The sequence below is a fragment of the Ammospiza caudacuta genome, chromosome 17, assembly GCF_027887145.1.
Source record: "Ammospiza caudacuta isolate bAmmCau1 chromosome 17, bAmmCau1.pri, whole genome shotgun sequence".
NCBI lineage: Eukaryota > Metazoa > Chordata > Aves > Passeriformes > Passerellidae > Ammospiza > Ammospiza caudacuta.
This window is the reverse complement of record NC_080609.1, coordinates 16,457,382-16,708,664: the sequence shown is the minus strand read 5'-3', so window position 1 is coordinate 16,708,664 and position 251,283 is coordinate 16,457,382. Positions and strand designations below refer to the sequence as shown.

The following is a 251,283-nucleotide window of genomic DNA, read 5'->3' as shown; positions in this document are numbered from 1 at the left end:
CCCATCCGCCTGGGCAGGACAGCCAGAGCACCCCAGTTTTATCCACCCCCAGTGTTTCACTCCTCCCCTCATTTCACTGAGCAGATCTGCCACCTTCCCTTTGCTTTCCCAAACAAACCAAGGCACCCAAATGAGGATCCGCATAGAAAACCAGATCTGAGGGTTGGATGATCTTTTAATGTCCTTTCCAACCCAAACTGTTCTGGGATTCTAAACCCAAACCACCCAAACTGCAAAAGCTCAGGCAGGCACTAAAGGACATCACTGAGTGCTGTTAACACAGTCCCAGAACCCCAGGTTTGGGCTGGACACTGAATCCCACCTGTGCCAGGGCCTCCCCACCTCCCAGGGAAGGATCTCATCCTAAAATCCAATCTAAACCTCCTCCCTGCCAGTTTGAATTCATTCCCTTTTTCCTGTCACTCCAAGCTCTTGAAGCGCTTCGAGTGCTCTCTGTGAATCAGCTCTGGTACATTTTAAACACCAGAATTCCAGCTGGCATCCATAGAAAAGTCATTCCAAAGCATTCTGGCGCTGCACAGCGTGGTGCTGCAAGGAAAGGCCCAGCGAATGCAGCTCGGGGTCAGCTCTTTCAGAGAGCCATAAAGAACCAGAGCAGCTCCTCTGACACTGCCTTATCTTGCCCGTTTATCTGAGAGTCCCCGGGATTACACAAGGGGCTGAAAGAGAACTTCAGGATGGTTTGCAGTGCACAGGTGAGGTGACCTCTGCCCCTCCCAGAGCCCTCTTGTGTAAGAGTTTTCCTCCCATCGCTGCCTCAGAGCAGATGGAAATTTCCAGGGATCCCCAGGGCGGGCTGAGCGCTGCCTGCTGCAGAGCAGGGATGGATGGATGGAGCTGTGTCAGTCCTGCAGCCCAGGCTGGTGTTTGAGCTGGCAAAATCACCTCGAGGACGATGAAGGCACCCAGGCCTTAATTCTGTATTTCACATTCTTAATTCTGGTGCTCAGCATTAAATCCACCAGGATCCCCCAGAAGGGGTGGATGCTGCTGGTCCCCCCAGCCCTGCACATCCTCCCTGCAATCACCTGGCCCCTGGCTGTCCTGGTTATTTCCATCCTCAATAACCACATTTTCCTGTGCCCAACAGCCCAGGCACCTGAAAACTGTGTAAACTCGAAATGGGAGCTGGTCACTCTGCAGAGGGGCTGAAACCCCCTGCACTGAGCCAACCACTGCTTTTCCTTCAGCTCCTAATGCTGGGCAAGCCCTGGCAGTTAAATAAATTAATTTCCTGGAAGGCAGCTTCATTTATCATCTGTGCAGAGCGAGCAGGCCATGCTCAGGGATGGACAATGTGGATGGACACAGGGGCAGGGCAGGGGCAGCACCCAGAGCAGGGATCCACAGCCAGGTGTGAGTGTGGGCAGCAGCCAGGTGTGAGTGTGGGCAGCCAGGTGTGAGTGTGAGCAGCCAGGTGTGAGTGTGAGCAGCCTGGAGTGAATGTGGGCAGCCAGGTGTGAGTGTGGGCAGCCAGGAGTGAGTGTGGGCAGCCAGGTGTGAGTGTGAGCAGCCAGGTGTGAGTGTGGGCAGCCTGGAGTGAATGTGGGCAGCTCCTGGCTCCTGGTGAACAGTCAGGGGCAGGGAGCACTGCCTGACTGTGCCAGGGACACAGGACCAGCCTCCTCCTGAGCAAAGCTTCCCATCCCCTTTCTGGCACCCATTCTGGGAGCCCATCCTGAGCACAGCTCCTCTCCAGCCTCTCTGGTCACAATCCTTCCGTTGCACAGGGTGCCCAGAGCAGCTGTGGCTGCCCCTGGATCCCTGGCAGTGCCCAGGCCAGGCTGGATGGGGCTTGGGGCACCCTGGCACAGTGGGAGCTGTCCCTGCCATGGCACGGGTGGCACTGGGTGGGCTTTAAGGACCCCTTCCAGTCTGAAGCATTCTGTGACTCTCAGAGATGAATTTTGTTGCCCCATCAGCAGCAATGCCCCAGGAAAGGGCCAGGCTGGAGCAGGAGGCAGGGGCAGAGGCCCAGGGACGTGCAGGGGTCACACAGCCCTGGCAGCAGCAGCAGGAGGCAGAGAACTGGAGCCTCTCCTGCCTGGAAAAGCTCCTGAGCCTGCAGCTTCCCAGCAGAGCAGCACCCGCACACCCAAACAGCCCCGGGGAGAGCTGAGGGGTTTATGGACCTGTTTGTCAGCACAGCCCTGAGCAGGGGCTGCCCGCCCTGTCCCCCCCAGCTGCCAGGGACCGAGGGTGCTCCTTGGTGCTGCTGAGCCCTGGGGCACACGGTGACCCCACTGCAGCACAGGACAGGCTCTGTGAGCTTTGGCAGCAGTGAGTGACTCCCCTTCTCCCAGCTGGGTGCTGAGGGGACAGCAGGCTCCAGCAGGGCAGGGCACCCCAGTGCCTCCCACCCCAGGGATGCTGCAGGGCTGCAAATCACACAGGCACCCAAAATAGAGCTGAGGAGCTCCAGATCTGCCTCACGCTAGCAGAGACATTATTCCCCAACACAAAGGGATGAAATCATGACAAGAGACACAAAAGACTGATGGAGCCAGGACATCCCTGCAGTGAGCTGTGCTCCAAGCCTGTGAGATGAAAAGCAGCAGCTCAGGGGGTGTTCCCAGGGGAAGCAGCTCCAGGAACAATGTGGATGTTCCAGGGCAGGTACACCCAGCTTGGCTCCCACTCACTGAGATGCTGCAGGAGGCTCAGGGAACACGGTCCCAAAGGGGCCTGGCCAAAGCTAACTGATAGTAGAGATGGGATTTCGTGCAACTCTGAACTCCTCGCTGAATTGCAGGAAAGGGCAGGACAGGGCTGGTGCCTCTGGGCATCAGTGACTGCCCAGGAAGGTCCTGCAGGGCAGAGGGGATGTGGGGCTGTGCTGGGCTTTGGGTTCATTTTTAATCCCTGAAGGAAAGGTCATCTCACAGCATCCCAGAATGGTTTGGGCTGGAAGGAATCCTAAAGCCCATCCAGTGCCACCCCTGCCATGGCAGGGACACCTCCCACTGTCCCAGGTGCTCCAGCCCTGTCCAGCCCGGCCTGGGCACTGCCAGGGATGCAGGGGCAGCCACAGCTGTGCCAGGGCCTGCCAGCAACTGCTTTAGAAAACACTCCTGGTGAGAGGAAAAATGTCACTAAAGCAGAGAGAAACCGGTCATTTCTAGCAAGGAAAACAGGAGGCAAATTATAAATACTAAACATTTATTATTTTTCTCATAGGAAGGTTGCAAGATTCAATTTCAAACAACAGGACAAGGGTTTTCATTGCTGTTGGGATTTTGTTTTGCTTCTTGTAAGGGGAGAGAGAGAAGGAGGAACTGGGGTAGAGATACTACCAGGAGCAGTGCAAACTGAGATTCATTTCTTCCTTCAGCATGCCAGTGCTGACACCACGGGCTAAGCCCTTCCCAGTTAAACCAATCTCTTTTCCAGTTTCTTGTACATCCCTGAACACAGTCAGGGCCCTCCTTGCCCTCCACCCTTCCCCTGGCAGCAGTGAGAGCCCTGCAGGGCAGTGCAGCCAACACTTCATCCAACGGGACCTGAACAGAACAGATGCACAGAATTCCCTCCTGCTCAGCCACCCCCAGCTCCCTGCCACAAGCACGTGTTACACAGCCACAAACACACACAGAGGCAAATCAAAGAACCCAAGAACACTTGACTTTCAGTGTGAAACTAAGGAAGGCAAGCTTGGAACAGGAGTTACCGACACCTTGTGCGAGTCCACCGTTGAACAGCTGGGAACGGGAGCACGTCCTGCCCACAGAAATGCTCCTTGGATGCAATGTTCAGTGTTCAGTGTTCCTTGGATGCACCTGGAGCTCCAGCCCGTCCCCAGCAGCAGCACCAGGAGTGTGCCAGGCTCAGCCCGGGGCTGGCACGTGCAAACCCATCCTGTGCATGTCCATCCTGAGCCCTGAGCCCCCAGGGCCCCCTCCCTGCTGCCCTCAGAAGTCAATGTTTGCCAGACCTGTGTGAAAACAAAGAGGGGTTTGGGGCAAGAAAGGAGGGTTTATTCCTACCCTCACTGCACCACGGTCCCTCACACACAGCAGGAGGGATGCTTGCAGAGTTATTTCATTTTTTAAACTGAAACATAAAGCATTTGGTGTGGGGAAAGCAGGAAAGGCTGGGCTGTACTTTTAAAGCCTTTTTTGATTGTGATGCAGCAATTAATTTGATGAAGCCAATTTGCAGGAGCAGTGGAATTATTCATGGCAGAAGGAACAACACAATGTTCAGGAACCTCAGGGTCTGAGGAAGACAAGGCAGAGGAAAGTACCATCATGAGGGCAGTAAATTCCCCCAGGATAAAAAAGCCGTGCTTTGGATTAAGGCACGCCTATGCCATGTCCACTGGACACTTGGTTATCACCTCTGAGATCTCTTTGTAACTGCTGAGAGAGCTCAACCCCAAACTGTCCTTTCACTAATCCCAGCACAGAACAATGCTGAGACCCCCCAAAACTGCCCAAAACTGCTAGGAACAGGTGAACTTTTGGGCCTTGGCTCCTCTAGAACAGGCTGTGTGCTGCAGTCACCACTTTGAGCCTGAAGAGATCCAATGCAGAACATGGGTTTGGAGCTCACAGCTCTGGAGGATTCAGGAGAGCAGCAGCACGAGCAGCAGCTCTGTCACAGCAGCAGCAGCAGGGTGTTGAAGAGCTCCTTTTACCAGTTTGTATTTGAAGATCTCCCTTTAGCAGCTCTGTCAGAGGCTGTGCTGCCCAGCCAGGCTGCAGAGACCAAATCCATTCCCATTTGCAGAGGAACAGAATAAATCTATCTCAATAAATAAAATCTGCTCGTGGGTACTCGGTCAGGAGCAGGGAAAGGGCAGGGAGGATGAAGGGGAGAAATGACACAAGAGTTTTCCTGGAAAGACTGAAATCCCTGAAATTGCAGCCAGAAAGAGACAAAGTGACTGCACAGAGCTGTCTTTCTAATCTGGACAAATAGAGGCTGTGGCCATCCCTGCTTCCGGCAAGCAACAATTCCCCTCATTTTATCATTTCTTGAGCAGCAGCAACACCCAAATGCTACAGAAAACCTAAATCAAGTCTCTCTCTTTGACAGAAATCCCAGCCTAGGAGAGACAGAATTTTCAGAACAAAAGGAACAGGTAGAAGAGATCATTTCAGAGGGAATGCTCTTCCCCAAGGAGAAAGCAGTGTGGAAAACTTCAGTGTCAGATGGCTGCAAATGGGGACAGTGCAGAGAAGCCTGGGATAAGTAATACAAATTTATTTTTGTGTTGTCAGGACACTGTGCCTTCATATACCGTGTGCCCATATGGCACTTCCCATGCATGGGATTTGTAAACCTTTCAATTAGCACTGATGGGATAAAGCAGGCAGTTATTTAAAGGAACCCATACGGCATCTTCTGGGGGAAAAACTCCAGCTCCCTGCACTGGACAGGCTTCTCTTGGATGCCCAGAAAGCCCCAAAGGCTGTGGAGGAGCAGTGCCCAGCTGGGAGCAGCTCCCAGCCCAGGGAGGAGCAGCAGAGCCCTGGATCAGGGGGATTTGGGGTACACCTGGTGAAACATCCCAGCCCAGCCCTCCCTCAGGACATCCCCATGGCAGGAGCACCCCCAGGGGCTGCAGGACTTTACCCAGGTTGCTGCTGTCCTTGGAAGCCCAGCAGATGCAGTAGTGCTGCATCAGCTGCTCAAACAGCTCCTTTTCATCCAGGAATTCAAGGGCTTCTATTCTGCAGGAATAAAACAAAGGTCGGGATTTGAGCTGGATTCTCAGCAGAGTTGTTACTGAATTGTTCACTCCATGGGAGTGAGAACTGTGGCCAGAAAGGCAGTCGCCTCTCCAGGGAATGGTTACAGGCATTGTCCGTGATGCCACCCCACCAATGTGTGGAACAAGTGACCCACAGGGTGCCTCCAGCTCCTCATCCCTGGCATTCCCTGTTCCAGGACCCATCTGGGTAACTCCTGACCAATACCAGGGCTCCTGCTGAGGCTCTCAGGGGCAAAAGTTCCTCAGTGCACTCCCAGGTGTGAGGAGCTGCAGAGGAGCACTCTGGGAAAGACTTTTCTAAAGAAAGAGCACTTGCCTCAGTGATTCTGGAGGACAGAGTTTACATAACCCTATTTCCTGGCATGTGGAACAAGTGCAAGGAGCTGAGCAGATCCAGGGTAGCCAAAAATGCTGCAGAGAAAGCACGAGCTCTGTGTCTGCACCAGTGCCATATGGTCCCACCACACAGCCCTGTTCCTATTTAAACCACCTCTGATTTCCACTCTCACCTGTTCAGTTCCAGGCTCTGAGAAACCCCCACAGGTGAATATTCTGACCAAGGTAACTTGTTCAGCTAATTTCATCTATTAATGACTCACAGCAATTCACATTATATCCCTAAGAAGTTGGTCCTTAAAATTTCCCACTGTTTAGCATTTAATGCAGGAATATGAACAAAATCCAGGCAGAGTAGTGACTGTTAAACAGCCTTTAGTCCCTGTTCTGAGTTCTGCAGACCCAGCAGTCTCCCCCTCATGATTCCAACGTGTTGTGGTCTAACCCCAGCCAAAATCTTCACCAGGAACATCCTGGGGACTGCAAAAACTCAACACAGCATTTCTGTGGCATCTCCCATCTGCAAATCTCTGTCAGGAGATGCCTCCTGTCACACCCAAAGAAGCCATCACTGTCCCAGCCTGCTCCTGGCAGCGTTCACCCTCTGGATCATCAGTCCAGGCACGTGCAGAGCCTTAGGCTCAGGAGGGCCGTGTGGTTGTGTTCCCCTGGGCAGCACCTGGGGCAGCCTCATGTTCCACCAGGGGATCCCATGTGCATGGGAAGGACCTTGGAAATGGCACCTGAGGATGACTTTGGGGTCTCTCCCCCAGTGGTACCTTCTGACATCAGCCTGTGGCAGGAAGCTGTACACCTTCATCATATCCACGGCATGGGCATTGTCCCAGCCACTCCCCAGCAGCCGTTCCCTCTGCAAAACAAAGGGCAGCACAGCTCTCACAGGCTCTAGGGCAAGCACAGGGCACAGCTTCTCCCCCTGAGGGTCTCACTGAGCTGACTGAGCTGGCCTTTAAGAGCTCCCAGACTCCTCACTGAGTGTGTGCTGTGATCTCTGCAAGGGCAGCCAGGGGTTTGTGCAAGCACTGACACTCAGCCAGCAAAGAGAAGCTCTGGGTGACCCAACTGTGGCCTGCCAGGGCCTGAGGGAGCCAACAAGAAACAGGGAGAGAGACTGTTTACAAGGGATGGAAGGACAGGACACCGAATGGCTCCCACTGCCAGAGGGCACGGCTGGATGGGATATTGGGAATTGGGAATTGTTCTTTGTGAGGTGGAGAGGCCCTGCACAGGGTGCCCAGAGCAGCTGTGGCAGTGCCCAAGGCCAGGCTGGACAGGGCTTGGGGCACCTTGGGACAGTGGGAGGTGTCCCTGCCATGGCAGGGGTGGCACTGGATGGGCTCCACAGTCCCTTCCAAACCAATCCATTCCAGATTACATGGTAACGTGGCCAGCAAAGGGCTCGGTGCCTGTCTCCCCTGCCCTGGTCCCTGCTGAGCCCCCAGGGCACACTCAGAACTCCCAGCCAGGTGAGAAAGCCCAGTGCCAGCCCTGTGCCCCTCACCTGGGAGTCCAGGGAGCTGCAGAGCTCCACCCCAGCCAGGTTGCAGTGCCGGCGCTGCAGGTTCTCGATCATGATCTGCCCGAAGCGATCCCTCATGTTCACCTGGGGACACAAGGACACAGCAAAGCCTGCTAAACCCTGGCACTGCCTGGGTCACAAAATGCCAGCCCACAGCAGCTCCCAGTGCCCAGGAGCAGCCCAGTGCCACGGGGACAGTGCCCCCGCCCCAGGGACACCGGGGCTGGCAGCACAGCTGCCTCTACCTCAGCTCTCCAGCACTCACTGACAGCTTGGAAGATGCTGTCACTAACTCCTGCAGCCACCTAGTTCCCCTGAGGCAGTGTTTTACTTCCACAGGAGAACCAGAGTTCAGGCTGATGTGATTTTTGCTCCACTTTGCCAAAGAACACAGAGGTAATTATGTAATGTTATACAGCCAGAGCCAGCACTCAGCGTCGGTTCTTTTTGCTCTGCTTTAGCTAAATCAATATTCTATGTTTTTTTCCACATATGGATTAAGTCTCAATTATTTTGCTTCAACATACTTCAGAAATTGTCTTTCAGAATAGCTGTATTTTCCCTACAATGAGCTAACCAAGCTACAAGTTAAAACACATTACTCCAGAAATTCAGCAGAAACTGCTGTTCCTACAAAAGGACAGGGCCCACTCTCATTCCCCAACAACTCCCACCTACGAGAGCAATTTTAGTGACAACAATGCAGGTCTAAAAATGCCCCTCTGGTTTTACCTGCTCATAATTGATAACCATGGCCACGGGGAAGGTGCTTGCTGCCCACTTGAGCAGGCTGGCAGACTGCTGGGGGGTCATGTAAACCAGCACACACTCGGCCACCAGCAGCGTTGGCAAACTGTAAAACAAAACCACAGCAGAACATGATTTCCAGCACAGGAACAAGAAAAATCTGCTGAGGATTGAGAGCAAGCAAGTCACTCCATGTCTGCACAATTTCCTGAAAGAGCTCCATCTTTTATGAACTAGACACTGAAGACTGAATGGAATCTCTTCATCACATTGACTCAAACTGGGCTCTCTGGCAGCTGTGCATTAATGAACCACAGAGACTCCTGTGAACCAGAGATTTTAGGGATCAATCTCCCCAAAAGTCAGCCCTGAGCACAGAACAGTGTGTATTCTCTAAGTCCTCTCTGACAGCAAGAACTATGTGTGTTAAAATTCCCTTTGCAGGACAACTGTGCCCTGCACACACAGCTCCCACTCTTGCAGAGATCAGTGAAATCAGGCATTAATTACAAACAGGAAAAAAAAGTTTTCTCTTTAAAAGAAGTTCTAGGAAGAATTTTAATTAGACAAATTTGTTCAGTATCTGTAAAACAATCTTCACATATTATTATCTAACAAAATGTAATCCATAGTTTGCACGTTGCCTCTTCCCCCTCCATCCACAAAAGAACAAAAATAGACATCTACACAAGTGATTTTCTTCACAATTATTGAGTTTGCTTTTAATTGCTGGAATGAAAGGGGGGAAAAAAAGTCACTAGAAGCAGGAGAAATTCCACAAGGAGCAGCAATGTAGGCAAGCAAGGCAACATTTCAGAGGATGGAAGTGTAAAGAATTAAATGGCAATTTGATGCATTCTGCTTCCCCATATGCTCTCTCCCACCCAGCCAGATCTCTGCTATTTATATTGCTTCCATTTGAAAGGTCTGTCCATCATCCACTCAAAAACTCAACTCCTGCCCCCCCAAAGCCTCGTGTTCAACAAGAGAACCCCAGAGGAGCTTTGGGATTCAGATCCCAAGGACGCTGCTGCAGCCCCACCAAAACATTTAGGAAACAACAGGGGTTTGAGAGGAGGCCACAGGAAAGAATTACAGAGCTGAAACTCAGAAATCACAGAATGCTGGGATGGTTTGGGTTGGGAGGGATCACAGAGACCAGCCAGTGCCACCCCTGCCATGGCAGGGACACTGCCACTGTCCCAGCTCCCAGCCAGTCCAGCCTGGCCCAGGGCTTCCACAAGCCCCCATTGGAAAAAACCCACCAAAAGCCAATGAAACCCCAGTGATCTTACTGTGTATCCCAGCTGTAAAAAAACCCCATTGTAAAAAAACCCACAAAAAGCCAATGAAACCCCAGTGATCTTACTGTGTATCCCAGCTGTAAAAAACTCCATTGTAAAAAAAGCCACCAAAAGCCAATGAAACCCCTTACTGTGTATCCAAGCTGTGTTTCCTCAGCTTCTCCTCCAGGTCTGAGGAGGAACGGAGGTCTGCCCCTACTATGGAATATCGACTGGAGTCCAGGCTGTGGGAATCTGCAAGCAAATGTGAGAGACCAACGTTACCAGTGAGGGATGTGCAGTTATCAATCAAAAACACTGCCCAGGAGCACAGGGAGCCCAAGTTTGCTGTGTTACACCCAACTGTGAGCAGCAAACTCTTCCTTTCAAGCCATGAATTCCCCTCCTGGCTGTGTTCTCCATCACCAGCAGACCCTGCAGGAGCCTGCTCTGCCTCTGCAGCCACGCTGAAGCAGAGAGGTTAGCCCAGCTGTTACCATGGTTTCCAGCAATGCAGAGAGAAGAAAAATGGCAAGATTAAAGGCAGGGTTTGTGTTTGGTTTGGGGAGTCTTCTTAGACTGCCCAACGTATGTACATAGGAACTACATAAAAGTACATCCATTTCTGAAGAGCTAAGCTAAGTGGCAATATTTCAAATATTAACAACAGATATAGCTAGAGAAAATAACTGCATATGTAGTTATGTAATAAATATGGGGAGCAGCCAGAGACTTGGGGCCAAGAAGAAGTTATCATTTAGCCTTTTGGTATGATTTAGTGGTGGCATTTAAGGAAAGAGTCAAATTACAGAGGGTATTCTGTTGTTGTTGATATTCCCCAGGGATACAACAGGACCCTGTGGGTGCTCCCCAGCACGAAGGAGGGACAAATCCCAGAGGAGCCCCTGCCATGCTGGCACAGCTGGGAGGGAGCAGCAGAGCCTCCTGCCATCAGTGACTCTGACACCCAGCAGCAATGAGCACCCAGGGGAGCCCAGTGCCCACAGGAGGCACTTCCCAAGTGCTCCATCAAACCCAGCCAGAGCCAAGCCCTGCACAACACTGGGATGGCTCTGGAGGGACTCCAGGCCTCCCTGGGCAGCCCCTTCCAGTGCCTGGCCACCCTTTCCATGGAGAAATTCCTCCTGATGTCCAACCTGAGCCTCCCCTGGCACAGCCTGAGGGAGCAGAGAAGTGGCTGAAGGGGCAGGATGAAAGGGGTTTCCATTCATGAACAAAACAACTGGGGACAAGTGTGGGGTTCCCAATTACCCCAACACACAGTGACCAAACATCCCAGAGGATCACCTCTGGTTTTCAAGTGACCAGCTCTCCGGAAGTGGCACGAGCAAGGGAAATAGCTGCCATTCCAGCAGCACTTGGGAGCAGATCCAGGAACCAGAAACAGTTCAGAAAGAGAGTTACAAGGGAAGAAAAGAGAAAAAAAACTTGTGCGGCATGTTGAATGATTCAACATTTTGAGTCAAGGCTTTTTCCATGTGCATGTTCTGTAATAGCTTTACTACTTCCCACACCCTTCTATTTAAGTGATTACATCAAGGCCATGATAATGGCATCAAAAAAAGCCACCCAAAAACCCCACCACACACAGGGAAGTGTTTAAATAGGGACTGGTTTCTGTCCATGGATACGGCACCGCGAGCGTCAGCCACCACAATTAGTAGGGAATTAATGCCAGCTCCCTGTCCGGCTTCGGAGGCTGGGTCACACAAACACCTCAATAAAGAACAGAAATAAAAGCCAGAAATAAACCACAAAACTTTTTAAGTGATCTGGGAGAGAAGGAGCACAAACACTCCAAGGTGGAAGTAAATGTTCCTTGCTCACAGCTCACTGATTTGAGCATTTTTATCACAAAATCTGAATTGGTTTGGGTTGGAAGGGACCATAGAGACATCCAGTGCCACCCCTGCCATGGCAGGGACACCTTCCACTGTGCCAGGCTGCTCCAGCCTGGCCCTGGACACTGCCAGGGATCCAGGGGCAGCCACACTTCTCTGGGCACCTGTGCCAGGGCTCCCACCCTCCCATGGAAGGATTTCTCCTCAGCATCTCACCTGAATTTCCCCGTGTTCAGGCTGATCATCCTTGACTAGGCAGACTTCAGCTGCTCCATCACCTCTCCCTTAGGGAGCAAACACACACTGAGTGCAGGGCAGTGACAGCTGGGACAGCTGGACCTGCCACTGTCCCCAGCCTGGGGGCCACAATCCATGCACAAACACCCCAAAACCGGCTGGGACACGGTCTGGCACCAACTCCTACCTCCCTGCAGAGCTGGGGTTCCTGGGGCTGTGCTGGGCAGGGCAGGGCAGGGCTGGGATGTCCCTGGGGGTCCCTCCCCACTCAGGGGTTCTGTCAGTATGAAGCGAGCAGTGTGCTGCCTCAGGCTGAGCAGCCTTGCTGCAAATGGATTTCACAATTCCTGCCCATGCACAGGGCAGCTGGAAAAGGAAAAACCAGCTCCAGCTTGGCAGCACAGTCACATGCTCCCCACTGATTTCCTCTGAGGAACAAGAGTTTGTTTTACCTGAATTGATTCTGTGTGTGTGTGTTCAAACCCCTCTGCTCATCCCTACTGCAGTGCTGTGACTCAGGCCAGTGCCCTAGTGCTGGCACAGCCAGTGACATTTGGGGCTTAAACCACTGCAAATCCCACTCCAGGCACTGATTCCTACCAGGCACCAGCACCAAAACCTGGTGTTTTTAGTGAGGTGGTTATGTTGGGTTTAGTGAGGTTGTCTGGCTGGGTTTAGTGAGGTTGTTTGGTTGGGTGCTCTCCTCTAGAGCTGCCCTGGGCTCTGTGTGATGCTCACCCTCACCCTGTACAAAGATTCTCTCTGTTCTTGGCTGAATGAAGGTTTGAGAAACACCAAACTCAGATTTAATTGGAGAACTACAAGGGAGGAGATGGGGAAGGGGGAAAAGATGAGCCCTCCTTCCCACCTACCCCAGCCAGGGCACAGGTCCAGCTCTCCAGGGATGACCAACAGAGAATGCTCTGCCCTGGGCACACACTGTGTGGTTACTGTCCATGGTTCTGGACACAGGAACAGCACAAGTGGTTCAGATTTCACAAGCACTGAACAAGACAAGCCTGTAGTAACTGAGTAGTAGCAGGAGCTGCTTACAGCTGCCTTTTGACCTGAGCACGCTGAATCTTTCCTTCCAGCTGTGTCAGACCTGCTGCTGTGCAGAGGGAGGCCCCAGGCCCTCCCTGCTGCCCTGACCCAGCTGTGGGGCAGCCCTGCAGCCTCCAGGCACACCAAGCTCTGCCTCTGCCACAACCCAGCTTCCCCTCTCTCACTCCCTCCTCACCTTAGTGCAACAATCTCCTGGAGCTTTTCCAAGAGGCAGCATGCAGGATATATTGACTCCAGTGATTTCATTGGGATGTTCATGCTCAGGTACCTGTGCAGCTCTCCAGAGCAGCAGCCCCTGCAGCCTGCTCTGCCCAGCCCCAGCTTCATCCACAGCCCAGCAGGCACTGCCACACTCTCAGCTTGTCCTGGAAATCTAGGGCCAGCCCTGCACGTCCCCTGACACCCACACTGGCCACAAGAACCTCTGGGGATGGAGGGAAGCTGAAAGAGCCAGCACAACTCAAACCAGGATTCAAACAGCCTAAACAAACCATTCCTGGTGTGCAGAGCCAGCAGTGTGACTGAGGTGGGGAGGCAGATATAGGGACAGGATTCCAAAATCCTGAGCAATTCCCCCCCTGGCAATGCTGCTCCCTGTGCCAGTGGTAACCCCACAATACTGCAGGTCTAACACCATACCAGGTCAGACCAGAGGTCTCCCCAGGATGATCCCAGCCCTCCAGAGGCCAGCAGCAGCTCCCAAGGGAAAAGTCAAAGAGAGGGAACATCATCTAACACTGGCACCTAAGTTGTTTTCCAGCTTTTTCTCAAAAGTACTTAGAATTGTTTTGTATTTCTGGACCATTATTGAGCTCATGCTTTCATCCATCTATTTATTCTAATACCCAGATCCTGCAGGAAGGCAGCAATAATCATTTACATGTGAGGCACAAACTGTTTTCCCCCCCATGTGCATCACTTTCTATTAATCCACATTGAAATCATCATCAAGTCACTAATTTCACAAGATACTTCTGCAGTTCTTTACCACTCTTCAGAGTTTGGATTTGCCAACAAGCTGCCACTTACTAATCACTATTTTCCCATTTTTTTCTTAGTGTTGAACAACAACATACCCTCAAGCACAGATCTCCCTCTCCTCCAGAACAAAAATGAACAGCATATGCTCGCCCTCCATCCCAGCTCCTCATCCATATGAGAGCCATTCCCTCCCCACCACCACTGTGCCATTTCTCTGGCACAGGACAGTCGGTGCAGCTCAGCACCTGCACTGAGAACATGAACTCAGTAGAACCCAGGCAATTTTCCACAGGTAAAAAGGTTTTCAGGTGCAGTCCTGACACAAAATTACAATTATAGAATGACTTGGGTTAGAGATCACCCAGTGCCACCCCTGCCATGGCAGGGACACCTCCCACTGTCCCAGGGTGCCCCAAGCCCTGGCCAGGGATGGACACTCCAGGGATGGGAGCCCACAAACCTCTGATCCCTAATGTGGGTACAAACCAAGAGACTACAGCATCTCACACCACCTGAAATCATTATCCTTTTAACACTAAAATGTATCAAACAGCACTGGCTCATGGGCCTGGACTGTGCAGGCTGTGTTTCTGCTGTGAAAACTCTGCTAAATGTAAAGATTTGTGCTCTTAATGAGACAGAAAGCAGATAAACACTCAACAGATATTTTAATCCAGTATCCATGCCTCTCTGTAGCACTTCTTCCTTTCCTGTGACAGAAAAGGAGCTACATATGAGAGAAAAAGAAAAAAACCCAACAACTTTCTGCCAGAATAAAACCACTTAAAGAGAAGACATTTCTAACATGATACAGAACAAATGGGCAGGAGTCTGTAAGAGAAGAAAAAAGCCTCTTTTCCCTCCCAATTCTCTGTCCAAACAGCATTTCAAACATTAAAAGCCTGCCCACATAGCAGAACAAAATGATCAGAAAAGTTTTAAAAGTGCTGCAGTACATCACTGACTGAGTTTGAAGATGACTCACCTATTAGAAGAGAGTCCCCTGAATGGGATTCCATAATTGGTTTTGACAGGGGAGGTTTTGATCTGTGGGAAGAAGGAAGAAGCATCTCAGAGCAGTTAAGCCTGTTGAACAGAGTGCTTACAGCTTTTTTCTTAACATATATATATATATGTGTGTGTGTGTGTCTGTGTGTGTGTGCCAAAAGCAGCTGAGGGAATATCTCTGCCCTCTGCTGGAAAGGAAAACCTTTGCAAGCTGCTGAAGCTGGAGCTGACTGTTACACACAATTTCTTTAATTCTGAGAGAACCTTTCAAGAGAAATCCAGGCACTGTAACAAGCCCTCAATTACCCCCGATGGATTCATTCCAACAGGAACATTCCCAGCTGTTCTGCTTCCAACTGAACAGGCACATCTGGGAATTCAGGGCTGTCCTCCCCAAAGCTTTCAGCCATCCCCTTCTGCAGCCTGGGACAGGGGCTGCAGAGCCTGCCTGCACCATGAGCCTTTATTGTACGTGCAGTCCTGGAATGGTTTGGGAAACAACCTCAGAGCCCACCCAGAGCCAGCCCTGCCATGGCAGGGACACCTCCCACTGTCCCAGGTGCTCCCAGCCCTGTCCAGCCTGGCCCTGGGCACTGCCAGGGATGCAGGATCTGCTCTGGGCACCTGTGCCAGGGCCTGGCCACCCTCACACCCCAGAACATGAAGAGTTTCTCAGCAGAGGTGAAATAATGCCCTGACTGACAGCCAGTCCCCGCAGCTGAACACAGACTTACTTGATATTGTGTATTTTTCTTGCAACGATCATTGGGAAATCCACTTCAAAATATTTCCTAGGGAGGAGATTTTCATCCTGGGAATTGCAGGAAGACACTAGAGTTAGGGACACTCAAGTTTCCCATGCACAGGACAAGACACAAGCAAAATCCTGAACAGTTCTGGTTTGGCTTACAGTGCCATTTGTAACAGTGTCCCACGGCTTAAAACCCAACAAAAACCAGCTGAGAGATGTCAGAATGCCCTCTAAGAGCTAAAGAAATGATTTATCACTTGATGTAATCACAAAAGCATAGGTGAGACGGGAAGGGACCCCTGAGTTCACCCAGTGCAAGCTCTGCCCAGGCAGGGTCACCCAGAGCAGGTGACAGGAACGTGTCCAGGTGGGGCTGGGATGTCACCTGAGAGGAGAGGGACTCTAACCCCAGACACAGATACTGAAACACACCCTGCAGCCTGTTCTGGAGCTGTAGGAGAGCACAGCAGACTGACAGCATTTACCAGGATTTTCAGCACAGGACTGTCAGCACAGCCTTCCAGGGAGGAGCAGGAAGGTTTTGCACAGCCTCACGCAGACAGTGAGCACACTGCAGCTCTCCCCCAGCCCACAGCCAGAGCACAGGCACACCAGCCTGCCTGCACTACAAAAGAGAGGAAAGCCCTTCATTCCACGCTGGCAGGGTTTCCCAGCCTGCTGGAGAGGCTGTGCCAAGCCTGTCCCTTGCAGCAGGGCCTTTGTGATGGATGTGCTGCCCGTGCTGGCTGTCACCCTGCGCCTTTCTGAGATGAGACCAGCACTCAACACTCCAGGAACTCCCTGCTCATTCATTGCACCACAGCTGCTCTCTGCAAGGACACAGAACTGGAGTGACAGGCCCCACTTCAGCTCTGAAAAGCACTGTTACCAAAACAGTATTTGGGCAGAGCTTTTGTAGAAACGCGGGTAAGAGAAAAGCTTCACATCTCAGGGAAAAAAAAAATCAGAATTGTCTCCCTTCCACTGACGGAATACAATAAATTGTGACCAAGCAAAATGCTCCTCAGGCCTCCCTCCAGAACCCAAATTTACCCATGTAAATGCTAGTGGGAAGACAATTCACTCAGAGGTGTGTTCACCCAGAATGACACCATCACACAACACCTGAGTAACTGAATTTCCATGAATTACACACACACAATTTATGGAACAGGCTGCCCAGAGCAGCTGTGGCTGCCCCTGCATCCCTGGCAGTGCCCCAGTCCAGGTTGGACAGGGCTTGGAACAGCCTGGAACAGTGGAAGGTGTCCCTGCCATGGCAGGGGTGGCACTGGATGATTCTCCAGATCCCTTCCAATCTGTGATTCCATTATTTACATAAATAAACTCACAACTGCAATCCCAGGGGACGTGGGGTAAGTGTGGCAGCAGGTCAGGGAGTGTTCCTGCCTCTGCACCCATCCCTGGAGAGCTGCAGGGCCCAGTCCTGCTCCCCATGAAACACAAGGAGCTGCTGGAGAGGGCCCAGCAGAGTCCACAGAGATGATTTGGGGTCTGGAGCATCTCTTTGATGAGGAGAGACTGCAGGAGCTGGGCCTGGTCAGTCTGGAGAAGGGAAGGCTGAGAGGGGATCCCATCAATCCATACAAATCCCTCCCAGGGGTGTCAGAGGATGGTGCCAGACTCTGTTTAGTGACAGCACAAGGAGCAGTGCCCAGAAATTAAAACACAACAAAATCCATGTTAAGATGAGGAAGAACCTCTTTGCAATGAGGGTGGCAGAGCCTGGGACATGTTCCTGTGTCACCTGCTCCAGGTGACCCTGCCTGGCCAGGGGCTGCTCTGGATGATCTCCAGAGGTTCCCTAAAGCCCAGCTATTGTGGGGCTGTGCGGGAGCTGCTGCTGTGCTGCCCTGTGGCACAGAGCCAGCCTGCAGAGCCCAGGGCAGCCCCTCAGGGGTCCCCCAGCCCCTGTCCAGCCAGGCCTCCCCTGCAGCCCCCATTACCTTCAGCCTCCAGAACAGGGTGTCCATGCCAGCCCCGAGGTTGACAATCTGGGAGTTGCATTGTGTCTTCTGCAGGAAAGCCTTGATCAGGTAACTGACCCCGTGCACTCGAGCATAATAACCTGCAGCACACATAGAGCTGGGAGTCACCCCTGGCACACAGCTCTCCAAGGTCAGCACTCAAGCGGGTCCCCAGGCACTCTGCAGGGACAATAATGCCCTCTTCTTAACTACCTAAGGGCTTTCCTTTTTCTTTTTTAATTACAAACAAAGCCCCACGCACTGATAAAACCCAACTCCTTGGGCAAATAGAAGTTTTAGTCAAGTTTCACCTGAAGCAGAGCAGAATAATTCTGCACTTGCAGAGACCCAACTGCCCTGGGTCAAGCCAGCATTTCGGACTGCTTTGAGGAGATCTCTACACAGGGACACACAGAGACAGCAGAAAAGGAAAGAAATAGAGTTGCTTTCAAAAAGCAAAGGAAGAGAGTTTTGACTCACAGATATTTCAAAGATCAGACACAGCATGGATGGAATTAGTGCTGTGGAGAAACCTCCTCTCACTCTCTCACACATTGCCACCCCCAACCCCAGGGTGCAGAGGTGTTGTCAGGACAGGTGAGGTGTCCCCATTCCCCTTCCAACTTGCCTCTGTTGATCTCAGGTGCCTTCCTCTCCTTGGCTTGTCTCACAAAATGCTGGATGTAAGGGTCCTTCCAGTAGCCAACACTCACAGCAAACCTGTGCAGCAGCAGGGAAAAGAGAGAATTATGAAATAAAGCCTCCAAAATTTACCCTAAAAGATACACAGGCTGGAAAGGTCCCTCTGCCCTGGGTGTGCACATGCAGACACGGTTTAAAAATCAGTTCCATGTGTGGAACTATCTGAGTTAAGAATTTATATAAAGTTTAGTTAGAAATTTTAGCTGTTACCCTATTCAACAAGCATCCTTTTAATGGCCTCTCCATTATTGGATGAAATTTTGTGAGCAAAGACTCAAATCTCAAATATTCCCTCCTGGGGGAGCAAGAAGATGAACTGTCTGTCTGCAGCTCCTCAGGCACACAAACCAGGCTTTACTTGTACCTGCTGTATGAGACAAGGCGTTTGCACTGATTCCAGAGCTACCACATCAGTTTACAGTAAAACAGTTCTGTTTAACAGAACTTATGGCTTTTACAAGTGATTCCCCAAGGAAAACTCTCTGCCCAACAAACGCTCTGCTGCTCTAAAGCCCAAAAGGACAGCCCGACCAGGAGAGGGGTTAAATTCACACACCAGGGCAGTGACACCATCCCCTGCCAGGGTCCGTCCCGGCGGGAGCAGGGAGGAGATGGAAAAGCGCCAGGCGGGTCCTTGGCTCAGCTATGGAACACTTCCAGTCACTATCAGCACCGGGAAGCACCGCAGGCCGGCTCGGGACGGGCCCGGCGGGGTTTGGGGCACCGGGGGCGGCTCGGGGCTCACCGCAGGTCCCGGAGCATCCCGCTGCTCCCCGGGGCTTCCCCCGCGCACACACCGGGACCGGCTCCGAGCGTGACCCGGCCGGGCCCTTCGGCCGACGGAGCCGGGGCGCACGCACAGAGCCCGGGCACCGGGACGGGCCCGGACCGCTCCTGCTCTGCTCTCCCGGGAGCCGCCCGAGCCTCGCCCGCGCACTGCCCAGCCCCGCCGCGGGGAACACCGGCCCTGCCCAGCCCGGCCCGGCTCCGGTACCGTTTGCAGACGGACGCGTCCTCGCAGGTGCCCCGCACCGCCTCGTCCGCCTCGTCGGGGCCGGTGGCGGCCGCCATGGAGCGCGCGGGGCCCGGCCGCTGCCACCGCCCCTGCGGCCCGCCCCCCGCCGCCGCTCATTGGGCAGCCCCCGCGGGAGCTCGGCGGCCATTGGTCCGTGCGCTCATGGAAATGCACAGCGCCCAATGAGAGCGCGCGGCATGCAGCGCCTCGACCGGGAAGCGGCGGCCGTAGCGCAAGGCGAACCGGGAGTTGTAGTCCGGCACCGCTCGGCGGAGCAGCGGGGATGCGGGGCTGCGACTCTCCGGTACCGGGCGGCCCTGCCAGGGAGATCGGTCCCACTGCCCCTCGTGAAGCAGCAGCACCCGGCGCCAGCGAGCGAGCGGCGCAGGAAGATCCGCGGCGCTGAGCAGCGGCGCCATCCGGGCTGCGGGCGGGACATCCGGGCCGGGGGCGCCGATCACGCGCGGTGCGGGCGGAGGGCAGGGCCGGAAGCGGCGGGGGCCGGGCCGGGCGGGCGGTGCTGGGGCGGCGGCGGGGCCGGGGGCGGCCGGCGCAGAGCGGCGGGGCCCGGGCAGCCCGGGGCAGCGGCCGCCGCCATGAAGAAGCAGTTCAACCGCATGAAGCAGCTGGCCAACCAGACCGTGGGCAGGTGGGCGGCGGCGCCGAGCCGGGCCGGGCGCGGGGGCTGCGGGGCCGTTCGGGGGAGAGGCTCGGGGGGATTACGGCAGCGGCGGGCCATGGGGGAAGGCTCGGTCCGCCGTGCCGGGCTCTGCCCCGCCCGCCCGGGGTCGCAGCCACGCCGGGGTCCCGGAGCTCCGGGGGCTCTCGGGGGTCCCGAGCCCCTCCCGGCCCCGCGGGGCCATTTGCATCGGGCGCTGCCTGTCTGCGCCCCGGCGGCTTTCGTTTCCTTTCGCTTCCTTTCGTTTCCTCTCTGCCGAGGTGTTCGCCCCGTTTCTGCTTTCTCATCTGAGAGCGCTCCGAGAGTGCCTCCCCAGGAGTTCACTCGCCTTCCCAGGATTTGATTTTATCAAAGCCACCAGGAGCCCTGTGGGTACGATTGCCATCGGGTTCCAGCTGCCCGAGTCCGACTCGGGAGGTTTTTGACCCAAGCGGGCAGTAACAAATCTGTGCCCAGACAGGGAAGTGCCCTGCAGCCGCGGCTGTCCCCGAGCGCAGCATGCAAATGTCACCGCGCTGCTTCTCTGGCAGAAACCAATGCAGAAACTTCCTCCTCTTTTAGCAAAGATTTCATTTGAAAATCAGTTCTTATATTGAGGGTTTAAATTGAAAGTCTGTACTGGTGCTGATAGTGTAAAGTTTTTATCTGAGTTTATGTCTTGGTGGCCTCCTTTCCAAGAACTCCCTCCACGGGTGTTTGTTTTCCTTGGAGCCCACACAGCCCAGGGCAGGTGTGCCAGCTAAAAAGCCCAAGGAGGAGATTTTTAATAGGTTTGTTTTGCTATTAAAGAGGGAACAACTTCCTAACCAGCCTCGTCCTCTCGTTCCCATTTCACGTGAATCAATGGGTGTTTTATGTTGTTGGGGGATTACTGGCATTCCCTGTTTGCGTGTGTCAGCCCCCAGCTCCAAATCCCGGGCGGAATGCGGAGCAATCCGGGCTGTACCGGGCAGGATCAGCGGCCCGGGGCGCACAGGAATGCAGGGCAGCATGGAGCCAGGGTGGGGAGCCTGGCACTGACCTTTGCCCGGGCACTGGGTGTGGTGGCTGGGCAGTTCCTGCCCCACACCTGGCCATGGACTCGGGGTGCCCTGGGCACGCAGGGCTGGGGCAGGCTGGGTTCACTCAAGTGCTGACACCGCTCTCGTTGGTTTTCATTAAAAATTACACTGCTCTCGTTGGTTTTCATTAAAAATTACACCGCTTTCGTTGGTTTTCATTAAAAGCTGCAGAAATGACACCGAGTCATTTGGTTTAACATGTTTGGTATTCATTAATGATGACTATTTTGTATTGCTCACATTTCATGTGCTAGTCAGGCATTCCTGTAGTCACCAGGGCCTTATTTTGTTCCCCAGAGTGAAATCCCCTAGCAGGGAGGGCTTTTAACCGGTTTCACTTCCAGCTATCAGGGCTGAGGCTTTCAGGTTTGGTTTGAGGGCTCATGAAGACATGACAGACATCCAGCAGGATCCTGCAGGCAGTAGGATGTGTTCTGTTGGGTTGTATTATGTTCTGTTGAGTTGTGTTATGTTCTGCTGAGCTGGAGAACTCATTTGTTGTTTTTTTACACTGGGATGGGATGAGGGGATCAGGAGGATCCCTGTGGGTGTGTGAATGCCTGCAGAGGTGGTGGCTCAGTGTTCCAGGGCCCTGCAGGGAAGGAGCTGCTGCTGGGAGCAATTTGGGATCTGTGTGAGGGGTCCATCCCCTGGATCCCTGCCTGGCTGCTGCAGCTCCTGGTGCTGTGTTTGGAAGGGCTGTCCCCTCCTGCCCTGCTTCCAGGGCTGCCATCCCAGGCCTTGGACCCCAAATATCACACCTGGCATCGGGGAAATAACACCTGAATATGGGAAATAAGAAAGGATGGGCAAGAGCTCCATCAAAGCTGAGGAATGGCATTGATGAGAAGGCTGTGAGTCCACAGATGGAATTATATGGAGTTATGAAATACGTGTAGGAAACTAATTAAAGAGGGGATTAGCTCAGTGGAACAGGATTCCACAATAATTAATAGATGTGTTAAATATTTTGCAGCAATTATCTCATGGATGTTCTTGGCTGCCTTAAGTGTTCAATCTGCTGCTGAGGACTTTATATTTCGTATATTGGACAGATTTGTTGTCAGTGCTGCCGAAGGGAGCAGCACAAGCCCTGGGAAACCTAAGAAGTGAAATATCAGAGCTTGGGCAGGGTGGCTGAGACACAGCCTGGCCCTGGAGGTGGCACCACAAGGTGATCTCAGGGCAGGCTTGGCTGGAGGGGTGGACTGGGAGTCCTGGTGTGTGTTGGTGCCCATGGCATCCTAAAGGCTCCCACATCCAGTCAGGATCATTCCCAAAAAGCAGGGCAGAGGCAGGGCTGGCCAGGAAATGATCAGCTCCTCATCAGCTGAATTAGTGCATTGCCATCAAGTGGCATCTTGCCCACAGCGGGCACAGGGCTGATCAGCCAGAGGAACCAGCTCAGAGCTGGCTTTATCTTGAGCTACATCCTCAATCCAGCCGCAAACAGCTGGGAAAGTGCAGTTAGGCTGAATAAATTAGCTGGGGAGGGAGTGGAGCAGGAAGGAGTAACTTCAGTTCTGAGCTCCATGAATTTCAGGTGGCCTGTGACTCCTTAGGGGCCACGTGCTGGGATTGCTTTTGGTGGGATTTCTGTCCTAATTCCTCTAAACCTTCATCTCTGTGGAGGCCCAGGGCTTGTATGCACTGGGAGCAGCTTGGCCTGGGCACAGAGCAGTGAGGGCTGGTTTGGGATCTGCTGTGTCACAGGTGTGAGCAGGTGGGATCCCATTCCCTTGGGATGGGGCTGGTTTGGGATGTGCTGTGTCACAGGTGGGATCCCATTCCCTTGGGATGGGGCTGGTTTGGGATGTGCTGTGTCACAGGTGGGATCCCATTCCCTTGAGATGGGGCTGGTTTGGGATGTGCTGTGTCACAGGTGTGAGCAGGTGGGATCCCATTCCCTTGGGATGGGGCTGGTTTGGGATGTGCTGTGTCACAGGTGGGATCCCATTCCCTTGGGATGGGGCTGGTTTGGGATGTGCTGTGTCACAGGTGTGAGCAGGTGGGATCCCATTCCCTTGGGATGGGGCTGGTTTGGGATGTGCTGTCTCACAGGTTTGACAAGGTGGGATCCCATTCCCTTGGGATGCTCCCTGAGCAGATCCTCACTCCAGCACAGCACCTGAGTGTTGGGCCCAGGAATTTAAATGGCATTGTGTTTGATGTCAGCAGAGTAATTCTTCACCCATCTACAAGGGCTTGTCTTGGTTTCCTTTTACCCTTTTGTAAATTACAAAGGAGACAGATTTGATTAGAAGCTTGGGAATATTCTCCTTTGTAGCTGCAGTCATCCCTAATGAAAATAAATGTTCAGAGCTATTGTCATCAAAGCTTTGCACTGATACACTAATAAGCATTTGAACTACATAGCTGAGTAATTTCCATGCGGAATGAGCCCATGGAGAGGTCTGCATGGTGCTGTTTGCTTGCAGAGCTCAGGTTGGTAATTAATGGCATTTCAGGCTGTGACAATCTCCAGAGCTGGGCTTCCAGCCTTGGGGACTGACTGCTGCTGTTGTTGCCATCAGGTTCTTCCTTCATCCTTCAGGTGCAATCCCTCAGTGCCATTCTGGTTAAAAATGGTTCCAGACACTGCTGGGGAGGTTTGGGTCTGGTGGAGTCACCCAGGATCAGACAGGTGGATTTCCTTACTGCCTTTGCTGGGAGAGACACTCGATCTGCCCCGAGGCTCTTGCAGTAATTTAAACCAGGGACAGGCAGCTCTGACTAATTAGAAATCTGGAAGGGCCCAGAGAGTGCCTCAGAAGGCTCTGCTTTTATGCAAGAGGCTGGCTTTCTGCAGCTTCTGTGCTCCTTTCCCACTGCTCAAATACAACTCCTTGTGTACAAATAGGTTTTTCCAGGCCCTGCACTCATGGCATTGCTGTGACTCACCAGGAGATTTGGAACATGGCTTTTAATAGCTCATGTCCTGCATAAAAGTTACTGTGCTGAGCTATATTTAGTGTTTCTTCAAGCCACTTGGCAATGTCCGAGTCTTGAGCTGGAACTGGAGTTGTAACGTAATTATTACATTAAAGCAAGTTATGCTCAAGTGCCTGATACTGAAATATTGTACAAGGAGGAGCTGCCTGCATTTGTCTGTACATGGGAAACCTGCTGGAAAGCAGTAATTTCTAGTAGTACTTCATGGGAAATGTAGATGGTCCAAATTATTCCTTTTTTTTTTTTTCCTGCTAAAGCATTATCCATTGATTCTTGTCTTTCCCAGAACTGCTCTGCCTATTGTTACTTAAGGAAGGTTTTTCTGCTTCTTCATGTTGTGTTGACAGTACTTTGAAACTCACTTTTTCAAGTGTCCAGGGTGGTAAAACCAGAGTGCATCCATCTCTCTCAATATTTCCATTAATATAACATTAACCCTGCAGTGCCATTTAATACCAAAGAACTTCTTCTTTAATGTTTTTCTAGTTTTGTGAGGGGGAAAGAAATTGAGTATGACCCCAGTACTTGAAAACTTCTGGCACACCCAGACATCCTTAAGTAGAAGTTAAATCTGCTGAGTGTTATTTACTTGCACTGCTCATTGTGTTTGGCAGAGGAATTTGAAGAAGGGGTAAACAGGGTTGAAATATTTCATATTTACAGGGAGTTTGCAGGTTGGCATTTGTCTCCATCAGAGTGCTCATGAAAAGAAAAATCTCATTTCAGTGTTTATAGTCGTTATCTTAAGCATTTCCTGTTTATCTCCAAATGAAGTTCCAGGTCTCTAATTAGGAAATTGCATTAGCTCTTTCTGGATGGCAGCTGAATGCAATGATGGGTTTAAAGGAGTCTGGGTGGATTTAATTAGGGGGATGCTGTTCCTGAGCAGGGTTTGGGGCTGCAGCTCAGGCCCTGGTGGGAGCAGAGTGTGGGAATGGCAGCCCAGGGGTCACAGCTGGAATAAACATCTGGGGATGGGGCTGTGGGGCAGGAGCTGCCCTGGGGGCTCTGCACAGGCACAGAACGCAGCCAGGTGGAGTTTCCATGTGGGGTGGGAGCAGGGAGAGAGCTCAGTTACCCCAGCAGGCTCAACAGTCTCTCCATATCGCTGCATTTATCTGTTTCCTGCACCCTTTGGGGACCTGGGACGCAATGGAATGGCTTGTGCAGCTTGGGAGTTGGATTTTTATAACAGAACAAAGTTCCAGTTACAGAAAAGCAGCTATTCTGTGTTCAGTTTGGGGCTGCTGCTTGTGGTGAGACTTGGCACCCGTGGGGTTTGGGACTGTGTTGTCACAGTCACAGACCACAGGTTATAGGAATCATTGCAGAAATGGATGTTGGAAGTTGGACCCAAGCTGTGTCTAGGTTGGATTTTGTGAGCATGTCTGTTAATCCCATTGATTCATGTCCCCTTCAAAGCAGATTGCTGAAGGCAAAGGAAAAATCACCTGGATGTACTGGAGGTGAGGAGTTTGTAGTGAGTTTATTCCAGTGTTCTGTCTGGGTGGAGAGCCTAGGGAGAGCTGTGAGGCTGAGCTTGGATTGCTGTGCTGGAACCCTGGTAGCACCAGAGGTTCCGTCTGTAAATGGGGAACAAAACAATGTAATGGAAGAAAACAATGTATTCTGGCCTGCTTCTGGTGTTTCCTTTAGGTTTTGTAAAGGCAGGGAGTTTATCAGGATCTTGTAATTCCTCATGGGCCAAGATGATCTCATGTTTAAAGTCCAGGTCATGAAGAGTCCTGAAGATTAGACACTTCAGAAATTACCTTGTGTTTTTAACAAACTTCTCTCTCATACCCTTACAAGGGCAGCAGCAGGTTTTAAATCAATGAGTAAGTGGTTGCTCAGCCCTCAGTTTGAAAGGCTCACGGCTTGTGATGTGCTTCCAGACCACATGAAACCTGGGAGTGCCTTGCCCAGCTCCAGGGGCGGTGCCAGGGCAGGGTGTGATGCCCAGGGATCCCGTGGGTGGCATTTCCCAGCTCTGAGCCAGGGGTGCCATCTGACAGCACCATGTCTTCAGTGTCCCCCCTAACCTGGGGATGCCATTTCCCCTTGTCCTGTCACTGCAGGCCCTGTGAACAGTCTGTCCCCATCTTTCTCATCAGCTTTTCAGGTGCTGGAAGTCCACAATCAGGTCAGCCCAAAGCTTCTCTTTCCCACAGAGAGCTAAACAACAAACTAAATTTTGTTTACTTGAATAATAAATCATTGTGAATTCCAGTAGGAACCAGCTAAAGCCTGCTGGTGAAAAGAATGAAAAGAAAAAGTAACTATATAACTTTGTATGTCAGGTGCTGAGTGGGTAGTGGGTAAAATACTTGAGATTTTTGTTGCAGAAAAAGAAATGAAAAGGTTCCAAGTTGGGGGGTTTGGGTAGTATTAGTTGCCTTCTTGCATGCGTGTCCTCATCTCCTTTGGCTGTGTTTGAGCTGCTGCCTGATGAAGCAGATGAGAGGGCTGATAAAATATTCACAATCCAGACAGACACCCTGGGATCTGCTCTGCTGCAGCAGCTCCCTGTTCTGCCAGGGTCAGGACAGTGTGGGGATAAAGGCAGCCTCTGTCTGGAGAAAGCCTGGCTTACAGTGCCTTAAAATGAAGAATGAAGGGTTCTCTTTCTGTGCAGGTGGCTGCCAGGTGGCTCCAGGAGGGTTTGAGGTGCAGGGCAGCAGGAAGGGCAGTGCCAAAGCTGGCACACTGTGCTCTGCCCCAGCACGAAACCAGAGCCTGAGTCACCATTCCTGCCTGGAGCTGCTGGGGGAGTGGGAAGGGATATTGTCCAAGGGCTTTAGGTGCATCCGGGGTGCAGGGGTTGGTATCTGACACAACAGCACAGAGAGGGAAAAATACCCCTGGATCTGCTTCAGTGGCAGCGGCTTGGCTGGAGGCACGGGAGGGGCCTCTTTTCCTCCTGATATTTATTCATGTAAACAAAGTAATCCCCACCATGGATGATTCCTTGATGCTCACTTGGTCTGATGGGGTTCTTCAGAGAGAATAATTTTAGTATCAGGTTATGCCCAGAGTCAAAATCTTGAAATAGTCATGATTTGATCTGCTGAAATAGCCAGAAGTGATGTAAGAGTCTGTTCCAGCCTGGTGCTGTAATGGGATACACTTGGAATTGATGAAGGCAAATGTGTTTCTTAGACACTTGCATGTTATTTTAAGGTTATGATAATGGATCTGTGGCCAGAGCTGCTTGTTAGAGGTTGTTGTGTTAGCAATGATGAAATGCCAAACAACAGGATCTCTCTAGGAAGGGGTTAAATGAAAAGTGTCTTTGTGAGTTAGAAATGTTTTCTAATACTCTGCACAGTTTCTAGAAAGAAAAGAACTGTAACTTCAATGAAGTAGCTGTGGTTTTCAGCATTGAGGAGAGCCTCCAGCCCACAGTGCTGGGCCTGTCTGGGGCAGCAGCTGGCCGTGGCACAGCTCTGATGTGAAACCAGGGCAGTTTGATTAAACACCATTTAACTGGGTAAGGAGGTCTGATTTCAGTAACTCAGAGCCAGGTGCCTTCACAGCACTGGTGGTGACATACCCAGTGATTTGGATGGATTACTGTACTAGATTCCTTTTTGCAGGCTGCTTGTTGTAGGTACCAGTCTGGAAGGCTGAACTCGATTCTTGGTCCCTTCCAACCCAAACCCTTCCAGGACTCTGTGGGTTTGATTAAAATGTATTCCTTAGGAAGCAAATAGCCTTGGAACCTTGGAGCTGGAAGCTGCTACAGCTCTTCCATGGCTGATGCACAGGACAGTCGGGATCCTTGTGCAATTCTCGCCAGGAAACAGCTCCTGGAGCCCGGGCCAGCTGGGTGAGGTCAGCGCAGCCCCTCTGGCTGAGGTGGAGCCTCTTTGCTGGACAGGGATTGTTGTGTGCTGCAGTTACTGCGCTGCAGAGCGCCAGGGACATCCTGCAGTGGCTGCAGGGCAGGGAATCCGGGGGGTGCAGAGTGCCCACATGGCATCTGGGGCTCAATACAGGAGTTTTCCTTCTGTCTTGCCGATTGTCCCGTGCTCCACATTGCTGCAGTGAGTTTTTTGTATACATAATCTCGCTGGTTTCTCAGGACCCCAGTGGTGCTTCCAGAGTGAAATTTAAAATTAATTAAAGGAAAAATGGTAGTTTGTACAGCTGGATATTGCACAGACAAGGTAGGTCACGGTGAGAGCTGAAAATGCTGTTGTACACAAGGTAACACATCCTCCATGTTTAAAGCTAAGAAAGCTGCTTTAGCCAGTGATAGGAAAGTTTAATTTCAAAGGTGGGCTGGTTTTTAGGAGATAAATTGTCCTGCAGGCAGTTTGAAAAGTCACAGCTGAGGTATGGCTGTGGCAAGTACAGCAGTTATTCAAATGCAGACTCTTCACATAGAATTATCAAGCAATTGTTAGGAAACATCAATCCCCAGATTAAAAATTCCGTTTTCTGTAGGAAATGAAGCTGATAAAAACCTGATATTCTCACACAGAGAAACCAGTGTGTGAGCTGAGCTTGCAGCTTCCCTTTGGGTTGAGCACAGAGCTGCTGTGCCCTGCTGCAGAGTGGTTTCACAGGCAGATTAAGTGTTCTGAGCTGCTGGGCTTTGTGGGACAGCACAGGCAGCTGAGTAATCCTGCTTTTGTAACAGCAGGTCCGGGCGTGTGTGCGAGTGCAGGATCATAAACTCTGCTTGGCGTGGGGCTGCTGCTGTCCCCAGGCAGGCTGGGCTTGGGTTTCATTGCAGGGTGGCAGTGGCAGCCCTGGTGCTGGGCACTGCTGGCTCTGTGTGTGCCGTGTGTGGCAGGGTGGCAGTGGGCACTCCTGGCTCTGTGTGTGGCAGGGTGGCAATGGGCACTCCTGGCTCTGTGTGTGGCAGGGGGGCAATGGGCACTCCTGGCTCTGTGTGTGGCAGGGTGGCAATGCCCAGCACTCCTGGCTCTGTGTGTGCCGTGTGTGGCAGGGTGGCAATGGGCACTCCTGGCTCTGTGTGTGCCGTGTCCAGGCTACAGCACAGCAGCAGAGCAGGAGCCGTGCGGGATCCCGGGGATGCCTCTCCTCCTCCTCCTCCTGCAGAAACACAATCAAGGGCTCAGCCATTAATTGTTAATCAGGAAATCAGCGCAAAGGCTCCGTTGTGAAACCGTGGGCATAGGGAATAGTGCCTGGTTTGTCCCCAGCTGACTTTACATAACTGCAGATCCCGGATTCCCTTGCAGCCTTTTGGCTGTTGTGTCAATGCTTCCAGCTCCTTTTTGCAGCCTGACTTTCTATTCCTGCTTCATTGTTCTGCCTTTTCTGCATTTCCTTGTTTTGCTTCTTGTGTTGATTCAGTTTGGTTCCTTCTCCAAGGCTTTCTCTTGCCAGTTTTGTGAATCCCCAAACTTTAAATAGATCAGGCTGGGCAACACATTAAAAAAGAGCAGTGTTACCTTTAGTGAAATAATAATTTCTGGCCTGGAGTTTTTTGATACTTTGCAAGAATGAAGCCATTGAATCCCTGGGTGCCCTGTGCTGGGGCCTCACCCCCTTCCCAGGGAAGAACTCACTTTTTAATATCTAATCTAAACCTATTTGCTGTCAGCATGAAGCCATCCCCCCTTGTCTTGTCAAAGTTTTTAAAAAAAGGAACCAAATACACAAAAACGCCCAGGGTTTTTTCAGCACTTCAGTGAATTTTGTTCATTCCTGTAGTGCATAGTTTTCCTATTCAGACACGTCTGTCCTGTAGAGAGCTTGTCTGTGGAAAAGGCAGAGCTGCTTCTTGGAGCCCTTTCCAGCAATTAACAATGCAGGACTTCTGGGAAAAGAAATCACGAAGCTCAAAAATGGCTTGAGTCGGTGCTAATCCACCTGTGTCATGGCTGGAGTGGAAATCAGGATCTGCCGGGAAGTTCAGGAGATGTTGGAGGGTGTTTTGGTAGTTTTTAAAATTCCCTTTTCACATGCGGAGGAGTTCTCATGTCAGCAGGTGGTTTGGCAAGGGCACTGCACTCACTCAAATGTACAAGCTGCCAAAGGCACAGGGGGAATCCCTGAGCCTCCTGTTATCAATCCCTGAGCCTCCTGTTATCAATCCCTGAGCCCTCCTGTGCTCAGACCTGCGGTGCCCAGAGCCCTGCCAGCCTGATTCCAGCTGCCCTTCCCTTTGTCCCAGTCCTGGAGCTCACTTACCCCTCTGGGTGGGAAATGCCTTTTCTGGCATCCAGGCCAGCCCCGGAGCTGCTGGCAGTGGGGATGCTCCTGCCTGGCCAGGGACAGGAGCAGCAGGACACAGCCCCTTGTGGCAGCAGCCCTGCCAGCTGATGTCACCTGCTGGGAATGCAATGTCAGCCCCGGGGTGCACTTCCATTATCAGCTTAAGCTGATCTTAAGCGGCTGCTGTTGCTGAAAGGGACAGATTTGCCTGTGCAGCCTGTGCTGGTGCTGCTGCCCAGCCCGTGCCAAGCAGAGGGCCTGGCAGCCGGGAGCAGTTTGGGGTGCTGGATGTGACCCCAGCCTGAGCCACCGTGGGGCAGGGAGGGCTGCAAGGACCCCCAGCTCACATTTGGGAAGGGGAGAGTCCCAGGCAGGGTCCCTGCAGGACAGAGGCTGTGGGCAACTGAAGGAGGAGCAGCCCAGCCCTGCTCTGTGCCCTGGCCTTGCCCTGGCACACAGCTGGCTGCCTGCAGGGCCCTGGCACACAGCTGGCTGCCTGCAGGGCCCAGGTGAGCAGCCCTGGCCAGGTGCTGGCCCCAGGTGCTGCAGGATCATTTCTTGCTCCTGGTGCCCAGGTTAAATTTCACCTGGAGCTGCTGCTGGGGCCCAAAGCACAGGAATCCCTGCTCTGGCAGCACCTGCTGCTTTGCTGGCACGCAGGGGATGTAAAATTACACCTGACATTGAGGAATAACAGTTCAGGAATTATTTAGATTGCTTTCTGGACTGTGTCCTATAGCAGAACTGTACCCAGCTAATTTTACATGAATGTTTCTGCATAAGTAAGAGGTTGTTCTTGCTGGGGAGAGACCTTGTGTGAGAATAAACTTTTAAATGTAAATAAATACCTGGCAGTTAAATATTAAAAACAGTTACCAAGACGTGATGTGGAGTGTGTTTGTGTGCTTTTCTTAAAATAAATTATGTTAATAAACTGACATGTTTGGAAAGCTCAAGTTCTGTAGTGAAGTATAGCATAAGGAATGCAGATTGTAGTACTGAAGGGGGGGAAAAGCAAAGCATAGGAAATACATCATCGTTTCATAAGCTATACCAGAAACTTTACAGAGTTTGTCTCAGGTTCTTTGGGGTTTTTTGGTCACTAATTTTGACAGCTTGTCATAGGACTGTTTTCTTGGGGAACAAAATATGAGACCACAGCTAGATTTTAGCAGCTAGAATGTTAATCCCCTGCAGCAGCACTTTTCCTTTCCTTCAGAAGCTGTTAATAGTTTCACCATCAAATGCACTTTGTAAAAGAATTCACATTGGTATTTACCTGACGGAGGTTTGGGGCTTTTCAGAGTCAAAAAGAATATTTCGTCCCAGGTATGGTGAGCAGTCAGTGTTTGGTTTGCTGGGATAGCAGGTGATTGGAAGCAATTGGATTTACAATTTACTGAATTGTAAATCTGTATTTGCACCCAGAGGTTTACAAGCTGTTGGACTCATCAGACTGCTCACTGAAACACGGCTTCCTTCCCTCAAACAAAACTGCTGTGAATGGGCTCCTGCTTTCAGACCACAGTTGTGTTTTTGCCTGTAGAAAGTTCAGCTCAAATCCGTCTCAGATTTGCAGTGCTGTGGCTCAGGGTGACCAGCCCAGCTTTGCTGGACTGAACCCACCAGTGCTGCCCCGTGTTTGGTGGAGCTCTCAAGGTGTGATGCTAAAACCACTCAGGGAGGGGCTGTGCAGGGCCTTGCTGCAGTGCCTGTCCCTCCCAGAGTGGCCTGAAAATGGCATTTGGCTTGAGCTGTGCTTGTTCTCCAGGGCTAAATTTACTGCCTGGCTCCGGAGCCCGGCCTTGGATCCATTTCACCAGGCAGGAATTCCAGTCCCCTCCAGTGCAGAGCCTGTCCTGGGCTTCCCTGCCGTGCTCAGGAGCTCTCTGCTCTCCTGCCAAGGTGAAATCTGCTCCCTGCAGCCTGCTCTGCCTCTCAGCAGAGCACCAGCTCCACTCCAGGGCTGGGCTGGGAGAGATCAGAGCTGAGCTTGGGGAGTGAGCGGGCACAGGCTGATGGGGAGCTCAGTTCAGAGCGTAAAGAAGGAAGGCAGAGCGGCAGAAATCTTTCTTTACCTCCTCCCCGAGGCCTGAGCTGTACTTGTGCAGCTCTGAGGTGTTTGGATCACTGGAATGATTTGGAGGTGATGCACCATTTTTAAAGGACTGGAGGCACAGGAGCTGCAGCTGGTGGGTGAGCTCCAGAACAGCCTTTGGTGGGATTTCTGCATCACTGAAACATCAGTGGTCACCACATTTACAATTAAATCCATTTTAATACATGCACAGAAGCTTACCTTTTTAAATGGGGTGAAAAATGAGAATAGGAGGCAAACTAAATTGTGCTAATGGCTGGCTTGTGGTGTTCGCTGAATACTAATACTGAAAGTGATGGTGACTAACACCTGACAGCGTTCTCTGAGTTATTTTTGAACGTTTGAAACCCACTTCAGAATGTTGATGTTTACCTTGGGTCATGCTGGTTTCCATTCAAAAATTAGCCTAAGATCAAAGAGGCAGGAGTGACTTGGTCCTGAAACACCTTGGAGTTGTATTTTCTGTGGAGTTTGTCTTGGTGAGTGTCAGAAAAGCAAACCTCTTTGAAGGGAAATTGTCATCTAATTCTGGATTCCTTGTTTTGGAGCGGAGCTGCTGATCGTTTCATTTTTCCTGGCAGCAAGTGCTGCCTATTGTACATGGAGAGCAGGCAGGATGTGCTGCCAGCCCGCCGAGGTGCTCGGTGTTACCTCACCAGAGGCCGGGCTGGCTCCTCCTGGTAACAAACACAGCTTTGTTTGAGGAGAAACCACCCAGCAGGGCAGGCTGGCTGTGACTCTGTCTCCAGCTTGGGTGGATGTCTCCTTGCTGCCCCTGAAACCTTTCCAGGGCTGAGAGCTGGCCCTGCCCTGCCATGGCATCACCTCTGCCAGGGCCCCGCCCTGCCCAGCTGTGGCTGACTCAGCCTTGGTCTCCACGGTGGCATTGCCACTGAGTCACTGCTGCTGCTGTCACTGGCCAGGCCTTCATGGCTCGTGTGGCAGGTTAGCTCTGCTTCCTTCCTGCTCAGCCTTTCGGAGGTGTGCATTTCACAGAGTCCTGGAAGGGTTTGGGGTGCAAGGGGCCTCAAAGCCCACCCAGTGCCACCCCTGCCATGGCAGGGACACCTCCCACTGTGCCAGGCTGCTCCCAGCCCTGTCCAGCCCGGCCTGGGCACTGCCAGGGATCCAGGGGCAGCCACAGCTGCTCTGGGCACCTGTGCCAGGGCCTGCCCACCCTCCCAGGGAGGAATTCCTTCCTCTGTCTGATAGAGGGATTCCCCCAGCCCCTGTAAAATGTCTCTTGCAGTGGTTCTGTGGCTTTCACCTGCCTTGGAGATCAGCCCTGCTTCAGTGCTGATGCCCCCCCAGTGATGGGCAGGACCAGGGGGCTCTCAGATACTCTTTAGATGAAGCGTTATACATGGAAATGTAAATTCTTTCCCGGTGGAAGATAAACACTTTTTTCGCAGGAATTCCCATCTGCTCTTTCCAGATGTGCAGAGAAGACTTCTGGCCTGGAAGTGTGAAGGAGCTGCAAAATGGCCAAGTCGTTTTGGGGACAAATGACTGAGGTTTTAACCTGTGGGCTGGGAGCTGTCCTGCCCAGCCTGCCTGGGCAGAGCCAGGCTCTGGGCTGCAGCAGAGCCCCGTGGCTGGGCTGGCCTTCAGGCTGGGTCAGAAAGAAGGGAAAAAGTAAGGGGAATTAAAAGGAATTATTCCATAAAGCACTCTGACAGGAGGTCAGTTGGGGGCACATGGAATGCAGTTTTACAATGTCACAGCCAGCCAAAGCATTGTGATTAACGTGTCTAGAATAAAAAGGTACAGTCTTGCCCTGTGAAACCAGTTGGGTTTTTGCTTGGAGTGAGTTAAGGCCATGCCACCCACAGGTAGGAAATGGCACCAGCATTTCTGTCCCATATCCTGTTTCATGCTAAGTACTCTATTTACTGTCTTGAAAAGAAAATTTGCCTGAAGAAGCAAGAGTTTTGTTAGAAATGAGTTTCTCAGTGCCCTGGCACCATGGGGGCACGGCTGGCTCTGCCCAGGGCTTTGGCTGAGCCTGGCAGCTGTGCTGTGCTCAGAGCCTGCCCTGCTGCCAGCCTGAAGTGCTGCTTTCACAGAGTTCAGTACTTTTATCCCATTTGTCATTAAGAGGATTATTGTAGCCATAACAAACGATTGTTCCCTTGTGTTTTTTACAATCGGTCTGTTAAAGGCGCTGCTGCCCTGAGAGCTCAGTGCCAGCTGGTTCATGTCAGGGTTCTGTGGTGCAGCAGAGCAGCTCCAGCTCTCAGGGGCTCCTTTCCCAGGGGAGCAGCTCCATTCTGCTCCAGCAGAGCACAGCAGGTATTTGGGGTTTGGGCACCTGAAGCCTGTGCTGTGCTGCAGGTGGGGTGCCAGCCCTGTGTGCCCAATCCAGCATTCCCAGGGATTTCTTCACTGCTTCGGTTAGATAGCGTGCAAATAAACCCTAGCAAGGGCTGGGGACAGAAGTTTAGCAGTGAAAAAGAAAATCTGATCTTGTTTAGGAGTTTGCTGCTTCCCTGGTTAGCTGGCAGAAGGAATTAGCATCCCTCGAAGTTGCAGTTGGATGGAAACTTCAAACTGGTCATACCTGTAATTCCAGGAGACAGAGGTTAATTCCAGGGAGACAGAGGTTACTGCCAAGGAAGCCAGGTCCCTTTGATGGTTTGCTGCTTTCCCCTGTGCAGAGAGGAGATGGGCTGGCTGCTATCACAGAGCTGTTTTCTTTTTCATGGTTGTGATCACTGAAAAACAACATTATTTAGTGGCTCTTTCTTGGCTTCCTTATTAAAGGTGGAATGTGGGCCTGCAGGAAGGGTGAGGTTTTCCCTGGCTGCATTTCCGAGCCTGACATCAGCAGCAGGGGCTGTTCTGCCCTGCCTGGCCTGGCCCTGCTCCTGCTGCCACCAGGGCTGGGCCAGCATCCCCAGGGAGGACACCTGGGAGTCCCACGGGGGCTCTGGGCCTGCAGAAACCACATCAGTTTGAGAAAAAGAAATACAAAAATAAATACGATTATTTGAGAAATAAAATACAATTGAGAAAAAGAAATACAATTATTTTGCACTTCACAAATTATCCATACTATGTGGGTAACAACATTTAAACTGGGAGCAAACTTCTGTTGGCCCAGTACTGAGCCACCATTTACCCCAGTGGATAGAACATCCTGGGGAAAAGGAAGGAGAGATCAAACTGTATATTACTCTAAAGTTGTATGGAAGCTCTGTTCTAATGTTTGAGGGGGTTTGAATTAAAGTTGTCGTTGCAGCCGGGTGGGTTATGCAGTGATACAATATAAATATATTAACAATAAGTATAAATAATTGCTCTCTAACAGGATGTCATTTCCGTCAGATGAAATGTTTCTGTTTGGGTGGCAGAAAAGTTTATCAATCTTGTCTGTGTTTTCCTCAACAAATAAATATTGCAGTGCTGTCAGAGTATTTCAGCTGCTTTTGTCTGAGTCTGGCTGAGGCTCTTAGCTTTTGCTTTATTCTGGCATTTAATTATTAAACACCTTATGGTTCTCAACTAGTTGAAGCAGATAACGTGCTGTAAAATTGAATTCAAATAAATGCTTTCAAAGCACCAACCCAAACCTGAAGGAATCCTGTCCTTGGAGGCTCTTGGCACGTTCAGCTGCTGAGGGCTGATCAGGAACTCGAGCTTGCTGTGCGTGCCGGGTTTGCAGTGGGTTATTTGACAGATTGCAGGGGCTGATAAAGGCTGGAGTAGCTGAGGGACTCTGGCAGCAGCAGGGGAAACTCTCAGAACAGGAAGAGAGTGTGCTGGAGTCCCTCCAAGTGCTCCCTGGTGTAGATGTGTAGTAACGGTGAGCACGGGGAGGAGAGATTGGGGAAGCTGAATTTATCTTTATTTTATACGCCTGGCAGAGGGAGACTCGATCACTGCTAGAGCCACAGAGCCAGCAACAAATAAAGCTGTGTCAGCACTGAACAATTTCAGTTTGTGAGAGCTGGGCTGGCAGGGTGTGAGGTGTGTGCAGGGACAGACACAGCAGTGCGTCTGCAGCCTTTGGCAGCGTGTGGGAGCCAGCAGGGCTGTGCTGTGGCAGGCAGCCTTTCCTGGGAATGCCATTCATTCTGCTGAGCCTGTCAAGTACCAGAGCCTCTGTTCAGTGCTGGGAGTTGGGCAGGATGAGGGGATGGGGGTTTCTGCTGGAGCCCGGGTGTGTGGGGAGCTACAGGCTGCCATCCCCACTGCTTTGAGGGATAAAGCTCTGCTTTAGTGCTCCAGCTCAGGGAGGGGATGGTGCCTCCCCTGCTCTTCTCATGGCTTTATATTCCTGTACAGTCAGGAGCACTGGCTCAGTTTGCTTTGGGCTGTTCCAGGTGCAGCCGGAGTCACCATTTGGGGCTTGGTGCAGGTGCATTGACCCAGTTTGCATTGGGTTATTCTGTGTGCAGTTGGAATCACCATTTGGTGCTTGTGCAGTGGATTTGTGCTGCAGGCTTTGTGTGTCAGGGTTTCCCAAACCCCCTGGGACAGGTGAACATGGTGCTGTTTGCAGTTATGGGGCCATAACTTGGAACTGAGCAAGTTTTATTGGAATTATTGAGGCAATCTGTGACCCTGAACATGCCAGTTGACTGACAATTGTCTTTTTTCCTCCCTTAGGGCTGAGAGAACAGAGGTGCTCAGTGAAGACCTGTTGCAGGTATTGTAACATGCTTCATATGTATTTTTTTAATGCTGTGATGTGTGAGCTTTCTGAGGTTTGTGGAGAACTTGATGTGGGGAGAAATACTGCACGTGTCAGGGATGGAACCCTGGAGATCCTTGACTTTACAGCACCTGAAATAACAGGTACATTTTGAGTAGAAAAACTCAGTTATTTCTGTTTCTGAGTGCAATCACATGGCTTGGTAGAGTGGAGGAGGAACCACTCCTGCTTTTAATGAGATGAACAGGCCTGCTGAGCCCAGGAGCCATTGGTGCTGGTGATGTGCCAGTCTGGCTGGGGAGGATTAGGAAACCCTGCTGGCCACAGCTGGTTTCTGTCCTCACTGCTTTCACCTGGACACATCAACTGGGCCTTAAGAGAAGGGGCAGAGAAATCCTCCCAACTGCTCACTAATAGAGTCTGTTACTGCTTGAAGTGAGTGTACAAATGCTTCTTGTTTAGCTGTGATACTTGTTCTCAGATTTGTCATGCTGACATCGATTTGTTTGCAGACTTGTCATCTCTGTGCAGATTTATCATCTCATCAAACACGACTCTCATGGTGGAATTGAAGCTGCAACTGTCACATTAGCAGGGGTGACTGATTCCGTGGAGCAGACTTGCCTGCAGACTTGTCCCACATAGCTGTCTTCCCCTATTTCTCTGTGAAGGGTTTGTGAAAGGAACACGAATCAGGGAGGGAAGTCAGGCTGGCTGCTCCTGGACTCAGTGTGGTGCTCATTTCTGGTTCATCAAAGAGCACCTCAGCCTGAGCTCAGGCAGGTGATGGAGGTGCCTCTGGTTCAGGAGGCAGCTGAGGGAGTGTGTCAGCCTTCAGACATGAATTCGGCTCAAATACCCAGAATTACAGAGTCCCAGACTGGTTTGGGTGGAGGGGACCCTAAAGCCCACCCAGTGCCACCCCTGCCATGGCAGGGACACTCTCCCCTGTCCCAGGCTGCTCCAGCCTGGCCTTGGGGCAGCCACAGCTGCTCTGGGCACCTGTGCCAGTGTAATGGTGACCCGAAACATTTCACCCCCTTTTCAGGGGGTTGCTTTATTTAAACTAAAAATACCTTCCCAATCTGACTAAAAATACCTTCCCAGTCTGACAGTTCTGTTCCTAATTCCTGAGGAGGTGTGCAGCTCAGAGGCACAAAGATGTTAAACACCTTGGTAGCCTGTGAGAGCCCAGCTGCTTTCTGGTTAGCTGCAGAATAGTAACAAGAAGTGAAAGCCAAAAGCTCTGCTGCTCGTTGCCAAAAAAATTTTGCAAGCAAGGCTTTCCCAGGCCCCGAGCAGCCTGGCTACACCCAAGTGGAAGAATTTACTCACTTGTTTGTTTGCTCTTGGGGGCTTGAGCAGGGGCAGGAGGCTCTTATCTAACCCACGGGTTTGGAAACATGGTGCTGCTCACTTCACAAACATGGCTCACACTTGGGCTTTTTTATATTTAGCCCAAGCTTTGCCACAGGATTGTTACAGCTTTTTTTTGTTCTGTTTTCTGAAGGGCTGTGCTCCATTTCAAGTGTCTGTTCAGTGTGTTTCATCTGAAGACAAGGGCTATAATTCAGTGCTCCAAAGGCCTGTACAATAGCCCTGCTTTCTGGCACGGCCCCGTGGCAGATAATAAAGCAATTGTGTGATGCTCTGTACTCTGGGGATGGCCTGAGGGGACAGACAGCGTGGCCCCTGGGTCACACGGTCACTTCAGAGGTGGCTTGGAGGAGATTAATGCCCTTTGTGGTGTTCTTGCCATCTCTGCCCTAGAGAGCAGATCAGAGAGCAGAGGGCAGGGCTGAAACTGTGGGGTCACGTTCCTGCTGTCAGTCGTGTGCCCTCCCTGCAGCTCAGGGCGCCTGCAAAGAGCCTTGGCAGCTGCAGAGCTTTCCAAGGAGCCCCAGGCAGGGCTGCCCAGCTGTGCCAGGGGCTCAGAGGAGCCTCAGCCCCAGGGTGGCACCTGCTCCACGTGTGGGACACCCTGTGCTCGGTGTCAGAGCTTCTAACTGCCTGGCCTTGCAAAGTGAATTATCCTGTAGCAAAAGGATGGTTTAGAGTGTGGTGGTGGTGTTTGTTCCCTGTGAGGTGGCGCAGGGTGCCCAGAGCAGCCCTGCATCCCTGGCAGTGCCCAAGGCCAGGCTTGGACAGGGCTTGGTGCACCTGGGACAGTGGAAGGTGTCCCTGGCCCTGGATGGGATTTAAGGTCCCTTCCACCCCAAACCATTCCAGGATTTCATTTTGGTTATAACACAACAGAAGTGAATAATCTTATCTGCACCAATAGAGCACAAACAATACCTGCTTGTTCATTGATCTCCTTATGGGCTTTTCCCACCTGGATTTAATTTTGAATTTGTTGCTGCACACTCTGTAGATAAAAGGCAGAGCCTTGTGCTCTCAGAGAAATCTCTGGGCAGTTTCTCTGCAGCTTTTTCTACCCTAATGGATTTCTACTGATCGTTTTGAGCACTTCAACTTGGGTTCATTTTGCCCTCCTGAAAATATAATAAAAGTTATTTTAGAGCTGTATCAAAAACTGGAATCTGTTCAGATTATTTCTACAGATGAAATCTACTTTTTTTTTTTCCCTTGCTTTTTAAATAGAACCCATTCCAAAGGGCCTCCTGTTATTCTTGGTGAGTCATCAAAATGCAGATAAACAGCATTCTTTGGGTGCTGTGCACAGAGAACTCAGTGCCACGAGCAGTTCTGTCCCACTGCTCATCTCTGTGTTTGTTTTTGGTGTTCTTTGAAATAAAATAGTCCAAATTCCTTGCTTAAAATCCCTTAAAAGAACAGTTTATCATGTATATATTTGTCCTATTCACAGGCTGTGTATTAAGCCATGTTTGAATTAGATGCTGATGAACAGAGCTCTTGTTTGGGCTTTTACTCCTATTTTTAAATTCCCCATCCCATTTGAACCTCAGTAGTCTCTCCCTGGAAATTCTGTTTTGCTCAGCATGTGGGAGCTGTGTCCTTGTGTTTAAGAGCCAGGGAAGGACGTGCAGGAGGAGCTTGGGGTCCAGGTTTGTCTCACAAGGTCACAGTGACAATGATGAGTTTTCCCACAGTTTTCTCTCTAAATTGGTGTCTCGGGTACCTGCATGTGCCATTCATCTCAGATGCCAAGTGCCACCCTGATTGCCTTGTGCCAAGCAGGGCAATGCTTTTTCCCTTTCCCACTTTCCAGTGCCGTGAGCTCTGACTGAATCTCTGTGCCACTGAAGAGAAAAACCAATTTCAGTTTCCCCCCAAGCATTTTTGCTGTCAGGCACTTCTCCTAAGCAGCTGCACTTCTTGTAAGCTGGAGAATTTGAGAAATCTGCAGCCCAGAGCTGCGTGCGGTACAGAGGGAAGGTTTTCTGCTGAGGCCAGGGAAATAACTTCTGGTTTTTGTGTTGTTTTCCCTTCCTCCCCTGTGGCTGAGCAGATCGAGAGGCGGCTGGACGCCGTGAGGTCCGTGTGCCACCTGGCCCAGAAGAGGCTGATTGCCTGTCTGCAGGGCCAGCATGGCACTGACCCCGACAAGAGACACGTGAGTACAGCTGGGGGTGCCAACAGGGCAGCAGGGCTCTGCCAGGGCAGCACGGCTGTGCCAGAGTGCCAACAGGGCAGCGTGGCTCTGCCAGGGCAGCTTGCTGCTGGCACTGGTGGCACTGCAGTGAAACACCAGTGAAACCCCATTGAAACTCCAGTGACACCCCAGTGAAACTCCAGTGACACTGCTGTGACAACCCACTGACACCCCAGGGACAGCCCAGTGAAACTTCAGTGACATCCTAGTCAAATCACAGAGACAGTCCAGTTAAACCCCAGTGACACCTCAGTGACATCCCAGTGAAACTCCAGTGCCAGCCCAGTACCAGCCCACCCCAGCACAGCCTGGAACAGCTCAGCAGTGCCAGGACACCTCATGTCCCTGCTGGGTGCTGGGGGCTCTCCTGCCCCAGCCAGGGGAGGCAATTGCAGCTCTGCCCCAGCCAGGGGAGACAATTGCAGCTCTGCAGCTCTGCCCCAGCCAGGGGAGACAATTGCAGCTCTGCAGCTCTGCCCCAGCCAGGAGAGACAATTGCAGCTCTGCAGCTCTGCCCCAGCTCCTCAGGTCTGGAGCTGCCCTGGCAGCTGAGCTGGCTGGAAATGCTGTTCTGTACACGTTTGGTTCTGCCCTCCTCAGCAAAGCTGTAGTTGGGTTTTCTTAGAGCATCTGAGCCAGAAAGAATTCACATTCACACTTTCCTTTTATTGAGTAACAGACCTGGAGCAGGGGCACACAGCAGAGAGAGGTGACAAGCTGGGTGCTCAAATCTCAGCTCTAAGCTGTTTATCTCTCCTTGGCAGTGCCTGAGATATGCTTTGGGCCAGTGATTCCAGCTAAAACTGAGAGGAAAGTGCTTTTCAGAGTGTCTGAGAACAGGAGTCCTGGGGCTCAAAACTTGTTGTGACTTGGCATTTTCCTGGAGTCCAGGAATGAGCTGTGTTTGTGTAATAGAAACCATATGGAAGGGGAGCAGAACCTGAGAGGGGATGTGCTGGAAAGAGTGAGCAGCACCAAGCTAAGCACTGTTCCTTGTGTTCCACAGAAAAAGCTTCCTCTCACAGCCCTGGCTCAGAACATGCAGGAGGGCTCCATCCAGCTGAGTGATGAAACTCTGCTGGGGTAAGTGTTTGCCTTTTCACTGCTTGCTGTCTGACATCTCATTGCTGCAGGGCTCCAATTAGAACCTCTGGGTGCACAAAGGCTGGTTTCGGTCTAATAAAACTTAATATTTCTAGTTTCTCTAATCCAAAGGGAGGAACTGTGAGCAAGCAGTTTTTCTGGAATGGTCTGGGGACAAGCTTTAGGCTGAATTGCATTACAGAGGATTCTCTGCTATCATAAAAGCTTTTAAAATGGCTTTTTTCTTTGTGAGTTAGTAGAAATATCATCTCCATTTGAAGTTTAAAATGTTGTGTATTCTACAATTAAACTGCATTCTGCAGGTTTGAATTGATGACCTAAAATAATGTCAATTTGCATTAATGGCTCCTAGTTTAAAGTAGCCCAAATTTATCTATCTTGGAAAAGTGGTTATTTGCAATTAACAGGAAAGTGGCTGAAACAAGTGAACCTCCTTGTGCTGAATTCCTGGAGCCAAGTGGGTTTTCTCCTTGCTGGTGGGAATTCTCATGGAGACAGTGTAGAATGACCTCAGAAACCTCTGAGAGCATATTTCTGAGCCACTGCAGGAGATTCAAACCTGGATAAAAATCTCACAGAGTAGGGGTTTTCCTTATAACAAGCATAAAATGAAGGTCAGGTCATGGGTCTGGAGCCTGAGATGCTGGGAATGGAATTGCTGGGAATTAGGGTGTTAAGATCTTCACATTAAAGGGGCTTAGGAAAAAGTGAAATACTGCATCGAGCAGTTTCTCTGTGAGATGGAAGGATGGGCTTGGAAATAAATACTGACTTTGTGCCCTCAGGGCTGCTGTAATCACCTGGATGTCTGAAAGCCTCCAAAGTGTTGTCATGGCTCAGGAATTTAGGATAAAGAGGTTTAATAAGAGCACTTGCCTGTCCCAGATGGCTCCAAGAGAGCACAGAGCAATTGAAGGGTTGCTTTGCTTTCTACAGCACAAAGCTTTGCAAAGCTCTGCTCTGCCTTCAATCCTCCTTCAGTCAGTAACTGCCTTGACAGATTTCTGTAATTCTTACAGGAAAATGCTGGATACCTGTGGGGATGCAGAGAATAAACTGGCAATGGAGCTCTCCCAGCATGAAGTACAGATTGAGAGGGAAGTTATAGACCCACTGTGCCTGCTGACAGAGGTGAGACAGCTCTGCCTGAGAGGGGAACACGCCTGGACTGATGCATAAACTGAGCAGAAGTGGTTTATCTCAGTGCTGGCACTAAAAAACTGCTTTAAGGAGCCCTGTGTTAGTGGTGGAAAGTGGGTATGAAACGTACAATATGTGATTTGTTACAGTGCACCATTTAAAATGGAATGTAAGCCCCTAATTCTCATTTCAGACAGAGATCCCAAACATTCAGAAGCAGAGGAAGCAGCTTGCAAAGCTGGTGCTGGACTGGGATTCTGCAAGGGGAAGGTAGGAGAGCATTTTAGTTCCTGGCTGCTTTTCTGTCCATGTGAGCTCCTTGTTGGCATCTGATGGCTCCTGCTCTGCTCTGGTGCTTGCTCCTGAAATGCAGCTGTGAGCAGGCAATGGGTGAAAAAAGACAAACTTTCATTTCAGTTGCACCAGGAGAGGATCCATGACTGCTAGATCCAAACAGAATCAGGATTTCAGAGTCCTTACATGCCTGTATACAACTGGAAAAATGTTGGGAACTCATCCAGTTTCCAGTTCATACAAGTGTTTAACTTAAATAAGGAATCACTGAAGTTCTCAGCTTGAATAGGGAACAGGAGCTGTGTGGAGCCATCTCCTTGGGAGGCTCCTGGGTTTTCCATGAGTGCCTCTGGATGGTTTTACCCTCCCTGAGAGCTGGGGCAGCCATTTTCAGCATGTTCCACACCCATGTTATGGGGCAGACACAGGGCCCTGATGATTTTTATAGCTGCTGGTGGGTTATGTCAGCATGTCATGACTGGTGTGTTTGGAACCTTTGGTTCTGTTGGAAAACCTCTGGAACTGTGGGGATTGTTCCTTTAGAGAGAAACCAGTTCCAAGGGAGCCACAAATGCAGATTTGTGTTGAATATTGATTCTCACAGACTGAAATTTCTCTTCCCCAGATACAACCAAGCCCACAAAACTTCAGGAACAAATTTCCAAGTGCATCCCTCAAAAATAGAATCTCTTAAGGAAGAGATGGATGAAGCTGGGAATAAAGTAGAGCAGTGCAAGGTAAGGACAGGATGAGTGTCCCTTCCCCAGCTGCCATGGAATTGCCCACTTGTGCAACTGCAAATCATGTGGCTGTGACAGTGCCTGTCCTGGGGGCATTTCATGCCAGCTGATCTCTGGATTGCTGCAGTTCAATGAGGAACTCCATCCAGGCTGTTTCTAGGTTGGGTATTGGACATTTTCATGCCAGCTGATCTCTGGATTGCTGCAGAACTCCATCCAGGCTGTTTCTAAGCTGGGTGTTGGACATTATTTTCAGTTTCAGTCTGCGCCAGCTGTGTCCTGGCCATGAATGAATGCTCAGGGTGCCTGGGTGCTCCAGTAGGAGGCACCTGGAGGAAACTGAAGCTGGGCCACCCCAGGACCTGTGACACCCCTGAGCAGCTCACATTCATTTTCACTTCTCAGCAGCAAATGCTCCATTGAGTACTGAGAACTGAAACCATTTTTATTAGTACTTGTCTTGAGTGCTGTAAATACAGGACTGAATGTCAATGTGTCCTTGACTGAAGGGGCAAACTGCTTTGCTGCATAAACCAGAGTTAAGATTCTGAAATCAATTTGAAGAAGTGATTGAAGCTTGAAGAGCACTTGGATCAGAGCAGGTGCATCACAGCTCCTCAGTTCAAACTTCCTGCAGGCAAAATAAACAGTGAACGAGTGTGTCAGATTTGAGATGAGTAAACGTGCTGTCCTGTTGCCCATGTTTCCCCAGGATCAGCTGGCTGCAGACATGTACAGCTTTGTGTCCAAGGAGGGGGAGTACGCCCGCTGCTTTGTCACGGTGAGTGCTGCCCCTGGGCTCTGCTCCTGCACAGCTGGCCACACACACTGGGCTCTCACAGGTGCCATTTGTGTGCTAAACCTTTAGTCTTGTCTTATGTGCTCATCAGAAGCTGATGTTCTTTTTGTTTTTAAAATGTGGCTTCTGTTCTCAGTTATTAGAAGCACAAGCAGATTACCATAGAAAAGCATTAGCAGTCATAGAAAAGGTCCTCCCCGAAATTCAAGCCCATCAAGGTAAAGTAACCTGTGCTCTGGCTGATGCTTCTCCTTGCCTGTGCCACCTATGCACAATATTCTCCTCCTCTATCTCGATTCTCTTGCATGCACACTGATTTAATGAGGCCATTTTGAGCTGCTTAACAATTTTACATTCCCGAGCATAATTCCATCTTCCTGTTCTCCAGAGTTCTCCAGCCATGTTTAACACACTAATCAAAGATTAATTAAGGATCTCCCTGGTACCCAGGAGGGTAAAGGAAGGATTTTTCTGTTTGCTTACCTGTTTTCCTTGTGCCCTTTTGCTGAGTCACAGCTGGCTCTCCAGGCCAATGGAAGTGTCACTGTGATTTGGTTCTTGAGTGATTACAGGTGATTATCAGGAAAACTCCATGGATTTTAAGGAGCTGGATTTTTTCCCCTCGTTTTGGGCAATCCTATTTCCCAATGTGCACTGCATGCAGGGAAATTGAGAGTTTAAGTTCTTGTGCTGATTATCAGCTGTTAAAAAATGAATTGTACAGCTTCATTTCTTCCCCAAGAAGAACTGGGACTGCTGCCAAGCTTCCACTGCCAGGGGACTTTCTTTGGGATGAAGATGCACTGTGTGTTTTGGAAACTACTCCCCAAAATGTTGGCTGTGCTGTCCCTGAATCTTTGGAGCAATAGGTGAACAGAGTCTGAGGGAAATACAGTCTGAGCTGAGGCAGGCTCAGGTACCTCCAGCTGATGCAGGTTGTTAAAGATGAACCAATTCAAGACATAAATCAGTGGGAGCATTGTGGAAATGGTGTGGGATATCTGCACTCTGTGGGAGAGGAGGTGGTGCTGCTACAGCAGCAGGGCTCAGCAGGCTGTGCAGAAGGTTCTTTGTGGATATGGCTGCTTGAAATTTGTTATTTTGCATGGAATTTGGGACAGGGCAGCTGAGCAGCAAAGGCTTCAGGTCTGGCCTCCCTAGAAGGAGCCATGGTGGCCAAGTGCTGAGTGCAGGGAATTTCTCACCTGGTGTTCCTGGTGTCAGAATCCCGTGAAGGTTTGGGTTCAAGGGACCCTAAACCCACCCAGTGCCACCCCTGCCATGGCAGGGACACCGTCCACTGTCCCAGGTGCTCCCAGCCCTGCCCAGCCTGGCCTGGGCACTGCCAGGGATGGAGCTGGCACTCAGAACAAGGGCTGAGCTTTCCTTTCCTAATGTTGCTGTAATTTGCAGAGGTTGGGAAATGCCTTGTGCATCTCATGGCATGTTAACAAATGAGAGGGACTAAAACAGGACAAGGGAGGTGATTGATGTGGTTTTGTAAAGAAAAGGGGTGAATTAAATCCTTTGCAGAAACACATTGCCTTCAGAGCACTCTTTGAAGTCCTCTGAAGTTTTTGTCCTTCTTGGCCTCTTTTCCACATAAAAGAAATAACACATCTGTACTAACAATAACCTTTTACATCTGCATTTTTTCAGTTAAAGTAGCAGAAATGGGTCAGAACATAAATTACAGGAAAGAACAAATTCACATTCAATTTGGAGAAATTTGTTCAAATTGGAGTTAAACTAGAGTTGAAGAATTAAATTGAAAATTTGAATGTTATGGTGCTGGGCTGTTACCATGGTAGTTCTGATGTGATACACTGGGGCTGTTAACATCCATTGTAATTTGCTGATTTAAGGGATCAAATTTAAGGAATAAAACAGCTCAGTTTTTATTCACTTTAAATACAGTTAAAACCAAAATCAGCCCAGGTCATGCGGTCTGGACAAGATTTTCCTCACAGATTCTTGCAGAGCCAAATCGGTGTTACTGGAACATGCAGCCTTGTGCTGGCACTTGCTGAGGTTTGTTATTTGTAATTCCAGTTACACACAGAGTTTGTATGTGATATTCCATCCAGAAAGATGCAGAAGTATTTTTTTCTTGACCACCAGCAGCTCATTTTCTCTTTGCTCGTGATCCAAGGGACTTTACCAATCAAGGGCTGTAAAACTCCTGCTGTAGCCTGAACATTTCTGTGCTGTACTAGAGGCTTTCCTCTCTTCTTGCCTGGGCTGTGGTTCAAGGCTTTGGTAGATATCCTGCTCAGTGTTTTGCTACTCTCCAAATTAGACAAATGGACTGAAAAGCCAGCCTTTGGAACCCCCCTGGAAGAGCACCTGAAGCGCAGCGGGCGGGAAATCGCAGTGCCCATCGAAGCCTGTGTCATGATGCTGCTGGAGACTGGCATGAGAGAGGAGGTGGGTGATGCCAGGCCAGGTCACAGGGGTGAGAGAGGAGCTGGGTGATGCCAGGTCACAGCTCAGGAACGGGGGAAAGAGGCCCCAGTGAAGCTCATAAACTGGGATCTGTTTGTTAATAGGTTCCTTAACTAATTTCGTCATTTAGGAGTTGGTAAATGTTTTGCAACAGGATAACCTCAGCACTGTGTGAAGTATTTTGGAAGTGGATGCACCTACAGTGAAATTAGGGTGGGCCAGGGGTGGGACAGAGCTGAACCATGGTCAGGTGGCAGTGACAGGGCACATGAGGGGCCAGCTGGGTCACAGTTGTCAGGGAAGGCACCAGAGCTGGAGTGTTCTGTTGTAAAACTGTGCCCATGTGTGCTTACCAATCATTCTGTTTTATTTCTCTGGTGCAGGGCTTGTTCAGAATTGCTGCTGGAGCCTCCAAGTTAAAAAAGCTGAAAGCTGCCCTGGACTGTTCCACGTCCCAGCTGGATGAGTTTTACTCAGATCCCCACGCTGTGGCAGGTATTGGGGTGTTCTGCATGCAATCCAGGTGTAAACTGACACAGCACAGGTTCCTGCTGCTCAGGGGGTATCTCCACACTTACACTGGGAGAAGGGACAGTCAGTGGAAGGTTCACTGCACAGTTTGACACAGATAAGTGTAGGGTACCCATACTGATCACAGCTGCTGTATTTGTGACTATGGTGTGTAAAATTCAGGTGATCACAATGGCCCAGCTGCCATGACAGTGTTAACCTGGTCAGGGTAGGTTAGAGCTGTGTGTAGACCTTCAGTACATCTTGATAAGAAGTCCTTTGTCCTGAAGGGATGATTGAGAGTTTTACAGCATGTTTCTGTCAAATTGCACCAATTCCTGACTGACCCTTTGTGCTGAGATCTGAGCAAGTGTCAGGTCTGGCCACTTTCCCTGGTACTTGGAATTCCCTGCACAGATAAAACTGCAAAGTGAGGGCAGAATTTTCCCTGGAGTGTGAAATCAGTGGCTGAGGAGCCAACCTGTCCCTGTCTGCTTTGCAGGTGCCTTGAAATCCTATCTGAGGGAGCTGCCAGAGCCTCTCATGACCTACAGCCTGTATGAGGAGTGGACACAAGCTGCCAAGTAAGCATGCTAGAAATAGCTGTGGAGGAAGTCATGCTGCATATCTCTGTTAAATTTGATTCTTCATAGATGAATTCAGAAGAAACAGCCAAGCTCACACAGTTATTTATTATTTCACTAACGGGTATTTTGTGTAACAAATTATTTTAAATAATAAATAGCTTAATAAAAATTGCACAAAATGTGGTGAAATACGTACCTTTTTTAGCTATTAGGGCTGCTTCAGGCTGCTGGCTGCACAGTATTGATGCTCAAGCAGTTTTGTTGCAGGTAAAGACAATTCAGGGATCTGACAAGCAGGTTGCTGAGTACAAACATTTCTTTGATATAAATGGAAGTTGATACCATCATCTCTTTGTCACTGCAGGAACCAATTCCTGCCCTGAAAGTAAGATGCCATGGCATTTTTTGTCCTTTCAGTATTCAGGACCAGGATAAGAAGCTGCAGGAGCTGTGGAGGATTTGTAACAGATTACCTGAGCATTACCGAGTTAACTTCAGGTAGGTGAGAGCATCTCTTAGCTCAGCTGCTTGGCACCCCAAAGCCAGTTAAACTAAACTCTGATCCAGGTGTGCTGTTCTGGCCAAATTCAGTGAGATTTATAAAATACCTCTTGTTTCATGCAGCAGTGGCCACGCACAGGTGGTGTCCTCAGATTGATTCCCTATTGGCCTTCAGGAAATAGTGATGCACAGAGCCTTTCTGCTTATGGCTCATGCTCTGCTCTTTGCTGTAGTCTTAGAAATCACCTGGATCTGTCTTAAACATCTCATTTTTCCTTTTGGTTTTGTGTTTTGGAAATGAACCGGAACAAAACCAGCTCTGGTGGTTCCTAGAAGCATTGAATTTCCATCACAGGACATGAAACTAGCTGAAATGAAGGGTTTTTCTCTGGAAATGTAACATTTCTGTGGTTCTGTTTTGCTAAGATGGGAGCTGCTTTCTTTGCTACCCAGTTCAACTTTTATGAGTCAGGAGCAGAAGCTTTGGGCAGCTGCCAAGCGAGAGGGCTGCTCGTCTCATTTCCGTCTTGTTGGGAGCTCTCTGTACAAGCTCTTCAATTTTTATTTACGTGTTTTCAACAAGAAACGCTCCTGGTTCCTGCTCTTTAATGATTTCTTTCCTTTTTGAAGGTATTTAATCAAATTTTTGGCCAAGCTTGCCCAGAACAGTGACATTAACAAAATGACACCGAGCAACATCGCCATAGTCCTGGGCCCCAACTTGCTGTGGGCAAAGAATGAAGGGTGAGTTCTTTTAAGAAAGCCACAAAGCAGAATGGGGTGAAGCTGGAGAATTGATAGATTTAAACCCTTTAGCAAGGAATTTAGCAATTCACAGCAGCAGACTATTTACCTAAAAAATACTTCAAGTGTTCTTTCAGGCCATGCCTCGAGGTCCTTTGAGGCTGGAGGGTTTTAGGGGTGCTTCAAAAGCTCTGAGTGGTCTGGAGTCCAGCACAGTTGCTCTTTCTCTGGTACTGAGGAGCTGATCCGTCACGCTTAGCCTAAGTTGTCATTTAGGTAGTCTGAATTGATTTTCATTTTCTCACTTTGATGGAACTCTGAATAAAGCGTTGTTCACATGTCTCCTGCAGATCCCTGGCTGAGATGGCAGCAGCCACGTCGGTGCACGTGGTGGCAGTTATTGAGCCCATCATCCAGCATGCAGACTGGTTCTTCCCCGGAGGTGAGTTGTGCCCCAGCCCAGCAGTGTCACACTCCCCTCCAGCTCAGCCTCAGTGGCTTGTGCAGTGGGGCACCCTTGGGATGTGCGTGTGTGTCTGAGCAGGCATTCTGTCTGTCCCTCTTCAGATGAGGATTTCAACGTGTCTGGGGCCTTTGTGGCAGTTCCTGCTGTAAATTCCAATCACTTGTCACACACTGGGAATGACTATGAATGTGGGACCCTGGAGAGGAAGAGGCCCCTGAGCATGACTGTGATGGAAGGGGATTTGCTGAAGAAGGAAAGGTAGGTGTAATTCTCACCTTGGGGATCCATTACAGCCCTCTTCCAGTGAGGCTTCAATCAGACACCTTCACTGGTGTCAGGAGAGGAATTTCATGGAAATGCTGTAGATAACAATAGTGATTTATTTCCTGTTGCTGCAGCCTGAGGATGGCTCAAAGGTAATGTACTGTTATTCCTTCCAGTCACACTCCATGCATGACAAATCCCAAGCGGATATTGCTGCTCCCAGTCTCCATTCTCCTGCACACACTGGGGGTGGTGTGAGATTCACTGAAACAGAAGTGTCTGCAGTAGCCTCTCTAGTCTCTAACTTCTGGTATCCCATGGCTTCTCTTTCAAAGCCCAAAAGCTGAGGTGGTGTTACCTGGTGCCTTCATGATAAGACTTCTGAGTTGATATGGTACAGTATTGCCACAGCAAGCAGTAGAATGCTAAAAACCCCCAGTAAAACGTGCTGTTTCCCATATAACATGTAGTGTAACGTTCATTCTTATCACTCATCGTGAGTATTCAAGTGATGTGCTTGTTTCTAGCTGTTGATGCAAATGTTGTTACCTGTCAGCTGTGACCAGCCACATGCAAATTTGTCAGCACTCACAGAGGAAGAAGAAAGTCAGTTCAAGATTCAGTGTTTATCACAACAAGAATAAAATTATTTCTAGGATGAATGTGCTGTATGCATTCTAAAATCTGTTAGAGTTGGGGTCTGTTTCTCCACTGTTCTCCTTGAAACACAAATAGAACGATTTGGGTTGGAGAGGACTGTAAGGATCTCTCATTCCAGCCCCCAAATCACAGCCTGTATCCAGTAGCTTTTTTTTAAATCTCTGCTGCAACTTAGCGTGTGATAGAAACAAACTTCATGTGGCAGAATACATGTAGTGAGGAGCTACCAACCGTGGTATGTGAGGAAACGTCTGTATTTACATGTGAGATCCCAGTGCTCTGACCTCATTGTCATCAGTGTTTGTCTCCAGATGTCACTGAGTCGTTTGTTCTTATCCCTCTGTGGGGATGAGCCAAATCCTGTTGCATGTCTTAACCTTGCTGGTGTTGTGCAGCCGCTGGGGGCTCTAACAAACACCATGGTGTGGTGCAGCCAGTGGTGACTCTAACATCCTGGTGTGGTGCAGCCTGTGCAGGCTCTGACATCCTGGTGTGGTGCAGCCAGTGGTGACTCTAACATCCTGGTGTGGTGCAGCCTGTGCAGGCTCTAACATCCTGGTGTGATGCAGCCAGTGCAGGCTCTAACACCATGGTGTGGTGCAGCCCGTGCAGGCTCTAACACCATGGTGTGGTGCAGCCTGTGCAGGCTCTGACATCCTGGTGTGGTGCAGCCTGTGCAGGCTCTAACACCATGGTGTGGTGCAGCCAGTGGTGACTCTAACATCCTGGTGTGGTGCAGCCTGTGCAGGCTCTAACACCATGGTGTGGTGCAGCCAGTGGTGACTCTAACATCCTGGTGTGGTGCAGCCTGTGCAGGCTCTAACACCATGGTGTGGTGCAGCCAGTGGTGACTCTAACACCATGGTGTGGTGCAGTCACTGGGGGCTCTAACACCATGGTGTGGTGCAGTCACTGGGGGCTCTAACACCATGGTGTTGTGCAGCCAGTGGTGACTCTAACAAACATCACGGTGCGGTGCAGCCAGCTGTTCCTCGTCGCTGCTTTGCATGTGGGGTTTGTCTGGGGGGGGGACGCCCCGAGCCGTGCTGCAGCAGCCCCGGGGTGGCCGCCTGCTGTGTTCACTCTCTGTTCTCTCTGTAGCTTTGGTGTGAAGGTGCTGGAGCTGTCAGTGACCCCGCGGCGGTGTGGCACAGTGAGCAGAAAGCTCACCTCGCCCGCCTTCCAGCCGCCCCTGCCGCCCTGCGAGCCCTCGGGGGCTGAGCCCTGCCCGCCCTCGGGGGCTGAGCCCGGCCCCGGGGCTGGCCCCGCTCCCTCTGCTGCCCCAGCAGAGCAGCCCCCGGCTCCAGGCACTGAGGATGCCAGGTAAGAGGCACGGCTTCACTGGCAGCAGCTTGGCAGCGGCTCTGGCAGCGACCTGGTATCACCTGTGCCCCTGGGATGTGCCCTGCAGGTGTGGGCAGCACTGCCCTGGTGCCACCTGTGCCCCTGGGATGTGCCCTGCAGGTGCTCTCCTGCCACCAGTATGGCTCCACAATTGGGCTTCTGAAATAACACACAGAATTGGTTTTACACACCGAATTGGTCTTACACAATAGCATCCATGGTTCTGGGTGTTCTGCAATTCATCTGCTAATATAACATACGCAGCTCTGTCTGTTCTGGAGCTCATCTTCTAGCACACTGCAATTCTTGGGGGAAAAAATGGTGATGAAAAATACACTTTGTTTCTGCTGCCCACACTGACCCTCCCAGGTTATGTTCTGGAGATGTGCACAGAGGTGATACCAGTTTGCTGCTGAAAGAGCAAAACTTACAATGGCAATACCAGAAACCTGTTGGCCCTGTTTGTTGTTTCTTGTTTGTTGTTATCTGTTTATGTCTTGTTTTGTTTATTTGTGTGTAGCAGGTGTTAGTGATGAGCAGACTTACTTACAGGAGACCTGGGAGTCAGTTTATCATATTTCAGAATTAGTTCCTTTAGGACAAGTAGCTACACAGGCTCTTTGCAGTTTAATTTCTCTTGAAGCTCTGTGCTCATGAACTCCAGGGCTAATTGCAGCAGCCTGAGTTCCTCCTGTGAGGGGTGGAAGCAGCACTTTGCTGTCAGCTCCCCAGTGCTCTGAGAGCTGTGACAAACCACGTGTGAAGCCTCCAAATGTCGGCCTCAGGGTGAAGCCCCACCGTGGGGTTGGATGCAGCGCTGGTTCTTGTGCACAGAGGTCGTTCTCAGGTGACATATTTACAAAACCTGCTCGTTTGGAAATCCCCTGCACACCACTATTTCCTCCACAGATGGTTTTTGTGGCAGAGGCAGCTGAAATGAAACCTCAGGGGTCATGTGTGAAAGTTGCACTTAAAATCTGCACAGGCTCTGTGCAAGTACTCACAGTTTGCTAACAGCACCTGGAGAAACTGCACAGTGCCAGTGGAAGTGAATAAAGCCAGTCCTTTGGAGGGCTAAATTGCTGTAGGTGGCTCTAAATACAAAGCAGTGAGAGAAGCCTGCAGGTGCACAGCCACAGGAGGGACCCTGCCCAGACCCACCCCAGCTGGCTCATCCTCCATCATCCCCATCAGCCAACACTGCCTCAGCATCCACCACTGAGCCACCAAGTGCCACATCCACATGTTTTTAACCCTTCAGGGGCTGTGACTCCACCCCTTCCCTGGGCCCCTGTGCCAGGGCTTGGCAATTCTTTCCATGAGAATTGTTTCCTCTGTCTGATGCACAGCACGGTTTGTAAGGGAGCAGCTGCAGCTGAGCCACACAAGGCATCGAGGTTACACCGTCTCTGACGTGGGCTCTTTCCTTTGCAGCACCTCCAAATGCAAGGAGAGCACGAGTGCAGCCACTCCTCCCCCGGTGAGGAACGGGCAGGCAGCCTCAGCCCCGGCCCCGGGCCCGGGCCAGGCAGCGCCCAGCAGCTCCCAGCTCGGTGTCAGCCAGCCCCAGAACGCTGCTGGGCCCAGTCCCCACGCCCTGAGGAGAGGTGGGTGCTCGTTGCTTTCCAGGCAATGTGTTCCAAGCCTTGAGGTGCTGCAGGAATGCTGCTGAAATCACTTTATCAGCATCTCTGCCCTTGCACAGGCAGCACTTTATTCTGTTGGCTTGTCCCCAGGGCCTGGCTGTAAAGCAGCTGTGACTTTTGGACTCTCTGAATGGTGACAGTGTCACCAGTGCTGTTTAACAAACTCTCAAAAGCTATTGATCAGTAAATGCTTGTACTTGATAATGCAACACTTCATTTTGATAACACAGCTGGGTTTTTTTGTGCTGCTGATTGTTCTCTTTGAGAGCTTGGTTTGGAATCGAAGAATCCCAAAATGCTTTGGGTTGGAAGGGACTTTAGAACTCCTCTTGTTCTGTCCTCTGCCATGGGCAGGGACACCTTCCACTGTGCCAGGCTGCTCCAAGCCCTGTCCAGCCTGGCCTTGGGCAGTGCCAGGGATCCAGGGGCAGCCACAGCTGCCCTGGGCACCCTGCACCTGCCTCAGCACCATCATAGGGAGCAATTCCTGCCCAATATCCCATCTAACCCCATCTCCTGGCAGTGGGAACCATTCCCCACGTCCTGTCACTGCCCAGTCCCCGATGCTGACATGTCCCCTCTTCTCTCCACAGCTATGAAGAAGCCTGCACCAGCCCCCCCCAAGCCAGCCAACCCCCCCCCGGGACAGCCAGGCAGCCAAAGCTCTTCCCCAGCTGCTCAGCCTCCTTCTGTCTCTCCCAAAGCCCCGGGCAGGAGCTCCTCTCCTCCTGCCCAGCACGCAGCCCCAGGAGCAGCCCAGAGCCCCTCTCCCTGCCAGGTTTCTGCCCCTCGCAGGTACTCCAGCAGCCTGTCCCCTCTGCAGGCCCCCAGCCACCCACCCCCGCAGCCCCCGGCCGCGGCCACTCCCCCCCTGCAGCCCAAGGGCGGCACCAGCAGCAGCGGCAGCAGCGGCAGCAGCAGCCAAGCATCTCCCGGTGAGCAGGGCCTGGATGCGCCCCCCTGCTCCCCGTCCGTGCCCCTGCCGCAGACCCCCACCCCTCCCGACACGCCCCCGCTGGGCAAGCACGCGGGCAGCGCCCCCGCCGTGCCCCCCGAGCCCTGCCCGGCCCCGTGCCCGCCCCAGGGCGGCACCCTGCCCCGGCCCCGGCCCGTGCCCAAGCCCCGCAACAGACCCAGCGTGCCGCCCCCGCCGCACCCGCCCGCGCAGCCGCCCGCCGATGGGAGTGCTGCAAACCCCCCCCCGACGGCCTCCAGGATGGTCACAGGTGAGTGCATCATCATCCTCCCCCGCTGCTGGCTGTGGGGATGCCAGGGAACCAGGTGGAGATGGAGATGGAGTGGGGGGAGCTGGGCAGCACTAATCTCAGTTAAAATGCTCACAGCTCATTCCCGGTTAGTGATGGAGTGGGGGGGGATCTGGGGAAGCACAAATCTCAGTTAAAATCAGAACTCATTCCCAGTTAGTGCCCCCTCCAAAGCGCTGATGGAGCTGGGGGGAGCTGGGCAGCACAAATCTCAGTTAAAATACTCCTAGCTCATTTCCAGTTAGTGCCCACCCAGCTGCTCTGCACACGAGGGTGTCCTTCCTCAGGCAGAAGTGTTTGGGGGCAAATGGAGATGAACTTTTGTTGGTTTTTTTATTCCTGTTTGGAAGCTTAACACTGTGACAGCAGCTCCAGCTCAGCATCTTGGCAGTCAGTTCTGCTTGGACATCTGTTGCCAAAAAAGCAAATATTTAGAGGAGGGAGAAGATGTAGCCAAGGATGGTGGATTTCAGCACATACTGAGATAAGGAAAGGGCATGAGTGGTCACTGACACGTGTTCTAGTAGGCAAAACATGCAGAGGATGTTTTACCTTATGAGAACAGAGCCTTCTGATGTGCATTTAAGTTGGACATCCAGAAGCTGAAGAATCAGTTGTATTAAACTGTATTTCTTAGGTCAGTATTTATAGAGCCTGACATTTTAAGTGCAGTCTTTGTTTTAAGACAACCATGAAATAAAGAGAAACTTTTGTCTTGTCACAGAAGCTTCATGAAGCTTGTAGTTACCAGTTTGGTTGGGATTATGTTACTTTAATAAAGTTTATTTTTTTTAAATGTAGTTCCTGAGGCCATTCAAAACCAGCAGATTCTGGAATGTTTTCCTGCTGAGTCACTGCTTATTCTGGGAAATTCTGAAGGGAGAGATACTGGATGTGGGAGACTAATGCTTTTAAATCTACTCATAATTAATAATGGTTGGAACTTTCCCATGACACTGCAGCTTCTCTAGAATTAGCCTGATGTGTTGGAATGCAGATATCAATTCTGTTGCCTAACAGCTGTACCCCAATGCCTTCACAGGTGGGGATGGTTACTGCGAATAAGGTTTGTACTCACTCACAGAGCCTGCAGCTCAGCTGCTCCTGTTTGTAGCTTGAGTTCAGACGTGTGCTTGGAACTGTGCTCTGTGCCCTGTGTCCTCACCCTGTGTAGGAACTGTGCTCTGCCAGCTCTGTACCTCGTCCCTCCATAGCATTCTGCCTGCAGGAGGGTTTAGGGCTCTGCTGCTCAGCTCTGATAGGGCTGTGGACATTCAGTTATTCCTTAGGTCCCTGGAAAGAATTCACTCTTCACACCAGGCCCCCAGAGTTATCCCCAGCTCAGGTGTGGTGGGTGACCCATTTCCAGCAGGTTTGTTCTCACTGCAGACAAATTTGACCTCTCCTACAACTTGGTGGTTTGTGGTTACCTTTTAATGTAGCTCTCACTTCAGCTTTGCAGTTATTTTTAACCACTTGGGGTTTCTGGGCAAAATCCAGGCTGCTGTGACTAAAGCCATGGCAGAACAGCAGCCGCACCATGGCAGGTTGGCCACCAGCCTCCCTGGGGGCTCTGCCTGAGGTGCAGCAGGACAGGACACTGAAATCAGTGTTACACTGAGAAGCCAGGCTGGAAATCACTCAGGTTTGGGGTTTCTGGTAATTGGAGAAAGAGGTGGCCTGGAGGCTGCCCCTGGATCCCAAGGCCAGGTTGGGTGGTGGTTGGAGGAACCTGGCATGGTGGGAGATGTCTCTGCCCATTATGGGGTTCCATGAAGAGACCTGCACTAAATGAGCTGCTTAACCAACTAAAAAGTAGCTTTGATTCTTAAAACAACTGACTTCTGATTGTACTTTTGTCAGTATATTTAAAATATGGGGATAATTTATTCCCAAGCTGAAGTCAGAAGTGGGGCTGGGCTCTGAATGCTGCCAGCACTTCACAAAGAAGTTAACAGCAGCAGCTGTGCTAATGAGTCAAACTTCAAGGAAAGACTTAATCTAAATTTCCAAGTGTTTCACACTTTGACCATATTTATTTTCATTTTAGGGTTTTCCTGGTTCTGAGGAAATTGCTTCAGTGACAGCAGACAGGGAGGGTTTGTTTTACCCCAGTAATGGGAGAAATCCTTATCTTGTAATTAACTTCCAGCTGGGGCTGCTTCATTAGAATTGGGCACGGGAAGCACCTGCCAGAGGGGGCTGCAAAGCAGAGCAGATCAGCCCAGGTGTGTGCTGTAAACACAGCATGGGAGCTGCCATGCAGGGAAACTGGGAAGGGAAAGCTGCTGAGGGGGGATTCTCTCCAGAACTGGTGCAGGGACTTAGAAGATCCATGCTGTTCAGCTAAAATCCCCTTGGGGAGGGTTGAAGTGACTCAGGCTCACCTCCACCAGTACACCCCATGCTAAAGCATCCACCTTCTCCAGATCAATGTGTTTTAAAGGATTAATAATCTGAATTAACACCACCACCTGTCACATAAGAGTGTCTGCTCTAATATTCACACCTGCACATACAAGCACTTACAGACTCACTAATTCACAATGTGCAGCTGCTGGTTTTAATTTGAACCTTAACAAGTGGAATGAGGGAACAAAATTAAGGTGCCTGCAAAGCTCCTAATGATCCCTGAACAGGAATCCTGAGCTGTCCTCAGGACACTGTTAACTCCTTTGTCCATGTGCTGGGCTTTAGTAGTGCCTCAAATTCTATTTATGGTGTTCGAGCAAGAAGCCCTAGAATATTCTAATCAAAGGTTTTATTAAATAATCCAGATGTTTGACCAGCATTCAGTAGGAACTGTATTGGCAAGTGCAATGGTAAGGAAAAGGCCCCTGATTGGCCGCCACTGTTGCTAATTGCTAATTGCTAATGATGTGTGTGCTAACTACTAACCCCCAGTGCCCTGCTGTGTGTGTCCCTGGCATGGCCAGACAGGGCTGCCCCTGCTGCATTAACCCACTAAGCCCTGGAGAGCAGAATGTGAAGCTCCTGCTGTCTCTGGCCACTGTCCCCTGTGCTGTGTCTGTGCACACACCCAGAGCTGCTGTGTCCGTGCAGAGGCTCCTGCTGTACCCATGTCGCTCCCTGTCCTGTGCCACCGGTGCTCCTCCCGTGTCACAGCCTCCAGAGTGGCTGCCCCAGGCTGCTGGCAGCGTCCCTGCCCAGGCAGAGGGTAGGGTGGGGTGGGATTTAGGGTCCCTTCCAGCCCAGACCCTTCTGGGGTTCCGTGGCTGCAGCTCCTGCTCAGTGCCAGAGCAGGGTGGGACTGCAGCTGCTCTGTGCAGGATCCCAAATCCCTGCAGCCTGGGGGGCTCAGGAGCAGGGCAGGCTGCACTCAGGGGCTGCTTCCCCTTCTCCAGGTCATTCATTTAGCTCAGCTTGAGCTGTTCTGCAGTAACTGCTGGGTTAACTTCAGGGTTTCACGTAGAGTTATGAGTCCCAGTCTCTCTAGGACACCTGTCTGCACCTCCTGTGCTTGAAAATAAGGCATTTATTTGGATTTTTTGTTGATCTAAGTGATCTAAATTACTTCCCATGTGGAGCAGCTGCTGGACTGCAGTAAGGGATGTCATGGCACGTTATAAATCAGCTTTCCAAAATCCTGACAAGATTTTCAGTTACCCTTTTTTGAGCTGCTGGGGATTTTTCTGGTCTGGTAATTCAAGCTGCCAGGGCAGTCAGTCACCAGAGATGCAGCATTTTGTGGTCCTTTTTTTGACATCTTGAATAAAATCCTCCTTTCTTCAGAAGAGGCAAAGACCATGGCTCCCTGTTCACACAGGAGACGGGTTTGATCTGCACTTGGTGTAAATAACTTCTGCCTCCTTCTGACACCATCCTTGTTCCTGTTGCTTTCCAGAGTCACAGGTGGTGTTCCCTGGTGGGTTATTTAGGTGCCAGATTATTTTGCTGGGTGTTTTGACATGAAAGTCCAGAGTAGCTCTCCAGGGGCATTGGGGAGTCTGATCCTAAATCAGCTCGGTCTCCTCCCTCCTACAGGAAGAAGGGGGTTTGTGTTCCTGTGCCCAGGGTGTGTGGGAGGAGCAGTCTGAGCTGTTCAGCCGGGCCCAGCCCTGTGTGCCCAAGGGGCCAGCTCTGTCCCCAGAGCCCTCATTGATCTTTGCTTTCCCTTCTCTGCCCAAGGAGATGCCCAGGAAGCCCCGACTCAGTGAGCTGGCCCAGGCTAAACTTGCTGTTCCCTTTTTGTGCAGACTCTAATTGCAGTATTCCAGAGCCACTTGCAAACCCTCCTCCCGAGCCTCCTGCAGAGCTGGGCAGAGAGCTGCACACCCACCTGCTGCTGGACATTGACAATGACACGGAGAGCACGGCGCTGTGACCGCGCTGCGGCGCCGCCTTCCAGCTCCTGGGAACCCCAGACCTACCAGGGAAAGGCTTCTTCTGGCAGCGGGCACAGCTGGGCACAGCTGGCATGGGGCCTCTGGCACTCGGCTCCAGGCTGGCCCTGCTTGGAGGAGACCTCTCAGCAAATGGAGCCCAGCCTTTGGCCGGGTTTCGCCCTCAGAAGAAGTTTAATGATCTGGGTCTGGACAACGGTTTTCAAACTCTTGGATGGAAGGAATGAATTCCTGCAGGAGCTCGCCTAGGAAGCGTGGTCAGTGCTGATACAGGTGGTATGAGCAGAAATTCCAAAAGAATAAGAAGCAGAACGTTAGTTATTTAAAGTGCATGTCTGTATTAGGGAAATAATCCTTCTCACGGCGCCGTTAGAGGTTCTTTGTAGTTCTTAGCCCGTCCCAGGAGCTGCCTCCAAGGGACATCTCTCTCCCAAGGGACGTTCCCTCCCGGATTTGCTGCAGACTCCCCTCAAGCCATGAACCAAACCCTGCCCCAGTGCTGGTGGTGACTGCTGGTTCTCAGTCACCTGTGGAACTGTGGATGCATCCAGTGCCTTGAAGGACTGTCGTGCTGTAGGAGGAACTTCTGTCTCTTTAATCATTTCATTGCTACGTAGGAGCAGTACTTACCCTGATTTCATAGTTATTTGTATTAACCTGCTTTGTTCATGTGCAACTGGCAACTGTTTCACGAGGAAACCGTGGAAATGGGGTTTGTGCTTTTGTTGAAAACGGTTGAATTTTGAAAGAACTTTGAAACAGCTGTTTGGATTCAGAAGTTGAGTGAACATTTATAAAATTAAAGATTGTTTTTTGTCAACTTAAGGCATCTTTATTCTAGTTTTGTTGCTTCCACTGGGTCCTGAAGGTCACAGTGATCCCCTGCACTGTGTAGCTTGGAGTCACTGGCTGCTCAGCTTGGTTTTGCCTTAAGGACCTCAGTGGGAGCACTGTGAGACCCTCCTTTGTTACCACACCAGCCCTGTAGCAAATCTTTAAATTCAGTTTGGAAAGCCACAGACTCCAGTCCTGTGACTGATTTTGATGTTTATCCCCCAAAGTGTCAGTGCCTCCCTCCCCCAGGGTTTCCAGCAGCATTTCACAGGTTTAGGTCCTTCAGGTGCCCCCGGCAGCAGCTGTGGTGCGGTTTCCATGCTGGTGCTGCCATTGGAGTGTCAGTGGTGGTGCCTCAGCCAGAGCTCCCAGACAGGTCCATGAGCACTCAGTGCACACAGGGAAGGAGCTGAACGGGCACAGCTGAGCCAGAGGCACAGCAGAGCACAGAGAACAGCCCTGGGCTCTGCTCTGGGCACTCGAGGTGTCACGGCTGTCCCCCAAGGCCAGAGGAGCTGAACCAGAGGGGGACTCAAGGGGTCGTAGCTGGTTATCAAGGCATAAACAGGAAGAGATTCCAGGCTTCCTGAATTCCAGGCAGTGCTCTAAGGCCAAAGAGCAAAATTAAATATTTAAAATAACCAAACCAACCTTCCTCAGCTGGTTGGTGCCAGGTGGGGTCTGGCAGTGCCAGTGCCAAGCGCTCTGCCCAGGCACAGCCAGGCCCCCATTAGAAATAAAGAAAATATTATGTCTTTAAAACGTCTTAAATAAAGAAATAAAATTTAGAAAGCATTAAGAATTACATTAACCCTCCGCTAATCATTAATATTTACACCAGTTAGGATTAGATGGTGTGTGTGCCTGGCATCCCCTGGCTATGCAAAGTAGGCCCAGAGGAAGATCCCAGCACACACACAGAGCAGCAGGTTGATGTTCAGGATGTGCTTCACCAGGGGCTCCTCCTCCAGGGACACCACGGGCAGGGGCTCAGCCCTGGGCAGGGGCTCAGCCCCCTCCTGCCTGCGTTCCATGCCACAGAGCCACAGCACGGTGCTCAGCAGCTTGGAGCTGCCCTTGGCCTCGGCTGCACCTGCAACAGGAGATGGGGGATGAGCCAGCAGTGCCTGGTGCTGCTGTGCAGGGCTTGGGGCACAAACACACCCCTGGTTTCACTGAGCACTGCACTGGCACCCCTGCAGCACCGGGTCTGTGCTCCCTGCAGCTCTGAGCTCAGGTTCTGCTCTTCCAGCAGCCGTGGTAATGATAACCCAAAGCTAAAACCCGAGCTGTAGGTGCCTGGTGCCCCCAGGTCCATCCTGCACTGCCCATGCCTCATTCATTAATGCTGGAAGGTAACGCTCATGTCCAACAGTGTGAGGCTGCCCAGCAGCAGGGGAGCTGCACCATAACTCATTAACTCACTGTAGCCTGGCACAGATCAAAGGGACAGCAGCAAAGCTGACACACAAACAGGGCTGAGCCTGGCACAAACAGGGCATGGGAATCCTAGCAAAAACAGGACATGGGAATCCAGGCTGCAATCAATGCACGGGCAGCTCTGCACATGGCTGTGCCCAATCCTGACAGGCACAGGCTTTAAAACAGGCACATCCTCCCTCACTGGTCTGCCAAGACCTCAGCCCAGGGCTCAGGGCTCTCCCTGCTGCTAGAGCTGATCACAGAACACCACTGGAAAACAGAGAGGGAATTTCATCAACGTTATTGTGTCTTCCTCCATCCTCTCCTTTTCCAGCCAGTTCTGGCAGCAGGTGCCACAGCACCAGCCTGGGATAGTGGCCATGGCTCTGTATCCCACCCAGTTCCTCGGTAATGCCATTGAGAGCTGGAAATGAAACTGAACTCCTGCCTAGGTACAGTGTCAGGTAAAGCTTTTTGGCCCTGGGCAAGAGGAGATGGAGGTCAGAGCTCACTGTGCCCTGCAGCTCCTCCTCAGGAGCAGCTCCCAGCTCTGCTCTGGGACAGGGGCAGCACTGGAGCTGGGCTGGGGATGTTTCGGTTGGATTTCAGGGAAAGGTTCTTCCCCCAGAGGGTGCTGGCACTGCCCAGGCTGCCCAGGGAATGGGCATGGCCCCACCGAGCTCTGGGAGGGTTTGGACACCACTCCAGGGATGCCCAGGGTTTGGATCTGTGCAGGGACAGGGGTGCACTGGGTGATCCTGGGGGTCCCTCTGGCTCAGCACATTCTGTATTCTTTAATTCTGTGATTCTTTCAGCACACCCTGCAGCTCCAGAGCTCCAGAGGAAAGAGCTTTAATGTTCCCTGTCCTGCAGGCTGTTAGGGATGCCTGGGGCTGTGCTCACTGACCTTTGCTGGGGTCGGGGCCGCTCTCAGGAGTGGGGCTCAGCTCCAGCTGCTCCTTGGTGGGGCCGGGCCCGGCTGCTGCTGCTGCTGCTGCCTCCTGCATGGCCGGGGCATCCCCACGGGTGAACCAGGTCAGCCGGCTGATCTGTGGCATCAAGGGGGCATCAGGGGGGCTGCTCAGCACTGCTGGCATCAAGGGGGCTGAGGGAGCACAGAGGGCCCATAACCCAGGAAGGCATTGGGGGCCAAGGGAACACAAAGGTGGCCCATAACCCAGGAAAGCATTTAGGGCTGAGGGAACACAGAGGGCCCATAACCCAGGAAAGCTTTTAGGGCTGAGGGAACACAGAGGGCCCATAACCCAGGAAGGCATTTAGGGCTAAGGGAACACAAAGGTGGCCCATAACCCAGGAAAGCTTTTAGGGCTGGGGGAACACACAGGACACACACCCACCTGTTCGGGGGCCGGGGGCTCGGTGGCCAGGCTGACCAGGAGCACGGTGAGGCTGGTGGTGGCCCCCAGCACCATGGAGAAGTAGAGGTAGTGCATGTGCCTGACCACGCCGGGCCGGGTGTCGGGCTGCCCGCACTGCGGCTCGGGGTAGATGAAATCCAGCACCAGGCGCACCCCGCCCAGCAGCAGCCCCAGCAGCAGCCCCCAGAACGCGCCCTGGGGAGGCAAGGAGGGGATTCAGTGTCGGAGCAGTCCCCAGCAGGGCTGCAGGGCCTGCACAGCCCCTACCTTCTCGTTGGCTCTCCTCCAGAAGCAGCCCAGGATGAAGACCACGGCCACGGGCGGCTGCAGGTAGGAGCTGATGGACTGGATGTAGATGAAGAGCTGCCCCCCCTGGCCAGCCTGCACCAGGGGGATCCACAGGATGGACACCACGGTCAGCAGCAGCACAAACACCCTGCGGGACACACAGGGCCTGCCTGTGAGATCCGGCCCTGCCACCACGAGATTGTCTGAAAAACCCTCTGGGCCCAGGATTGTCTCCTGGGAAGCTGAGAGGCCTCCAATAATTATCTGAATGCTTGGGAATGTGGGCTGGAGATCGTTTAACAACAGGTGCATCTTTGATTGGTTCCATGTGAATTGTTTTAATTAATGACCAATCACCATCAACTGTGTTGGACTCTGAAGAGTCAGTCACAGTCTTTCATTATCATTCTTAAGCCTTCTGATGTATCCTTTCTCTTTCTTTAGTATAGTTTTAGAATAGCATTCTTTAATAAAATATAATATATATAATAAAATAATAAATCATAGCCCATCCAGCTGTGCCTGGCACCAGGCTCTGCCCAGCCCTCCCAGCTGTGCCCACCTGCCCACGACCATCAGCTCCCACTCGGAGCAGCGGGGCCGGAGGTGCTTCCAGAGGTCCATGGTGAAGATGGTGCTGGAGCTGTTGAAGATGGAGGTCAGGGAGGACATGAGGGCTGCAATCATCACGGACATCATCAGGCCCCTGAGCCCTGGAACGAGGAGAGGCAGAGCCACCCTGAGGAACCTTCAGAGGCTCCAGTGCAGGGCAGCCTTGGGGTCTTCTGTGGGTAGAACAGACTTTTAGACCTGGTTTAGCTCCAAAATGGCAATGGGAGGTCCATCCCACACAAACCCCTCTAAATGACAGCCCCAGGCTCTTTGCCTCTCTGAGCCCCTCTCCCAGGTGCCAACCCCACCATGGCAGAACCATCCCCGGGCTCTTACCCACAGGCAGCAGCTCCAGCACCAGCTTGGGATAAGCAATGTCAGAACAGCCAGAGGGGTTGCCGCAGATTTTTTGGCAAATTTCTGGGTCTGCGCAAGCCACCAGGTCTGGAAGAAGCAGTGGGCAGTGAGAGGCAGCAGTGCACAGTGTCTCTGAGCTGGCTCCTCTCTGAATGCTGTAAAATGTTCTTTCAAAGGGAAATACTGAGAGCCTGGGGGCTCCCAGCCAGCGACCCTGGGCTGGCTCAGCTCAGCGAGGGCTGGGGCTGCTCTGGCACCATCCAGCTCCTGACTGGACGTTTAGGAAGGACATTTCCTCACGCTGGTGCATTGGAACCCCTCATCTGACTGAGGAAAGGCTTCCTCAGCCCTGTGCAGCTGGCACAGCCTCAGGCAGGGGGAGATCGCTGAGATCCCTCCCTCAGCACTTACCTGGGAACAGAACCCGGCTGATCATGCCTGGCATTACCATCATAAAGAGGGGCAAAATCTTCAAGTAGGAGGTCATCAAGGAGCCTCCTTTGGCGTGGGAGAGGTTTTTGGCAGCGAGGGACCTCTGAACAATGACCTAGGAACGAAGGAATGGCTGTGGTTGGCCGCCAGCAGCAGGGGCTGCCTGGGATGGATCACCCCGGCTTTGATCTCCAGTGAACTCTGCAGGGCTCAGAGGGTGATCACAGGGCTTGGCCGTGCTCTGCAGCCCTTGCTCTGGATGCTGGCTCCTTGCAGAGACACGGGCACTGCTCTGTGCCCTTCCAGCCCAGCTGCAGGGCCTGACCTCGCCTACCCATGCCCAGGGGTTTCCATTTTCCTGCTCTGTGCCCTTCCAGCCCAGCTGCAGGGCCTGACCTCGCCTACCCATGCCCAGGGGTTTCCATTTTCCTGCTCTGGGCCCTTCCCTGGCCCTGTGGAGGAGCCTGGCCCAGGAGCAGGGCAGGGCTGGAGTGGGCAGAGTTAAATGAGAGAGCAGGAAAGCACAGCTGGAGCAGCAGGAGGGGTTTTGGGGCTCTGATGGAGGGATGGGAGCCAGACCCGGCAAAGGTGAGAGGAGAAACTCACAGGTGGCTCACAAGGAACAAAGGATCAAGTTAAAAAGCAAACAAACCAAAGACTTCTTTATAGACAAGGATTAACACACAAACACGTTCTTACCCCTTTTTCCATGGAGATGATTACTAATATTTACTTGTGCATATCAAGATTTCCTTCTTTGGGACTTAACCATCTGATTTTGCTGATGGTAAAATAGGATTTTACTGATGAAAATCAGTATCAGGTGAAATCAGAAAATCATAAAATCACTCCAGGTGAGGTGGCATCCCCCAGGTTTGCAATGGGACCCGCCCAGGCCCAGGAGCAGGCAGGGACCCACCTGGTCTGTGCACCAGTACCACAGGGAGGGGATGGTCATTCCCACCAGGACCCCTGGCCAGGGCAGGTCCGAGCTGACGGGGTCTCTGAAGATGTGGAAAGCGTCTGCCCTGGGCAGCCCACAGCTGCTGTTCTCCTGCCGGATGCTGGGGATGGCACCAAAGTACTTTGCCTGCAAACCTTCCAGGCCACCGACTTCAATGAAACCTGGAACGGGCCACGAGAAGCTGTTAGTGCATCCCCGCAGGTCGGGACTCTGATTGCAGCCTCTGGGTCACTGCGGGGGATGCTCCAGGAGCATTCCTTGAAAACCAGCAGCTCTTGATTCTCCCTCTGCGCTGGGGAAGGGCAGACACTCACGGGTGCTGCCCCTGCTATGGAATCACAGGATTCTGCCATGGTTTGGGTTGGGAAGGACCCTAAATCCCATCTCATCCCACCCCTGCCATGGCAGGGACACCTCCCACTGCCCCAGGTGCCCCCAGCCCCAGTGTCCAGCCTGGCCTTGGGCACTGCCAGGGATGCAGGGGCAGCCACAGCTGCTCTGGGCACCTGTGCCAGGGCTCCCACCCTCCCAGAGAAGGATTTCTCCCCAGTATTGAACTCGGTGAGGTTTCTGTCGCAGTGCAAGTGACAAAGGCCCAGGGAAGCACTCACTGAAGACCATGAGGGACACGGCCCCGATGAGCATGATGAGGGTCTGCAGGGCATCCGTGTAGATCACAGCTGCCAGGCCACCTGCAGGGCACAGGGACACGCTGGGTGAGCTGGGTTTGTCCTGCCCCAGCACCTCACACCCTGCACAGGCTCCTGAGCACAAACTGAGCCCCAAACTGAACCTGGCTGGGGGTTCTGTCCATGCTGGGGCAGCTTTGGCCAGCGGCCCTTTGGAATTCCTTAGCATCTGACTCATTGTGAGTCACCATTGTGTCACTAGAAGCCAAAAGCAGGAGTAATTCTACGGGAAATCCATGGAAAATTCTAAAACAAAGCCCAAGCTGGAAAAGGCGGAGGGAAAAAAGGGGATTGTGATTTTACATCACTGGGGGTGAGCAGTGGGAAAGGAATAACCTTTATTTGTCTGTGTGGCTGTTTTCCATTTGGCCACTCCTAAGCCCTGAAAGGGCATCCAAGCCCGGAGTCTTTGTGCATTACACGGCTCATTGTGCTGCAAATCCCTCTCACCTCCGGGGAAACAGGGGAAATGTACCCTGGCAATGCCCTGCACGGCTTCTCCTTGGGGCACAGCACACCTGCACCCACCTGGAGCAGCCTCTGAGGAGCCTTCACTTACCATCATATGGAAATTTGTTATAAAAAGGTGAATTTCCTTTTGCCTTCCCACCCCAATGTCCACACTCATGGCAAAACCAGGCTGGACATGGTGCATGGCATGAGCCATGGAGTCCTGGGATGGCTGGGTGGGAAGGGACCCTAAATCCCATCCAGTGCCACCTCTGCCATGGCAGGGACACCTTCACTGTCCCAGGGACACCTTCCATTGCACCAGGCTGCTCCCAGCCCTGTCCAGCCTGGCCTGGGACATTGAATGCCTCAGAAGGATGGGCAGGACAGGACAGGGGAAGGGACAGGGTCAGTGCAGGGTCCGGGGCAGGGGCAGGGTCAGGTGAGGAGCGTCCCCAGCACCCACCAGACACGGTGTACACAGCAGTGATGGCCAGCAGCCCGGCCACGGCGATGTACAGGTCCCAGTGCAGGGCCTGCTGGATGAACAGGGCCCCGGCGTACATGTCCACCTGCAGGGACAGCAGAGTGACAGTGACACACTGTGGGGACAGCACCCCCAGCCCCTCCCAGTGCACATTGACCCCCTCTCTCCTGGGACCAGCCTGGTTTGTTCATGGCCCCAGCCCCAGCTCCTACTCCCACAGCAGCCTCAGGACCCCACAGCAGTGTCACAGACATCTTTTATGAAAAATCCTTTCCTTGGGATTTTTCCTCCTGAGAAGCTGGAAGCCTCAGGAACAAAATGCAAACATTGATTATCTGCTGCTGTGGAATGCAACAGGTGCATCTGGGATTGGTCTTGTGTGGTTGTTTCTAATTAATGGCCAATCACAGTCAGCTGGCTCAGATCTCTGTCCAAGACACAAACCTTTGTTATCATTCTTTCCTATTCTATTCTTGGCTAGCCTTCTGATGAAATCCTTTCTTCTATTCTTTTAGTAGAGTTTTAATATAATATATATCATAAAATAATAAATCAGCCTTCTGAAACATGGAGTCAGATTCTCGTCTCTTCCCTCATCCTCAGACCCCTGTGAGCACGGTGACACAGCAGCCCCAGGACCCCTCCTCAGCCGTTTGTCACTCCTGCTGCTCCCAGCAGTGACAGCCAGGGGATGGCAGGGGCGCCACGAGAGGGGACGTGCCCAGCCCTGGGACAGAGCGGGGTGAGCTTCTCTCCATCCCCAAGGCCAGGGTGGGGGAGCTGGGCAGGGCCTGGGGAATGTGCCCTGCAGACCCCCCTCCCCAGCCCCCCAGAACTGTCCCTGCTGCTGCCATGGGGACAGGGGGATCAGCAGCACAATGTCCCCAGGGCGGGCCAGCCCTGCCCAACCTGCTCTGCAGCACCTGCAAATGGGACAGGAGAGCTCCAGCACAGGCCCAGGGATGGCAGGCAGGGGTAAAACACCCCGAGCACAGGAGCTGCACTCAGACATCCCAGCAGGTGGAAATGGAGTCATTCAATTTGATCCAGAGGAGAAGCTGGGCACCTTCCCCATCGCTGCCATCTGAACCCAGCACTCACATCCACTCCACACAACCCTGCAGCGCTTTGGGTGGAAGGGACCTTAAATCCCATCCCATTCCCACCCTGCCACGGCAGGGACACCTCCCAGGCTGCTCCCAGCCTGGCCTGGGGCACTGCCAGGGATCCAGGGGCACCACAGCTGCTCTGCATCCCTCCCAGGCAGAATTCCTGCCCAGTTCCCCACCCAGCCCTGCCCTCTGGCCCTGGGCAGCCATTCCCTGTGCCCTGCACTCCCAGGCTCTGCCAGAGGTTTTGGGAGGCTCAGAGGCAGGGTCAGACGCCGTGTTCCCCCCCAGGACAGGAAATACCCCAGCAGGGATCTGTGTGCTCCACGGATCCGTGCCCTGGCTGGCAGTTAATGAACAGCCACCAGGCTGTTGTGCAAGGCTTCATTCAGTTATTTATTCAAACAGGTGCAATAAAGGAATGAAGACTTCTCCTCCAAGCCTGTCCCAGCTCCTCCATCCTGCCATAACAGCACCTGTGTCTGCACAGGCAATAAATGAGCAAAGGGGAGAAGCTGGGGGAGCTGCCAGGGGTGCAAAATCTAACAGCCACCACATCCACCCTCAGAGCCCCACCTGTCCATGGACTATTGCTCAGGGCACTGACACGAGCTGTCCCTCCTGCTGTCACAGGCATTCAGGTGCTGGTCGAGCCAAAAAGAGAAGCCACTCCTTAAAATACAGTCTGTCTTCCTTGGGTGTTTTGATCACAAACCCTTCTCTGCTCAGCCAGGCACAGCCACTCCTTGCCTTTCTCAGCCTCACTGCTCAGCACACATTTCCAAATTGAATTCAACCCAATCCATTTCCCTTTTTCTTTTTCTTTTTCTTTCCTACTTACAGATATTTTGGTGAAGATGTAGATGAACAGGTAGAGGATGGCCAGGAATATCTGAATCCTTTTGCCTCCAAAGCGCCTCTGCAGATACTCCGGCATGGTGGTAACCTGCAGAGGGACAGGGAGTGAGGGAATGGGGGACAGTCCCTGGGGTACTCCCAGAGCTGCCAGGGGCTCCCCAGGGGGCTCTGGGGGTGTTTGCAGTGGGGCAGGAGCAGGAGGGCCCTGGGGGCTGCCCTGGGCTGGGGTTTGGCTCTGCTGGGATGCTGCACAACAACCTTGAGTGTCCATTCCCATGGTCAGTGCGTGGAGGGGTCTTTGCTCATTGCCAGGGGCTGGGGGCAGCCTGAGCCCCCTGCCAGCAACTCTGCCACCGCAGCTGGGCCAGGGGAGCAGTGCCAGGAGCAGTGGAGGGAGCCCATCCATCCATCCATCCATCCATCCATCCATCCATCCATCCATCCATCCATCCATCCATCCATCCCTCCATCCATCCCTCCATCCATCCCCACGTACCCCCGAGGCGATGTAGATGGGCAGGAAGAGCCAGGCCAGCACCAGCACGCAGAACATGCCCTGCCAGGGAGGGAAGCGAAGGGTCAGAGGGGTTCCAGGCTGGCTGGGGCAGTGTCCCACAGCTGGGGACTGCCAGCCCTGCAGCAGGAGCAGGCTGAGCCCGCAGGGAGGGCAGGGCAGGGCAAGGCAGGGCAGGGTGGGTGGAATGCCCTGTCCAGCCCCGTGCCCACTCACGTTCCACTCGTAGGCTGTGGCTGCAATGCCCGAGGCAGCTCCCGAGCCCGCCAGGCCGATGAAGTGCCCGCTGCCCACGTTGCTGGCAAACAGGGATGCACCCACCTGGGCAAAGGGAGAAACCAGCTGTGGCCCTGGCACGGGGGCACAGGGAGCTGTCCCCGCTCCTGGCTGCGCAGGACGTGGAATCCTCGGCAGCCTCTGCCACCTTCTTCTCCCTACAGCTTCAGTGGCCTGGGCACCTCTCTGCAGCCTCGCTCACCATTCACTGCCCACTTCTGCTTGGGACCATCCTGCTTGCAAAGCATTCAGTTCTTGTGGGTGAGCAGAAAAGGTGAGGGGAACAGGTACGAATGTCAGGTTCTGGCACCAGCACTGCTGAGGGAGCAGCCCAGCCCAGATGAGACAGCCCAGGCTCAGCACAGAGCTGTGTCCATGCTGGGGACCCCAGGGAATCGTGGAAATCTCCAGAAGCAGCCAGGCTTTGTGGGACATTGGGCTTGGCCTCGCCTTGCAGTCTCAAATCCAGGGGGAAAAGCCAACTTGAAGCTGGGAAAGCACAGGAGTAACTTTTGGCTGTTTATTGCTGTTTGGAGGCATGGGCAGTGCCCCAGCAGAAGTGGGGGGCAGTGCCCCACTGTCGCAGACATCTTTCTATGAAAATCCTTTTCTTGGGATTTTTCCTGCTGAGAAGCTGAAAGCCTCAGGAACAAAATGCAAACATTGATTATCTGCTGCTGTGGAATGCAACAGGTGCATCTGGGATTGGTCTCATGGGGTTGTTTGTAATTAATGGCCAATCACAGTCAGCTGGCTCTCTCTCTGCCCGAGCCACAAACCTTTCTTATTAATTAATTTCTATTCTTAGCCAGCCTTCTGATGAGAACTTTTCTATTCTTTTAGTATAGTTTTAATGTAATATATATCTATATCATAAAATAATAAATCAAGCCTTCTGAAATACAGAGTCAGCATTCTCATCTCTCCCTCATCTGACAACCCCTGTGAGCACGGTCACACCCAGGGGCACAGGGTACTCACAGGCCACCAGACCATCTGTCCCCCGGCGAGGAAATAGCCCTTGATGGTGCTGCGCTGCGTCTTCCACATGGACTGCGGGCACACAGGGGGGCACGGGCTCAGGGCACTCCCAGGGCTGCCCAGCACAGCCCCTGAGTGCCCCCAGCTGCACAGAAAGCTTTCCCGAGGGACACTTGCAATGTGTCCATGTGCAATGCCCAGCATTCCTCCTGAGTGCCCTGAGCCCCAGGCAGTTCTCCATCACCTCACACCCTGATGGAATGTTCTGGGTAACCAAACTCCATCCCACCAGGTCAGAAAGGAAGGAAAGCAGTTTGGGGCAAGAACTGCAGAGTTCTGGGTGTCAGGAGCGCTCAGGAGGAATGCTGGGCAGTGCACGTGTGGCTCATGGGCTCCCCTTCCCCATGCAATGATCCATGAGATCCACGGAGATGATCCATGCCATGCTCTGAGCTGTGCACCACATCCAAAGGGAGCAGCTATTCCCCTCTCTGCCTCCTGACAGCCAGGCTGCCACAAAAGCCACGCCAAAGGATGCCCTTCTGCCCTAATTATATATAGACAATGCTAATAATCTAAGGAATCTGCTGTCAGGACCCGTGTGGACAAGCACAGGTGATTTATAGGACAGCAGTTCCTTCCTGGATGAACAAAACATCATTGTTAGCAGTGGTTTGTGCTCAGACAGCCTCTTCCTCACCAGGGCTCTCAAACCTTGGCTAGCACAGGCCTGGGCACTCCCCAGGGACAGTGAGGGCACGTCCCGGGCTGGGGAGAGGACAAGGACCTGCAAACTGCCCCCTGCAGCTGTTGAGTGCAGTGGGAAGCAGCCCAATCCCAGCCAGAGCAGCCCCATTTTCAGCACACAGGACACCCAGGGAGTTCTGGGGGTGTCTGCTCACCCAGAGCCCCACGGCCAGCACGAAGAGGAAATAGAGCACGAGCACAGCGATGTCCACGGGCTCCAGGGTCTGCTGGGGGAACACGTCCCACGAGGGGGTCACCGAGGCTGGGGGCACGCTGCTGGGCTCCATGGCTGCTGGGCACGGCCTGGCCTGCTGCACACGCCTGTGGAGGGACGGGAGGGTGGCCAGGGAGAGCCCCGGGCAGGTGGGGCTGGTTTGAGGAGCTCTGGGTGCTGAGCTGCTGCTGCCAGGGCTCTGGGGCAGGCTGCTGTCCCTGCATCTGCCCCATCCAGGAGTCCCTTGCTGTGATGGGGAGATGCTGCCAGCTGGTCTGCTGCATCTCCTGTTGGTTTTCTGAGAAATGGGGGCATTAGAGAAAAGGTGAGAGCAGCTGGAGCAGGCAGAAGGAAGGAGCAGAGCTGGGGTTACAGCCAGGGTGGCAGCAGGGCAGGACTGGCCCCAGTGAGGAGCTGCTGCCACAAACGTGTCCCTCACAAGGCAGCAGAGAGTGGGGGCACATGAGCAGCCCCAGCAGTGCTGGCATTTTCCTCCTTTGCCACAGCAGGAGCTGTGCAGAGCACTTGGGTCCCTCCTGAACTAGAAACTATCCCCTGCTCCTTGTCAGGAAGAGAGACATCAACCAAGGAATACAAAAACACATTTTCCCCTCCAGAAATGCCTGATTGAGGTGTGGCAGCACTGGGGGATCCCTGGAAGGGCTCCCTGGAGCATCCCCTGGGAGGTTGGTCAGGTGTTTGCATTAATGCAGTTCCTCCCTGTTGCCTCCTTGCCTCAGCTCAGGCACACTTTGAGAGCAGGACAGGAGGTGAGAGGCAGCCAAGGCCACCTGGGCAGTCCCTGGCTCAGCAATGGCCACAGCTGGTGCCCAAGGAGCCCTGGGGGCTGCCCAGGGCAGGATTGGGGTGTTCCTCTTTCTCACCCTGCCCAGAGCAGGTTTGGGGTGTTCCTCTCACCCTGCCCAGGGCAGGTTTGGGGTGTTCCTCTCACCCTGCCCAGGGCAGGTTTGGGGTGTTCCTCTTTCTCACCCTGCCCAGAGCACGTTTGGGGTGTTCCTCTCACCCTGCCCAGGGCAGGTTTGGGGTGTTCCTCTTTCTCACCCTGCCCAGGGCAGGTTTGGGGTGTTCCTCTTTCTCACCCTGCCCAGGGCAGGTTTGGGGTGTTCCTTACCCTGCTGGCCGAGGAGGGTCCCCAGGAGGAGCAGTCGCAGCCCCGCAGCCAGGCCAGCCCCAATGTCACTGCACACCTGGGCCAGGTGTGTGCTGCTCCCTTCCTGCAGTCTGGCCGGCTCCTTTGGCCTCTCTGCGCTTGTCAGGGGACACTTATAGGCTGTCCCTGCCAGCGGGCTGGGGAGGTGTGGCGAGGGCTCCGGGACAGCCGGCACGGACGCTGGGATCACGAGCGGTCAGACGGGTTCTGCCTCTGAGCCCAGGGCAGCAAAGGCAGCCCGGGGCAGCCTCCTGTCCCACGGGCCCCACAGCACCTGTGTCCAGGTGTGGGGCTGAGCCGGGCCTGCCCTCGGCTCACCTGGGACCTGGGGACTTGCCTAGAGCGTGACTGGCCACGGTCCTGCCCTGGTGGCACCACAGGGCTGCCAGGGGGTGAGCCAGGAGAGCACACAGGGAGGAGATGGAGGATGCAGGAGATGGAGGATGCAGGAGAGCAAGGGCTGCCCTGTGTCCTGCAGCACCCCTGGGCTCATCTCTTTACCAAAGCTCAATAAATAAGGAGTTCCCAGGGCAGGAACCACCCCAGCACCTCCTTCCCACAGCTGGGAGCTGCATCCCGGCCCTGCAGCCTCCAGCACCAGTCCCAGGCTGCTAGGGAGCTCTGATCTGGTTGAGGCTGGCCCTGGGGACACTCAGCAGAGCCTTTTCCATTCTTTGTGAGCCCCTGGATCCCCGTGGGTCCCATCCCTCCTGGCAGGGCTGCTCTCTCACCTCTCTGAGGCCAATGTGTCTTGGCTGCCGCTGAGTTTTTACTGGCACGCCCAGCCCCTGACTAGGAAAGGACAAACAGCGTTTGGTATGGCAGCCTGGGAAGCTGCTCACCCTGCCCCACACCTCCAGCTCCCCTTCCAGCCCGGGACACTCCACCGCGGGCCCGCGGAGCAGGGCCACAGAATGCCACAGAACGCCAGCATCGGGAATGCCCTGGGCCGGGAGGGACCCGCGGGGAGCCCCGGGTCCGCCTGGGGTCACAGCGCGGCCGGGCCGGAGCTGCGGAGCCGCGCACAGCGAGGGGAGAGCGGGGCTGAGCCCGGGGCTGCGGCTGTCTGTCCTTCCGGAGGCGTCGGACAGGGGGACAGCCGTGACTGTCTGTCCCTCCCAGAGGCGCCGGACAGGGGAGAGCTCTGCCTGTCCCTCCCGGAGGTGTGCACACAGGAGCAGCTGTGTCCGTCTGTCCTTCCAGAGGGGTCGGACAGGGGGACAGTTCTGTCTGTCCCTCCCAGAGGTGTCAGACAGGGGGACAGCCCTGCAGCCCCTGCCATGCCGGGGGCACAGTCAGGGAGGGCGGATGCCCCGCAGGGAGGGAGGGCAGATGCCCCGCAGGGATGGCAGATGCCCCGCAGGGAGGGAGGGCAGATGCCCCGCAGGGATGGCAGATGCCCCGCAGGGAGGGAGGGCAGGGGCACAGCAGGGATGGCAGATGCCCCGCAGCCGGGACGCTCCCGGGCAGCCGCAGGTGCCGCTCCGGCTCCTCCCGGACCCTCCCGCCCCGCCGCGGGCTCCCGGATCGCGGCTCGGCCGCGGCCCAGTGGAAATTTTGCCCGCGTTGCGCATTCCGCTCACGGCCCGCTGTCCCCCGGTGCCTGGCACCGGCGGCGGCGCTTTCCTCGCCAGAGATTGTGCGCGGGGACGGCCGCGGCATGGGAATGAAGCGCTGCTGTATCACCGCAGCGCAGCACACGTGGCCCCAAGGCTCCGGTGCCGCCTCGGGGGGATTCTAAAGCATCCCCAGCTCCACGCACCTCCTGCGGCCAGCACGGCCCGCCGGGGCCCGCGGCGGCCCGGCTGAGCTCCCCGAACCCCGCCGAGCTCCCGACTCGAGGTAGAACTGAAAGGGAACTTACTGCGCTCAGCCGGGTCTTATTCTGCTCCCCGCGCCGGGCACCAGCAGGGCTCTGCCAACTGACAGGCAGCTTAAATATTGCCAGAGAATCGGGGTTTGCCAGCGGAGCTGTTAACAGGGTCACAAGGGATGAGAAGGAATATTTATAGTCAAAGTTAAACTAATTGACCGAAGTTACTCTTTTGGTCTCCCGTGGCTCTGGTGAGAAGTGCATTATTTTCACTATCAGGGCTCCCGGGTCAAACTCCACGGAGTGCCATTCTCTTAAGCAATCTGTGCTCTATGCGAGGCACACAGAACAATAAAAAATCGGGGCTGATGTCCTCTGGAGCTGACAGCCCGTGGCACAGGGAGGAGCTGACAGCCTGTCCTGTGTCCGTGTTTGTGCCTGAGCCTCGCAGGGCGCAGGATCCGGCCGTGGGCTGGGGTTTGTGGCACTCTGCTGAGGCTGGAGGTTAATCCAGAACCGAGTCCCTCTCTGGCAGCAGGCTGGAGGTTTGTCTTCAGCATCATCTGCCTGAAATCCCTGACAAACCATCAGGGCCAAAACACACACAGAGTGATGCTGAATCTCACAGCACAGTGACTGTGGCAGGAGCAGCTCATAAATCCCAGAATTGGGGTGCCCAGATCCCAGCAGCACTGCTGGGCAGGGCAGGTGAGCCACGAGCCTGCAGGGTGGATGGAGAATGGGCACTGTGCCCTCACAAGCCCAATCCTTGTCCCAGCCTTGAAGTTACCAGCAGGGATTTCACTGCAGGTGACCCACTGAGGGCATTGGAACCTGCCAGGGCAGGGTTAGCTGGGATATTGGGAATAAACTCTTCCCTGTGAGGTGGGGAGGCCCTGGCACAGGAGAAACTGTGGCTGCTCCATCCCTGGGAATGTCCAAGGCCAGGCTGGACAGGGCTTGGAGCAGCCTGGGACAGGGGAAGGTGTCCCTGCCATGGCAGGTGTTAAGAGTGGATGATCTTCAAAGTCCCTTCTAGTGCAAACTTGATAATTCCATATAATTTCACATGTCTATCTCATTGTTTCCCAGTCACAGCTCTGATGAACACAACTGTAACTCTTTGAATCTTGCAATTGGAGAGGCATTCATTTAATCTGCTATGATTTGGAAACCCCAAATTTTCCTGAAGGTTGATCCTCAAGGCCTGCAAATGCAGCACTGGGTGTCCTGTGCTGCCTGCCAGTCTGTGCCACCTTTCCCCCTGACTTACCACCCTCCCAGCCTGAAGCTGAGCTCCTTCTCTGTCCCTTGGCATCTTTCATGGCACCTGGAGAGCAATTACAGGTCGTGGCCCTTCAAGCCACAGTTGAGGTACTTATAGGGAAGTTCCCAGGTGGTTCCACTTTGCCTGGCACAAACGTGCCCAGCTGTGATGCACCCTGGCTGTGCTCAAGCTGCTCATTTCCCCTCTTTCTTGCACAAAAGGACGAAATCCCCAAATCCCCTGAGGTGTGGAATGGAAGCTGGGATTTCCAGGGACACCATTTCCCAGCATTTGTCAGGGGATGGAAGTGGCACCCAAGGAGCAGGAGCAGCCAGGGCTGTGATCCCTGCCCTGCCCGGGCTGGGGTTTCCTTCCCAGGGCCAGGCTTTCCTGTGAGGATGATCCCGAGGGCAGGGCTGACCCAGGAACCCCGAGTGAGGCTCAAAGGTGCTGGATCTGGGCAGGAATGACCTCGTGGCTGCAGAAAACTTACCAGAGCCCAGGAGAGGGGGGTGTGCAGGGAATGGTGTGGATGCTGTGTGGGACGTGGGGATGGGGCCCTAGGACACCATTCCTGATGGTTTATGGGCTCAGCCTGGGATGTGGGGAATGGGGCTCTGGGCATTGTTCCTGCTGCTTTATGGGCTCAGGAATGGGGCTGTGGGCATTATTCCTGCTGGCTTATGGGGCTCTGGGCATTATTCCTGCTGCTCCACGGGCTCAGGAATGGGGCTCTGGGACACCATCCCTGCTGCTCCACGGGCTCAGGAATGGGGCTCTGGGACACCATCCCTGCTGCTCCACGGGCTCAGGAATGGGGCTCTGGGACACCATCCCTGCTGCTCCACGGGCTCAGCCCCACACCGCAGCTGTGGCAGCCGCGCTGGGCCGGTCCCTGGGGGCAGGAGGAGTCAGTGTGAGCGCCCCAAGTGGAATCTCAGGGTGGCTCGGGTTGCTCGGGCCCCTCGGAGGTCAGCAGCTCCACCCTCCCCGCTCCCTGGAGCGCATCTCCGCTCCCGCGGTGTCAGTGCGTGCCCCAGGGCAGGAGGTGACGTGCCCGGCCGGGGACACTGAGGGTGGCTCTGCACGGAGCTGCTCCAGCCCCGGGCGGCTCCCAGGGCTGCTCTGAACCGCCTGAGGCTCAGCACCTGATAGGGAGCTGCTCCCGTCTGTCTGCTCCCGGTGTCACGGGAGATAAACCCCCCTGGACATGAACTCAGCCTCGGCCAAGAATTCTTTTCCAGAGGGAAACAATTCACTGGCTCATACAGCTCGCTAAATGTTTTCTTCTGAAGGCTGCAGTTAAAAATCCGTGCTATTTTAAGAATTTGCTGCTCGTTTTGGTCCCTCCAGCCTGGACGCTGTGGGGCAGGAAGGGCCTTCTCCCCACCAGCCCCAGCCAGGTGAGAGCCTGCAGGTGTCAGAGCCAGGATCGACAGTGCAGAAGGTGCAGAATCCCCGACATCATCACCAGCAGCAATTCTGGACAGAAGACAGAGGTCTGTGCAGTCAGGAGGCAGAAGGCAGTAGCTTTATTTCAGGAATAGCACATAGGCATTGGGTAGAGACTGAACTGGGAATATACATCGTCCCCTTATCAAATCTTATCACCAGAAGTTCTGGCTCTTTGAAAATATTCACATAAAAATACCAAAGGGATTGGAGTCCTAACTATTTCAGAAAGTTACAACATGTAGCAAAATCTATGTACAGCATCTTCTGTCGGGACAGTTTCAAAAGAACCTGTGGTGGTTTAAATATCGGACATATTTTTTTAAAAAAAAGGAAAAAAACTCAACGGAATGCAGTGCGCAACATCCAAAAGGGAGAGAGGAGCAGAGGGAGCGTGGCCCTGTCCCGGACCTCTGGGAACACGAGGCTACCCACTACCTGGCACTTAAAGCTGTATAAACGGAGAACACTTGTGAAAATATACCTCACTTTCTACAGCGGGGTTTAAAAAAATACCAAAACCCGGAGATCCGAGGGTCGTAAGGTCTCCCGTAAATAACGAAATAATGAAATAATGCACCGGTCGGTGATCGTGTCCCGGAGCGGCGGCGGCTGCGGGACACGGAGCCCTTGCTCCGGCCTCGGGCAGGCGGGACCTACTCGGCGCTGGCTGCGGGGGGACAGGGGGACACAGGGACACGGGTGGGTTTTGCACGGAGGGGATGCTCACAAAGCACGGAGAGAGCTCGGGAGCCCCCGCAGGCGCAAGCAGCGGCCGTGGAACGCTGTCCCTCCGTGCCAGGGGCACAACGGGGGGATCCAGGAGGGTCCGGGCAGCTGGGAGAGGGATGGGCACGGTGAGAGCTGGGGGTGCACATCTGGAGGTGGGTGTGCACATCTGGAGGTGGGTGTGCACACTGGGATGTTGGTCTGCACATCTGGAGGTGGGTGTGCACATCTGGAGGTGGGTGTGCACGGTGAGAGGTGGGTGTGCACACTGGGATGTTGCTCTGCACATCTGGAGGTGGGTGTGCTCACCAAGAGATGGGTGTGCACGCTGGAAGGTGGCCATGGACACTCCTGGAGCTCCCTGGGATATCCCCCATGAAACCTGCTCCTGCCGCAAAGGGGCTCCCAGGATCGTGGAACCTTTTATGTTGCGAGAGCCCTCCCAGGCCATCCAGCGCAGCTGCTCCCCCTGCTCTGCCAAAGCCACCCCTCACCCAAGCACTGTCCCCGGGTGCCACACGCACAGACAGACAGACTGACAGCTGGTTTATCAGCTTTTGCACCCCTCCAGGGGGATGCCCTGCTCCCCCCTGCCCCTGCCGTGCCCGGAGCAGCACCTGGGGCTGCAGAGCCCTCCTGCTCCCGTTCAGGCTCCCGGGCATTCTGTGCTTTCCAAGAGCCACGGAACTGCTCGGGGCTGCCTGCTGGCGAGTTCCAACAACCTCGTGCTGATGGTGTTGCTCTCTTGGGAGGGTTTCAAGGCCTGTCAGCCTCTGGCACAGCTTTGTGCAGAGCTGAGGGCCAGGAAGGAGCCGTGAGCTGGAAGGATCAGACCGGATCCATCCTCGGGACCTCGGGGATGTGCCAGGAGGGTCCTGCAGGGTCCTGCTGCTCCCCACTGCCACTGGCTGCCAGGGGAGGGGACTGGAGCTTCTGGGCCACCTCCGGTGCTCTCTGCTCTGCTGTTCCCCCCTGTGCTCTGCCCCGGGGCAGAGGGGCTTGGAGAGGGGCTGGACAGGGCTCAGCAGCATCCCCAGAGGAGCTGGGGGTGCCCTCCCTGCTGCTCATCCCCCTGCTCCCTTCCCTGCTGGGCTGCCCGGGGGCTCTGTGGCTCTCCCCCAGCCCAGGGCTGAGCCCCCAGGCTCGGGCAGTGCCCATGGGGGTGTGGGGAGGGTCTCCAGTCACAGGAGCAGTCACAGAGTTTGGGGAACGTGGTTCAGTGGGGTTTTACCAGATGGACACAAACCCCGGGCTCGGGGATCTATGGAGGTGGAGGGTGCTGAGGAAGCTCTGTGAGGACCAGCGCAGGGCTTGTCTTTGTGTCACCCTCACTGCGTCACCCTGTGTCACCTTCGGTGCCTCCTCAGTGCCTGCCTCGGCCCCTCTGCCGGTGACCCTGCTGGCTGGGAGCAGGAGGCAGCAGCGTATTTACACCAGGCTGGACAGGAGCAAATTGCACTTTGTTGGCAAGGAGCTGTTGCACCTCAGGTGGCTGCAGGCGGTCACCAGGCCAGGGGAGAGCTCATCCTGGGGCTGCGCTGGCTTTCGCCCACCTGCACGTCACTGAGAGCCCGCTGTGGGACACAAAGGGCACAGCTCAGGGTGGGCAGGCCCTGGCACAGGTGCCCAGAGCGGCTGGGGCTGCCCCTGCATCCCTGGCAGTGCCCAGGCCAGGCTGGACAGGGCTGGGAGCAGCCTGGGATGGTGGGAGGTGTCCCTGCCATGGGAACATGGGGTGATCTTTAGGGTCCCTTCCACCCCAAACCATTCCAGCATGAACAGGAACAGAGGGTGATCTTTAGGGTTCCTTCCAATCCAAACCATTCCAGTATGAACAACCACATCACTCTCCCCTGGGGCTTGGGGCCTCCCTCAGTGTCCCACCCTGGCCAGCTGATTTTTGTGTCAGAAAAATTGCACCTCATCAGCATCAGAAAAGTTGCTTCTCACTCAGGCACAGCTGCTCACAAAACCCCATCCCAGTCACACACAATAACACACCTCACTGACACCCACAGGACATCCCTGCTGCCTTGGAAAGCTTCAACTCACCTCAAACTTGCTCATGAATTCCGCAAAAATGCCAAAGAAGGCTTCGGAGGTTGTCATTTTTGAGTCCTCCCCGAAGAAGGACAGCACCTTGCTGAACTCCTCCATGGCCTTGTGCTGCAGGTCATCCAGGGAGCGCATGGCGGGCTGGGCACTCTCCAGGAAGGACTGCAGGGCTTGGCTTAAGGGCAAAGAGCTGCTCCACGGCGCTGGCAGGGGTCCCAGCCCCTTATCACATAGCTGGGTCCCAACCCCTTATCAATCTCTTATCAGATAGCTGGGTCCCATCCCCCCTTATCAATCTCTTATCAGATAGCTGGGTCCCATCCCCCCTTATCAATCTCTTATCAGATGGCTGGGTCCAATCTCTTATCACATGGCTGGTCCCAGCCCAGCTGGCAGCAGGGAGATGCTGACAGGCACACGTGGAGGTGCTGGCTGTCCCTGTCAGCACAGCTCCCAAGGACAGATGTCCCAGCACGTTCCTGGGGCTGTGCCACACAGGGACACCCCAAACCTGCTCTCCAGGCTGGCTGAGAGCAGGGACAGCTCCCAGCAGCGCCAGGCACAGCCCCAGGCAGTGTCGGGGTCCCTGGGGGCACCAGGCACAGCCCCAGGCAGTGTCGGGGTCCCTGGGGGCACCAGGCACAGCCCCAGGCAGTATCAGGGTCCCTGGGGGCACCAGGCACAGCCCCAGGCAGTATCAGGGTCCCTGGGGGCACCAGGCACAGCCCCAGGCAGTATCAGGGTCTCTGGGGGCACCAGGCACAGCCCCAGGCAGTATCAGGGTCCCTGGGGGCACCAGGCACAGCCCCAGGCAGTGTTGGGGTCCCTGGGGGCACCAGGCACAGCCCCAGGCAGTATCAGGGTCTCTGGGGGCACCAGGCACAGCCCAGGCAGTATCGGGGTCCCTGGGGGCACTCAGAGCCGGCTCCCCTCTCACAGAAGGATACGCTCATGACAATGGCAAACCTGTCCTCGGCGGTGGCGGGCATGCTGTGACACGCCTTCTGGATGTCACTCACCGTGCTGTGCAGGTCCTTCAGGTCGGCTGTCAGGGTCCTCTGGTTCACTGCAGGGGACAGCGGGGTCAGCAGGGTGGGACACGCAGGGTGGGACATGCAGGGCTGGCTCTGCTCCCACAGGTGGGGTGAGGTGATGAGCCTGGGCCAGGGGCAGTTGTCACCCTGATTTTTTAAGTTTTTCTCAGCCTTCTGATGTTGACATTCTTGTAAGGAACTTTCTCACACGCTTTGTGTAAATAATTCATTGTTTTGCATTATTTTATGGAGGAGGAGTGTCACAGACATCTTTTATGAAAAATCCTTTCTTTAGGGTTTTTCCTCCTGAGAAGCTGAGAGGGCTCAGGAACAAAATGTAAACAATGATTATCTGCTGCTGTGGAATGCAACAGGTGCATCTGGGATTGGTCTCATGGGGTTGTTTCTAATTAATGGCCAATCACAGTCAGCTGGCTTGGGCAGAGAGCCGAGCCACAAACCTTTGTTATCATTCCTTCCTTCTTCTATTCTTAGCCAGCCTTCTGATGAAATCCTTTCTTCTATTCTTTTAGCATAGTTTTAATGTAATATAAATCATAAAATAAAAAATCAAGCCTTCTGAACCATGGAGTCAGAGCCTTGTCTCTTCCCTCATCCTCAGACCCGTGTGAACACGGTCACAGAGGAGGAATTTGATGGGCTGCTGGTTTGTCCAGTGTCACTGGGGACGTGGCACTGTCACCCTCCAACCCACTGTCACTCTAGGAAATCTATAAATGTTGGAGTCAGAAATTAAATGTTCCCTTTTTTCACCTTGAGAGCAGCAGCGTGCACTCGTGTTCCTTCATGTGCTATAGTGACAGTCAGTCTGTCTGTCCACACTGCTCTGTGCCCATGTCCTGCTGTCCAGGCTGGGTGGACAGAGAGACAGACAGTCCTGCTGGGACCAGCGGATCACCAGGAGCTCTCAGTGCTCACACCCAGAGCAGCCAGGAGAGCCCAGACATGGCAAGGAGCATGCAGGACTGGTGGTGATGGACATCCAGGAGGGACACAGGACACCAGGACAGGGGGACACAGTGCCAGGAGTGGGCAGCTGGGAGTGATGGAAGGGTTATTTAAGAGTTAGGCCAGACACAAATTCCAGCTGGGAAAGCTCCAGGTACAGACCTTCCTCCGGTGGAAATTCACAGCTCCAGGCTGGAGTTTGCTCCTTTATTTATGCACTGTAGCACTAATTCCCAAGGGAATTGCTCACAAACAGCAGGGGATGCTGGGCAAGGGGAATGCAGCTCGTGCTTTGCAGGGATTCAATGCATCATTTAAGATCACAGACTGTGGAATCATTTAGGCTGGGGAAGCCCTCCAGGGTCATCCAGTCCAGCTGTTTCCCCAGCTCTGCCAAAGCCACCACTGACCCAAGCATTGTCCCCAAGTGCCACGTCCACAGGGCTGTTAAACCCTCTCAGGGATGGGCACCCCTGCCCTGGGCAGCTGTGCCAGGGCTGGGCAGCGTTTCCAGGAAGGAATTTTCCCTTAAATCCCACCCTGAGCCCAGCCTGAGGCCGTTCCCTGTGCTCCTGCCCCTGTTCCCTGGAGCAGAGCTTTGTCCAGGGGCAGCAGTGTGGGGTGGGTGGGTGACACCTCACTGTCACTGTCACTGTCAGCTCAGCCCTTCCCAAGGCTCTCTTGCTGCTCAGGACCTTTCCTGATGTGCCCAGGCTCCATCCTGCCCCAGCCAGGCTGTGCAGCTCCCGGCCGAGCCCAGGCTCACACCCAGCCCAGGGGCAGTGCAGGGACACCCGGGCTTGCAGCTCCTCTCTCCTTTACCTTTGGCAGCGAGCGGCACCGTGGGAAGGTCCTTGGCAAAGCCCAGGAGCTCTGGGAAGTGTTGGCTGAGGGATTTGGCGAGGATGTGCAGGAAGGTGGATTTCCCATCCACTGTCTTGGTGGTGTTCAGCTGCAGCAAAGCAGAACAAGTGAGGATCCCACCTGAGGGCTCACACACACCGGGGTGGGCTGCTCCTCGTGCTGGGGCTAAGGGTTAAACTGCACATTTAATGTTCACACACAGTTAATGTTCACAGATTCGTGCTGGAGATGCCCCTCCTGCAGGGCAGGGCTGTCCCCTGTCACCAGCCCTCAGGTGTCCCCCTGCAGCCCCTATGGGGTGAGCACCTCTCCCACCCACACCTGGCCCTAGGTGTGCAGGATTCCCAGCAGACTGTCAGCAGAGCCTCTCTGAAGTCCCCCCTGTGGGTCAATGCAGCCCCTGCACCCTCCCAAAGGCTCCCAGGGTCCCTATGAGAGCAGCTCTGTGGGCACAGGGAGCCCCCAGCTCGGTGTGCCCTGCCCCAGAGTGAGCTGCTCTCCTCACCTCGGTGAGGAAGTTGATTTTAAAGCCTGTGGTTTTGCTGGTCTTGGGCTGCCCGTTGTTCAGGTAGTTCCCCATGGCCAGCACGAACTGCAAAGAGGAGAGCAGGGCATGAGGGGCTGGTCAGCTCCTGGCCCTGGGTCCTTCCAGCTCCTGGCACTCTGAATCTCTGTTCCCCACCCATTAATGTGCAGACCAACCCTGTCCCCATGGATTTAAGGAACTGGAGGGGGGGTCACTGGCCAGGAGCTACTGAGGAGTTTCATCCCTCCTCTGCAAATGTCTCTGAGGACACAGCAACCTCATTTGTCCCACCTGCTTCTTTTTTTAAAGCAAACCCAAATGAATTAACAGCAATTTGGGACAGCTCATCTGAGGAGGGCCATGCAGGACCTGCAGTGGGATTTGTTGTCTCTCTGCCAGGCTCAGCCCATCCCAGGACCCCAAAAACGCCTCCTCAGGGGGAGTGCAGTGTGGGGGTGCACAGGGACCAGTGGTGGCTGTCCCAAGGAGAAGGGACCGCTCTGACCTCCAGGATCTTTGCCAGCTTCTTGCTGCTCTTCAGCTCCAGGGAGGCCTTGCAGATGCACTCGTAGCTGGCCTTGATCTCCTCGGTCTTCTCCTGCAGGGTGGTCTTGAAGTGCAGGCTGCGCAGGCGGATCTTGTACTCGGGCACCGACAGCATCTGGGCAACAGGGCAGGGTCACCTTCTGCAGGGCAGTGCCACCATCTGCAGTGCAGGGTCACCATCTGCAGGGCCACCTTCTGCAGGGTCACCTTCTGCAGGGCAGTGCCACCATCTGCAGTGCCACAGCCCCTCTGCACAGGACCTCTGCTGCCCTGGGCATGGAGCAGGACTTACAGGTGGCACAGGGCAGGTGTGCTGCCATGGGATGGGCACTTCCACACCAACACCCACAGGTGACTTTGTCAATGGAAGATAAATCAGAGCTGGGCAAAGCCACTGTCACCAGGGAGCAAACGTGTTGGTGGCGCTGCAGCTCTGAACCAGCCCCTGCGAGCTGCCAGACCCCTCAGGCATCAACTGGGCATCACTCCCATGGTCCCAGTGCCACCAGCCCCAGGTGTGAGTGTGCTGCTGGCAGGGACAGGCACACACAGCCCCAGGTGTGAGTGTGCTGCTGGCAGGGACAGGCACACACGGCATCACCCAGGTGTGAATGCCCTGCTGGCAGGGACAGGTACACACAGCATCACCCAGGTGTGAATGCCCTGCTGGCAGGACAGGCACACACAGCCCCAGGTGTGAATGCCCTGCTGGCAGGACAGGCACACACAGCATCACCCAGGTGTGAATGCCCTGCTGGCAGGACAGGCACACACAGCCCCAGGTGTGAATGCCCTGCTGGCAGGACAGGCACACACAGCCCCAGGTGTGAATGCCCTGCTGGCAGGACAGGGCACACACAGCCCCAGGTGTGAATGCCCTGCTGGCAGGACAGGCACACACAGCATCACCCAGGTGTGAATGCCCTGCTGGCAGGACAGGCACACACAGCATCACCCAGGTGTGAATGCCCTGCTGGCAGGGACAGGCACACTCAGCCCCCTCCCAGAGCACGGTACCTGCAGCACGAACTGGTCGGGCTCGCTGAGCTTGCCAGGACTCTCCTTGTAGCTCTGGAAGCGCTGCACCTCCTCCCCGTCCGGGGCGTAGAGCAGCAGCTGCTTGATGTGGGAGGGCTCCAGGCGATCCGTCTCCATCGTCATCAGGATCTGCCGCAGCTCCGCGTGCGACAGCTTCAGGTGCGCGATCAGGATGGCTGGGGGGAGGCACGGCTCTGTCACTGTCATTGTCACTGTCACTGTCACTGGGGGGAGCAGGGGACACCGGGGTGTGGCAGGGCTGGGGACACACTGCCCGGCAGGACAGGGGGACACTGCCCCATAGGACAGGGGGACACACTGCCCGGCAGGACAGGGGGACACTGCCCCATAGGACAGGGGGACACACTGCCCGGCAGGAATAGGGACAGGAGCGGGTCACCAACCTCCCCACGGAGTGAGACCCGTGCAGGTGCCCAGGCAGGAACAGCCCTGGCACAGGGAGGGTTTTCCCCTCCCTTGGGACCCTGCAGGGGCTGCGTGGGGACCCAGGGGTGGCTCTGGTCCTGCAGCCCCCCAGGGCACAGCGTGCACCTCACCCACAGCCCCTGGGACCAGCCCTGCTCCCACAGCCCCAGAGCCAGGGGGATCCTGGGCAGGGTCCCACTGAGCCCTCCCACCCTCCTCCCCACCAGAAACACATCCTGGAGAGGCAGCACCACCCCTACACTGCCCTGCTTCCCTATAGGGGTCCCCAGGACCACCAGGCACATCCCATCCCCATCCTTGCCCAAAAGTTCCATCCTTGCCCCCAAAGTTCCCTCCTTGCCCTGCCCAGGCTGAGCACGGCCTGGGACAGCTCTGGGCTGCAGGAAGAGTCCCAGTCCATCCTGGGCTGCAGGAAGAGTCCAGTCAGTCCATCCCAGCTGAGCTGTGCCCGTGGGATTGAGCTCATGGTTTTCCCCTTTACCTTTCCAGCTCTCTACATCCCACCTGTGGGCCCCTTTTGGGGGTACCTTCACTTACATGTGTTGTAGGCCTTTTTGTGGGACAAAATTTCAACCACGTCTTTCTTTTTAAAGTTTTCAGGCATGAGAGTTGGCTCTGGAAGAGAAACTGAAAGATTTAATTGTGGGTAAGGACAGGCTCAGGCGGCTCCAGCGGGAAGAACACTGTCCTGCAAACATGAGACCACGAATGAGAGAGAGGAGGACGGATGCTTTGCACACAGCAATGGCTCCAGGAATCCTTGAATTCTGCAATTCAAAGATCTCCCCAATGGAGTGCTCAGCTGGAGCTGAAAAAGGCAAAAGGAGAGGTGAAACACACAGAAAATCCCAGACTGCTCAGAAACATCCTACAAACAGTGTGCCCTGAGATGAGCCCCATTGCATCCCAGTGCCAGCTGGGCATCTTGGCCCCTGCAGGACAGCTCAGACATCCCACTGGCTTCACTGGAATGCCTCCCACAGGGTCACCACCACTCCACAGCCCAGCCTGGACCCCGCTCTGGGCTTGTGGCACCCAGAAACTGCTCTGGGTGAGGATCCAGTGGGGCTGTGAGTGATGGGATCTGCACAGGCACAGAGCTCCAGAGCCATCAGCACAGCTCTGGGGACATCCACTGATTATCTGCATAAGCAGTGAAGTGCTGCTGGAGGTGATTTCCTTGGACACAGGAATGTTTTCATGGCTTTTGCAGCATTTCCAGAGCTCTCAGGCACTGGACCTGCAGTTGGTGAAAGCCTCAAGCTGGGTTTCAGTGCCCAATGAAATGTGGAGAGAAAATAGATCATGGCAGCAGGGATAATTAAGGGAGATAATGAAACCATCTCCACCTTAATGATCCACTGTGCCACAGCCACAAAATCCTGAGGATGAACAAATTCATGGCATGGGTGATGTCACAGACTGGCCTTGCCCTGCTGCCCATCCAGCCCCAGCTCCTCCCAGTCCCTCCCAGCTGGAAATGGTCTCTGCTGGCCCCAGGAGCCGTTCTGGGGCTCAGTACTTACTCGTGGGCTTCTGAGTGCCAAAGTGCAGCTCCAGGTCGAGGTATTTGACCATGTCACTGAGCTTGTCGTAATCAGAGTCCTCCCCGAGCTGTGGGAGGAGGAATAGGGGCTGTGCTGGGACGGGGACAGCCCCTCAGTGCCACCTGTGCTGGCACCTTCCCTGTCCCCACACTGAGCTCCTGTTCCCAGCACGGGCTGGTATCACCTTCTGTGACCGGAGGCTCTGCCCTGCAGATTCGCTCAGCTCCTGACACAGCTGGAATCCTACAGAGCACCTCTGGCCTCATTGCTCCTTGCACATGAGCCCCTCACTGGAGGATAAACTGGGAATCACAGGAGATTCGGGGATTGTTCTGCACAGAGAAATCACTGTGAGGAAGGATATTCCTCTCCGGAGTGCTGGGGAGAGGAACCTGCAGGGTTCAGTGCCTGCGGGACTGGAAGGTGATCCCACAGCTCCCCTCTGGCTGCTCAGGGCACAGGGAATGTGGCATGTCCTGACCACCGGGAGACAGCAGAGGCTGGGAGTGAAACCCCGGCAAGGGATGGGATCCAGCTCAGAGTTCTGCACCCTTTCGTGGCCACCATGCCAAAGGGTGGTCCTGTCTTGTGTCACCCCTCAGCTCTGCTGTTTCTCCACTGTTCTGCCCTGTCTGGGGCTCTCCCATCACTGCTCCACCCATCCTCATCCTTTCACACTGAAACCCCTCCCAAACAGCTGCAGAACACATCTGGAGGCAACCCCTGAGGGCAGGGAAGTGCTGCCCAGGATGCTGCAGACACAATCAGCGCCTCCGAGGCTTTCCAAGGGCTCTGCCCAGCCCAGCAGTTTGTTCCAAACAGCTGAAGGATGCACGGGAGCCCTGCAGAGCCTCAGCACAGGTCACTGCTCCCTGGAGCACATCTGGGACCCCCTGTACCTCCCCTCGTGCCCTCTTGTTCCAAACAGCTGAAGGATGCACGGGAGCCCCGCAGAGCCCCAGCCAGGTCACTGCTCCCCAGAACACATCTGGGACCCCCTGTACGTCCCCTCCTCCCCTCTCCCGGGCCATACCTGTCCCCAGATGGTGCCCTCCGAGTTCTCCACCTGCTCCCAGCGCAGCCTCTTGACGCTCATGTGGTTGGAGTCGCTGCGGCGGTGCAGCAGCCCGCGGTGCAGGGCGGGGGCGCAGGGCACGGGCGGCGGCGGCGGCGGCGGCGGCGGCGGCGGCACCGGGTGCAGGTGGCTCACCAGGGACTTGGGGACGGGGGCCACGCTGCCCTTGGGGGGCTCGGCCTTGGCGGGGCCGCCCTGGGGGTCGTGGAACGGCAGGGGGGGCGGCGGGGGCGGGGGGCTGAGCGGAGGCGGGGGGATGTGGTCCGAGAGCGTGGAGTAGGTCAGGGAGCTGCCCTCGTCGCTGCTGCTGATGTACTCGCTGCTGCTGACATCGTTGGTGACGTAGCTGCCCTGGTCATCCTGGAAACTCATCTGGGGAGCACAGGGCAGAGGGTGAGGGTGGCATCTTGTCCTCCATCCACCATCCTCCCTGATTCTCGTCCTCCATCTACATCCTCCATCCTTCTCATCCTTCACCCACCATCCTCCATGACCCTCATTCTCCATCCACCATCCTCCTCATCCTCCATGATCCTCATCCTCCATCCACATCCTCCATCCTCATCGTCCTCCACCCACCATACTCTATCCTTCTTGTCCGCCATCCACCATCCTCCATACTTGTCATCCTCCATCCTCCTTGTCCTGCACCATCTTCCATGTTCTTCACCCACATCCTCCATGCTCCTTGTCCTCCATCCTCCTCATCCTCCACCCACATCCTCCATGCTCCTTGTCCTCCATCCTCCTCATCCTCCACCCGCATCCTCCATCCATCCATCCATCCATCCATCCATCCATCCATCCATCCATCCCTCCATCCATCGTTCTCATCCTCCTCATCCATCCATCCATCCATCCATCCATCCCTCCATCCATCCATCCATCCATCCATCCATCCATCCATCCATCCATCCCTCCGTCCATCGTTCTCATCCTCCTCATCCATCCATCCATCCATCCATCCATCCATCCATCCATCCATCCATCCATCCCTCCATCCATCCATCCATCCATCCATCCATCCATCCATCCCTCCCTCCCTCCATCCCCACCACCCCGCTGTGTCCAGCCCCTCGTGCCACCTGCGGAGCCCAGGACGTGTCCCCTGACCCCTCACATGGCCATCTCTGTACCCAAGGCGCCTAAACCAGAGCCGGTGGCCCTCTCACCTCCTCGTAGTCGTTCTCGGGGGTGAGGAACTCATCCACGATGGTGACGCGGTGGCCCAGCTGCTCGCTGAGCGCGTCCAGGAAGCGGTCGGTGTCGCGGCTGCGCGGGGGCCGCGAGAAGGTGAACAGCTTCTTGCGTCGCGACAGCGGCGAGCGCGGCCGGCGCGTGGGCGACGGGGCCGGGCTGCTGTCCAGGCTCACGTAGGGGTTGGACTCGGTGCTGCAGGGCGAGGCCACGCTGCTGTGCAGCCGGTAGTAGCACGGCTGGCTCGCCAGCTCGCTCGGCCACGCCAGCCCCGGCTTGCGGCCACCTGCGGGACAGAGCGTCGGGAGCTGTGCGTGGGGGTCCTGCAGCCCCCGGTGTGACCGTGCTCACAGCGGTGTCAGGGTGAGCGGAGAGGTGAGGAGCTGACTCCGTGGTTCAGAAGGCTTGATTTGTTATTTTATTATATATATTACATTAAAACTATACTAAAAGAATAGAAGAAAGGATTTTCTCAGAAGGCTGGCTAAGCTAAGAATAGAATAGGAAGGAATGATAATGAAGGCTCTGTCTCAGACTCTCTGTCCGAGCCAGCTGAGCTCTTTTTGTATAGATAATATATATTTTAATATAATAGAGAATAGAATAGAATAGAATAGAAATCATAATATAATAAACCAGCCTTCTGAAACTTAGAGTCAAATTCTCATCCCACTCAGAGTGCCTGAAAATTCCACACTGCAGAGCCAGCCCTGCGGGTTCCCTCACCCACAGAACCATGGCTGCTGCCTTGTGAGATGGCACCAAGGGGACACTGCCCTGTGCAGTGGCACCAAGGGGACACTGCCCTGTGCGATGGCACCAAGGGGACACTGCCTTGTCCACACCCGCCAGGCCAGCACCCCCACGGTCCCCTGAGGTCCCCAGAGGTACCTGCAGCAGCCTGTGGCAGCTCAGGGGCAGGGGGGGATGTCCTGTGCAGGGCAGCGTTGCCCACCTTGCCGCCAAAGCCCCCGATCAGGCGGTTCTCCAGCTCCGCGTACACAGCTGACATCTGGGGGAGGACACAGAGCTGCTGCCATGGCCAGGCCTGAGGAGCCCCAGAGAGCTGCCCCAGTGACCTGCCATGCCCTGGGGGCAGGACAGTCCCCACAGACCCGGCTGCCCAGAGCTGTGGCTGCCCCTGCATCCCTGGCAGTGCCCAGGCCAGGTTGGAGAGGGATTGGGGCACCCTGGGACAGTGGACGGTGTCCCTGCCATGGCAGGGGTGGCACTGGGTGGGCTTTGAGGTCCTTCCAACCCAAATGTTTCTGGGACTCTCTGGCCCACCAGTACCCATCTCCCACTCTCTAAAGGGGGGCTTCACCCCAGCCCTGTCTGAGCCCCCCAAGAGCCTCTCACTGATGAGGCTGTAGGGGGACACTGGCAGACATCAGCCTCATTAAGGGTGACTAATTGCCCGGGGATGTGACCTCAGGGAGGGGCAGGGACACCCTCAGCCCCTGCAGGTGTTCACCCACACACACACCATTCCCTTTTCCTGCTGCCCTGTGCTCACAGCAAAGGAGCCAGGAACCTTCCTGTGCCCACACCACCCCACAGAGGCGGGCAGAGCCCCACAGAGGTGCCCCCTGCCCCATCAATCACACCATTTTGGGGTTGGGTGTCTCCGGGAGGGACGTGCCATCTCCAGCCTGTCTCTCTCCAGGGATCAGGCGCACGGGGACCTCCACGGTGTCACTGCCTGCAGAGGGAGAGACAGAATCACTGCTCTGTGTGTGCCCCAGCCCCACAGCCCTGACCCACACGGGGCCCTGTGTGCTGCTGGGAGCCACAGTGACCCCCCTGCCCCAGCTCCTGGCTCTGGGGGTCCAAGGAAGCAGTGCAGGGTGGGTTTGGGGTCAGCAGACAGCTCCAAGCTGCTCTGTCCTTCCCTCAGGGCAGCTGAGGACAGGGCTGCTCCCACAGCTGGCCAACATCTGCCCAGCCACGGCTCCCCTGCAGCACACACAGCTGTTGGCTGCTCTCCAGGCTCTAATCCCCTCCAGAAGAGCTCCTCAGAGCCAGGGCAGAGGATCCTCCTCCCCTGGGAAGTGTCTCAGAGCCCCTGACAGCTAAGGGACACCACAAGGCCAGGAGGTCCTCAGGGAGGTCAGGGGCAGGTCAAGGTCAGGAGCACAGCTCAGGGCCCTTTGGCATCAGCCAGGGGAGATGGGACAGGCAGGGCTGTGTGCCCTGAAGGGAGGCAGGGCTGGGGCCTCAAATGGCGTTTCTGAGAGTCTCAAAGGGGCCCTGAACCATGATCTCCTTCCTCACATCATTCCACAAGTGTGGTTTGCCCTGTTAATTGGATGGACTCTGGGAATGTTCAGAGGGAAGCCATAAATTTTATCCCCAGAAGGGGTGGAGGGCCCAGACCAGCAGGAGCAGTTCACATCTGAGTAATGAAAGGGGTTGGAAATAACATTCAGCCTTTTGATCAAGTGGTCTCTTATTGAATTGGTCCTTTCATTATGGAATTGCTGTCCCTGGATGTGGCTCTCAGTGCTCTGGGCTGGGTGACAAGGTAGGGATCAGTCACAGGTTGGACTCAATGATCTTCCAACCTCAATGATTCTATCATTCTATAATTCTGTTATTCTGTTTCTGAAAACATGGATTCCCAACCAATACCTCACTGCTGGCTCTGCTCTGACCTCCCTCCACCTTTACCTCCATCTCTTTCCATCATTCTTGCTTAGGAATAGGTCGGGAATTTGTCTTGGGGCAGAGCAGAACACAGCAGGGACAGCCCCATGTCCCAGCACCAGTCACCCACCCTATCCCCTCCCTGGGACAGGGAATCAGCCCCCTCACCCACCCTATCCCCTCCCCGGGACAGGGAATCAGCCCCCTCACCCCCCTGCTGCCCCCTCCCCAGTGCAGGGAATCAGCCCCCTCACCCACCCTATCCCCTCCCCAGTGCAGGGAATCAGCCCCCTCACCCACCCTATCCCCTCCCCAGTGCAGGGAATCAGCCCCCTCACCCACCCTATCCCCTCCCCAGTGCAGGGAATCAGCCCCCTCACCCGCCCTATCCCCTCCCCAGTGCAGGGAATCAGCCCCCTCACCCACCTGCTGCCCCCTCCTCGGGCCGGGGGGTCCTGAGGCTGCCCCGGCACAGGGAGGCGCCTCGGATGGAGCTGCGGTACCGATCCTCAGCCTCTGCCTCGGCTGTGAGGAAACACCTCTGTGAGGCACAGCCAGAGCCACAGCTCCCACTGCTGCTCCTCACCCCGCACAGGCACCCCCAGAGCCCCCCAGAGCCCCCCAGGGTCCCCCATGGAACCCACATTCCCAGGTGGCTGCTGGCTCCGTCCCTGGAGCTGAGCAGGTTCAGGTGCTCCTGCCAGCGCAGGGCAGGGATGGATGCTCAGGGATGGGACATCCAGTCCCTTTTTCTATCCAATCCCTTTTGCCATCCACCAGCTCATGGCCCACGTGGAAATGCAGCCCTGAGCTGGGCTGGTCCCAGTAAACCCTTCCTGCCCCCAAGGAAGGGTTTACTGGGATGCTGTGGAAGGAACACATGGCCCATGCACTGTCCATGTGCAGCTCAGGGAGGCTCACAGGATGGAGGGATCCATCCCTGAGGTACCCAGCGCCGGGACAGGGGAGATCACCCAGTTTGGAGCCCAGGGGAAGGACCAGCCCAAACCCAGAGATCTCACCTGGCCACGGTGCTGCAGGGCACAGACACAGAACAGACCAGAACAATGAAAAATGCTCATGCCCAGAGACTGCCCCGTTCACCTGAGACACTGAGAGGAGCCAGGGACCGGCCTGGGGCTGGGGACAGCAGCCTTGGACAGGGAGAGCTGCCCCTGTGCCTGGGACAGGGACAGCTGCTCCTGTCCCTCCCCTGGCTGGGGACTCCTGCTCTGCATCCCTGGAATGCAGCTGTGAACTGCACACCGATTACAGGACATGAATTCCTGGGGATCCACAGCCCGTGGCTGAGCTGCGATCCTGCACACACAGAGCAGAGGGGGCTCAGTGCAAACCCAGCGAGCAGATCCAGGGTGCACAGAGCACATGGAGCACAGCATCCCATGCACAACAGGCAGGATTTGCACCAGGACTTGGGGCTGTTCTGTTTCCTGCTAAAGTCACTGTGTTCCTCCAAAACAACACTTCTTTTACCTTTGCTGGGTCTAAAATTAACACATCTGTGTGAGCAGCTGAGAACAGCAAAACTGGAAGCAATTAAGAGTGCACACACACAGATTAGGACATTTCACTTCAAACCTGCTCTCCTGAGTCCACCACTGGCTTTGTGCTGCCACACAACCAGGTGAGGGTGATGCTGAGGGGGACCAGGGGATCACCAACTGCCTCTGTGTCTTCTTGGGAGAGCAGCACCACCTCTTCCAAGCAGGGATGTTCCTGTGGCATCCCAAGGGATGCTGTGTCACCTTTATTTAACCTCTCTGATCTGAATGCTGCCCTTGCACCAGCTGTCCTGGACTTGCTCATCTCTAACACCTGAGCAGCTTCCAAAAGCCCCCAGAGTCACCCTCTGAGGTGCCATCTCTCCTCTCCATCCAAAACTGCACCAGCACAAGGGTCTGAGCTCCAGCACCATCAGGACACGGCGTGTCCATCCTGGAGCACGGGGCTGCCTCTCACCTGCCAAGGCCTTGCACCCCAGAAACCTGTCCAGCTTTTGCTGGCAGTGCTCCTGCTCCTCATAGCTCAGCAGCTGGTAGATAAACTGCCAGAGGACTTGCTTGGCTGGGGTGTCCAGCACCGGGTACACATCCACAATGAGAGTGTCAATGGTCCTGCAAAACAGGAGAGGGCAGTGACAGTGTCAATGTTCCTGGAAACAGGAGGGTGGCAGCTCCTGGGGCCAAAGGCTCCATCTGATTTTGGTGTGTACATTAGGGAAAAGGGCTCTTGGGAGCAGCTGAGCACCCCATCCCATGAGGATAGAACAGCCTGCAACAGGACGAAACGGTGCCCTGGCACAGGTGCCCAGAGCAGCTGTGGCTGCCCCTGCATCCCTGGCAGTGCCCAAGGCCAGGCTGGACAGGGCTGGGAGCACCCTGGGACAGTGAAGGTGTCCCTGCCATGGCAGGGGTGGCACTGGGTGGGCTTTAAGGTCCCTTCCGACCCAAATATTCCATCATTCCATGGTTCTGTGACAGCCTCTCACAAAGCACTGCTGGGAGACCAAGCAAGGGCAGGAAAGGAGGTCGCTGCCCCAGGTGTGCCCTGCCTGACAGTGACCCTGGCAGTGCCCCGTGCCAGGGCAGGGGTCCCAGCTGGCAGGAGTTACCGGTGGTGGAAGAAGCCCTCCAGGGCCTTGCAGACGCTGAAACGCTCGGGGGGGGTCAGCAGGTGCTCCAGCTGCTGCGTGAACGTCCTTCCCTGGATCTTGATGCTAGAGGGGAGAATCTCTGCCACCCACTGCAGGGAGGTGAGGGCCGAGGAGCTGCTCGGGGACTCAGCAGAGTCAGAGTCTGCAAAATAAATATTCCATCTTTCCAAAGAAATATTCCATCTTTCCTTGGCTTCCCTCGAGGCCAGTGGAGCACTTTGAGGGCCACTGGCTGCGTGCTTCGGAGTAGGTCAGGCTGGAGGGGGTTTGGAGCAGCCTGCTCTGGTGGAAGGTATGAGGGGTGAAATGAGAGCATCTTTAAGGTCCCTTGCAATCCAAACCATTCCAGGTGCTGGGGCTCTGTGCAGCAGGGAGCTGCTGGGGTTGGTGTGAGAGCACCTGCAAACGAGTTGGGGCATCCCAGGGCTCCTCAGGTGGGGCTGAGGGGAGCCCAGTGCTGCTCCAGAGGGAAGAGCCAGGCCTGGCTCCCAGCTCTGGGCATTTGGGAGCAGCACAGGGACCCTCCAGCCTCCTCAGCAGGATGACAATCCTGCACAGCTCAGCCCCGAGCACAGGTTGGTGCACAAACACCACCCTGCCCTGCCGCAGCACGCTGGGCTCTCACCAGGCACTGATCCTGCATTGGGATGACAATCCTGCACAGCTCAGCCCCGAGCACAGGGTTGGGTTACTGCAGACAAGGACAGCACACACATTGCAGGAAGGACACTGCAAGGGACACCAGGGACAGCCACACAGCAGGATGAGCCCTCCTGGAGAGCAGCCAAGCCTGGGATCCAGCCTGATCCCAGCGTGCAAGGGTCACGTGCCTGGGCAGAGGAGCATCCCCAGGCAGTGTGTTAAACCTGCCCAGCCCAAGGAGTTGCCCAGCACTGTTAAACCTGCCCAGCCCATGGAGGTGCCCAGCATTGTTATACCTGCCCAGTCCATGGAGGTGCCCAGCACTGTTAAACCTGCCCAGCCCAAGGAGGTGCCCAGCACTGTTAAACCTGCTCTGCCCATGGAGGTGCCCAGCATTGTTATACCTGCCCAGGCCAAGGAGGTGCCCAGCAGTGTTATACCTGCCCAGCCCATGGAGGTGCCCAGCATTGTTATACCTGCCCAGCCCAGGAGGTGCCCAGCCATTCCCTCCTGCCCAGGAGCCGGGCAGCTGGCTGGGCTGGCTGCTCTCCAGCCCCTCCCTCTGCACTCTTACCGTTGGAGAAGCTGACAATGCCCTCTTCCACCACCAAGGTGGGCATGGCCCCGCTGCCCTGCAGCATCGACACCACCTTGTCGTGGGAGCAGTTCCTGCAGCACAGAGAGCTTGGTCAGAGCTGCCCAGGGCAGCAGGGAGCACACACAGCTGGCAGCTCCTTCCTCTGTCTGGGAAAGCCTCCTGGTGCTGCTCAGAGCCCCTCTGTGATCCCCTGGATTCTCTCCACCTGTGCTGCCCCAAGGCAGAGCCTGGGTCCTGCCCCACGAGTGGGCACCAAGGAATAACCATGGCAATGCCTGTGCCCACCCTGAGGAGTGCCACGGCAGAGTTAAGCTGCACCCAGACCCAGAAAATGATTTTTCCTTTAAATAACACAGCACTGCAGGTCTGTCCTCGCCTGCCCTAATTCTGCGTGAGAAGAAAAGGCAAGGGGAACATGAAGCGTAATTTTGTAGGTGAGAAAATCTCGGGATGCCCTTGGAGAAGGGCATGGGCCAGGCTGGGACAATGCCTGCCAAAAGCAGGGCTCAGAGGACAATCCTCAGCCCGGTCTCCTTTTCCTGGCAGTGCTGCATCAGCCAAGAGTTCGCTGGATCAGCTGAAACGTGAGAACCCGAGCCCTGACAGAAGCAGCATCGCTTTAACCTTTAAATATTCATCACTCTCTCTTGTCCTGCAGCCTCCTCTCACCCTTTGCTCTTGGTTTTTATGCAGAAAGACACCCCCAAGGACACAGCACGGGTGAGGGGCACAAGTCCCTCTGGTCCCACTGCTTTGGTGCACAAACACACAGAATTAAATTCTAGGTACAAATGGGATTCCCACCTGACTTTAAGTTTATGACTTTACGTTTATGTTGTGGGAGTGACTCCTGTGCTGGATGGGGCTCTGCTGCTCTCCAAAGCAGAACCCCAGGTGTTTAACACCTACAGATTAACTCAGAGTGCCTGAAACTGGGGCCTGGGGTGGGCTGCAGTCAGAACCAGGCTGTATAACCTGTCCTGCACAGAGAACCCAGAGGAGGAGCAGGGCTGGAGAAAATGCTCCTTTAGAGCCAGGTGTTGTACAGCAGCACCAAAGGGGCTGTCCCCAGCTGTCCCCTCAGGGCAAACCACGGCAGCACACAGGGACAGGACCAGCAGCTCCCATTCCCCCTGCCCAAGGGTGACCCCAGAAAACACAAAACCAGGGTGTGCCCAGCCCCTGCCCAGCCCTGGGTGCCCTGCCCAGCTCGTACCTCATGTCCAGGCCGTTGAGGAACAGGATCCTGTCTCCAGCTTTGAGCGCAGCCTTCTCCGCCGGGCTCCCTGGCGGCACAAAGGGGCTCCAGCTGCAGCTCCCCTGCCTGGGATGGGGGTCCAGGGGCATCCCCAGGCAGGGCACCCCTGCACCTGGCTGGGCTGGGCGGGCTGGCACCCTTCACCCAGCTGGGTGCAGCACTGGTGGCATGTCAGGATGGTCACTGAACACATTTCCCTCTTCTCCCAACAAGGAGTGTGTGTCACTGACATATTTTCTGAAAAATCCTTTTGCCAGGGTCCTTTCTCCTGAGAAGCTGGGAAGCCTCAGCTCCTCCATGTTTTGCTGCTTTGGAATGTGATCTGGAGAATTGTTTACCCAGCATGTGAATTGTTTTTAATTAATGGCCAATCACGCCAGCTGTGTCAGACTGTCTGGTCAGTCACAAGATTTTATTATTCATTCCTTTCCAGCTTTCTGATGTCTCGTCTCTCTTTCTTTAGTACAGTTTTAATATATCATTTTCTTTTAATATAATATATATCATAAAATAATAAATCAGCCTTCTGAAACATGGAGTCAAGATTCTCATCTCTTTCCTTGTCCTGGGGACCACCACAGGAGTGGATAAAGCCAAACTAAATTGTACCAAAGGTGCTCATTATTCCACTGGAAAAACTCCATCACTGAGCCTTGGGAAAGTCCCTTTGGCTCTTTCCTAGCAAACAGCACTCCACATTTGGAGTTCAGAGCAGAGATGAGTCCCTGGTGCCCCAAATCTGGTGTTCCTACCTGGCAGGACGGACTCGATCCACACCGGGGCATGGCCGCGGAGGGTGAAGCCAAAGCTCCTGTTGCCTTTATAAACTCGCACGGTTCTGGGGTGAAAAAGGCAAACAGGATGTCAGAGTACAAGATCCAGCCCTTGTTTCCTTCCCCAGCCCCTCCACAACCCTGTTAGCCCAGGTTCTCCTGAGTGCCCAAGTCCCCAACGCTCCCAATGCCCCCTTTGATACCAAAGTGTCTTTCAAAGGTGGTTTCAAAATGCAATATGGGATAAATATATAGATTTAAAGAATAAATATATGTATAAGAGCTAACAATCATCTGGTTCCAACCCCCCATGACAGGAATTGGATGATCTTTAAGGGCTCTTCCAACCCAAACCAGCTTGTGATTCTTTATTACAGAGAATTAGAGAGACAATGTGCTTCAGGGAGCAAAGGTCTCCAAGGTTGATGAGAGAGGAATTAAATTCCTCCAGGAAATTTTGGACGGAGCATTAGGAAATCTCCCTGCTGGGAGGCAGATTGCAGCTGGGGGCTGTTCCTGCAGGGACCTGGGGGAAGGCAGCATTGCTGAGATCACTTCCAGCCAGCGGGATCCTGTGCTGGCAGGGAGGGACACTGGGCTGGGAGTGCATTTGGGACCAGCCACAGGGAAGATCAGCCTGGCAGGAAGGTGGCCAAGAGCCTGGATGCCCTGGATGCTCTCAGGCTGGCAGCAGGGTGGGCAGGAGCCTGGATCCCTGCTCTGCTGCTGGCTGGGTGGGGCAGGGTCTGCAGGAGCTCCCTGCCCTCGGGCACTGCAGTCTGGCCATCTGGGCACGGAGGGAAGTGGGTTAATCCCTGTGCTGTGGGACAATCCCTGTGCTGGGGATTGTGCTGCCTTCCTCCCACAGCACACAGACACCTGCTGGGGCAGGGCAGGGCCGGGCACCCACTCAAATCAAGGAATTCCAGGGTTGGAAAAGACCTTTCAGGTTATGGAACCCGCGTGCCAAGCCAGCACCACCCCGTGCTCAGCACTGCCCCATCTCCTCGAGTGCCATATTCACATTTCCCCAGCATTTCCAGGGTGGGGACTCCAGCCCCGCCCTGTGACAATGCCTGACAGCCCCTGTGTGAAGGAATTTCCCTGATATCCAAACTAAACCTGCCCTGCTGCAACTTGAGGCCATTTCCTCTCATCCTGTCACTCGTTACCTGGGGAAAGAGACCAACCCCAACCTGGCTCCATCCTCCTTCCAGCCTGCTCTGTGCCCTGAACCCTGCTGGCACAGCCAGGAATCCTGGCACAGCTGGGCACCCCAAATCCTGCTGGCACAACCAGGCATCCCAAATCCTGCTGGCACAGCTGGGTACCCCAAATCCTGCTGGCACAGCTGGGTGCCTCCAATCCCGCTGGCACAGCTGGGCACCCCAAATCCTGTTGGCACAGCTGGGCATCCTAATCTTGCTGGCACAGCCGGGCACTCCGGATCCTGCTGGCACACCCTGCATCCCAGCCAGCGAGGAGCAAACATCCCCTCTCAGCCTGCAGGTGCCACCCCAGCTGCTGACACAGCTCGTACAGCCAGCCCTGCCGAGCTGAGGGGACACAGAGCTGGGACAAGGGGCACAAAGCTGCCCAGCCTTCCAGAGGGAGAGATCCTCGTTCGCTATGGCCCCAGGGGATCTGCACACTGAGCGCCCTTCTCGCACTCCATCCTGCACTCCATCCATCCCGCACCCCATCCATCCCGCACTCCATCCATCCTGCTCCCCATCCATCCCGCACCCCATCCATCCCACACTCCATCCCGCACTCCATCCATCCTGCACTCCATCCATCCCGCACTCCATCCATCCTGCACTCCATCCTGCACTCCATCCATCCCGCACTCCATCCATCCCGCACTCCATCCTGCACTCCATCCATCCCGCACTCCATGCATCCCGCACTCCATCCATCCCACACTCCATCCATCCTGCTCCCCATCTATCCCGCACCCCATCCATCCCACACTCCATCCTGCACTCCATCCATCCTGCACTCCATCCATCCTGCTCCCCATCCATCCTGCACTCCATCCTGCACTCCATCCATCCCGCACTCCATCCATCCCGCACTCCATCCTGCACTCCATCCTGCACTCCATCCATCCCGCACTCCATCCTGCACTCCATCCTGCACTCCATCCATCCCGCACTCCATCCATCCCGCACTCCACCCCAAAGCCAGCAGGGCGGTACCTGCGGGCAGCCCCCGAGGCCACGTTGCTGCTGACGAGCGAGGAGGTTTTGCGGAGGCTCTTGCTGAGCTCCTCGTGGCTGCGGGGCACGGAGCTGGCGCGGGTGGACACGAGCAGCCGCTCCTGCTGGTCCTCGCTGCGGCTGCGGCGCAGGCGGTTGCCGTGCTCGCTGCGGGAGCGGCACAGCTTGCTGATGAGGCTCTGCGACACCACCTCATCAAAGCGCTGCCGGTGCTTCTTGGGGATGAAAATCCTGGGGAACGAGGCGAGGGAGGGGGGTGAGGAGCGGGGCACGGGCAGGTGGGCACAGAGCTGCGGGTGCGGGCAGGTGGGCACAGAGCTGGGGTTCAGGCAGGTGGGCACAGAGCTGGGGGTTCAGGCAGGTGGGCACAGAGCTGTGGGTCTGGGTGTCCCTGGGCACAGAGCTGGGGGTTCAGGCAGGTGGGCACAGAGCTGTGGGTCTGGGTGTCCCTGTGAGGGAAAGAGCTGAACTCCTCATGTGAGCCTGGCCTCAGTCCTCACAGAGCTGAGAATGATGGGGCTGGGGACACCGAGGGTGCTGGGGACACCAGGACCTGACTGACTGCTGCCACCTGCATCTCTTCTTTCCATGCAGAGCTCAGCTGGAGCAATGATGATGTTGGAACCTTCCCCCAGTCCCACTTCTGGTACCCCAAAGCGCTGCCCCCATCTCTTGTCCCAAACTCTGCTCTCCTGGGCTCCAGCCGTGAATATTCCCTCATTCCAGCTCCCTCCACAGCCAGGCAGAGCCTGGTGGCCCTTGGGAGATGACGGTGCTGCAGAGACGGGCACGGTGATGCCACAGGCAAGGGGACAGCCCTGGTACTCGCTCTGTTTGAGGTCACCTCCCCTCTGCCTGGTAGGAGCAGCCAGGTGCCCCTTGTGCCCCTGCAGGGATGCCCAGGACACTCAGAGGATGCTCAGGGAGTGCACAGCAGGATCCCAGGAGGGAGGAGGAGGAGGCACCGCTCCCACCTGGGCCCAGGTGAGCTCCATGACCCGGCAGACCCTTCACCTTCTCCTTCTGCCTCACAGCAGGCAGAGGCGACACCTGCTCACCTTCCCCTGCCTCCCCTCGCACGTTCAGGGCTTCTGGAGGAGCCGGCGCCTCCGAGTGTTTCTATAGCAACTCCTGCAGCTGCGGCTCGTTCGCACAGAACCATCCCGAGAGCTCCGGCAGCGCCGCTTCCTTGGCACCGCGGGGTGTGAGGGGAGCGGGGCCGGTGTGATCACAGTTCCAAGGGTGGTATCACAGCCCCGAGGGTGCTATCACAGCCCCGAGGGTGCTATCACAGCCCCAGGGGTGTCAGCACACCTCACCCCGGCTACCTGGGGACCACAGGTCCCACCTGAGCAGCAACTGGGCCAAACTGGTGCCACAGGAGCCGCTCAGAGGGGCAGCACCCAGGACACAGCCGGGGCTGGCAGGGCATCCCACAGGGCTCCCTCGGGCAGCTGCACCATGGGAACACAAAATCCTGGGTGGAGACAGGAGGAGAGGCTCCAAATCCCAAACCTACCGCGACCAGGACATCTCTGTTTCCCCCAGCCAAAGGCAAAGCTTGGAACAAGAGCTGGTACAGGAGACAGAGCGCGAGGCACCCAAAGCTGGCAGATGCTCACGCAGAGCATCTGGTGACAATTTAAAACAAGTAACAAAACACATTGGTGCGATTCCCAGGTGATTTGGGATTAAGCAGCAACTAGAGAAGAGTGACATTTTGCTAATAAATAGTTCAGCCTGTGGGACACAGGAGGATGTGAGTCCCCCAAGCTTCTGCTCCAGGCTGGGCACCCACCAGGGAGAAGTCCGGGTTCCTCACAGGCAAAATGAGCACAATCCCATTTAATTGGCCAAATTACATCTGCCCATTCCAGCAGAGCTGTCCCACTTTGCACCAGCCTCTGCTTCAGCCCTGGGCTGAGGAGCTCAGCCCCAGACCCAGCCCAGGACCCGGCCCTGGCACTGCCCCAGGACTGGCTCAGAGCTGGGGCACAGCAGGGCCCAGGCAGGAGAGACCCCACTCACTGCTACAAACAATCCCACCAGAGCAGGCAAAACCATTTCTGTGGCTGTTCCTCAATGCCCTGCCATCCCCCAGGGCAAACCTGCCTTTGGGCACTGCCATGGCACCAAGGAGCAGTGCCCAGCTGGGGTTTCCCTCTGCCAGCAAACCCCACTGGGATTCACAGGGCAGGGATGTGCCCACACTGTCTGTGGAGGTCAGGCAGGGCCAGGGTGCTACAGTGCTGGCTTTGTGCCTTCCTCTTCCTCCTCCTCCTCCTCCTCCTCTTCCTGGGGTGCTCCAGGTCAGCCCCAGCTCTGTTTCCTGTTGGACAGGGATGGGAAAGGCACCCCTATCCTGAGCCCTGTGCCCACTCCCATGCCCGGTGCCACTGAGGGCACCAGCCCTCCTCTGCAGCAGCTTTGCACTCACTTGGGTGAGCTCAGTCTGCTGGAACACATGGATGTGAATTCAGGGCATTTTCCAGGCCAGGAAAAGTCCCAGATGCTCTGGGCTGCTTCACCTTCACCCCACCCCCAGAGCAGCCTGGCCAGGATGGTGGCAGAGTGGCACTGTGCCCGTCCCCTGCCCTCAGCTCCTCAGGACTCCCCCTTTGGTATCTCTCAGCCCGTGCCACACTCCCGTCCCACAGCTGCCAGGTGGGTCACTGGGCACCCAGCCCTGGGCAGGCAGTCCTGTTCCTGCAGCCCACCCTGCTGGGAGCTGCCTGCCCATTCCAGCCAGCCCCTGTGCCTCACACACATGTCCTGCCACACGCATGCCCTGCCACACACACGTGTCCTGCGAGCCCCTGTGCCACACGCACGTGTCCTGCGAGGGACACCGACCTGTCCTGGCCAGCCCCTGTGCCTCACACACATGTCCTGCCACACGCATGCCCTGCCACACACACGTGTCCTGCGAGCCCCTGTGCCACACGCACGTGTCCTGCGAGGGACACCGACCTGTCCTGGCCAGCCCCTGTGCCACACACACATGTCCTGCCACACACAAACATCCTGCCAGCCCCTGTGCCACACACACCCGTGTCCTGCAGGGCACACCGAGCTGTTCCGGCCGGTCCCACCCCGCATGGCGGTGCTGGGGCTCAGCGGGACAGGACGTGACCCCGGGGACAGCAGAGGCGGCTCCAGCCTGTCCGGGACCGGTGAAGCTGCCACAAGTTTGCCCAGCCGGGGGAGCGAGGGGACACCGAGCCCCGCTCCATCCCACCGCAGCCCCTCATCCTCATCCTCATCCTCATCCCCCGGGCTGCCCTGCAGGGCTGGAGCCAGAGCAGCCCCACTGGGGCTCTGCCCGCCGCTCCCACCCCAATTCCCATCCCAGCATCGCCCGACCGCCCCAGCACCGGTGCCAGGGCTGTCCCGGGACACAGCGGGGTCCCCCAGCCCCCAGAGGCAGCCGAGCCACCCAGGGACACCCGTGGGGGCTCTGCGAGCGCCGCCAGCGGAGCGGGGACACGTACCGAAAATGCCGCGAGAAACTCCGGTCCTTTCCCATTTGTCGGGGTGCGGCGGCAACGAAAGGGAGACGCTTCAGATCCTCATGCAGCTGAGCCCCGGCTCACGCCCACGGTGCCAGCCGGCGCCGCCCCGCGTGTGGCACCCCCGCCGTGCCCGGGCACCGGCACCGGCACTGGCACCGGCCCCTCCGGCAGCTGCCAGCCCCCGGCGCGCCCCCAGCATCGGCCGAGAGCCCCCCTGGCCAGTGCCCGGCTCGGTCCTGCCTTCCCTCCTCGCCTCCTTCCCTCCCCCCAGAACTGCAGCGCTGTGCTTTCCAGCCGGAACGAGCCCGTCGCTCCTCAGAAAGGAGGGCACGGCTCGGCGCCCAACTCCGGGGGGATGCCTCCCTGCTGCTAATTAGCGACTTCTCGAGCGCTTGTGTTCAAACTGCGTGCTGCGGGAAGGCGAGAGAAACCTTAAAGGCAAACGGCACCGGGGGTGGGGAGCTGGAGCTGCCAGGCTGGACCAGGAGCAGGAGCAGGGTCAAGGCCCAAACCCTCACACAGAGCATCCTTTACCCCAAGGGGAACACAGCAACGCCCTTCAGCAGGAATAAAAGACAAAACCCTTCTTTAATTTACATAACGCACATCACTGGTGTTTGATGAAGAGGATGTGAGGCTTCCCAGGGCTGCCAACATCACACACAATCCCCAGGTAGCAGCAAAGGAAGGAAAAATGGAAAATGCACGGTTTGGCCCCAAAACAGCCAGCAAAGACCTGACCTTGAGTTTGCCGATTGTGCAGGAAAACACGTCCCAGAGTGGATTAAAACACTGAGCTACACTTGGATTATGTCTGAACTGTGCTGTGGAAACCACTACCAGAAAAACCCTGCTGGCGGTCCCACAGCTCTGGGGACACAGAGACCCCCAAAGAGACCCCAGAAAGGCTTTTCTGCAGCTCCAGGCTGCTTTCCCTGCTTTCCAGGCACTGGAAAACTCATTCTAAGTAACCCCTTCCCAAAATACAAGTTAGACCTTCAAAGAGACCCCAGAAAGGCTTTTCCTGCAGCCCCAGGCTGCTTTCCCTGCTTTCCAGGCACTGGAAAACTCATCCTAAGCAAGCCCTTCCCAAAATACAAGTTGTGGCTCCAGCAGGGTGCAGGGGGCCGGGCTGATCCCATCTGCATCCCAGCCAGGGTTTGATTCGCCCAAGGAATTTAATCTCCTATCGGGAGATTTCCCACCGAGGCATTTTGGTCATGACCTATTTGAACTCCGCCAATAAAAAAGGAACTCGCTCCCAATTGTCTCACTGCTGGCACGTTTTGTTCCCTGCTGCCCTAATTCCCCTCTTTTTTGGGCAGTTGAGCATATGCTGGGCCATCAGATTAGGGATTTCTTTTTTAATGGAAGCGAACAAGAGCTGCTTTTCCTCCATTACCATCCTGTGACCCAGGTGGATTTCCAGTGGAAATGAAGGGACCGTGGACAGTAGATCAGTGTCCACATCAGCACTCGGGGGGTTTCTCGAGCTCCATCCACACCCAAAAGAGCCGGGGAGCTCTCCCAGCCCTGGAGGGGGTTGAGAAGCAGGGAAGCAGCACAACCCATAATATTTAAATCCTAATGGCTGAAATGAAATTTCTGATCCAGGGCCGGTCACAGATGGCTGGAGCAGTTTAATACAGGAGCACGCCAGGCAGTTTCATTGCCGTGAAAAACAAGCTGAGACAAATAGATTGTGTTGGGAGCGTTATTAACTCGGGCTCGGTGGGATTTCTGCCGCGCCAAGGGAGCCCCCGAGGGCAGCGATTTCGGCTGTGCCGCGATCGGGGGCGAGAGCGGGCTCGGCCCAGCCCAGCCCGGCACGGCCCAGCCCGGCACGGCCCCTTGGCTTTATCCCGGGAGCAAACGGAGCGAAACCCAAGCAGGGAGGAACAAACCGCCCCAAACTGTCCTGCCCGCAGCCCTGAACACAACACGACTCACAGAGAGCCAAAAGAACATCTCACAGCCCAAACAGAACCAGAGCTTCCCCTAAGGATGCCGCGGGGAACACACACATCCCCATCCCAGCCCGGTAACAGGACACTGCCTGTGTCACCGTGTCACCGGCTGTGCCTGCTGCTGGCCCAGCACTGGGCTCGGAGGGACGGCATCTGAATTCCCCCAGTTCCACTGCAAACAGATGTTTTTAACCCAAACGGTGCTGCCGGGGGCTGGCACGTCCCTGGCACGGCACCGCCGGGAAAACGCGCGTTGCAAAGGGACACGGTGCCCTGAGTGACACCGAGGGCATCCCCCGTGTCCCGCTCGGTGCCCTGAGTGACACCGAGGGCATCCCCGTGTCCCGAGGGTGGCTCCTGTCCCCAGAGCCCGGGGATGGAGCTGGCACGGCTCTGCAGAGCTCCGGGTGCGGGGCTGGCACCGGGGCTCTGCCCTGCTTTGGAACCAGCTCAAGAATCGGAGCAGCACCGAGGGATGTGACCCCCTGAAACCGGCCCAGAACAACCCACCCGAGGCCAGCCCGAGCGGGGACAAACCCCGCGGTGTGCCGTGATGGAAGAACCCAATTAGAGCCTCCCCCTCCCGGATCCCTCGGGCGGAGCAGCTCCTCGGACGCTGAGTTAATTAACTTCCAGCACACCTTGATTCCGCGGTGCCAGGGCTGCCACATTGCGGGATGAACCCGATTTAAACCCATTTCCCTCGCTCGCAGCGCTCGTTACTCACCCGAGACAGCTCATCTTGCCCCCTGGCAGCCGGCTCTCGGCATCCTCGGGCACAGCTGTGCACTTTGCCTGCTCACATCAGCCATATGGGCAGGGGATGGGAGCGGGGAGGACGCGGCGCAGCACGAGCATCATCCCCGCTTCCCACAGCCCGGCAGAGGAAAGAAATGTCAGCAAATTGAAATCTGCGGGAGCTTAATTCCGGGCAAACGGGATGGAATCCGTTCGAGATCAAAAGAAAGGGGGGGAAACAATCCAATAGTGGGAAAGGCCGGCTGGAGGGCAGGGCAGAGCAGAGGCCGCTGCAGCCCCGGGAGGAACCGAGCGCCCGGCCGGGTCTGGGGTTACACTGAGCCGCAGCGCTGGGCCGGGAGCTCGGCAAAGCCCGGGGGGAGCCGGGGGACAGCAGGGAGGGGACAGCAGAGACAGGCGGCAGCAGCACCAGCACACAAACAAATACAGCTGGTGCACAGGGAAGATCCAATCAGGGCAGCGCCAGGGTCAGTGGGAGACGGGGACGGAGCGGCGGCTGGCCCTGCGTGCCAGGGGACACAGGGGCACACAGAGCCTGCCAGTGCCAGGGGACACAGGGGCACACAGAGCCTGCCAGGGACAGGGGACACACGCACACACAGAGCCTGCCAGGGACAGGGGACACACGGACACACAGAGCCTGCCTGTGACAGGGGACACAGGGGCACACAGAGCCTGCCAGGGACAGGGGACACACGGACACACAGAGCCTGCCTGTGACAGGGGACACATGGACACACAGCATGCCAGTGCCAGGGGACACACGGACAGACAGAGCCTGCCTGTGACAGGGGACACACGGACAGACAGAGCCTGCCTGTGACAGGGGACACACGGACACACAGCATGCCAGTGCCAGAGGACATGGGCACACAGAGCCTGTCAGTGCCAGGGGACACACGGACACACACAGCCAGCCAGTGCCAGCCTCACAGGGATGCATGGCAGGTACTCCCGAGGTCCCAAGGAGGTCCCAAGTCCCCCTTGGGATGATCCCACAGGACAAGCCCCAGGACACCTCTGGGTCAGGTCTGAGGGGCCCTTCTGCCCACACTGCACCCACAGCAGTGCCCGGGGTGGCTGCCCTGTGCCCCAGGACAGCAGGACAGCCACAGCAGCACCCCCACACTGCCCCCACCCCAGAGCCAGCACTGAAACCAGGACACCCCTGCATGAGCCCCCCCAACGGCCCTCCCAGCCCCGGGTGCTGCCCCAGGGCACAGAGCCCAGACCCCTCCTCAGCCACAGACAGACTGAACGGGCTGGAATCACCCTGAATCACAGCCCCCTGAACCCAGAGCTGCTGCAGCTGCTCACACCCGCAGTGAGAGCACAGGCAGGGACAGCCCTTGCCTGCCATCAGAGAGAGCCCGGGATCAGGCCCAGCCTGGCACTGCCCCAGCACCCACAGCTGGGAAACCTGCTCTGCAAGGCACCTCTTTTATTTCTTTTCTTGGCTTCATTTCATTAAGATCAGACAGTAAATCTTTTCCCTGAGCTAAATATTTCATTTCCATCAAAGCCAGATTAGCTGCCAGATCCATGGCGCCCCTCACCCAGCCCTGGGGTTAACCTTTCACAGGGGGCAGGGGCAATCAGGGGCTGTGACCCTGTTTGGGGGAGCCACAACGTGGTGCTGCCCCTGGCATCCATCACAGGCTGGCATGGGATGTCATGGGATGATGCCCATCTATCTGGGGATGGCATCACTGGCTCCAGCCTGGCTCTCCTCACTGACACAGGCATTGCTGGGACAGGGACATGCTGGGGGGAACCTGCTGTGCCCCCCACAGAGGGGCTTGGGTCCGGAAGAAGATTTGGACACTTATTCAAATCCCCTCTGTGAGGGGAAGTAATCCTGCATAATTCCCCAGGGATGATGGCAGAGGGGATATCCGAGGCATTTGAGGTATTTTCACGGATCTTGCTGGGGGAAAGAATTTCCCTGAATTGTGGGTGGTGGGGGCTCATTTTGTGATTCAGTTTGGGGTGATGGGTCAGGCCTGGCTCAGTGCCATCCATCCCTCCCCAGCCCCAGCTGCTGGCACTCAGCTCCCCCCAGAATGCCCAGTGGGGCAGACAGGCTGGCATGGGCACCTGGACAAGGTGACTGCGGGCAGCTGGCATCCCCTCTGCACCCCGGCCCTGCAGGGCTCTGTGCCCGCTGTCCCCAGGTGTGCAGGGCTCTGGGGACCCAGAGCAGCCCCAGCATGGCAGGGGGACCCTGCATGGCCAGGGCACCAGCCACCCCCACCCTGCCACGGTGGGGCAGGGCACAGACCCCGCACGGGTACGTTGTTATGGAAACTGTAAAATCCTGCAATTGCTCTGATTAAACAGCAATTGGAAAGCTGGGCCCGGAGCGAGGCCAGATGGAGACCTGATTCCCTAATGGCCATGGTCTCAGCCTGGCTGTAATCCCAGCACGTGTCCCTGGGCCAGCCCAGCCCCAGCCCAGCCTCGCTGCCAGATCAGCTGGCACTGGGGCTCCAGAGGTGCCAGGGACCCCAAGCCCCATCACAGCACTGCCAGGGCACCCCGGGGCCAGTGACCATGCCCTGGCACCCCGGGCAGCCCATGGCCCCAGCAGAGACTCCCCCAGCCCCCCAGTGCCAGAGCTGCTGGCAGGGCTGGCTGAGCCCTCACCCGCACCAGCTCTCACCCTGCAGAACCCTAATTATTTCTGGCCAGGCTTCTGGAGAATCTCCAGTGGCTCTGCAGCTAATCCCATCTCCCTTCCACATCACAGCCAGGAATGGGAGCCACATCCCCTGCTGCAGGCAGAGCCAGTGGTTTGGTTCGGTTTGGTTTGGTTCAGTTTGGTTCAGTGGCCCCAGGGCAGAGTGAAGGTGTCCCCGGTACCTGATGCTGTCCATGAGGGGCTGGTGGCACTCGTGGGTGAGCAGCGGGCTCAGGCCGCGGGCCAGGCCCTCCACGCTCCTCTGGGCCGCGTACTGCTTCAGCACCGCGAACAGCTTCTCCTTCAGCTGCGGCTGCTGCCCCAGGATGGCGTCCACCTGCAGGGGGACAGGGGAGCCGAGGGGAGGGACACTGAGCAGGGGCACTGCCACACGGACAATGGGTCCCACCTGCTCAGCCAAGGTGGAGGGAGGCATGCAGGGAGCAGAGGGACACCTCAGGGGTCAGCCATCACACAGCTCTGCTCTGCTCCCACACACAGCCCTGGAATTGCTGGTCCAGACAGTCCCCAAGAACAGGGGTGTGACCCCAAACTCCCAAACCCTGCTGGGTCACAGCTGGGATGGGATCAGCTGGAGCCTGCCTGGCAGAGGATGCTGCCATGGGCTTTTGGAGCTATTGAAGCTTTGTGCCTCACTCCCTGATCCCTCTGGGCAGCTCCATCCTGCCCTTAGCCCCGGGAAGCTGCCAGGCATGGGAGACAGAACATGAAGGTGAGTGCCAGCCCTGGAACCAGCACTGACCCCTCCCAGCCATGGCCCACCCTCTCCAGTTTGGACAGAGTAATTAGCTAATTACCATCGAGCCAATTACCTACACGGGACCCTTCTTATTCACCTCCTCCCTCACTGGGCACTGGGAGCTGGTTCCTCACCTGGACCTCTCCAGCGGGATGCAGGAACTCCCTGTGACCCCCTCTCTGTACCTGTGAGTGCTGGGACTTGCTGCAAGTGATGTTTTTGTGCAGGTTTCACTCCAGGGTTTGCCTGCAGGAAGGGGAGAGGAGCCCCTCACCCTCCCCCGGGCACTGTGCAGGGCTCTGTGTGCACCCCTGTGGTGGCATTGCCAGGGAGCCACAGGCATCCCCTGCCTGGGGAAGGGGAAGAGCCATTGAGAGCCATTTCTGCAGGTGTTGTCCCACCTGTCCCTCCCCAAAGAGGGTGACACTGGCACCAGGGTCCCAGCAGAGCCCCCCAGTGCTGCTGGCTCTGCACAGGCACTGCAGGGCTCCCAGCAGCAGCAACAGCAGCAGCAGCACTTCAAGGTTACCAAATCTGGGGCAGCACAGCAGCAGCGTCCCCTGGGCTGGCTCGTCAGCACGGCCCCCAGTCCAGCACAGGATTGACACTCTGTGGTGCTCCTGGTGGGATGGATCCCACAGGGCTGCTGTGGGATTTCTGCCTGGGCTGGAATTGCAGGGCTTGGTGGGTGGGAACCACAGAATCACAAATGGTTTCAGCTGGAAGAGAGTCCCAGCTGTGCCTGATCCCAACCTTCTCACCCAGCCCAGTGCCCTGAGTGCCACACCCCTGAGTGCCACATGCAGCCCCTCCTTGGGCACCCCATCCAGCGCGGGGGTGCTGCCAGCCCTCATGGGTTCCCAGCGTGTCCCTGAGCACACGGGGGATGAGAGAAGGCTCTGCCCTGGAACTGGGACCCTGAGCACCTCCCTGGTGATGCCCCAGGACGTGGGACATTGGCACAGCCCTGCCCCAGAGCCGCTGGCACCACTGTCTGTCTGTCCGTCTGTCTGTCAGGCCATTCAGCCTGGGCTCCACCAAAGGAAAGAAGCTGGGAAAAGGTGAGCCGTGAGCAGTGCAGTGTGAAACACAAACCAGCAGCACCCTCTGACCCTGCAGCCTGGCAGCGGGCGGGCAGCAGTGCCCAGGAGCTCACAGCACCAACAGCACCGACCAGAGCTGGGATCCCGGGAGAGGGGGGTTAAAACGCCCTGCTGGCTTTAGTGTTTGCTACATCATACAGAAACTGAAGCCGCTTCAAATTCTGTGCTGTGAATTCCCTCTGGAGAGAATCTGCCAGCTGAGCCGTGCCCCAGCAGCTCTGCCATCCTGCCCCAGCAGCTCTGCCTTTCCTGCCCCAGCAGCTCTGCCATCCTGCCCCAGCAGCTCTGCCTTTCCTGCCCCAGCAGCTCTGCCATCCTGCCCCAGCAGCTCTGCCATCCTGCCCCAGCAGCTCTGCCTTTCCTGCCCCAGCAGCTCTGCCATCCTGCCCCAGCAGCTCTGCCTTTCCTGCTCCTGCCCACGCTGCTGCTGGGGCTGTCCCGGCTGCTTGCGGGGGTGGGGAAGGAGGGGACAAAGGTGCTGATGGGGTGCTCGCAACACCACAACAGACTCGCTCTCCTGTGATCATCCAGGAATGTTTCACTCGGCTGAATGCGCCTTCAGAGGCGGCCCGGAACAACCGCCCCTCCTGGTTAATCTCCTGTAATCAGCAGGTATCTGTTTCCCACGCCCATGAATCCAAACCTCAGAGGGTATTCGTGAATCTTTAATGGAGACGCTGACTGAGGGGATTCGCCTGATACCCACAAATCTCTTTATGGACGTCTTGTTCCTTCATTAACTCGGGATACAAAAAAAAGCCCTACCAGCCTGGTTATTTTCATAACAGCATTTTAAAAGGCTACTTTGAAATGGAAATTAGAAAGATTGAAAAAAAAAACAACTGTGATCAAATTTATAATTAGCACAAGGCGAGGTGTTTGCTAAAATACCCACTAGGAAGCTTTCAGGAGCACAATGAAGATGTAATCACATTGATGTTTTCCCTTTTGCAACAAAATAAGAACTAAAACGTCTGCAGGGTGACCGGCCCAGACTTTGAAGGGACATCCAGGGACCACCAGAGCAGGATCTGCCCTGTGGGTCTCTCCACGCTCTTGTAGAGCAAGGGAACAAGAACAAGAGAAAAAGTCTCCAGCTGTGTCCCCTCGCTGCAGCCGCAGCATCATCCCCAGGGACCCTCCAAGCCCTTTGCAGCACCATCTCTTCTCCCAGGTAATTTCCAGACCCTTCTCTCGGGTGCTCATGCACCACATGACCAAGCCGGGAGCATACCCCGTCCACATGCCAAGGCTGGAGGTGGCAATCTCCGACTCTGCTTGGCACAGGGGGTGCCCAGCGCCCCAACCCCTTACCCACACCCCGGCCTCACCTTCCTGCTGAACTCCTGCGCCTTCTGCCCCCTTACCCACACCCCTTACCGGCCTCACCTTCCTGCTGAACTCCTGCGCCTTCTGCCTCCTGTCGCGGTGCGCGGGGCCGGCGCTGGGCCCGGTGTCCCCCATGTTATCTCCGGCGGCGTCCCCCGCGATGTCCCCCGTGATATCCCCGGCAACGTCCTCGGCAGTGTCCCCGGCATCGTCCCCAGCCGCGTCCCCTCGCTGCGGCCGCAGCAGCGCCAGGCGCAGGCACCGCCCGCGGCACGACCCCACGAGCGCGGCCGCGGCCTCGGGCCCGGCCACCGGGGTGCCGTCCACCTCCAGCAGGAGATCGCCGGGCTGCAGCCCGCAGGCCGCGGCGGGGGACGCGGGGCTCACGCTGGCCACCCGCGGGGGGCTCTCGCTGCCCAGCTCGAAGCCGAAGCGGCCGCGGGGCCCCGGCGGGACGCTGGCCCGCTGCAGCCGGGACACCACGCCGATGCTGGGGGGCACGCTGCCGCAGCGCCGGGCCAGGGCCCGCAGCGCCTCCCGGCCCAGGCGGGACACGGGCCGCCCCTCCAGCTCCAGCACCTCGTCCCCGGGCCGCAGCCCCGCCAGCGCCGCGCTGCTGCCCTCCTGCACCCACAGGATGTAGCACGGCCCCGAGCCGCTTATCCCGAACCCGAACGACTCGGGCCAGCCCTGGTTGGTCGCCGGCATGGCTGCGACTGCAAAAGAAGGAGGGAAAGAGGGAAAGAGGGGAGTTGTGGTGGCTGTTCAGTCCTTAGGGGTCGTTCCTGTAGATGCCGTGTGGAGCCCATCAGATGGGGGTTACAGTGTGTGCTGTGTTCCCCTCACTGTGGGAAGAAACGCCCCAAGAGCCTGTATTTCCTCTACGTTTCCTTAAAATAACAGCTTTTACTCTATCTTCGGCTGCTGGTGGGGCCATTGAGGAGGCCACGTTGGCTGGGAAGGTTGGGGCTACACGTGGCACTCAGATGTGACTGGCACAGCCCTGGTCTCACCTGGGGCACCCACCTACCCCTTCCCCAGGAGCCTCACTTTGGCATCTTCTTGTATTTATTTGTCCATCAAAATGATTAGTTCATTTCTCTGACATGCTACATTAATGTTATATTAATGTTACATCTCTAATGTTACATTAATGAATAGATGATCCAAGGACTTAACCAGCTTGATTTTAACCAGCCCTTCTCAACACTCAGTATTTTAGCTGTTTGCAACTAAAAAATTACTGTAAATTCATTAGAATTTGCCAGATCCTCTCAGCTCTCCCAGGATCATTTCTCTGTGCCCTCTCAGTCCCGTGTATGAGTTCTCCTGACAGCAGCATCCCAAAATGGCAGGATGATGGTTTTCAGCAGGACTCGTTTCACGTGAAGGGTTTGGCCTGGCTCCAGGATGCCCAAGGAGAAAGGGGCACAGCAGCCCTGAACATCTGCAGGAGCTGCCTTTGCCCGAGGTAACCCGGCCAGCTGATGGGCACAGTGCCCTCGGATGCCCTTTCCAAGCTGTGCTGTCCCCATGACCTTGCCATGGTCCCTTCCAGCCTCCCTTTCCGTGACTCTGTGGTGTGTAAGTGCCTGCGCTGTCCGCTGACACTCACTAGAGTAACCCACACGGGGTTTTCCTCTGTGTTTGATCTCAGCTGTCTGTGAAGACTCTTTTTACCCCCGTGTTTATTCCATCTGTGTCACTGAACACACATTAAGCACTTACAAAAATGAAAACCAGACAATTTTACCTGGGCAAAAATGAAACTCTGACAATTTTACCCGGGCAAATCACCCTACAGAGACCATGAGACTCAGAGGGAACGAGCTGAGGGTGAAACTCGGGGATGAAACCCATCTATGACCAAACCCCAGGGGCTGCCGAGCACGGGTTCTGAGCGCTCCAGCGGGAGCCCAGTAAGCACTGGGACAGTCCCAGCACTGCTGCTGCGGGCTGTGCTGCAGGAAAAGCCCGGCAGACCAGTGTGAGCTGCTCCCTGCACCTCTGTTCCTAGTCTGGACAATTTCTACTCTGTCTCACGTCGCCGCCCCGGGGCCCAGCACTTACAGAAATCCGCGGCCATCGGGGGCTCTCAGCGGCGGCAGCTCCGTCCCGCCGGGGGCTCGCAGCTCTCCTGACTCTCCTCCATCACCCCTGGAAGCGCTTCCCATGTACCCGCAGCGCTCCTGGGAGCATCCTCCCGGTTCCCCGTGCTCCCCGGGGCTGGGCCCGCTCCGGTGCTGCCGTGGCACCGGGACACAGCGGGCAGGGGTGGCCGCCCCTTGCCGGCCTTCTCACGGCAGCCCCGAGCCCTTCCAGCGGCTCCAGCTCAGCGCCACACACGCGCTGAGCTCCTTCTGGCCTTTTCCTTTCCTAATTAACCTTATCTCCATCGCACAGAGGAGCGCGGGCACACTAATTGCCGCGCTCGTCCTGGCTGAGCCTGGCGCTGACCTGAGCCTGCAGATCTAGGGGGAATTAGGAGCTGGAAGGAGGGAAAACAGATTAGTGCCCGTGGAGGGAAATCCTTCAGGCACAGGGCAAATGCGGAGCGCCAGCGCCGTGCGGAGCAGGGGACAGCGCCGGGGACACCCGGGCGAGCCGGGACCTGGGCACAGGTGAGTGACACACCGAGGTTTGGGGACTGCACGTGGTTTGCTGCAGCGATTTGGGGGTCGAGGGCTTTGGGGCTCACCAGGAGGGCCGTCCCCAGCCAGGCTGCTCCTTAGGGTCATGGCAGGGGGAGCAGCCGAGCCCCGTTTGGCCGCAGGGCCCCCCACGCTGGCACCGACTGTCCCTTAAGCTGCTATTTCTGATTTTCTCCCCGGCTTCCTCGGCACTGAGGGATCCCAGGGCTTAGCACGCTAAGAGGTTTTAGGGAATTACACGTCCTGCTGCGGCACCGGCGGGAGGGGCGGCTGCATCTCTGCATGGAGCACTCTGTGATCGGCCTCCCCTCGGCTCCGGCACGGGCTGTGCTGCTGGCACCGATGGATGGGCTGGGAAAACCTCCCTGGACAGGTGGCACAGCTGGCACGGGGCTGGGCACAGCCTAGGCAAGGAGAGCTGCAGGGTTTTCCTCCTGCTCAGGACCTCTGTGGCCATGTCACTGCTTCAGAGGGTTGAAACCCTCTTCTTCCTGCTCTCCCTGCTCCTCCTGTCCTCTGCAGCTCCTTTCTGGCAGGTTCTCCTGCGCAAATCTCCTTCTGAGCAGTGCTCCTGGAGCTTTGGGGCATCTGTCCTCCCATACTGACACACACAGCTCCTACAAACTCAGGCATCTCTGTTACTATTCCCTGCCCAAACAGTCAAAACCACAATTAATTCCCTTTTTCTGTTGTTGTTGTTCAGCCAGCGAGGTAATTGCTTCTTTTCCCTCCATTTTTAACTGACTTGAGCACTTTAAACACAGACAGCGAATTTTAATCCTTGAAAGAGCTGAGTTCTGGGATCCCAAGTGAATGGATGTGCCTTCCATTAAGACCTTCTGCCAGACTTTGGCCAGATGAGAGTTTCTAAGTGATTTTCACAGTGCTTGGACTGAATGAGCTCCATCCCTCTGAGTCTCAGCCTCTGCCCAGCTGTTTGCTGGCTGGCTGTCCTTGAGCACAGCCTGTCAGGGCACCGAGGGTGGCACAGCTCCCCTGCCAGTCCCAATGTGGTTGCTGTCCCTGCAGCTCCTGGCCTGGCTGCGGCACACACAGACCCTGCCTGTCCCCCACAAATAAACCCCTTTGTGCCCACCCCAGCCCCTCCTGTGCCACCAGGCTTGCCAGGTGACATCCAGTGACCCGAGCCAGGCTGTTTCTGTACCTGCAGAAATTCTGCTGTCTCTGTAGGATGAGGAAATGGCTTTTTCCCTCCATCCTCCATCAGGACCCAAGAGCCTTGGGCTGCACTCCAGGACAGCTGTGCCCTGGGAATATTTTGGCTGCATTTCTCCCTCTCATGTCCTGTTCGGTGCACTGGGCTTACCGAGGGAAATAAAAAGAGACTCTTCCTGAAACTCAAGCTCCTCTCCTGCCTCCCACCAAGACGAATAATCTCCTCTTTGGCCGAAGCCCCTGGGGCATCCCTGGAACGCTTACCTGTGCTGTCCGAGCTCCGGCCAGCGGCACAGCGGGACCCGGGGCTGGGCAAACCATCCCAGCAGCTCGGGATCCGGTGGATCGGCGGCACGGCCGGCCCCGGACGGGTTTCTCTGGCAAGTTCCAGGCAGGCCCCGTAACCCAATCGGCCCCGGCGGTTTCAGTTGTCACACAACAGCTCGGAGGGCCGGGCTGGGCTCAGCATCCCGCGTGCTCCCGGCTCAGCCCGGCAGGTGCGGGGACACCTGGGGCACGGCGGGACCGGGCGGATCAGGGCTACCGGGGAATGTGCGCTCACAGCTCGGGGAAAGCACGGGAAATTTATTTTAGAGACTTCACCGAGGGCCACAAGCCCGCCGGAATCTCTGGCGATGGCCGAGGAACGGCACGGCACGGGTGAGAGCAGCGGCAGGACGGAGGCGGGACCAGCCCGCACGGTACCGATCCGCCGGCAGCGCGGCGGTGCCGGGGTTGGCGGGCTGATTTCACCGATGCTTTACCGCTTCACCGCCGCGCCCCGCTCCCCGCCGGGCCGGAGGCGCTGCCGGGGCCGCCGAGGCGCCGGAGGGCGCTGGAACCGCCGCGAACCCCGAGCGGCGCCGCTTCCGCCCGGCGCGGCTGCTCCGGGCCGGCCCCGGTGAGCCCGGGGCTGCGGCACCGCCAGGGAAGGGAACGGGGCTGGGAAGGGAATGGAGAATCCCTGAAGGGAAGGGAACGGGGCCGGGAAGGGAATGGAGAATCCCTGAAGGGAAGGGAACGGGGCCGGGAGCGGATAGGGAACCCCTGAAGGGAAGGGAACGGGGCCGGGAAGGGAATGGAGAATCCCTGAAGGGAAGGGAACGGGGCTGGGAGCGGCTGGGGAACCCCTGAAGGGAAGGGAACGGGGCCGGGAGGGAATGGAGAATCCCTGAAGGGAAGGGAACGGGGCCGGGAGCGGATAGGGAACCCCTGAAGGGAAGGGAACGGGGCCGGGAAGGGAATGGAGAATCCCTGAAGGGAAGGGAACGGGGCCGGGAGGGGATGGGGAACCCCTGAAGGGAAGGGAACGGGGCCGGGAGGGGATGGGGAATCCCTGAAGGGAAGGGAACGGGGCCGGGAGGGGAATGGAGAATCCCTGAGGGAGCCGGGCAGGGGCTGAGCCTGGAGCAAAGGGGGATCCCCAGGGATCTTTTCCCTCTCTGGCATTCCCTTCCAGGAGGGCACAGCCGGGGAGTCGGGCTGTGCTCCAGGGACAGGAGCAGAGGGAACGGCCTCAGGCTGTGCTGGGGAGGCTCAAGGTGGGATATTTCGGAGAATTTCCCCGTGGAAAGGGTGCTCAGGGATTGGAACTGCCCAGGGAGGTTTGGAGTGCCCATCCCTGGAGGTGCCCGAGGATTTCCTGGAGGTGGCACTCAGAACTCTGGGCTGGGGACAAGGTGGGCATCAGGCACAGCTGGGACTGCATGGGCTGGGAGGGCTTTTCCAGCCTAAAGGATATGGGGATTCTTGCAGAGATACATAAAGCTGCCCTCAGTGCTGGCTGCTGCTGGAGGGGCTGCTCCGTCCCTGGGCACAGGCAATGCCAGGCTCTGCTGCAGGATGGCACCCAGGGGTCCAAGAGCCTCTCCTCTCCCTTGCAGGGCTCGGCATGGATTTCCTGACGCTGTTCCTGCTGTACCTGTGCTCCGTGCTGGCCGTGGCTGCCCTGCTGTGCCTGATCTCGGGAAGGCAGGAGAGCTTCCTCACCAGGAGTGTCACCAGGGCCAGCCAGGTACAGCTCTGCGCTACCAGGGCAACCAGCAGCTGCCCTGCTGGCAACCCGCCCTGCTTTGTGTGCTAAAATTAGTGCAACTGCTGTATTTGTTAGCAAAAAAAACCCAACAAAAGCCAGTGTGTCTGGTCAGAGTGATAATATATTTCATCCTGCTTTAATGCCTGCTCTCAAGGAAGTGAGATAGGAAGTAGAAATACACTTCTCTGAGATGGTTCAATCCTGCCCGAGCAGGTTGTAAAAATCATTTGGGTCTCCCAGCCCTGCCCGTGCCTGTCTGGGGTGAGGTTGGAGCTTCCCACCATGCCAGAAGTGCCTTCCTCACTAACACCACAACACATCTCAGAAAAATTAAATAAGAATCGGGCCCCAGGGATTTGCAGTTTTGTGGTGTTGCTGCTGTCATCAAGAAGAAAAAGGTGGGGGAGGTTTGAGGATTAAAATAGGGAGAGAATTATGAGTGGTGGCAGATATTTGAGGGAAAGCTCTTTAATGTGTGTACTAATGCTGCAGGCTCTTGTTCAGTAAGAAAGAAGCAGGAATGAAGAGCTTTAAAAGAGGATTAAGAATTGGCATTTTATTGTAAAAACGGGGAATTGGGAAAGCACCAGTTCATTTTTCTGTCTGTTGGGCTGTGTCTGAATGAAAAGGAAAAAAAAATGCTGTAATATTTTTGGAAGGTAAAGGATGAGAAAATTATCACTTAAATTGAAAATTATGTTTAATGCTGTTCACAGGAGTTCAGACAGACTTTTTTTATTACTGGCATTATACTTCCTTTTGGTTTATAGACACACTGTGCAGAGAAATTGATTTTTTTCCCCCATATCTTAATAACTTGCTGCTATGAAGTGTTTAAACAGCAGCAATTAAATTACTGCTGCGGTATGAAGCCACTGTCTGGGGGAATCCAATCAATACTTGTGCCTGGGAAATAAATACATATGAATGTAATCAATATTTTACCTGGGATATGAATACAGGCAATGTTAAATGTAAGGTCACAATAGAAGATAAATGATTTTAAGATAAGGAGCAAGGCAAACCCCAGAGTATCAGAAGGGTCTGAAGATCTTAGAGAGCATCCAGAAAATGGTCATGGGGTGGTGAAGGGCCTGGAGGAGCAGCTGAGGGCACTTGGCATTAGGCTGCAGAGTGCTGAGCTTTTCCGCAGGCTCTTTTCTGCTGGGTTGTGTTTCATTTTACAGCACAATTGGAAAAAATAATCTTCTTTTTGCAAACACTCATCCCTCAAGCCGCCGAGCTGAGATGCACCAGTTCACACCAAAATATTTAGCATCTTCTCAGCTCCACATATGCTTTTTGCCTCCTGGTCTTTCACATCTGAGGCAAGAAGCTCTCACTGCATATTTTCCCTCTGTGTCAGCTAGAAATAGGCACAGCCTCTCTAATTGCTGTGTTGCTATAGAGATGTGTCAGCTCAGAGCAGGCAATTCCTGCTACAGAGAGAGATCTGTCAGAGCAGGCAATTCCTGCTACAGGGATCTGTCAGAGCAGGCAATTCCTGCTCTAGAGATCTGTCAGAGCAGGCAATTCCTGCTACAGGGATCTGTCAGAGCAGGCAATTCCTGCTACAGAGAGAGATCTGTCAGAGCAGGCAATTCCTGCTACAGGGATCTGTCAGAGCAGGCAATTCCTGCTACAGAGAGAGATCTGTCAGAGCAGGCAATTCCTGCTACAGGGATCTGTCAGAGCAGGCAATTCCTGCTATAGGGATCTGTCAGCTCAGAGCAGGCAATTCCTGCTACAGGGATCTGTCAGAGCAGGCAATTCCTGCTATAGAGAGAGATCTGTCAGAGCAGGCAATTCCTGCTACAGGGATCTGTCAGAGCAGGCAATTCCTGCTACAGGGATCTGTCAGAGCAGGCAATTCCTGCTACAGAGAGAGATCTGTCAGAGCAGGCAATTCCTGCTACAGAGAGAGATCTGTCAGAGCAGGCAATTCCTGCTACAGAGATCTGTCAGAGCAGGCAATTCCTGCTCCAGAGATCTCAGCTCAGAGCAGGCAATTCCTCAGGGACAGCCCTGCCTGGGGGACTCACTCCATGGTCAGGGGCAGCTCCTTCTTCAGCTGTGCTTGAAAGGACAGTCAGACCTGGAGCCATGGGCTGGAGCTGCACAAACTGCATTTTTGGGGATCTGGCTGGCTCTTTTTTCCCCCCTTTCTTTTCTGGAGGCCACAAGCTTTATCCCTTTGCTTATCTCCCTCCCTGATCTGTGAGATGGGCTGATGGAGCATATTGTAGCTGGGGAATTGCTCAGTTCTATCCCCTGCCTAACCCAGCCCCTCCCCACACCCAGCCTAAGCTCCTTAGAACTTTCACACATTAACCCAGATATGTTTGTTTGGGCCTGGGGAGGGTTTTGAACCCCTGTGGAAAACCCCAGCAGCATTCCTGCCTCTCTTCCTCCTTCGTGGAGAGGGGGCTCAGGCATGGGAACTGCCCAGGGAGGTTTGGGGTCCCCATCCCTGGAGGTGTCCCAGGAACACCTGGAGGTGGCACCCAGAGCTCTGGGCTGGGACAAGGTGGGCACTGGGCACAGGTTGGGATCCAGGAGATTGAAGGGCTTGTGCAGCCTTCTGTGATTCTGTGTTATGGCTGGGCTTCATGGTCTTGAAGGTCTCCTCTCCCACCTTTGGTTCTCCTGAAAAGGAGCCTCCTCCCCAGTGCTGGGGCTGTGCAGGTCCAGAGCTGAGGGAGGAGGGTTGTACTTCAATCTGAGCCTGCCCCGAGGTAGCAGGGATGGTCAGGTAACATTTCCTGCCATTTCCTACGTTCCCTGCCATTTCCTTCATTTCCTCAGGTGCTGGCACTGCTGATCCCCAGCCAGCTGCAGAGGGAGGCACAGCGGGCACTGCACAGGCTCTTCCACACAAGGTATTGCACTTTTGTGCCTTTGGAATTATTTTCTTCTCTTATTTCTGGTTACTGTTGGGATTCCTGCCACCAGAGCTCTAGTATTATCCTTAGGAATTCTGTCTCCATTTGGGATGCCTGCCAGGATTCCAGGCTCCCTTTGAGGTTTGCCACGCTGCTGCCTCTGCCTTCCCCGCTCATTGTTTGGAGGGTGGAGCCCTGAAATGTTGGAACATATTGACAAACGTTGATAATGTGGCTCAGTAGCAGATGTTGGTCGCACTGGTGGGATCCTGCATCCCACAGGAATCACCACAGCCTCTGTGGCAGCTGCAGATGGAGCCAGACAGACTCATCTCCATCCTCTGCCTCCAATCCCATTAGTGCCAGCCCAGCAGGCTGGCTGTCCGGGTGGCTGGGGGGAAGCTGCAGAGCAGCCTGCTGCATTCAGGTGCATTCTGTGTGTCTGTGCACTCGGGTGCCTCAGGAAGGGTTCAAACACCTTTTCTCTGGGGACAGCAGCTCGCTGTGCCAGTGACTGCAGGGCTGCAGGTCTGCAGCTGTGCTGGGAGTGCTGGGGTGGCTTGGTGCCTGTTCTGCTGATGCCCTGCTCTAACACAGCCTGAGACAGAGAGGTGGCACTGCCAGGGTGCTGGGGGCACTGGGAGTCTCCACATGCTCTGGAACTGGTGCTCACTGCCCACCTCCTGCCACCCTTTTACTTCCTACCAGCTATTATTGCAGAGTTTTAAAGATTATTTTCTTTGCTTTCACAGCAGAATGTTTTGTGGCCTATTGCTGTGGCATATTTTGTCAGCAGCAAGTGATTATAGGACTTTGTACTGACAGGGGAAAAAATCCAAAGTATATGTGAATAAAGCAGGGAATTGAGCTGACATATTTAAAGGAGCATATGTGGGAAGAAGAGAAGGAGAAGGCAGTGGATGGAGAAAACACTATTAATATGCAATCCAAGCTGGCCTGAAAACCTAAAAGAGGTGTCTCCTTGCATTTGGGAAGTCTTTGATCACCTCTGGGTGTACTTGACCTGTTAATCAGGATGCTGGGTATTAAGCAGCCTGTCCCTTTGCTGGCAGGAGCTGTTTGTTTGTGGTGCTGCACGTGGCCCTGCAGGCTGCAGTGTTTGGGGAGTACACCTGGGAGGTGTTCGTGTACTGCTGGGAGCTGCAGTTCCACCTGCTGCTGCTGCTGCTGCCCTACCTGCTGCTGGCTGGCAACCTGGGCTGCCTCCTGCTCTGCTCCCGGGCCAACCCTGGTGAGATCACACCCTGCTCCCTGAAAACACAAAAACCTGCTGCAAATCCCATGGTTTAGTTCTTTTTCCTGTCTCGTTGGCAGGTACAGTGACCAAATCCAACGCTGCATCCCTGGCTAAGGTTTATGCCTATGATGGGGTGTTGTTCCAGAGAGGCCTCGTGTGTCCCACGTGCACCCTGGAGAAACCAGCCAGGTCCAAGCACTGCAGTAAGGATCTGAGATTCCTTGATAACCATGGCACTAAGAGCTTCCCAAAGGAACTCTGCCCCAGGAGCTGCAGTTCCCACCACAGCTGTTCTGTTACCAGCTCAGGGCTCACAGGGCTGGGTTTGTGTTCCTGAGGTCCCAGGTCACAGCTGCATTTGCCCATCCCTGGAGCTGGTTGGGTGCTGTTGCTTCTCACAGAAATTACCAGTTCTGAGGGATAATTCAGGGTCAGGAACAGCTGATAACAGAAATTGTCAGCTGTCAGGACCTCAGATCAGGATTGTTTCATAGTCACAGAACCCTGTACTGGTTTGGGCTGGAGGGATCTTTAAAGCCCATCTCATGTCACCCCGCACACCTTCCACTAGCCCAGGGTGCTCCAAGCCCTGCCAGCCTGACTGGAACCCTGCCAGGGATGAGAAGCCCACCACCTCATTTTACCATCTAAAATAAAGGTGGGAGCTCCAATCTCTGCCTTTCAGGTGCTTTGCCAGGCAGTGCTGTCAGAGAAACCAAAGCCTTGGAGCTGCAGTCTTGGTGAATAAAAGAGGAAATGGAATACGTTGTTTTGCTTAGGATCCACAATTGAATTTATTTGCTTCAAAAGCTGCCAGCTAAACCCCGACTGCAACTCCCACACATTTCCAGCTTAAAAAACACCTAAAGATCCAACTGCTTACTTAAAAACCAAGTGCCAAGAGCTCAGAATCTCTGCTGGTCAGAGAGACTCTGAGATATGTACAAGCCTCTTTCTCCAGCCTGGCAGTTGAAGGAGTCAGGATTCCTCTGTTCTTGTTCTCAAGGTTGTTTATTATTTCTTATCTGTAACATTCCTTCTCCAACCTGCCATAGGTCTGTCTGGCAGGTTGGGTTGAGGCACACTGGCGTCATCTTTTATACTAAAAACTATGTGTGCATTATTTACCATAACTTCCCAATACTTATCACCTATGTTAGACAGTGAGCTTCTGCCTTAAACCAATCCCAAAGTGCCAGCATCACCCAGAAGATGGGGGCTAGGATGGAGAAAGAAGGACAGGGTACGCCCAAATTCCTCCATTTTGGGACCCCTAGCCCCCATTCTAAAAATTCAAAAATCTATTTTTCACCCTGTGACACGCTAACTATTATTCTACTTAAACTTTCTTGACTTTAATTCTTTATATAAAGGTGGTAATTTTCTCCATGGGTCAAAATCAAAGGCACGGGGGTCTGGGGCTCTGTGCCAAGGTCTCTGAGCCCCCCGGGCAGGGGCTGGAGCCCTCCAGGGCACTCAGAGGAGTTCCTGGGTTCTGACCCCGAGGCTCTCGTTTTGCCCCTGCCTCCCGGAGGCGTGTGCAGGACGTGCGTGCACCGCTTTGACCACCACTGCGTGTGGGTGAACAACTGCATCGGGGCCGGCAACGCGGGGCTGTTCCTGCTCTACCTGCTGTCCCTGACGGCCACCGCGGGCGCCGTGGCCGCTGTCAGTGCCGCGCTGCTCGTGCGCGTGCTGCTGCTCTCCAGCGCCCTGCACGGCACCTACCTGGATGCCCAGGGCCAGGAGCAGCCCGTGGGGATCCCCCTCCTCGTCCAGGTCAGTGCTGTGCAACGTTCTGGCTGGTGCTCTGCTGTCAGGAGCTGCGTTCTGTTCCTCCAGCACGGGGGCGGACTGCAGGGTTTTGGGGCAGACTGCAGGGTTTGGGGACAGACTGCAGGGTTTGGGGACACACTGCAAGGTTTTGGGACAGACTACAAGGTTTGGGGACAGGCTGCAGGGTTTTGGGACAGACTGCAGGGTTTGGGGCAGCCTGCAGGGTTGGGACAGGCTGCAGGGTTTGGGGACAGACTGCAGGGTTTTGGGGCAGCCTGCAGGTTTGGGGACAGACTGCAGGGTTTTGGGGCAGACTGCAGGTTTGGGGACAGGCTGCAGGGTTTTGGGGCAGACTGCAGGGTTTGGGGCAGACTGCAGGGTTGGGGACAGGCTGCAGGGTTTTGGGGCAGACTGCAGGTTTGGGGACAGACTGCAGGGTTTTGGGGCAGACTGCAGGTTTGGGGACAGGCTGCAGGGTTTTGGGGCAGACTGCAGGTTTGGGGACAGGCTGCAGGGTTTTGGGGCAGACTGCAGGGTTGGGACAGGCTGCAGGGTTTGGGGACAGGCTGCAGGGTTTGGGGACAGGCTGCAGGGTTTGGGGACAGACTGCAGGGTTTTGGGGCAGCCTGCAGGTTTGGGGACAGACTGCAGGGTTTTGGGGCAGACTGCAGGTTTGGGGACAGGCTGCAGGGTTTTAGCTGTTTTATAACTAGATTTAGAAAGCTGCCACTGCTGAATCCTTCAGAAATGGTTTTTTTTTCTCACAGCACCTCCCATTCTACAGGTTCCTGTCTCCAGGATCTGTCACTCAGTTTATATGTGGTTCATAGAGAAGGAATTTCCATCCCAGTGATGAGCTGATGTAGTAAGGTTTAGGAAACAGCTGAGAGTCCCTGAGGTACCTTTGTGGAGGTGTTAAAGCAGGACACCCCACAGAATGCTGATACAGTTCCACGTGCACATGGATGTGCATTCCAGCTGGGGCTGTGCAGTGCCCATGGGATTCAACCCTCCCACATTTTAATTTACTTTTCTCTTTCTCTGCAGCACCTTTTCTTGACTTTCCCCAGGATTGTCTTCATGCTGGGGTTTGTCATCCTGCTCACCCTGGTGCTGGGGGGATATTGCTCCTTCAGTCTGTATTTGGCCCTCACCAACCAGACCACCAACGAATGGTGCAAATCCCGAAGATTTGGGGGCTCCCAGCCTCATGACAGACCCCTCGTCTACAGAAACATTTATTCCAAAGGGATCTGGAGGAACTTAAAGGAAATCTTTAACCCTCCTACCACGTTGGAAAGGAAGAAGAAAACATGAAGATATCCTTGTTTCTCTGGGCATTTTTAAATGTTTTCTAAGACTTCAGTTCAGCAGTGGGCTTGGCTGCCCCAGGCAGACTATGGAACAAGATTCTGGAACTGCAGATTTGGAACAAGATTACTGCAGAATTCACATATTGGTGCCTCATTGGAGCTCCCTCCCTCAGTGAGACTCAGGGCCAGCTCAGTCCTGGCCCCTGTATAAGGATTTGGTTCATCTTCCCAAGGTGAATCTTTCTCTCTGGGAAGGGCTAACACGGAGCTCCTGTGAATTTTGAGGAAGCAGCATCTTTTTCTATCTTTCTTAGGGAAACAATTAAGCCATGACTGTTAACAATGACTACAATAGGCTGTGTGTATTTAACTGCAAGAATGATTTCTGGCAGGATCTTACCTGCAGAAACCATGTCCGGCTGCAGCTTTGGAGCACTAACTTCAGGAAGGAAATTAAAGTGTCCCTGTTCACCTCTCCTTCCAGAAATTCTTCTGAGTATAACAGAAGAGAAATTGGAAAAAATGTAGTAAGAACTTTAAATAACTTTATTTTTAAAAATGTATTTATTTACATGCCAAATCTGTACAATATGCAATTAAAAATCCAAATACGGTTTAAAAAAAACCAAATTCCTATACAATATGGCTTTCCAGCCCCCAGGCTGGCTCTCGGAGCAGCCTGGCTGGCATTGCAGGGTACAATGATGCATTCACAGACCAGTACATAAGGCTACTTGTCCAGGATACCAAAGAAAGGAGAAATACTGCAGTACTGTGCCTTGGGAGGCCTGAAGGAGTGAGGTTAAAGGCATGAGAGTGTTTCCATGGTGCTCAACACACACCACAACTCCTTAGGTTTGGTTTTCTCAACTTGTTTTAAATGCATATATTGAAAAAATCCCTTGTGAGACCCCACATACTTGCTACACTTTCTGAATCCTTTTAAAAGCCAGACCACTGCCATCCCAGTGGTGGGCAGAGTGGTGGGCTGATTCCCAAAAGATCTTCCTTCATTCAAGGCTGCTGTACAGAATACTGAGTGCCACTTGTGACCTGTCGGTCTCCTCAGGGTGACCAGGCCAAGGCTTTAACTCCTGGAATTGGTTTTAGACTGAGAACACCTCGGACCTGCCCTGTCCTATCCCATTTTAGACCTGTCCTATCCCGTTTCAGACCTGTCCTATCCCGTTTCAGACCTGTCCTAGACCGTTTCAGACCTGCACCGCCCCAGGAGTGTCCCCTGGCTGCGCGAGCAGCCCCAGTGCCCAGGTGAGCACTCCCACCCCTCACACGATCACGGTCTGCACCTCCACGTCTCCCTCCTGCGAGGCGATGACGAACTCGCCGGCGTGCTCCATGATCTCGATGTCCTCGGACGCCACCATGGTGACGGTGGCCTCCTGCGCGGCCAGGCCGCCGTCGGTGGCCAGCACGGCGCCGTCGCCGATGGCCGAGGCCAGGGTCATGGCCACCTGCTCGGTGAGGCTCTCGGGGGTGGCGATGGTGATGGTGTCGGCGGCGTCGGCGCCCGCGCCGCCCTCGGCCACCGTCACGTTCTGCACGATGATCTGGTGGCCCGAGTTGGCCTGGTTCACGATCTGCTGCACCACCTTCATGATGTGGCTGTCCACCTGCCAGGGACAGGGCTGCGTTTACTGACAGAGTTAAGGGCAGTCATCGCTGCTCGTGTCACCCCTGGGGCAGTGACAGGAGCAGCTCTGCTGCAGCTGTGCACCCCAGCGCAGACTCTGCAATGTGCCACCCCTCCTGTCACCCAAGGACTGCCTTACCTCATGTCTTGTTCCCTCTATTATTTCAGTAGCTTCACTGGTCTCCATGTCTTCGGTAGAAGTCTGGAAGACAAAATAAGATTATTCTCTTTTTAGGTTCTTATGAAAAGAATTTTATCACCAAGATATAATTCACTAATCTTTTACACAAGTCTTTGTGCTCCCCTCACATGCAGTAGCTGCTCCAAAGACAACTCCTTGACATTCCCTCCCAATCCCATTATCAGGAACTACTTAAAATGAATGCACAATGTTCACAAATAACTGAAAGAGAAAGTCCTCCCTCAGCAGGATTTGGCCACGCAGCAGATTTTTCCCTTACTGGAGAAGAACTATGGCAGCACTCAATAACTGAGCTGTGTTACCCTGCTGGGATGAGAGCTGGCTCTGTGTGACAGAGGGGAGAAAGTGAAATGCAGAATTCATTGCTTTTGGCAGCCTCTGTTAGAAACAACACAGATTATCTGGGACAAAGTAAGATAAACAGAAATGGGAGAAAATAGGAGGGAAAGTTGAAGCAAGCTTGTGAGGACTTAAAAATCTGGTGTGGTCAGAAGTTCTAAGGCTCAGCCTCCTGGCACACACAGCACTTTGGGAGGGTGGGGAAGCTCCAAGTGCTTTCCCTCCAAACAAGGCTGATCCCACTGGCTCCTGGGGCCGTGCAGGCAGGGCAGGGCCTGTTTTACCTTCTCCCAAAAGCCTGGAGCAGGAACATGAACAAGTGCAGGGTTTTCCCTGACCAAAGCTTGTGCTCAGTTCCCAGTGGGCAGGCTGGCTGCCCCTTCTCACCTCGATGATGTACTCCTGGGTGTCTGCCACCACTGAGGAGAACTCCACCAGAACCGTGTGCGGGTCTTCTGAAAGGACTGTGGCTGCCAAGTTGTCAGCAGACTGACTCTCCTCTGACACCATCACTTCTTCCACCTCCTTCATAGCAAGGAGGCAGCCACCTGCAGGGAATTCCAGAAAAACATCACTGTTTGTGTCCATCTCCAGTAGCAGCTGGAAGGTGCTTTGCAGCACCAGCACGGGGATGCCATGGACGAGTGACCAGTGGCACCTGAGGGGCTCTTGGCCCACCAGGACAGGCCAAGGAACAGCCCAGGAGAGTCCCTGTGACACCAGGAGCAGAGCAGCTCTCCAGTGCAATTCCAAACATGGGTAAATGCAGGTGGTAAAACCACTCAGGGTATCCAAGCCATGTGTGAAGAACATACAGGAAGAATTTGGGTATATTTTAAATCATTGATCTTTTCTGCTGATACATTTCAGTACCTCCTACAAAAGTCCATTTTTCCTCCAGTAAACTTGTATTATTCCTTTGGAATAACACCGTCAGCACTACCTGAAGAAGTCTGGAAATGCCTGCTTAGGAGCTCAAGGAGCAGCAAGCCCAGTGCAACTAATCCCACCAAACCAGATTACTGCTGAGAACTTTACTCAGACATTTCCTTCCCAGAACATGCCCACTTCCATGTGAGTCATTAAATCCACAGAATGACCAGGTTGGAAGAGACCTTAAAGATCAGAGAGTCCAACCTATGCCCTACACCTCAACTAAACCATGGCACTGAGTGCCACATCCAGGCTTGTCATAAACACATGCAGGGAGGTGACTCCACCACCTCCTGGGCAGGCCATTCCATTTCTTTCTGTAAAAATAATCTGATATCCAACCTGTATTTCCTTTGGTGCAGCTTGAGCCTGTGTCCTGTGGTTCTGTGAAGTGTGTGAGATGCACCCTCAGCACCACTCCCAGCCTGCCCAGCTCAGGCCCAGGGCAGCCCAGCCCTGCTCACCTTTGGTTCTGAGGTGCCTGCTGAGGGTGCCCTGCTCACCTTTGGTTCTGAGGTGCCTGCTGAGGGTGCCCTGCTCACCTTTGGTTCTGAGGTGCCTGCTGAGGGTGCCGTGCTCACCTTTGGTTCTGAGGTGCCTGCTGAGGGTGCCGTGCTCACCTTTGGTTCTGAGGTGCCTGCTGAGGGTGCCGTGCTCACCTTTGGTTCTGAGGTGCCTGCTGAGGGTGCCCTGCTCACCTTTGGTTCTGAGGTGCCTGTTGAGGGTGCCGTGCTCGGCGAAGCCGCGGCCGCACTTGTAGCACTTGAAGGGCTTCTCGCCGGTGTGGTGGCGGATGTGGCGCACCAGGGAGCCCTTCTCCCGGAACCCCCGGCTGCAGAACTGGCACACGTAGGGCTTGTCCTCCAGGTGGGTACGGAAATGCACCTGCTGGGCGTTCTGCACGCGCAGGGAGGCAAGGCAAGCGCTCAGAAAGGACACGGCCAACTCACAGATGTGAGGTTCTGCTCCCAGGGTGCAACTCAGCATCTTTTATAGGATGATTTTCTTGGGTGGTGGTTTAGGAATGGTACTTCCCAAGCCAGTGCTCACACCATGAGTCTCCAAACCAAGAGGCACTCACTTGTTCCCCTCTCCCTCTCCCCCTCCCCTCACAGTGGGCTGGAGAGAATTGGAGGCACAAAAGGTGAAAATCATGGACTGAGATAGGAACAATTTACAGAAACAGAAATAAGATAAAAAAACACTACTGGTGACAGAGAGTGAGGAAGAGGTGAGCAACTGACCTGCCCTGATAACAGAGAGAAGGAACCCCTTACACTCATACCAGAATGTTCTAGACATGCACCCTCCTGGCTACTGCAAAAATCAACCTCATCCTGGCCAGAACCAGGACACTGTTATCACATATTTGTTCCACACATGAAGGAACAGTTTCTTCAGAAATGTGATGGTTTTACAAAGACTGTTCTTTTGCCCACTAAACCAAAACGTCTTCCTGGAGTTTCAGCTCACAGAATCACTGAATGGTTGAGGTTGGAAAGAACCTTAGGGAACATCTTATTCCATCCCCCTGCCATGGCAGGGACACCTTCCACTGTCCCAGGCTGCTCCAAGCCCTGTCCAACCTGACCTTGGACACTGGCAAGGATGGAGCAGCCACAGGTTCTCTGAGCTATGAGAGACAGACGAGCTCTTTGAGGAGCAAAGCCTCCTGCCCTGTGCCACAGCCTGGCAGTGGGGAAGCAGCGAGGGGGTTGGTGAGGTGAGGTTGGGGCTCACCTTCGTCTTGTAGCGCTTGCCGCACTTGGGGCAGGCGTAGGGCCGCTCGTCCGAGTGCACGCGCCGGTGCCCCTTGACGTGGGCGATGGTTTTGTAGAGCTTGCCACACTCCCCGCAGCGGAAGCGCCGCTCGTTCACGTGCACCTCCTGGTGCTTCTTCAGCAGGTAGCCCTTGGTGAACTCCTTGCCACACTCCTCGCACCTGAAAGGTTTGTACTCTAGAGGGACACAGAGAAAAAGGTGTGGTTGATCAGGGTATCCCGCAGCGCAAGGATGTGGTACGGGTGTAACTGAATTGTCACAAAAAGCAACCTGGAGAAGGGGAGGAATTGTATTGTCACCACGTGGGTGGGCTTTCACAGAATCCCAGAATAGCTGGGGTGAGAAGGGACCTCTGGTGATCATCCAGAGCAGCCCCTGGCCAGGCAGGGTCACCTGGAGCAGGTGACACAGGAACATGTCCCAGGCTCTGCCACCCTCATTGCAAAGAGGTTCTTCCTCATGTTAACATGGATTTTGTTGTGTTTAAATTTCTGGGCATTGCTCCTCATCCTGTCCCTGAACAGAGTCTGGCACCATCCTCTGACACCCCTGGGAGGGATTTGTATGGATTGATGGGATCCCCTCTCAGCCTTCCCTTCTCCAGACTGACCAGAGCCAGGTCCTGCAGTCTCTCCTCATCAGAGGAGCTGTACCCAGCTGAGGTCACTGAGCTTGTGTCACACAGCAGCCCCAGCAGCCCTTTACCTGTGTGACTTTTGCTGTGAGCTTCCAGGGCAGCAACTTCATTGAAGGCTTCATTACAGTGAGAGCAAATGTAACGTTTGTACCCGTTGGTTCCTTCTGCAGGTGTCTGCTGGAGAGAAAATGGGAAAACTGCTTTTCTATTTTTGTACTGGTGTGTCCAGTTAGGATTGCTACCCAAATTCCCAATTTAACACTCCAGCTTGGACAGGAAAGAGATCTCCGTTGTGAAAGAGACAGCACATGTGTGAAGGAACATTTCCCTTAAATCACACCTGCACAATGTAACTCTAAAACCTGACAAAGCCACAGGCACAGGCAGACACACGAGGACAACATGAGGACAACAGCTGCCCACACCCAAATACAGACAAGGAAAGTTAAAAAATTAATGTGCTGATGGAATACAAACATACAGACTCTGCTCCTTCCAGTTTAACACACTGCTCCACACACGGCTCCTCTTCTACTTCCATCCCTTTGTTCTCCAGCTCTTCTGGAGCAGCTGCCACAGGTTCATCCGGCTTCGGCACCTCCTCCAGAGCCACCCTCTCGATGACAATCCCCGAATTCCTCATGGCCTGCCTCAGCAGGTTCTCACTGTTCACTTCCCCCTCGCAGGGCAGCTCCTTGGGATGCGGCTGCTGCAGAAACAAAGAGAAGTTGGGCACAGCAAACCCACAATGTTCTACAGCAACACCGCTGCGCGTGCCACTCTGTCTGGGTGTGCTGTGCTATGGGGCTGAAAGATCAGCCAGGGAATGCCTTGGGCTGAGGAGGAGGATGAGGTGGATCTGTACTCTGACAACCCAAGGGATGACAAGCCCAGAAGGAAACCAACCAAAGGAAGCCCTTCATTCCACACTCAGATTTACTGCCAGTACCCCAGACACCTCTGCTCTGAGGTGAAACATTCTTTGTGTAAAACACACGGAGGGTGTTTGAATCAAACAACACTCACATCTGCCTCCAGGGGCTTTGCATCCACCACGGGCAGTCCCTGCATCTGCACATGGACCTCATGGAGCACGTTGCCTTTTGCATCTGTCACGAGGTGGATGACAGGGGAGGCCTCGATGGATTCGCTCGCTATGGAGGACACTGTGTCTGTGGTGGAGCTGCAGGGTCCTGCAAGAAATGAACCTGCAAGAAATGAAGGGGAAATGCACCCCTCAGCAACTCCCTGTGCCCTAAAAATCTGCCTTAGAGCACAAGGTGCCTGTTAACACCACCTTCGTACCAGATTCTCAAACATTCTTGAGTTCACACCTGGCTTTGAGGTAACTTTGCTGTATAAATTACTTTTTTGTGGCATAAAAAACGTAAATTCAAAACCATAAGATTATTTCTTATCATGGAATGGTTTGGGTTGGAAGGGATCTTGCAGGTCATCCAGTTCCAACCCCTGCTATGGGCAGGGACACTTTCCACCATCTCAGGCTGCTCCAAGCCCTGTCCAACCTGGCCTTGGACACTGCCAGGGATCCAGGGGCAGGCACAGCTGCTCTGGGCACCTGTGCCAGAAGGAATTTCTATTCCAAGTGCTGGGAGGGTTTGGCTTTATCAGACAGGAGGCAGGTCTTGGCAGCACCACTGACCTGGTGGCAGATCATCTTTGTTGACAACTATTTCTTTGGTCACGTTGAAGCGGATTTTTTCAGTGCAAGGTGTCAGAGATTTAAGGTGCCGAGTCAAAGCTCCCGATTCCCGGAAGCTTTTCCCACATTTCTTGCATTTGTAAGGTCTTTCATCTGGAAATGACAAGAATCAAAACAACCATTTTAAAGCCAGCACTGTGTGGATCAGCTCTGTGTGACGGGCTGAAGAACATGTTCAGCTTTCTACAGCACACGACTGTGCCTATCCCAGAACCTTCCACTGCCTCCCAGCACCCCAAATGCTGAGGAGCTCAGTGGTCTCAGCAAAACATGGGAAGCAGCAAGGAGTTCCCCTGCAAGGCAAAAGGATAGCCACAGACAGCTCCCGTGACAAGGAGCTCTTCTTTGGGAGAACTCTTACCCGTGTGCCGCCGATGGTGTCGGATCAGAGACCCCTTTGTCCTAAAGGAAGTCCCACAGAGTTTACACTCATAGTCCTTCTTGCTGCTGTGGGTGATCATGTGAGCTTTGAGGATGCTGGCCTAGGGAAAGAATTTCCAAATAGTTTAAAGATTTTACATTTTGGCTGTAAAGAACAACAAGGCTCCTTGTGAAAGCAGAACTTCCCTCTGGGAAGGGCAGGCAGTAAAGCCCACTGCTACTGAGTCTAGGGAGCTCTTCTAAGGTTCACAGCCAGCCTAAAAGGCTCCCTAGCCCACAACAGCAGAGGGGATACTCACAGTTTTAAATGTCTTCTGGCACAGCTCACACACGTATCGCCCCTCCTTGTTCACCTGCAGCTTGACCTTGGTCAGCTCGCTGGAAGCGTCCTGCTCCTCACTGACCTCCCCATCCACGTGGCCATTCGGGTTCTCAAACACATGGTCTCCTGCTACAATGACCTCTTTGATGTGCCCACTGCCTGGGAAAAGGTGGGGACACAGTCGGCTTCTTTACAGGACAACAAACCATCATCTACTGTCTCAGCATGTCATGCACGAAGAAGGAGAAAAGATATTTTAAACCTGCCACTTGAATCTTTGCAACCTTCTCATTATGGCAGCATAAAATGGGCACTTCTGGAACAGAGCTTAACATCTAATTTGTATTAATTAGTTGTATTAATTAGGCTGAAGGAGGGTAGGTTTGCAATAGATATTGCAAAGGAATTGTTCCCTGGGAGGGTGGGCAGGCCCTGGCACAGGTGCCCAGAGCAGCTGTGGCTGCCCCTGGATCCCTGGCAGTGCCCAAGGCCAGGCTGGACAGGGCTTGGAGCACCCTGGGACAGTGGAAGGTGTCCCTAAACATGGCAAGGGTGGCACTGGGTGGGCTTTGAGGGCCCTCCCAACCCAGCCCATCCCATGACTATTCCATGGCCCTGATGGGGGAGGATTCCAGGGCTGGCCCAGGGCTGCCTCCCAGAGCTCTGCAGGAACAGCCCCAAATCCCAGTGACACAGAGGTGTCACCCACCCAACCACGACCCAAAGCCATCAGAAGAGGTCACAGATGAGGGAACAGCTACCAGACGCCCCGGGCACACCAAGGCACCCCAGAGCTCACCTACGATGGCCGAGGCGTCGCTGATCTCCTCTGCTATGGAAGATGCTTCGACAACAATGTGAGCAACAGTGATGGACTCCTCGACAGCAGGAACCACCTGCTGGCACAGAGCACCTTTCAGCAGGCAGGTCCTGCTTGCCCGAGCACGCTGCTCCCTCCCCTCCAACCCAACAGCCCGTAGCATCCCAATCATTTCCAGCCCCGGCTGGGAGAGGCCGCGGTCACCTTTTGTCCTTCGTGGCCGAGGAGCCCGGCGAGCGGGTCGGGAGGGCGCTGGCAGCCCTTCTGCAGCTTGTGCTGCACGAACTCCTGCAGGGAGCTGAACTCCGACTGGCAGCGCCCGCACTTGTGCACGTCATCCTCGTCTGCGGGGAAAGCGCCGTCAGCGGGGCGGGACACGGGACGCGGGACAGGCCCGAGGCACCGGGCGTTCGGTGTGTCTCCGCTCCCTGCCCCGGGATCCCGTCCCAGCAGCCCCCCAGCCCCTCCCGGCACCGGCATACACCACCCGGCCCCGCCGCTCCGCCCGGGGGATGAGGGAGGGGAGCGGGGAGACCCCGGCCGAGGCACGCCGAGACCCGTCCGCCTCCCGCCCCGCTGGCGGCACCGGGCCGGCCACCTCACCCAGCGGGCCGCGCCGCCCCCAGGCCCGGCAGCGCCGGCCGGGGCGCCGTGAGGGCGGTACCTTGCTCGCCGAAGGGCGGCTGGAGGCCGATGAGGGCGGCGGGGGGCGCGGGGGGCCCGGAGCCCGCGGCGGCCGCGCCCCGGCCCGGCCCGGCCGCTTCTGCCGTAAGCGCAGCCGGCCCCGCGCCCGTTGCCATCGCGGCCCCCGTGTCGCAACGCGCCGCAAGATGGCGGCTTTACGGCCGTGTCGTCATAACAACGGGACGGGGCTCGGCGGGGAACGCGCCCGCCGCGCGGAGGTTCCGGGCGCCGGCGGGCGGTGTCGGAGCACGGTCCCTCCGCTGCCCCCGGTGACCGCCGAGCCCTGAGCCCCGGCGGAGCGGAGCCCGAGCAGTTCCCGAGGAGTTACCGCGGAGTTGCCCAACGCGTTACCGAACGAGCGCCGGGGCGCCCTGGCCAATAGCAGCGCGCGGGGGGCGGGCCCTCGGGCCGGGCGGCCAATGACAGCGCGGCGCGCCAGGCGCCATCGGCGGCGACGCGCGGGAGGACGGAGGGGGGGGACACCGGGCGCCGGCTCCCGGCGGGGCGGGCGTGGCCTCCGGCAGCGCCGCCCAATGGGGACGCGGTCCGTGCGGGGCGCGGCCAATGGGGAGGCGCGGGCGGCGGGCGCGGGGCGCGGCAGGGCCAATGGGGTCCGCGGGGCGCTCGGGCGCGGCGGCGCGGCCATGGCGGACGGGATGGCGGCGGGCGGCCCGCGGCGCTGCCGGCGGCTGGAGGGCGAGGCGGCGCGGGCCGCGCTCGCCAACGCCGACACGCTGCTCTTCGACTGCGACGGCGTCCTGTGGCGGGGCGAGGCGGCCGTGAGCGGCGCGGCGGCGGCGCTGGAGCGGCTGGCGGCGGCGGGCAAGCGGCTGTGCTACGTGACTAACAACAGCGGGCGGACGCGCGCGGCCTACACCGAGAAGCTGCGGCGCCTGGGCTTCCCGCCCGCCGAGCCCCGGCACATCTTCAGCTCGGCCTTCTGCGCCGCCCGCTACCTGCGGCAGGCGCTGCCGCCCGGCGCCGCCGCCTACGTGCTGGGCAGCGCCGCGCTGGCCGCCGAGCTGGAGGCCGTGGGCATCCCGCACGTGGGCACCGGGCCCGCCGCCCTGCCCGGGCCCGCGCCCGCCGACTGGGTGCAGGCGCCGCTGGAGCCCGCCGTGCGCGCCGTGCTCGTGGGCTTCGACGAGCACTTCAGCTACGCCAAGCTGTGCCAGGCGCTGCGGTACCTCCTGCGCGGCGGCCCCGAGTGCCTCCTGGTCGGCACCAACCGCGACCACCGGCTGCCGCTCGAGGGCGGCGCCGGCATCCCCGGTGCGCGGGGCCGGGGGGCGGAGCGGGTGGGCCCGGGGAGGGGCGCTCTCCGTGCCTCGGGGTCGTGGTGGTAAAACGCAGAAAGTTCCAGCTCAGCCTCAGGAAGGACCTTTTCCCTGGGGAGTGGCGGAGCCCTGGAGCAGCTGCCCAGGGAGGTCACGGAGTCTCTGTCTGGAGATGTTCCAGACTCGCCTTGGCACATTCCTGTGTCACCTAATCCAGGTGGCCCTGCCTGGTACGGGCGTTGGACTGGATGGTCTCCAGAGGTCCCCTCCAGCTATCCTGGGATTCTTTGAGGCAGCCTCGGTGTCCCGGAGCCTTTCCTCCACAGCACCCCGGAGGAAAGAGAGGGAATCCTTATTGATCCTTTTCTTGGGAATGGCAGTTCCCTTTCGACACTGCGGGACGGAATTCCCACCTCCTGGCAGGCTTTAAGCACCACTTCCCCTGGGACCCACCCGTCCCTCTGCCTGCAAAGCTGAGGCGTCCATTCCCAGTGACCTGAGCGGATTTGTCCTGGCTCGTGTGGGTGCTGAGAGCCTTCTGTCTCTAATCCCTCTGCATGATCCCGCCGGGTGCCTGGTGAAGGCTGTGGAGACTCTTGTCCCTAATCCCTCTCTGTGTTTCCCCAGGGACAGGATGCCTGGTGAAGGCTGGGATGCCTGGGGAAGGCCCCGGACACTCTGCCTATCCCTAATCCATCCCTCTGTCTGTTCCCCAGGGACAGGGTGCCTGGGGAAGGCCCTGGACACTCTGCCTGTCCCTAATCCATCCCTCTGTCTGTTCCCCAGGGACAGGGTGCCTGGTGAAGGCCGTGGAGACGGCGGCGCAGCGCGAGGCGTTCATCGTGGGCAAGCCCAACCGCTTCATGTTCGACTGCGTGGCGCAGGAGTTCCCGGTGGACCCCGCTCGCACCATCATGGTGGGGGACAGGCTGGACACGGACATCCTGATGGGCAACAGCTGCGGGCTGACCACGCTGCTCACGCTGACCGGGGTGACGGCCCTGGACGAGGTGCGGGGCCACCAGGACAGCGGCTGTCCCGCCAGGCACGGCCTGGTCCCCGATTTCTACGTGGACAGCATCGCCGACCTGCTGCCGGCCCTGGGGCAGTGAGGGGTGAGGGGCAGCCCTGCAGCAGCCCCTGGCAGTAACCCACGCACTCGCTAGGTACTCCCTGGGGTTAGAACCCTTCGCTTGTCTCCTCTCTGTCCTCTCTGTATGATTCTGTTTACATCTCAGTCTGAAATGCACTTTGAACAAAGGGGGCGTTACAGGGGCTGGGCTTGGGGCTGGGTTTGGTTATCATGCATCGATCCAGCGCTGGATCCATGGCGCAGCTCCTCTGGGCTGAGCTGGAGCTGGGTGATCTGAGGGGAAGGATCATGTCCTGGCCAGGCTGGGCCATGGCTCAGCCCGGTCTGTTCAGGGAAACGACTCTTGGGATGTGCAGTAACTCTGGTTGTGCTTGGAAGCACTTGTGGAGCTGGTGTTTGCCCTTGGGGTGACTCTTTTTCCCAGTTAGGGCCCCGTTGAGGGGCACAGCCCCACGTCAGGTCACACAAATTCATCTCTTTCATTTCACTGCATGTTGCACTTGTGATGCAGATTGGGATGATCCCACATAATTCCAGACCCTGTCTGCTGACCAGTGTCTGTCCAAGGTCGAGAGTGTGTAAAGCACTTGTACACACTGGCACTGGCATAAAGTTAGAATATATTTAAATTATAAATAGAGTCTATGATAATATATCTTGTTTCCCAGGAGGGAGGATGAGAGGAATGTACTTAGCACTGATTTAATTCTCCTAAACGGTTGCATTTGGTAATGCAGAGAGTCTGTGGCCACACAGGACTGTCCCTCATTCCTGCTGCTTCCCAGAAATCCCAGGATCAATGTGTACCGAGCTCCTGCACTTCCCTCAGCATCACTGAGCCTCTTGCCTTGGCTTTAGTGCACAATCCCAGTTCCTGCTCAGTCCGTGGATGGGTGTAGTGCCCAGGACAGCTGTCCCCAGGGAGCCCCGTGGCTCTGGGTGTGTGTGACAGCAGCTCGTGCTTCCTTCCCATCCCTGAGGTTCAGATCTTCCGTGTGTGCCAGCTGGGGCTGGGCACGCTGGGTGGTGAGGAGTGCTGGCTTGCTCAGGGATGATTCTCTTTGATCTCCAGGTGGGATTGGGCAATGAGGGGCTCACCACAGGGTAGTTTTTGTGCTGCCTGAATCCCACAGTGAAAGCTTTCGCATTACAGAAATAATTGAAAATTATATATGCAAATAACTCGCTTTTATTGCATAGATTCCAGTACCTACAGTTCAATTTAAGCACTGGTTTTCCTTCCTGTCCAGCTGAGGAGCTCGGGCAGTGCTGATTTCCTGCCTGGTAACTTGTCACCTCCTTTGCACAGCAATAACCCTGCAGTGCAGAGGCTCTCAGTGTTCCCAGAGCACTGGCTGAACCTCTGCAAGGCTGTTGTTTGTAATGTGGAGTTGTGGAAGGAAGCGTGGAAAATCTCTCCTGCAAAGTCCCAGAGGCAGAGCTTACCCCTGGTCTGGGTAACATGGAGATGGACATTGTGGACTCACTGCAGGTCCTGTCCGATGTAACAGTGTGGGTTTGCATTCAGTCTCTGTTTCTGGTGCTTTTTGTGTCAGGAGAAGGCCAGGAGAGAGTCCAGCATCCCTCAGGCAGCTCTGTCCCTGCTGAGGGCTCTTGCTGGCCAGGGAGCCATTGCCTGGGCTCAGGGGTGCTGGAATGTGCTGCTGGTGCTGTCAATCGTGCTTCAGATCTCTGTTCTGGCTTCCAAACTGTTCCCAATCCTCTACTTGAATTCCCATTAAACTCTCAAACCTGCTGTCCCCAGCGTTGTCTCACCGTGTGGTCTGGTCTGCTGAGCATTGGGAATCCTGGGGGTCAGGGATGGTTTGGGTTGGAAGGGACCTCAAATCCCACCCAGTGCCAGCCCTGCCATGGCAGGGACACCTCCCACTGTCCCAGGTGCTCCCAGCCCCAATGTCCAGCCTGGCCTTGGACCCTGCCAGGGATCCATGGCAGCCACAGCTGCTCTGGGCACCTGTGCCAGGGCCTGCCCACCCTCACAGGGAAGAGTTTCTTTCCAACGCCTCATCTCACCCTCTGCCATTCCCCTTTGCCCTGCCCACGCCCTTGGCCAAAGTCCCTCTCCTCCTTTCTTGTGGGCTCCCTTCACCCAGTTTGTTGAGCCCCATGCATGATAGGAGTCCAAAGCCTGCATTTTCCCTGGGTAGACATCACGTGAAGGAATTCTTGGCTTTTCCTTGCCTCCACACCTTGGTTATGTCTGGCTGGCGGGTCTGGAACGTTCTGGGGGCTCCTGGACTGCTCAGGATCAGGACACGGGTGACGGCGTGAGAGCGGCGCGGGCTGTGGCAGTGACTTGGTGGCACAGCCCTTTTCCCTTTCCCTGCAGGGTGGCACGGGTGTGTCCGTGTGTCTGTGCAGCCCTGCAGGGACGGCAGGATCGGCGCCTGGCTCCAGCCCAGGAGCTCCCGTTGAAATGTGGGAATTGCCGCTGCCCCACGGGCAGGCCGCCACCGTCCTCTGGCCATTTGATCTCTCCAGGAGCCCCACCTGGGCCGTGCAGGGCCGTGCCAGCCCCGGGGCACTCAAAGGCCCCCATTGTGGCTCCCGCCTGGCCCGGGGCCGGGCAGGAAGAGCCGCGCCGGGCACTGACAGCAGCGCTCAGCTCCCGCTCCCCATCAGGTGTCGGGTCCCGCAGAGCCCCCGGGCTGCCAGGGACAGGTGTTTGTGGGCACAGGTATTTATGGCCCACGGACACACGGCCAGGCTCCCCCGGCGTGCCTGGAGCCGGGACCATGCCCGGCCTGAGCGTGGGCAGCAGGCAGAGGAGCAGCAGCCGGGTCCTGGTCTGAAGGGAGGATGGAAGGAGGGCACGGTGCGGGCCCTGCTGCCCCTGCAGTGAGTATTGCTGAGTATTGCTGAGCATTCCCTGCCCCTGCAGTGAGTATTGCTGAGTATTGCTGAGCATTCCTGAGCATTCCCTGCCCTGCAGTGAGTATTGCTGAGTATTGCTGAGCATTCCCTGCCCCTGCAGTGAGTATTGCTGAGTATTGCTGAGCATTCCCTGCCCTGCAGTGAGTATTGCTGAGTATTCCTGAGTATTCCTGAGCTTTCCCTGTCCTGCAGTGAGTATTGCTGAGCATTCCTGAGCATTCCCTGCCCTGCAGTGAGTATTGCTGAGTATTCCTGAGCATTCCCTGCCCTGCAGTGAGTATTCCTGAGCTTTCCCTGTCCTGCAGTGAGTATTGCTGAGCTTTCCCTGTCCTGCAGTGAGTATTCCTGAGTATTCCTGAGTATTCCTTGTCCTGCAGTGAGAATACCCTGTCCTACAGTGACAATTCCCTGCCCTGCAGTGAGTATTGCTGAGTATTCCTGAGCATTCCCTGTCCTGCAGTGAGAATTCCCTGTCCTACAGTGACAATTCCCTGTCCTGCAGTGAGTATTTCCTGTCCTGCAGTGAGTATTCCCTGTTCCACCAGTGAGTATTGCTGAGTATTCCTGAGCATTCCCTGCCCTGCAGTGAGTATTGCTGAGTATTCCTGAGCATTCCCTGTCCTGAAGTATTTCCTGTCCTGCAGTGAGTATTCCCTGTTCCATCAGTGAGTATTCCTGAGCATTCCCTGCCCTGCAGTGAGTATTGCTGAGTATTCCTGAGTATTCCCTGTCCTGCAGTGAGAATACCCTGTCCTACAGTGACAATTCCCTGCCCTGCAGTGAGTAATGCTGAGTATTCCTGAGCATTCCCTGCCCTGCAGTGAGTATCCCTGAGTATTCCTGAGCATTCCCTGTCCTGAAGTATTTCCTGTCCTGCAGTGAGTATTCCCTGTTCCATCAGTGAGTAGTCCCTGCCCCTGCAGTGCTCTGTGCTTGCCTGATCCCATCCAAGGGGCAGAGCTCCTGCCATTCCCACGGATCCTGGGAGGGTTCTGTTGATCCCCAGCCCAGCTCCTGCCAGGAGCTGCTGCCACCTGGGCTGAGGTGCCTCGGGGGTGCCCGGGTTTACCTGCTCAGGTTCCAGGGCAGAGGAGCCACAGCCAGGCTGCTCGGGATGGGGGTGAGCTGTGCCCTCACAGCTGGGAGCTGCTGGAGTTCTTTATCTGCACCTTTCCCACCAGAGGGAATTCCATTGCTTATTGAAAACCTGCCAGGCACTGCAGGGCTGGGGCTCTGCTCTGCTGGAATTGACAGGATTTCACATAGGTGCAGTTTTACCTCACTGCTTTTCTCAGGGAATAACCTGGGAGTTCTCTGTTTCCAATAGAGATCCATAACTGTCCCCAGGCTGGGTGAGCCCGTCCTCGTGCAGCTGGAGCACATGCAATCCTGGGCACGGATTGAATGTCTCTGTCCTTCAGAGGATTGGGAAACAGGTTATTTTTTAAATGTGGGCTGTGTTTGAGATTATTGAAAGCACATTTTCTGCTTCGTAAAAATCCCGTTATGTGCCATGAAGTTAAATTTAATTGCTTCAATGTAAGAATTAAAGTAAATTAATAGAGCCAATAGAAATGTCACAGCGCTGCCAAGCTCTTTTCCTTGGTCTCATGGAGAATAATTTAGCAAGAAAATCCAGCAGAGCCCAGCACAGGGAGGGGACAGAAGCAGGATCCCTCCACACGGGGTCTGATTCCAATGCTGACTGTCCCGCTGGGGATTTCTGCTGTAAACCACAATAATTTAATTTGTTGTTCCCTGTGTCTGGAAAGCTGCTGCTCCAGCCCTGCCCTGGGGCTTTGCAGCTTCCCTGGCTGTGCCAGTGCTGGGTACCAGGATGCTGGATCTGAATTCCAGCACTGTGGGGTTACTCCAGGTGCTGCAATGGTTTGGCAGCTCTGCGCTCCAACCAGAGTGTACAAGGCTTTGTGTCATGAGCTGGAAACTTGTTTGGTGAAAGAGAATTGGCAGAAGAGTCAATTTTAACTCCTGTTCCTCCTTCTTTTGCCTGGCTCCTAGGACAGGAGGGCCCCAGCACACCTCCCAGCTCCCTCCAGGACCTTCTGGATCATCTTGTCCGTTGCCTTGTTGTTTTTTGCAGTCGTTGGTGTCAGTGTCGTGGGGGTTCTCAGCTTCTCCCCCAGCTCTGCCCAGGTAAGGGATGCTGATCTGGGCAGGCAGCCTGGGCTGTGTGGGAAGCAGTTCCAGGAGGGACGGGTGGGCTGAGTCTGGCTGGATCAGTCCCTGGGCAGAGCAGGGAGGTGCAGGCAGGGCTGGGGGTCCCCTGGCCCTTTCCTCCAGCCCCTGCTGCCCTTGGCACGAGGGGCACTGGGGTGAGGATGGAGCTGTGGATCACCCTTCCCCTGGGTCAGAGCCTGCTCCTCTCCACTGCTGAGCCAGCCAGGAGCAGGGGGAGCACGGGGCCAGCCGGGGCTGTAGGTGGGAGAAGCTGCACACAGGCACAGAGCAGCTGCTGGTGGGTGCTGCCCTCCCTCTCCTCGCACCCAGGCTGGCTCCCAGCTCCTCCGAGTGACGCTGCAGGGCCAGCAGGACCCGCTGAGGAACCAGACAGCCGTGGTGGACAAGGCCAGGAGCACTGTCACCTACTACATCACCTCCCGGAGCAACCTGAGCGCCGTGGTGCTGTACGACAGCAGGAACGTGAGTGCCGGGGCAGCCCTGCCTCCCTCTGCACCTTTAATCATCAATTCAGAGCAGGGGAAAGGGAATGGGCTCTTCAGGGCTCTCCTGGGCCAGGGTGGGCGTGTGCTGCCTGCTCCAAGGGCACATCTGTCCACATCTGTCCATCTGCCAGGGCTACGTGTGCTACAAGCCGCTGGAGCAGCGAGCCTGCTACCTGAGGAGGATGGAGCCCTGGGACCTGCAGATGGCTCTCAACACCTCTGAGCACAGCGTGAGCAGCTGCTGCAGCACTCCCGGGACAGCTGGGGGGGATTGGGCTTTGCACAGGGTCACTGAGTGTTCTCCCTGTGGGATTTGCAGGGGAACTGTTCCCCAAGGAGCCGGGGCAGGGCTCTCCCAGCCCCTGTTGTGGGGCATTCATTGCTCCCAGGAGCAGAGCTGTGCCCCAGGCTGGGCTCCCAGCCAGCTCTGAGCAGCAGCTCCTGCCTTTATCCATGCCCTGACTCCTGTGGGAAGCAGCCTGGGGCAGGGGAGGTGTGTGTCCCACGGAGGTGAATGGCAGGGCTCCTGCAGGACCTGCTCCCACCGGGTTCTGTTACCTGCTCAAAAATCTGGGGGAGGAAAAACAAAGGGGGTTTGTTACCAGCTGCCAGGGAAGGACAAGGTTGGAGGCAGTCATGTACAAGGACCCTCAGAACAAAGTGTCAGTGGATGCCTGGGCAGGGGCAGATTCCATTCCCAGGAGACAGAAAGCCCCTTTTTTTGTGTCCCCGCCATCTGCTATCCATTTCCATTTTCCTCCTGGGGGTCCTTGGTCCTTACTCCCAGAGAAGTGTGGGAACACAGGCTCCCAAAAGGGATGCAGGCAGAGGGAAGCACCTGCCCAGCCCTGAGGCTCCTAAATGGAAATAAAACTTGGCATTGCTGGGGTTGCCAGCAGCCCAGAGACAGGCAATGAGAGCTGGGAGCTGGACAGGGCAGCTGGCAGGAGACGCCTGCTGGGGCACAGAGCACTCCTGGGTGCCCTGGGAGCTGAGCAGGGCTCTGGGGACACACACAGTGCCTGCCTTGCAGGAACCAACGGGGCCGTTTCTTTCAGGCCGAGCAGCCGCTCCAGCCCAACAACCAGACCAAGTTCTACAGGGAGTTCCTGGGCATTGTGGCCGGGCAGCAGCTGGAGCCCGGGGCGCTGGGGGAGGCTGTGCAGAGCCTGTGTGAGCACTCCTCCATCCTCTGGGTGCGCAGAGCCCACGGTAAGTGGGGCACTCCCCTGGCAGGGCGGGCAGGAGCTTTGCCAGCACCTCTAAGAGGATCAGGCTGTGCTGCACAGCAGCTGATGCTCCCCAGGACTGGCTGCCAAGGGCCAGGACAGGGACAGGTGACCTCTAGTGCAAAATGAGACCATTGTCCACCACCCCTGAGTGCTGGCTCGTACCCACCCCTGTCCTGAGCCGTGGCACTGGGATGGGCTCTGAGCTGCCCCAGCAGCACAGCACAGCACAGCCAGCACACAGAGCTGTCCCTGAGACATCACTGCTTAATCCCTGCCACCTTCATCCTCAGCCAAAGCAGCCTGCTGAGCTGTCAGCCTGCTCCATCTGACTCCAGCTTGAATCAGAAAGGTCATTCCCTGAGGCTTTCCCCTTGCTCAGCTCCCCAGGGACTCTGCAGGAGTCCAAAGCATCAGGGGGACTCAGCAGGACCAAAGCATCCCCGGGGACCACAGCCCTGCTCTCACTGCTGTCCTTGCTCCTTGGCAGGGCCGGGGAGGCAGCGCCTCATCTACCTGTGCATTGACATCTGCTTCCCCAGCAACATCTGTGTCTCCATCTGCTTCTACTACCTGCCCGAGTGAGTGCTGCAGCCACAGCCCCTCTGTGCCCTCACACTTGGACTGGATTCCTCAACAGCCTCTGACCTCCATGAGGAAGGGAACACCCACAGCATCCCCAGAGCTTCCTGCCGATTCTGTGCTGCAGGTCAGGAGTTTAGAGAAACAGCATCAGGAGAGTTTAGAGACACAGCATCAGGAGAGTTTAGAGAAGCAGGAGGCCTCTGCTCAGCACTGCCAGCACAGACACTGCAGCTCTGCTCCAGTGCCTTGTCCATAGGAATTAGGAGAGCCTGGCCCAGAGGAATCCCAGGAAGCAGCTGGAGGTTTGGGGCTCCAGGCTCTGCTCAGCACCAGGTGGTTGCTGTTACATCTGGGGGTGGTTGGCTTTAGGAGAGCGGCTCTCCAAGGCACTCTGTGAAACACTTTGAATAAAGGGATTGCAAACAAAGACAAGAGCTGCTTCTCCTCTTTGCTCAGCCTCTCCCATCACTGGCAAAGGCTGAGGTTTATTTTGTTCCCACTCTGGGGTACAGGAACATCCAGAGCTGTCAGCAGCCGACGCCCCAGGGATTCCTGCAGCTGTACCCGTGTCCCTGCAGTGGGACCGTGCCTCCCTCTCCCATTCCCTCCCTCAGGGCCACACACGTGTCAGCAACGTCCAGGCTGGAGCTGAAGGCTGGTCTCAGCCCAGGCAGCTGCAGCTGCCCCTGTCAGAGCCCCAGCCCTCTCCACACAGGAGGGGATGGGTACAGAGCGTGTCCCAGGCTCTGGAGAGGCAAGGCAAGGCAAGGGGAAACAAGCAGAGGTGCTGTCCTTGCCACACGTTATCCCAGGACGCTGTCATTGAAGGCCAGGCAGACCACGGCTTTCTGGTGGCCACTGTACTCCCTCTTGATCTCCCCTGTCTCCACACACCACAGTCTGGCCAGGTTATCCGAGGAGGCTGGAACACAGAGTGAAAAGAAGAATGGGACGTATATTACCTTTTAAGTTTCTCTCTTACTATTATTCTAAGAAATACTTTGCTCTTGCTTCATTCAGCCATCCTTAGGGCTGGTGATGACCAGCAAGGCAGAGCAGCTCAGTGCACTTCTCTGCATGTGGGGTTTAGCTCTTTTGGAGAGCACTGAGTGTGGAGATTACCAGAGGTGTGCTCAAGGGACTAACAGGCTGTGAGATGAACAGCACCCTGGAGATCTCCCCTCCAGTTCCAACAGCTGCCCCAGTGCAGCAGCACAGAATGCTCCAGCCAGCAGTGGCTGCTCCCCTCACAGCCCCTGTGCCCCAGGCTCTGCCGTGTCCCAGCCAGGGTCACTGCTCAGGCCTGGCCCAGCCCAGGTGCAGGCTGACCTGTGACAATGTACTGGGAGTCCCCGGAGAAGGCGCAATCCCACATCCAGCCCCGTGACGTCTCCCCGGGGTTGTTGCTCTTAATGCTCAGCTCTGTCATCAGAGAGAAGTTTGAAGTCCTCCAGATCTTGCACGTCTGATCTGCAGAACAGGTGGCCAAGAGCCTGCAAGAAGGAGACATCTGAGGGCAATCTCATCAGTCACTGTCCCCCTGTGGGCCTCTGGTTACACAGACCTGGGCCAGGGCCAGTGACAGCCCGGAGACCTGTCCCCAGTGCAATCAGATCTCCTTACACCTGCACTGTCAGACTGAGCAGATTCCAGCTGAACAAACTCCGTGAAGGAGCTCACACTGCAGCAGCTGGAGAACAGCTGGAGAACAGCCCATGGCTGCAAACCTTGCTGAGCTCAGGGAGTGGGACACCCCTGACAGCAACGCTGTGGTGCCACATGCCCTGCCTTGTGTCCCACTCCTCCCTGGGGACCTGCAGTGTGCAGCCAGCAGCAGCCACGGCTGGGGGCACAGCTGGGGGCACAGCTGGAGGCACAGCTGGCCCCTGCCTGCCCTGGGAGCGTGCTGAGGGCTCCACACTCACGTGGAGTCGGGGCTGAACTTGCACTGCAGGGCGTAGCGGTTGTGAGCCGGGATCTTGGTCTTGGGGATGAGCTGCGTCACCTCCTCGCCGATGCCGCCCGTCAGGTTCCACACGTAGCAGCTGCCCTGCAGCAGAGGCACAGAGGGACCTGTGCCCAGGCTGCGCCCGGGCTGGGGGATGCCCACCCAAGCCCAGCTGCCACCCCGGCAGGGCTCACCGAGCTGTTGACGGCTGCCATGTAACTGGCGTCGGGGTCGATGTGCACCGAGTTCACCGACACCTCGGGCTCGGGGATCAGCTGCTCGTTGTGGTCAGTCTTCAGGTCCCAGATGTGGATGGCCCCGCTCTGGTCCCCCACGATCAGCTCTGCCTGCAGGGCACACGGCTCTGTGGGCACCGTGAGCTGCAGCCTGCAGCTGGCACCAACACTGTGCCCCTGCAGCTGGCACCAACACTGTGCTCCTGCAGCTGGCACCCACGCTGTGCCCCTGCAGCACCCCTGCAGCTGCAGCCTGCAGCTGGCACCCACGCTGTGCCCCTGCAGCACCCCTGCAGCCCTGCTCTGAGGTTAAGCAGCACCATCCTGTCCTGCCTCCTCTCTCCCCAGCTCAGGGCTGTCCCACAGCCTGTCCCAGCCGGGTGCTGACTCCATGGCACCCTGCAAAAGGCAGTTTCCCTCCCCAGAAGGGTTTGCTGGTTTCCCAAACCCCAGAGCAAACAGAGCTGTCCCAGTTCCAGGTTTGTGGAACAGCCATGGCTCCAAACAACAGCCACAGCAGCCAAGTGGTTTTCAGCACGTCTGAGAGGCAGCATTAAGGGCAGGTTGGCACTGAACAACCGAAGCACTCAAGGGTGCAGATAGCAGAAAACACAACCTGAAGTGGGTTTTTCTGTGTCTCTCCCCTTCTCAGGGGAAGGACAAGAGCCAAGGGCAGGAGTCCTGGCTCTGATCCCGTGCTCAGAGCAGAAGACAATGCTGGCATGTCTCCACTCCAACCAGGCCCTTATCGACAGCCCTGCGCTGTCCATAATTTTAGCAGGATCCCTAGAGGAGATCAGGTCATCAGGCACAGCTAATCCTGTCCCTGGGAGCACAGGCTGCTTCTGAGGAGACAAACACCATCAATGCATTTATCTGGCTGCACAAAAGGCTCTTCTGGGCTCCTCAGCCCCTCTCAGCAGGTGTAAATGCTGAGTGCAAAGTTTTCATGGCTTTACTCAGGCCGTGAGGAATCGCTGAATAATGGGATCAGCATCTCTGCAGAGGGAACTGCAGAGCCACTGAGCTGCCCAAACAAATGCTGCCACCTTTGGCCTAATTAACCACCTTCTGCTCACAAACCAGCACTCTGCACCTCAGCAGCACCGTGTCAGGGATTATTTCACATCTAAGACCAATGTTAAGCAATATTCATTTAACATAACACACTCTCACACCACCGACACTACAGGACAGTATATATTCTACATTATTTGGATAGTCTGGTCCAAATAACTGATCTCAAATTTAGCCTGAAATTCCTGATTTGCAAAATGAACTGCAAGGGAACATTTCCATTACTCAGGACTTTACAGAGGTTTGCACGGCCCTGTCTGCAGGCAAAACCACAGCCCTGCAAGCCCAGCCCAGCCATTAGCACTGATTGATCCCTATTGATTTCCCTGCTCCTGCTCCCTTCAGCCTCTTCAAGTGCCCCCACTCTCCCTCTGCTCAGCAACAGCTGCTGAACCCACTGGGGAACTTCAACCAAACCCCACCCAAAGGCCCCAGGATGCTCTTCCTTGGCACTGTTGTCACCCTCAGGCTCCCCAGCTGCCCCTACTCTGCCAGCTTTGCTCCCATGCCATCCCCAGGGATGCTGGGGGGCAGAGCCTGCTCCAAGGGCGTGTCTGCTGCCATGGGATGAGCTCAGTGCAGCCCCTGTGCTGTCCCTTTGCAAAAGCCACCAGGTCATCAGCACAAACACATTGTGTGAAGCCCCCAGGCCATCTCTGTGGTACCCCAACTTCTGCTGGAATACATCTCTGCAGCTCCTCAGAGAGGAGCCACAGAAACAGGGTGCTCAGGGTGCCCCTGGATCCCTGGCAGTGCCCAAAGCCAGGGTGGACGTGGCTTGGAGCACCCTGGGACAATGGAAGTTGTCCCTGCCATGGCAGGGGTGGCACTGGATGGACATTAAGCTGTTCCTCAGGATTCTGAGCTGGGAACCCCAAAGGAGGCAGCTTCCTCACCTGGTTGGGGTGCAGGCAGACACAGTTGATGGGAGCGTTCACCTGGAAAATGCGCTGGCACTGCAGGTTCCGGGACCTGTGACAGAGAGGGAGGAGTTACGGCACCCGTGACAGAGAGGGAGAGGAGCTCAGGGCTGGTGACACCTGTGACAGTTAATGAGGGGTGCTCAGGGCTTGTGGCACCCGGGACGGTGAGGGAGGGGTGCTCAGGGGGTACGGGATTTGTGACAGTGAGGGGGGTCAGGGCTTGTGGCACCCGTGACAGTGACTGAGGGATGCTCAGGGGGTACGGGATTTGTGACAGTGAGGGGGTCAGGGCTTGTGGCACCCGTGACAGTGACTGAGGGATGCTCAGGGCTGTGACCTCGGCCCTGCAGCCCGGGGCAGCCCCGGTGCCCACCTGAGGTCCCAGATGCGGGCCATGCAGTCCTCCCCGCCCGTGTACATCCAGCGCCCGTCCTCGTGGAACCCCACCGAGGTGATGTTCTTGCTCACGCCGTCGTAGTTGATCACGGGGTTGGGGTTGTTGGAGTTCAGGTCGTACATGCGGATGTGCTGGTACCCTGCGGGCGCCGGGCACCGGCTCAGCACCGACAGCGGCCGAGCAGCGGGCAGAGGCTCAGCACCTCAGGCTCACCTGCGGCTGCGATCATGCTCCGGTCCGGTGTGATCTCCAGGGCGTTCACCTGCTGCGGGCGCCGTTAAGGTCGGTACGCAGCATCGGCGGGCCCGAGCGGGGCCCGGCGGCGGTGGCGGGGGGCGGCAAGGAAGGAAGGATACGGAGTCCTGGTGCTGCACCGTGCGGGTGCAGATGCCGCTGTGCGCCTGCCAGAACCGCACCGTGTGGTCGTAGCCGGCCGTGGCCAGGATGACCGGGTCGCTGCCCACCGTGCCCTGCGTCGCGTTCATGGTGCCGCCGCTCCCGGAGCCGCCGCGCCCGGGGCACTCCCTAAAGCCTGCGGGGTCTGTGTCACCCCGCGGGGTGTGGGCCCGGCCCGGCCCGCCGCTCTCCCTCACCCCGTGTCCCCCCGGCCCCGCTCCCGCTCCCGCTCCGCTCCCGGTTCCCGGCTCTGCGCGTGCGCCCGGCCGGCCCGGCCGCGTCCGGCGGGAGCGCGCATGCGCGGGAACGGCGGGAACGGACCATATCCCGGACGTGGGGGAAGCAATGGGCGAGACCACGGAGCGCGGCGGGGGGAAGGCGCGTGCTCAGCGTGCCGCCAGGGGGCGCAGGGCTGGAAACGGGACAGGGATCGGGATATGGGGTTGGGACATACATGGGATATGGGATTGGGATATGGGATTGGGATATGGGGTATGGGACATGGGATATGGGATTGGGATATGGGATTGGGATATGGGATATCGGATATGGGATATGGGATATGGGATATGGGATATCGGATATGGGATATGGGATATGGGGTATGGGACATGGGATATGGAATATGGGGTATGGGATATGGGATTGGGATATGGGATATCGGATATGGGATATGGGATATGGGGTATGGGGTATGGGACATGGGATATGGAATATGGGGTATGGGATATGGGATATGGGATATGGGATATGGGATTGTGATATGGGGTATGGGATATGGGATATGGGATTGTGATATGGGGTATGGGATATGGGATTGGGATATGGGATATCGGATACGGGGTATGGGGTATGGGATATAGGATATGGCATATAGGGTATGGGGCATGGGATGCAGGACATGGGACGTGGGACACACGCTGGGCACAGGGCACACACTGGGCGCCAAGTATGGGACACAGTACATGGGACACACGAAGGCACACACCAGGCACGGCACACGGGACACAGTACATGGGACACACACCGGGCACACACTGGGCACAGGACCTGGGGCACGGGACACCGGGCACACACCAGGCACGGCACACGGGACACAGTACATGGGACACACACCGGGCACACACAGGACCCGGGGCACGGGACACGCACCGGGCTCCAGGCACAGAGCACACACCGGGCATCGCTGGGCGGGGGCGGGCACTGGGCACACACCGAGCCCGAACGGGCGCTGGGAACCGACACCGGGCACGCGCCGGGCACGGTGGAACCGCCCCTCGTGCCGGGGCTCCCCGCCGTGCGCGTGTGCCAAGGGCGCTGGGCACGGTGCCCGCTGTGCGCGGCGGCGGCGGCGCCCGGTGCATCCCTGCTCGCCTGCCGCACCGGCGGGCACCGGGCCCTTTAAGAGAGGCGGCGGCGGCCGTGCCCGTGCCCGCGCCCGTGCCCGTGCCCGCGGCCGCCCCGCGCCTGCCGGTAAGGGCCGGGGGAGCGGGGGTGCTCGGGCCGGGGGATGCCCGCAACGCGGTGGGCACCGGTACCGGGAGGATGCGGGGATGTTCGGGGAATGCAGGGCCCCGGTGCCGCAGGGATGTTCAGGAGGATGCAGGGATGCTCGGGGAGGATGCCTGGGAGGATGCAGGGATGCTTGGGGGGATGGAGGGATGCTCGGGGGGATGCAGGGATGCTCGGGGGGATGGAGGGATGCTCGGGAGGATGCAGGGATGCTCGGGGGAATGCAGGGACCTGGTGCTGCAGGGATGCTTGGAAGGATGCAGAGATGCTCGGGAGGATGCAGGGATGCCCTTGGATGATGCACGTGTGCCCGGGGCCGCAGGGATGCCCAGCAGAGCCCAGAGGGTGCCGTGGGGTGCAGGAGTGCCCTGGGGATGTCCTTGGTGCAGGGCGTTGTGGGGTGTGCCGGGTTTGGGGGTGTGGGTGGGCTATGGAAAGGGTCCCTTGTGCCCAGGGGCTGCTCCAGGTGTGCTCCAGCACCACGGGAGGGAATGGGAAGGGACAGGGACCCCTCTGCTGGTCCGGGGGGGGGGCACGGGCTGGCAGCACGGGCTGGTGAGGGCCAGGCAGGCCGTGGAATGCTCTGGAAGCACGTGAGCGTGCACACGTGTGTGTGAGCGTGCCCTCGAGGTGTGCAGGGAGCAGCACGGCACCCCCAGGGCTGCACTGCCGGGGCACGGCGCCTGGCTGTCCCCGTGGCACAGGGACACGGCCCTGGCTGTCCCCATGGCACAGGGACACGGCCCTGGCTGTCCCCGTGGCACAGGGACACGGCCCTGGCTGTCCCCATGGCACAGGGACACAGCCCTGGCTGTCCCCACACTCCTCAGGACTCCCCCTCCATCCAGCGCCCGCCCCTCGCCCTGGCAGTGCCAGCCCTGGGAACCTGCCCTATTTAAATAAGATAACGTGCATTAAAAACACCGAATCCTGGCGGGCTGACAGCGTCTGTCTAAATATTTATCCCCGCTCCGATCAGGCGCTGTGTTCCCATGACAGCGCCATTAGCGCTTGGCATATTTATGGCCTTCCTGGGTGCTGGGCTCCCCACGCTGCGTGCCCAGGGGGCACCGACCCCCCTCCTGCGTGCCCCCTGTGCCCTCCCGTGTGCCCAGCGGTGCCCCCTGTGCTGGCAGCCATCCCCAGCCTGGCACGGCCCTGCTGCAGCTGCCGGGAATGCCCGGGTGGCTCCAATCACCTCCCCCCTACCCGGTGCCATCCTTGGTGCCATCCCCAGTGCTGGCATGTGCCCGGGCGGCTCCCAACCACCCCTTCCCTTCCCGGTGCCATCCCTGGCACAGCCCGGTGCTGGCATGTGCCCGGGGGGCTCGCAATCACTCCCTCCCTTCCCGCAGGGATGCCCCGTGCCCGCCCCGGGATGCAGCCCCATCCAGCCGCGCTGTGACCCGGCCCTGGGCAGGGTGACCCAGCACCGGTCGGGATCCCCGGCGGGGCCCTGCTCCGCAGCCCCCGCCCTGTTTGCTCGGGCACCGGCCTCACCCTGCGGGCAGAGGGAGGCGGAGCCGCCGCTGGCCCCACGCTGGGGCGCGCCAGGTAGGAGGAACACGGGGCACTGCCCAGCGCGCCCCCGATGGGCACCGGGCTGGCCAGAGGGGCTGCCCCCATGCCGCCTTTCTCTGGGCCTCGTGCTGCCCCGGGCAGGGCAGCAGGGCACGGTACGTGGGGCTGGGTGGGCTCCCCTGTGCTTGGGGTCCCTCTGGGCACAGACCAGACCCCCTGTGTGTCCCCAGAGACCCCAGAGATGGCCTTCCAGAGGAGCCACCGGCTGAACCTGCTGCGCCTCGTCGTGCTGCTCCTCGTGGCCTTGGCTGGCATCAAGTTCCTCTTCCGTGACAGGTGAGGTGGCAGCAGGGGCCCAGGGGGGTCTGTGGCACCCCCTGGGCTGGGCTTGCGTGGTGCTGGTGCCCCCACAACCCCACGGACACCCCCATCCCTGCCCCACTCCCTGCAGCCTCACCCTGGAGCTGCACAAGCACGTCAGCAAGGACAGCGGGTTCTGGGGGGACACGGGTGACGTCGTCCAGGACGTCATCCCCCAGAGCCAGCAGGTTCTGGAGGCCCCTGCAGCAAAGATAATGACCCTGAAGCAAAAGCAGCAGGTCCCCAGGGATGTCAGTGCCACCCAGATGAGGCTGGTCCACCTGGACCTCAAGGGAGCTGCGCCCAGAGTCTCCTACCTGGAGCAGGTGAGGGTGCCCAGGGACAGGGAGGAGAGGATGCGCTGATGGGCGTGTGCCATCCTGGGCTGTGCCATGCCCGCTGCTGAGCCCACCCTGCCCTCCCTGCAGGTGTTCCCCCTCCTGTCCCAGCTGGGAGCCAACGGCGTCCTCATCGAGTACGAGGACATGTTCCCCTTCAAGGGGGAGCTGGAAATCCTCAGGTCCCCGTACGCTTACAGGTGAGCAGGGCAGTGTGCCCAGCTGGCTGTGGGGCTGTGGCCCCTGCAGGTCCAGGTGGGTGTGACCCACCTGGCACCGTGCCCACGATAACCACGCTCAGAGTGCCAGGCTGTGCTGCTGGGCAGACCAGCAGCTCCTCCTGCCCTGACAGGCAATGTTTGCGCCCCTCAGTAAAGCGCACACATTTGTGGGGTAACCAGGGCCATGTGGGCAGGGTGCCAGAGGAGGGGAGGAGGGGGAAGTGCCCCCATGCCCTGCCCTGGCACTGAGCCTGTCCCTGCCCTCCCAGCGAGGAGGACATCGAGCGGATCCAGCAGCTGGCGGAGCAGCACAAGCTGGAGGTGGTTCCCCTGGTGCAGACCTTTGGCCACGTGGAGGTAGAGGCTGCCAGCCCCGCTCCCCATGCCAGCTCGGAGGGGTTCCCCTGGGCACCCCCTGATGGCTCCTCCCGCAGTTCATCCTCAAGCACGAGAAGTACCAGCACCTGCGGGAGGTCGAGCGCTTCCCCAACAGCTTCAACCCCCACGTGCCCGACACGCTGGCCCTGCTCAAGAGCGTCCTGTCCCAGGTGATCGAGAAGCACCGCCGCTCCTCCTGGATCCACATCGGGGCAGACGAGGTGGGCAGGGGCTCTGCAGGGACCCCGGCCCTCTCCCCAGGCACTGGGGGTGCCCCCAGGGCTGCTGAGCATCTCCCTGCCCCCAAATCCAGGTTTTCCACCTCGGGGAGGGGATGGACTCCAAGAACTGGATGAGCCAGCACAAGGGCGACGTGGGCACCATGTACCTGAGGCACATCAAGGAGGTTCTGGGCTTCCTGACGGCGCAGTACTGGGGGCTGCGCGTGCTCATGTGGGACGACATGCTGAGGAAGATCAGCGTGGGAGCCCTGCGGGGTGAGGGCACGGGGATGGCAGTGCTGGCACCTGTGCCAGGCTCCCCAGCCGCGCCCGCTGCGTGCCCACCCCGGCAGGCATCGTGCCCTGTGCCAGCAGGAGCCTCTGCCCTGCCCTGAGGGAATGTGGCCCTCGGGGAAGCACAAGGAGCCCCAGGCTCCCTCCTGCTGCCAGCACCAACGTCCCCTCTCCCTGCAGAGTCCGGGATAGCCAAGCACGTCTCACCCGTGCTGTGGTTCTACGCACCCGACTTTGAGGCTGAGCAGATCGGTAAGGTGACGTGCCAGGGCCCTGGGGGCGATGGGGGGAACCCCCCTGAGCCCCTGCAGCCCCTGGCGATGGTGGCACTGGTGGTGCTGTCCCGCTGCAGTGCAGTTCCTCACCAAGTACGTGGAGAGCGGCTTCGAGGCCGTGTGGTTCGCCAGCGCCTTCAAGGGCACCACGGGGCCGGCGCAGGCCTGGACCCCGCTGAGCTACCACCTGAAAAACCACCTGAGCTGGCTGAAGGTGATGCAGGCCGTGCCACGGCTGGCCCCGCTGCGCTTGCAGGGCGTTGTGCTCACCGGCTGGCAGAGGTGAGGGGAGCTGGGACCCGCTGTGCCCTCCCGGTGCCCACAGAGCCGTGCTGGCACGGTGCTGGCTGTCCCTGTCCCTGTCCCACAGGTACGATCACTACTCGGTGCTCTGTGAGCTGCTGCCCGTCAGCATCCCCTCGCTGGCCATCTGCCTGCAGACCCTGGTGAACGGTGAGCCCCAGCCCTGGCAGCATGGCCGGGCTCCCCCCCAGCTCCCACTGCCTGCCAGAGCCCGTCCTGCTGGGCAGGGCGCTGGGGAGGTGGGAGGAAGAGGAGGAAGAGCTTCGGCTCACTCAGTTTTGGGGTGTGGTGAAGCCAGGGTGAGCCTGATGGTGTCCCTGCCTCTTCTGTCCCTTTCCTCGCCCTCCCAGGGGGCTTCACAGAAGAGGCAAAGAGGAAGGTGCTGGATGTGCTGGGCTTGGACAGCGTGCAGCTGGAGCAGAGCACCTGGTGCGTGCGCGTGGTGCGGGCAGCTGCATCACAAGGGATGCACTGGAGGGAGGCAGGGCTTGGTCACCCAAATGGTCCCAGACCTGCCAGAGTGCTGGGGTTCACCCAGCCCAGGGCACCCCACATCCTGAGCCTTCACCTTCCCCTCCCTTCCCCAGCGAGGGCAGGGGAGCGTTCCCTGGTGTGGAGATCTACCACATGGTGGAGCAGGTCAATGGCCACCTGAAGGAGAGCATCCTCAAGGTGCTGGAGGAGGAGAGGTAACAGGCATCGGTGCCTCTGGCCATGTATCTCCATGGGAGGGGACCTGCCTGATGCGCAGCTCCCCGTCCCCAGTGCCCTGTGCCCCAAGTCCCCTGTGCCTCTGCAGTGCCATCAAGGGCTGGTTCAGCCCCTACCACAGGAAGCGGCAGTTTGGGAACCCCCGCAACATGGAGAGCTTTGGCAGCAAGGTGCTGAAGTAGGTGCTGCCGGGGCTGGGAGGGGTCGGCACGGGGCTGGGGGGCTCCCTAGCAGGAGGGAGCTGCACCCCTGCTCTGCCCCTCAGGCTCCATGAGGACTGGGAGAGCTTTGTCCGTGACCTGCGTGCCCAGCTGGACAGGATCTACTTCCCTGACACGGTGGAGGAGTGGCTGGAGGAGAACGTCAACCCCTACCTGGACCAGCTGCGGGACCTGGTGCGGGACTACCGAGCCATCATCCGCCTCAAGGGCCGGCCCAAGGCCACGTAGGGGCTGCAGCCGTGGGTCCTGCTGCCCCCTGGCTCTGGGGCCACCGTGGTGTGTGTGTGTGTGTGTGTGTGTGTGTGTGTGTGTGTGTGTTTGCTGGTGATGGCCACCATCGTGTGTGTGTGTGTGTGTGTGTTTGCTGGTGACAGTGCTGCTGCTGTCTGCGCTGTACGGAGCCCCTGCACTGCCCCTCCACAATAAAGTATTTTCGTAGATATTGCTGCTTGCTGAGGGGACACAGGGTGGAGGGCTGGGCTGCACCCTGTGCCAGCCCCGGACCCCTGCTCAGGCTCTGATGGAGCCGGAGGGGTTGGCAGACACAGGGCAGAGTGTGACAGAGCCCGTGGGGACACCCGAGTGCCTCATGCTGGCCTCGAGGGTGGCAGTGCCATCCCTGCACAGGACCCAGCGTGTGGCTGCTGCGTGTCCCAGGCCAGGGCTGGCACCCGGGACGGAGCAGGGACAGAGGGACGTGCAGGGGCCCTGGCAGGCTCCCACCAGCACCTGCTGCCCAGCACTGTGTCTGCTTTCAGTCCTCTGATCGCTGGGAGGGCTGTGAGCCCAGCGGTGCCTTCCTCAGCCTCCAAACTCTGCCTTCATCTCCTCCTTCTCTGCAATTCCAGCACAGGGCCCCGCGTGCTCCCAGACCCCCCCTGCCTCCCCAGGCCGGGCACAGGCCCTGCTGTGCTGCTTTCCCATGGAAAGGCAGCTGTGCTGGGGGATCTCTGCGTGGGACGAGCCCTCCTGCTGCTGCCGCCGTCTCCGGTTCCCACAGTCAGATTCCCACGTGCCCGTTGCCCTCGGTGCCCACCGTAAACCCCCCGTGCCCCAGGCTCTGCCCGTTCCGGGCGCTGCTCTCTCCCGGCGAGCGCAGGGCAGGAACGGGGACGTTTCACTGCACATTCTTGTGCTCTGCAAAGACCAACCCGACTTGGCAAGAGCCCGAGGGAGCCGCAGGAACGCCGGGCTGGAGCTCCTCCCGCAAACCCGGCTCAGGCGGGGAGGAGGGACAGGGCTGGTGTGCCCCACGGCCCCACAGCCGCTGCCCCGTGTGTGCCCCGGTCACTGCGGTCCCGGTGCCCCGGTCACAGCGGTCCCGGTGCCCCGTGTGTGCCCCGGTCACTGCGGTCCCGGTGCCGGCGGGGCCGCGGGGCAGGAGCTCGGTGCGGGGTGACCGGGTGTGGGGGCCCAGCAGGAGGGAGCCGTGGGGCACAAAGGGAGCTTTGTTGAGGCGCTCCGGTTGTTATCAGGTGGTGGCAGATGCGAGGGAAGCCCCCGAGCCTTGCGGAGCCCCCGCCCCAGCCCCCAGCCCCGGGCCCGGCCGCGGCTCAGGGCCCCGTGCGGCGCCCGGCTGCGGGATTAGAGGGCAGATTAGACGGCGCTCCGTGCTGGCAACCCAAATGTCCTGGATTGGAAAGTGGGGGTGGGGACAGGAGACGGACCCCGCCGTGCCCGAGGGGGGGTCAGCCCGGGGATGGGGCCTGGGCGGGAGCTGGGGGCACTGCAGGGACCCTTGGGCTCCAGCTCGGGGGGCACGGGCAGCCCGGGGCGGGCAGGGGGCATCGGGGACAGCTGGTTCCCTCCTCCATCTTCCCGTGTGCCGCGGGGCTGCAGCTCCCGGTGCCCGTACCCCGCAGCCCTGTGACCGCACCCTCGTGCCCAGCGCCGGTGCCCGGCTGGCCCGCAGCCCTCTGGCCCCGTGTGCCCCAGCGCGGATTGCTGGAGCCGGGACTGCGCGAGGCTTTGAGCTGGGAACTTGTCCGGCAGGGCAGAAATTTGGGCTGATTCCGTGCGAATGATGTCGGTGCTCTGCTCTGATGGCACCGCGGGGACATTAGCGCCTCGTCCATCACTGGCCCCATTTCCTACCGGGCTCCTCAGCTTCCTCAGCCCTCGGCACAGCCGGGAACCCTCCGCAACCGTAATGTCTCGGTCGTTTCAGCCTTAAAAGTGAAAGGGACGAATGTCACCGGCCATTGTGTCAACAAAAGTGGAAAATGACGCGGTAATGAGCGCTTTATTTACAGAAATAAGGAATGCTGCTCCTGCCCGGATTCCGATATCGGAGCTGCTGCGATGGTCAGGCGGGACGGGGAGCGGCGAAGGGCGCCCCGGAGCCGGGCTGGGGAGCAGGGGGTGCCCCGGGAGGGGATCTGCTGGATCCCCCGGGACCCTCCCTCGGGAGATAGAGCCCCCGAGCAGCGGCGCTGCCCCGTCCCCTCCGGCCGCTGAGCCCCGCCAGCTCGGTACCGGCACGGCTGCGCGGCGGCGCCCACCGGGGCGTCCCCCGGGCCCGGCACCGGGGAGGGGATCCCCGCGCTCCGCCCGCAGCACCGGGCGGCCCCCGCCCTCTCCTCCTCCTCCTCCTCCTCCTCCCGCTGCTCGTCCTCCTCCTCCTCCTCTTCCTCCTCTCCCGCGCTGCCCCCCGCGCTCCCGGTGCGGCCCCCCCGCCCCGCCGCGCCCCGCCCCGGGCGCCCGCCGCCGCCCCCGCCCCCGCCTCCGGAGCGGGCGGGCTGGGCGGGGGGGCCGCGCCGTGCCGAGCCGCGCCGTGCCGAGCCGCGCCGAGCCGCCCCCCGCCGCCCCCCGCCCCTCGCCGCGCCGCGCCGCGCCGCGGAGGATGCTCGGGCCGTGAGCCCGCAGCCGGCAGCCCCGGCGCGGCGCAGCCATGGGCAAGGACCAGGAGCTGGTGCAGGCGGTGAAGGCGGAGGACATCGCGGCCGTGCAGAAGCTGCTGCAGAGGCCCAAGCCCGGCAAAGCCAGTGAGTGCGGCGGCGGAGGCGGCGGGGCCGGGCGGGGGGCGCCGCTGCGGGGGGACACACGGAGGGGGGGCGCGCACGGGCACCGGCGGCGGGCGCGGCGCCTCGGGGCCGCATCCCAGCGCCGCTCCCGGGGCCCGGCCGCGATGCCGCCCTGCCCGCCCCGGAGCATCCCCGGCCCTTCCCCGGCTGCGGCTCCGAGCGGGCGGGCGGGGACCGCGGACGTGCCGAGGACCCCCGGCGGCGGCCCGGGAGGGGCGGGGGGCGCCGCCCGGCGCGGCTCGGAGCATCCCCGGGCGCCGCGCGGGTGCGGAGCGCTGCGAACGCTCCCCTCGCCGCTCCCGGGGCACCCCCGGCGGGTCGGGCTCCGGCCGGGCTGCCCTTGCCCCGTGCCCCGGAGCAACTCCGGACCCCCGGGAGCCGGGCCCGGTGCTCGCGGGGCTCTGGGCAGGGTTTGCGGCCGGGCGCGCCGCGTGTGCGTGCGGGGAGCGCGGCCGGGCCGGCGGGAGAGCGCCGGGGCTCGCTGCCCGCACACCCGCGTGTGTCCGCGCTGCCGCGGGCGCGTGTGCCGCTGTGTTTGGGTGCGTGGGGTGTTTGCGTGGCGGTGTGTACCCTGGCATCAGCGTTTGGCTGGGCTGTTGGTGTTCCTCGCTGAGGGGGTGTTTGGATGTCGCTCCCGGGTGTCTCCCGGAGCATCCCTGCGGCTGGCTGTGCCCGGCGCCGCGGGTGCGTGGCCAGGTGTGAGGCTGCGGGGGCGTGCGTGTGCTGTGCGTGTGCGGCTCCGGGCGTACGTGTGTGTAGCTCCATGAGTATCTACTCGCTGTAGGATGTAACTGCTCCGTCGAGGCGTTCCGCCCGGGACTGAATAATTCATGGTGCTGATGCAGCCGCAGGTTTCAGGCCTGGTGCCGGGGACGAGCTGGACGCCCGGGGACGGTCCCTGGGTACGGACAGGGACCACGGGGAGCGCTCGTGTGGCTCTGGGTCACTGGGCACACGGTCCCTCCGTTGCTGTGCCCACTGTCCCTCTCTGCAGGGCCGGCACTCCCCAAATGTGGGCGCCCCTGGAGCTGGGCAGGGCTGGTGATCTGTTCCCTGTCCCCTGTCCCTGGTCGTGCAGGGCCGTTTCTGGCCAAGCAGGGCCAGCGTGGGGCTCCATGTCCTGGTGCTGAGCAGGGTTGGCATGGCATTCCCCATGTTCCTGCTCTGGTGTTGCATCCACCATGTCCACGGTGCCACATGAGGCCAACATGTGTTTCCTCATGCCATGCAGGGCTGGCATGGCATGCTGTACCCCCTGTCCCCAGTGCCATCATTGCTGTCACTGCTGAGGGACTGGGCAAGAAGAACCTCCAGCTCAGAGCCCCCTTCATTCCCAACCCACCAGACACTGCTGCTGCCGTGGCCTCTTGGGGCAGTGTGTGGGTATGGGGACAACGCCTGGCCTGTGCCCAGCAGTGTCCCCACACACCCTTCTCCAGCCCCTGCTGGCCTGGGCACACAGCTGGCGTTGCTGTGGGAACAACCAGAGGTGCTTCAGTGCCACCACCTTCTCCCGCATCCCTGTCCTTCCCAGGGCTCTGCTGCATCTCCCATGGCTGGGCCCACCAGGCAGGATGGCCACGGGTGCCAGCAGTGCTCCCGTGCCAGGGTCACAGGTTAGGGACAAGGGACACTCAGTGGGGCTGAGCCTGCTGTTGGGGTGGATGTCACGCCATTTCCTGGCTGGGCTGTCCATCCCCAGCTCTGCTGGACCCACAGTGCCAATGCCAGGCTTGTCTGGGGCCATTTCCCCACCGGACCCCGCTCTCCCCTGTGCCAGCGGGTGCCGCGTGTGCTGTGGGTGCCGTGCTCCCAGCCTGGGGCGCTCAAGCACCTCTGGCCATGGCAGTGGGGCTGGGGTGGTGCATGGAATGGCAGACAGCGGGCAGGGCTGTCCCCACGCTGTCCCCACGTCCCCTCCGAGTTCTGGTCCCACGCACGCCCGCGGCGCTCCCCGCGCGGCACCGCCGAGATTTGTAACTTAGCTCTGTTATCTGATAATATCCTATTCATGTGGGGTTTAATACACGAGATTTTGGAAATCCTTGCGTGAATTAGCGCGGGTTGCCATGGTGACAGGGGCCCCGTCGGTGTGAGTGCGGGTTCGGGCCGGGCCGGCCGCAGCGCACACCGCGCCTGCTTCGGGCCATCCATAATTGATGAGGTTGTCTGAAAGTTGCGCAAATCAGATGCAGGGATTTGGCAGCAAACTGTTTCCCTCCCTGTCCCCTCCTTCTCCGTGCTACCTCGAAGAAATGTGGTGACTTGGCGTTTTCCCCTCGGCTCCAGCAGCCTGGCATGGGATGGCATGGGAGCGTGGGGTGTCTCCAGGAGCACTGTGCCCGCTGTGCCCTCCCTGTCCTGGGCACCTGGGGCTTTGGGCAGTGGGAGAGGAGCTGTGCCATGCTGTGCCGTGCAGAGGATCCACAGTTCCGTGGCTGTGGAGGGTTGGAGTGGACTGGATCCTTCCCTGCCCGGGCTCATCCACGTTGGGAATGGCTCCTGTGTGGTGCTGCCGGTGCTGAGTGTGGGACCTCCAGCCAAAGGTTGGATCCTCTGCTCCAGTTTCTCCTCCAGCCAGGCTGGGGGGCTCTGTAAAGCACTTCCACACATGGCAGCTTCGTGTGGCCACGGAGATGTCCCAGCATGTGGCCCTGCAGTGGCAGGACAAGCACCCAGCATGGCAGGAACTGGCTGTGTGTGTGGAATCCAGGGCTGTGACCTGTGGGACTGTGCTGCCCTCCCCATGCCTGGTCCTCAGTGCCACCCTGGTCCCCCAGGTTGCCATCAGGACTCGTGTCCTGGTGTGCTGTTGGAGCTCTGGGGCCACCCAGGGCTGGGTTAGCCAGGGCTGGGCACAGATTTCTGCATCCCCTGTGTCCTGCCACATCAGGGTGGCCCTGGGTAACCCAGCCCAGCCTGGCCCCACTGCTTGGATGCTGGTGTGTCCCCACTCTGGGCAGGAGAGCCCTGTTCCTGCACTGCCACCTGGGCAGGGCTCTGAATGCTGCCCTGTGTGTCACTGGCAGCAGCTCTGGCATCTCAGGGCTCGTCCCATCAGTCCTGGCCCTGCTGCCATGTGTGTCACTGCCCTGTGTGTCACTGGCAGCAGCTCTGGCATCTCAGGGCTTGTCCCATCAGTCCTGGCCCTGCTGCCATGTGCAGGGAGCAGGTCCTGCCCTGCCTAGGAAGGGACCTCAAAGCTCAAAGGAACCTCAAAGTAAGAACCCCCAGTGTCCTGCTGTCCCTGGGGAGCCGTCCTGGGATGTGAGTGGAGCTGCACTGGCTGGGTGGGGACGTTCCTTCACTGGTGCTCCAGGATTTGGGGACAGTGGGCAGCAGAGCCAGAGCACCTGGGGACGTGGGCTCTGGGCAGAGCCTCGCCAGCTGCCTCCTGCCCTCCGGTGTGTCCTCCTGCACAGTGGCCAGTTAATTCTGGCTTTTCTTGCCTGCACTTGATTGCATTCATAATCTGCTCTGATAACAGTATTTAATAAAACCGGGCTAATATGGCGCAGTTAGGAAATGTCTTTGACATTTTACAATTCAATTTCCATGCAGTAAAAGGCAGGGCAGATGCAAATCCAATTGTGGTGCAGTGCCCAGGGCACACGTGGCCGGCAGCCGCCGGAGCTGCCCGGTTCCCCCGGCCTTGGGAGAGAGCAGGAACCTTCCCTGGGAGAGCAGGAACCTTCTCAGAGAGCAGGAACCTTCTCAGAGAGCAGGAGCCTTCCTTGGGAGAGCAGGAGCTTTTCTTGGGATGCAGCCACCCCTGATGACCCCTGCTGCTGCTCCCTGGGCACTGGGCAGAAGCTCCCTGCCCACAGAGAAAGCCAGGCAGAGATGAGCAGGTGGTGGTCACTGGAGTGCTGGAGCCCCGATGCTGCTGTCTCTGGAGCCACCAGTGCTGGGCAGCACATCTGGACAGGGGCAAGGGGCTGTGGGGCCAGATCCTGTGGCCAAAGAGGTGCTGGGCCCGTGCATCCCCCATGGCATGGCCAGGCACTGCTCCCACGCCTCCCCTGTGCCCTTGGCAGGGACGGAGGGGCGATGCCCAGGGGACGGGCTGGGGCACAGGGGTAGTGCCAGCAAGGGGAGGTGATGGTGATTCCCAGGCGTGGCCCAGGCTGTGCTCTGAGCCCTGCTCACAGGCAGGCTCCCCCAGCTGCTGCCCAGCTCCTGCATGTGTCTGCGGGTCCCCCATCAGCCTCTTGGGGTTCCCAGCCCGTGTGAAGCCTCGCTCCCAGCAGGACTTGGCAGGGAAGTGTGGGCTGGAGTGTGCCAAGTTTCCTTCCACAGGGGCACCATTGCCCAGCCTGGGGTGGCTTCTCATCATTTTACATTTCTTGCCTCTGTGGCTGGGCAGAGCTGTGCGTGCACACCCTCAGTGCCCCCTGCCCCCAGCACAGCCCCGTGCCCAGGCTGGCTGCAGGGTCCCTGTCCCTGCTCCGGGGGCGGTTGGCCGCTGCCACGGAGGGGCAGTGAGCCACGGGCCGGCAGCTCCGTTCCCAGCTCCCTCCTGGCCTGGATTTCTCTCAGCAGTCCCGAATGCACCTGGCTGGGCACCAGCAGCCCTTTGGCAGCCCCTGTGCGGGGCTGTGCCACGGCTCTGTGTGCACCAGGGCCTCGCTGCCCCTGTGCTGGGGGTGGCACTGGGGGGGACATGGCAGGGCCAGCCGGCACCCGAGGGTGGCAGGGCTGGCACTGAGCAGCTCTGAGTGCTGCGGGTGCCCTGAGCTCCTCTCCACAGCCGTCCCAGTTGCTGCCAGCCCACGGTGGTTTCCAGTAACCAGGCTGGGTTCTGGCTCCTCTCCTCCTCTCTGCACTCTGTTTAACCCTTCCTTCCCCTTCCCAGCTGCTGGCAATGGCTGTGATCAGTCCCCTGCCCATGTTGGTGTGCCCAGGTACCCCCAGCCCCTTCCCACATGTCTGCAGAGGCTGCAGCAGTGGTGCCTGGGGATGGCAGCTCCGTGCTGCTGTGCCCAGGGCCCGGGTGGGTCCCACAGCAGTGCTGGGCGCTCAGTGAGCACATTCCTGCCTCATGGCAGGTGGGAGCTGTGGCAGGGCTGGGGGGCGAGTGCTGGAGGTGACAGCCCAGCTCTTGGGTGATGCCTGAGGTTGTTTCCCACAGTTCTGTCTGTCCCCATACTGGCGCCGGCTGGTGTGTGCTGGGAATGGTGCTCAGCACTGTTGGGAGAATGTTGGAGAATGAATTTGCTGACTTTTAATGACTGGTGCTGGTCCTGCTGGGCCAGGCTTCCCTTCCAGTGAGGGAGAGGCACTAGGAAGCAAAACTCAGGAGTGCCTGCATGGACACTGTTGTTCTGCCACTGTTTTGTGTCCTGTCCCTGGCCAAGTGCACTGCAAGGGTGGGCCATGGCCAGCAGGTCACCGAGCCAGAGTGCAGTGCTGATGTCCCCTGTGCCCTGGCTCACCATCCCGTCCCACATCTGGGGCACTGGGACTTGCCCTCCTGGTTCTCCCCTTCCCAGTGATGCCCCCTGCCCGGCAGGAGGAGGGCTGGCTCATCCTGCCGGGCTGAGAGGGATCTTTAAGCGCTAATGAAATGTTAATAGTATTTTCCAACTCAGTCCGGGAGTAGAAAATGAGGTGTTTAACGCGGGGCTCTGCAGCGACAGGAGCAATCAGCCTGAGAAATGGGAACTGGGATGCAGAGCTGGCCTGGCCTCTCCCGACTGCTCCACGGTGATGGATGGGTCCCGGTGCTGGCACCAGCCACCCGGTGGGGCAGCACCGTGCTGGGAGGGAGAGCGGCTGGCAGGGAGCGCCAGCTCTGCCCGGGTCTCCTTGGGTGTCCCCACAAGGTCACCGCCAGCACCTGGAGAGCGCTGAGCAGGTGGAGGTGGCTGTGGGGCTGGGGTGCCCCAGGGTGCAGCAGGGTGAGGGGACCCCAGCGCTGTGCCCTGCCATGGTCATCTGGAGATGGACCAAGCTGGAGATGGTGCCCAAGGAGCCCCCACAGGCTCTGCTCCTCGGCACTCGGGTGGCTGGGGGCTCCTCCCGTGTGCCCACGTGTGGCCCTCTGCATCCCTGGGCATCCATTGGTGTGCATCCTGTGTGTGCCCCAGCCCCTGTGCATTCTGTTCATGCCCCTGTGCATCCTGTGCGTGCCCCTGTGCATCCTCTGAGTGCCCCAGGCCCTGTGCATTCTGTTCATGCCCCTGTGCATCCTCTGAGTGCCCCAGCCCCTGTGCATTCTGTTCATGCCCCTGTGCATCCTCTGAGTGCCCCAGCCCCTGTGCATTCTGTTCATGCCCCTGTGCATGCTGTGTGTGCCTCAGCCCCTGTGCATGCTGTGTGTGCCCCTGTGCATCCTGTGCGTGCCCCTGTGCATCCTCTGAGCGCCCCAGCCCCTGTGCATGCTGTGCGTGCCCCTGTGCATCCATGTGAAGGCGTGTGCATGGTGTGCCCATGTGCCTCTGCCCCGTGCCCCCTGTGCCTCTCGCCTGCCCGGCCATGGGGCCGAGGGGCCGAGGGGCCGGGCCCCGGGCACGGCGGGCTCGTGGCGGCGGCAGCAGCCGCTGATCCCTTCCAGATGTGGCTGCCGGAGCTCCCCGAGAGGCCCCGCGGGTTCCCGGCCGCGGCAGCCGCTGGAGCAGAGACAAAGCGGCGGCGGCTGCCCGGCTCCTGCATTGCAGCTGGGCTGTTTACGGCAGCGCGCTCCTCGCAGCCCTGCAGCAGCACAGCCCCGCTCCCGGGTGTGCTCAGCGGCTGCCTGAGCCTCGGTCCTGCCAGCCCTGCCAGCCCCTGCCAGCCCCTGCCAGCCCCTGCCAGCCCCTGCCAGCCCCTGCCAGCCCCTGCCCGTGCCCGCCGTGCTGGGGGCACTGGGGACACTGGGGACACTGGGGGTAATGGGGACACTGGGGGCACTTGGGACGCTGGGACGGGTCCTGCCAGCCCTGTGCCTCCCCTGCAGCTCTGCCAGCCCCCTGGGAGCAGTTCGAGGCCTCCAGCCTCGCTCCCCGTGCTCCTGGATGATGCAGGGCACGGCCTGGCTGCACATCCCTGCTGCCCACCCACCCTGGTGGTCACTGGCACATCCCTGAGCTGCCAGGCCACAGAGCTGCCCGTGCCTGTGCCCGTGCTGCCCCTCCATTCCTGCCGGGAATGGAGCCCTGGAGCAGAAGGTGGGCACGGTGCACCGGGCGGGGACGAGGACAAACGATGGCTCTGGAGGCACCAGGTTTAAATAGAACCCAGGGCCTGTTTAGCTCTGCGTGGCTGGGAGCTCAGAGACAGCGCTGCAGCAGCCCCCGGAGCCTCTGATGGGTCTGGGCTGCCTGCACGCAGATGTGCACACACTCAGGGCACACCAGGAACTGATCTGAGCTGCCTGCACACAGATGTGAACATGTGTGCACACCAGGAACTGATCTGGGCCGCCTGCACAGAGATGTGAACACGCGTGCACACACTCAGAGCACACTGATCTGGGCTGCCTGCACACAGATTTGCACACATGTGCACACAGAGCACACTGATCTGGGCCGCCTGCACAGAGATGTGCACACGTGTGCACACACTCAGAGCACACTGATCTGGGCTGCCTGCACACAGATTTGCACACATGTGCACACACTCGAGGCACACCCTGAGCTCCCACCACTTCCCAGTGCTGCTGCACCGTGCCGGGTTCATGGGAGGCCAGCGATCACCGCCTGCCTTGGTTAATGATGCTTTGAGATGCACAAAGCTCCGGTCCCGCCCTGCAGCCAGCGTGGACAGGGTCCCTCCTCCCAGGGGGTGAGGAGGGGGAGGAGCTGGGGAGGATGAGGATGAGGATGAGGATGAGGATGGGGATGGTGATGGGGAGGATGGTCTCTGCCCAGGGTGGAGGTGAGCAGTGTGTATCCATCTCTATCTGCTCCCGTGTCCCAGGAGGTGCAGTGCCAGCCGTGCTGGGATGGATGGATGGATGGATGGATGGATGGATGGATGGACAGACACAGGTGACAGTGGCCCTGAGCAGCCACGTGCCCGTCCCTGCCATGCCAGCCTCGCAGTGCCAGCAGCAGCTCCTTCCAGCCAGGGTGATTATTGAAAATTACCTGTTTGCCACAGGCTGCCAATTAGGGCTCCCTGTAAGCGACACCAACATTCATTTCCACAGAGACGAGTGTGGGCGTGCGGCTGGCGCCAGGCATGGCAGGCTCTGGCACCAGGCATGGCAGGCACCGGGCACTGGGCACAGTGCTGGCATCAGACATGGCAGGCACTGGGCACCAGGCATGGCAGGTGGCTGGCGCTGGGTACAGTGGGCAGCTGTGATGCTCGGTGCTGGTCCCACCGAGCCGGGCACAATCCCTCGTGTCCCACCCATGTCCCCCTGTCACATCCCTGTCCACATCTCTGTCCTGCCCATCCCCGCTGCTGCTTCCCCACGTTCCTGGGTGCCCTGGGCCGAGTCACCAGGGAGCCCCTGCCCAGCGGAGCCCCATGAGGTACTTGGGGCTCTGGGGGGCTGGCACTGCCCAAAGGGGTCCGGCTGATGCAGCGTGGCTTGGCCTGGCTGCACGGCACCACACAGCAAAGGTCAGGCGAGGATATGGCTTGGGAGTACAGGGGGAGAGTGGGGATCTCCCTCCACGGGAGCTGCTGCAGGGTGCTGGGCCCCCTGGCCAGCCCCAGCCCTGGTGGGTCGGCTCTGCCCTGGGCACACCCGTGTCCCCTGTCCCCGCCTGCCCTGGCAGCCCACAGGCTCAGCCCCGCGCCATCCCGAGGGACTGAAAAGTTTCCTTTTTGTAAAAATAAAAGCATCACAGCGGAGTCCCTGCTGCCTCTTGAAAGCTGCATTTAAGCTGCTTCCTGCAGCCCCAGGGGACAGCGCTGCGCGGTGACTCAGGCTGCCAGAGCCCAGCCAGCCTCCAGTGCGGATTTCACCCCTCCTTCTCCAAAGGGTCTGCCAGGGACGGGCATCCGGAGCACCTGTACCTGCGCTGGGCACATGGGCAGCATCCCCCAAAAGTGCCTTGGGATTTGGGGAATGGCTGGGGATGGGCAGAGGGGCACAGAGCTGTGGCTGTGCAGCTGTGGTGGGCAGTTGTTATCCAGCTGTGGTGGACATTGGGAGATCCAGCTGTGGTGAGAGGTGTATGTCCAGCTGTGATGGGCAGTTGTTATCCAGCTGCGGTGGACACTGGGCTGTGCAGCTGTGATGGGCAATTTTTATCCAGCTGTGGTGAGAGGTGTATGTCCAGCTGTGGTGGGCAGCAGTGATCCAGCTGTGCCGAGTTCTGCCCTGCAATGGCTCCATCCCATCCCAGGCACCCCTTAGCCCCAGGCAATCCCTTTCCCTGCACAATGAGCCTCCCGGTGCATTATTTATACAGTCCTGATCGATCGGAAGATGATAACGGCTTCATTAGCATCTGAGCATCGCGGCCCCAGCGCCTGACACGACCTTGGCTGCAGGAGTGCCAGCTTTTCCCTGTCAGGACCGGCTCCCCTTGGCTGCAGGAGTGCCAGCTTTTCCCTGTCAGGACCGGCTCCCCCTGGCTGCAGGAGTACCAGCTTTTGCCTGTCAGGACCGGCTCCCCTTGGCTGCAGGAGTGCCAGCTTTTCCCTGTCAGGACCGGCTCCCCTTGGCTGCAGGAGCACCAGCTTTTCCCTGTCAGGACCGGCTCCCCGGTGTCACCATCATCACCGGCCCCAGCCAGGGCTGCTGTGGCTGCCTCGGTGGGGTCCCCCCATGGCACAGGCCGCCGTGGGGACCCCATCCTCGCAGTGAGGAATGAGACCCCCCCATGGCAGGGCTCCTCGTGCAGTGCCCGTTGTTTGCGTGGCGCTCGTTAGCAGGGATATAATTAAGAGCAGCTATTTTGGATGCTTCCTTTATCCGGCAGCTCCCAGCGATGCCGCTGCAGGATCCTCCCCCCTGTCTCTGAAACGGGCGCTTGCCTTGAATCTCTTCCCTGTGGGTATTGGCTGCTTGTGGGGTCCTGTTGTGTTTGTGGGGGCACACGCAGGGCTCTGGCCGCCCATGTGAGCTGGGGAGTGGGGAAGCAGCAGGGCTGGGGCTGGGGGGGAGTGGGGTCACTGCAGAGGGGTCAGGGAAGGGATGGAGAGGAGGATTTGGGGGGTTCTCCTGGCTGATCCGCTGCCGCCATGCTGGGGAGGGGGCAGCAATGCTTTCCCCTCATTAAGAAGATGTTGATTTAGCGGAGGCTGGAGCCATCTGCTTGGAGCAGCCGCCTGCTGCCTGCCGGGGGAGCTGGGTGAGGATGTGCTTCGTCAGCGGGGGCTTGGCCGGGAGCCCCCACGCTCGGGCCGGGCATCGATCGCTGCTGGCGCTGCGCTGGCTGCAGAGGCTGGCACAGGAGCACGGGAGGGGGTGCTGGCAAGGGACAGGAGCCCCCCGAGCAGCCCCTCCATGTGGGGCCGTGGCCTTGGACACGTGTGCAGGGAGGGGATGGAGCAGCCGGGCACAGGGGGTTCACTGCAACCTGCACTGGGGCGCCCAGAGCTGTGCTTGGCCACTGAGGCATCCACCGGCCACCTGGGCACAGGTGTGTCCATACAGCACGTGAGATACCTGGGATATCTGGAGCAGGGACTGGGCACTGTGGTCTCCCTGTGGCATGTACTGCGATTGCTGCTTGGGCACGGGGGTCTCCACATGTCCATGCATTGCAGTGCCCAAAGCTGTGGCTGGGCACAGGGGTCTCCACGTGGCCGTTCATCACAGTGCCCAGAGCTGTGTTTAGGCACAGGGGTCTCCACGTGGCCGTTCATCACAGTGCTCACAGCTGGGGTTGGGCACAGGGGTCTCCATGTGGCCATGCATCGCTGTGCCCACAGCTGGGGTTGGGCACAGGGGTCTCCATGTGGCCATGCATCGCTGTGCCCACAGCTAGGGTTGGGCACGGAGGTCTCCTCATGGCGTGCTCCAGGACACCCAAAGCAGCTGCCAGGCGCAGTGCCAGGAGCCCCGGTGCCCCTGGGGCGGGGCACAGCGGGTTCCCATGCCCGGGCCCTGCACGTGCCAGCTGCCCGTGCGCCACTCACACCGCGGTGCCCGCCGGGCCCGGGGCTGCCGCGGGGCCGGCGAGGAGCTCGCTGCACGCGGAGCGCCGGGCTCAACCCGAGCGTGATGGAGCTCCTGCAGTGCCTGTGTTTGAGGGAAGGCGTTCCTGGAGCAGAGCAGGCCGCTCCCGCCGCGGTGTTTACTCCGGCAGGCGCTGTTTATAGCTGGTGTCGATGGCAGACGCTGCGGCTCCCGCTGCACAGCGCAGCCCACGGTGCCAGGGCCTGTGTGTGCCCCCCTTCCCTGGGGCTGCCATCGTAATCCAGGTGTTTGTGGGGTGCAAACTGCTCTGAGAGCCGTGAGACACCAGGGCAGCACTGTGATCGTACACGGAACAATCATCACCTGAGCAGCCCATGGGGAGCCAGAGGGGTCGTTGGGGTGTCCCAGGGATGGTGGTGGGGATCAGGCTGTCTGAGCAAAGATGTGCCACCCCTGATGGCACTGCATGGAGAGGGCAGGATGGTGACTGCAGGTGCTCGGTGCTCCCTGCCACCCCCCAGGAATCCCAGCAGAGAGGACAGCCAGGGACACACTGGGTGCTCGCTGGCAGTGTGGCCATGAAGGAGCTCTGCTCTCCTCCCCACCATCTCCTTTTGTAGCCGATATTTTTAATTGGAAGCACTCGGCTCCCTTCTCTCTGCCTTGTTAGCGGAGGAATGTTCCTTGTCATTAATTCCCAGCCATTAATGAGCTCTCCTGGCTCTTGTTGCCCCAGACTGGCTGCAAATCTCACTGTGGACCTGGTGGCCAGGGCAGCCATCCTTCCTTCTCTCCTGCTCTGGGAAGTGGGGTTATTCTGAGAGCCCAGCTGGGCTCCGTGCTCCAGCTGCCTTCGGCACGCTGACGGCCACTTCCAGAGCTCTAAGGAAAGTCAAACCACTGCATGGCTGCAAGTCACTGACTAAGCACTTGGCACGGGCAGTGATGGAAGTGCTACACAGATTTTGGCAGCCGCAGCCTCTCCTGCAGGTGCAGGGAGGGAAGATTTGCCGCTACGCTGCGCCGGGGCCATGGTGGTTTGGTGATGCCGAGGGTGCCACGTGCCTGGGGATCACCAACGGCATCACCACTGCACCCTGGTGCCCGGGCACTGCCCCGTGCCAGCCCCTCGCTGGGATCCACCTGTGGGAACGGCCAGGCACTGCAGACCCGCTGACAGCGTCCGTCTGTCCGTCCGCCCGCAAGGCCCCATCGCCCGTCTCGGGGCCCGTCTCGGGGCCGGAGGCTGGAGCCAGCGCCGGGCACGGTGCCGCTCCTGCGCCCACGGCTCCTTTTGTCCGCTGGCCCTGGCATCCCTGGGGGCAGCTCGGGCCCTCTCCTGGGAGCTGGCTCCTGGCGCGGGCAGCAGCGGAAGCGGCGCTGGGCTCCTCTCCATGGGCCTGAATGGCACCTTTGTTGGGGACGCTGGCGGCAGCGCGGGGCTGCGGGACCGGGGCAGTGCCGGTGCCACAGGGGCTGTGCCAGGGACCGGGGCAGTGTCAGTGCTGGTGCCACAGGGGCTCTGCCAGGGACCGGGGCATTGCCGGTGCCACAGGGGCTGTGCCAGGGACCGGGGCAGTGTCAGTGCTGGTGCCACAGGGGCTGTGCCAGGGACTGGTCAGTGCCGGTGCCACAGGGGCTGTGCCAGGGACCGGGGCAGTGTCAGTGCTGGTGCCACAGGGGCTGTGCCAGGGACTGGGGCAGTGCTGCTGCCACAGGGGCTGTGCCAGGGACTGGGGCAGTGTCAGTGCTGGTGCCACAGGGGCTCTGCCCACCTCTCATGTGCAGCTCTTCCCAGGGGAGCATGGTGATGCTATGGCAGGGATGGGATCCGGGGGTTTCTGAGGCATTCCTGTCCCTCACCACACCCTGGGGACCCCAAGGTGTCCCTGTCCCTCTCCAGGCACCCTGCAGTTCTCCTCATCCCACATGAGGCACCTCATCTGGGAGGGGACCCTGGGCACCTGGTGGCTGGAGGGTGGTTGCTGTGGCTGGTAGAACCTGTCCTCTGCAGTTGTCACCTGTCACACGGGGCTGTGTCAGCATCAGCAAATGTCCTGCAGCTCGGACAGCCGGGCAGCCCTGGAGTGCAGGGGGCAGCCAGCTCTGGGTGCCAGAGCCTCTGTCCTCGGCCCATCTGTGCTGTGTGGCCTGGGCAGGGCTGGCTCAGCCTGGCACCACTCCCCAGGTTTGAGCTCAGGGCTGGACACAGCCACCCCTCCTGCTGCCGGTGCCCTCTGAGCCCTGTGTGCCCATGCAGGGGCTCCTGGGCTGTGGCACAGCCCTGTGTCCAATAATCAATAACCACAGGGACACTCACAAGGGGACACGGCAGAGGGGGAGAGAGCAAGGCCACGGCCAAGGCACACAGGGAGTGTCTCTCTGGCCCTGCATTCCCTTTCCCTGCCTGAAGCAGCCCCTTCCAGCCAGCTTCTCCCAGCAAGAGCTTGTCCCTGGCTTCGAGTGCCTTTGCCCATCCTCCCTGCTGGGCCAGGCAGCCTTTGGGTCCCCTCCCAAGGGCTCAGGGCTGGAGCTGTGCTCGCTGTGCTGGGCTCAGGGGCTGCTGTGTGGGTCCCCTGTGGGGCTGGAGCTGTGCTCGCTGTGTGGGTCCCCTGTGCGGCTCTGCCGTGCTGCTCCCACCCTCCTCTTCCTCCCGCTGCTCCCGCTGTGGGAAGAGCAGCTCTCTGGAAAGCCTGAGTGGCATTTTTCGGGTAAATCTTATGTAAATCTGGCTCCATCCTTCCTCGTGCTGCTAATTGGATTGCCCCGGCGCGGTTTCATTTCCCAGAGGGTGGGGAGGGCAGTGCAGGGGGGCTGGGGTACAGGGGGATGTGCTGAGCTCTGCCCAGGGGGGGCTGCAGGGGCCATTCCAGAGCCCCAGATGGGGGAACGAGTCAGGGGAACATTGCCCTGCCAGGGTCTGCCCCCTTCAGCAGGGACCCCCACCCTGAGCCTGCAGGTTCGGGCAGCCCCACTCAGCGCCTGTGGAGCTGCAGGGAGCCCCAGCCTTGGTGTGCAGGGAAACCTGGAGCTGCCAGCACATCCCCTCCGCGGTGTGCCCCTGTCCCTGCACCAACCTCCTCCTCTAACACCCTGTCCCCTTCCCTCCCTTCCAGAGCTCCTCGGATCAGCAAAGAGAGTCAATGTCAACTTCCAGGACACGGACGGGTGAGTGGGAGCCCCAGCCTGGGTGTGGGTGCTGTGGGGTGCTGTGAGCAGGGGGTGCCCTGCTGTGGGAGCGCCCGGGGTCTGTGTGGCAATGCCAGGCTCCCCGAGCTGCCAGCTCCAGGGCTCTGGCCCCATTAGCCCCCGTGGCTGAGCCCTGCCTGCACCCAGAGCCGGAGCTGGAGGCAGGGGCAGGGCTGTGCCCACATCTCACCCCACTTTTCCCAGCCCTGGGGGAGCTCAGCCCTGTGGGGAGCTGGGTGGGGGAGCTGTGACCCCGCCAGGCACGGGTGATGCTGCACAGCCTCATCCAAGGAGCAGGAGCAGCAGAAAGGGGCTGCAGACCACCCCGCTAATGACACTAATGAGGCTGCAGGGAGGCCATGGGGCCCTGCACAGGGGGTGCTGCCCTGGGAGTGCTGCTTGTGGGGCTGGGCAGCAGCTGCCCCCAGCTCCCCCTGCCCCGAGATCCCCCTTGAGCGGGGCAGCAGCACGATGTGATGCCACTTGTTCCCTCTGCCGTGCCAGGGCAATGCCAGGGAGAGCAGCAGAACGGGAGGCCATGCCCTGGGGATGTACAGCCACAGCAGCCCGGCTGCCTCCTCATCCTCGTCACCAGGGTGGTGGCAGTGGGCATCCCCTGGTACCTGCCAGCTCACGGCTGTGCCGGGGGCAAGGGGCACCACCCCAGGGGCCACCTCAGGCTCAGCAGAGCCAGCAGGACTGAGCAGCAGGGCTGAGCATCGTGGCAGGGCTGGGCAGCTGCAGGCAGGGCCCGGCTCGTGTCTGGCTCCTGGAAGGCTCAGGGGGTGCTGAAGCACAAGGGGAGCAGCGTCCAGCCTCAGGCACTGCTCCTGGAAAGGATGCCTGGGATGCAGGCTGCAGCCTGGCTGTGCTCTGCTCTGTGTGAGCTCAGCCAACTCTGTGCCTCAGTTTCCCCATCCCGGCAGCGCTGGCTCGTTCCTGGCTGGGAGTGCTGTGGGTGAGCACCGTGCTGGTGTCCCTGCATGGATGACATCGTGCTGGTGTCCCTGCATGGATGACACTGTGCTGGTGTCCCCACATGGGTGAGCACCGTGCTGGTGTCTCTGCATGGGTGACACCGTGCTGGTGTCCCCACGTGGGTGAGCACCATGCTGGTGTCTCTGCATGGATGACACTGTGCTGGTGTCCCCACGTTGGTGAGCACCGTGCTGGTGTCCCCGTGTCAGTGAGCGCCGTGCTGGTGTCTCTGCATGGGTGACACTGTGCTGGTGTCCCCATGTGAGTGAGCACCGTGCTGGTGTCTCTGCATGGGTGACACTGTGCTGGTGTCCCCGTGTCAGTGAGCACCGTGCTGGTGTCCCCGTGTCAGTGAGCACCGTGCTGGTGTCCCGGTGCTGGCCCCGGTGCCCTGCTCCCCTGCTCGTGGCCGAGGTGCCCGGCTGGGCCAGGAGGTGCCCGAGGGAAGCCCCCGAGGCAGCCGCGGGCCAGGCTGCGATTTGCACCATCTTGAGCGGATCTGAGCAGGGCGCTGGAGCGGAAAATGTTGACATTTCCCAGGCAGACGTTGGGGATCGGCCTCCTGTGCAGGCTGTCTGCTCGCATCGCCGCGCCCCGCTGGGGATGGCAGCCACAGCTCCTGGGCACCGCCGCGCCTGCAGCCTGCTTCCCGCGGGACCTGTCCCCTCAGCCTGGGGACGCAGGGCCAGGGGGATTGTCACCCACAGCCCCGTGGGCACTGGGGAACGGGGCCGGGGGGATTGTCACCCACACCTGCCCCTCGGGCACCGGGCAGCCACAGAGGTCAGCGTGTCCTGGGGGCTGCCATGCTCCGGCGGTGACACCGGGGTGGCCCTGGGGATGGGATGGGGATGCTGTGCACGGGATGGGGACACTGTGCAGCAGCACGGTGGGTGCCAGCGCAGCCACACGGAGGAGGATGCCTCTGCCGGGAGCACAAGTAGGTCAGCTCCTGGCCTGCTTCCCAGGCGGGAGCCTCGGGAGCTGCCAGAGCAGAGGGGTGCGGGGCCGGGGGCTTTCCCCACCCCAGAGCTGGGCACGGCACCGGGCACGGCAGCGCTGCCATCTGTGCTCGTGGGGCCAGCCTGGGGGAAGTGGGTCACTGGGGAGGGGGCTCCCTGGTACCCCCACCCTCCATGCCTGCCCTACCCTGCATGGCCCCACTGCTGGGGCCAGCCTGGGGGAAGTGGGTCACTGGGGAGGGGGCTCCCGGTACCCCCATCCTCTGTGCCTGCCCTGCCCAGAGGGGTCTCAGCATTGCCAGGCCTGCAGCAGCTCTCACCCCAAAGCCCACAGAGGGATAGGGGGTGGCTTTCCCGGGGACATGGAGGGCAGGGCAGCCCCGGGTGCTGCAGAGGGGCAGGTTTCAGGCTGCGGTGCTGGGCAGGGCTTGGCAGGGCTGTGAGGGGACAGTGGCCCCTGACACCAGCCCGCTCCCCAGGTTCTCAGCTCTGCACCATGCGGCACTTAACGGCAACACAGAGCTCATCTCGCTGCTGCTGGAGGCACAGGCTGCCGTGGACATCAAGGACAACAAAGGCGAGTCCCGGGTCCCCCGCCCCGTGCCCCTGCGGGCTCTGCCCGCTGCCTTGGCACATGGAAGGCTCACATGGGAGGCTCACGGCTTCCTGCCCCTGCAGGCATGAGGCCCCTGCACTACGCAGCCTGGCAGGGCAAGAAGGAGCCCATGAAGATGGTGCTGAAGGCAGGCTCCTCTGTGAACATCCCATCAGACGAGGGCCAGATCCCCCTGCACCTGGCGGCACAGCACGGGCACTACGACGTGGTACGGAGGGCACGGGGCTGGCGGGGGGGGTGCCACCCCTCCAGCCCTGCCCTCACCAGGCCGGGGTCTTGCTTGTCCCCAGTCGGAGATGCTCCTGCAGCACCAGTCCAACCCCTGCATTATGGACAACTCGGGCAAGACGCCCCTGGACCTGGCATGCGAGTTTGGCCGGGTCGGGGTAAGTTCTCACGGGGATGGGTGTCCCCAGAGGAGGACTGGGGGGGAACAGGGGCACTCTGAGGTCTCTGGGAGGGAACAGGGGCACTCTGAGGGGTACAGGGGCGCTGTGAGTCCCGGGGCAGGACAGGGGCACTGTGAGGTCCCTTGGGAGGGGGACAGGGGCACTGTGAGGTCCCTTGGGAGGGGGACAGGGGCACTGTGAGGTCCCGGGGCTGCTGGAGGGGCACAGGGATGGCCGGCACCGGGGCAGTTTGGTGCCAACACCATTGCAGGATAGCTCTGGCTGCTGGCAGGGGGAGGCAGGGGCCGGGGGCCGGGGCCTGCAGCCCGGGGGCGGCCGAGCCGCCCTTGCAGCCCTGCTCCGTCTGTGTTTGCTGAGCCAGGTGGTCCAACTGCTCCTGAACAGCAACATGTGCGCGGCGCTGCTGGAGCCCAAACCGGGGGACACCACCGACCCCAACGGCACCAGCCCGCTGCACCTGGCCGCCAAGAACGGCCACATCGACATCATCCGGTGCGTGCCGCGGGCAGGGGGGGCAGCACCCGCGCCCCCCGTGCCCCCCTGACCCCGCTGTGCCCCGCAGGCTCCTGCTGCAGGCTGGCATCGACATCAACCGGCAGACCAAGGCGGGCACGGCGCTGCACGAGGCCGCGCTCTGCGGCAAAACGGACGTGGTGCGGCTGCTGCTGGATGTAAGGGCCCCCCTCGGCACCCCCAGATGGCCCCAGGCACCCCCAACCCAGCCAGGAAGGGGTGACTCCACAGCTGGGGCTCAGAGCAGCCTGTGCAGCCCTCCCTGGGAGCAGAGCTGAGGGTCCTGGGGGGATGCACCAAGGCTCTGAGGGTCCTGGAAGGGATGCACCAAGGCTCTGAGGGTCCTGCAGGGGATGCACCAAGGCTCTGAGGGTCCTGGAAGGGATGCACCAAGGCTCTGAGGGTCCTGCAGGGGATGCACCAAGGCTCTGAGGGTTCTGGAAGGGATGCACCAAGGCTCTGAGGGTCTTGGGGATGCGCACTGAGGGGTGAGGGTCGCAAGGGGGGTACACACGAAGGTCTGAGAGCTGTGCCCTCCAGCTGCTGGTCTGCTGGTGGCCTAGGGAGTCCCAGGGCTGGCAGGACGGGGACCAGCCTCCTCCCAATCCCTCTCGGTGCCATTGCAGAGCGGGATCAACGCCCACGTCAGGAACACCTACAACCAGACGGCTCTGGACATCGTCAACCAGTTCACCACCAGCCAGGCCGGCAAGGAGATCAAGCAGATGCTGCGGGGTAGGGGGTTGGAGGGCACACGGCGGCCGCGCTGGCACAGGGACGCCGGGCTGGGGGTGCCAACCCCCGTGGGGCGCGCGGCCGCTGACGCCCCCGTTCCGTCCACAGACGCCTCCGCAGCCCTGCAGGTCCGGGCCGTCAAGGATTACTGCAACAACTACGACCTGACCAGCCTGAACGTGAAAGCCGGGGACGTCATCACCGTGAGTGCGGCCGGGGGGGCCGGGGACGGCGCGGTGGCAGTGCCAGCCCCCGGCCCGGCCCTGACCTGGCACGCCCACAGGTGCTGGAGCAGCACGCGGACGGGCGATGGAAGGGCTGCATCCACGACAACCGCACCGGCAACGACCGCGTGGGATACTTCCCCTCCAGCCTCGTGGAGGCCATAAGCAAACGAACAGGCAAATAACCCCCCCTAGACCCCCAGCCCCGGGGAGCCCGTCCTGGCTTGGTGGGGACCGGGCTGTGGGGCTGCAGCGGTGAGGGCAAAGAGGGGTGATGCCCCTCATGCATGTGGGGTTGGTGTCCCCGCCATGGGCATGGGGATGGCGCCCAAAGTGTGTGGGGTCAGTGTCCCCATGGTGCCTGTGGGGCTGGCGCTCCCATCCAGTGTGCAGGGTCCGTGTTGCTGTGGTGTCTGTGGGGTTGGTGCTGGCAGCCCTGGGGTGTTTGGGGTCAGCCCTGGCTGCCCTTGGGCTGGGGGAGGCGTTTGAGGTGCTGGGAGGTTGGTGCATGAGGAGACCCAGGGTGCCACTGAGGTTTGGGGGGACGGGCACAGCAGTGGGGTGGCAGGAGCTGGTGCTCAGGGTCTGTGCAGAGGCTGGGCACACAGAGAGCGCCTTTCCAGCCAGGGCCATCTCAGGGATCGGCCCCTGCTCCCCTGCCCTGTGGCTGCCTGTTCCCATCCCCATTGCCATCGTCATCCCTTTAGGCTCCTGGGGGCGTCTGCAGCCCCCTGGGCTGTGCCCTCTGCCAGGAGAGTCCCAATGGGGCTGGTGCCTCTGCAGGCAGCACTGAAAGGCCCCACATCAACCATCTCACCCCTGCCCTGGGACTGGATCCTGGGGGCAGCCACACCATGGGGCCATGGGCAGGGAATGGTGGCACTTGAGCAGTGTCTCAGGAGCCCGGCAGCACAAGTGGCTGCTGGACAACCCACAGCATCTCTGGAGGCACCTGGCGCTGGACAGGCAGGGTCAGAGCCACCCTCCAGGTGTGGGTCGTGTGCCAGTAGCAGAGATGCCATCCGTGACTCCTGGGCTGTGCTCTGTGGCTCCTGGGCTGCAGCTGGCCCACGGCAGTGCCAGCCAGGCTGTAGGTTCTGTACCCACCCCACTGGTGGCAGCAGTGTGGGGTGCAGGCGCTGTGTCACAGCTCACCCTGGACATGGGGGTGGCAGTGCTGCGGCCCCAGCCCGGCCCTGCCTGCAGCCCCACAGCCCTGGGATGGCCCTGCAGGGAGCAGGACCCTCAGCCTGGCTGTGAGAGCCCGTGAGCTGACCCTGGGGCTGTCCCAGGGATGCGTCCGTGCCCTGTGCTGGGCTGTGCCTGTGCTGAGCTCCCGCTGCTGCTCCTCAGCTCTGCTCCGCATCACCTGGGTCCCGGTTCTGGCTTCTCCACGTCCCTTTGGTCGCATTTTTGATTTGCTGCCTTCTCCTCCCTTTCTTTAATTTTCTTTTATTTCCTTTCCTTTTTTTTTTTTTTTTCTTTTTTGGCGGCACTGAACGTGCCTCTATTATTTTGATTCTTTTCATTTTGTCTCTTGTTATGTTTTATTATCAGGTTCATGGGAGACTGTAACAATCCCCCAACACTTCCAAAAGATCCCGCTCCCGGCTTACGGGGCTGCTGTGCTAAACGGTGACGCCTCGTCCCATCCGTTCCATTCCCTGCCTCCACCTCCACCTCCACCACCACATTCCCATCAGACTCTTTTCAGTTCCTTTGGCTATCACAGGCTCTCCCCTAGCAGTGCCGACGAGCCGCGTTACGGACAAGGTAGTTCACCGCTCGCTTCGTGCTCTCCATGGATTTTCCTTTCTTTCCCTCTAAAGCGTGTGTCGAGTCCTTTCTCTCTGCTCGGCCTCTCGCCCCCACGGGGGCTGCAGGGGTGTGTGTGTGTGCATGCAGCGTGTGCATGCGCGTGCATGCGTGCAGCGGGGGCAGCGGGGGCACTCGGGTGGCACACGCTGCCACTGCTCCCTCCACACCTGCTCCAGGGCTGCTGGCACAGCCCAAGGCACAGCCACCCTCCCCACCCCGGTGTCCCTGTGCTCCTTTCCGGGTGCATGGGCACCCCCAAAGCACTCACGGCCCTGTGCCAGGCAGGGCTGGCAGCGCAGTGCCACCTCTCAGTGTCACATCTCAGTGCCACGGGCTCAGGGACCCTCTGCTGGCCACAGGCTCCCTGCAGGGCCCAGCTCTGAGCAGGTCCTGGCTGTGCACGCAGAGCTGGAAGGGCTTTCCCAGGGGATGCCCTCGGGGCTGGCTCAGCGCAGGCAGAGCCCAGGTGAGCCCTGGGGACCGTCCCCAGGACACAGGCAGGTGACAGATGCTGCAGGGCTGTGCGTCAGGAGCACCCAGGAGCAGGGATTGCAGGGGTTCTGTCCTCTGTGGCTGGGGCCAGGGCTCTTTGCACATGCCCCGGTGGCAGTGCCTAAGGAGGTTGTGTTGGGGGGCACTGGGTGGCTCTGCTGGCACTGGGGACAAGGGAGCACTTCTTTGCCCTGGGGCTTTCTCTCCTGCTGGGATCACATGGAGCTGCACTAGGCCAGACTCCTCTTGGTGTGACCGTGGCATGTGCAGCTCAGGGATGTCCCAGCCTGACTTGGTGAGGCTGTTTGTCCCTGCTATGCTCCTTCAGTGACTTTATCACCTGGTACCACCTGTCCCCTGCTATGGCTGGTGCTGTTGGAGCGAGCAGCTCCATGAACAGAACTGGCCTGGTTGGCAGTGGGGTGACAATGTCCCACAGCTGGTGGCGGGGTGGCAGTGCCCCATGGCTGGCAGGACAGTGGTGGGGCCGTGGTGGGGCCGTGGCAGCACTGGCCCTGTAGGGCTGTTGTCCATCTCACCTGATGCTGTTTTCCCCCTGCACTCGGAGCTGGCTGTCCCTGGTGCAAGTGGGACCTGGCAGAGGTGGCCAGCACAGGGAGCTGGTGAGGAGCCATGCCCTGCCCCAGAGGAGGACCAGGTCCTTTCATCCACTGCTGTGTCCCCTGTGTGTCACCTGGGTTTCAGCACCCAGTGTCCCCACAGATGGGTGCAGGCAGCTGCAGGGACATGGCCAGCACGGCCTGGGACAGGGGACAGTGGGGTGGGAACCTTGGTCCCCACTGCCTGAGTTTGCCCAGCTCCCTTTGCTCCCTGCACTGGTCATGTCCCCATCCTGTCCTGTGAAGGGATGGCACAGTCCCTGTCCCTTGTCCAGGCTCTGCCAGGGCACTGGATCACCCCACCATGGGTCTGTCCTGGCTGGCAGTGAGGAGGGGATGCTCTGCACGATGGAGCCCAGGACAGGTCACTGTCACCTCTGCCAGCTTGGGGTGGGACAGGGCCCTAGGATGGCTCTGGCATCCCTGGGCATGGATACAGCCGGGGTCCCCACACCTTCCCTGTGGGGCTGTTCCCACCCCGTCCCTGTGGGGCTGTTCCCACGTGCAGCAGTGCCAGTCCCGGGGCCGTGGTCACCTCCCCGTGCCACAGCCGTGCGAGACGGGCACAGTGCCACACACCTGACAGCCGCTCTCTCTGCTCTGCCACCAAGGGTCCCGCGGGGCCGACATGAGCCCGTCCCACCTGTCCCCGTCGCAGGGCGGATCGGCCACGGCAGCGCCCGCCGAGGAGATCTGGGTGCTGCGGAAACCCTTCGCAGGTACGGCACTGGTGGGATGTGCGGCGCGTGCCAGGACGCGGCGGAGGCTCCGTGGGGCACTGCCATGCCGTGGTGTCCCTAAGAGCGGGGCACAGAGCCGTGACAGCCTCTCCCCTGTGTGCAGGTGGTGACCGCAGCAGCCTGGGCAGCACGGGCAGCGTGGCCTCGGCGCGCAGCTCGGGGAGCGGGCAGAGCGCGGGCAGCGGGGCGCACGCCCTGCACGCCGGCTCCGAGGGCGTCAAGGTAAGGAGAGCCCCGAGGCGGCCGTGCCAGCTGCTGCTGGCCGCACTGTGCAGCGTCTGCTGCCTGCCTGACCTCAGCTGGTGCTTGATAGGGTGCTGTGCAGTGTCATCGATACCTGTGTGCCACCAGCTACGCTGTCACCAACAGCGGCCACCAGCGTGTCCCCTCCAGCTGGCACCTGAGTGCTGCCTGGGCAACCTGGGCTCAGGCCCTGCAAAACATTCCACAGGTCCATGGGGGCTGCTGTGCCATGTCTCTGCTGCCACTCGCAGGGGCCTCTGCACCATGCTCTGTTCTGCACACACTGCTGCCACCAGCCTGGCACACTGCCACCATGCACTGCTGCCACCAGCCTGGCACACTGCAACCAGCACCATGCACTGCCACCACCAACATGGCACACTGCTACCATGCACTGCTGCCACCATCCTGGCACACTGCCACCAGTGCACTGCTGCCCCTGGCATAGCACACTGCAACCAGCACCATCCACTGCTGCCATTGGAATGGTACACTGCCACCAGTGCACTGCTGCCACCAACATGGCACACTGCCACCATACACTGCTGCCACCATCGCTGCACACTGCCCTGCACGCCGCCCTGCCACCACTGCCACAACAGCCCTGCAGTGCCCCTGGGCTGTCCCATTCCCTGGCGATGGCACCTGCCAGCCCGCCGACCCCAGCACCCGCCAGCCCACATCCCCTGGCACCCTGCCTGCCGTGCCCACACCCCAGCGCGTGCCACGCTGCCAGCCACGGGGGCTCCGTCCTGCGGGCACAGGGACCCCCAGCCCGTGCCGGCAGCCCGGGCTGGGCATGTGCCAGGCTGGCTTTGGGGTGCGGCGGTGCCGTGGGCTCTGCTGCCGGCAAAGCACCATCTGCTGCTCCCGCTCTCCCCGCTGCCGCCGAAATCTGCTGCAACCCTCCCTGCCCACCCTCGCCCGAGCTGGCAGCACCCGCAGCACCCGCAGCACCCACGGCACCCGCGACACCGGCGACACCCGCGACACCCGCGACACCGGCGACACGCAGCCCCGGCCCGCCGGCCCCCTCCGCCCGCCTCACTGTGCCTGCTCTCCCCCCTTGCCGGGGTGTTTTTCAGCTGCTGGCAACGGTCCTTTCCCAGAAGGCTTCTGCGCAAGAGTGTGCCGTGGGCGATGGGCCGGCCAAGGCGCAGGACATCCCCGCAGGTGCGTGCTGCGGCCGCCCGGCTGCCGGAGCAGGAGGAGCCCTGGCCGTGCCGTGGATCCAGGGATTTGTCTTTTTTTTTATTGCCACGGCACCCGTCGCCAGAAGAAAAACGTGTGGGTAAAAAATGACTCTGTCGCCTTTCGGCTGCTGCCAGGCCTTCTCCTGCCTCGGTTAGTGGGGGCCCGTGGGGGGCGGGGGGCGGCGCGGGGCGGGCAGGGGGGGCACCGCTGCTCCCCGGCCCCTTCCCTTCCCGGGCCCCCCGCCAGCCCTGCTGGAGCCCGAGCGGGGTCACCCCCGGCCCGGCACCGCCGCCGCGCTGGGGGGCTGCGGGAGCACGGCCGCGCCACCGGGGTGCCCACGCCACGGGAGTGGCACCGACCGGGGAGCGGGGGGACAGACGGGAGAGGCACAAGTGGGCGTGGGCGTGGGGGGACGCCCAGAGCTGCCCGGGCCGCGGGCAGGGAGAGGCGGGCAGGGGGATGCGCTCAGGGGAGGGGGCGCGCACATGGAGGGCGGGGGGCACGCGGGGAGGGGGCGCAGACGTTGCTAGGGAGAGGGGGAAACGCTGGAGCCATGCAGACGCAAGTGGGATGCAGACGGGAGGGAGATGCACACGGCAGAGGGATGCACATGTGAGGAGGATGCCCACGCGAGAGGGATGCAGATGCCCGAAGGATGCACACACAGGGGGGATGCAAACACGGGGAGGATGCACACGCACACACAAACACACACACACACACACACACACACACACACAGGGGGGATGCACACACAGAGGGGATGCACACGCAGGAGGGATGCACACACAGGAGGGATGCACACACAGGGGGGATGCACACACAGGGGGGATGCACACGCACACACACACACACACACACACACACACAGGGGGGATGCACACACAGGAGGGATGCACACACAGGGGGGATGCACACACAGGGGGGATGCACACGCACACACACACAAACACACACACACACACACACAGGGGGGATGCACACACAGGAGGGATGCACACACAGGGGGGATGCAAACACGGGGAGGATGCACACGCACACACAAACACACACACACATGGGGGATGCACACACATGGGGGATGCACACACAGGGGAGATGCACACACAGGAGGGATGCACACACACACAGGGGGGATGCACACACACATGGAAGATGCAGTTGCTGGCGTGCGGGAAGGGGCTTCCCTTGTACATCCTGATCAGAAACATGAAGGAAAAATTTCAGGGCAGCCCTCCTTACCCTGGAGGGATGCCCGTGGGAGAGCCCAAGGGATGAGCAGCTCCTGCGAGCCTGCCTGGCGGATGGCAAGGCCAGAGGAGTAGGACCAGAGGATTTTGGGCACAAGAGCCCCTCTGGCTGCTGCCTGGGCTCCACGGACACTGGCTCTGGGGGACAGGTCTGGCTGGGTCCCACTGCTCAGGGCTGTGCAGGGTGCAGCAGCTCTCCTGCCCCTCCCCGAGGAGCAGCACCCTGCTCGGGGCACCGCGGGTGCTCCGGGCTGCTGTGCTGGGCTGGGTGTCCTGTGTGCCCTCCTGTGCCTGCCTTGGCCCTGCCAGCCCGGGGCTGTGGCACCTGCCCAGGCCAGGGCTCGGCTCTCCCTTCCCTCGGCCGGAGCCGGGGCCGCGCTGACCGCCGCCCCTCCGGCAGGTTCGTCGCGGTCGCAGAGCGTGGCCAGCTCCCCCTACGCCCCCCAGCCCCCCGCCGAGCCCCAGCTGAAGAAAATGGAGCCTCCATCAGAGGGGAAGGTGAGCAGGGAGCGCTGGGTGCCGTGGGGAGCGTGGGGTGGGGACGGCTTGGGGGACAGGGGCAGCAGTGGCGGGTCCCCATCCCCAGGGCGGGTCCCCATCCCCAGAGCTGCCCCATCCATCTGTCCCCTCTCCGCAGAGCTCGGAGGCCGTGTACCAGTGGCTCTGCAAGTTCCAGCTGCAGCTCTACGCTCCCAACTTCATCAACGCCGGCTACGACATCACCACCATCAGCAGGATGACGCCGGAGGTGGGGCCGGGGGCGGTGGGAGGGAGGCGCGGCCGGAGCAGGGCGGCACTGACCCCCCTCTCTGCCCCAGGACCTCACGGCCATCGGGGTCACCAAGCCGGGCCACAGGAAGAAGATCGCCTCCGAGATCAACAACCTCAGCATCCCCGAGTGGCTGCCCGAGTACAAACCGGTGAGGGCCGTGCGGGGCCAGGGGGACAGAAGCCACAGCCATGGTGGCAACGAGTCCCGTCCTGTCTGTCGGGGGAGGGTGACACTGGACAAGGGTGGAGCTGGCTCCATGGTCCCAGAGCTGCCCATGTTCCGTCCCGGCAGCTCCCCAGGGCCCATCAGGCTGCTGCCAGTTGTCCTCCCTGTGGATGTGGCACTGTGACACCCCTCCTGCCCCAATGTCTGGGCACAGTGAGAGGCTTCCCATGGGAACAGGGCTGGCAATGGGCCAGGATGCTTGTGGGGCACAGGGACAGCACAGGGACAGGGAGAGTCCCCTGGGGCTGTGATCCCTGAGCAAGATGGGCTCTCCTGTGTGCCGCGGGTGCCTGGGTGGCAGGGCCAGACCCTGCTGCCAGCTCCTGATCCATGCCCTGCCCCCTCCCCAGGCCAACCTGGCGCTGTGGCTCTCCATGATCGGCCTGTCCCAGTACTACAAGGTGCTGGTGGAGAACGGCTACGAGAACATCGACTTCATCACCGACATCACCTGGGAGGACCTGCAGGAGATCGGCATCACCAAGCTGGGTAAGGCCCCGCGCGCGGCGCTGCCCATGGTGCCCTTGGCGGTGACGCTGATGGCATGTGCCGCCCGCAGGCCACCAGAAGAAGCTGATGCTGGCGGTGAAGAAGCTGGCGGAGCTGCAGCGCGCCGAGCTGGGCAAGTACGAGCCGGGCACGCTGAAGAGGAAGGCGTCGGGGCCGAGCCCAGAGGTGCTGGCCATCGAGTCCCCGCCGCCGGAGCCGCCCGAGTGCCAGTCGCCCAAGATGACCACGTTCCAGGACAGCGAGCTCAGCAGCGAGCTGCAGGTGGCCATAACGGGCGAAGGCCCCGAGGAGCCCCCCGAGAAGGCGCCGAACCCCGCGGGCCCCGCTTACCGCTCGCCGCCGGGGCTGGGCGGCCGCGCCCGGGGGATGAGCAGCTCGCAGGAGCTGCTGGGGGACGGCCCGCGGGGCCCGCCCGCCGCCGCCATCTCCAAGAGCCAGGAGTACCTGGCGGAGGGGGCCGGGGAGAGCCCCCCTGCGCCGGCCAAGGAGAGCCGCCCGCCCCGGCACGGGCACCCCGTGAAGCGCGCCAGCGTGCCCCCGGTGCCCGGCAAGCCCCGGCAGCCCTTCCCCGCCTCTGCCGGGCAGCTGACGCCGCCGCAGACCCCCGGCAAGGCGCGGCCCTCGTCCCCGCAAGGCCCGGCGGCCCCGCACGCCACGGCCAAGGTGAAGCCCACCCCGCAGCTGCTGCCGCCCGGCGAGCGCCCGGCCTCGCCCCGCTCCCTGCCCCAGTCGCCCACGCACCGCGGCTTCGCCTACGTCCTGCCGCAGCCCGCCGAGGGCGAGGCGGCGCCGCCGGGGGTGCCCGTGCTGCCCGTCTCGGTGCCCGTGCTGTGCCTGCCGCCCGCGGGCGAGGGCGAGGAGGAGCCGGGCAGGCCGAAGAAGCGGGCGCACAGCCTGAACCGCTACGCCGCCTCCGACAGCGAGCAGGAGCGGGACGAGCTGCTGGTGCCGGACGCGGGGCCCTACGCCACCGTGCAGCGCCGCGTGGGCCGCAGCCACTCGGTGCGGGCCCCCGCCGGCGGCGACAAGAACGTCAACCGCAGCCAGTCCTTCGCCGTCCGGCCCAAGAAGAAGGGACCCCCGCCGCCCCCTCCCAAGCGCTCCAGCTCCGCCATCTCCAGCGCCGGCATGGCCGAGGACTTCCCCAAGGAGGGTGAGGGCGAGGCGGCCGTGGGAGCCCCGAGCGCCGAGGGCGAGGGCCGCCGGGAGCAGCGGCGGGCGAGCGACCTGGGCGGCAGCGTGGACACGGGCAGCGCCGGCAGCGTGCGCAGCATCGCGGCCATGCTGGAGATGTCGTCCATCGGCGGCGGGGCCCGCGCCCTGGCGCTGCAGAAGCCGCACGTGGCAGCCGGGCCGGGGCCGGCGCCGGCCAAGGCGCCCGAGGGTTACTACCTACAGCCCGGGCCGCCGCCGGGCAGCCCCGACCGCGCCCGCGTGGCCACCGTGCTGGCCACCGTCAAGCACAATGAGGCCATCGGGCTGGACGGGGAGGTGGTGAACCGGCGCCGGACCATCAGCGGCCCCGTCACCGGGCTGGTGGCAGCCGCCCGCCGAGAGCGCGCCGACAGCGTGCGGTCGGAGGCGGCCGCCGACGGCCCCGGCGAGCGGCTGCGGGTGGAACGCGGCGGCTCCCCCGACGGCATCCCCTTCGCCGAGGACGGCACCCTCACCATCAAGCAGCGGCCGCGGCCCCTGGGGCCGGCCCGCGGGGAGACGGGCGAGGGGCTGTCCCCGGCCCACCGCCACGGGGACCTGGCCAAGGTGGAGGCCAGCGCCACGCTCAAGCGGCGGATCCGGGCCAGGCAGAGCCAGCAGGACGGCGTCCGCTTCGTCCTCACCGAGTCCGACACCGTCAAGCGCCGGCCCAAAGCCAAGGACAAGGAGCCGGCGCTGGAGCCGACCACGCTCGCCGTGTACCAGAACGGCACCGGCACCGTGAAGCGGCGGCCGGCCTCGGAGCTGAGCGGGGCCGAACCGCCGCCCACCCCGCCGCCCGCCGCCCGCCCCGACGGCCCCGATTTCGCCCCGCCGCCCGCGGAGCCCAAGAAGCCCTTCAAACCGCCGGTGTCTCCCAAGCCCGTGCTGACGCAGCCGCCGCAGAAGATGCCCGGCCCGCCCGTGCCCGTCCCCAAAAAGGTGCCCATCCCGAGCCCCGGCAGCCCAGGTAGGTGCCCCGCCAGCCCCCGGGACGGGCGCTCCGCGGGGCGGACGCCGGGGGTCGCAGCCGGCCCCGCCGCCCTCCTGCCCCTCTCCTTTCTCTCCGCAGAGGTGAAGCGGATCCATGGCACGCCGCCCCCCGTGTCCCCCAAGCCCACGCCGCCCCCCACGGCGCCCAAGCCCCCCAAGCCCCACGCCGCCATCCAGTCGGTGAGCGCCAGCTCCACGCCGGCGCCGTCGCCAGCCCGGCAGCTGAGCCCCGCGGGCAAGCCCTCGAGCACGCCGCCCTCGCTCTGCTCCAGCCCCGCCAAGCCCCTGTCGCCCGGCGCGCAGCCCCAGCAGGTGCCCGTGAAGCCGCCCCGCTCCACCATCGCCAGCCCGTCCGTGGACAGCGGCGGCCCCGAGCTGGCGCAGCAGAAGCTGGAGGAGACGAGCGCGTCCCTGGCGGCCGCGCTGCAGGCCGTGGAGGAGAAGATCAAGCAGGAGGACAGTCAGGCGGCAGAGTAAGGGGGTGCAGGGGTGGGTTGTGGGCCCCAGGAGGGTGTGAGGCCACTCGGTGCCACCGAGCACAGCAAGCCATAAGGAGCATGCACAGGGATCAGGCTGTGACACCACGGTGGGAGTGAGGTGGTGCTGGGGGACACCGGTGGGGCACCAGGGGACCCTGGCTGGAACTGCCCTGGGGAGGTGACACTGAAGGTCATCTGGCGCAGCATCGGCAAGGGTGGCATGTGGGTGCCCTGGGGCCTACCTTGGAGAGGGGACACAGGAGACATGGAGGTTGAACACTGTGCCACGGCACTGGGAACACAGTGCTGGGCGCCGCAGCACAAAGGGGCAGGAGGGCCGTGCCATGGGGCCCAGGGGACTTGTGCCCTGTCCCCATACCATGCCCTGCCCCGACCCGTCTCTGTCACTCTCCAGCTCGGCCGTGGAGTCGAAGAGCACCGTGAGCATCCTGGACGACATCGGCAGCATGTTCGACGACCTGGCGGACCAGCTGGATGCCATGCTGGAGTGAGTGAGGGGCGCCAGGGCCCCGAGAACCTCAGGGCTTATGTGGGCACAAGGGCACAACGATCCACGACCCCCCGGCCCCACCGCCCTCCCCCCGTCCCCTTTGTACAGCCGTCCCCTCCCGGACATCCCGTCCCTCGGGGTTTGCACAAAGAAGAAGATACCTCAGGATTGTGCTCACGGACTCGGCGCCGGCTCCGGCAGGACTCCCTTTTGCAGAAGCAAAAAACAAACGAACAAAAAACACAGAAATAAAACCCAACAGAAGAAACAAAGCAACACAAAGCTCCGGACCGGGGCTCGGGGGGCTCGGGGCTGACCCTGGCAGCCGTGGTGCCGTGGGTCACCGCCGCCCGAATGTAGCACAAGCCCTGCCTGGCGCGGTGGCTCCGCCGGCCGCGTGTCACCGACAGCGTTTGCTGGTGGCGGGGCCGGGCGGGCAAATGCACTTGGGTTTCTTTGCTCCGTTTTTAATTTTGATTTTTAAACTTTGTTTTCTTTCTCGGTCGGCGTTGGCGGGGGCGGCAAGGCTGGCGGTGGCCCTGGGGGCAGCGGGACATGCCCCTGCCCGGCCCCTCCCCACCTGGGGACAGGACGGTGATAAGCTATTAAAAAAAAAAAAAAGTATTAATTTATTGGAGGGGAAAAAAAAAATTTAAAAAAAAGGATATAAAGCAGATTTCCCCCAATCCCAAAATAATAAAAAAGAAATAAACTTTAACAAATATATATTTAAAAGATTTAAAAATATTAGCAATTATATATAAAGCAGTTTAAAAGAAATCAAGAGAAAAATGGATTTTAGCTTGAGAAAAACTATTAGATTATACTAAGCTGTGTGTCTTGTGGCAAACTCATTCTAAGAGTAGCACAATATTTACCTTTTCTCTGGGTGGAAGGTACGTGCGAGCGGTTCTGGTCGGGTTTTCCGTTGGGATTCAGTGTCGCGTCTTTCTTTTTCCACCGTTACGAACTCAAAGGATGTGCCTTGTTTTATGGAGGTTTTTGTTAATTCTTACACCGGAGGTGTTTCATTTCCTTTGGAGTGTCTTCAGGGTTTGGTTCGGTTTCTTTTCCTCGCTTTTGCTGTCGGTCTGTGTCTGGGTGCGTGTGGGTGTGCGTGGGTGTGCACGCGGGGTGCGTGTGCCCGGCGTGTCCCGCGGGATGCGCCGCTGTATATTCCTGTACAAACTGGAGTTGGAGTCTGGTTCAGTCGCTTGAGTCCTGATGAATGCATTTTTTGCTTGTGGTTTCCAAACAGAAGTGTTGCTGTTCCTTTCTTTCTCTCGAGACGTGGAGTGGTCTCTCCCTCCTTCCCTCTCCCCCCCTGCCCTGTCTCCCCCCGTCTCTCCTGTTGTGGTCGCTGATCCAGATGTGTTTGGCACAACTTTGAAATTTCTTTTGAAAAAAACAAAAAACCAACAAAACACAAAAAAAAAAGACTTTAAAAATAATTTAAAAAAATAAATAAATCACCCGCCTGAAATTATCTGTTGAAAAGAAAAAAAAATATGTATCTAAAAAAAATTCCATAAAGTTCTACATGATGGATATATACATATATATATTTTTTATGATTAAGTTATGGACTCTGTATCGTATCCCATCTGTCCAGCTCTGCATCTTGGTGCTGCTCCCTGCTCTTCTGTGCTTAGATTTCACCTCTACTCGTCTTTATTCTTCCTATTCTGAATTGTAGATGGCTCGTGGTGCTGTGAAGACGTTTGCTCCTATACCAAGTCTGGCAACAAATATTTAAACAAAAATAAAAAAATAAAACCCCTGCCGGGCTGCCACCACTGTTTGTGTCCCCAAACCTTCCTGAGTCCTCGTGGCGTGCTGGGTGTTTGTGCTGCACAGTCTGAGGGCACCCCTGGGTGTCTCTGTGGGGTGCTGGGGCCTGGCTGGGAGCTGTTCCCTGTGGAGTGTAGGGCCCAGGCACTTCAATTTTCACCCCACGGGGCCAGTGCTGGCTGCTGGCTCCCTGCAATAACTCACACCGGGCAGGAACAACTCTTTCTGCTTTTATTGTCAATGAAGAAATAATCAAATCTATATTACAATCTTAAAAACAGTAGAAAATGTAAGTAAAAATGCAACGGAGGCTTTTTGTCTTTAATGTGGAGACCATTATTACAGGGTGGTGAACAATGGGCTTGTGGAACTTGATTTGAGAACTAGCTGTGGCAATAAAAATCGTACCTGGCTACTCAAGGAAACACCTCTTCCCAGCTGGATCGGCCCGGCGCCTTGGCAGTAAATTAAATACTAGAGACAGACAGGGGTCGGGTGCCCACCCAGGGTACGGCCTAAAGCTCAGTCCTGCCACGGACAGGGCCCAGCCTGTCCCCACAGGACACACGGATCTGCCCAGTCCTGGCACTGAGCCCCCAGGCCCAGTGCCACCCCAGCGCCAGCCTGGGGGTGTCCCCAGCTGGGTGGACACAGGCAGAGGAGGGCACTGGCACTGGAAGAGCTTCCTCTTTTCCATCATCTGGGGCAATCTAAGGGAACACCTGGAGCGTCCGTGGGGCAGAGCCGTCCGCAGAGCCGCCGGCCGAGGGGCAGCAGCAGCAGGCAGTGGTTGGTGCAGGAGGAGCTGCAGCAGTCGTTTCAGTGGTGTGGTCACCCACAGGCCGATGGAGGGGAGAGTTTTTGGTCTTTCAGTGTGCAGGACTCGTGTGACGCTCTCGTTAGCACGTCCAGACCTGCGGACAGACGATGGCACCGCAGGCAGTGACTCCTGAGCAGCCCTGTGGGCTTCTCCTCATCCCTACAGAGCTTCCCTCTGCACTGCCAGCATCCACAACACTGTCAGGAGAGAAACCTCCTGCCCCTGGAGAACCATCCCCTTGTTTCAGAGAATCCCAGAATCATTAAGGTTGGAAATGACCTCCGAGATCATCATATCCAACCTGTGACTGGTCCCTACCTTGTCACCCAGCCCAGAGCACTGAGTGCCACCTCCAGGATGAGGACTCCACCTCCTCCCTGGACAGCCCCTTCCTTAGCAACCCTTTCCATGAACAAATTCTTCCTGATGTCCAACCTGAACCTCCCCTGGCCCAGTTGGAGGTTATGTCCTCTTGTCTGGTCACTTGTTCCCTGGCAGCAGAGCTGAACCCTCACCTGTCCCCACCCCTCCTGTCACTCTGACCCCTAACTCATTTAATGCCCTAACTCCAGCCCTGACTGAGCCCAGACCAGCAGGAGCAGCCTGAGCAGACCCACCTTGACAGTGCTGTCCACGGCACCGGAGAAGAGGCGGCCGCGGGACACGGCCAGGGCGGTGACACTGCCCTGGTGGCGCAGCAGGGTCTGGGTGCAGATCATGTTGTCCATGCTCCACACCTGCGGGGACACACGGGGAGATGAGCCCAGCACAGCCCGGAGCACCACGAGGGACAGGGATGCTGCATGTCACGGGTGACACGGGTGACACACAGAGGCCCCTGGGGTTCCCGCCACCCTTCCCTCGGGGCCCCCGGGCTGTCTCAGACCCTGTGTCCAGCCCCACACACGGCCCCACACGCACCCTGAGCGAGCGGTCGTAGGACGCGCTGAAGACTTTGGTTTGATCGGGCGTGGAGATGACGGCGAGGGCGTAGACTGTGCCCACGTGCCCGGTCAGCGTGCGCACCTGCTCCTTGGTCTCGATGTCCCACACCTGTGGGGACAGCTGGGCTTGGGCATCACGCTGTGCTGAGGCCACCCAGCTCCCCTCTGGGAGCTGCTCCTGCCTCCATGCACAGTGCCAGGGGGGTGCTGTGCCCGAGGGGATGAGCAGAGCCAGGTGCCCGTGCCATATGTGGATGAGGTTCCCCTGTGCCCATCCCCAAGCCCTGTGCCCAATGCCATACGTGGATGAGGTTCCCCTGCGCCCATCCCCAGGCCCTGTGCCCGTGCCATACGTGGATGAGGTTCCTCTGTGCCCATCCCCAGGCCCTGTGCCCATCCCCAGGCCCTGTGCCCGTGCCATACGTGGATGAGGTTCCCCTGTGCCCATCCCCAGGCCCTGTGCCATACGTGGATGAGGTTCTCGTAGGTGCCACACACGATGTGGTGGTTGGTCACGGCGATGGAGTAGACGCTGCCTCCCGACGTCTGCAGCACGTGCACACACTCCAGGTTCCGGATGTCCCAGATCTGGGAGAGATGGAGCAGAGGCAGGATGAGACCCTTCTCGCAGGGGAGATCCCTTGCAGCCATTCTGCCATGCACAGAGCCAGCCTGGCTCCCCGTGTGCCCAGATCACACCTTTAGGGACCACCCTATCCAGCTGGGAATGTTCAGCACTGCAGAGCAAATCCCTGTTATCTTATTTAGCTGCCCAACTTTAAATATCCAAGCTGGAAAGGTTGGGTGGAGACTTCACACCCTCTGTGTGTGACTGCACACACAGCCCAGTCCTTGATAGCACTAAAACCCAACGCAGACAAATTAACAGAGATTCATTAACCCTGAGAAGGGCAACTTCCAATTTTCCTGTGTCCCCCAGACAGTTGACCCCTGAGAGGTGACCTATTCATCAGAACCTGAGCCAGCACAGAGGAGGGAGGGCACTGGGAACCCTCACACGGATTTATGGTCGCTCTGCAGCCAGGCAGTGACCTTCCCCCGTTATCAGCAGGAGTGTCAGGGCAGATAAGGCTGCAGCAGCCTCGAGGAGCCAGGGCTGAGGCCCCAGTTTGTCCCAGGGAGCCTCCCCAGCAGCTCCCAAAGCCCAGAGATGCAATCAGCACAGGAAAACCCCACGTGTCAGCAGTGCTCTCACAGCCCAGCAGCTGCCTCAGGTGCTGCTGCCCCAGTGCAGAGCCCAGAGAGGGACAGGGAGAGGGGCTCAGGTGTCACCAGTGCTCAGTCCCACCTTGATGGTCTGGTAGGATCCACTGTACAGGTAGTTCTGGGAAGCCACCAGCGCTCGAACCCAGTGGTTGAGACCTGTCAGCTCCTTCTTCAGCTTGAGCTCAGTTCCCACAATATCCCACACCTGTGGAAAGCAGGGACACACACAGGGGGAGGAAGCTCAGTGGGGCTGGGCAGGACACAGCAGTGCCCACCCTCCCTCACAGCCCTTGTGGGGATCCTTGTGCCAGCTCTCCTGCCTGATGGGAACTGCCTGATCCCACTGACTTGCAGATAAAACGCAGAAACTGCTGAGCAAGCACATTCCCTGAGGGAGCCAGCCTGGAGCCTGCATTACTGCTGGCAGAGACCCTTCCCTAGCAGAGCCATGCTGCAAAGCCCAAAGCACAGCTGCAGCAAGGAACTGCCCTGCACTTCCCCTCCCACCCTGGCACACAGGGACTGGCAGAGCTCACTCCCCCCACTCTGAGCCTGCCTGCCTCATTGGCAGCAAGTGGCCAGGCATGACAAACCCAAAAGGCCCCAAATTCTCCTTGTGCTGTGTGGCTGCTCCAGCCTTGAGCCCTCTCCAGAGCTGAAGCACTCCAGGCCCCAGATAAAGAAAAGAGCACAGTCCACTTACAGATGGACGGGCCCATAAGCTGTCTCACCAGGAGCTGGAAGCACAACCACAGGAATCTAGCCAAGGCTTTAAAGGGCAGCCTGAAAAGCTGTTTCTGGTTTCTGCATGTTTTAGGTAGGGAATGCAGACTCAAGATCCTTTGGAGGTGGTTTCAAAACAGACAGCCTGAATCTGCAGCCAGTTCTGGAGCCCAGACACAATTCCCAATAGTCTGGGCAGGTCTGTTGGGGGCCTGAGGACACACACGCTCAGGAACTGCCAGGATACTGCAGCTGCAGCCTCAGGTTTAGAGCTGGAAGAAATACAGTGCTTCTGCAGCCAGAGAACAGCTTTCCCTTGAGCACAGAGCAAGGCTAAACCTCTGCAGTGCTGGCTGCCCTGTGGCTCAGGAGACCTTAGCAACAAGGCCACCCACAGCTCAAAAATGGCACTTCCTTCCTCTTTGGACACTTCTGCCTCAGAGTTTGTGTCCCTGGTCCCCAAGCAGCCCCAGAGGAGCCCTGGAGCTGCACCTTGATGGCTTTGAGGGAGCCACTGAAGAGCATGTTGTGTGAGGAGACCAAAGTGCAAACAGGATTGTCGTGTGCTCGGATCGTGTTCACCTTCTGCAGGTTCTGAATATCCCAGACCTAAAACAAGAATCATGGAATGGCTTAGGAGGGAAAAGCCCTCTAAGATCACTGTCAAGCCCACCAAAGCAGAGCCCATGAGGGGCTGGGCAGGCTGCCCTGCCCCAGCCCAGAGCACCAGCCCCCTGCTCCCAGGGAGGAGCTGGGAGTGGGAAATGCAGCCTGCAGGAAAGCCCCAAGCCCACCCCAGGGGTGGATCCAGCACAGGAGGGTTCTCAGTGCCCCCTGGCAGAGGAGGGGCAGTCCCTGCTGCTGTGGGTGGCCTGTACTCACGATGATGGTGCAGTCAGCAGAGCCACTGTACAGCTTGTTCCTGCAATGACACAAGGGGGTCACCGAGGGACAGTGCCATGGGGTGCTCAGGGGTCCCAGGGCTGTCCCCACTCTCCCCAGGGACAGGTGCCCCTCCTCACTCACCCCTGGATGCAGAGAGCCAGCACAATTCCATCGTGACCCTCCAGGGTCTTTTGGCACTTGTACGTGGTACAGGTATCCCACACCTAACAGAGAACACGGGGCTGGAGCCTGGGCAGCATGGCAGCAGCCAGAGGAGGAAACAGGCTGCCTGGCACCTGGGCACTGCCTGGCACCTTAGCACTCAGTGCCTGGCAGCTCCCAGCCCTGCAGGCCTGGCTAGCACAGGGAAAGGGCTGCAGAGGGCCAGGCTGAAGCTAATGAGACACAGGCCAGCAGCTGCTCCAGCTCTGCTCCCTCAGCCCAGGCCAGCACCAACTCCGACACAGGAGCAGCTCTCAGGCTCCTGCTGCAGCACTTCCCACCCATGCCAGGGCTCCAGTGGCACAGCACAGCTTCCCCTGCCACTGCAGAGGCTTTTCCCTGAGCACACAGGGAGGAATCCTCTCTCAGGAGGAATGTGGTGCCCAGAGCAGAGCAGGGGAGAATCTGCTTTCCAGCCCTAATGTACAGCAATATCCATTTCCCTCCACGTGGCTCTACAACCAAGGAAGCTGAAGCAAAGCTCTGCTCCTGGCAGGGTCAGCTGTGGCAGCCATGGTGTCCCCAGCCTGGCCAGCAGCCACCAGCAGCCACCACAGTGACACTGGGCAGGGCTGCTGAGGCTGCACTGGGGCAGTGCTGTCAGTCTGAGTTACTGAAAACAGGACAAAGGAAAACAAACATGCCATAAAAAACAGGGAAAGGACACATCGGATCAGGGACAAATGTTTTGTTCAAAGATGACTTTTTATGACAAAGGAGAAGCTGAAATAGTCCTGAATACCCTAAATGCCACATAAAGCAAAACCAGCAGCTGCAGGAATGAGATTCTGATCTTGGCCTCGCAAAGATCTCTGCTTGTCTCTCAATTTCACTAGCACATAATGTTTCCTTGCAGATAATTTTGTCCAGCTATAATCATAAAGAATCATTTGATTCTTGGGAGGAAACTTTAGGAAGCAACATCCACCCACCCCACAAACGAACTCAGCTTCTGTTCCACGTGCAAATGCAGAAGGGGCACGGAAGAGGGAAGCTCTTACCTTAATGGTTTTGTCTGAGGAGCCACTGAAGAGCAAGTCTCCTATGGAGTACACACACAGACACCACACGGGGCCCTGGTGGCCCACAAAGGTCCCCTTACACTTGAAGATCTGCTGAGGATCATAGGCTGCAGAGAGGAGAGCCAGGTGAGGGAGGGAGGGCAGTGCTGCTGCCCTGCACTGCTCTGAGAGCAGCCAGGAGGGCTCCCCGGGCTCCCCACACCCAGCCCAGGCCACAATGGGGATACTCACATCCAAGGATGCCCATGTTGAGCCGAGCATTGATGTGGGAGAGCTCGTCCTGAAACACACAACAGGCTGTGTGAGCTGTGGGGCCATCCGGGCCAGCGTGGCCTGGACATGGATTTAGGACTGTCCCCTCCACTGCTCCAACCCCTCTTGTCTTTGTGACTCCCACAGGGCCCTTCCTGAGCGGCCAACTCATCCCCTGAGGCCATCAAAGAGGTCTCTGCTCTACTCTGTGACTGCCACATCCCTCTGTCACCTCCCTCCAGAGGCCACAGGGCTCTGACAGCACCTCACACCAGCACTAAACTCTCAGTATTCAGAGAGGCCCAGAAATACCTCTCAGAATACACTGTCCTGTCCTCACTCTGCAATTCCCCACACTGCTTGGATCTGCCCATCTCCCTGCTTTCTGGGGACAATGCCCTGTAAAAGGCCCAGGCTTTGGAGCAGAAGGCTCTCCCCAGAGGCTCCCCCCACTGCAGGGAAGCCCAGGCAGGGGCAGAGCCAGGTAACTCCAGTCCAGGGTCCCTCCTCACGTTCAGCATGGAGGCGTCCCTGCGGAATTCCATCAGGTCCTCGCTCAGCTTGCTCTGGTTCTCATCCAGCACATCTGTGAGACAGGGACAGGCCCACAGTCACTGCAGAGCCACTGCTGGCACCCCAGGGAACAGGCAGAGGGCACCCACTGCCCCCCAGCCTGGGAACACACCGCTGCCATCAGCAGGGAGAGCAGCCCTTGTAATGCAGCACCCAAGGGCAGCCCTGTCCCTGCAGCTCTGAGCACAGAGCTCGTGTGCTGCACACTCACCAAACTTCAGCTCCAGGTTCTTCTCCAGCTGGTCGATTTTCTCCGAGAGCTTGCCCAGCATGGAGCGCAGGAAGGCGATCTCCTGATCCTTCTGGGCCATGGCCACCTGCATCTCGTGGAAGCGATCGTCCGTCTGCTGCAGGAACTCCTTCAGCCCCTCGAACTTGCACGTCTCCAGGTGGGTCTCGTAGGTGTCCTGGTTCCCTATGAATGCACACCTGGGGGAAGGCAGGTGCTGGCTGGAGCAGGGCTCTCCTGGAGACTCCTGGCTCAGCCTGTGTGGGTCCCCAGCTGTCCTGCTCCTCCTGCCAGCAGCAGGGATTCTGTGGTTCCTGATCCTTCAAAGGATGGACTTGATCACCGTGGAGGTCCTTTCCAGTTTTAATGATTCTGTGATCCTGCTGGGAGAGGCAACTGCAGGACAAGAGAGGCCAAGCAGCTCCCACTCTTCCAGCCAGGGCACTGGCCCCAAACTGCACTGTCTGTCTGGGAAGTTGCAAGGAAAAGCAGATCTTGGGCAGGAGACAGAGGGTGGTGTCAGTTTGTTGGGCTCACCAGGAGCCATCAAAACCAGTGGAAAAAACTGCAGCTGACCTCAGCAGATGCTGCCTTGGGCCTGCAGCATGGCACAGAGTCAGGGCTGCTCTGCCAGGACTTGCCTTGCTCTGCCTCTGCCAAGACATGGCTCAGGATCATGGAATCATAGAACTGCTGAGGTTGGAAAACACCTCTAAGATCATCGAGTGCGTTTGTGCCCCAAGGCCACCACTAACCCATGTCCCCAAGTGCCACATCTACATGGCATTGAAATCCCCTGGGGATGGGCACTCCTCCACTGCCCTGTGCCAGTGATGGAAGAACTTTCTGTGAACTTTCCCTGCAACAGTAAACCCAAGCAGGGGCTGCCCTGGGGCTCGGGTGACAGGGAACCCTCTGGGGTGGATCAGCACTTCCCTTGTCTGGGACAAGGCCTGGCTGGCAAGACACAGCCATGGTGCTCAAATTACTCTTGTTCTCATCTCCCTCTCTTCGTGCTCTGACTCCTCCAGCTCTTCTGCCTGTGCACTCACCCTCCTCACCCTCCTCCTCACCATGACCGGCCTGTTCCCACCCCGAGGCTCCAGGGCTGCCTCCTGCCACCCCTGGAACCCCTAGCTCAGCCTCAGGCCAATGCAGAGCACTGAGGAGAGCTGCTCAGAGCCTCAGGCCACCCCAAGGCTGCAGCAGGCAAAAGCAGCTCAGTCATGAGCTCAGTGCAGTTCCCCACCCCAAAGCATCAGCTCCTTACCCGTATTTGGAGTGGGGACACTTGATGTGCTCACACTCCTTCAGGTGAGCCTCCAGGTTCATTTTGAGGAGGGGAGGGCAGCTGGGGTTGTTGGGGCAGCGCACGGGCCTGTAATCACAGCTGCTCTCATGATCCCTGTGCACGGAGAGAAACAAAGGCAGGAAAATCAGCAACGAGCAAAAATTATTGGGAACAACACAGATCCTCAGGAGAGGAGCAAACCAGCCCTGGGACGCTGTCAGATGATCCAAAGCCCCCTGCTCTGAGGCTGCAATTCCAGCTTTAAGTTCTCATTTGGCCAGAAAATTGAGAGTAATAATAGGCCACATTTTCACAGGGCACATCTACTTCTGCAGCTGATGGGCTGAGCCTTCAGCCAGCCACCAACAACAGGAATGGACAAGGAAAACAGGGATGGGGAGGGAGAGAGATTTCAAATTCATAGGATACAATGAAGATAACAAAAAGAATCCCAAGTTCTCTACTTGACCTCAGCCATGGAGTTTCATCCCAGATGTGAGATGGCTGCTCTCAATGCACCCCCTGTCCCAGTACTGCCACTCAGGGAGCAGAAAACAGTGTGCTCCTTCTGACACCAGCCCCGAGCTGTCCCCTGAAGCCACCCTGCCCATTTCCCTGGCACAGCGAGACAGAGCAGCGCTGGCAGGAGCTGCATGGCCCTGGAGCCGTGGGGCAGCTTGGGCAGGCTGGGCTGGCACAGCCCCGGAGCTGCAGGGCATGCCAGGCTGGCAGTGCCCTTTCCCTGGAGAGGATCCCTGGAAGGAGCACTCACTTCCTGGCACTGAGTTTGATGGTGAAGGGGCAGCCTCGGGGGTCCACCTCGAAGGCAGGGCTCTTGCTGCTGGCGGCAGGCCGGCAGCCGTACTTGCAGTGGATGAACAGCTCCCCGATCTGCTCGGCCACCGCGATGTTGTTCACCACCACCGTCAGCTTGGCGTTGTCCACGGGGCACTTCTCTGCCAGGGAGGGAAGGATGGCACAGTCACTGAGGGCTGAGACGGGGCACTGGCATCTGCCAGAGCCCTTGCGTGGAAACTGTGGTTTGTGCTTTCCCAGGTGGGGTCAGCCAAGTCCCAGGTGAGTGGCCATGGAAAGAGCCAGGAATATTCACCAGGAATATGCCAGCCATCATCTTTGGTTGTCTTGGAGTGTGGGAAAGTTACAGTTTATGTTAATGCATAATGATTGAGGGAGCTGCCAGTGAAAGGAGCCCACACTGATGCCTTGTGCTGGCTGAAGGGTGAGTGTTCACAGGCAGTGAGCACCAATCGCCAGATCCCCCAGCCATAACCTGCTCCTCACCCAGGCCTGGGCTCAGCTCCTGCTGCCAGCAACCATTGAAACCCAGGATCCTTCAGCTTGGAAAACACCTCCAAGATCATCGAGTCCAAGCCTTGGACTGATCACCACCTCATCAACTGAGCTCTGCCACATCCAGCTGTTCATGGAACACTCCAGGCATGGGGATTGCAATTGCAAAGCCTTTTGCCACAGATCTGTGGGCTGGGGTTGATATAGCAGAGCACAGTGAGGGGATTAACATGCAAAGCAGAGGGACCTCTTATGTGTGGAACACAAAAATCTTAAGGCAGAAAGAGCTGCTGCTTTGCAGGACTCCCCAGGGAGCCTCCTCAGGGCTCACTGTTCTGGTAATGCCAATGGCTTGGCTCTGTGCTGAACAACAGCTTGCCAAGAGGGGCACGGGCTTGTGCCAAAAAAAGTCTTTTCTTTGCAGCCAGAGTCCAACCCAAGTGGGAGCTGGTTAGCCCAGGCCAGCAGCCAGGAGCTTGGGCTCTCCCAGGGCTCTGGAAGAGCTGGGTGAGCTAAAGCAGCTCAGTGGGGCTCAGTCAGGGGCCAGAGCCCTGGCACTGAGGGGATGGAGAGAAGGAATTGATGCCAAACGTGGCCCCTGCTTCTTTATCCAGGCAGCCACAGAAAGCTTTCAGTTTGAAATCAGTGGGTCAGCTCTGGGCGAGACATGTATTATCCTGAGATTATCCAGTGCATTTTCCAGGATCTGAGAACATCCTGTGCCCAGCCCTTGCTCCAGAGTGCACCACTGACCCCCAGCCCCTCACTGCTGCAGTGCCACATCCACTGACAGCTTGTTTTAAGCCCTGTGGACATTTTTCTGCAGGTTTCTCTTTAGGTGAAAGCAAATCAACCAGAAAATAAGTGTGTTCTGGCTGCATCACACAAGAACAGCTCTGTACTCACCAGATGTTAAGGCACATCTCCTGCAAAACGTGTGCTGTGGAGACAGAGAGCAACAGCAGCGTCAGCGTAAAACCAGTGGGCAAATGATTCCCTGTGGCTGCCCCTGGGAAGGGGGGGACACAGCACAGCCTGGGCTCAGAGCCTCAGCAGCTGCTCTGCGTGTGCTAGCTCAGGGCAAACCCCAGCTGCTTGCTCAGGGGCAAGCACAGGTCCTGAACACGCAGTTTGGAGCTTTGGCCTTCTCCCCATTCAGGATCAGTCCATGATTGTGGTGCAAGCCAAAGCCCAGGGTGTGTTCTGCCACACTGATATTCATGGGATCACAGAATCCTGGAATGGTTTGGGTTGGAAGGGATCTTAGAGATCAAGTTCCAATTCCCTGCCATGGGCAGGGACACCTCCCACCAGACCAAGGCTCAGGGCTCCATCCAGCCTGCTCTTGGACACATCCAAGTCTTTCCTACCCTCCACATCTGAGAAACCTGCATAGGGTTTCTCTATGGGTTTCACCCTCCCCTGTAGCCCATGTCACTCCTCTCACTCCCCTGAGAAGCCCTTGGGGAAGGGGAAGCCTGGGCTGTCCCCTGTGCCTCTCCCTGTCCTTGCCCAGCCAGCCCACCACAGCCATCCCTCTGGAGCCCCCTCAAGGCAGCAGAGGCAGCCCTGTCCTGCTGCCAGGCAGATGGAACAGCTGGTTTGTAAGGCCATTAAATGCTCTGTAAATGTGAGCACTTTAAATAGCTCCCCTCTCCGTTGTGACAGTTTAAGTTGACAAAGCAGCAAGCACAGTCTAACACACTAATGAACACAAAGGCTGCAGCTTTCACTGGTCCTGATCCTGCCCTGTGCATTCCCTGGAGCCTCCTCAGCCACGTTCCCTGGCCAGGGAGCCAGCTCTTGGCAGGGCTGTGGGTCCCCCTCTGGAGCTGTTATCTGCTGCCCTGCTCCCATGGCCTTTTCCTGCCCGGCACAGCTGCACTGAGCTCCCTCCAGAGCAGGACTGCAGATGAAGCCAGGCTGCTTCCTGCAGTGGGCCTTTTTCCACATTAACCACTAAATCTCAGTGTCTCTGTGCAGAGCTGCTCACTGGAATGGTGCAGCCAAACTGCAGCAGCTTCCAGCACTTTTGGGGAATGGCACCCTCGCTGCAATAAACAATCCTGAGCTCTGCTGCTGCTGCTACAGCCCCATCCTGGTGATCAGATCACGTCACAAGCATTAGAGCCGCCTCAAAGCCATCTTTCTTCACAAGGAGCACAGCAATAATATACAGCTTCTATTAAACCCCAGTAAAATGGAATCCAGAAGAATATTCATAACACCCCGTGCCTTTCATTTGAGGATCTCAAATCCCTGTGCAAGCATTAACTAAATGAAGCTTCAAGCCATTCTTGTTTTATAAGCAACACTTCCTTCACAACTGAAGCATTCCTGGGGTGCCCAGGAGCTCCTGCAGAGCCCTTCAGGAGGAGTTTTTGACCTCATGGAAGCCACAGCAAGGAGACTGAACATGGCCAGGATGGGGTGGCTGGCAGTCCAGCTCTCCTGGGAAAAGCCATCCCACCTTAGTTTTGCTTGGCAGTCCCCAGGGAGAGACAGAGGGGACAGTCCAGGCTTGAGTGTGGCTCAGCCAGGGTGTCTGGGAGGGCCATGCTTACCCCACAGGTTGTGATGACGGGATCCTTGAAGACACTGCAGCACAGCTGGCAGCACAGCTTCACAGAGGGCTGCTCTGCAAACACCAGGGGCTCCTGCAGGGCACACACAGGGACACACACAGCAGGGATTAGTCCAAACCAAGAGCCTGCAGCTCTGCAGGAGGAATAACACAACCCCTCAGTGCTGAGCCTCGGGGAGCCTGGGGCACACTGAGGGTTTTTCATGGTCTCAACATAAAATTCTGTCTGGATCTGCTGAGTTCCAGTAGGGAAAGAATGAACTTGGGAATGGCTGGACACCCTCACTCAGCTCATCACCAACTGGGGGCCAACAGCATCTGGCAGGATCAGCACCTGACAGCAAACTGCACAGACCAACTCCAGGGATTCAGTCACCAGAACTGCATGAGCTGCACTGGCTGGGACTTTCTCCTTGGTAGGCCTAAGCATGGAGTTATCAAAATTGTACTAAGCCTGAGCTTGAGAGCAATTTTAAAACAGCCTGCACTCTTGTGCTTTTGAAGCACTCTGAAGGAAGGGCTACTTCACTCCTCAGGAAGCAGAAACAGCATTGTTTCTGCTGCAATGGGCCCATCTCCCCAGTTTTGTTTACCAACTAGGACAGGCAGCACAGGGCTCCAAGCACGTCCTCCCAGAGCACCACGGCTCTCCGTGCTCACATTTCAGAGCATTTCCAATCAATCTCTGCAGTTCCCTCTGCCTTTTCATCCTGTGTTGCTCTCAGAAATGCAAACACAGCCCCCTGGGTTCCCAAATATGAAACAAACTCTTATCCTAGATCAGTGGCAGAATGCTGCCTGACCTCTTATTCATCCAGTTTGGGGTTGGTTACTGGGTCACACGCTAAGCTCAGTTTAAAAGTATCCTCCCCCAGCATGCAGACAATTCCTTGCACCCTCCTGGGGCTTACAATCAAGTCTGTGGGGTGCCACACAGCCCTGAATGGGGATGGGGCTCCAAATCCATGGGGAATTGTATTTTTTTGCTGCCTGGGGCCAGACCACCAGCCTGAGCTTTGCAACCCACCTTGCTCTGCTGCTGGGCCAGGGAATCAAGCAGGACTTTGCACAGACTTACAGTTTTTCTGGGAAGCAGAAAAGCCTCACCATTGTCCTTGCTTTCCAGGCAGGGAAGTGGTACAGGAGGAAGCAAAGTCAGTGGTGGAAACAAAGCGAAAAGCAGGAGCCTGAGGCAGGCACCGCACAAAATCTGCCCCAAGAGCTCTGCGTACTCACAACAGCCCACTAAGTTACTCTGACACTGAGCTTCCCAATCCTGCTCCTTGAGGCAATCCCAAATACCTACTGGCTCCTCCTCTTCCTCGTGGAGCGAGAACGTGGAGCGCAGGGACATGTTGGACTCGGAGTGCAGGGAGCGGACGGAGATGGCGGAGTCGGAGCGGCGCGGGGTGCTGATGGGAGGCTGCGGACACAGGGCAGCTCTGGTCAGTGCCGTCATTCCCAAACTGCAGGCAGGGCCCCCAGGCTCAGCTCTCCCCCTCCACAACACTTCACCGAGCGGCCCTGCTGCTGTGTGCCCTGCCCTGCCCCGTGCCCACAGACAGGAGTCACTGGGGTTTCACTCCCTAAGCCGGGCTGACACCGACATTCCAAGCGCATCACCTCCTCCAAGGTGCGTTCCCTGCACACTTACCGTGCACACCCGCAAAGCAACGGCCTGCAAGAACTAATCCTTCATGGAAAGCTCTGCAGATCTCCCCCAGAGACCGCTCCAGCTCCTGCAATGCCTCTAATCTCTGCAGCAGCACTTGTTGTTGCACTCGCTATCTAACTTCTGCCAAATTTCTTTGCGTAAGTGCGGAGACTTCCTTCTATTGAATTCTCTGTGAGCCCGGCTCTGCCGCTTCCTGCTCGGGAGGGGAGAGCAGAGCACACACTGAGCACCAATCCAGAGAGATCCTCTGCCATGGCAGCCCTGGGATTGGCTTGGAGGGAGTGCTGCTGCTGGAATATTAACCACAGCACGTCTCCCAGGGTGGAATGGCAACCACCAGCATGTAGCCAAGGTGCCATTCGGTGCCAAAGCACCACTGGAGGCTGCAGACCGTGGGGAGGCTGGATTTGAGGAGCCAGTGCAGCTGGGAGTGCAGCCACTGAGGGGTTACTCTGGGAGAGATGCTGCTGCTGGGCTGGAAAAGGTGCAGAGAGGAGGAATAAAGGTCTTCAATGAGCATAATGCATGCTTGGACAAGGAAATGGAAGAATGAAGCCAGAAGCTTCAGACACTTCAGACGAGGCATGGTGGATGAGCATCTGCACGTGCCACACTCGCCAAGGCTTGGCTGTAGCCCCTGTCAGTCCCTAGCCATGAGGAGTGTTGGCTGGAAGGAGCTCTGGAGATCCCTGGCTGCCCACTGGAAAAGGGACTCTCTCCCACTGCCCAGGGAACAGGCAAAGCTGCATGACCAGACTCTGCTGAGCTCCTGTCCTGCACCTTGTGGGAAAAACACTTTTCCTCATGTTCCACGTGAGCCTCGGGAGCTGCATTCTGTGTGCCTGCCCTGGGTGAAATGGGTGACCTCAGAGCCAGGGCCAGACAAAGGCAATGCAGGAGGGCAGAGGGGCAGCAGGAAATTCAGCCATGAAAGCTGCAAGATGAGGTTCAGAGGCTGCTGCCCTCCCCAGAGACAAAGCTGCAGTCCCTAAAGCCTGGCTGGGCTGCAGGAGAGCAGCAGACCAGGATCCTGCTGCTTCCTCATTCTGCTCTGCTGCCTCATTTTTATGATCCTGGGCTCTGAGGAACTCAGAAATGCTGCATCTGCTTAGAAGCCAAAGCATAAATGTCTCTCCCTTAAAGACAGCATATTTATTGACTAAATACATAAACCTTAAGGAGGAATGGTTATAATGAGGTAAATCCATTTTATGTGTATCCATTCATTTTATGATTTTCCTCCACTAGAAGCAGAAATTATTAAAATAACCAGAATGACTGTGCACAGTTCCCACTCTGGAGGTGACAGGGAGTGAGGGCAGCAAAGGCAGGCCCTGCAGGGAGGCAACATCCATCTTCTCACCAACAGAGAAGGGGACTGCAGCATTCCAGGGGTGTGAGACACAGAAGGTTTGTGCAGGACTCTGGGCTGAGCTCCCTGTGTCCTGGTTTGGATAATGCTGGTGTTAACTGCACAGCAGAGTAGGGGATGTGCTGAGAAGGATCCTTCATTCCCCCCAGGCTGGGGGGAAAACACAGAATAACAGGATGTGTTGGCAGTTCCAGACCCTCTGGGTATCTGCAGCCTTGATCTGCCAAGCAAACAAGGATAAAACTCAAGAGACCTCATTTCTGCATTAAACATCAGGCACACCTTCAAAGAGCACTCAAACATCTGATGGAAGATGGAGAGTTTCCACCTCTGGCTCAGAGGTGAAGCTCCCTGTAAACAACAGATCTGGACAGGCAGGCAGCCTCCATCCATGGTATCCAATGTTCCAATATTGAGCTAAAATCTTTAGCTGCAGTTCCCACCACCTCAGCAACAGGAGCAGCCTCCAGGTGGAGGCTCCAGCACAGCCCTGGTTCCAGCTCCATGCAGACACAGCAAGGTGGGGACCTGTGGCACTGTGCCCAGGCAGGATGACAGCAGCAATGCTGCCCTGCACACACAGCACACTGCTCTGCTCCTGTTAACAGCAATCCCTGCCCTGCACACACAGCACACTGCTCTGCTCCTGTTCCATTAACAGCAATCCCTGCCCTGCACACACAGCACACTGCTCTGCTCCTGTTCCATTAACAGCAATCCCTGCCCTGCACACACAGCACACTGCTCTGCTCCTGTTAACAGCAATCCCTGCCCTGCACACAGAGCACACTGCTCTGCTCCTGTTCCATTAACAGCAATGCTGCCCTGCACACACAGCACACTGCTCTGCTCCTGTTCCATTAACAGCAATCCCTGCCCTGCACACAGAGCACACTGCTCTGCTCCTGTTCCATTAACAGCAATGCTGCCCTGCACACACAGCACACTGCTCTGCTCCTGTTCCATTAACAGCAATCCCTGCCCTGCACACACAGCACACTGCTCTGCTCCTGTTCCATTAACAGCAATGCTGCCCTGCACACACAGCACACTGCTCTGCTCCTGTTCCATTAACAGCAATGCTGCCCTGCACACACAGCACACTGCTCTGCTCCTGTTTCACTAACAGCAATCCCTGCCCTGCACACACAGCACACTGCTCTGCTCCTGTTTCACTAACAGCAATGCTGCCCTGCACACACAGCACACTGCTCTGCTCCTGTTTCACTAACAGCAATCCCTGCCCTGCACACACAGCACACTGCTCTGCTCCTGTTAACAGCAATGCTGCCCTGCACACAGAGCACACTGCTCTGCTCCTGTTTCACTAACAGCAATGCTGCCCTGCACACAGAGCACACTGCTCTGCTCCTGTTTCACTAACAGCAATCCCTGCCCTGCACACAGAGCACACTGCTCTGCTCCTGTTTCAATAACAGCAGCTTTACAAGGAAAGAAAAGGGGCGGTGGAGGTCACAGGAGGGCTCTGACTCCTCTCCAGCTGTCTCTCTGATGGCTGAGAAGCCCTTGGCAGCTTCTGGAGGAGGGAAAACTCAGTGATGAGGAAGGGAAATCCCAGATTATTCCTTGACAAAGCAAATGAAGCTTCCTAAGAAGGTTAGTGAGCCTGCCTGGAGCAGCAGGCAGAGCAGGACCGAGGCGGTTCTGGTTTGTCAGCACCTCACGCTGCTTCCTGAACCACTCATTAATCCTCTCACTGTTATTGCTGAAGAATATTTAACACTCCAGGGCAAGTGGGCTGAGACTGTCCAAGAGGACTGAAGCTGGCTCCCAGCAGAGATCTCCCCCATTCTTGGCTGCACACCCCAGTTTGTGCCAGCGGGGTTTCCAAAGGAGTCAGGGAGTTTCTTTATCAGACCTGGCTCAATGAAATATTCACAGCCTCCCCTCCTCTGGAAAAATCCTCCCCTCTGCCCTGTGAGAGCTGCCCAGCTTGTGAAAAGGGCCCAGAGGGTCTGTGCTGACAGCCAGGGGGGGCCTGAGCCCTGGCCCAGCTCGTGGGGTCAGCGGTGGGCTGGAGAGCTGCACTTGCCAAGGACACCAGGCACATTTTCAAAGGGCTTGTTAGAGAAAAGAACAACAACAAACAAAACCCCCACGGGCTCACATAAAACACAGCAAGATCTCTGAGCAACAGAAGGAACTTTATAGGATGCTGACAATAAAATTCTTTGCAATCTGGTGTCAAATTTATTTTAAGAAGTGCTGCAGCTCCACACTGTTGCTGACCCCAGTCTCTAACTCCAGCAGCAATGATCCATTTATGCCTGGCGTGGAAATTGGGTCTTGTAACCTAAGTCTACAAATACTTCATTTGAAGTTTGTTACTAACATGTTTAGATCTGAATAGATCTGAATTGTGAGATGTGGCTGGAGCACCAGGGACAAGACAAGGTCCAGCCTCAGAGCTGTCCATCCTTTCTGTCATCCTTGCTTTGCTGTTGCTGTTCTTTATTTAATTGATTTAGCTAATTTAATTTCTCTCCAAGCAGCTAACTCTGAAGACTGTTGAATCACTAAATTCCCCAAAAAGAACTTACTCAGAAGCGAGTGATAAAACTGGATACAAAATTGGGAACTGCTTTACCACCAAGACACTGGGAGATACAGGAATGGTTCGTGTGGGAAGCCCAGCACAGCCCTTAGTGTCCAACATCCCAATCTGCAGGTTTCAAACCCTCTCCCGGTGGTCAGAGGCCCCATCTGGAGGTGGGAATAGGAATGGATTCTCTGGCCATAACTGCAGAGCCAGCTGGGATCCATCCAACACAGCACAGAGAGTGCCTGGCCCAGTCACAGCCCAGACACCCTGGCAGGGGCTGCTTCTCCCAGGAGCCAGGTACTGCCTCTCAAGGAGACTCTGGGATTTGTAGTTGCCAGGCTTTGGACCCCCATAACAATCTCTAGCAGTGTGAAAAGCAGCAGCAGCAGCAGCAGCTCCAGCCTGAAGCCCCAGGTGAGAATGAGCTGCTCCCCCATGGCAGCAGCAATGCCGAGGCTGGTCCTGCCTCTGGGGCACACATCACAGACAATGCTGAGGGAGGCAGAGCAGTCCAGAGGAGCTCCAGACACCTCTCATTTCACCTGTGCTCTGCTAAGCCAGCCAGCAGGGCCCTGCCCACACCTACCATGCCGTCATCCTCGTCCCGTGGCGAGTACGTGAGGGTGCTGGAGGAGGACGGGGTCCGACGGTGCTGCTTGAAAGTGTTGGTCCCGTCAGCTTTACAGGGAATTCCAAAAGAAAAACAAGCAGTTAGGCTCCTCAGAAACACTGCCAAACTATGGGACAGCCTCTGTAGCTGTAAGTGTTCCTTAGAAAAGGAAAAGACCGGGGAATCTGCAATGCTGGTTCACGACTGGATGTATCAGCACAGGCAGAACCACCCTGATCTCTGAGAGCTTGCCCAGAAAAGAGCACAGGTAATATCCTTAAAAATACTATTAAAAGGAAACTTTATACTCCCATGTATCTCAGTCACCAGTAAAAATTGCCTGGATGCAGGGAGGTCTGGATATCCCTGAGGCACAGGGGAGCCATGCTAAATTAAATATGAAATATTTGTATAGAGATCATGTAACTGACTCTGATACGTATAAAAGTCTGAATGTAAATATTTGGGAGTCCAAAACCATCCAGAGTCCAGGACAAATGTAATCCAAACATTTTTCTCGGGCAGATGTTCGTATTCTCATCAAAATCAGTGTCAAGTCTTTTTGTTTCTATTAAAGGAAGGATATTTGTATCCCAAAATGAAACCAGGCCTCTTCCTACAATCCCCCCACGTGCCAGGGCTCAGGCTCCCCTCACCTGCTGAGCTTTGAGGAACAAGGCACAGGAATTGTAAATGAGCAGGGACATCTGCATCCCCTCCTGTCTGAGCTAAAAGTGGCCACGGGGTTTTACCAAATCTCCAGAGTGACTCACAGTCAGGCACAGAGGGAAGATGGAAATTTTCAGCATTGGTGATGATTGTCACAGGGATCAATAAGACTTGGTGCTGAGCTCAGCATCAAACCCTGCTGTACTACTCTGCTTTCAGCAAAGGCTTCCCAGTGGTACTGCTCAGTCTGCCTGAGGAGAGAAAACTCCTGTGCCTGCTCGTTTCCATCCTGTCAGGACACATAACACCAAACCAGCCCCTCAACACCTGGTTAATGACCAGAGAGATTCTCCCAACAGCTCTTTCATCTGTAAAAGGACAACAACCACACACATGAAATACCCACCCTTTGTGATGGTGGTCACAGCAGAGAAGGCTGGTCCAAAAGTTGTTTCCATTCTTGTCTGAAATATTGAAAAAAACAATGTCAGGGCATTTAAAGCCTTCAGGCTTTGCCTGGGCTGCTGAAATGCTGCACATACACTGTGAATAGCGAGGTTTTGAGTGGCAGGCAAACAGCCTGTTCAAAAGGAGGATGGGAGGCCAGGAAGCAGGGCTGTGCTGTTTGCCTCACCCCGTTAGTGTTCTCAGCAGTTGTGATGTTGGTGGTGCCACTGGAGAAACGATTGTAGCGAGCGCTCTTGTTTGAGCTCATAATCTAGGCCAGCATCTGTTAGTCATGGGAAGCGTGCTCTGTGGGAGAAAAGGACACAAAGGGAGTCAGGCTCCTTCTGGGTATTTCCCTGGGCTCAGAGATATCAGAGAACACTCTCCTGCAGCACACAGCACAAGTGTTTACCTAAACTCACATAAATCTGGATTTTCAGAAACAAGAGCACAAAGATTCCTTCAAATCATTCCTGAGTGAGTGTTCAGCATTTTTAAAATATATTATTATCTTTTAATAAGAGCCTCATTTCTCTCCCTCTACCGGTCCATTAGGCTCAAGTTTGCAAAGTCAAGAATTCCACAACAGTAACCTGCAGAAACACACGGAGTTTGCTTCCTTTAACCTCTGCTGAAACCTGACACTGCTTCAGGGCACAATTATGCTGCTGTCCCAGCAAATCTGACAAGATGCTCTCAGTCTCCTTCAGAGCCAGGAGAGCCTCAGGGAGGAGCTGCAGCTCCTCTGCCATCACACAGAGGTGCTCCTGGCCCAGGCTGGAGTTTCCCTCAGAGACAGGTGAAGTGTCCCAGGTGTTCCCAGCAACTGGTTTTCTCTTACCTGGGAGTGACAAGTCCTAAATCTCCAAGCTCTTTATAAAACCACCACTGGGATTTCTGCACTTTCCAGAAAGGGAAACTGAGGCTCACAGAGAGAGCCAGGATCCCAGCAGAGCCGTGAGCTGGGATTTGTGCAGGATTCCCACCTCCCTGAGAGCCCTGGCACACAGGACTGGGCACACCTTGCACACACATTTTGAACACTGCAAGGGTGACTCTGGGGCTGTCCTCGGCCAAGGCTCTGCTCAGGGTCTGACACAGCAATTTCAGGGCTCCTGCAGCTCTGGATCCAACAGCTGGCAGGCAGCCTTGACAGCAGAACCCTGGGCAGGGGATTGCTGCTCAGGTCTGAGCTCTCAGAAACAACTATGGTCAGAAATTATAAAAAACCCAAACTTCCAAAGAAAAACCAAACAAACAGAAACCCCGAAACCAAACCCAAATCCATGTGAAAAGCAGGGATCTGGATCATGTTTTCCACACACGTGACAGCACTGTCCTGGCTGCTTGCAAATGCCAGATCCCTGAGGAGATGCTGAGCACAGAGTCTGGAGCTGTCTCAAAAGCAGCAGGAACGAGCAGAGCTGTGCTGCAGCATCAGGAGACCTGCAGGGTTTAAAGCTGGGCTGCAGCAGCCACAGGGCTGGCTCTGCCCACTGCATCCTTTGATTCTGTCTGTGCTCCCAAGGGCACAGAGAGCAGAGGGGGACAGGGAGGTGGTAGAGGGCAGACAAAGGGTTTGGCCATTGGCCCCAGGATTTCTGAGCCCCTCTGACCCAGCCCCTCTCCCTCTGGCAGCCCTGGACGAGCCCTTGGTTTCCTCCCAGCAAAAACTCCCCCCTTCTGCACAAGGCTGAGGATTCCCCTCTCCAACCACAAAGGATGAGAGGTCTCCAGCTGGGGTCTCCAGATGATGCAGTGCTCATAAATTAAGCAAAGCAAGTACTTTCATGAGCGATGGCAGGAACTGCTGCATCTCCTGGGATTTCCCATCTCAAGGCTGCATTATCTCATGGCCAGTAACATGTACATCCCTAAAATGTAGGTTCCCTCACCTAGCAGTACACCTGGGCTCACCACTCTCCTCTGGAAAAGGGATTCAGCATTCTGCTCCTCCCATAATTGGCTGAAAATAGAGAAATATTCAAATTTCCAGGGATATGAATCCATGCAACACCTACCTAGACCCCCTTTATCCTGCCCTGCTCAAAGGCAGGAGCAGGAATTTGCTCCCACCTCATCAGCCATGTCAGTGAGGGTTAAGGGAGCCTGGTATATCAAATATTCCTCATGGGCTTTAGGGCAAAGAGTCATTCCCAGATGGAAAGAGAGGAAAGGAGGATCCTGATGGAGGATCTGGGCTGTCTGGAGACTCAGGCACAGCTCCATTCCCTCTCATTTTCAGGGTATGTATCACCTTCAGATGAACAGATGGAGACTCAAGCAATGGGAAACACTCAGAGACAGGGAAAACAAAAATGGGGATAAACTGACAGTGTGAGGAGCTCTGTGATATCATCAAAGGTTGGATCAGTTGTGACACAAACAGTGACTGCAGCCACCTGAGCCACTGCAATGGTCCTTCAATCCCTGTCTGGAACCTCCAATAAACCCAAAGTGGGGAAGGAAAGTGGAATTCAGGGATTTCCCACTCACTGTTTGGCTATAAGCTTGGCTGAGCAGGTACCTGCAGCAGCAGCAGCAGCAGGAGGGAGCCTGCTCATGTCTGCTCCAAGCAGAGAGCAGAGGAATGTGAGCAATGGCAAAAATCTCCAGCAGAATATCAGCCAGGCTGCACAACCCCAGCAAGATGTGATTTCAGCCCAAACCTCTGCACCCACCACAGCCAGGAGCATTTCAGCACAGCAGATGCCTCTCCAGAGCATTGTCTGACAAGCTCCTCACACCCTCCTTTCCATCTGAGAACCTTTTCCAACTGATATCAAAGAATTTAAAAGGAGGCAGAAAAGAACTGATTGTGTCAACATTAATACCAACTTCCTACGGCACTTGCAAAAATCTCTGCACCTTTGCTTGGATCTGAACCCTGCCCTGTGCTCCCAGCCTGAGTGTCCCTCTTGGGTGGCTGCTGCTGGGCACCCAGCCTGTGATCCACGTCCTCCCTGCCTGGACTTAATTCTTTTAACATGCAACATCAGTGGTTTTTACAGTAAACAAAGAGGGGGGGAAATCTAAATCTCCCCTGGAAAAAGGAAGCTGTGGGGTCCCAATATTCAGTAAATCCCACAGCTGATCATAACCAGATGTGAGGGGGGGCAGGGATAGGTTTCAGCATTTGCACATCGCAGGGATCAACTCGAGGCTTTTGAGACTCAATGAGAGGAAAAGCCTTAAAATCCTCCTTTAGTAATTCAGGCAAGGAAAACCCAACCAGCAGCAGCTGCAGAGGGAGGCAGCGCTCCCTGTCCCACTGCTGAGGGGAGACCCAACAGGATCAGCCACACACCACCCCAGGACTGCACCCCAGAGCTGGCAGGAGAACCAGCACCAGTGGCCTGGCTGATTCCTCTCTCTGAGGTTATTCACCCCAAGGAAACTGCTGGGCTGGCAGATTGTGCCAGAGCAGGAGTGCCTGGCAGTGGGAGAGGCAGGTACGGGTTATCCTGCCCTGCCTGAACTTCCTTATCTCACTTCTTGGGTATTTATGATGTAAGACCTGTTCCTCTTACAACAAACACTGCACTCTCAACAGAAGGGTTACACATCCCTGACAGTGTTGGCACACCCCAGGGAAATACTCCCACAAAAGCACAGGCAGGTGCCAAGGGCACAGGGTGATTGTGGGGTAATTAACCACTCTGGGGTAATTAACCACTCTGAGGTAATTAACCCAGCAGCACCTCAGGTGCAGCTCCTGACGAGGGCTGTCAGCATCTGGTCTGACCTGTACAGCACAGGGTGTGGGAATGCAGAGCTACAGCAGCTCCTGAGACAAGCACCTCTCAGGGACACCTCTCCATTCATGGACACCTCTCAGGGACACCTCTCCATTCATGGACACCTCTCAGGGCACCCCTCTCCATCCACAGACACCTCTCCTTCAATGGACACCTCTCAGGGGACACCTCTCCATTCATGGACACCTCTCCATCCCTGGACACCTCTCAGGGACACCTCTCCATCCATAGACACTTCTCCATCCATGGACACCTCTCAGGGGACATCTTTCCATCAACACCTCTCCCTGGACACCTTTCCATGGACACCGCTCCCTGGACACCACTCTATGGACCCCTCTCCATGGACACCAAACCAGAGACAGGCAGTGGAGCCCCTCGGTCACCCCTCAGCCCAGGAACACCTGGCCAGGGCTCCCAGCAGCACAGCTGAGCCGGCCTGGCCCAGCCCCGGGTGAGGATGGGCAGTAAAGGCAGCAGTGAAACCACCAGGGCTGCAGGTGACACCCAGCTCTGCCCAGCACGCAGTGCCAGCTGGTGCTGAAGAACTTATGAAAAACCTCACAAAACTAAGGAGACAAAGAGGCTGCAGACAAGATAAAATCTAAACCACCTGAGCCAGCAGGACATTTCTTACACTCCTTAGATGTCAGGCAGTGCAGGAAGGACATAAAGCATGAACAGAAGCTCAGCCTTACTGACAGGACGCGGCACCTCCACCTGATGAATCTGTGGAACAGTCTTTTTACTGTTTGTGAGTTTTTCTTATAAGTCACATCAGCTTTTCTGAGTGTCTTACAGTGGGACCATAACTGTACTGAGCCATCATCAATAAAAATAAAAGGGATATTTTTAATTGCTGCTGCTTTTGCCAGCGCTTGCACTGACTGCAGGACTGAGAGAGAACATTCAGCAGCTGCTTGAACACTGCCATGCCTTTGAACAAATGCAGTTCAGAAAGGAAAAGCATTTCATATGGTGCTTTTCCCAAAGGATAATGAAGCCTTGGGATAGGAGAATATTTGCAATACTCCATGGGAAAACCTGAGGCTCCAGCTTTCAAATGTCCCCACAGCTGGATCAAAAGTGATTGCTCTGCTGAAATGAAGCACCTCAATTTTCCCAGAAAAATACAATTAAATTAGAAGTTAGGACAGAGGCCAATATTCAGTGCTGTTCCATGACACAAAAGCTACATTTGAAGTTTTATTTCCAGTTCAGGTAACCTGGGAGGATCCACCTACAGCACCACTTTTGTTATGCAGCCCAGCTCTGACCCCGCAACCGAAATTGTCCTGTGTGGGCTCAGCAGCTCCTCAGGCACTGCTGGGCAGAACAGGCACATCCACAGCTCTGCCACACAAGGCCCTTAATCAAAAGGTGCTTTAAAAGCTGGCCCTGGCACTGCACAGCTGCGTGCTGTGCCTCTCACAGCCTGTGCTCTTCCACATCCTCCCTCACAGAACAGACCCCTTCTGAGAACATCACACCGCTAAATTATGGATTTGGTGAAGGAAAAAGAACAAAACCCCAGCCAAGGCCTGAAACCAACAACATCCTCCCCCTCCAAGGCAAAATCCTCAGTGCTGCTGCAGTTCCTTGGGAGGGAACGGCCAGATCCCGATGGAACATCCCCCACCTGAGAGCTGAGAGCAGCCACCCTCACCCCTCACACCTGTCTGACAGAGTGGCTGCCAGGGTTCCACAGGGTCCCGTGGGCTGGCTCAGCTCTGCTCTTGGTGTCCCTGCTGCAAATCTGACAGAGAGAGGGGCTTGCAGCTCAACTGAACACAAGGCGGGGCAGCAGCAAGGACTGGGGATGGAGAGACTTGGCCACTGCTCTTCCAAGGAGGCCAGAGCAGTGTTTGTCTCACCTGGACTCTGCTCTCCTGGAGCTCTGCTAGACCCAAAGCAATCGAAGCTCCTCTCTCCTCTATTCCCCAATTCCCGTGCCATGGCTGAGGCCTTTCCCAGCTGCTTTTCCTTCTGGCTGGCTGCACTGCATCCTCTGGAAAGCTGTAACCACCCGAGCACACGATGGGATTCTTCCAGATTGAAGTCACAGCAAACCTGAGCCCATAGCCATGACTCAAAAAGCACAAAGTAGCACTTCCACCCCCTGTTCCCCCAACGCCCTCCAAAGCTTTGACACCTCGTGACACACACTCTTCTCTGCCCTCTGGATGAGACTAGAACACTTCAGAGATCCAGCTGAAGTGCATCATCTCCTTCAGGAAAAAAAAAAATCCAGCAAATTCCAGTCACCTGCTGTTGTTTTGTACAGCTCCCTTGGGTTCTGCCACTGAGAACAAGCAGGAGGCACCTGTGGACACCAACACTCATCGATCAAATCAGTGATCCTGGGAGAAACAGCACCAAATCCTTGACTCCAAAAGAGACCAGGGGATGTGGACACTTCCACCATGGCAAATCTGCTGACAGCTTTGAGACAGAAGCACCAGGGATTAAACTCTGCCCCAGGGTGACTCAGAATTCCAGGGGACACAGAATCCTCCAGCCTGGCTGCTGTGCTCACAGCTCTGCCCAAGGAACATGGAGGATTTCCCACTTCTGGAACACCAGACCAACCTTAGCATTGGGCTGCTGCAATCCAACACTCCACACCCTTGCAAAGGTCACTCTGAAGGACCAGAAAACCAGCCCAACACAGCTGCAGCTGCTGGACAGGCCACAGGTACCCCTGGCAAAGTCTGCAGGGCTATAGGTGCCTCCTGGAGGGATGGAAACAGCTCCTCCCTCATTCCCAAACTGCTGCAAGGTTCCAGGTGCCTCCTGGAGGGATGGAAACAGCTCCTCCCTTATTCCTAAAGTGCTGCAGGCTCCAGGTGCCTCCTGGAGGGATGGAAACAGTTCCTCCCTCGCTGCTGCAGGGCAGCAGCTTCCCAGGAATGCTGCCTGACACCCGCCACCCGGAGCAAACCCCTGTCCATGGAGCACACCCTTCTCCTTGGAGCACACTCACCCCTGGCCATCCTGGAGCAGCAGAGCCCAGCAAGATGCCCAGGTCTGAGCTGGGGACAGGCCTCTCCTCAGCCAAAGAGATGCCAGCAGCATGCCCTGAGCTGGGGACGGGCTTCTCCTCGGCCTCTTCCGCTGCAGCGCGCGTGTGGATCGCTCCCGGTGATGTAAACACAAAGGCATGCGGAGCAGTGGGCGATATGTAAATGCAGCTGGAAAATCCCACAGCTCAGCCAATCTCCAGCTGCCTCCCGGCTTTGCCCCGGCCGCTCCGGGTTCAGTTCGGTGCAGGAAAAACAACCCTCTCCCAGCGCAAGGATTTATTCCCTGATCGCAGACAGAAAGTTCTTCGCTTGCTTTAAGGGGAGTTGGAGTTTCCCACCCTCTTCTATAGTTCCCAAACTATTCAGAATTCTGTGTAACAACAGCAACACGCTCTCTGCCTGGAGAGACAATCCAGGGAAACCCAGTTACACGGAACAGCCACAAAAGGGCAGAGCTGGGGAGCAGGACTTGCCCAAAACACAGACACTGGTACTGGTGCGGGATTTCCCGTGCCAGGACAGCCCTGCAGAGCTGAGACTGTCCCAGGAGCAGGCACTGCTCCCTCCAGCCCCAGGACACCCCGTTCAGAGGTGCCTCTGAAGCTCCAGGGCTGTGCTCAGGGCAGAGCAGAGCAGCCTGAATGGGTAATTCGGGGTGCTGCGGCCAAAGGCTCCTGGGGTGAGCTCAAAGAGGGGTGACAGGAACCCCTGTGAGCAGCCAGCTGCCTCCTCCTGGTCCCGGCTGTCCCTATAGCCCCTGATCCAGCCCTGTGGCTGTGTGTGAGCCCCAAACCCGCTCCTGGAGCGCTCAGCAGCCCCGTGGCTGTGTCTGAGCCCCCAAACCCGCTCCTGGAGCGCTCAGCAGCCCCGTGGCTGTGTGTGAGCCCCAAACCCGCTCCTGGAGCGCTCAGCAGCCCCGTGGCTGTGTGTGAGCCCAGCAGAGCCCACAGGGAAGCGGAACCAAGGGGAATTCTCCCCGCCGCCCTCCCCAGCTCACAGCGGCAGGGACAGAGCCCGAGAGCTCGTGTGGAATGAGAAGGGAATGGCAGAATCCACAATTCACAGTTCGCAATCCGGACCTGCACGTGTTCTGCGGCAGGCACGGAGACCGACCCGCATTTTGTGTATTGTGAGCCCAGAGCCCAGGGAAAGGAGCTTAGTGCGAGGGCAGGAGAGAGGCAGCAGCAACACGTGCTGCTCGGACGGGGAACGGGGCACAAAACGCCAGAACTGAGCAGAAAAAGCCAAAGCCAAGCGGACACTGCGATGGGAGCCAGCGAACACCCCGGGCGGGCAGCGGGCCCGGTGAGCGAGGCCTGGCGGCATTCACCGGCACGGAACAGCGCCGATGGTGCTCGGGCTGCCCGGAGCGCCCCGGCAGAGCCGCCGGCACCCCACACACAGCGCCCGGTGGGCACCGGGAGCCTCCGCCGGCGCCTCCCCGGCCCGCGGCCCGGCGCCCCTGCCCGGCCCGGCCCCTCCCCTGCCGGAGCCGCCCGGCGCGGCCCACCCGGCTCCCCCCGGCCCGCCCGTACCTCCCAGCGGCGGCGGCGGCCGCAGCGCCGGTGCCCGGTCCCGGCACATCGCGCCCGGGCCTGCCGCCCCCCGCCGCCCGGCCCGGAAGAGCCGCGCCCAGCTCTCCTCGGGACTTGTAGTCCCGTGCGCCGCTTCCTGCCCGCGCCGCCGGGCCGCTCGGACTACAACTCCCAGCAGCCCCCGCAGACAGTCACTCCGTGCTACAACCACTGTTGCTACTGGTTCTGTCCAGCCTCCAGCAGTGACCAATCAGAAGGCGGCAACTGCCGCCTCGGGCCACGCTGCGCTGCGCGTCGCCATTGGCAGGGAGGAGAACGGCGGCCAATCAGCGCTGGGAGAGGCGGGGCGGTGGTCACGCCAACCGCTGGTGATTGGCTATGTCCACAGCAGTCTGACCAATAGCGGCGTCGCAGTGGCCATAAAAGACGTAGCGCGGAGCACGTGCGGTCTTTCCAGCCGGAGGTGCGGGAACGGGCGGGCTGGGCGGGAGGGAGGGAGCGGGGCCGGTAACGGGGCTATTACTGAGGACGGGCCGCTGATGATCCACATTTACCTTTCTGACACCTCGTCTGAGGGCGGCGGGCGGCCGCAGCCCTGCTGAGCAGCCACGGCTGAGGCCTGCAGTGCCTGCGGCCCGACGGGGCGGGCGGGCGCGCTCCTCCCCTCACGCGCTGCCTTCTCCCCTCAGGCTCGGCGGGAGGCGGCCGCGATGAGCGCCTTGGCGGTCCCCGGCGTTGTGGGCCGGTAAAAGGCGGCGATCCCTGCTCCGGTGTTTGCGGTAAGTGGGGCTGAGCCCCGGGAAATGCTCCTGCTCTGCAACGAGACGGATCTTGAAACACAAAGAAGCAGCTGCGGAATGGGCTGGAGGGAAGAATTCACCGAGTTTTGCTCTCCCTCGTGGGTTAGTTAAAGGTGAATATCCTGGCTGGGTGGTGGGTGCAGTAGTGTAAATGAATGGATTTACATTCTTAACTGTAGTGCTACAGTGTGTAGATTCAGAATTAAAATCTTTTTTCTGTTCACCTCCGTGGTAGATAAAACAAGCTACTCCTCTAAGGTTTTCCCTCTCTCAAGACCAGCCTTAATTGTGAATGTTTTACTGTTGTATTTCTACTTCGGCTTCTATATAAAGCAAATTTTGTAGCTTACAGGTGAATAAAGTTTTGACAAGTCTGGGTTTTGTTTCTGTTTATCAGTGTTTCCATGGGACACGTGTACCTTTACAGACTGACTGGAAATGTTGTGTGGGTACCCAGTGGAACTGGAGTGGGTTAAAATTTGACGGATTTTTCTCAGCCTCACTCCAAATTGGAGTCTTGAAGTCACTTCGGTTGCATGGGGACTACAGCAGTGCCCCTGGCAGCTGTGCCAGGGCTGTTCAGCCCTTTCTGGGGAGAAATTACCGAAAATCCAGTTGAAACTGTGTCATACCCTGGTTCTACCGTGTGGATCCAGATGGTTTCAAGGCTGAGCTGAAATATTTAAACGACTTTACAGTGCTGTTTAGACAATGAAAACACCGCTGTGGCCATGGAGATTATTAAAAAATTTTATTAACAGGAATGAACCGAAAGCTGTAAACAAGAGCCAGCAGAAATGGGATGTTGCAGGTGAGGCCGAGCCCTCGCGCGTGGCTGGGTGCTCTGAGCAATTAACGGGAATAATTAACGCTGCGCTGAGCGGTTCCGCGTGGTGGCAGCAAAGGCCCGTGGAAAATCCCAAGCAGGATCCCAAGTGAGGAGGAGCTTGGGGCCAGCCCAGTGTGCAGGCACTGGAAACCAGTCCCGCACTGGGAGAGGGGCCGAGCCTGCTCCAAGTTTGGGTCTAAACCACAACCAGGGCTGTGAGAGCTCTGCTGGAGCAGAGTCTGTTCCCCACAGGAAGTGCTCTAAAGGGAAACATTTAAATCTTCCTCATTTTATGGGGTTTTTCTTGGTTTTAGACCACACTGAGCAAGAAGTGAGCAGCTGCAACCCAGACAGATGCCAGTCTGAGGGAGAGGGAAGGTGGGGACCTAGCAATAGCAATCCTAATCCATTGGGAATCCCAAATTTTAGGGACAGTCCTTGTCGCCTCGGGATGGGGCTGCTGCTGCTCCACGGGCAGGATGAGGAAAGAGCCACGGAGCTGCCAGGCTGGTCCTGCCCCACACAAAACCAAATCACTGGGGTGAGGGGGCCCCGACAGCCCCTCCATCACCTGGCTGCTCCTGCAGGACTGGCAGCAGGGTTTGCTGGGAATGCAAACATTCCTGCACAAACGGGTTTTCCACAGGTGAGTTTGAAATTTAAATCAGACAACTTTAAGAATTGTCTCTCCCCTAAAGTACTATTTAGGGAAGAAAGCTGGTTCATTTTAAGATCCTTTTTCACCGTGTGAAGCTGTAGCTGCTCGTGTTGCCGTAGCTCCCTGAGGAGCGGAGCTCGGAGCACGTGGGAGCCGCAGAGGCTCCTTGTGCCCATCAGGAAGGCAGTGCTGGAGCCAAAATCCGGGCGAAATGAGGGGCAGGGGTATCTGAGTCAGCAGCTGGGGGCTGGTGCTGGCTGGAGGGCAAAGGATGCGTGATTTATTCTGCTCCATGTGGAGGAGCCGCAGCGGGCACCTGCTGATGTGTGTGTGGAGTTTTCAAAGGGAGGAATTGCCAAAGGCCAAACACTTCATCCAGATTCAGATTTGTACTGAGAAGTGCAGCTTGACAAAAAAAAACAGCCAAAAGCCTGACACAGACCAAAGGGGTGAGGAGGCCCTTGAAGAGAGCTGGCAGGAATCTGCAGCCTGTAAAATCACTGCCTGCAGCTTCCCCCCAGCTCTCCGCGGTGAAAAGAAAGAGCTGCCCAAGAGAACTTTGAAGATATCAAAGCGTTGTTGCAGTCTGAAAACACCATCACACTTACAGGAAGGTATTTAGAATAAGCTGCAATACATTAGGATTCTTCTCAAAGTACCAGAAAGGGCGGAAGGAGGAGGAGCAGAGCCTTTCCCAGAGGGATGAACATTCAGAAATCTCTGTACAGAGCCAGGTGTGCAGGAGCTCACTCAGACAGCCAAGCTCTGCCTTCGCAGGGAGCAGAGAATCCCTCACTGTGGGAACGTGTCCCACCTCACAGGGATGAACAGACAGGAGAAAGCACCTACAGGAACGGCTGCCTTCAAACATCCTTCCTGCACGCCTCAGGCCAGGGCTCTCAGCTGGATTCCAGGTACACAGGGAGAGAAAAGGGAATTCAGGACGTTCTCCTACCCAGAAAATAATCAGGACTTTTTTCCTCCTAGGTGGGGGGAAGGCGTTGGTTCCCCTGCAGCACAGCCTGGCTCTCCCCAGGGTTAGAGCAGCCTCACAGAGCAGGCACAGAGGGAGACCCCAGCCCCTTCCAAACCCCCTCCTCCCACCTGTGAGCAGGGCAGGGACGCTGGCCAGGGGAGCCGGAGCCGATGGATGCGGGGGCTGCAGAATCCCAGAGAGCTTCTGCTGCTGCTCCGTGCCCTGCTCTCAGCTGGCCGTGGGGCAGACACAGACACGACAGACGGACATGCACACACTGCCCACGGGCCTGAGTCTGTACAAACACACGTTAGGACCTGCAGCACCCAGAGCCTCGCACTTCCTTCTTCACGTAGTCGTGCAGCTTGAATTTGGGCTCGTTGGGCAGCTTCATGGACCTGTGCTTCAGCTCCCTGGGGAAGGGGAGAGATGTTACTGCTGCTTCTGGCAGGGAGAGGGTTTTGTCTGGAAGGAGCCAGAGAGGGAGTTTGGGCAAGGGTGTGGAGTGAGAGGACACAGGGAATGGCTTTTCCCTGGCAGGGTGGGGGTAGATGGGATGTTGGGAAGGAATTCTTCCCTGTGAGGATAGTAAGGCCCTGGCACAGGTTGCCCAGAGCAGCTGTGGCTGTCCCTGGATCCCTGGAAGTGTCTAAAGCCAGACTGAACAGGGCTTGGAGCAACCTGGGATGGTGGAAGATGTCCCTGCCATGACGGGATGGAACTGAATGGCCTTTACGGTCCCTTCCAACCCAAACTATCCCAAGATTCCAAGCTGCCCTGCCCAGCTCAGTTGATCTCAGCGTGGCTTGGACGCTGCTAAAGCTTCTTTGGAGGGCAAGGCCTCTGCTCTGCTCACTTACTTGGCGATGGCTGTGAACGCTAATTCCACATTGAGGCCGCTCTTGGCGCTGGTCTCCATGAAGGGCACTCCATACTCCTGTGGGATGAGACACAGCCCTGTCAGGGTGCCACCAGGGGTGTTCCCAGGGCTCTCAGGGAGTGATTCTTGAGGGCAAACGAGGTGTTAGTAGAAACTTAAAGGAAGAACAGATGAGGAGAAAGGGGAGAGCATGACAAGGGAAAAAAAGGCCAAGTGTTCCCAGGTGTACTTTGGGTCAGACTGGTCTCCAGGTGACCATTTCCTGTACACATCCTCAGGGACATCCTCAGGTACCTCACCTACCTTGGCAAGCTTCTCTCCATCTTCCCTTTTCACCACTCTGTCCTGGGCTGAATCCACCTGCAGCAGGAATGGCCAAGAGCAGTTTGTGGTGATTGGGAAGGTCACCAGTGTGTATCTCCCTGTCCCCTCATGCCCTGCCAGGCTCCCCTGCCCGTGGGAGGAACAGGAGGCTCTGCAAAGCCCTGGGGCCAGGCTCACCTTGTTTCCCAGTAACATGAGGACCACATCTTGCTGTGCATATTCATGGATCTCTGTCAGCCAAGCCTGGAGGGACACAGCCAGAGAAAGGGGTTGGCAATGGCTCCAGAAGGAGCAGAGGAACGGGAGGGATGGGGAGCTGCCCCAGTGCTGCCATGGACACCTCCAGGAGGCAGGGCTGCCATCGCAGGCAATGCCAGGGATGTTCCCTGGATGATCCCTGTCAACAAGAAGGTATCTGGGGTTCCCCTGAACCCTGGGGTACCCACTTGGCCAAGCAAGCCCAGCACCCCACTTTGGCTGCTAGCAGATCCCATTTCCCAGGGTAACATCAGCCTCTGACCCCAGGATGTGCCCCATGCCCATGTCCTGCACGTGCTGCCCCGTGCCAGTCGCACTGCTCCCAGCAGGCACCCGAACCTGCCTCCCTGAGCCGTGGGGTGCCTTCCCTGCCCTCTAATCCAGCCTAATCCAATCAAACCTGCTCTAATTCCCTGTAATCCCTGGCCCCGTGGTGTGAGCAGCTGCCTGCTGTCTCCAGTGCTGGGGCAGTGAATCCATCACCCTTTACGTGCTGAGAAAGGGAACACTTTCTCTGCCCGTCCCCTGCCTGTCCTTGCAGGTGCTCAGAAGTGACCAGAGCCCTGCTGCAAGTGACCACAGCTCCCACCAGCAGCACACAGCTCCTGACCAAACCCACAGCCAACCACAACCCAGCCAGTGACACGAGGGGGACAGCAGGAGGGCCCAGGCTGCTGCTGTACCTGGATGTTGTCAAAGGAGGCTTTGTTGGTGACATCGTAGAGCAGGAGCAGGGCTGTGGAGAGAGGGACGGCCCGTTAGTGCCTGTGCCAAACCCAGCCCACAGAGCACACAGCCCCCTGGCCATGAGGGCCCTGTGAGACGCAGAACACACAAATCCAGCACAGCAACACCTCATACTGCTGGTGTTGGCACTGTGGTGGTGTTCACAGGGGTCCCAGGATGAGGGAAGAGACAACGATCTGACTCCATGTTTCAGAAGGCTGAATTATTGTTTTATTATATATATTATATTAAAACTACACTAAAAGAATAGAAGAAAGGATTTCATCAGAAAGCTTGCAAGCAAAGGAAAAGGAATGATAATAAAATCTTGTGACTGGCCAGACAGTCCGATACAGCTGGCTGTGATTGGCCATTAATTACAAACAACTACATGAGACCAATCACTGATGCACCTGTTGCATTCCATAGCAGCAGATAAGCACTGTTTGCATTTTGTTCCTGAGGCCTCTCGGCTTCTCAGGAGAAAAAATCCTGAGGAAAGGATTTTTCATAAAATGTGTCTGCGACAGCAGAGCCTGCTCCATCCATGGTCGCTGCTTCCCATGGAAAACACTCCAGTGATTCCTGGCTTACCTGGCCTCACCTGGCAGGGGCAGCTTGAGGACGGGCTCCCAAGGAGCAGAGGTGGCCGTGCTTACCCAGAGCTGGATCCCCAGGGGCAGAGGTGGCCGTGCTTACCCAGAGCTGGATCCCCAGGGGCAGAGGTGGCCGTGCTTACCCAGAGCAGGAGCGGGGTGGCCGTGCTTACCCAAAGCAGGATCCCCAGGGGCAGAGGTGGCCGTGCTTACCCAGAGCAGGAGCAGGGTGGCCGTGCTTACCCAGAGCAGGAGCGGGGTGGCCGTGCTTACCCAGAGCAGGATCCCCAGGGGCAGAGGTGGCCGTGCTTACCCAGAGCAGGAGCAGGGTGGCCGTGCTTACCCAGAGCAGGATCCCCAGGGGCAGAGGTGGCCGTGCTTACCCAGAGCAGGATCAGAGGTGGCCGTGCTTACCCAGAGCAGGAGCAGGGGCTCCCCAGGAGCTCCCCAGGAGCAGGGTGGCCGTGCTTACCCAGAGCAGGAGCAGGGTGGCCGTGCTTACCCAGAGCAGGATCCCCAGGGGCAGAGGTGGCCGTGCTTACCCAGAGCAGGATCAGAGGTGGCCGTGCTTACCCAGAGCAGGAGCAGGGTGGCCGTGCTTACCGTGCGCATCCCGGTAGTAGGCGTGGGTGACGCTGCGGAAGCGCTCCTGCCCGGCCGTGTCCCAGATCTGGAGGGCAGACGGGAGCAGAGGGATCAGACCTGAGCAGAACCCACCCAAACCAGCCCAAACAGAATGGTGCAACCCCAGGAAGCTTCTCCAGCTTTTGCTCCCGGGGATATCAATAGGAAAAATGAGCAGAGCAATAAATACGGAGGCAGCGCCTTCCCGCTCCTCGGTGTGGGGACACGGCGTGGCCAAGGGCTCCCAACACGGCCATTAATTGGAAAATCCATGGAGCAGATGGATGCATGGGGAGCTGCTAATGTGATTTATCAGTCCTTAATGCAGCAGGAGGTTTGCAGAGAGCACGCTGCTGCCTGGGGGATCTGTGTTACCGAGCTGCAGGCAAAGGGCTCAGAGGAACTAAGGGGGCTGGAGCAGCTCTGGCTGCAGGGCTGGGATGGCATCACTGTGGCCCGAACAGCCCCAGCCCTGTGCAGGCTCCTGCCAGAGCAGCCAGAAGGGTCTGTAAGGCTGACCCAGGGCAGGAGACACGAGCACAAAGGATAGAGGTGGGGCCCCATTTTGGGGATGCTCCTCTGCTTTGTCCTCTGAGGTGCTTTGGCCATCTCTGAACTCCCAGGGCAGCAAGGGACATGTTTCCAGGGTCATGGGGACATACCTGCAGCTTCACCTTCACCCCATCCACCGTCAGCACCTTGTTCTGAAAGAGAATGGAGAGGGTGGTGAGGGGTGAGTGCAGCTGCACGATGCCAAGGGAGACACAGCCAGCCCCCATCCCAGCCAGTGTTCCCCCAAACCCTCGGGCTGATCCCCTCTCCTGCTTCTTAAACCCCCATCCACTGGTCCCAGCACCTGCAGAGCCATTTTCACCAGGGCCCAGCCAGAGGATCTCTCCCTGCATCAGCAAAAGTTGCATCTATTTGGGTACCTAAACCCTGGCAATGCCACACCCAGCTCAGGCTGGAGACTGCTGCCCATAAATTAATGAGCACCAGCATCCCACTTTAATAGTCTTCAAAAGACAGAGAAAACCACTTCACACACAGCCAGCAAATTAAAAATAATTCCTGCTCCTGCCTCTTGGACCTGTTCTTCTCCTGGTTTCTCTCTTAGGATGTTTTCCCCTCCTGTTTTGCTTGGTTTCAGGAAAGGTGGAACCAAGGAGCAGAGGGGGAAGTGTCCCTCCACAATGGGTTTTCCCCAAAGCCAAGGGGATATTTTGTGTGGAAGGATGCCCTGGCAGAGCTGGGAGCTGTGTGGGAGCCCCTGAGGGTGGCTGTGCCAGACAGGGAGGGCAGGAGATGGATCCTGACCGTGTCCCAGAGCAGCCACCATCCCTGCAATCTGCACCAGCCTCTCCAAACATGAAAGGAATGCAAGCCTACAGACGAGGGTCCCAGGGGAAGGAGCAGAGAAGAGATTAATTTGCTTGCCAGATCCACAGAAATTAGCACAGCGATCAGTGGGACGTGCTGGGACCACGGGCAGGGAACAGCACAGCAGTGGGACGAGGCAGCTGGTGGCTGCTCTGCTGATCATTTAAATCCCATTTCCTCCAATTGCTCTGGAGCTGCTTTGGGATGCTCCCATCTCCCATCTCCCACGGCATGGGATGGCCAAGGCTGCTGTGACCCCAGCTGGGCTCTGCTGGCTCACACACACCCTGGCACTGGGCACGCCACCAGCCACTCCAGTGCCACCAGACCCCCAGGGATCCATGCCAAGCCCTGTCCCCGCACATTCCACACCCCTTCAGGGCCTGGGGAGGCTCTTCATTGATAGTTTCAAGGAGGACAGAGGGAGCATCTCATCTCCTGCACGTCTCCACGAGGATGTGGAGAGGAGGAGAGGGCAGGCGGAGCCGGAGCGCCGAATCCTCCTCTGCTCAGGCAGCGCAGGGAGACGGCCCAGGGTTATAAATACCTTCAAAGGCAGCGACTGAGATGGGGGAGAGAAGTGATTCACAGCCCAGGAGCTGTAAAAATAGGCACCAGGGACTGGGGTGGGGGAGCAGGGAGGGACTCAGGGAAAAGCTGGGGCTCGGGGAGCCGGCCGGGGGTTTAGGGCTCCCCACATGTGGAGCTGAGCCTCCCCAGGATGTGACACCAGGGCTCCTGAAGCGCCTCAAACCCAGCGTTCCCACTGCCACAAAGCGCTCCCTGGACCTTGGTGCGTCTGGCTAGGGCTCCCAGGTGGGCAGGGACAGAGCCATCCCCAGGGCAGAACCACAAACAGTGCTGAGCTGCACTTCCACCTCGTCCCAGAGGATGGGGAACAGCCCTGTCCTAACCTGAGCCACAGCTGAGCTTTATGCAGGGGCAGGTTTATGCTCTGCAGGAGATCCACTCTCTGAGCTCACCTTGCTCTCCAAAACCCTCCATGCTCCTCTGTGCAGGTGCAGGACCCGCAGGTTCATCCTGCAGGTTCATGCATCCCACAGGCTCTGCACCAGCACAGTGCCACTCCAAACACCATTCCCAGCTGCCAATAGCACCTGCCAGGGACCCTGCCAGGGACTGCAGAGGAAGGCAAAGGCTCTGTGTTCCACCATCGGCCCCAGCTCTTGGCATGAGGACACTTGGTGTGATGGATGGTGACAAGGACAAGGACACAATGAGTGTCACATCCCCATGGCCACACTCAGCACCTCCAGCTCCCAGCAGTGTGGCTGTGCCCGGGGATGTGGCCGTGCCCCCAGCGTGGCCGTGCCCAAAGGCTGGCAGGACACCACGGGTGCCAGGACAGACACCATGGCCCCAGCCCTGAGCATGCATCACCCAGGCCAAAGCCACCTTGAAGCACCTGGGGAGCAGCCAAAAGGGCTGAAGCTCCAGAGATGCCCCACATGCTCTGACCTCCCCTTCAGGAGTTAATTAACACGGAGCCAGCAGCAACAGCAGTCACACTAATTATTGCTGACCTATATTTTAGGGAGGTAAATGCTTAGGCCTAATTAAACTCCGCACAGGGATCCAGGTGCTGCTGGGGGAAAAATTGATTTTCTGAGGATTGGGCGTGGAACAGAGCAGGGTTCCAGGGTGAGAAGCTGTAGAAGGGCTCCTGAAGGCAGGAGACACAGCCAGAGCATCACTGGTGCTGGTATCCCTGCCTCATCCCAAGGAAGTTGTGGCTGCTCCATCCCTGGAAGTGTCCAAGAAGTTCAGATGAACCAGATGCCCAGGTCTCCCCACACCACAGCTAAGGCTCCCCAATTTTTATTATTTTTTTAAGGAGATGCCTCAATTCCCTCCTGTCAGCCCTTCCAAGGCACAGCTGGGGGCTGAGCTCCTGCTAAGCATCCAAAGACAAAAGCTGTGGTGTGTCAAGGCACTGGGATGTGAAATGTGCTGCCAGCCCTGCTGGGAGGGAGGGCTGTGCTGCTCAGGGCTCCTGCTCATCTCACTGTTTGTCAGAGCTCCCAGCAGCCTCCTGCCACAATTTGGGCAGCAAAACCACCCCTGCACCTCAGCTCTGCTCTCACCCTTCCCAATTTCAGTTTTGTGTCCTTTTTCCCGAGGCAGTGCAAATGTTTCCGAAATCTCATCTAGCAGGGGCAGCAGTGGAATGCCTGCAGTGCCCAGGGTGGACAAACACGATGCACTGAAGTTAAATAATCATCAGGACATCAGATAAACAGAGTTGGAACCTTGCAGATGCAGGAAAAATTAAATTACCAAGTGCAGATGGTCCTCAATTAGGAGCAGCATTATCACACAGCGAGGCCCCTCTGGCTGCAGCCCTGGCACCGTCCTCAGCCACGAGTGAGCAGCACAAGGGAGGGAGGGGAAGGCAATGGGGTGAAACTGTGCTGGTGCTGAGACGTGCACAGACAGTGCTGCCACACAGAGCCAGCACTGCCAGCCCTGGGCAAAGCCACAGCCTGGGTCACAGGGCACCCACAGGATGGGCAGATGCCATCACGGGTGCCCACAGTGCCCATAGGACGGGCAGATGCCATCGCAGGGTACCCACAGGATGGGCAAAGCCACAGCCTGGGTCACAGGGCACCCACAGGACGGGCAGATGCCATCACAGGGTCCCACAGTGGCCCCACAGGATGGGCAGATGCCATCACAGTGCCCCCATAGGACGGGCAGATGCCATCACAGTGCCCCCACAGGATGGGCAGATGCCATCACAGGGTCCCACAGTGCCCATAGGATGGGCAGATGCCATCACAGGGCACCCACAGGATGGGCAGATGCCATCACAGGGCCCCACAGTGCCCGTGAGCCCCAGCAGGAGCGGCTGGCACGTCCCCAGTGCCCGAGCCCCTGGCACTGAAGCTGCAGCACAGCCCAGGCTCAGCACCACCCACAGCCCGGCCTCTCGCAGCTCTCACACGCACGGACTCATTAATTAAAGCCTTTACAGTTAAATTGGATACACGGGTCAATCTGCTCTGCAATTAAGTGGACAAATGGGGAGTGCTCAGGGGCAGCACTCAGGCTCCAGCCCGGGGACCCCTACCCTGGCTCCTGTGACTGTGCTGGCTGCTGTGGTGCTGCCCAGCAGTGCACCCCACTTTTACCACGGGAAAGGAGCCCCTCTAATGTTGTTATTGGGCCTTGGAGGCATCTCCTGCAGCCGAGGGGGGGTAAATTCCTGTCAGAACGGGGATAAATGGCATTAGTGACTATAGATCAAAGCAGGCACGGGAGCTGGGGCAGCACAGAGTTAATTAGCGCCACTAATGAGCTGTGGGACTGACAGTGCAGCCACCCAGAAATGTCATTAGGTTGTGGTGTCAGCGGGCCAGGCCAGCTGGGAGCGAGGGACAGATTGGGCTGTCCTTTATTGCAGGGAGCCAGGAGAGATCCGGAGTGCAGGAGTGGCTGCAGGGGGGCTGCAGGGTGACCGTGTTCACGGGGTGGGAGGGCGAGGCAAGGGACGAGGCTCTGATTCCATGGTTCACAAGGCTGATTGATTATTTTAAGATATATATTACATTAAAACTATACTAAAAGAATAGAAGAAAGGATTTCATCAGAAGGCTGGCTAAGAATAGAAAGAATAGAAAGAAGGAATGATAACAAAGGCTTGTGGCTCGGACAGAGTCTGAGCCAGCTGACTGTGATTGGCCATTAATTACAAACAACCACATGAGACCAATCCCAGATGCACCTGTTGCATTCCACAGCAGCAGATAATCAATGTTTGCATTTTGTTCCTGAGGCTACCAGCTTCTCAGCAGGAACAATCCCGAGAAAAGGATTTTCCATAAAACGTGTCTGTGACACTGGAGCACCCCAGCCCCACGCCAAGGCCACACCAGGAGCCAAATTCCCCCCTGGCAAAGCCCAGGGAGCCCCTGCGAGCACAAACACTCTGTGCCAGGAGGAAATGGGCTGAGCTGTGATAGAGCAGACACACAAATAACCACCTCCAACGGCGGCTGCAAAAATAGATCAGGGATCGATATGGAAATCTGCCCAAAACAGCAGGACACTGCATTAAATCTGCTCGTTAAAACCCTGAGGTTGGTTTTGCCGGCCAGGGAGCTGTTCCTGGTGGCTCAGCATCTCTCCAGGCACAGCCCCGTGGAGGTGTCACCCCTCCTGTCCCCCCTGCCTCATCCAGCCTGGAGAAGCCAAGGCCTGGCCCCAGAGCCGCCCCACAGCCCCTTGGACGTGTCACCCCTCCTGTCCCCTCTGCCACATCCAGCCTGGAGCAGCCCCAAGCCTGGCCCTACATGGGTGCCCCCCAGCCCCGGTGTCCAGCTGGGTCCCCACAGCGGCCAGAGAGGGATGTGAGCAGCACCAGCCCTTGTGCAGAGCCTGCTCGCTGCATTAAATCCCAATTACCATCTCCCTGGCTGCCAGCCCTGCCCAGATAAGAGCCCAGGCCCTCGTTGGAGCAGGCACGCTGAACATTTACTGACTTATCATCTTCTAGTCACATCAGTCTGCAAATAAAAGGGGTTTCTGGCAAGAAGAGAATCCTGTCTTAGGGACAGATTAGAGGTAAGAGGATCTGCTTAGGATGATACGCTCTAAATCCAGCCCTGCTCTGCTTCCCAGCATTGCCTGCAGCATTCACGGTCCCGCGCGAGGGCTGTGCTCCCTGCCAGCCCATGGAACAGCAAAGTCTGGGGTGATCCAGGAAAGGATCCTTGAGGGAGGCTCAGGCAGATGAGGTTTGGTGCTCTCAAGCCCAACGGGGCTGCTCAGGTCTCGGCTTTTGGTTGATAATTGCTGCCCCAGATGTGCAGGGCGTCTCTGCTTCAGCCCACAGAGCTGAAGAATGAGTCTGGACTCTTTACTTTTCAGTCTTGAGGTTGTTTATTAATTATTATATATAAAATTTTCTCTCTGCCCAGCTGAGATCTGCTCAGCAGGGCAGCCACAGGCACTCTGTGTTGTCCTTTTATACAGCAAACTACGTATAACATATTTACATTTAATTCCCAATGCCTATCACCTGTGTTAGACAGTGCACTTCTGCTCTAAACCAATCCCAAAGTGCCACCAGCACTGCAGAAGAAGAAGAAGAAGAAGAAGAAGAAGAAGAAGAAGAAGAAGAAGAAGAAGAAGAAGAAGAAGAAGAAGAAGAAGAAGACATGCCCAGTTTCTTCCATTTTGCCCCCATAACCCCCGTACCAAAAATCCCAAAATCTACATTTTCACCCTGTGATTATTTTGTTATTATACTATTTAAACTTCTGTGACTTTCAGGTCCTCATACAAAGCTGGTAACTTGCTCCAGGGGTCACAATCAAATCCCCAGGTGCTCTCATCCCCACAACGGGGTCCTGGGCAACTCTGGACACCCAGAGGGATGCACTGAGCTCTGACACTCAGGCTCATCCCAGCAGGATGGAGATGGGGCTGTGTGAGGCTTTGAGAGTGGGAGTGAGCCTGAGCCCCATCCAAGGCAGCCAGACAGAAACACCCCCAAAATTCCTCAGGGCAGGATTTGCTGCAGCCATCCTGGGGACCAGAGCACCAGAAAGCAGCAGCCAGCAGGGAACTGAGCCCAAACCTGCAGCTCCAGCACAGGGATGGATCCTCCCCACCCTGGATGGTCTGCACAGCTCCCCCACCACCCTGCCCTGCACCACTCACCCCCTCCATCTCTTTCTCCCATTCTTTATAAAATAAGGGATTTTTTTAAAAAAATATCTCTGCTTATTTCTAAGCCAGGAAGCCTTGGGAACAAAGGGGGCAGAGATGGCTCAGGCAGGTCTGTGCCAATGCTGGGAATAAGGAACGTGGCACTCGACATATTTATCTTCGTTTTGCTCATCAAGGCCATGGCACGCTGCAAAGCTGAGCAGGGATCTCCACGGAGCATTTATTGCTCTATCATTTCTCATCTGCAGCAAACACGGCCCTGTCAGTGGCACAGAGATGAAAAATGGCTCATCAGGTCCTGTTAGGCAGGGAGTCGTTTATCTGGGGAGAAATAAAGCCTAGCAGCACTTGTCTGACCTTAAAGGTCTCTTCAAACCTAAACAGTTCCAGGATCTGCCTCGGTGACTGCAGCCAGCCCTGGGCTCAAAACTCCCCTGAAGTTTCTGAGAAGACTCCACGATCCAATTAAAGGAAAAGCAGGGCTGCACATGCAGCAGCAAACACTCTGTCAGCACCCAGCAGCAGCACAGCAGCGCCCGCAGACAGCACTGCAAACAGCATTATTAAACAGCACTTCTCATCCCTGAAGGAGATGAAATCCCCAAAGACCTGACAAAGGAATCTGCAGCTTTTCATCCCAAACACTGCCATCCTTCACCCACAGCCAAGGCAGACAGCTCCCAAAAAGTGCTGAGCAGCAAACCTGAGCCCAGATTCTTCGAAGCATTCAAGGAAAAGAGAGGGACTAACAGCTCTGCTGAGATTTTCTATGTCTGTACGAATGCAGTCAGCCTCCAGGGCTGGCTCCCATCAGGTCCCAGTGCCCCTGGTCCCACAGCCCCTCTCTGCAGGGTGAAGTGACAATAGGGACAGCCGGTGCAGTGGCAATAGGGACAGTCAGGGCTGGAGTGCAGTGACAATAGGGACAGCCAGTGCAGTGACAATAGGGACAGCCAGTGCAGTGGCAATAGGGACAGCCAGTGCAGTGGCAATAGGGACAGCCAGGGCTGGAGTGCAGCAGGTCCCAGCCCCCTGTGCAGGGCAGGACCCTCCTCACCCATGGTGCTGCCTGGCCACCTTATGCAAGGAGAATCCTGAAATGGCCCTGGGACAGAGCTGGGGACACGGGACAGAACTGGAGAGAGGGGGACAAAGCTGGGAACATGAGGCTGAGTTGGGGACACGGGGACAGAGATGGGGACACGGGGGCTGAGCAGGCAGAGCCCTGCCCACACTCCTGTGCCAGCGCCAGGGCGGCCACTCGGGTGCCCCACAGGTGGCACGAGGCAGAAGGCACAGCACAGGCACCGTGCACTCAGAGCTTTGATCTTTGCAGAGCTTTTCCTCCTCCCTGGCAGCAGTCCCAGCTCTCCCATTTTCTGCTCTGCTGGAGCAGGCTCTCCCCCGGGTCTGGGCACCACTGAGAGCCCCGGGTGATGCAGAGGTGCTGAGGAACTGCAGCACACTCAGCTCATCCCTTCCACACCACAAGCACCCCAAGCAGCCCAACCAGCCTGGCCAATCCAGCCCCACATTCGCTGTCCCCATGTGGGGCTCTGGAGCTGCAAGCCAGGGCTGTGCTGGGAAATCACCCAGGGAGGCAAAGCAGCCCAGATCCCTCACCGTGGGTGCTGGGGCTCTGGGCAGCGCAGATCACACTCCTGGGAAGCTGCTCCAACACTGCCAACCCTTCACAAACAACACTGAACCAAAACACGTTGATTTTTTTCTTTTTTTGTCGCACGTTTGGGAAGGCCAGGCTCAGCCAGGGGCTGCAGCTGGAGCAGCCAGGTCCCCGTGGGAGGATTCCCAGCTCTGCACTGATCTATGGGGCTGGTCCCTGCGGAATCAGCCCTCCCAGAGCTGCTGTGCTCCCCCAGCACGCCCAGCACGGCAGGAACACTCTGACCCCACGCGTGTTACCCAGGAGGGAAAACACATCACATCTGCCAGGCATTAACGCTTGCTTGGGAACAAAGTTATTTTGGGCACTGTGAGCGCTTCTGCCATTAATTCACGCACATTGATAGGTGCAGTCAATGAAGGGCTGAGCCCCAGAGCCACCCGGCCCTGCCAGAGGCCACCTGGACGTGTCACCCCAGTGCAAAGGGGTCTGGGGAGCAGCCCCGCAGAGCAGGACCCCCCCCCCCCCAGCTCCTCAGCACTGGCTGGGCACGGCTCTGGGCAGGGAGGGCACCCCATGGGCACGGGGGCTCACATCCCACCAGCCTGGCACAGGTGGGGCAGGACCCGCAGCCCCTCCTGAGCCTGGCACAGGTGGGGCAGGACCCGCAGCCCCTCCTGAGCCTGGCACAGGTGGGGCAGGACCCGCAGCTCCTCCCCAGCCTGGCACAGGTGGGGCAGGACCCGCAGCCCCTCCTGAGCCTGGCACAGGTGGGGCAGGACTCGCAGCCCCTCCCCAGCCTGGCACAGGTGGGGCAGGACCCACAGCCCCTCCTGAGCCTGGCACAGGTGGGGCAGGACCCGCAGCTCCTCCCCAGCCTGGCACAGGTGGGGCAGGACTCGCAGCCCCTCCCCAGCCTGGCACAGGTGGGGCAGGACCCGCAGCCCCTCCCCAGCCCAGCACACATCACAGCCAGGGCTCTCCCCCAGTAACAGCGTTAATGGCACACAGCCTTGGCTGGCATCGTTGCCGTGGTGATGCTGCACAGGCAAAGCTGGAAAAGCCAAAGGCTCCATTTCCCCCGCGTGTCACCGAGCCTGGAACAGCGAGCCTTGGCAGGCGGGGGGAAAACAGCCCGAGACACAGGCAGATGGCACCAGGGCTGGCGAGGTGGTGCCATGGCTTTGTGGGTGCCATGGCTCCGTGGGTGCCATGGCTTTGTGGAATCTGACCCCTACTTTCCATAAACAAAATGGAAAATCCCCACACAAAATGGAACAAACCCCGTGCAGGTGTTCCCAGCAGGACCAGTCACACCTCAGAGATGTGCCAATGGTTTTGTGGTCCCTAGGAGATGGCCCTTCCTGCCTGCTGACCTCCTGTGGGTAGAACTGACCCAGCCCAGCCTCACCAGCACCTTCCTCAGGCTCAGAGGCACCACTGAGACCCCCACAGCACCCTGGGACAGCCACAGCCCAGGGCAGGGGACATCACCCTGTGAAGCTGAAGCACCACGAGCTCCCAACTCACATTAGTTGTGATCAGGGAGAAACACTTTTTCCCAGGGGAGGCATAAAGATGAATTATTTGCTGCTGTTTCCGAGAGATTCACCAGTGCCCCAGGGCAGTGACTGGGCGCTGAGGCACAATAAAAATGCTCGGTGTCCCTGGGAGACAAATAAAGACCTGTGAGCTGCAGGGCTCCTCTGGGCCCCTGGGCCAGGGCAGCTCCAGCACCCTGGGATGGAGCCAGGAGCTGCCCCTGGTGCCAGCCACAAACTGTTCTGCTTCCAAAGGCTCTGCAGGCAAAGCCCTCAATCCCCCATTGCCATAGGAACTGTGTGCCCCACCACCATCCAAGGACAGGGACACACCAACTGCAGCTCCCTCCATCTCAAACACAGCTTTTATGGGGCTGCTTTTTCTCAGTTTTTCCCAATTTTTTTCCCATTTTTTTCCCCATATTTTTTCCCCAGTTTTTCCCAAGGAGGGTGCCCTGCTGGCGCTCACTGTTCCAAGCTTTGGCATATTCAATTACTGCCTTGCCTTTGAGCTTGGTGATGCTCAGTGCCACCATCACCCCTGGATGGGACTGACCCCGTGGCCCAGGTCTCAGGGAAGGGGCTCTTTGGGGAAAAGGCAAAAGGGAAAAAGGGAAAAAGGGAAAAAGGGAAAAAGGGAAAAAGGGAAAAAGGGAAAAAGGGAAAGGTGCTTTTCAGGGAAGAACAACACACAGAGAACATCTGGTGAGCTCAGCCAGAGCCAGCTCCTGCCACTGCAGCAGTGCCAAACCCAGGACTGGCACCTCACCCTTCCCCACACAGATATCAACATCCACCCTGGAATAACCCAAACCCTGCTGGGAGCGATAATTAATTAACAAAACGAGGCAGCAGCTCAGCACAGAGGCAGCAAGGGCCCAAGGGGAGCACAGGAGCTGAGCCACAGGGCAGGGACGCCCCAAATGCCCATCCCAGGGGCAGAGGGGGGGTCAGAGACACCCAAACCCCACCCGTGCCCCCTTTCCTGGGCGCCTTCCCTCTGCTTTCAAAGAACAACCCAGTTCTGCACAGCTGAGTTCAATATTTTATCACAAATAAAAGATGAAAGTGAAATTAAGCCAAATGTATTCCATTAAATATTGAAAGCATTTAGGCTTGCTCTGGCCCCATTTGAACGTTTTAGAGAGTTTGAAACGCTCCCTGTCAGGCCTGGCACCGGCAGAGGATCCAGCCTGGCTCGGGGCCATGGCAGGGGATGCTCCAGTGCCCAAATTGGCCCCTCCAGAGCCAATTCCCCACCTGGCAGCAGCCAGGCAGGAGCCAGCACAGCCCAGCCGTGTGCCCACAGCCCTCCCAGCCCGAGCTGCTGCTGCACAGGACCCTGCAGGGCTGGAGCAGGGCAGGGATCTGACCCAGACACACCGTGCAGGGCTGGGAATTGAATTTCCCAGCTGAGTTTTGTGACCGTGCTCACAGGGGTTCTTGGATGAGGGAAGAGATGAGGATCTGACTCCGTGTTTCAGAAGGCTGATTGATTATTTTATGATATATATTACATTAAAACTGTACTGAAAGAATAGAAGACAAGGTTTCATCAGAAAGCTGGCTAAGAATAGAATAGGAAAGAATGATAACAAAGGTTTGTAGCTCGGGCTCTCTGTCTGAGCCAGCTGACTGTGATTGGCCATTAATTACAAACAACCACATGAGACCAATCCCAGATGCACCTGTTGCATTCCACAGCAGCAGATAACCATTGTTTGCATTTTGTTCCTGAGGCCTCTCAGCTTCTCAGGAGGAAAAACCCCAAGGAAAGGATATTTCATACAAAGATGTCTGTGACAGAGTTCCCCATGGTTCCCATCCTCTGCAGGGGTTCTGGGCTCCCACACAGCTCTGGCCAGGAGGATACAGAGGCAGGTTGTGTGAGCACCTTTACGAGCTCCCTCCTTGCACCAGCAGCTCCCAGGTTTGTGTTTTCCTTGCCTGTGTCCTGCACTGCAGCTCCTGAGCAGCCCAGGCCCTCTCTCTGCCCCTGAGCTGATGAAATCCATCACTCCACCCAGCCCAGGCCAGGACAGAGCCACAGGGACACCGGCTACCAACAGGCACCAGGAGCACACCGAGCACCAGGGCTGCAGGGGCCTGGACACACTCGTGCCCTTCCAGAAGCATCCTGCAAACCCCACATGCCCAGCACCATCCTGGCAGCTGGGATGGATCAAAAATTCCACACCCAAACTATTCTGGGTGGTATTTCTGACACCAAGGAGGCGGAGGAGGCACCTTCCCACCATGCTGCAAAGAGGATTAAGCTGGGGAAGAGTTTTCTTCAGCAGGCTCTGGGGCTGGCTGCCACCCCAGCTGCTCAGGCACTTTTTGCTTTGAAGGCATTCATCTCCTCTCTGTGCCTTCCCCGGGGCAGGATTGGAGTCCCTTGTGCCTGGGATCCCCGCCTGCACACAGGGTTTGCATCTCCCTGCTGTGCTGCAGAGCTGGGGCGGGTTATGGGTTTATTTTCCAGGAGCAGGAGGCACAGGAGGATGGATGAAGCCCGGGAGCTGCCAGCAGCGGGCACGGGCACCGCGGGCACCAGCAGCATCCCCTGGCAACTGAGCCCTGCATGCAACGACAGGCTGCAGAGCTCTGAGTGTCCCTCTGCCAGCCCTGCAAGGAAAGCAGGGCTGGGTTCCCAGGGAAATGGGCATTTACTGCCCTGAGAGCCCGTCCTGGGAGTGGGGAATGGGCACCAGCAGCTGTGTGGGAGCAGCACCCTCAGAGCCACACACAAGGGGCACAAACCTGCCAGGATCTGCCTCCCCGTGCTGCATTTGGGCACAGCTGGTCCCCAAGCAGGGTGGCAGCACCATATCCATACCCTGGAACCAGGCAGAAGGTGGGAAGCATGGCAGGAACCATCAGACACTCCTGGAATGGTTTGGGTTGGATCTCAAAGAGCATCCAGGTCCAACACCTTCCACCAGAGCAGACTGCTCCAAACCCCATCCAGCTCGTCCTTGAGCACTCACGGGGATGGAAATCTGCTCTGGGCAAAATGAGCCCAGCTCTCCACACAGTGAGAAATGCAAAAATATGAAATCAGCTACTGGCTGCTATTAAAATTCATCCAGCAATAGGAGCTGCAGAGCAAACTGATTTTCAGACAAAGAGCTGCTGGGAACACACAGAAACATGGAATGGTTTGGGTTGGAAGGGACCTCAAAGGGCATCCAGTTCCAAGCATTTGCCACGGGAATACTCAAGGTGGGAGCACAGGCATCCCCTGCCTGCTCCTGCCCCACCTTCCCCATCCTGGTTGCACCTCTGTTCCCACTGGTATGGCCCCATGAAGGGAATTTGATCCAAACAACTTGGCAGCACCAAGATGTTTCTCCCAGGAAAAGAAAAAACTCTTCCCTGCAGAGCTCCAGCCCTGGAGACCAACCCAAACCCACCCCAAACACTCTGCCCTGTTCCCTCCCTCCAACATCCAGGGCTCATTTTGCACAGAAAGACACTGAAATTAATTTATTTCCATTTCTTTCTTCTGGCCTAAGCAGCTCCCCTCCCACTTTTTCCAGATTGATCCACCAGAAAATGAGCCCTGCTAATGGTCCGTGCCAAGCGCTGAGATAAAAGCCAGCCCGGGCTTCCAGGAGGCTCCAGGCTGCTCCAGCCCTCCAAAGGCTGGGAGGGCAGGGATGGGGCAGGGATGGGGCAGGGATTGGGCAGGGATGGGGCAGGGATGGGGTAGGGATTTGGGCAGGGATGGGGCAGGGATTGGGCAGGGATGGGGCAGGGATGGGGCAGGGATGGGGCAGGGATTTGGGCAGGGATTTGGGCAGGGATTTGGGCAAGGATGTGGGCAGGGATGTGGGCAGGGATGGGGCAGGGATGTGGGCAGGGATGGGGCAGGGATTTGGGCAGGGATGGGGCAGGGATGTGGGCAGGGATTTGGGCAGGGATGGGGCAGGGATGGGGCAGGGATGTGGGCAGGGATTTGGGCAGGGATGGGGCAGGGATGGGGCAGGGATTTGGGCAGAGATGTGGGCAGGGATGTGTGCAGGGATTTGGGCACCTGCTGGGGAGCAGAGCATGCCCCAAGGGCAGGGATTTGGGTGCCCACTGGGGACCAGCAGATGCTCAAGGCACCCACAGCACTCTCCCAGCACCCCCAGGACCAGTCTGGGTGGACCCAAACCGTGGTCACTGCTCCTCTGCACACCCCACAGAGCTGGGGAAAATATTCCCATCCTCCTGCAAAGCTCAGTTCAGCAAAGCTCAGCTCGCTGCAGGAGCAGAGGGCAGCCCATGGAAGGGGCACACACAAACACAACAAAAAACAACCAGAGATGCCACAAACCTCCCATATTAAAAAAAAAAAAAAAAAAAAAAAAAAAAAAAAAAAAAAAAAAAAAAAAAACCACATTAGCACCGCTGATTCCAGCCCTGAGCCGCACAGGGCTGGGTGTAATCAGGAGTCCTCAGAGCTCAGGGCCACCGGGACAGGTTTTATTTTATTGAGAGCACTCCCACGTTAACCACGGCACAGCCAAGGCTGGGGCAGAGCACGGAGCCTCCCGAGGGGGCTGGGCAGCAGCTGAACCCCCCAAAGCCCTGAGAACCTGCGCACATCAAAGCTGGGCCTTCAAAGGGAATGTCCCCTGTGCCCTGTGCCACCGCCTGCCCTGGCAGCTGGAGATGTGCCCGGGGCCCAGGACGGTGCTGCTGTGCTGCACAGCACTGACACCCCTGCACACCCGGGACAGCACCGAGAGCAGCCCACCCTGCTCTGAACCCCACCAAAAACCTTCCCAGCGGTTTCATGCCCTGATTAACACAGGAACCATCACCCCTGCGAACGCAAAGGAGCTCATTAGCACCTCTTCCCAGGGAGAAGAGTGCATCCTTAATTTGTTTCTTTTATGTTCTTCTCCTTTCAGGTCCAATTAGCACAAAACTCTTCCCTTGCCCAGCCTGCAGAGCTCGGGGCTGCGAGGATGGGGCAGCCCCCCAGAGCCCGGGTGTCACTGGGGACAGGGACACGGGGGGTTTCAGGTGGCCCCTTGGCTCCTCACTTTGGCGACACTCCCATCACTCAGCTGTCACCGCAGGACTCGAGTCCCCCCGGCTGCACAGCTTGAGTTTCTGTCGAGGTTTCTGAAGCGTTGCCAAAATCACAAGGAGAGGCAGCTCCCGCCGTGGCACTGAGAAAATCGGGATTCACACCCCTGAGCACCACACCTGCTCCTTTCCAGGAGCCGCTTCTCCCTGGAGCCCCAGTGTGCGAAGCCAGGAGAGCACCCACAGCCTGCCCCGAGCTGCTGTGCCCTCACCTGCGGGGATCTGTGGGGAGAAACCTGCCAGGATTCCCCGGTGCCACGGCACAGCTCATGGGGGGCAGTAATTGACCCCCTCATTATCTGGCAACGACACCTTGAGGGTGTCACCTGTGATCCAGATGCTGAAGGCAGAGAGGGGTTTGTCCCCCAGCCTGGGGGACAGCTCGGGAGCTCAGACAGGGGTTTCTGCTCATACAGAGCTTTCTCCTCAGACAGAGGTACCTGCTTAGAGGTTCCTGCTCAGACAGAGCTTTCTCCTCAGACAGGGGTTCCTGCTCAGACAGAGAGTTCTCCTCAGACAGGGGTTTCTGCTCAGAGGTTCCTGCTCATACAGAGCTTTCTCCTCAGACAGGGGTTTCTGCTCAGAGGTTTCTCCTCAGACAGGGGTTTCTGCTCAGAGGTTTCTGCTCAGGCAGAGGTTTCTCCTCAGACAGAGGTTCCTGCTCAGCCAAAGCCCTGCCAGAGCAGGTCCCCTTGCCCAGGGCTCTGCCTCCACGGCACCCACCCATCGCTGCACCCTCAGCCTGGCCCTGTCCCATCTGAACTGGGAAGGCTGGAATCACCCCCAGGAGCTAAGGATGCTCCCCCAGCAAACCACATTTTCCTGGAACAGAACACTGAGGACGCAGCACCTCCAAAGCTCAAAGCCAACAGGTGCCATTTTGATGCCTTTGTTAATATTGCAATCATCTTTATTTCCCCAGCATCAGTGGTTTGTTTTCCAAACACATTCAGATCAGCATCCCTCTTTGTTTAAGCGATGATAATAAACAAACACGTCGGTCGCGGGAGGCTCTCCCTCACATAAAACAGTGGGAGGGAACAAACCTCAGGGGCCATTAGGAATAGGAATGCCAGATTCATTTGAAATGGATTTCTATTCATTTACACTGGCTCTGGCCTGTGTAAGCCATTAGCCACAGCTCTGGGTGCCATCCTTGAACACCAGCAATGATCCCAGAGCCCAGTGGGAGCAGAGGGTGGGAGAGGAGGGAGCTGGGCTGGCCTGGGGTGCCCCAGAGCAATGGCAGGGACCAGGTGGCATCAGAACAGTGCAGATGGTGCCCAGGGCAGTGTGGGGAGCTGGGCAGCTCCGTGCCCGTGCTGTGCTGAGCCAGGATGGCCCCAGGGACGTGGCAGGGCCCGGCAAGGCCGGGCGTGCGCAGGAGCACAGCTGGCACACACGCTGGCCTTGGGGAGCTCCCTGGTGCCAGCCAGGCTCGGAGAGTGCCACAATCCCTGCCAAAAACCCTGCCAAAAACCCCAAATAACCCCCTGAGCTCGCTCAGCACCCTGCACAGGGGCCAAGAGAACACAGAGAGCCCCAGTGACACCTTCCCACTGCCACCACCTCAGTGCTGCAGCCACAAACCCTGCCAAACTCGGGGCTGCAGGGAGAAGGAGCTGGGATGTGGCAGTTCTGTGATTAAAAAGACACAAATTAAACCCAGCAGAAGCCTCCGGTGTTGCCACCCCAGAGCATCACCTGCATCACGGTGCCCACAATTACCAAACAGGATTATCCTGCTGGGAATGCAGAGGCACATCAAAAAACTATTTCCATGTCCCCCCAAAATTATGAATGCCTTGCAAGGACGATAATAATGAGTTTTAGGGCATCCGCATGATCTCCCCCACTGTATAATCTGCCCATTTCAGAGACACGGAGCTCTAGCAGCTCTATTAGAGAAGTAAATTAACCCTAATTTGATTGCTCCTCAGTAACAGTCATTTCAGCACTCTAATCAATAAGTCACAGGGTTTTATGGCTGCCCTCTGTATCAATCACTTCGATCAGTAATAAAACCCTTTTATTTGAAGGACACCTGAACACTGTGTAATTACCTCTGTATGCAATTACAGACCCCAATTCACCCATTTCACCTGCAGCACCCCCAGCCTCGCCAGGCATGGCCCATGCCTTCCTTCAAAGCTTTCTGAGCTGTCCTTCACCCTTCCACAGGGTTATTACCCACACCCCAGGCAAGCAGCAGGTTACAGGAGACACTCATCTCCCATAAAAGCCAAGATCTGAGATCCTGCTGGGAAAAGGCAGCTGGGAAGGCACAACGCTGGTGTGTGGTGGCATCACCAGCAGCTCCTCACAGCAGAGCCCCCAAATGGAGCCAAATCCATCAGAGAGAGAGATGGCACAGCCGGGAGCAGGGCAGGGAGAGCAGCACTGCCCAGACAGCCCAGGAGGTGACAGGCTCACACTTTGGGGGTAGCAGATGGTTGGGGGACTGGTGAGGGCCAGGGAGCGGCAGATCCTGGCAAGCCAGGCGCGCTGCATTGGTGCCAGCCCTGCCTCGTGCCCTGCACAGCTGCTGGAAAGGCTCTTTGGTGCCACCTCTGCCAAGTCACCGTTGCTGGGGCTCTGCTGTCCCACCCCACGGGGGGGGATCCCCTTGGACAGGGCTGAGGGAGCCACAGAGAGCCCAGGCAGCCCCCCCAGCACGGGACTGACAGGGAACACGGCCAAGGGAAGGTTACAGGGGCCCTGGTGCACACTCAGATGCTCCTGCCTGGCAAGGGATGCCCTGGCACACTGGGGCACTGCAGGAATTGTGATGTGATCCCCTTTCTTCCCCCATAAGAATTCTTCTTATTCCCTGTGTGGAGCAGTCCCCGTTGTCCTCACTGGAGCTGCACAGCTCCAACCACTGCCCACATGGCTCTCCTGGCATCAGGAGATGCTCCCATTGCTCCCAACCAAGCAGAGACCTCAGAGACCCCTCAGCACAGCACAGCCCCACAGCAGCACCCCAGAGCTGTGCTCAGGGGATTCTTCCAGGACACTCTGCTTTTTATCAGTTTTGGTTCTGCTGTTCCAAGAAAAAAACACAAACAACTCTTAAAACCCACTGGAACTGCCTTAGGGAAATATTTCCATGGCAGATGTCAGGCCTCAGTTGTTACAGGAATTATCCCCAGGATCCTGAGCAGAGGAGAGGCTGCCCCATCCCTGGCAAAGCCGTAACAAAGCAGCTGCTGCTGCTGGAGCTGACACAGCTGCAGAGGTTCAGTGCTTGTTACCCCCCTGCACGTCCCACCACCCACCTGCCAGACCCTCACGGGCCCCTCCACTCACCCTGAAGTCGATGCCCACGGTGGAGATGAAGCTGCCGGCCAGGAAGGCGCCGTCCTTGAAGCGCACCAGCAGGCAGGTCTTGCCCACCCCCGAGTCCCCCACCAGCATCACCTGCAGGGAGGGAGGGATGGCTGTGAGGCTGCAGGGCTGGGAAGGCACCCCAACACAGCCATCACCCTGCCCCATCACAGCACTGGGCAGCGGTGCACGGGGGGAAGAAGCACGTCCAAGAGCGATGTCCTCAGAGCCAGGGGAGCGTGGGGAAGGCACACAAGGCCCTGCACCGTGTCACCAAACTAGAGACACCTTCCCCTGCCCTGACAGGCACTTAACAGGTCCTTCATGGGGGCACAAAGCCCCTGGAAACCAAGAGCTGCCCCCCACAGAACAGCCCACCCCATGTGGGGCACCCCAGGAGGGTGACACTGCCCTTGGGGGTCCCCAGCCATGAGTGCCAGCTCCAGCACTCTGCCCTCGCTTCGGTGGCACCCACACATGCCCGCGGCCACCCTGCCAGCCCCCCGTGGATGCCAAGGGAGCAGCTCCCGGTGCCGCCTCCCTCAGTTTCCCCACCTGCCTCAGTTTCCCCACCCAGCAGCTGCCCTGGGCACAGACAGGGCAAGCAGGTCCTTGCCACAAAGCAACCACAGCAGAGCTGAGGCTGCTTCCAAATGCAGCTCCCCAAAACCCTAGGCTCCTTCCCTCTGCCATCAGCCTTCCAGGAGCCATTAACCCGTGACAGGATTTAAATGGCTTTATGGCAGGGACTGCCCCGGGTCACACCCAACCCTCCCAGGGCTGCCAGAGGTGGCAAATGCCACCAGCCCTGTGCAGAGGCGGCAGCAGCCCCGGGTGCAGCTCACTTTGGCACTGCCAAGGAGGGCAGGATGTGCCCACGGTGCCCCACAACCCCAGCAGAGCCCCACACTGGTGTCCCACAGGAGCACCAGGCACTGAGCTGGGTGAGGGCAGCCAGAGCCCACAGGGGTACCAGTGTGAAGCCAAGGGAAGGGAGGAAAAAAGTCATTTTAGTACAAAATATTGATTTTTTAAAAAATTTTCCAGACATCTTTTTGTAATCGGTGACTCTCAACAGCAGCTTCTCCCCACTCAGCAGCACCAAAGCCTCATCGGGCACAGAGAGCTCCCAGAGCCAGGAGCCAGCCCTGTGCCCAGGACTTGGCACAGATTGGGAGCCTCAGGAGAGGGGAAGGGAAGGAGAAAGTTTAATAAACCAGGTTTTTACTGGACACAAAGCAATTTCTGTCTGCCACTGGGTGAAAACCAGCCAGACCATCAGCAGATGCTTTCTGTACCCGGCGTGTTTGGGCTTATCTGAGACACATTTGGCTCATCTCTGTGCCATGGGGACCATCCCTAGGGAAAGCCCCAGCCTGGGCAGGCAGGGGTGAGCTCCAGGAGCCAAGGACCAGTGCAAACACAGAGGTGGCTCCATTTTAGGGAAGCTGTTGAACCATTAATGCAGATGTATCAGGACCAAGCACCTACCAAAGCAAACAAGCACATTTCTGGAATGTCCCTCTCCAACCCCACACCCCAAACCTGAACACCTTCAACCCCAAACCCGAACATCTCCATCCCCACACCCCAAACCTGAACACCTCCAAGCCCACATCCCAAACCCCCAAACCACAACACCACAGGCACAAGCTCTCCCCACCACACCGGGCAGGACCTGCCCCAGCAAAGCCGCTCTCTCCAGGCTCGGTGCCCCGGGCTCGGCACGGAGGTCACGTCACAAACACACGGGGGGTTCACCGAGTCCTGCCCCCAGCCCAAATCACTAAATGAGCCCCAAAATCGCTGTGTGAGCCCGAAAATAATCAAATGGGCTCCGAGCTGGGTTTCCATCAGGTCTCAGGGGAGAGGTGGGGAGGAAGCAGATTCATTTGCGCTGTGAGGGTGATATATCGCTCGCCAGGCTCTGAGCAGCGAGGAGAAGCCACCGAGCCCGGCAGGCTGGGGACATCTGAGCGGCAGCCGGAGCACATTCGGTGCCCCTCGGGGGTGCCACCATCACCGTGCTCACAGCCCCGCTTTCCTGTAGGTTCACAGGATCGGGGGCTTACGGCAACTCCCCGGAGCAGCCTTTGGCCGTCACTTGCACAAGTCCCGCAGCCCCAGCCCCGCTCCGGGGGCTCTGCGGGCGCAGCCCCCGCCGAGCGAGACCCCGACCGGGCGGCAGCGGAGGGCGGGATGAGGGCAGGGAGAGGGGAAAGCAGGGATGCAGGGATGCAGGCAAGCAGGGATGAAGGGAGAAGGGGATGCAGGGATGAAGGGATGCAGCGATGCACGGATGCAGGGATGCCCGCCCGGTCCTGGCCCCCGGGAACTTCGGCGACGCCACCCCCGGCCCCGCACCCGCCTGACCCCGCACTCCCACAACCCTCCCCGCTGCCCTCTCCGCTCCCGCACCTTGAAGGCGAGGTCGTAGAACTCCCCGCTGCTGCTCAGCGAGGGCCGCCCGGCCGCCGCCGCGCCGCCGTTGCGGGGCAGCTCGGCGGCGGCGGCGGCGGCGGCGTTGGCGGAGCTGCCCCGGGGGGCGGCGGCGGCGCGGCCGGAGCCCTGTCCGGCGGGGGGCAGCGCGGCGGAGGGCGCGGCACCGCCGCCCTTGCTGCGAGCCGCCTTCTTGCGCGACATCCCGGGGCCGGCGCCGCGGCCGCGCCGGGCGCTGGGGGGGCGCGGGAGCCGCCGCCGCCGCCCCGCCCGGCCCCGCCCCGCGCCGCCCCTCCGCCAATGGGAGAGCGCGGAGAGAGGGAGGGGGCGTGGTCTGAGCGATGGCCCCGCCCCTCCGCGCCCCGCAGCGCCGGCACCGGGAGGAACGGGAGGAACGGGGGGAGCGGGGGCACCGGGGGGCACCGGGGGGAGCGGGCACGGCGAGAACGGGGTGCGAGGGGGTTTGTTTTTGCGTGAAGGGAGGCGAGGACGGGGCCACCGCTCCCCGCGATGCCCGCTCCCCGTGGTGCCCCTGCACGCCCCGGCCCAGAGGCGCGTTACCGTGGGGGCACCGGGAGCCGCCTCGGGTGGGTCTGCAGGAGCGAAGGGAACGGCGAATGGAGGGTGGCACCCGCACCCCGGGGAGCAGCGTGGGGTGCCCCACGCCGCACACGGCCGCCCCGCGGGCGGGGTGCGTAGTGGGGCGGGGGTGCAGCTCCGCAGCTCGGATTGGGGTCCGTCCCACAGCCCGGTTTAGGGTCCGTCCCGCAGCCCGGTTTAGGGTCCGTCCCACAGCCCGGTTTAGGGTCCGTCCCGCAGCCGGTCCGTCCCTCTCGGTTTGCCGGCACCGTGTGGGAAGGTCACTCGGGCAGACCCTCAGCCACCGGCAGCATCCCTCGGGGGTGCAAGGGTGGAACGGCGTCCAGACCACGGGGGGATGGAGCGTGGGCTGCGGGATCGGGAGCCCGGGTTCCCCCAGTGTGTCTCAGCAACTGGTTTCTCTCTCTGCTCCCGAATGCCACGAATGAGGCACGGGCGGTCTGCCGGCTGCAATCAATGCCGTCGGCTGCCTGACATGTTCGGCAGCACCGGCACAGCCTGGTTGGGAATGGGGGCCGGGACAGGCGCAGCCTGGCTGGGAAGGGAGGCCTGGATAGGCACAGGGAAGCGGGAGCCAGGAATAAATCCCTGCCAGGAGAAGCCAGGCAGGCACATGGTGAAGATGGAGTCAGTGGCAGCGCTGGCACAGGGAGTGACAGCTGACAGGGCAGGGATCAGCGTCCCAGAGAGCCCGGGGCCAGCAGCAGAGCTCGGCTGATAACTGTGGTGGTGCTGAAGGGTCATTCTCACTGTGGGCATGGACGGGATTTTCCCTCTGGGAGCATTTATGGTTAATCCCTGGAGCACCCCGTGGGGAGGAGGAGGAGCGGGCAGCAGGGTTCTGATGGATTTAACCATGGACGAGGGAGATGGGCCAGGTTAGGAGCTCCCGTACACGGCTCCAGGGTGACATCCCCTGCTGCCACCCGAGTCTTGGGCACGGGCACGGCTGTCACAGGCTCCAGGGGATGAATGCTGAGGAGCTCCGGGTCTGCAGCGCTCCTCCGACACAGCTGAGGCTGGAGGAAAAGCTGTCACGGTGGAGGCTCATCATCCCACTCCCTGCATCCCGGGATCCAGCCGGGAGATGGAAGAGCTGCCTCGGCAGAGCAGACTGCATGCCACGGTTCTGCACTATAATCTGATTTTCCAGGACAGCTGCAGTCAATAGAGGCCGAGGCCCGGGAACAAAGTGCAGTGCTGGAACCATCTGCGGGCTGCAGGTTTTCCACCGGTCCCTGAGCCGCGGCCGTGGTGCCGCTTTTCCTGGCACAACCCGCCGGGTGGAGGGGGTACACCCTGCCCTGGCACCTCCGGGGCACGCCAGGACTTTGCCCGGCTGCCATCCCCGGGCGAGGCTGATGGAAATCTCCGGAGCAAACAAAGCCAGCTGTTCATCGCCGCCGCACCGGGGCAACGCCGGAGGAGAGGACGCGGCTCCCCATCGGCGGCAGCGCTCCCGGTAACCCCGTCTGTGCCAGGGCCGTGCCCTCCCCGGCTGCCCCCGGGCTGCTCCCGCTGCCCCCAGCCCCAAATCGAGCCCGGCAGAGCTCGGAGCCCCGCGGCAGGAGGAGCATCCCCGGCAGGTTCCCCTCCTGGAGGAAAGGCGTGTGCACAGAGCCAGCCTGCTCGGAACCGCAGTCACGCCTGGAGATGTTGCTCCTCAGATAGTTACAGGAACTAATCAGATAACGGCAGCTGAACTAAGGGGGATATGTTTGCTAAAAATAGAGTAATGGAACAACAGGCGCCTGGAGATACGGCTGCCTTAGGGGAAGCGGGGCTGCGGCATCTGGCGCGGCTCGGAGCGGGGCCGGCGCTCCGAGCCATCTACATATATGTAAATTTGTTCTTAGAAGCAGAAAAACAGCTTGTCCCCGTCACCGTGGTCAGCCCAAGAGGGCCCTTGTGCTGCTGCACCGATGAGAGCACGGAGAGGCAGATGGTGCCACCAGTGCCACCTGTGCCAGCAGCCGCGGGGATGGCACCTGCCCTTGGCTCAGCCAGGGAGCAGAGCTGTGCACAGGGCTGGAGACACCAGGAGCCCACCCGGGGCTCGGTGCTGTGCTCTGCCCAGCTGCTCTGCACAAACACTGCGCCTCAGGGCTCCCAATCTGCCTGTTTGCTTTGGCACGGAACCTGGCAGGGCTCAGTGTGCCAGAAGTTCCGTGCCGTGCTCAGAGCCAGGGAGATATTTCGGTGTGAGGCCTTTCCTCCCTCCCTTCCCTTCCCTCCCTGCCTCCTGCTGCTGCTCAGGGCTGATCCAAAGCTGGCTCGTGCCACGGCTGCCCCCACACTCCCCAGCCTTGGCTGCTCCATGCCCTGGGCCTGGCCGGGCTCTATCCATCCATCCATCCATCCATCCATCCATCCATCCATCCATCCATCCCTGCCTGTCCCAGCAGCCTGCCCATCCTGCTGCCCTCCCGGTGCCAGGTCCTGGTGCCAGCTCAGAGGGAGCAGAGCTGCTCCAGCAGGCAGCCTGCAAGGACGAGCTTTTCCCACCAGGCACCATGTCAGCTGTGCCAGCTTGGGAGATATTCATCTTCCTTGCATGGTGAGTGCAGGGGGGATGCTGCAGGCTCTTCCCATGTGCTGCTCGTGGTGCCTCTGCTGTCACCTGCTGCAGTGCCACCAGCCAGGCCTTGGGGGCTTCTCTGTCGCTGCAGGTGCTGGTGAAGCTTTGCCTCAAATCCTGGGGGCAATTTTGGGACCTTCCATGACATGGAGGAGCTGGAGAGTGTCCAGCTGGAGCAGGATCCCAGCCCCCGGCAGGGCACAGCTGGAGCTGGATCCCAGCCCCCGGCAGGGCACAGCTGGAGCTGGATCCCAGCTCCTGGCAGAGCACATCTGGAGCAGGATCCCAGCCCCCGGCAGGGCACAGCTGGAGCTGGATCCCAGCTCCTGGCAGAGCACATCTGGAGCAGGATCCCAGCCCCCGGCAGGGCACAGCTGGAGTTGGATCCCAGCCCCTGGCAGGGCGGGCACGGACTCTGCTGCCTTGGGAAGGGCGCAGCCCACGCAGCCCCGAGCAGGCACCGTTCCCTCCCTCGCCAGTCATTGTTCTCCCTCCCATCGCTCACTCACCTCTGAACGCTTCAATCTCATCCCTTTGTCAGTGTCGCTGGCTTTTAATTGAAATTCCTCAGCCATCTCCTCATCAGCGCAGCCCATCAGTGAGTTTTGTGTGGGAAGTCATTGTTTTCCTTCTGCAGCTGTGAAAGTTAAATTCCAGCGTTTTGCTCGGAGACTGCTTTTGTCTCTTCCCTTTCTTATGCTGCCAAGCCCAATCTTACAATCGCAGCCCCTTTCCTTTGTCTGGATATTTCATTTTCCACCCCTCCTCTTCAGAGCCCCTCTGGTTCCATCTGCGGCTCCTTCACTCCTCGGGCCCATCCTGAGGGGCAGCTCCCACCTGTGGCTCCCTCCAGCCCCTGTCATGTTTTCCCTGGGGAGGTTTGGAGAGCCCAGCCTTTTCCTAACTCTTCATTTCTTGGTGTTCAAATCCATAAGAGCAGCATCCAGCTCCTCAGGAGGGTTTGGACACCGTGGAGCTGGGCAGAGATGGAGCTTTCAGCATGTGGAGAGCCTGAGCCCCCTCCTTCCCCCACCAAAGTGCCCCTTTAGCCCCTTCTCCCTCTCCAAGGCAATGAAAATGCCAACCCAACAGTGTTCTAGAGGAGGACCCACACTGGCAGCAGGAGGATGGATGGGAGCTCAGTGCCCTCCTCTGGAGCAGAGCTTTTCTCTAATGCCTGCCATGGCCCCATGGGCATCCCTAAGGAACTTTGGGGCTGCCCTGGCCCCCACTGCCCCCTCCCATGCATAAATAGGTGGCTGTGCCAGGTCCTAACAGCTGGCACTGGGCTGAGGCCAGGCCATGAGTTTTCCTTGTGCCAGGACTGACACGAGCCAAGGCTTCAGGAGCAGAGGGACCAGTGCAGGGCAGTCACCCACGAGGACTTTGAGGCAGGATGAAGGGTTGGATGTTCAAAAGGCCTTTGGAACAGAGGGAGGGCAGGGCAAGTGCCAGCCTCCCTAATATGAGATATTTCCAGGCTATTTTGTATATTTTAGATGCTTTTCTGATGTGCCTCAGCGGCATCAAATATTTTAGGAGTATAATATGTCAGCTTGGAAATATCTGAGGTATTTTGTAGCTGTACACAAACACATCCTGAGCCAGGGAAGGGCTAGGCTGTGGTTGTGGTTTCAAAGCAAGGGTGTAAATGTCACAGGTGCCTCGGTTATCCCTGCACACTTGGCCATTTCCATCCCACAGCGATTCACAGCAGCCAGTGGCACCGAGCCTGGCACTGCCTGGAGCCATCACAGCACAGCCCAAGGAGCTGGAACAAACAAATCCCTGAAAACCCTCATCTTTGGAAATTAGTTTGGCACCACGGAGC

General features: G+C 57.5%; 13 protein-coding genes and 1 non-coding gene across 26 annotated transcripts; 7 read left to right on the top strand and 7 right to left on the bottom strand.

Moving 5' to 3' along the window:
- Positions 1–3,179: 3,179 nt before the first annotated feature.
- Positions 3,180–19,339, bottom strand: LCMT1 (leucine carboxyl methyltransferase 1). Of its 3 annotated transcripts, none has more exons than XM_058815729.1 (11): positions 19,232–19,339; positions 18,164–18,255; positions 17,515–17,636; positions 15,531–15,607; positions 14,774–14,835; positions 9,796–9,898; positions 8,346–8,466; positions 7,596–7,697; positions 6,853–6,944; positions 5,599–5,696; positions 3,180–3,952 (listed from the first exon to the last, which is right to left on the bottom strand). In XM_058815729.1, exons 1-11 carry the CDS (start codon positions 19,306–19,308, stop codon positions 3,930–3,932), a joined length of 969 nt encoding a protein of 322 aa, XP_058671712.1. In that variant the 5' UTR covers positions 19,309–19,339; the 3' UTR covers positions 3,180–3,929. The 3 variants fall into 3 exon arrangements, with proteins under 3 accessions (XP_058671712.1, XP_058671714.1, XP_058671713.1); XM_058815731.1 differs by lacking the exon at positions 19,232–19,339 and adding an exon at positions 18,983–19,207; XM_058815730.1 differs by lacking the exon at positions 19,232–19,339 and adding an exon at positions 18,794–18,963.
- Positions 19,340–19,770: 431 nt separating this feature from the next.
- Positions 19,771–60,161, top strand: ARHGAP17 (Rho GTPase activating protein 17). Of its 2 annotated transcripts, XM_058815718.1 has the most exons (20): positions 19,771–19,901; positions 36,846–36,885; positions 40,325–40,429; positions 41,475–41,551; positions 42,592–42,703; positions 42,906–42,982; positions 43,632–43,743; positions 44,459–44,527; positions 44,682–44,763; positions 46,845–46,972; positions 47,374–47,485; positions 48,003–48,084; positions 48,505–48,585; positions 49,219–49,332; positions 49,683–49,774; positions 49,900–50,056; positions 51,824–52,045; positions 53,501–53,673; positions 54,306–54,938; positions 59,195–60,161. In XM_058815718.1, exons 1-20 carry the CDS (start codon positions 19,849–19,851, stop codon positions 59,320–59,322), a joined length of 2,649 nt encoding a protein of 882 aa, XP_058671701.1. In that variant the 5' UTR covers positions 19,771–19,848; the 3' UTR covers positions 59,323–60,161. The 2 variants fall into 2 exon arrangements, with proteins under 2 accessions (XP_058671701.1, XP_058671703.1); XM_058815720.1 differs by lacking the exon at positions 51,824–52,045.
- An 892-nt stretch (positions 60,162–61,053) lies between these two features.
- On the bottom strand, positions 61,054–72,027 carry SLC5A11 (solute carrier family 5 member 11). Its single transcript, XM_058815707.1, has 16 exons — positions 71,896–72,027; positions 70,994–71,065; positions 69,953–70,057; positions 69,719–69,778; positions 69,206–69,310; positions 67,235–67,340; positions 66,241–66,321; positions 65,585–65,790; positions 64,645–64,780; positions 64,213–64,320; positions 63,827–63,977; positions 63,244–63,412; positions 62,956–63,171; positions 62,596–62,646; positions 61,800–61,867; positions 61,054–61,321 (listed from the first exon to the last, which is right to left on the bottom strand). The coding sequence occupies exons 1-16, from the start codon at positions 72,025–72,027 to the stop codon at positions 61,054–61,056; spliced, it is 2,034 nt and encodes a 677-aa protein (XP_058671690.1).
- Positions 72,028–79,888: 7,861 nt separating this feature from the next.
- On the bottom strand, positions 79,889–104,023 carry GRID2IP (Grid2 interacting protein). The gene is made up of 22 exons (XM_058815706.1): positions 103,989–104,023; positions 100,477–100,728; positions 98,255–98,340; positions 97,461–97,530; positions 96,221–96,315; positions 94,963–95,146; positions 94,311–94,465; positions 93,353–93,364; positions 92,757–92,855; positions 91,292–91,386; positions 90,576–90,696; positions 89,660–89,970; positions 88,446–88,859; positions 87,392–87,479; positions 86,403–86,480; positions 85,398–85,594; positions 84,340–84,495; positions 83,814–83,900; positions 83,267–83,396; positions 81,389–81,507; positions 80,439–80,603; positions 79,889–79,960 (listed from the first exon to the last, which is right to left on the bottom strand). The coding sequence occupies exons 1-22, from the start codon at positions 104,021–104,023 to the stop codon at positions 79,889–79,891; spliced, it is 3,021 nt and encodes a 1,006-aa protein (XP_058671689.1).
- Positions 104,024–117,906: 13,883 nt separating this feature from the next.
- On the top strand, positions 117,907–126,472 carry ZDHHC4 (zinc finger DHHC-type palmitoyltransferase 4). Of its 2 annotated transcripts, none has more exons than XM_058815727.1 (7): positions 117,907–117,975; positions 118,318–118,448; positions 121,275–121,348; positions 122,425–122,603; positions 122,687–122,812; positions 124,144–124,388; positions 125,433–126,472. In XM_058815727.1, exons 2-7 carry the CDS (start codon positions 118,326–118,328, stop codon positions 125,700–125,702), a joined length of 1,017 nt encoding a protein of 338 aa, XP_058671710.1. In that variant the 5' UTR covers positions 117,907–117,975; positions 118,318–118,325; the 3' UTR covers positions 125,703–126,472. The 2 variants fall into 2 exon arrangements, with proteins under 2 accessions (XP_058671710.1, XP_058671711.1); XM_058815728.1 differs by having other exon boundaries at positions 117,964–118,113.
- Positions 126,249–134,679, bottom strand: E4F1 (E4F transcription factor 1). Of its 4 annotated transcripts, none has more exons than XM_058815721.1 (12): positions 134,468–134,679; positions 133,646–133,827; positions 133,327–133,447; positions 132,906–133,058; positions 132,269–132,450; positions 131,724–131,951; positions 131,311–131,419; positions 130,564–130,781; positions 129,444–129,720; positions 128,278–128,438; positions 127,489–127,551; positions 126,249–127,329 (listed from the first exon to the last, which is right to left on the bottom strand). In XM_058815721.1, the coding sequence occupies exons 1-12, from the start codon at positions 134,658–134,660 to the stop codon at positions 126,985–126,987; spliced, it is 2,232 nt and encodes a 743-aa protein (XP_058671704.1). In that variant the 5' UTR covers positions 134,661–134,679; the 3' UTR covers positions 126,249–126,984. The 4 variants fall into 4 exon arrangements, with proteins under 4 accessions (XP_058671704.1, XP_058671706.1, XP_058671705.1 ...); XM_058815723.1 differs by having other exon boundaries at positions 129,522–129,720; XM_058815722.1 differs by having other exon boundaries at positions 131,311–131,416.
- Positions 134,680–135,705: 1,026 nt separating this feature from the next.
- PGP (phosphoglycolate phosphatase) lies at positions 135,706–139,297 on the top strand. The gene is made up of 2 exons (XM_058815726.1): positions 135,706–136,444; positions 137,236–139,297. The coding sequence occupies exons 1-2, from the start codon at positions 135,706–135,708 to the stop codon at positions 137,559–137,561; spliced, it is 1,065 nt and encodes a 354-aa protein (XP_058671709.1). The 3' UTR covers positions 137,562–139,297.
- A 1,001-nt stretch (positions 139,298–140,298) lies between these two features.
- BRICD5 (BRICHOS domain containing 5) lies at positions 140,299–145,181 on the top strand. Its single transcript, XM_058815705.1, has 6 exons — positions 140,299–140,349; positions 142,457–142,591; positions 142,946–143,098; positions 143,253–143,351; positions 144,180–144,333; positions 144,841–145,181. Exons 1-6 carry the CDS (start codon positions 140,299–140,301, stop codon positions 144,933–144,935), a joined length of 687 nt encoding a protein of 228 aa, XP_058671688.1. The 3' UTR covers positions 144,936–145,181.
- A 236-nt stretch (positions 145,182–145,417) lies between these two features.
- On the bottom strand, positions 145,418–150,099 carry MLST8 (MTOR associated protein, LST8 homolog). 3 transcript variants are annotated; one of them, XM_058816051.1, is made up of 8 exons: positions 149,873–150,099; positions 149,730–149,781; positions 149,493–149,655; positions 149,093–149,168; positions 147,078–147,230; positions 146,861–146,985; positions 146,265–146,428; positions 145,418–145,857 (listed from the first exon to the last, which is right to left on the bottom strand). In XM_058816051.1, the coding sequence occupies exons 1-8, from the start codon at positions 149,999–150,001 to the stop codon at positions 145,739–145,741; spliced, it is 981 nt and encodes a 326-aa protein (XP_058672034.1). In that variant the 5' UTR covers positions 150,002–150,099; the 3' UTR covers positions 145,418–145,738. The 3 variants fall into 3 exon arrangements, 2 of the variants coding, with proteins under 2 accessions (XP_058672034.1, XP_058672033.1); XM_058816050.1 differs by having other exon boundaries at positions 147,078–147,247; positions 149,730–150,077; XR_009275439.1 differs by having other exon boundaries at positions 145,779–145,857; positions 146,265–146,985; positions 147,078–147,247; positions 149,730–150,077.
- A 1,104-nt stretch (positions 150,100–151,203) lies between these two features.
- LOC131565347 (hexosaminidase D-like) lies at positions 151,204–156,549 on the top strand. Its single transcript, XM_058816186.1, has 15 exons — positions 151,204–151,385; positions 152,780–152,978; positions 153,176–153,281; positions 153,397–153,631; positions 153,734–153,843; positions 154,134–154,221; positions 154,299–154,463; positions 154,556–154,739; positions 154,938–155,009; positions 155,110–155,314; positions 155,403–155,485; positions 155,686–155,764; positions 155,923–156,024; positions 156,135–156,224; positions 156,312–156,549. The coding sequence occupies exons 3-15, from the start codon at positions 153,187–153,189 to the stop codon at positions 156,493–156,495; spliced, it is 1,692 nt and encodes a 563-aa protein (XP_058672169.1). The 5' UTR covers positions 151,204–151,385; positions 152,780–152,978; positions 153,176–153,186; the 3' UTR covers positions 156,496–156,549.
- A 2,608-nt stretch (positions 156,550–159,157) lies between these two features.
- On the top strand, positions 159,158–190,772 carry CASKIN1 (CASK interacting protein 1). Its single transcript, XM_058816018.1, has 20 exons — positions 159,158–159,251; positions 173,433–173,484; positions 175,925–176,022; positions 176,124–176,269; positions 176,352–176,447; positions 176,833–176,963; positions 177,034–177,142; positions 177,611–177,719; positions 177,828–177,922; positions 178,003–178,120; positions 181,485–181,592; positions 181,717–181,835; positions 182,942–183,029; positions 184,701–184,798; positions 184,938–185,048; positions 185,119–185,220; positions 185,648–185,786; positions 185,857–187,971; positions 188,074–188,467; positions 188,889–190,772. The coding sequence occupies exons 1-20, from the start codon at positions 159,158–159,160 to the stop codon at positions 188,983–188,985; spliced, it is 4,419 nt and encodes a 1,472-aa protein (XP_058672001.1). The 3' UTR covers positions 188,986–190,772.
- A 298-nt stretch (positions 190,773–191,070) lies between these two features.
- TRAF7 (TNF receptor associated factor 7) lies at positions 191,071–218,586 on the bottom strand. 3 transcript variants are annotated; one of them, XM_058815907.1, is made up of 21 exons: positions 218,511–218,586; positions 210,382–210,500; positions 210,154–210,211; positions 209,055–209,146; positions 204,165–204,281; positions 202,839–202,931; positions 201,181–201,214; positions 199,736–199,919; positions 198,943–199,077; positions 197,655–197,872; positions 197,383–197,456; positions 196,850–196,898; positions 196,598–196,725; positions 195,516–195,598; positions 195,372–195,411; positions 194,982–195,098; positions 193,849–193,971; positions 193,008–193,127; positions 192,517–192,648; positions 192,213–192,332; positions 191,071–191,689 (listed from the first exon to the last, which is right to left on the bottom strand). In XM_058815907.1, exons 2-21 carry the CDS (start codon positions 210,460–210,462, stop codon positions 191,675–191,677), a joined length of 2,013 nt encoding a protein of 670 aa, XP_058671890.1. In that variant the 5' UTR covers positions 210,463–210,500; positions 218,511–218,586; the 3' UTR covers positions 191,071–191,674. The 3 variants fall into 3 exon arrangements, with proteins under 3 accessions (XP_058671890.1, XP_058671891.1, XP_058671892.1); XM_058815908.1 differs by lacking the exon at positions 218,511–218,586 and adding an exon at positions 216,936–216,995; XM_058815909.1 differs by lacking the exons at positions 195,372–195,411; positions 195,516–195,598.
- Positions 218,587–219,041: 455 nt separating this feature from the next.
- Positions 219,042–219,131, top strand: LOC131565489 (small nucleolar RNA SNORD60). Its single transcript, XR_009275457.1, has one exon. It is a non-coding gene; the product is annotated as a small nucleolar RNA SNORD60 (small nucleolar RNA).
- A 953-nt stretch (positions 219,132–220,084) lies between these two features.
- RAB26 (RAB26, member RAS oncogene family) lies at positions 220,085–246,478 on the bottom strand. 2 transcript variants are annotated; one of them, XM_058816011.1, is made up of 10 exons: positions 246,254–246,478; positions 243,818–243,928; positions 225,844–225,885; positions 225,161–225,227; positions 223,919–223,971; positions 223,155–223,220; positions 222,957–223,013; positions 222,634–222,710; positions 222,091–222,186; positions 220,085–221,700 (listed from the first exon to the last, which is right to left on the bottom strand). In XM_058816011.1, the coding sequence occupies exons 1-10, from the start codon at positions 246,476–246,478 to the stop codon at positions 221,697–221,699; spliced, it is 798 nt and encodes a 265-aa protein (XP_058671994.1). In that variant the 3' UTR covers positions 220,085–221,696. The 2 variants fall into 2 exon arrangements, with proteins under 2 accessions (XP_058671994.1, XP_058671993.1); XM_058816010.1 differs by having other exon boundaries at positions 220,085–222,186.
- Between the last annotated feature and the right edge of the window lie 4,805 nt (positions 246,479–251,283).

What these genes read in the sequence shown, in the direction of transcription:
- LCMT1 (XM_058815729.1), bottom strand. Translation starts at nt 19,308, where the DNA reads ATGGCGGCCGCCACCGGCCCCGACGAGGCGGACGAGGCGGTGCGGGGC. An exon ending in GACGCGTCCGTCTGCAAACG is followed by an intron (nt 18,256 to 19,231) that starts GTACCGGAGCCG and finishes GCTGCTGCACAG; the next exon opens with GTTTGCTGTGAGTGTTGGCT. An exon ending in AGGGGACTCTCTTCTAATAG is followed by an intron (nt 9,899 to 14,773) that starts GTGAGTCATCTT and finishes ATTTGCTTGCAG; the next exon opens with ATTCCCACAGCCTGGACTCC.
- ARHGAP17 (XM_058815718.1), top strand. Translation starts at nt 19,849, where the DNA reads ATGAAGAAGCAGTTCAACCGCATGAAGCAGCTGGCCAACCAGACCGTG. An exon ending in AGACTGGCATGAGAGAGGAG is followed by an intron (nt 46,973 to 47,373) that starts GTGGGTGATGCC and finishes TCTCTGGTGCAG; the next exon opens with GGCTTGTTCAGAATTGCTGC. An exon ending in GAGTGGACACAAGCTGCCAA is followed by an intron (nt 48,085 to 48,504) that starts GTAAGCATGCTA and finishes TTGTCCTTTCAG; the next exon opens with TATTCAGGACCAGGATAAGA.
- SLC5A11 (XM_058815707.1), bottom strand. Translation starts at nt 72,027, where the DNA reads ATGGAGCCCAGCAGCGTGCCCCCAGCCTCGGTGACCCCCTCGTGGGAC. An exon ending in GACAGATGGTCTGGTGGCCT is followed by an intron (nt 70,058 to 70,993) that starts GTGAGTACCCTG and finishes CCCTTTGCCCAG; the next exon opens with GTGGGTGCATCCCTGTTTGC. An exon ending in CCATCTACATCGCCTCGGGG is followed by an intron (nt 69,311 to 69,718) that starts GTACGTGGGGAT and finishes GTCCCTCTGCAG; the next exon opens with GTTACCACCATGCCGGAGTA.
- GRID2IP (XM_058815706.1), bottom strand. Translation starts at nt 104,023, where the DNA reads ATGGGAAAGGACCGGAGTTTCTCGCGGCATTTTCG. An exon ending in AGACACCCAACCCCAAAATG is followed by an intron (nt 90,697 to 91,291) that starts GTGTGATTGATG and finishes GTCCTCCCCCAG; the next exon opens with ATGTCAGCTGTGTACGCGGA. An exon ending in AGCTGGCAAAGATCCTGGAG is followed by an intron (nt 83,901 to 84,339) that starts GTCAGAGCGGTC and finishes TCCTCTTTGCAG; the next exon opens with TTCGTGCTGGCCATGGGGAA.
- ZDHHC4 (XM_058815727.1), top strand. Translation starts at nt 118,326, where the DNA reads ATGGATTTCCTGACGCTGTTCCTGCTGTACCTGTGCTCCGTGCTGGCC. An exon ending in CACAGGCTCTTCCACACAAG is followed by an intron (nt 121,349 to 122,424) that starts GTATTGCACTTT and finishes CTTTGCTGGCAG; the next exon opens with GAGCTGTTTGTTTGTGGTGC. An exon ending in AGCCAGGTCCAAGCACTGCA is followed by an intron (nt 122,813 to 124,143) that starts GTAAGGATCTGA and finishes TGCCTCCCGGAG; the next exon opens with GCGTGTGCAGGACGTGCGTG.
- E4F1 (XM_058815721.1), bottom strand. Translation starts at nt 134,660, where the DNA reads ATGATTGGGATGCTACGGGCTGTTGGGTTGGAGGGGAGGGAGCAGCGT. An exon ending in CGACGCCTCGGCCATCGTAG is followed by an intron (nt 133,828 to 134,467) that starts GTGAGCTCTGGG and finishes ACCTTTTCCCAG; the next exon opens with GCAGTGGGCACATCAAAGAG. An exon ending in TCACAGCAAAAGTCACACAG is followed by an intron (nt 130,782 to 131,310) that starts GTAAAGGGCTGC and finishes GTGTCCCTCTAG; the next exon opens with AGTACAAACCTTTCAGGTGC.
- PGP (XM_058815726.1), top strand. Translation starts at nt 135,706, where the DNA reads ATGGGGACGCGGTCCGTGCGGGGCGCGGCCAATGGGGAGGCGCGGGCG. An exon ending in GGGCGGCGCCGGCATCCCCG is followed by an intron (nt 136,445 to 137,235) that starts GTGCGCGGGGCC and finishes TCTGTTCCCCAG; the next exon opens with GGACAGGGTGCCTGGTGAAG.
- BRICD5 (XM_058815705.1), top strand. Translation starts at nt 140,299, where the DNA reads ATGCCCGGCCTGAGCGTGGGCAGCAGGCAGAGGAGCAGCAGCCGGGTC. An exon ending in TCTCCCCCAGCTCTGCCCAG is followed by an intron (nt 142,592 to 142,945) that starts GTAAGGGATGCT and finishes CCTCGCACCCAG; the next exon opens with GCTGGCTCCCAGCTCCTCCG. An exon ending in TGCTGTACGACAGCAGGAAC is followed by an intron (nt 143,099 to 143,252) that starts GTGAGTGCCGGG and finishes TCCATCTGCCAG; the next exon opens with GGCTACGTGTGCTACAAGCC.
- MLST8 (XM_058816050.1), bottom strand. Translation starts at nt 150,001, where the DNA reads ATGAACGCGACGCAGGGCACGGTGGGCAGCGACCCGGTCATCCTGGCC. An exon ending in GCCCGCATCTGGGACCTCAG is followed by an intron (nt 149,169 to 149,492) that starts GTGGGCACCGGG and finishes TCTCTGTCACAG; the next exon opens with GTCCCGGAACCTGCAGTGCC. An exon ending in CTCCCAGTACATTGTCACAG is followed by an intron (nt 145,858 to 146,264) that starts GTCAGCCTGCAC and finishes TCTGTGTTCCAG; the next exon opens with CCTCCTCGGATAACCTGGCC.
- LOC131565347 (XM_058816186.1), top strand. Translation starts at nt 153,187, where the DNA reads ATGGCCTTCCAGAGGAGCCACCGGCTGAACCTGCTGCGCCTCGTCGTG. An exon ending in TCCACATCGGGGCAGACGAG is followed by an intron (nt 154,464 to 154,555) that starts GTGGGCAGGGGC and finishes CCCCAAATCCAG; the next exon opens with GTTTTCCACCTCGGGGAGGG. An exon ending in CTTTGAGGCTGAGCAGATCG is followed by an intron (nt 155,010 to 155,109) that starts GTAAGGTGACGT and finishes GTCCCGCTGCAG; the next exon opens with TGCAGTTCCTCACCAAGTAC.
- CASKIN1 (XM_058816018.1), top strand. Translation starts at nt 159,158, where the DNA reads ATGGGCAAGGACCAGGAGCTGGTGCAGGCGGTGAAGGCGGAGGACATC. An exon ending in TCAGCAGGATGACGCCGGAG is followed by an intron (nt 185,049 to 185,118) that starts GTGGGGCCGGGG and finishes TCTCTGCCCCAG; the next exon opens with GACCTCACGGCCATCGGGGT. An exon ending in GAGGACAGTCAGGCGGCAGA is followed by an intron (nt 188,468 to 188,888) that starts GTAAGGGGGTGC and finishes GTCACTCTCCAG; the next exon opens with CTCGGCCGTGGAGTCGAAGA.
- TRAF7 (XM_058815907.1), bottom strand. Translation starts at nt 210,462, where the DNA reads ATGAGCTCAAACAAGAGCGCTCGCTACAATCGTTTCTCCAGTGGCACC. An exon ending in ATCAAACTCAGTGCCAGGAA is followed by an intron (nt 199,078 to 199,735) that starts GTGAGTGCTCCT and finishes CTCCGTGCACAG; the next exon opens with GGATCATGAGAGCAGCTGTG. An exon ending in GGGACGCCTCCATGCTGAAC is followed by an intron (nt 196,899 to 197,382) that starts GTGAGGAGGGAC and finishes TGTGTGTTTCAG; the next exon opens with GACGAGCTCTCCCACATCAA.
- RAB26 (XM_058816010.1), bottom strand. Translation starts at nt 246,478, where the DNA reads ATGTCGCGCAAGAAGGCGGCTCGCAGCAAGGGCGGCGGTGCCGCGCCC. An exon ending in CTACTACCGGGATGCGCACG is followed by an intron (nt 223,972 to 225,160) that starts GTAAGCACGGCC and finishes CTCTCTCCACAG; the next exon opens with CCCTGCTCCTGCTCTACGAT. An exon ending in GCGTTCACAGCCATCGCCAA is followed by an intron (nt 222,187 to 222,633) that starts GTAAGTGAGCAG and finishes CCCCTTCCCCAG; the next exon opens with GGAGCTGAAGCACAGGTCCA.